This window comes from Helicoverpa zea, chromosome 2 (assembly GCF_022581195.2).
Source record: "Helicoverpa zea isolate HzStark_Cry1AcR chromosome 2, ilHelZeax1.1, whole genome shotgun sequence".
Lineage (NCBI taxonomy): Eukaryota > Metazoa > Arthropoda > Insecta > Lepidoptera > Noctuidae > Helicoverpa > Helicoverpa zea.
Window position 1 is genome coordinate 1,328,493 of NC_061453.1, and position 287,075 is coordinate 1,615,567.

The window sequence follows — 287,075 nt, forward strand, 5'->3', positions numbered from 1 at the left end:
AAATTATAACATCATGTGTAAAGCAGAGATAAAGTTAGGGGTATTGAATGTTTTGAGCAGTTGACAGCTGTCAGTTTTCAAGGGAGAATTTCACTTGTTTGTAATGACTGACTTTTATATGGTGTTCTAATTTTCGCACGTTTTTATTCTATTTACTTTGTTTGAAAAAATATTTTTTTTTATTTTTACGTATTTTTATTTTTTATTTGTGTTAATCGACATATATTAACCAGTATATTAACGCATTTCATTTAATGTGATTATGAACGACACACCCGATATAGCCCATGCTCCATGATAAGTTTACAGCAAAATATAAATACAACAGTACATAGGAGCGTCATGAACCACATACCGCCAGATCCCCCCCTCCTGAAATTCTCTGTGGAACCGTACTTAACAAACCTATGAACTGAAACCGGCCAAGTGCGAGTCGTACTCGCGCACGAAGGGTTCCGTACCACCCAAAATATTTATTATATTCTAGTTTTCAGTATTTCTTGTTATAGCGGCAAGAAAAATACATAATCTGTGAAAATTTCAACTCTCTACCTATCACGGTTTATGAGATACTGCCTGGTGACAGACGGACGGACGGACGGAGCGATAACAATAGGGTCCCGTTTTACCCTATGGGTACGGAACTCTAAAAAACCGGCCAAGTGCGAGTCGGACTTGCGCACGAAGGGTTCCGTACCATCCAAACTAATATTCTATAGGTACGTATGTATTTATCGAAATCGAGCAAAAAATCACGTTTGTTGTATAAAATATTTATTTGATTCTAGTTTTCAGTATATGTTGTTATAGCGGCAATGGAAATACATCATCTGTGAAAATTTCAACTCTCTAACTATCACGGTTTATGAGATACAGCCTGGTGATAGACGGACGGACGGATGGACAGAGAGCGAAAACAATAGGGTCCCGTTTTACCGAACCCTAAAAACTATGAAAAATAGGTGAAATACTTATTTTTATGAAAAATTGCTATATTCTACAGTTTGAGACCTAGGCTTTCAGCTATGCACTATTTCTCTTCTGAATGTCTACAACTACGATTTCTGTAATCAAAACTTTACAATGACGAAAAATCAGGCCTCTATATGTTTATTATAAATTACTTTGTAGATCTCTGATCTAGGCTACCTATTAACAATACTACTATCGAAAACACTATATTTTACACACAAACACTTACTAAAAGACCGGTTAAGCAGTAGGTACACGGCCTCCTAGGCTGAACTACGAGATGCCATACAAAAAAAAAATGCACTCGTTGCGCACGGATTTGTCTGTCGCGAACAATTAGCAATATTTAATAGCAATTTAGTACCTATAGATACTCTTTTAATGACTGTCGCAAATGCGCTCTTATGGCGAACGATCGCTTACACGAGCTGAAGGCACTAGTTTATAAGTCAATGGAAGGCACCGAATAAATCGTTTATATTTCCTCAATATTATAAAGTTATATAAAACAACTGACTCTCAATAGTAGTTTTAACCTTAGCGGGAATTCTGCTACTATAGTTCGGCCATTCAGAGAATGCGTTCCTGACACGTCGCGATTGAACTGACGACGTAACTACATTCATTGATTATTGATATAATAATGTTGTTTTAATGCTCCTCAATTGTTAAAACGGTAAACAACCAGCAAAAATATTTTTATCGTAACTGCAACGCCATTGCAAAGTTACGTCGTCAGTTCAATCGCGACGTGTCAGGAACGCATTCTCTGAATGGCCGAACTATAAATAAGACATATAAGACCAAAGGGTAGTCTGCTCTACAATCATATTGCAATCGTAAATTATTTGCAGATAATATGATTCATTATTGAATTACAGAAAAGTATAAAAACGTTTATTTCAATGAAAAATAACGCTTAGTTGGACGTCCATCATATGTCGCTGAAGTAAAATTAGCAGAATCGAGCCCCTAATCGATACTGATAAGTGTGTGTTCACCCTTAGGCCGCATCGACCGCTAGTGATTGTTACGTACCTTTAATAAATGAGAAATAACAGAGTAGATTTTTTATGATTCACTTAAACATTTAATAGAATTTCTTACATTAACTCAACTTAATTTTAACAACTATTTTTTTTTTATTGCAACTCTGGAACCTCATACTTTTTTGTTGTTGTCATTTTGCTGACCTCGGTAAACAACTGTCAAAGTGTTCAAAAGTTCGACTCAGGGGGGAGACACTCCGTACATTTTGACAGCTAAGTGAATGAAGAGTCGCCACCTTTTATTTGGCCCGGAAACTATTTACTATCTAAAAGATACTTTAAATTACCAACAGATGGCACTACACTATAATCGTTTTTGTTTGTCAATATAAAATTATTTATGCAATATTAATTAGAGAAAAGTATGAGGAAAATATTAGACACTTAAAAAAAGATAAAATAGGCGAATAAATTAAATACGGTTTGAAAAAGCACAAATATCAATTTAAACTAAAAAGGCCTGGTGTCAGTATTCCAAGTAACTTAACAAAACCGATCATCGATCATAACAAAATATCAATATGGCGGTTTTTGCATTCTGCGGACACGCGTATAAAAAGTAATAATACATAATAATTATTTGTTTTCCTTCGACCTTTTACTATATTAACGATGACATTTTCTATTAGGGTAAGTAGCATAATGTAACTATAACGATAACCAATGTTATAGTTACATGGTGCTATTTACCCTAATAGAAAATGTTATGAATATGATGCATATATATTTTTATAGCTATAGCTATGTAGGTAGTTCGGGGCCAATTTAGAGAGAGATGGCGCATTGACAAATAGGTTTGCATGATTATCACGCAAGAGGGCTCTCTTTTCCCTATATATTACTTTACTCTTTGGTTCGACTCAACGGATAATATTTCTGAGTGTGTTTGAAATTGAAGAATCGGATATAAATAATTTGTTTTTCTTACGTAAAAGTAAGGTAAAAATTGTGTTTAAAGTGGTCATAATAGTGTCTATTATTATATACATATGGAGTGAGTATCAACAAACATGAGTAACACGGAACCGACGTCGAATAGCATCACGTTCACGCCGAAGCCGATGTCGGCACTGCTGGCGAACTTGATGCCTCTGAGATATGCCGCAGACACTCCCGACTCGAGCTTCTCCTCAGAGGACAGTGAAAATTCTTCTGACGAAACTGTTAAAAAGCCCTCTCCTGAAAAGAAATTAAGTAAAAACTTTTTTACCCCCAATTTGAAGCAGAAACCTAAGGACATCAAAGCGTTTGCATCCGAGAAGAAGTCCACTTATAACGAACACGACAAAGAGAATGTCAACGATAAGTGGGTCCCGCATCAAACGTTCCCATCCAAACAGAACTTTCATATACCAAGTTCGCGCAATAACGTAAACTCCAACGTGTATCCTACTTCTGAAGCAAAGCAGCGAGTGTTAATGCCCCAGGAGAGCAGAACACAAAACTCTTGTAGTAAAAAGACTCCAGAGGCAAAAAAGTCAGCAACACCCAAAATAAAGTCAGGTATTAGAAGGTTTACGCCGGGGTCAAAACAAAAGAAAACTCCACAGAAAGCTTTAATTCTAAATAGAGATAAAGTGAGAGTGGAGTTATTCACACAGAATCCTCCTGTGGAGGAGCCCCGGTGTCCGCCCCCGAGGGCTGAGCCCGCCCCTGCTCCGCCTCCTGCTCCTGCCCCTGCTCCTGCGCCTGTTCCTGAGACTCCACTGAACAAGAGAGTCATGCCCCCCTCGTACATGGCTACACCTTCATATCCTCAAGGCGTAGTGAACAATAACTCAAAAGTGTTGTTTAAGACAACTAGAATAAAGGATAAGAAATATATGTTCCTTAAAAAGCTGGGTGTTGGGGGCTCTAGTGAAGTGTACAAAGTGAGTAATCATATCTTAATTTTTATAATCCACTCCTAAAATGACCTACTGACCAATATTGTAGCTAACTAATCATTCAAAGAAAAGGTGCTTCTCTCAGTGCAAGCATTATTGTTTGGTTGTCCAACTTCTTGAACAAGTTCAAACATGTTTTTACTTAACACAAAGGACTTGCTTTAAATTTTGACTGCTTACTAAAATAGTTGTAATGTACTTGTACACTTGCAGGTACTAGAAGTGGGTACTTCCTGTGAGTACGCAGTGAAGTGTGTGTACTTGGCCACAGACCAGGACCTGGCTCAAGGCTACATCAATGAGGTGCGGCTTCTCCGGGAGCTGCAGAACTCTGACAGAGTCATCAGACTGTTTGACTAGTGAGTTGCATATGTAGAATGTTATTCTCATTTATGTTCTCATGAAATGTACATAAAATAGTATTAATCCAACAAAATTGTGAATCTGTAATTACTGGTGTAATTAGTTCACTGCTGTTTTCATCAGTGTTCAGTAGAAACTGCTTTTCTGATAACATATAGCCTCTATGTCACCCAGGGACAGTGTGGATTACCAACGATGAAATAATTTATGAGACAGTTGTATTTTGGAGCCTCTAGTAGGGTACAAAGAACAAATTTATCCTCATTATTATATTAGTAAAGGTAGTGTTTTATGTATTATTTAACACTTATTTACTCAGCTTTTTGAATCCACATGAACCTATTACTTCATTGTTAATTGCATTGTAGACCTTTATCAATTCTTTCCGCAGTGAATACGACCGCACCAATCACTTCCTGCGCATGGTGCTGGAGGTGGGCGAGACGGACCTCGCGTCGTTCATGAAGGCGCGCGGCGCCGGCCTGCCGCCCGCGCTCGTGCTGCACTACTGGGAGGAAATGCTGCACGCTGTTAATTATATTCATGAACATGGTAAGCTTGTGTTTTAGCTAGGTACATGAGCCACATGTAGCATGTAGCTAGTTCAAGAATACAGTTTATAATTACCTACCATGGCTCATCAGACAAAGACAGACAGACAGCTACATATGATTAGCATTAGTAAGCATTTCTTTTTCTTATTGGTACATCACCGGCAACTTCAGCATATACCTTTCCGTGCCGAAACGGTGTCAGGATTTTATAGTCCCGAGGCAAGGACATGTGGTGCAAACTAAAACCAGCCACTAGACTTATTTGTGTGTGTTTGTTTCTTGCGTCATTTGTGTGTGAAATAAATGGTTTTTCTTTCTTCTTTTCTTTCATATTCACACACCCCATGTACTTATTTATTATGATTAACTTTCACCTCCTCTTAAATATGACTATTAACCTAAATCTGTTGACAGGCGTAATCCACGCGGACCTGAAGCCGGCGAACTTCCTGCTGGTGTGCGGGCGGCTGAAGCTGATAGACTTCGGCATCGCGTCGGCCATCAGCAGCGACGCCACGTCGGTAGTCAGGTCACAGGCCACCGGCACTTACTCCTACATCAGCCCTGAGGCGCTCATGGGCGGTGCGGGGGGGTATGGCGTTGGTACCAGCGATGGTAGTGCTCCGATAAAGGTACGTGTTATTTATGATTTGATATTTATGTAGGGAAAATACACACTTTCTTATCTAAAAATAAGTATGAAAAAGACACTGCAGGATAGGATTGTTCAAAAGAGTTAACACTTTCGATGCCCAGCACCCGGGATTCGAGTCGAACCATAGTTTATTCCTTATGCCCGCAACCCGAATACCGAGTCGTCGCTATGTGTAGCTATAGATGCATGTGCTCATGCCCAGGACCCGAATAGCGAGTCCATAGCTAAGTAAGCTGTAAGGGTTGTCAAAAGTAAATAAATGAAATCAATTGAAAAAACATCGCTTTAGTTTATAACGGATTAGAAAACGTAAATCACTTCATCAATGTTATATGCCATCATTTCAGTTCACAGTAAGACACTTAACGCACAACCGATTTGCAGGCTTAAATCAAATCCAGTAAACAGTGCCTAGGTTTCAAACGTAAGGCAATCGAAGTCCAGTAGGAAAGCCAATAGTCAAACACAAAAGTAATAACACAGAAGTCCGGTAGAAAAGCCAATAGTCGATCACAAACAAACGTAACACGGGAGAGAGTATTCGATATAGGTTTAGCCGGAAGTGCAAACAGATACCGAATGAGCTTAAATTATTTTGTAAATACGTACCTACTTTTAGCAGCAAAGAAGGGTTAAGTTTTTACCTGAGTAAGACCTTTAATCGTTTGCCGAAAACTTTTTTTAAAGTTAAAACAAAAGTGCATCTATCGCCTTTTGTGCAATAACGAGATTTATGGTTCTTTATCTCTGGCCCGTAAAATGACAAACAAAGCGCGTCGGCATGTTTTTTGAGATTACGAGTATTTAAACTAAAAACTAGATACTTATTTTCTTTGTTATCCTATGCAGGTGTTAAAACAAAGCACGTCGGCGTTGTATTGATTTAAAAAAAAGCTTACAGAAACATGTAGATAAATCATATTAAGTAAATCTGTTCTAACATAATGTACGTTAAAATTAAAAAAAATAGTCTCTTTAACAACATAATAAATTAAATAACAAGACGGGATTTATTTTCTTTATTCTGATCAAAAATGCACAATAATTATATTCTAGTAAATTATTTTGGGTAGCCCTACGCTCGGTGGGCGGGGCTTAAGTGAACCCGGACGCCGGGTTTTCGGGCATAAGGATCCCGTTCCGATACAATTGCGCTGTTGGACTCGAATACCGGGTTGTTATGTAATTATGCAAAATATTTTTGGGCATGTGGATAGGAATTGCATAGGTGAGCTGGGCAGCGAAAGTGTTAACTGAGTCTTGAATTCACTCATCTGCCTAGCCTTAAGATCGATCGACTTTTGCGGCTGGTATTTCCTTGTCCTATATGGCCCTATGGCTTATTGGGAATAATAGAAAATTTTGGACAGTAACTTTTAACTCCTAATTATGAATTAATTTAGTATCTACTTCCTTTGGATTTATTTTATATTCCTTTTAGTAAACTGATGTGTTGTATTTAGATCTCATTCCGTTCGGACGTGTGGTCGCTCGGCTGTATCCTGTACAGCATGGTGTACGGCCGCACCCCGTTCGCGCACATCTCCAACCTCGCCAAGCTGGCCGCCATACTCGACCCCAACCATCGAATTGATTATCCGCCTGTTGAGCGTGAGTTTATTACTATACTATGTTCTATAATCTACATTAATATTTGTGTACTCTTCTTTGGTTAGATTTTAGAACTAACCTACAAAGTTAATACCTACCTTACATTACTCTTTTCACCTCCATCAAGGGGATATATAATAACAACCCGTTTTGAGTGGGACTGCACCTGTTTCTCATTTTCAATAACAATTGGTAACCTTGTACTTGGCTTTCTGCGCCATTCATTACAAAGCCTTTGATATTTCAGAATAATAATTTGCTGACCAATATATGATTTTTTTAACCTTGATTTGTTATGGTCCCACAGACCTCCCTCCATCACTGATCTCGGCGCTGAAGTGGTGCCTGACGTACAACGCGCGGGCGCGGCCCTCCGTGCGCGAGCTGCTCAGCATCCCCTACCTGCAGCCGCCGCGGGGCTCGCTGCCGCAGCCCCTGCTCGACAAGCTGCAGCCGCACGTCACCACGCAAGAGTTCCGATTGCTGCAGAGAGCGCAACTCAACTAGACTGCCATCTCATGCTGCATTGCCCGCTCTACGCTTAGCCCACGAACCGCGCGTGATGGCCGCGAAAGGGCGCGAATGCGCAGTGTGGAACCGTTTCGAAGGATATACGTACCGGCTCCTCACTTGGAGTTCGCGGCTATCGCGGCCAGAGCGGGTTTGATGAAAATCACACGAGTCGTGGTTGTGTGGCTGTTACCTGTCGTCATATGACAGTCCTTCATGGTCAAACTCCTGATGAGATTCCAATACAGATGGTGTTCAGATTCATGACATCAGAGAAGAAACTAACTGTTGTGTGAAATATTTGTTCCAAATTAGGTATGAAAGGTTTATTAATAGTGATGTGAGTATTGTATGTTTTCTAAAGATAAAATAGTATGTTGTCTGTGTGTGTACTATTACTGCTTTGCTTGGACGGCGGTATATTGGGCGTACGTGAAGTGGTAAAAATTATGACTAAAATGTAAATTTTTATCATATCTACCAAAACATAGTTCTTGTAAATATGTATTTAATAATAATGTTCAATTTGTTTTGATTTTGATACAAATAATATAATAATAACAAATGTTTGATGTATTAATCAATTTGGCGAAGTTAACAAAATTAATATAATGACATATTATAGTTAATAGTTGTAGTTTATATTTGAGTGAAATTTGTAACATAATATTAAGTAATAATTACAGATAAATAAATAATAGACTGTTTAAATCGACCACCGACTATTTTTGCTATATTGTAGCCCTTTTGTAGGCATCCTGCGCCATTGATCAGTTTAAAAAGCTGATGTGTTTCAAGCAGCATAAGTTATAAAGGAAATATGGATAATGTTTTATATGTTTAAAGATAAACAGTTTAATTTGGAAATAAATATTTATTGAAAAAGATAATTAATGGAGGATACAAAAAATAAATAGCATTTTAGCATAATTAATAAATGAATAATAAAATAAGATTTATTAATCTTGCCTTACAATTAAAACACTAGCAAAAAAGTCAAATTTTACGAAATGCATAAAAATCGACATTGAAATTTCATAGACAAAGGGGATATAAAACGTGAATATTAGATAGGAAATACTGATATAGAGACCGGCAGCTTCGTATTTCTCTGCTGGCGCCAGAGAAAAGGAATTCTCACCCTTACTACACATACCACAAGGTACAAGCTGTTGGGAGGTAGCGTCTCGATACACGTCACACGTCCGCTTGCGCTTGCTCGACACACGAACACAAGAACAATCTTCGAACGACAACGCACCGACATCAGCTGGTCACATATTTACTAAGTCGAATTTACTGACTAATGCTACAATATGAGTTGAAATGCTATTATTCAGTCAATATAGTAATAATGAATAGAGTGCTATACGAATGCAAGCGGACAGCGGTCCGCGCAGTACTCGCACTCGTGTTGGGTTGACGGCACAGAATGAAAGAGCAGCGTTTAGTTAGTGGTTTAATGCGATAAATAGTGCGCAGTACTGCGCGGTGGGCGTTTAGTTCTGGAACAGCGTGCGCGTGAAGTCGATGTAGTCGAGCGCGTTGGGGATGGGCCGCTCCGTCTTGTTGTCCACGAACGGCTTCATGCGGGCCACGCAGTAGTCCGCCATCTCCTTCGTCAGGTTCTGTGGAACAAACGTTAGGTTAGCAAGGTGCAGGGAAGATCTGTACGGTGATAGTTAAATATAGTGTAGGTACAATATGAAATTGACAATTCAGGGGAAAGAGAGTAAATTATGGAAGGAGCAATGTTTTTCTCTCAGTTGCATAGTATGTGCTCATGCTGAGCTGTCGACCAACCATTTGCACAAAAATACTACGAACTTTCTCATTACATTTTCAAATTATACAGTTATTTTAAGAAAAACGACCGTTCATGTAGTCCGAAAAAATGGCTCTTTTTTTCGTGTCTACATCTGAAAAGGAAATGTTAAATCTCTTTTAGGTCATATACAGTTTGAAGATACAAAATACTCACAGCATAAAGTTCATCCTTGGTGACATAGGCCCGGTCCTGGTGTGCCGTGATGGCTCGGAAGGCGTTCTCTATCTCCTCGGAAGAGTGCACGTTCTCTGTCTCCTTGCTGATCATGAACGCCATGTACTCTTGGAGGGAAACCTGCCCGTCGCGGTTCGGGTCTACCACATCTGGAAGAAAATATTTATATTGTAGTGTGGAATGTATTTTAAAGATTGTGTCCAATATACTTTTGGGTCTTTACTGTCCTTTTCAGCTACTTAAAGAGCTCTACTATAATTCTCTACTTGAAACTGTAGAAATCATTCCACCAGTGCTTTCTTGGTCTACATATAGACAACTTGATCCTGAAGAATATTGTGTCTTAACCCATCTAATCAAAAAGATTCCGCAAGTATATAACTAGAACTCATTTCAATTTTGCAGACTTTTATCTAAAATTAATTGGCCAGTTTTTAGCCCAGTACATATTATATTTGCAATATGCAATACTTACTAAGTATAGCCTCGAACTCAGGATCAGGTTGTCCCTCCTCAACCATGGGCAGGTCGTACCCGAGCGCGCGGAGACAGGACTTGAACTCGTGGTGGTTGAGGCGGCCCGACCGGTCCTTGTCGAAGTGCTTGAACATCATCGAGAACTCCTTCAGCGCGTCCTCGCTTACACCTGGCAAAAGATTAAATTAATTACGATATGTTATGTTTTTAGATTTTAGATTAAAAAAAAAAAACTATTCTGTGATCTTCATATATTCTAATTGATGGGAATTGACTCTTTATCCGAGTAGAAATATTGTGAGTTATTGAAAAATTACATCAAATTATGTTTAAAATAGGCATTACTGAATGAGCCTTTCAAAAGTAAAATAAGTTTATGGAAATTTATTCTTGTGAACAAGCAACTTTCCTGGAAAAAATACAATAAAACAGCATAATAAAATCACTCAACCTTCACCATTTTCCAAGTCTTAGCTAAGAAGAAGAACAAACTTCATTTTATCAGTCTGCTCAATGTATTCAGGAACTGTGCTGTGTAATGTTATGTATATGGCTTATTACTAATTGGTTATGGAAAGCTGTGTCAAGTATACATACCGGAGTGGTTCCTGGCCTGTATCTGCTGCTCGAGGTTGTGCTGCATGCGCATGGACAGCTGGTCGAGCTGGTCCCACTGCTGCGCCAGCCCCACCGTGCTGTGCTCCGTGTACCGGTTGTCCAGGATCAAGTGCTCTTCTAGGGCTGCGCCTGGGGACATAAGTAAAAATTGTTATAATGGACTTGCGTAACTGCAATAAGGTTTCAAAGTAGAAAATCTGGAAAATAATCTTGCTAAATGTTTCTTCAGTTGTTTGTGACGGATACACAGGTAGAACATAGTAAAATAAGTTCTTATTGACGAGTTTGAAGTTAACTTCAGATTAGTTAAATTATTTCAGAATTTATCATCATCACAGTTTATAATGTGTTATTGAATGCAACTGTACTTCACTTATAACATATTTGAATGAAATTCGGCAGCTTTTCATCCCTATAGGAAATTACTAGAAAGTATACGTTACGTTAGTATAATAAGTATAAGTACGTTACCTAGTTCCTCAAGACGTCGTAGGTCAGCCCTGCGCGCGCGTACCTCGCCAGCGCGAGTGCGCAGCGTGGCCAGCTGCTGCTCCAGGGAGCCCGTGCCCTCCATCATAGAGGTGCTGTACAACAACATTATCATTAGTTCGAGTTGGAATTAAATGTTTTTGTTTATTTATATATTGAAGAAGTGCTTTAATCTATACCAACATATAAAGAGGAAACATATTTTTATTTGTTTGTCCCAGATCCGAAAGGCTCGCGTCAATCAGCTAGTTTCGTATAATTTTACTATTATTTTATAACTTTACAAATGGAAGAATATGTACACAACAACAATACAACGTGTCAAGTTTAAGAAGTCTGTAGTGATCTCTACATTTAGTGATAGGATAATTGATAGGAAGTCAAAGGTGATAGAAAATGTCGAGATGTAGGGGAAAAGGTATTGTCAATGAAAACGACCGATTCCGCCGAGTGGCTAGTTTGCACTGTTTTATTAATTATAGTGTCGAAACATGATACGATGACTCGTACATCTTGCCCATTTAAAAGAAACAAACAAATAATAAAAAAATAGGACATAATAACAATAAAGTTAAGGTTAAACATTAATAGTAGGCACTTTGAATCGTTGCGTAGTTATAGGAGAAGTTGATGTCCCTCGATCGATGCTGAACGTGCTGACTGCGTGAGGAATGGTTTCTTCTTCAATAGTCGGCGCAGGGAGGCCTTGTTTACGACGTCTCCAATAGTAAACAGCGCAACATGTAATAATCAGAATTGATGCTAGTACGATGTAGGTAGCAGCATAGTGATGAATGTCATGAGCATTGATTTGTTCGGAAGATTTTTCCTTTAGCTGATCAATGTCCTTTTGCAACTGATTGTATATCAACTGGTGATCTTCGACAGGGATGGATGAGTCTATATAACTACTGTTGATGATGGTATTCAGTATAGATGTCTTCGGGACTTCCACAATGTCCATTTGCTGATGCATCTTGCTCAGGAATTGGTTGTGTGAACGAATAGTGAAGGTTTCGCCTTTAATCACGCAACCTTGACTTAGCGTTATAACTCCAGTTCCCTTTAAACTATGCACAGCTGTTCCCGTAGCACAGAATATGCGCACCATGCATTTGTCGCAACATGAGTACAACCAGCTGTTTTGCGGGTGTAACTTGATCCACTTGTCGGCTGTGCACGGCGCTACGAGTGATAAGCATGGTGATTCATTTGTAGTGACATCATTTACAATTAGTTTTATGTTGCAGATTGAACTCTTTATTTTTAAGTCATATAGTGGTTCATCCAAGGAGCAGAGAATAGTATCCCTTTGAGTAGAAATGCAAGTTTGTAAATGATGATCCGCCAAAAGGAAAGCAGTGTCTTTCTTGAGGTCGAATGCTATGTATTGATAAGGAGATATGACATAGCGCATCCTTCCTCGCTCCCTTACGGGCACAGTGATAATCTTGTTTAACTCGTATACTTCATTGCTTACGAGAGGAACTCTGACTTCGATGATAAGGTAGTTCTCAATGACTCTCGCGAATACCTTTAGAAGTTTGTATAGCTGTCTTATATCGTTTATGTCGGTCGGTAATGCGAGGTCTCCATGCAATTGTCCAGATATAATGTTAACTTGATGTTCTAGTTGTTCAGGCGAAAACAAGTGTATGTCTATGTAACCATGACTTATATCCGTGACTGTGTTAAGCAACACATCTTGCATACGTCGCAGGTTTGTCAGGATAATGCTTGCAGCTAAAGACGAGGAAATGAGGTAGTTGCTATTTTGATTGTCTAGTCGCACTTGACCAACTTCCCAGGTGACATTTTTAAGTGTGTCCTTAATAAAGCTAACTTGTTTGTTCATTATTTCTTCATTCCGTTTGATGATGTTGTATTCAGATTCAATCACAAGTGTCTGATTTTTTATCAGGGTTTGAAGGTGATTTTCATTGTGAGTGATCGCTTCTATGTCCCTTCTGTATTGATCAGCAAATCTTTCGTCAAGAACTCCAAATAATGAACTTGCCAAGTAGCCAACGCCATTCAAAAGGCCTCTTCGTACTCGTTTGTTTTTATAACGCAGTAAGTTGTTGTAGTGTTCGATTTCGTTGATCTCATGTTGCAGTTGCGTCACGGCACTATCGTGAGGTGTATTTACGTAGCACAATGACTTCACATGAGTGACGTACTGTTTTATCGCCGAGAGCCCTTGCCAATAAGATGTCATGTTGTAATATATGACTAACTTCCACTCGTCCTTGATGTGTCGTAAATCTGATATTTTATCAAAATATAAATTCTGGCTTTCATCGATGGCGGTGATTTTAAAGAGGTTTATATCCTGTTGCATACTTGGTGATAATATTGACATGAATGCAACAAGTGTTAGGAATATAAAGTTACTCATAGATGTCTTCTTGCTGCCGCCAACACGTCGATGCTGTCCTTGGTTCTGGTTCCCCTTTGGTATATGTTCTTGATCACGTTGTGAGTCGTTGTGGACAGGCAGCTTAACAAGTTTAGTGATAGGGCGCTTTATGACGTTGTGTTGTGTTTTCACACTTACGACTCGCACAAAGCCGTCTTTCCCGGGGTGAACTTCAATGATACGTCCAATAGCCCACTTCCCAGGTGGCATGTTGTCTTCTTTAATAACGACAATGTCATCGACCTTCATATTCTCACTAGGCTGTCTCCATTTTGATCTGGATTGTAGGTGTTGGAGGTACGTGTTTGACCACTTTCTCCAAAACTGCTTGTTCATAGTCTGCACAAGGTGCCATCGAGCTGATAAGTTAATGTTATCAGGATCGGTTTGTGGCCTTACTAGCAGTGAGTCACCCACCAGAAAATGTCCAGGTGTGAGAACTTCGTCATCCGGATCTTCAGACAGCGGGCACAATGGTCGGGAGTTCATGCACGCCTCGATTTGATGTAACAATGTAATGAACTCCTCATATGTCAGTTTTTGGTGTCCCAGGACCCGCTTCAGGTGGAACTTCATGCTCTTTACGGCGCTTTCCCATAACCCGCCAGCGCTGGGCCAGGAAGGCGCGTTGAAGTGCCAGGTGACGCCGAGCTCATTGATGCTTTTGATGAATGATGTGTCAATAGTGTCAAGGATTGCTTTGTATTCTTGTCTCAGTGTCTTGTCAGCTCCAACAAAGTTGGTACCGTTGTCCGAGTAAACATGCCGAGGAGTGCCACGGCGAGCGGCCATCCGTCGGAATGCCGCCAGGAACGCAGGTGTACTCAAGTCAGACACCAGCTCAAGATGCACTGCCTTTGTCGCAAGGCAAACGAATACAGCTATGTACCCTTTCGTCGTTTTAACCCCCCGTCCCTTGTTAGCCTTGACCTCTACATGTCCAGTGAAGTCCACTCCTGTATTTGTGAACGGTCGTGAAGGGTTGACTCTCGGTCGGGGTAGGTCCGCCATGATTTGCTTGCTGGTTTCTTGACTGAAGCGTCTACACTTGATGCACTGTCGGATGATTTTCTTTACAACGCGAATACCCCCAATAATCCAGAAATTTTGTCGGATAAATGATAATGTCAATCGGGGTCCGCCGTGTAATGTCGTGATATGTGCTTGGTTTATGATAAGTTCTGTCAGCCGGGTTTTACCCGGTATGATCACAGGATGTTTTGCAGAATGAGCGATGGATGATTGTTCTAGTCTCCCGCCAATCCTCAAGACGCCAGTTTGGTCTAAGTAAGGATTGAGGCCTGAGATCTTGCTCGAGCTTCGAACGCGACCTTCTTTCTTCAAATGATAAATGTCGTCTGCAAATTCCAGGGATTGAATAGTTTTGATAATAATGTTTTGCCCAGTTTTTAACTCGATTGTTGTCAGAGTGTCAGCATTTTGTGTCGAAGTGCAATTCCGAAGTCGTGCGATGAAACGTGATATCCAGCCCACGATGCGATTTACTCGTGTCAATGAACTATTGTTTTGTAATAATTTAATAATGATATTTTCACTGTGGTGTAAGGCTGCGTTCACATTCGTTGATTTCTTGACTTCGATCAACGGGGTTTCAATTTTGATAGAGGGTGTGTCTTGACAAGAAGTCGGTGAATTAAGCCACAGCGGGCCTGCCCACCACAACTTGTGCTCTTGTAGCGATGTTGCCGATAGACCGCGCGTTGCACAGTCCGCGGCATTGTCTTCTGATCTCACGTGATGCCACTGAGATGGCGGGATGACTTCGGTGATTTGTCTTACTCGATTAGCTACAAATGCTTTCCACCTATTGACGTCTCCATTTAGCCAACCCAGCACCACCATTGAGTCTGTCCATGCATTGACCGTGGATACGGATATAATTTCTGAAATTTTTTTCAACAGTTGTGATAAAAGTAAGGCACCCAATAATTCCAATCTCGGAAGCGATATTTGTTTATTATGTGGGGCCAACTTAGTTTTTGCCATGACTAAGCGCGTTGTGTACTCGCCTTTACTGTCACATGTTGTAATGTACACGGCACATGCGTAGGCCTTTTCTGAGGCGTCGCAAAACCCGTGCAATTGATAAGTTTGTTTGTCACCCAGGTATCTGTCAATCTGAAATCTTTCTATGGTTTTCAGATCTTCTCTCAGGGAATGCCATCCTGTATGTATGTCGGTGGGTAGTTCGTCGTCCCACTGTAAGTTTGATAGCCATGTTTGTTGAAAAATAATTTTTGCCTTAATTGTTAGAGGTGATAACCAGCCTAAAGGATCGTAGATCTTTGATATGTCGGACAGAAGTTGTCTCTTAGTGTACTTCTGGTTGTCATTTGTCTTATGGTCAATTTTGTTATGAAAACTGAATGTGTCAGTTGATGGGTTCCACCTGAGTCCCAAGGTTTTACGGGATTCTACATCACGGAACTCGAGAGGAGAGCTGGTTTGATTGGACGGCAAATCGTTAATAATGTCAGGGCTATTACTCGACCATTTACGTAAGTTCATGCCGGCTCCTTGCAGAACTTTGATTAATTGTCGTTGTAGCTCTTTAACCTGGATTTTGTCGTCATTTCCGGCCAGGAGATCATCCATATAAAATGATGATTGTAGCGCAGCAGCGGCAAGAGGATACTCTTCGGAATGATCCAGAGCTATTTGGCGCAATGTCCTCATCGCAAGGAATGGCGCGGCCTTTGTGCCATACGTGACGGTATTTAGGCGATATTCACTTAGGGGTTCATCGGGAATCGACCTCCAGACGATAGTTTGTAGTGCCCTGTCTTGTTCTCTGATAATGATCTGCCTAAACATTTTCTCAACGTCTGACGTGATGACATATTTATGAGTTCTCCACAACAGAACAAGTCCCTGAAGGTCCTGCTGCAGGTTAGGACCACATTCCATTAGGTCGTTAAGGCTGTATCCAGTTGAAGTCTTGCTTGAGGCGTTAAAAACAGTTCTAAACTTCGTACTTGTAGAGTTCATATTCAAAACGCCGTGATGAGGTAAATAACACGTAGGCATTGACGTCACGTGGCTGCGCGACTCGCTCACGTTACTCATGTGGCCTAGTTGCAAATATTCGTCCATGAAATTGCGGTATGCAGTTGATAAGGTGTCATTTTTAGACATTCTTTTTTCTAACTGTTTAAACTGCATGATAGCTCTTGACCTTGACGTTCCAAGGAGATTTTCGAATCCCTGCTTCATAGGAAGGGCTACTTGATATCTTCCAGAGTCTAAACGTTGAGTGGTCGTTTGATAGAAATCTTCACAATATTGATCTTGTTCAGACAAGTTTGATGTGTTGTCTTGTATGCCCTCGATCTCCCAAAACTTAGATAAATCGTCCACTTCATTGATGACCACGTGACAGTTAAACGTTCTAACGTTGCCGGACAGTATCCATCCTAACCTTGTCTGTTGAGCGATGGGAGCCTGCAGTGGCCCCTTGATAAGTCCAGACATGATAATGTCGGAATAGACACTCGCATCCAGTAGTAGATCGATCGGTTTAGATACGTTATAGTGTGGGTCGGCGAGGTTGATGTTTTGTAAATGTGGCCATGATTGTTTGCAGAATGTGTTGTTTGGCAAGGGATTGATGACTCTTGATATGACGAGGGCTTGTGTCGTGAAGCTGTAGTCTTCATATATAGATTGACACTCGATAAAGACGATGCCTTTGCCACTTTTGGTGGTCGTGCCAATCCCCGAGACTGATGCATTAATATGTCGGCGCTGTAGTCCTAATGTCTGAGCTGCATTCTCTGAGATTAGAGATATTTGAGAGCCTTGATCCAAAAGTGCTCTAAGTGTCATAAAGTTGCCGTCAGCGGCCCTTACTCTCAGTGATACGGTTGTCAATAATATCTCTTCGTCATCCGCAGCAACGTGGTTAACACTAGGTGGCTTGTTGCTATGCGGTTTTGGTTGTCGATTGTCATTCGAGGTACTCGTAGAGGGCGAGGAAATAATTGCATTTTGTTGTGACCTAGATTGCAAAATGTCGTCGTGTATTATAGAATTATGATATTCATGGCAATATTTACATCGTTTCGTCGAATTACACGGCTTGCCATTATGCTTATACAAGCAATTTTGACATATGTCATTCTTAGCAATTGACGTCAGGCGTGTTTCCGGGCTCATGTTAAGGAACCGTTTACACTGGTACAAGTCGTGTTTGTCTTCACATAATGCGCACTTTGGTGTGAATGTAACCCCAGCTTGATGAGGCTTGAATGATGGTCTTTTTTGAAAACCAGGCTTGAATGTTGGTTTAGATGAAAACGAAGGCTTTGGTTCGGTGTCTTTCTTTGTCAAGGGTTCGAGCGCAGTAAACTTGCTTTCAATGAATTTCATGAGTTCTTCAAATGACGGAAGCTCGCGAGGAGACTTGCGAGATTGCTTATAATCGGAATAGGTTTCTGGATCTAACTTCTTGCAAATTAAATGCACAATCAGAGGATCCCATGATGTCGTATCGACCCCAAGATTATGGATCGCATGTATACTCTCCATAGTAGTGTCATACAGGCGTTTTAATTCGAATGAAGACTGTCGGTGCACAGAAGGTTGTGATAGGAATATTTCGACCTGATTTGTGAATAGGATTTGGGTGTTGTTATAGCGATGCATGAGAAGATCTCTTGCCGTCTCGTAGTTTTCCGCAGATATGGTAAGATGTTGGATGAGGCGCTCCGCCTCGCCGCGTAGTTTACCCTTTAAATATTGCATTTTCTGTGCATTGCTGATGCCATTATTGTTATGTATGGTCTCGTTAAAGAGATCGATAAATGTTGGCCACTGCCTATAATTCCCAGAAAATACCGGGATGTCGATCTTGGGTGTCGATTGTTGGAGATGTGAAGTTGAACTCAATTTGCGATTTAACTGTCGTTTAATTTTGTGGTACATATTTTCATATGTCATAAACTCGTCTTCGTAGTCGCGATCACTGCCTTCTAAGATGTTGTCGATGCGCATATGTAATTCGTCGATTATACGCCAACGATGCTGAAGGTCCTTTAGTAGGTCTTCAATTTCCCATTTTTCCTCGATGTTATTGATGTCTGGACGCTTTATAACACGAGATAAAGCTCTAAAATATGTCCTTTGTTGTGAAAGAAGTTCTTCTACGGGGCCGCCTGGGTTGGTGCCACGGTCTTCACGGGTAAAATTATTGTCGAATGCTTTGCTAGAACCAGCACCGGTGGCAGCAAAAGGCGGTAATAACGGAGGGTAACTCGCGATCATTTTACGCTGTTTCTCGTAGAAGTCTTTAGTTTGTTGGAATATGTTATTGACGAAATACTCAGAATCGTCTTCCTGAGCCAATAGTTGTCTATGGTTCTGTTCAAACTCACCCCAAAATTGATCTAGGGCGGTAGTGCGTTTGTCGAGGTATTCCTTGGTTTTGCGGTTCGCGCTGTCCTTCGCGAAATTCAGCCCAACTCGATTGATGTCCTGAATCAACTCGTTTTGCCGCTGAAGAAGATGCTCCATGTCGAATGATAAATGTCAGGAATACTTTGAAGTACCGTGTCTGCTATCCTTATGCAGTATGTGCGCCCTTGTCTCAATTCAACCGGTGATTCTCGCTTGTGAGAGGCCAGTCAAACCGATTCGCTACTACACTTGGACAACGAAACACTGCAACCACACTTGAATGTCACTTTTCCGAAGGATTTGTCGATGTCGATGATAATGTCCAAAGTTGATAATGTCAAGTAACGCGACGCCTATTACACGAACAGGGTACGAGGAAATGATAAGCCGGGAAATCCGGCTCGAAGGACCATTAAATGTAGTGATCTCTACATTTAGTGATAGGATAATTGATAGGAAGTCAAAGGTGATAGAAAATGTCGAGATGTAGGGGAAAAGGTATTGTCAATGAAAACGACCGATTCCGCCGAGTGGCTAGTTTGCACTGTTTTATTAATTATAGTGTCGAAACATGATACGATGACTCGTACAAAGTCAATTAGTAAATTTTAAATGAAATAAAAATACGTCGATACAGGATACACTCAGATTAGTAGTGAAATAAACCTGTGTATGTACAGGAGTAGTTTTCTTATTATTTTCATAAAGTAGCGTCCTATATAGCAGTATGTAATTATTTTTGAAAAAAGCCAATCATTAAGCTGTATGGACAGAATGACATCGAGAACGTTCGCGTATTATATTTATATCGGCTTGACAAAAGATACTTACATATGTGTATTTTTTCTTTATATTTTATAAAAAAAAAAAAAAAAAAATTGCAAAATAAATAAGTAAACTTTGGTCAAGCCGTGAAGCGTACGACAGTTTAGTGGACACGCGACATTCTGAATACTTTACCCGTCCCAGCCTAGCAGCCGGTACCTGTGCACCAATCAATCGTGTCAACATCTCCAATTTATACATAACTATTTATGCTATTTTCTCATACAATACCGTACTAATAGGTACTGTTTGTAAATACGGAAATTTTGCTAGTTACAATAGAAAGGTACTTGAAGGACACAGCCACTAAAAGATTAGAATTTTTGATGCATGATAATCTTATTATTAATTTGGCGACTGCGTTTTAAATTATTTCTAACACTATTTCACCTGATCAAAACTGAAGTAATATGTGTTCCAACTTCCACATAACATATCATATGTTCCGTACACAGTAGTCTAGCTAGTATATAGTATGCTGAATACATACCGCGTCTCGGTGAGCCACTGGTGGAAGGCGTTGGCATGCTTGGCGAACTCCTTGCGCAGCTTGTCGTTCTCCTCCTGTCTGTGTGCTTCCTTTGTCAGCTCCACGTCGCGCTCAGCTGTACAGTAAGTTACACGTTAAATATGGAAAATCATTATCATCAAAATAACATTTTCAATAAATATTTCAACACCTTCTGTAGCATTTCTTTGGTTTGTGTTTTAACAATTATCTTTGACAACTTTTGTCTCATAAGATGGCCGTTTTTTGAAGAATAAAACTATCTTTTGGATAATATTATTATTTTTTAGGTGGCTTGCCCTTCTCATTACTGCAAACAAACTGTAGTTGAAGTTCTTGACATCAGTAACTACGCGATAGCCGCGCGCAGCTGTGATGTGATGTGTCTCGGAATCATTATCATATATTCCTGTACATTGAATTTAACCGGCTCGAACAACGAACAAATCTGTCTATACCTTTGAGCCGCCAAAGGGAATTTTATGACAAAAATGACATAATAGTAATATTTCCATACCGATGATCTTGCGCAGGTTGCGCCAGGTCTCCTCGAGCGCCTCCATGGTGAACCAGGTGTAGGGGTTGGCGCCCACGTTGAACGACTTGATCTGCGCGTCCAGCGCCGCCAGCGCCTCGAAGTCGCTCTGAGCTGATGACAGCGACGCCTGGGGGACGGAAAATATGGTTTCGTTTAAGAAAATTGAACTTGTGATTATCATAAAGTTAAGCAACGCTTGGCGCAAACAATCCGTTGATGGGTGACTATCTTGTCATAATGACTTCTTCCGTTTTTCGGAAGACAAGATAAATTTGTGGGTGTCGGCTTTCATTTGAAAATCTTTGGCAGTCGTTACAATAAGTCAGAAGCCAAAAATTCTGACGCCCAGTCTTTCCAAAGGGTATCGATTAACCGGGTTGAGGAGGTTAGACAGGCAATCGCTCTATGTAAAACACTGCTTTTCAGCGGCATCCGGCTTAGACTAGAAGCCAACCCCAATATAGTTGACAAAAGGCTAGTTAGATGTGGGTACCATTGACTGACATTAACTAACAACCGTACAAAAATAAGATACCCATCATAGATGCTACAATAGAGTGTACGGACCTGGAACTGCGCATGCGCGTCGCGGAGGGCGCGGATCTCCTCGATGGAGTTGCAGCGCACCGGGTCCGTCAGGTCCTCCTCCGCGTTCTCGAACCACGAGTTGAACGCTGACGCCTGCACAGGGAAGACAATAACATTAGTACATACAATAATATGTTGGTATATAAGTGAGGTCAATAGATTTATCCTTTCGACCTCGACCGCTAAAGTAATCAAAAGTAGCAATTCGGTGGTCGTTAGATTTGTTTTTGAATTATTGTTTAATGTGTAAAAATATAAAGCTGTTTCTACTACATAAGACAAAATCGTTTTTAATATTTTCACACCAAGTATTCTTTGTATTATTGCAACACATTCCTATCATTAGAAGTTTGACTTTGTTGACTATTATACACAACTTTCAATTAATAACTCATATTATCACTACAGAAGGTAGGTATGCCGTTGGAATGACATGTAAGAAGGTATACCTTCTTAGCAAAGGTGAGGTACAGCTCCTCGATCTGCCGGAACTGGTCCTGCAGCTGGAGCAGACGCTGCTTCCTGGCGGCCGAGTCGGCCAGCAGGCGCTGCCAGCGAGCGATCACGTCGCCGTGGCGCTTCACGATGGCGGGTGTCTGCTCGTGGTTCGCGGCTACCAGTTGTTCCTTGAGGGAGGTGATGTTCTGGATGCCTTCGTGCTCGAATGCGGTCAAACCTGGTGGAAACCGCATAAATGTAAGATATTATGTGATTTTGGTGTATTGCAACATGTGCGATTCCGTATGTTGCACATGATTCCGTATTATGTCGTGACAGTTGTGTACCAAAATGTAGACAGACACAAGCGTAGCCGTTGTTGCCTCCGTGGTCATTTTGACTGTAGTAATACAAAATAGGTTTTTTATAGGGCCTTCAATGCCTGACATAAATAAATAATACGTCATAATAACAGTGACAATAGCGTTTGTCTACAATTCGACATTTATATACCTGAAATGTATACAATCCAATAAATAGCAAGACGATAAATATGTTTACAAAATGTAACTTCATCCATATATGAAGTTTTCTATGTGCAATTAGCTTGGCTTTTCGAAAGAGCTTTTCAACATATTCCACTTAAAACTGAAAAATTAAATAGTTTGAGTCAAAATCTGTACTCACCAGCATCGAAGGTATCCTGCTTGGTAAGCAGGGTCTGCACAGTGGACAGGTCGCGGCCGAACTCGTCGGAGCGCACGTGCGTCTCCTTGTCGGCGATCCACGACTCCACCACGTCGGCCTTCCACAGCAGTTGCAGGTACAGCGAGTTGTCCACCAGGGCTGCCTTACGACGGGCTGCTAAGCCAGTCAGTTTTTCTAGTTTGGCCTGAGAAGAAATGGGATGTTGGTGTCTTGTATGAGTTAATGTTCATTCATGATGCTATAGTGAGAAATCATGTGTCAATTCTCGTTTGTTATTATTTAAGTTGGGATCAATAGCAATAAGTTCATTTCTATTTATGTTTTACTATGTGTCCATAAATTATAAAATAAAATAAGACTGCAGATGATTTGAGTGTTATGGCACAGCAATCTCTCAGTTATAGCAATATCTATGACTTCTAGCAGTTGTGTACTGCAAAAGACTAGGATAATGGAACTACAGCCATCACTGTTTGAAATTAAAGTATTTTTCAGTCTTTTACTGGCTAAAGTCAATTGAAGCTAACATTTTATTAAAGTTACTCGAGGTACATACCTGTAGTGCCCTAATGCGGTGTGACAGAGCATCAGCATGCAAGTTGCCAGCAGCCAGGAGTCGCTCTCCATCAGCCTGCAGCTCCCGCACTCTCTCCCCGCGGGCCGCCAGCTCGGCTTCCAGAGCCTCGTGCTTCTTCAGCAGACCCTGGACGGCAGCCATGCTGTCGCCGCACTCGCCTACTACTACTAGTTGTTGCTTCTCGCTGTGTGATATGATAAAAGTTAGTAACTAGATATTATATGTCTTCGAAAACACAGCAATGATGTGAAGAAGCAGTCCTATGATTCTGTGAAAATATCGGGAATATCAGTCATATCTGTATACAAATCGAGAATATCCTCCCAATTTCTGTCACCACAGGGCTATCTGTCATACTTTACCGCCAAATTTTCAACCGGCGCCATTGCATTCTTGTGATTCATTCGAAACGCGTGAAAAACTTTTTTCAAGTGCAAAAAAAATTTGTTCCTAGTGTATTTAGCCTAGGAAAAGTGAGTTTAGAAAACACGGCAGTGTAAATAATAAAATGGACTCGGTGAGTAATACGTGCGAGAACCGCGAGCGAGACACGGCCGCTCCGGATGGAGGGCAATCGTCGTCGACAAGCTCGAAGGCGTTGGAAAGTAGTTCCTCCTCATCCTCGGAGTTTGAGGAGGGCACGGCTTCGCCCCTGCCTAATAAGCGTTCTCGTGCGTCGGCGAGGAACCGTAAGTACAAGTCTAAACATGTCCGTACCGATCCTCGTGTTGATACTTTGATGTCGCAAATGGCGTATTTGTCTAATTATAGTTCGGCCATTCAGAGAATGCGTTCCTGACACGTCGCGATTGAACTGACGACGTAACTTTGCAATGGCGTTGCAGTTACGATAAAAATATTTTTGCTGGTTGTTTACCGTTTTAACAATTGAGGAGCATTAAAACAACATTATTATATCAATAATCAATGAATGTTATAATTCAGTCAGTTCAATCGCGACGTGTCAGGAACGCATTCTCTGAATGGCCGAACTATACTTAAGTTTATATCAGTCAGGTTACTGCTATAATGGTAGGGCAGCGCCAAATAGTACAATAACGAGCTCGCAGCCTTCTGCTGCTAAGGACAGTTGTGCGGAACAATTTATTACTTTGCCGGCACAGCCCGAGTCGCTCTCTCTAAATTTGGGTGCCTTAAACACCGAAATAGACAGTAAGAAAAATATTCCACCTAGTGATAAGGATAGGCTTAATGAGTTAAATAAGCTGCAACAATTTGACTCGCAGGCTTGGAAGGGCATTAGATACAAACAAGCTTTGCAAGGTTGCCTTGCAACCCCAGGATTTACAGGCCTTATGGTCAATGATGAGTTGTGTCATTTTAATAAGAATAAGGATTATTTAGCTGCTACTGAAATGTTTTTAGCTGGTATATCTAACAAAGTCTTAGAGCAAAGACAATTGTTGAAATCGGGTTTACAGAATATTGTAGATTGGGCTAGCGCGGATCCAACTAATTTGAACCCCAAGTCATTGGTGGACAAAATGTCAGAGATTTTTGGACCTGGGTCTTCGAGTTATAAAAATTCAGAGACCACAATGCAAATTATTTGTGGAAAACGATCTGAATCTATTGAGGTTAGGCGGGACAGGATTTTGAAAGAAATTTCAAATACGAACCTTAGGAACACATTGAGGAATGTTCCTCCTAGTGCTGAACATTTATTTAGCAGAGAGGCACTACAGCCTATTATACAGTCCCTCGGAGGGTCTCAGGACTGGCTGAATACTCCAACCTACCTCAAGGAAAGGAAAGTTACAGAGCGGGGTGAGCCCTTTCAAAATAGAAAAAATAATTTTAAAAATAAATCTAAAAAGTTTGATAAGAAATTTAAGCATACTTCTAATAAAAACCGGCCCTTTCGTCAACGTTCCACTAACACAGCCAATAACGATAAGTCCACCAGATCTAAAGAAGAATGACTCTCACCGGGTGTTCAGAGGAGGTTGCCTAAAATTCTCCACCGAGAGATGGGCTCAGTTGGAAGCAAACCAGTTCATTTTAAACACTATAGCCAATTACCGCTTGCCATTCCGAAGCAAACCTCCCCTGACATATCCCGGTCAGAACTTTTTAAAGTGTATAGCCACCAAAGTTTCCCTGGAAATGACAAGAGTGATTCAGGATTTAAAGATGCAGGGCATCCTGGAGAAGCCAACAGTAGTGGACCCCGGTTTCTTCTCCAAAATGTTTTTAATAAAGAAGGCGGATGGGGGATTGAGACCCATCTTCGACCTCAAGGCTTTGAACAGGTACATAGCCACAAAGCATTTTTACCTAATTTCGCAATTATAGTTCGGCCATTCAGAGAATGCGTTCCTGACACGTCGCGATTGAACTGACGACGTAACTTTGCAATGGCGTTGCAGTTACGATAAAAATATTTTTGCTGGTTGTTTACCGTTTTAACAATTGAGGAGCATTAAAACAACATTATTATATCAATAATCAATGAATGTTATAATTTTGTGCCAAACTGAGTGTCAAATAACTTGGTAAACAATATTTTTCTAAATCTATACTGCGCTATTACAAGGTTATGTCAGCGGTTTATATTTTGTAGTGCTGTGCTAAAAATAACAGGCAAGTATCGTAATCTGTTCTTATACAGTTATAATATAAAATAATACGTTTTGATTTTCTTTTTAAGAATTGGAAAATAATGGACTATAAGACTTAATTATAACGTTTATGAAATATAAAAATAAAACTATGACCAAACCGCATTTTTATACTTAGATTAAAAATGGTAACCCCAAATGGCGTTATGGGCCGCCATTTTGTGACGCTAAAACAGTCGTCCGTTGTCGTTTCGTGCGCATAGACCACGTTTTTCAAGTGTTTTCGATCTGTTTTTATTTGATTACCCGGCTTTTGTTAGACCGAGATATCAGGATTGATTCTGTTATTGATAATAATATAATTATACATGTAGGCGAAGATGATGATGAAGACACCACCTCCTCAAGCAAATCGGAGTCTGATTAATATTCTGTTCGCACATTCAATTCAATGTACTTGTAACAAAGAATAAATAAAACAATTTTATTATATGAATATTACCTTTTTTTGGTTTCCACTTAAATAACTAAAATATAAAACAAATGATTCCGCCAATTTAAAACGAAAATAATCTTAAAATAATGCGGCGGTTCATTTTGAAGGAACGGTAACGAACTCAGTGTTATGTTGTGCCCATCACTAGTCGTGACTAACTGATAGGTGTCAGGAACGCATTCTCTGAACGGCCGAAGTATAGACATCGTTACCTTTCTTCAAGCAAACGACTGGCTAGTGAAGATAGATCTTCACCAAGCCTATTTCCATTTGTGTGTCGCGGAGACTCACAGACGGTTTTTGAGGGTTGTTTACAATGGAGAAATTCTCCAGTTAACTGCTCTGCCATTTGGCCTATCATCGGCGCCCCGTGTATTTGCGGCAGTCTCAAACTGGGTGGCAGAGATCCTCAGGAATCGAGGCATTCGTCTTTTGGTCTATTTGGACGACTTCCTCCTAGCTTGTCAGGACAGATCCAAGTTAATGGCACAAGTTGCGGAAACGTTGGCCGTCTTGGAGTCTTTGGGTTGGCACGTGAATTACCAGAAGTCGGTGACGGAACCAACACACAGGTTGGAATACTTGGGCCTGGTCTGGGATACTCAGTACCTAACAATCGCCTTGCCCATCAGAAAAGTAGAAGGAATAAAAGCCTCCCTGACAAAGCTATTAAAGCGGGACAACTGCTCGTTAAGAGAGTTGCAAAGCGTGTTGGGAAAACTAAACTTCGCCAACTATGCGATTCCCCAGGGCCGTCTTCACTGTCGAAAGGCCCAACTCTTCCTGAGAAAGTTCTCCCGGAGAAACCAGAAGAGAAAATTGAGTTCCGGAGTGCGAGAGGACTTCCGGTGGTGGTTGGAAGCAGTAGAGGGCTGTCTAAACCCGTTACTCAAGAAAGAGGTAACGCATTTCTTGACCACAGACGCAGCGGATGCGGGCTGGGGAGCAAGTCTAAACAGCAAGTATCTCTCAGGCAAATGGGCCACGAACCAAAAAGCCTGGCACTCGAACCTAAAAGAGATGTATGCCGTTTATGCGGTAATAAGGTCACAGGGGTCATTGTTACAGAATGCCCACATTTTGGTTCAGACCGACAATCGGACTCTAGTAGCGTACATAAGGAATCAGGGCGGGACTCGGTCCTTGAAGCTGTTAGGCCTAACAACCCAGTTGTTAGAGTTGACTTGTCGGCTGAACATAACGATGACAGCGTACCACCTGCCAGGAAACCTAAACGGCATTGCAGATTGCCTGTCAAGGGGAAAGTCAGTACCCGAGTGGCACCTGCTGCCACCAGCCACGGAGGCAGTGTTCAGACAATGGGGGGTTCCAGAAATAGATCTCTTTGCTACAAGAGACACGGCAGTCGTTTCAAGGTATGTCAGTCTAGACTCAAGGGATGGCTCCGCAGAGTTCTGCGACGCCTTCAGCCAAACTTGGGACTTTCAGACAGCTTGGGTATTTCCACCTCCAAGCATGATGCCCAGGGTTCTGGCACATCTGAACAAGGCAAGAGGGACATACATTGTGATAGCGCCACAGTGGACCCAGTGCTTTTGGTTTCCCGACCTGAAGACACGCGCGCGAGTACCCCCACTTCCCATAGAGAACCTGAGGGAGGTGCTGCTGGACAGGACGACGGGACTACCTCCACCGTCAGTGGACAAGCTAGTACTTCAGGCTTGGAAAATTGGGGGTGGGGAGATCAAGTAAAGGACTGGAGCAGAGACGAACAAAGATTGTTGAGAAGTAGCTGGCGCCCCTCCACTATTAATACGTATAGTGCACCTTTAAAAAGATGGATACTTTGGTGTGAATCCCATGGAGTGGATAATAAGTGCCCAGAGGGCAAGGACCTAGCCAGATTTTTAGCTAATTTACACTTAGAGAAGGGTTTTGCATACAGCACGGTAATGTTGCACAAGTCTGCTGTCTCAACTTACTGTGCACCTAGGGTTGAGAACTTGGCCAAAAATTTTTTCGTTCAGCAGGTTTTAAAGGCAGTGAGTCTAGCTAAACCACGCCCAGCAAAGCTACCAGTATGGGATGTTAAAATATTGTATGAGTGGTTAGTCTTCAGAATTTCCAGACACTCTTTTTTATCAAAGCAGACACACTGCATTGATTCTTTTACTTGCATCTGGCCGAAGGTTGCATGATCTTACACTTTTGGAGCTTGGTGATCAAGGATATGCTGAAACTGAGGACACAGTAACATTCTGGCCAAAATTTGGCTCAAAAACAGACACAAGTTCTCATAGACAATCAGGCTGGCTTCTCATGAAGCACCAAGATTCTAAGCTTTGCCCAGTCACTAACGTTAAGAAGTTAGTCAAGATTTCAGAGACTAGACGCAATCAAACTACAAATGTTAATTCCCTTTTTATATCAATCACCGGTGATACAAAGCCTGCCTCTAAGACCATGATCTCAGGATGGGTGAGGTCAGCCTTCAAATTGGCACAGATAGATGGCTACTCTCCAGGCAGCATAAGGTCAGCAATGGCCTCCAGGGGATGGCTAGACAATAGACCTATACAGGAGATATTAGAAAGAGGAAACTGGAAGTGTGTGGAAACCTTTTCTAAATATTATTGTAGAAATATAAATAAGCCTGTCAGTGAGGATGTCCCTGGTCTACTTTATAATAATTTTAAAACAATGTGATTAATAGTGATTATATTTGATTATTTATGATAATGTGATTTTGATCTCAATTATTAAGGCTGAACAGCTGAAGTGTTTATGTTTGAAGATTATTTGTTAATTTGTGGCAGTTAAACTGCATTTTTATTTATCAATCCTAAGAAGGAAGTTATGTTTTTTGTTTTCATATTGAATTGTTTAATTTGAGTTTCTTGGTAAGAAAAATATAAATATTTTAAACTAATAGTGTGGTTGGATTTTGTTCTTAACATTTTCCCAGCAAATATTGAAAGTTAAAGATGGTTCAAAGAGAGTGATAAGAAAATTTGTTATAAGGAAGTACCTAGTAAATTATATTACTCTCACTTTGCATTCTTGTGTTTTATAATTTCTGATCACCAGCAGATATCAAACAGGTCTTCACATCATTGCTGTGTTTTCGAAGACATATAATATGACTGTTTTGCATTAAGACAAAACAGGTATTATATGTAGAAGAAAACACAGCAATGAGCCAAGGTTCTTGCTGATGATGAAGACTGCAATGGCGCCGGTTGAAAATTTGGCGGTAAAGTATGACAGATAGCCCTGTGGTGACAGAAATTGGGAGGATATTCTCGATTTGTATACAGATATGACTGATATTCCCGATATTTTCACAGAATCATAGGACTGCTTCTTCACATCATTGCTGTGTTTTCTTCTACATATAATACCTGTTTTGTCTTAATGCAAAACAGTCATAATTTATTTATATAAATAACTAGCTTTTGCCCGCGGCTTCGCTCCCGTCAACTGACTTCTCTACTTTACCCTATTTTTTTTTTCATAAGAACCTTCTCCTGACAATAACAAATACAACAAAAAAAGAATTAGCCAAATTGGTCCAGGCGTTGTTGAGTTACGCGCTTACCAACACATTTTGCATTATAGATTCATTCATTTTTATATTATAGATTATTTCGATATTTTTGTTTCCGATTGCAAACTGTTTTCAACTATGTATTTTTTTAAAATTACAAACAAATACACCAACAAATATTAATTATAAAGGCAATTGTTATAATTTTTCGGCAACTCGTGTGAATCAATTGAAATATGTATTTGGTGTAGAAATACGGACGTTATAGGATATTTTTTAAATACTCCTAGCAGTAGTTCTTTTAAAACAAAGTTAAAACCGCGGTAAACAGTGCATTAACAAATCGGAGAAGTGTCCTCACCTGATCCAGGCCTCCTCCTCATCAACCTTCGCCAAGAACTGCTGGTAGGCTAGCGACTGCTGTAACTTGGCGCCTCTCTCTCCGGCCAAGGCCTGCAGCTCATCCCAAGCCAGGGACAGAGCCTTGAGCCTCTGCTCGATCTCCGGCACTCCTAGGTTGGAGACATCCATGAGTTTCTCTCCAGCTTCTTGGACTGCTTGGATGGCGGGCTCGTGGCTGGCGAGCTCGGCTTCTAGGCGTTTGTGCTTCTTGAGTAAGTTTTGTACGCCGGTTAAGTCGCGGCCGTAGTCGTCTGATGCGACGAGGAGTTTCTTCTCCCTAGAGTAAGAATAGTAGCGTTAAACATTGTGCCATTTTATATGGAGTTTCATATTGGTTCTCGTACAAAAACATTAGTTAAACTGAACCAATTGGTAGCTAGTACAGGAGTACAGTGTGCTACAGGAGTTATTTATGATGAAATTGAAAAATAAAATGTAATTTGTATTAAAAAATAAGTAATAAATTGGGTTAAAAAATAATTTAGGCTAGAAAAGTTTTTATAGTTTGATAAGTTCAGGGTAGTTGATTGCCTCTGCAGATTATTTTAAAATTTAATTACATGACCACATAGTTAACTTCAGCATCGTCATATAGATGTTGTTTTGGATTGGTCATAGTTATTTTGAATTCATTGCAACTTGATGATTATGTATGGTGCTGTACGTTAGCACATTTTTTTATTATTTATGTATACTAACTTAATCCATGACTCCTCATCAGCGATATCTCTGAAGAACTGGTGCAGCGTGTTGGCCTCGTGCAGGCGGGCGCGGCGGTGCGCGGCGAGGTTGCGCACGCGCTGGAAGCGCGAGTTGATGGCGGCGCGCCGCGACCCGATGCCCGCGCTGTCGAACTGACCCGACGATACCAGCGCGTCGGCCTGAGCGTTCATGTCTGTGGACAATAATGTGTCTTATAGTTTAATTCTCCCCAAACTTCGCGAAGAAAATGAAAATTGCGCGAGTGGCTGTCCAGCAACTCAAAATCAAAAATCATTCATTACAACCTGGCTGCAAAACAGCACTTTTCGAACGTCAACAATTTACAATAAACAGCAACCAAAATACTCCCTTCCCTTCACAACTTCCTATGTTTTTTTGCTGGGAAGAAGTGACGCAACAAACTTCCAAGCAACACAGGTCAAAAGAACTTTTCAACAAAATTTAAGGTTGCATATACTCCAATATATACATTGTGTACATAAACCATATAATAGTTAACGAGTGTGTGTAATATTAGTGAATGATTTATTTAAATTGAACTTCAAATACCTCAGTTTTGAGTCAACTAAATAATAGCACTATTTATTTAAGACTGTTATTATAGTAATATAATTTATCTCACCATTGATCCTATCCTCATGAGCCTGGATATCGGCCTCCACGAGCTGGTGCTTCTTCATGAGATTCTGTACGGAAGCCAAATCCTTGCCGGAGTCTTCCGATGTCAATAAGCTTTCAACCTGACGAAAATTTATACCAGTTGTTATTCACATCAATTAAAATTGTTCAAATGATTTGGTAATTTATTGATTAAAGATAAAAGATTACCATTATGACAAGATATAAAGAATTTGTTAAAATCCAATATGGCTCCAAGTTCATTAATTTGAGCGATTTTTCTGGGTAACGATCATGGTTGAGAGCGTGTTTCTATTCACGCAGATAAAGTTAACAATGTTTAATTTATAGTGTACCTCTCCGAGCCAGAAGTCGAGATCCTTGACAGCGGCGATGTATGTCCTCTGCTTGTTGGCCTCCTTCAGCTTGAGAGACTTCTCTGTCGTCTTCTGTGTCAGGAACTCCCACTGGTCTGCGATCGATGCTAAGCGAGCCTGGGGGTTACAGAAATTAATGTTATAATGGGCCATAGAGAAAATTAGTAATAGGCAAGAGAAAGGATAAGTGAAAACTATAGACTGACACTATAGAATTAATAAAACTATAATCTTTTATGCCGCAGTTAAAAATGATTTTATCAGACTTTCTTATCCTACTAGGTACACCAACATGGTGTGTAGCCAGTTTCCCAATCTTATTTTGGATAACCTAATTTTGGATAGGTGTACAACGTCTTTTATGTATAGTTACACCCCTATCTCTTTTTATATTGACTAAAACTCATCCATGCTTCACCTTCCCCCTTAGTACATGGCTTCAATAACTCTCTCAATCAATTCCCATACCCTTCCATTTACAAGTAAAATGTGGGATATTTCTATTCATACCTCTTTTTATAAACACAATCCCTACTAAAAGAATAAAGTGACTCCTATTACCTGTACAGCATCCTCACTGCCGCTGCACTGTCCGCGCTGCACGAGGTTGCCGCCCATGGCCAGCACGGACTGGATACGCTCAGCATTAGCAGCCAACTCCGCTTCGAAGGCCTGGTGCTTCTGGTGCTTAGACTGGATGTTGGCTGGGTCCTGAGACAAATGTTTAGTTAGGAACGTATAAGGCGAATATAACTGTTTTTTTTAAGGTCATAGTTCTATCAACATATATTTTCCAGAAAATGGTAAGGTTGAAATTCTTTCAGAAAATGTGTACTTAGTAACTTTTTATGTTCGTGAAAACGAATAATTGCTAATATTACGCCATATTCATCCAGAGTCATTGTAAATAGTTCTATGTTATTTTAAATTTTGCATTTTTGAGATATTATTACTCTTTTAATAAACAATTGTATGTAATGTCACATTGGTCAAAAAATAACTAGGAATGTAAGTTAAAGTTTACCTTGTAGCTCTCTTCGGTAGCGAGCTGCAGTTTCTCGGCGATCCAGTTCTCCATCTCGTCGGCGTCGCGCGAGAACTGCTGTAGGGTCTGTTCATCTCCCAACCTACACAACAATATAAGATAAATAGAATGCTCCAACTAAAATAGTTCGGGTATATGTACTAGTGTTAAAATGCTGATAGTTCGCTTGAAAGGGCTAATCTCCGAGAATGATGGTCTGATTTGAAAATTCTTTCACAGAAGGACAGCCTATATACTTATCGAGGAAGATTTTGCGGCTGCAACCGCTGGCGGAAAAGTTTTTATATGAAATTGAATTGATAATAATTTATCGATAGTGCATTGTCATCCTAGGAAGTTACTTATAGAATTTGCACCTAAATTCAGTTATATTTATGTCTAGTTAAGGCCAGATTGTACACGTATATTTTATGTTATGTTACCTGGATCGCTTCTCAATGAGCGCCTCCTTGAGATGCCTCCAGCGGTCGAGCACCTGGCGGCGCTTGCCGTCGATGTCATCAGCCGCGTAGTGCTCCGACGCCATCAGCTGGTCGGCCAAGGTCTGCAGCTGAGCTATCTTCTCTTCCTGTATCATGAAACACATCACATTAGTTGTAAAATACATAACAAGTAATAAATACAAATTAGTTTTAAAAGGTATACTGGTGCCATTTACACTAATACAGGTCAACATAATGCGGTTCGCCTTGTTGTGTCATAAATGATTGACAGACCAAAATAGTACAACATTAACTCTTTATATCAATTTCAATATAATGACTCTTCACATCCTACTACAGTACATAGTTAGCATTTTGCGACAAAACTTTTTATATAAAGAACTTCATCATCATCAGATAATCTAGAATACAAAAATACACCACTCACATGAGCATTAATAGCCTTATCGAAGTCCTCGTGCTTCTTAATCAGCTGCTCCACGTTATCCGGCTGCGCGGAGTCGGCGGCATCGGCCGCGTCCTGGTCCTTGGAGGTGGGGGAGAGGAAAGCCTCGCGGGCACCCATCCAGCCTTCAGCCTGCTCGCAGTCGCGGTAGAAGAGTTGCAGCTCTAAGTTCTGGTCGAGCTTCATGCGGCGGCCTACCCAAGCCCTGATGAAGAAAAAAGAGGCTTAGTTGATTGAATTTAAAAAAATATATTGATTCACGCGGGATACTTGTAACAAACAATGTTGAGGAAATAAACCGTATTTAATTTTTTGATAAAGGTTATAAAAATAGGAGAGTACATAATGGAATCGTTTCTCACTTTTCGCGAGGCCTTTTTTGGGTAGATTTATACGACATATATGGATCTGAGGTTAATCAAATCTATAGCTCTTTTGTCTGGGCTCTGAAGATAAGGAGGGGGGAAGCACAAGGGCGTGCTTGGGACGAACTGATAGAAACAAAAAGCTTTTAAGCTGCGTGCCGCTCCGAATGTGGCATCCAGCAATAAATATTTTCTCTGTACATCTCCGTGCGGTGTTCCTGTGGCGGTACAGTGGTACTCACTTCTCCAGCTCCTGGCGGGCGTCGCTCATGTTGTTGAGCTTCTCCTGTATGTCGACGCTGGCGTAGTGGCCACCCTGCAGCAGCTGCTGCCCGAACAGCTCCAGCGCTTGGAAGGTGCCGGCGCGAGCGTCCATCTCCGTGCGGTGTTCCTGTTATACGCAGAGTTATATAATATGTGTTCCATATTATAGGAGGAAATTGGGAAGAATTTACACTGTAGAACATGTTCGAAAACTCTCACTTATGTTGTAATTAACACGAACTCCTCCATAATAGTCTATGATCTATCTACTCAAAAATATCTTGACTGCCTAAGAGTGCTGTAAAAGAATTAAGGCACTTTACTCACGGCGTAGTATCATAAGCGTATCGTGAGCTATGGTTACGATACGTTTAGGCTAAAACGCCGTGTGTGAAGTGTCCCAAGTCTAATCGAATACATAAAAAAATAAGTTACATTTCAGTTTTAAAGGCATAAACATTCGTCTGAAGATTTTAAAATAATTTTAATACGTAATACCAAAGGTTTGGATACACCAGTAGTTTTGCTGAACACGCGGTGAATTTGCTCTGTTTATAAAATAAAGCTGTACAACACACACCAAGAGACAAATAACCGTGGAAAGTCGAAACACAAAGATTGAAATAGAAACGATTGATAAAATAAAAGATGTATAAACAAAATAATGGAAGAATTGTACAGAAAGTAAAAGTCACACACACATTGAGAACAAACTGAAGACACCTTTGAAAACACACGAAAAACTGGTACAGTCAACGTGAAAAGTGCACATCAAAATATTCAATTACCAACGCTTACATACTATCGGATTATCCGCTCGGTTTTTCCGCGCGTAAACGGGGTAACAACCGCGCGTCAAGTATGATTGACACGTATGCCGTGTGTAGGTCAAACCGGGCATAAAATTCGCTAGTGTGAAAGCGCTCAGTGATATACTTACACTTTTTGAGTTGACTATACCTTTTACAACATAGAAAATACTCTTAAAATAAATTGTTAATACAGTTGTCGTAAGTTTTTTATAGTTAAACTGTTAGGGTAACTACCCCGCCACTAGTACATTAATGTCAAGTTGGTAGTATTCAGCACATCGAGTGTACGGTGTAATATTATTGCGTATTATTGCATACACGGGTGTTTATTATGAACTATTTGAGAGTCACTTGATTTTTGAAGAAAAGTGTTCATATACTATAATATTAACGTGGTATTCTAGAAATTCCGGAACATAAATGACTTTCAAAACTACTGCAACAATTTTTGTAGTAAAAACATGTTTTATATGTTGTTCTGTTTATGCAAATTCACGCGAAAGTATTCTTTTTGGGTGCTAGTACTGTTATAAATATGTTGTCTAAACCTTTGCACTCCTTTAGCAGTCGCTTATACATATGTATATGAACACAAATCCCCAAAAACAAAACACGGCAGTGACTGTCAAGAATGTTATTAAGGCTGGGGTCACACATGCGTGCAATGCGTCTGACCTGCGGCATTATGCCGTACCGCGCGTCTATCTCCAAGCGCTGGCTCTAGAAACAGTCACCATTTTGTCTTACATTTTGAACTCCAATACCCGAATTTTCGCCAATTTTTCTGTTCCCATTTTTGTGCACTTAGCTGTACTTTTTAGAGATTTTAATGAAGAATGACGTCACAATTCACAAAACAATGAATGAAACCTTTGTGGAAGGGTCTAAACAGTTCCTGTATTGTTACAAACTGAGATTAATGACGGCACAATTCACAAGGGACTTTAGAACATAGGGTGGACAAAACAATGTTTTCAAACTTTATACATTGAAACATTAATGAGACTGCACTCTATTAGTCACTGGTGGACCAAACGGGTATATAGTACATGATATATGCTGTATAATGTATATAGGATGATGTGTACTTACTTGGTGTCTCTCCAGCAAGGCTTCGGCGCCGGTGACGTCATTGGCCAGCTCGTCTGAGCTGACCAGTGCCATCATGGAATTGATCCAGGCCATGAGATCGCGGTAGTCGGATAAGAACCTGGAAAAAGTATATGTTAGTGAATTTTGAATGGCATTTTCTGCGAAATTACTCCACCTTATTTAATTTGCTTTAGAGTTGCTTAACTAACTATTTTCAATATACAGCTGGTTATTGTTTCCCTATCATTATAGTTAAATGATGCAACTGGGTCTTTGTGTGTTTCAAATAAGTATTTAAAATGATTTTTTAAAGTATTTTTCAAGGGCTATATTGCTGTACGTGGAAGTACGTATATACCTCTGCAGGTCGTAGGAGTCGAGCAGCTTCTCCTTGCGCGCGTTGGCCCGCGCCTGCAGCTGCTGCCACGCCTCGTTGATCTCGCGCTGCTTGCTGTACGTGGCGTCGGCTGAGTCGCCGTGAGTGGACATCAGACGGTTGGCCGTGTCTTCCAGGGAACGGATCTTGTCGCCTAAGGCTGCTAGGTCGCGCTCGAGACCCTCGTGTTTGCCTGTTGGGAAGATAAAGTTGGGATCAAGACCTCAAAACGTATGGACAAAGAGAGAGTTATGTAACACATAAGTATACTTCAAAATTTGTAACACAGCAACAAGATGAAAAACATAAATAAACAGTCCTTTCCAGTGCCCATTGATACCAATAAAAATTTTATAAACCTGAAAAATCTCTTTTATTCTTTGAGGCCACTTATCTCAAGAACTTCTAGTCCGATTTGAAAAATTCTTACAGTGTCAGACAGCCCATTTATCCTCCTACCCTGTTGGTTACTTTTTATCTAGGTACGTGAAGATTTTATCTTAAAAACATGGTACTAACGCTGTAATGTCTGCACAGAACGCAGATCCTTGCCGAGGTCATCGGTGGCAAGGGCAGCCTCCTTCTCGGCGATCCAGTCTTTGGTCTCGTCGACGTCGCGGTGGAAGCGCTGGACTTCGTGAGCGGAGCCCAGCTGGGCGGCGCGTTCGGCGGTCAGTTGTTGCAGAGATGTCCATTTGGAGTTCAGCTCCTGTGTTGGGGATAGAAGAAATTAATAGTGTTATTTATGTTTCTTCGTTAAAATTTACTGCTAGAGACAGGGCTCCTCAAGTTGTAGGCGGCCTGTTTCTTACGCCTGGACGCCAACTTTATCAGATCATGATCAGCAGTGGGCATGGATTTCCATTTTTTTTCCAAAATGATTGTAAAAAAAGTATTTTACTGCGAGTGAAACTACGTAATAGTTTCTTATCAACTGAACAATTGATGCAAGGCTATTTAAATCATTTTCGAATCCCCCGTATCTATTCGAAATTGCATGAATTATTCCGACTATGATAATAAAATTCTGTTTACAACCACATGTATTTTATCATTCTCAACATCTATTGTGCATATAAATGTAGGTAAACGATCCGTTTATCTACAAAGTGGATTTACGGATCAAACAGCTATTCAAATATTGTCATCGCTATAAGTTAAATGCATGCACTTTGTACGGCTTCATATAAAGTCGTTATATCTAATCATATATTAGGGGTTTAGCTTTCAGTCGATAACTGAAATGTCGATAACAGAGATGAGTATGGTAAGCACATAACAGGAAAGTAGTTGGGAGCAGGTTCCCTGAAACTTCCCTGAAACAGACAAAAGTACTGTCAAGACTTTTGTCTGTTTAGATATTTTTTTTGACAAATGTTAACAAAACAGGCACAATGTTTTAGCCGTGGACTTAAGATATGAGATAAATACTTATAAGATGTTTTGATAGCACATGTACATACAAATATGTTTCTATATACATGTTGCTACTCGCTAGGACGCGTCTGATAATATGTAAACAGCTAATCTAGTCATAAATGCTGTACCACGATGATGCTGTCATAATATACACATGAGATGAATCTGTTGATTGTGTAAATATTTGGCAGTTAACAGTAATAACACACATATTAGGGTGCGTCCACATCTGGCGAATGCGCCGTGAATGCGCAGCACGCGAGCCGATCGCGAGCTGTCCGCGAGCTGCGCGCGTGCAGTCACTGCAATAGTTCGGTGCGCCTCTTTAGCGCAACTCACGCAAGGCTCGTATAGAGCGCGCGAGCGGCGCGCGATCTGCGCGCAATCAGTTCTCGCCCTTACAGTCCCGTATATTGGCTCAGTACTATCGAAGATGGCAGACGTCGCGCGCCGCCTGCGCGCCGCTCGCGTGCGGCGCTTAGGTCGCGCGCGAGCTGCGCGCGGGCGGCGCAGAAGCGGCGCACGAACAAAAATGCACGCGCGCAGCTCGCGGACAGCTCGCGATCGGCTCGCGTGCTGCGCATTCGCGGCGCATTCGCCAGATGTGGACGCACCCTTATGTGTTAATTGTAGTATACGTGACAAGAAACGCATCCGTATGTATTGCTATGCAATACGGAAAGCGCAGATTAATATTTAACATCTGTTATATTTGCTACTGCTATTATGAAATTCGATAAGCGATGACAGATTTGGATGATGCCTGCTAAAAACAATGACCTTGATTCATAATTCTGCTCTTCCTGAAGGAATGTACAATAGTAGTGTAAAGTCTATCAGTAGGAAAGAGTATCAATATACCTTGTTCCTATCCTATCCTCCTCCTCCTCCTTGTTTGCGCTTTGACCAAAAGCTACACAACTTCTTTACATTAGAGTTAGGCGGTATAATACTAATTTCTAACTGACATTTCCTAATTATTATTTTTTACATGAAAAGTGCAACAAACTGACCTGCATCTGCGTCTTAATCTTGAGCGCAGCTTCTGTCTGTCCGACCGTCATCAGCTGCACGGCGATCTCGTTCATCTCGGCGAGGCGGACCTCGTTAGCACGTAAATCGTTCTGGAAGTCGTCGAACTTCTTCTGCATCACCTCCACTTGTTCCAGGTCTTCGCCCACGTCTTGCACTTGGGCGTGCATCTCCTGTAGGCCAAAGTCATGTTTTAGAAATATATAAAAATATACTAGGTATATGGTGGATTTAGTATATGATTATGGGCGAGATGATACAAAATTGACAAGAAAAAGGAATAAATTGAAATTTGAATATGATCTGCATCATTCATCTGCAATATACTAGGCATATTATGATACAGTTTCTACACCAGAACATATCAGAATTCTTACAGGAAAATATGGAAATATTTTTTTGTTGCTCTTGTTCCTGACGAAGTTCCCCCTCCCCTCATATTCAGAGATTTACTATTGAAATCACTGAAAACGTACCTTATCCTTAATCCATGTGGCGAGTTCAGCGGCCTCGCGGACCAGCACGTAAGCCTTGACGGTCTCATTGAGCTTGTTCTGTCTCTCGCGCGCCAGCTCCAGCAAGTTGTCATACTGCCCTTCAATCTACAGAAGGAAAATATGTTGTTATTGGCAGAATCCTCGAATTTAACATCGACATTGTTATAGTTAAAGATTTAATAGAATAGAAGAAAATACGATAAAAACAACATATATTGAGGAAGAAAATTGTAGCATGAAAGGGGGATGCATCACAAACACGCAATACGGCCGGCATAACAACAGAGTTGTTAGATTTCGCTAAGTCAAATATCAGATTTGAAAAAGAAAGCTTGTTTATAGAAAATTCGTTTGGTAACATAATCCGGTTATTGAATTTCAATTCTCTATCTTGAAAACAACTGAATCCATTTCCCATGACTATTATACGTTTGATTATTATGCATGTGAAAGATACAGTTGAAATAGAATAATAGGTAAAGCTTAGATTCTTTAGATAATAGCATAACAGAAAACTAATGGTACGTTTCTTTATAATAAGAGACCCTCAAAAACCCTCTATATTCAAACTATGTGTTCTCCTATAACTGAAGGACCACAAATCATTAAATTACTTTTTATAATGATGCATGTAATGTGAATCCTTTGTTGGAATTCCTTTTGAATAAAATAAAATAAAACTAATTTATAGTACCCTAAAAATGATCACAATTAGGTAAAAAATAAATAAGAAATGTAAAGACATCATACCTGGTTTTGCCTGGCAGCAATCGAGCTGGAGTCAGCAAGGTTCTGCTGAGACGAGGAGAGGCCGGCGTCGATCTTCTTCACGTAGGCGGCCGGCACGAAGCCTTGGCGGTCATTCACCTCCACCTTCCACCAGTCCTGAGAAATTTTGCAATAGTTAGACACTTTCTATTATGGGAAAACTTGGCATTTACAGATAGATGTTAACGCAACTGTATCTATAAGTATATAAGTATAAAATATGTGAAATAAAAATATTATATTTTTCAGATATGTAAAGTTTATATTTCGACACATGTTTATATATGTGTAAAGTCTATACATATCTCGACGTACGATTATATTTTATACAGGCAATATTACCTATACATAACAAGAGATGTGGGAAAATTATTTGAGGCACGCATATTTCGTATTGAAAACCAATATAAAATCGTTAATAGTACCTACAATGAAAACGATTATAAAAGTTGTGCCTACTTTTGTACTTTATGGTGTCAATTACATTAATAATTATTATAATATGCATTTGTTTAGATGGCAGTTTATAATATTGTTTCATGTCACGGTAATGATAGAAATTAAAGTGGTACAATGTAACCTGCGTGTTTACGGCAGTCTAATAGTTATGTAGTCTCGAACTACATTATTTACGTTAGCATATACAGTTGTACATAGTGAAGTAGTTATTCAATATTTAATTATACTTTCTAATGAACATTGCACTGTTTCATAGATGGGCAAAATATTGTGTGGTTACACTAGTTAACGCCAGCGGTATTATGCGCGTCCCGTGTGTACTTCACCGGTAAGCTTGAACAAAATTAAGTACTTGCTAAGATTAGCGCAATCAAGCAAATAACTCTTCAATTAAATACTACAATTAAGTACAGAAAGTTATTTTAAATTAAATACGATTTATTACTAAATCCTATGGTACTAAATCATCACTATACCTACTCTAGAATAGAATATTCCTATCACTATACTCTCTAGAATATTCCGATCTATTCGGTGCGGCTAGGCATCATTATCATAGCTCAGTGGAGTGTATCAATTGACTATGTAACCGAAACAACAAGACGATCAATCAAGCCGATCCCATGCGTTTCATAAACAATCGGAACTATAAATCAATGTTAATAAGCCTGGCGGATACGAAACTAGCAAACCATCGATTCGTATCGGAAAATACTAGCTCCCAACAGCGGTTTCACCCGCGTTCCGTGGGATCTAGTTCGCAAACCGGGATTAAAAGTAGCCATTTTTAATAACTATAGCTTTCTTCGAGAAATGTGCTACCTAACAAAAAATTATAATATTAGTAAAGTTGTTTTAAACGTTAGAATAACATAAACCTTCGCAGTCGGATAAAATGAACAGAATACGTCACATACACATACACTTGAGTATAATTATTATCGCTTATCTATACAATGCCCATTCAAAAAGTCGTGAAAACAACGGTACTATGAGCACTTCCTAATATTACTACTAACCAAACAATATAATCTTACTCACTTTGTGTACTTATGAAATAATGAAAGAATGTATTTAACAACGTATAGGTACTGAGTTCAAGGACGCATTATTTAAGGAAGTATGTAATAAAAACCTTTTTGTTCTAATCAATGGTTTTAGAATCTAAATAGTTATTAGATATTCGTTTGTTGTTACTGAGTCGCAATAAAATGCATGCAAATTAGTATAACGTCATGCAATTTCTTGCACTAATCCATAATCAGTTTTAGCGATAAGAAAAATATTTATTACTGTTGTGTCCCGAATTTATAAATTGAAGTGTGCTCTGTGTTGCTAAGTGTACCATACTTATGTTCCATACATATTTATGCCTTCCCCTGCGAGGGCCTGAACGATTTGAATTCATTGATTTTCATATACTTATGCAAAAATAATCTCAACTGTTTTAAGCGAGGAGTATTTTTTTAAATTACATTCTTGTTATAAACTAAATCGTTACTGATTTTGGTAACAATTTTGACAAGTGAAAAACATGAATCGACAGTTGCTTCAAAGACGGGGAAGTCCCAATTATATTAAAGGCTAGTTTCTCTAGGTAATAAGGTAACTTACATGTGCAAACTTCTTATCATTCCTTCTGTTGTGCACAAACAGACTGTCCACCAACATCACGGCTAACCAACTTAACACTATCATAATTATTATTAACACTAGTATCACTTTACTATCACAGAACGATTCACTGGCCTTTCAGAATCGACCGTTACATTTCTATTCTATGTATATTCGAAAAAAAAAAGAAAAATTCACACAAAAAAACAACTGTTCTTTTTTTAAATTCACAGATCTAAAGTTCGGCACAATCGGCACATAGTTTTTAATCATAACAATGCTTTATGATACAAATGCGTTCGTCCTCCAAAGAGTTTCATCGTAGACTAGTTCACGTGTTCCGTTTAGCGCGCGTTACATAAACACGGTCGGTTTCAGCCAGATAACAATGGTTATGTTCCGTTCCGTAATACGTAACTAGTGAGGTACACTCCCTATTTCGTCGATTTCCTCTTACGATTAACTGCGGATTACAATTACTTATCCATCTGTTATTTTTCGATTAGATATTGAAACTTGCCTTAATTTTTATACAGTTCTAAGTAAATTGTTTATTGATGCGATGTTATGGTTTATAAGATAAACATTTATTTGTAATGTGATCACTGTTTATATTGTGTAATGTCCTATATTTTGCAATAATTAACTACGTGTAATCTCATATTTCATCAACCTTAATTATACGCACATTCCGACGTTATTTGTCTGTCTGTCCCTTATTATCATGTAGAACTAAACAGTAGTTTCTACAGTTCACATTTTTTCGATAAACAAAAGATAACGCAAGAGATATAAGTATTACGAGTTATCTGAATGTTACGGTAATTAATTTACAAGGACGATGGGTTTGCCAATGTAACATATTTTTTATCGATATCTGATGTGCGTCATTAGAGGTATATTGATGATGATACTTTTAACTTACAAATATTAGTTCGAATTGATATTTCGCGGTTAAAGTACAGAACAATTACTAAATATAGATCACCAACGAAGATGGTTCTTTAGAAGATGGTTAGAAATCGTATATTGCAATGTGATACAAACATATTATGTCGTTGCCTAATTTGCATAACAATATAGCTGATTAACACTAATGGAAGTATTGTCATCTTCCAAGTGAAGGTGACTTTAGCGATATATTCTTTAGCTTGAATAATCTATTTCTTTTTTTTTTTCGTTCTGAAGTCTAATAATGACTAATTTTGAACATCTGTAAATTATTTTTTCAGCCAATGACATTCTATCCGTCATTAATGGCACATATATGCAGGCCCCATAAAAAATAAGGCTGTCCTTAGGGTGCATCTACACGGTGCAAGTAGCTTGCGCATGTTGAGGCACGGCGCAGGATCCATGCATTTTAAAAACGTGCGGGTCCAGCGACTCGCGCATGTACCAAAGCAATATAATCATCCGTGTGCTCTTGACACTTGTCACTCTGCTCTGGCTACATGCACCGCGTAGACGCACCCCTTAAGCAGACTGACCATTTTTTGTAGTTTTTCCTGTATATGAGTATTTTCTGATTCCCTTACCTTGTTGTTGGAGTTGAGCAGCGTGAGCACGTCGCCGCGCTTCATGGACACCTCGCGCGGCGACTTCTCCGCGTAGTCGTACAGCGCCACCACGCACTCCTTGCCCGACACGTCCACCACCGGGGACTCTTGTTGCTGGACAGGGGGATATGGGGGAAAATTAGTTATGGAACTATAAGTTTCTGCTATGTAATTGAAATTCGTGGCGAGAAATTGCGCATTCTAAAGAAATGAAAGAAAAAAAAAAGAAGAGGAAAGGTGCATGAAATCTCTTTCCAAAAACCAATGTAGAACATTTAAATACTTTTTCCTTCCTTCCTTTTCCTAAATAAATATGAATGTTGGTAGACATTGTAATTTTTCAGCTGTACTGTCTGAGTATAATATGAGAATTTTATTCGGTGTATGTAGATTTACATTTTTAATTTCAAGTTCCTACTAAACCGTTTTTTGTAGATTCTAGGCTTAGCCTAAGGGAATAAAATGTTTCTGAACTCACCCTGCACCCATCAGCCTGCTCCCTCAAGCCCTTAATCGTATTGCCAAAGGCCTCCAAATCCGACAGCAAGGCCTCGTGTTTCTTCAGCAAGGCCTCGGAAGAGTCTTCATCCTTGCCGTAGTCCTGCGTGTTGGCCATGGGCTCCTTCTCGCGGATCCAGGACTCCGCCTCGTTGGCGTCGGCGAAGTACTGCTGGGCTTGGAGAGAGTCTTCTAGGTCTTGTTTGCGCTAGGGAAGAAATAATGGAGGTTATTTTTATGTTATAATTTGATCTGTTAATGCTTTGTGCTTTTTTATGCCATGGAATGTCTTATGAATTTGTCAGGATATAAGAGTTGTGGTCTTATATTGTTGTAATTAAGAAGCTTTAGTAATTCAGTTTCAGACACATGAACTTTTCTAAGGAACAGAGTTCCAAACTGCTCAATATTGAACTTTTACACATCTCTGTCATCAATCATCACCTCTTCGGATCAGGACTGACACACTTTTATTTTCACATACCGTCAGTAGTACAAAGCTAAATTAAAGCTTCATATAGCTGACACTTTTTATCTTGTTGACAACGAAAGAGTCAGCAATAGATTTAAAGAAGCTTCAACTTTAATGGGGCTACAACTGACGGATAGGCATGTATTTCTCCATTATATCACCACAACTGATGACAGGATCCAGACTTCCTAGTTCCTTCCTATGCAATATCGTACCTGTGCGGCCTTCTCCTGCAGCTGCGTCCACTGCTGCTGCAGCTGCTGCAGGCGCTGCGCGATGTGGTCGGCGGCGAAGTGGCCCGCGTCGCGCAGCGCGGCGCCGGCGGCGCGCACGGCCTCCACGCGCGCCTCGTGCTGCGCCATCTCGCCCATCACGGCTTGGTGCTTCTTCATTAGGTTCTGTACGCCGATTAGGTCGCGACCTGGGATAAATTAACATGGTTAAACTTCTGCAATGGATGTCCGTTTAATCGTTATCATGACAAAGAAAGTCTGACCCTTGGTTTCTATTGGTTGGGAATGACATAAGTTTTTACAAAGAGGGAACGAATATTGATCTTCGTGCAGTTTGAGAAGAACCAGTACAACTTTTGTAAATATTTTCATGATAAGGAACACATATTCAACACCGTAGCCAGGAAAGGACAAGGTATAAGGCAATATGTACAAAAGCTCTTCACTTTGATTATGTAATCTATATAACACCAATAATTCTGTTTTTTAGACAATTTTCTCTAGACAGATATTATATATTTACACAGCACTACATACCTCTGTTAGTAGAGGCGATGATAGGCTCCTTCTCCCGGATCCAGGCGGCCTCATCGTCCAGGTCTCGGAACAGCTGCTGCGCCTGCAGCGAGTCCAGCAGGCGACGCTTGCGGATCGCCATCGGCTTGTCCAGGGCTGCGTAACGACCGACTAGGCCATCCTGGTAGAAAAATAGTTGGTTTTAACATGATGAATAAAAATGAAGTGGAATTTCGTTATTGCAGAGCCCAGTCAACGACAGGGACTTACGACAAACAAAAAAGTTTTCTTTGAAAATTAATAGTCTGGTAATGTGAGTCCGATATTTAGAAGAATGCGGACATTGGCGAAAAGAAGTCATGCATTGCAATTTTTGTAAACATTTACAGAAGCTTTTTGAGTCGTAGAGGAAAGTTTCTGCTCTTTTGATTGATATTTTATTTCACCTTACCGCTGTAGAATATAATATGAATCTTTTCTCTAAGAAGACTTCCACTTTGCAAAACCATTTTTTGACAAATAAATAACCATGAAATCATCTACTAGCCCTCTTAGTCTTAATATTATCAGCATCGAAGTGTCCCCTCTCGATGAACTGTTCGGCCTGAGTGCGGATGGCGTCGATACGTTCCGCGTGCGAGCTCACGTCGGCTTCTAACAGAGCATGCTTCTTTTGAAGGTTCTGTACGCTGGTTAAGTCCTGTGGAGGTAATGGTGTCGTTAGATGTGGAATAATTTATAAGGAACACAAAAAATATAATACGTTTGGGATACTTTTTTTGTGATGTAAAAAATAATGAAGTGACCGCCACGCTATGGGTATGGGTAGCTCTTTGTAGCACTCCCGCATCTCCAGAAGGATATTTATACGAAAAGAGGTGATATTTAGTGTAGAACATGAGATCCCAACAGAAGTGGTTCTGCATATATTCTTAGGGGTGGTATCCAAAGGCAAATGGCAATGGCAAAGGCAAAATATAGAGAAAGGCATGACATAGTTGTAAGATTTTACACAAACTTTATTCTACAGGTAGTTATGAACCCTTCTTTTGTTGGAATTCCCCTTCCTAGGAGTCATCAGCTGCCACATTACCTTGCCATAGTCCTCGCTGAGCAGCTGGCCCTCCACCTCAGACAGCCACAGCTCAATATCCTCAACGGCACGGTTGTACTGCTGCTGAGCCGCCGCCTCCTGAAGCTTGCTGCCTTTCAGCTCTGAAGCTGCTGCCAGCTTCTCCCAGATGCCGCCCAGTTCAGCTACGCGGGCCTCAATTTGAGCTGTGGGTACAGGTTAGGTATTAAATGACGTAATGAGGAGGTCATTAGTAAAATAATAATAATCCTAGATTGATATATTGGCAATGTTAAGTCACGCTAAGCGCATTTGTAACGTGCTTATGTACTGGTCCGATTTTTGAAGTTCTTCAGTGTTTGATAGTCCATTTATCGAGGAAGGCTTTATGCTACTTTTTACTCGGATGCGCGGACCCAGTTGTCGCCGAAACCGGAAGGTGGAAGTTAGTATTCTATTTCTTTCCATCACAATAACTCGTAATATGACGTTTTTTTATATACAATTATCGCCCAAGTATGTGTATGCTGACATATTTATTTATATACTCACGTTTAGCAAAGTGCTCCTGCTCCAGCAGCTTGGAGCCAGTGATGGTGATCTCATCAATGCGTGGCTTGTTTGCCTGCAGTTCCTGCTCGAAGTTCTGATGCTTCTGCACCTTGCCGTTCAGGTTCGTGGGGTCCAGGTACGAGTCGTCTGTCGCGAACTTCAGCTTCTCGTTGATCCAGCCTGACGGGAAATTGTGTGGTTAGTATAAGGGGTAAATTGTTGAGGTAAAATGCTGCATTAAGAAGTACGTAACCTATATAAGTGATAAGTTTTTGATTTGATTTTAACCAATCATTCACATGCAAAAAAAAACTATATACATGACTACATACCCTTGGTCTCGTCACAGTCGCGTTCGAACTGCTGGTACTTGTAAGCATCTTCTAACAATGCACGGCGTTGGCTGGACTTCTCAAGCAAAGCTGCACGACGCTCCAGCAACTGTTATATGATAATAATATATTATGTTAGTTTTGGAAATTATTTGAGCTTAGTGCCCTTCAAAGTTCATGAATCAGGCTTTGGGAGGCTTCAGTTCCTTGAATAATTTAATGGATTCTGTATGCTCTTCAGTTCATATAGCATGACGACTTTATAGTTATTTCCGTTTACATAAATTAATTAAAAATATTTAGTAACAAGAAGAGATTGGTAAAGTTTGAATATTTACTATTTTAAATGTGTTTTCAATTTTAAAAATATTTATGAAAAATCGATTTTAATGCTAACTTCGCAAACTACATACCATCTCCCTCCTCTGGGCGACATCGTCGGCAGCGTAATGCTGTCCTTCAATAAGCTTGGAGGCGAACTCGTCCAAGGCTTTGATCTTCTCCTCCTGAGCTACCAGCGACTTCTCGAAGTCCTCGTGTTTCTTCAGCAAGGCTTCCACAGAGTCTAAGGAGTCGCCAACATCTTCGTTCGCGAGGAAAGCCTGGGGGAAAGAGTATTTGGTAGTTTCTTATTATGGATTCATATTGAATCTATTTTTCATCTCGATCAGTTCACTTGTTTTTACAAAACAAACTCTTTTCCAGGTTTTCAAATGCTGCTGACGCTTCTGGTGAAGCTCGGTGACCGCTCTCGACGAGGGCCTGGTCTGCTGCAGCGCAGGCGAGGACCATAATAAAGCACTTTAACCCACCTCCTGCTTGTGCATCCAGGCATCAGCCTGCTCGGTGTCCCTGTAGAAGAGCTGCAGATCCATGCACTGCAGGTACAGCACGCGGCGCTGCTCCCACAGCTGATGCAGCGCTGAGCTCTCGCGCTCCAAGTTCTCCAGTGCTGCCGACACTTCGGAAGAAGCTCGGTGACCGCTCTCCACCAGGGCCTGGCCTGCTGCAGCGCAGGCGTGGATCACGTCGGAACGAGCGTCCATCTCGCCCTGGAAATGAAGTGGTATTAGAACACGTTGTAACAAATCCATCTAGACGCCTTCGAGAAATTCAATGCCAAAGATAGAAAAAGATACAGTTGAAATGAGAGTTGTTGGTTTTTTTTGGAAACTAGATAAATATATTTAAAAATCTTAAGATTTTAAAGTGAATATGTACTATTCTCAAGATCTGAAACATCAAATGTGCTTTGCCTACTTCAGATATTTTTACCGAAGCCGTCAACTAACTCAGAGTTCATCTAATTCATAGTCTTTGTTTTATCTAATTACTATTCATAGACACATGATTTACCTTTTTAAATATTAAATAGTTTAACAATTTTTTTTGCCTTCTAGCACGACACCTCCTTCTTTTTAAACACCAAAAATACTCTCTCCTTACCTTATGCTCCTGGTGCTTTTCCAGCAGAGCCTCGGCGCCAGGCACGTCCTTGGCCAGGTCATCAGCAGCGATGAGGGCGCGGATGTCGCTGACCCACGACATCAGGTCGCGGTAGTCGGCCAGGAAGCGGTGCAGGGCGTGAGACGACTCCAGTTCAGAACGACGCTCCTGTTGTTGTGAAATTGTTTGATTAGAGAATTTTTCAAGACTCCTTGACTTCCAATGGCTAATAGTTGCTAGTAGTAGATTACCATCAGTGGTATTTAGCTAAAATATACTCAATTTGTTGACAAGTGTGTAAATAATATTAATGACAACACAGTAAAATTTTTTGTTATAAGTTCACGCTTCAGTCAGTCACCAAAGTATGCTACTGTTTTATACTGTTTACAGTTTTGTTGAACTGTTTTTCTTTCCTGCAATAAAACAGTCTCAAGCGGGATAAATATAATACACTCTCATTTATCTTCACTGACATCTTCACTAACTATCTATCTTACTGAAATTAAATTATTTTATTTCCATGAAGCCTGAAATTCATTTTGAATTAGAAATGAATCTAAAAAATCTCCAGTTTCGTCACCTTAGCCTTCTGCACGAGCTTCTGCCAAGCGAGCGTGATCTCGTCGCGCTTGGCGTGTATGGCGGGCGCGTGGTCCGCGTGGATGGCGGCCAGGCGGGCTGCCTCGCCGTCCAGGGTTGAAACCTTGTCTTCTAGAGCTGCTAGGTCTCGTTCTACGCCCTCGTGTTTACGCTAAGAGAGAAATAGTCAGTTTTGTATTACAGCTTAAATAATAAAATTAGACAGTATACACTTTTTTTATGATGATGTTACTGTGTTATTTGAAATGGATAAGCTAAACTATTCAATAATTTTGTACACCGATGTAATAATAAATGCTAGACTGCACATTTCATAACATAGGGAAACATTGAAAAAACTCATGGACATCACTGAAGCTCTTAATTTTCCTAAAGAAATCAGTTACCTACTATTGAAAAGTATTAGCTAAAATATAATTATTAATTTGATTCCTACTTGATTCGTACCTGACTACACTGTTTTTTTTTTTGTATACGTTATATTATATTGTGTTTATTTACGTATGTGTGGCTACCAAAACTAGAATCCACACAAACCTGCAAAGTCTGTACAGTAGCAAGATCCCTGCCGTAATCATCGGATCCCAACACGACATCCTTCTCGGAGATCCAGGCGATGGTCTCGTCGGCGTCGCGGTTGAAACGTTGGATTTCGTGAGCGCCAAAGAGACGTTCCTGACGCATCAGCGCCATCTGACGGAGACGCTGCCATGCTTCGTTCAGCTCCTGTGAAGAGAATATAGATTTAGAGGGGAAGTATAAGATTCGACAATATAGGTGAGGAACAAATTTTTTTTTTTACATTAAGTATATAAGCGTTTTAGGGATTGTATTACGAAGATAAAATAAGTTTCTCCATGTATTTTCTTCAAGCACAAATCTTGGGTAATTATACACAGGCCACATGTTACTCTTGGACATAGCGCCAATATAGTTCTGGAACATCGCTAATTTTTGCTGCTCCATTCATGCTCCAGATATGTAACTTAAGAATATTCTCTATCTCTCCCCAGATTTCCTTCAAGGGTCAAATAATTATCCAGCTGGTTGACACCAAGACCAAAACTATGTACTACTATGTTACTAAAGTATTATATCCCTGAAGTCTAGAACCGCAATTTTACTTTTAGTAATGGATTATACTTACATCCTTCCTCTTAACAATAGTCTCTCTCTCCGGGTGCCCCTCAAGGACCAGTCGCTCAGCCAGCTGGTTGACCTCGGTGACACGGTACTCCTGAGCTGCCATGTCCTTCTGGAATTCGTCGAACTTGCGCTGGAGAACTTCCACATGTTCCAGGTCAGAGCCGAACTCATCAGCGCAGACGAAGGTCTCCTGTGAACAGTAAATAAGGATTATTATAGTTGGTGATTTGGAGTTGAAATATATTGAAATTCGAAGAAGGCTGGATAGATGCTGGATATACTGTTATTATAGCAAGTTACTAATAAAATATAGTACAATTTACGAAAAAAAGACGAAAATTCTTTGAAAAAACTATAAAAAACAACAAGACAGCTCATGAATCGCTTTCCTTTCATAACTTCCTATGTGTTTTTGCTGGGAAAAGGAAGTGGTAGAAAAAGCTCCCCAGCAACACGTTATATTTCTCTGTAATACACTTGATTAATTGATATTACTCATTTATTCTAGGTATCATCATTTGTCCCAAGACTATTTGTTTATTTTAGAAAATCAGACAACATACATCTAAGCTAGAAAAACTTAGCTTCAAAATAAGATTTCGTCATCGCTATTATTATCCTTATTACAAACAATCTTCCATTATCATCAAAGCAATTGGAAATGCTTACGTCATCGCGTTATACTCGGAAATGTCCGCCCTTGTCTTTTGGCGAAGCTGAACAAAGTCACACTTTAATATTATTTGTAGTTCTATTAACATGGCCTATTTTGATGTTCAGTCCACGCCCAAGAGTGAACTAATGTAGGCTACGCCCACGGCGCGACGATCCATCATACTATATTAACCTTATTACATGGGATGGGAAGACTCAAAGTACATCTATGATATTAAACTTGCAAATTCCTTCTACTATTGTACTACACAAATTAAAAAGTATAAGATTGGATACCTGCGTATCTATAGAACTAGATATGAGATACAATTAATAGTATATGTTACGTTATGTTTATGTGATAAAACAAATAAAAAAAAAAAACTAATGTTCAGACAAAAAAATAAGTTCAATATAAGAATAAAATAATTAAAAATAAATCTTATCTATGGCTTTAATCACGTCGGCGACACGTAGGCCTTCAGCCGGATCTGGCAGTAGAGCTTGGTAGGTGATCGAAACCTGCATCTCACACCATACAAAGGAGATCAAGACATAAGCCACTCACCTTATCATGAATCCAGAACATAACTTCATCGCAGTGCCTCAAGAACTGCACCAGGACCAAGGCCTGCTGCAGCTTCATGCCCTTCTCAGCGAGCCGGGAGAGGAGCAACTCCCAGAGTCTATGCAGCTCATCCAAGCGACGCCTGATGGTCTCGGAGGCGAAGTGGCCGGCGGTGATCATCTCACTGCCGGTGTTGTCAAGTACTACGATAGCGTTGGAGTGAGCTGCTACCTCGGCTTCGAAGGCCTGGTGCTTCTGGATCTTGGCCTGGAGGTAAAAATGTTGTTGTTAAAACTCCTGATTAAATTGGTCTTTGGAACTGGGACCAAGTCATGTTATTTTAAAAACTTTGGTAGGTTGGAGGCAGAGGATAGTCTCTTCCTAAGGCAATATTAATGGCCAGTTGGCAGAAATCCCAGAATTTCATTCTACGTTTAATCGGTAGAGTAGAATAAATTGTCATCAAAAAAGGCAAAACTTAGGTCAAGTAAACATATAGTTAAGCCACGATTGAAGTCTTCAAATTCAGTGCATACCTGAAGGTTGGTAGGATCTTTGTAGCTCTCATCGCTGGCAGCCTGCAGCTTCTCCTGAATCCAGGACTCGAGCTCGTCAGCGTCGCGCTTGAAGTACTGGAATCTTCTAGAATCTTCCAGCTTCTCGCGCTTAGCGCGGGCTTCCTGCTTGAAGTCTTCATAGCGGTTCAACACCTGGTAAACAAAGTTGCAGCAAATCAGGTGTTTATGTTTATGTGGTTAATCTAATCTTAATCACAAGTAAAAAATGTTCCTGTCAAAACTTGTGTTTCTTTAAACACGTCTCAAACGTCAGTTTAACTTTTTGTAATAACACTGTTAAAGTTTAATTATTGTTTTGATTGTTAACGCTAATTGTGAAGAAGGTCTTCTCCAATCACTACTATTTGGCAAAGGGCCAACATAAACTTCCCTTAGTGGAACTACAAACTCATTAAAATTAAACTATGCTTTATGCGGGAGCTTCATAGATCTACAATTTCAGACATATTTCATAAAATATAAGTCTGTATATATTGTTACAGTACCTAGATTTTCAGGTCAAGGGTGTCAAGAACCTTTCGATCGCAAATCAATACCATTCCTGTCACATTTCACTTTTACTTGATACGCGATTGACGTTTTTCTATGCAACCTACATATCTATCTGATTCTTGAAATAAAACATCATACATTGAAGAATTAACTAGAAAGATTGCAATTTTGATACTTTTTGGCCCTTCCAATAGAATATGATTCTTTTGATCACGTCAAAAAATTGCATGTACAGAGCCACGTGTTTGGCATAGTCAAAGGTTACAAGGAATCTGGTAAATATCGAAAACCCGACTTACTTAATTCGGGAGTAAGTATTATCTATAAAATTCTCTGGAGGGGGCTTTAACTGAAATAAGGAACTGCATTTATGTTCTTGTCCTTAGACATTCTTCAACATATTAAAAACTTGTCATTATGAGCTACGTGACGAGACTTGTCACCTATCAGCTGCGTGCCACTTACGGCTCTTATCTCTCCAATAATATCCAATTAAAACAACGTGACTACACGGCCTACCGTTTGACTTCCTAATAAAATTCTTTGGGTTTCTTTAACTTCTAGAACGACCTTTGTAGGGTCATAGCGTAAAGTACTTATATAAAAATAGCAGAACCTACTATACGCGTATCCCGCATTGTACTGTAATGTTGCTGAAGGCCAATTAGCAAAATGGCCGACAACGCTATGTTAACCGAACACAATACCAGCATAGAAATGATCGTCGTTTTGGTATTCGGAATTGGTTGGTATGTAGAAATTGGTTTTACTGCGGATTTCAATTACATACATATCTATTATTTGGTTACTAGAGATCTAATTTTTACATTAACCCCGTGAAGTTATGTCTAATTCGTATCTGTAGTATGTAAACCAATATAGTTATATTTTTCGTTGTATAATAGGGCATCTATATTTTGTTTCTACATCCTACTAAACTGCACCAAGACTTTCTTTATACATATGCAAATAAGCGAGGGGAAACGTCTGCATTTCGTTAGTGGTTTCCGTCTAGGAATTTACAACCGTCTAGAGTCTAGGAATTTGCAATGTATTGAGGCGAAAGCCACTCGCTATTGTACGAGTAACAGCTTAATAGAGTGTTTAATTACGTTAGTTTATTACAGCAATCTACGAAATAAAATATGACGGAAACTGTACACGGTAGACTACAAGTGTGATTGTAAAATATCATATCTTGATGTCAGCCTATTCTAGTCAGCTGCTTAACGCAGGCCTTTAAGAGGCGTCAACGCCAAACATCTCGGTCTTGGGCAGCCTACGTACTGAACTATCAGTTCTTCTACCATTTAACAAAAGTAATCAGCAAATAAAGAATCTCAGGTCCTTAACTGCTTTCTAATAAAGTCCTGATAAGAAAAGAATTAAGAATATTTACCTGTTCACGGCGCTCCTGAATATCCTCGGCTGTCTCGAGGATCTTCACCTCTTTGGGTGGTGGTATCTGTTCCATGATGGAAGCGTCAAATTATCTGGAACAAGCAAAAACCACATTAAAACATATTCAAAATGCTAATTGGAGAGTAATGAGGACTTCAAATAACGTAAGTACATAAAAAAACGACCCTTCTTGGCAGTTGGGTAAAAAATATATTAATTAATATATTTAAGAATATTTTTCATTCTTGCTTATTTAGATGACAAATAAAAAAATGTTTTGATACCATTTTTTTTTTCATAAAATCAACAAAAACATTCACTTAATAAAAAACAGCATACTAAAGATAAGGTCAAAACCAGTAAATTACAACCGTCGCGTCGGCTATTCTATCCCCTGATCTCATCAAGCACTATTCATTACCTCAGCACAAGGTCGAGCTACACTTGACATCACTTGTGTGCAGTGAACTTACAGAAGTACCACTTTGTATGTAAATGAGTGATAAATTGTTCTATTTTAAGTCTTAGTTATATTTATGGAAACATTTCTAACTTGGATTAAAAAAAAATTTAGTTTCAAATGTAGACTATAGCCTTCCTGGATAAAAACTCTGAACCATTTATTTTTTTATTTCCTAAAAATACAGTATACTACAGATAAGGTGAAAACCAGTAAATGATAACCGTCGCGTCTATTCTATTCCCTGATCTCATCAAGCACTATTCATTACCTCAGCACAAGGTCGAGCTACACTTGACATCACTTGTGTGCAGGGAAGTTATAGAAGTACCACTTTGTATGTAAATCAGTGATAAAATTGATCTATTTTTAGCCGACTTCCCAAAAAAGAGGTTCTTCAATGCTTAGTCAAGGCTTGATCACTTATATATCTGTAATTTGCATTAACTTATTACACGAATAACTAGCTTTATCAATCTTTATATTTAAGTAACGCAACTTTTTTTAGGAATGGTTAAAGACCTTTTCTTTAAAGAATATTCGAATATCGGTCTAGATGCCATCAATACAATTAATGCTGAAGCAATCACAATGGTATATCACTGTTGCATTTAAGCGGATTCATCACATTAGCTTACGAGGTCGGCTGTTTATCGACAAGGACTATTACACTCATTTTATAACCAATCAATTTTTTATTAAACTTGCATCCTATTTCACAGTTCGCCATTTTATAAGGCTCAGATAAATAAATATGTTCTTTGATTACCATTAAAAATCTAGAGCTTTAAAATAAGTTCAGCCATTTGCACAAGTTGTCAAAAAAAAATAATGACACACACTGACAGAGTAATTTTTGCCTTTGTAGTAAGTATAGCTACAATATCTAACATAATTTTTAAAATGTAGAATAGACATTTCCATAACAACACTTGAGTAACATAAATAACTGAGCCTTCTTTAAAATGTCTGCATTATGGCACTGCCCAGAGGAGGCTTACATCACACAACCTTGTGACTCACCCCAATGTTATGTATTGTAAACCTGATGATAACAGTTTTACACTCCTTTAAACACTGCACTTAGAAACTCAAGTCCTTTAGATTAACTATCCTGTCTTTACAATGTCCTTTTGGAGTTTGCTTGGGTAAAGACAAGTTGTTCTTTCTAAAGAATTTGTATATTCACTTTATCAGTAAAAAGTATTATAAATGTATTCTTATCTGTATCAGTGCTTGTAGGCTAGTGCTAGGTACAGTTTTATAATTAGTAGATAAGTGTTTTAACAATGTCTTTGTACAGAGAATGCATAGACAATATTAGTTTATTTTTTATTGGCTTTGATTAGTGAACAGATGAAGTCATTAATAACATGTTTGATGTTTAATAATCAATTAATTTTTAAGCTATTAACAAGATATTAGTGACACATACCAAAAATTCAATCAATTAAACATATTTTTAGCAGACATCCTAAATCATAATAAATATGTAGTTCTTGAACATCAGGAAGTATTCTAGTAATGTAGTCAGCAATTTCTATAATAGAAAATGACACAGTGCATACATACAATAAGGCAGTGTGATTTATTCAACAAAAAAAAACATGTTCTACTAAAATCACAATGTCCACTTGCCCTACATACAATTGCAACAGCTGGGTGCACACCCAGGTAATCAATACTCATGCAACTTGATCCAGCATTGCAATCACTTACACATGCACCATGCACACACACATCATGTATAGACCAAATGTGTGTCATGACATGGGTGGGGCTTGGATCATGAGGCCTAGTCTCTTCTCTTAATAAAAAGGTTGGTAAGCAATGAGTTCTTTTGAAAAGTATTACGCAGTTATGATGAAGGTGCTGTGTGCACAACCAGGTAATCAATACTAGTGCAACTTGATCCAGCAATCACTCAAACGTGCACCTGTATGCACACACACAAGTAGAGAACAGATGTGTGTCATGACATGGGTGGGGCAGTGGGACTTGTATCATGAGTGCTAGACTTTTGATAAATTGTTATCTATTGAGTTTCTTTTGAAAAGTATTAAGTAAAGAAGTTGTTGATGATGATATCCTGTTGTATTTCCCTAATCAGGGACATATAGGGGTCTAAATAATTACATTTACTATTAAATGTTATTAAATAATGACATTTCCGACAGTTTCAGAATATGTATTAGCAAGAAAAAAGCCCTGTTATAGTTTCCGGCACGTAACTTGGCAAGAATCGTGAGATGAAAACAAGTCCTATTTTTTTCAAGCAGACATAATCGCCACTAAAGGATGTCAATAACCATAGAATAATGCACAAGCAATAACAGGGACCAGTTTTTTGTATAATTTAGTGCACTATGTGCGAGCTCAAACTTATTAAATGTCCCAAATCCTTGCCAAGTTATATGCCGGCTACTATAAGCACCTATAACCAGAGAAAGCCTAAATAAATATTGAGTCACCATTAACATTAACATAATAACATCCTGTCAATAATGTAAATAAAAATCATATGTTAATAACAAACTGATTCTACCTCAACAATAAAACAAGTTTTGAAAAATCAATACACAGCACTGCAGTAGTATAAACACTATCGGTATTCTGATCACAAAGTCTAGATTCTCTACTGCCATAGAAAGTACAGGCGGCGGACGCGGCGACTCACTGTTCCAGATTCTATCGCCCTCCCGACACGCACCGCCGACACTTTACCGCAATAAAACTGCCGCCGCCGGCGTATCCACCGCTACCTATCGACCCCACATACTTCCCTCTTATGTACAATGACGTAATGCTCCAAAATAAACCTAATAAGGATTACTGCCGCATCCAATTTTGGACTTCCGCAGGACTCTCGGGAATGAAGAATGTTGCCGGGTGGCGTCTACATGGGATTCCATTTTGAATACTTGTAGTCATGAATCGGATTTCTTTCGGAAAGTTGGACATTCGAAAGGAATTCGCCGATACATGGGTGTGTCATAGATAAGATTTATAGTAATTTAACAAGTTTATTTCCACATATAGCAATATTCGGGATAATATGCATGAATAAACTCACCTTTGACTTAAAAATAACACTGATTTTACACGTTTCAAACACTTTTACTAAGAAATTTCATGAAAAATCGTTCGTTCGACGTGCAGTCGCGTCACTCCGCCTACAACCAATGTTGCTAGAATAAAATTCAACTGACAGCTCAGCTGTTAATTGATTGACCTCATTTCTTATTATTTTATTAGTAAAACAAAATATGATTTTATTTATTTATTTGTCGATTGCGTCTTAAACATAATAATGCTGTACTCAAGAGTACAAGAAAGAAGAAAATCTAAATAATATTTAACTAGTAGAAAATATAACTCGTCAGACAGATAAAATAAGCGATGTAATCTGTAGGCCAGTTATTTATTAAGCTTAGCAACACCATCCTGCAGTTGTCAAAGAATCTTGTCCTGGCTTGGTTCGTCCTGTGTTTGTTGTATCAATTTGTATGTCAATTATCAATTAACCCTCGTTTAATGATGGCCTGTTGATTATTAAAAAGCAGTGCTCGGTACTGATACTATCGATGTGCACTTAGAAGTTTGTGTAAATCATGGCTGCTGGCGGCGAGGATCTGTGGCGCGAGTGCGCGTCCTGGCTGACGAGATGTGGCTTGCTACGTCCCGACCATAAGGCGAACTGGGAAACGAGTTCAATCCATGACCTGGCGTACACCCTGCGGGATGGCGTCCTGCTGTGCAACCTGCTCAACGTGCTGCACCCGGGCTGCATCGACATGAAGGACGTCAACCAGCGGCCTCAGATGGCGCAGGTAACTGGGCCCCGCCGCCGCGACCTTCATTCTAATTACTATAAAACTATTAAGTTTGCCACATAATAGCTGCACGCATGTTATGTGGAACTAATTCCTAGGTCATACATTCGTGATTTTGAAATTCGATACAAGGTTCACATATTTGCGTATTTCGTGTTTTTGCGGTACGCGATCTATTTTGTCTGTTTAAAATTGTTATTTCGTATAGGCCGTACGGTAGGACTTCCTTATATTGAAATGTGTATTTAGAATAACATTAAAGTGATAATGTGCTGGTGTAGTTAATTATGCATGCAATCATGAATGAGCCCGGCTATTGATACGTGTGTATTCAACAGACATGAATATATGTTCCGGTGTTATCTGCATCGTAAACTTACTGTGAATGAACAGACGCTGCTTACTACTGCCTCCTGTCAATTCATGAATTAAATAAAAGTATAAACTACGTATACTTACTTCAAGTTATATTTCAATACTATTCAATAGGTAGTAATGCTCAGTTCAATGATCTTAAATAATATAGAATAGAAAGGTAAATTAAAAAACACACAGATTTTTATTTTACACTTTGAGATCTTACTACAAATATCTCCAATGCAAGGCAACTTTAAAATCTTAACATTAATTATTTTTAACTTCCTCTCCATGTATAAGTATAAATAGAAAGGAAAATGAACAAATGAAATACATACAAGGTACATAATTAAGTTACCACATATTTCCTGTTACAAAAATAAACCATACAGGTCATGGTCATGTTTATTTGTAGATTTCTCAATATGTATAGATGTTATTCTCTATACCAGAATTCTTATTTAGACATTTTCCTCAGTAGTAAAGTCAAATAATAATGATTTATTTGTGCCTAAGAAACTACACTGACAAACTTATCACTGAAAAATATAAATAAATAAATCTCTACAGATCAATCAATCAAATGATTGAATGGAAAGTATTGGTACTTAATAGGAAATATGACACTGGCTTAACCAATACATAATTAAATACTAATCAGGTGTCATGTTTGCTTTCCTCCATATCTTAAGAGAATAGGCCTACTACATATAAATAATCATTATTGAAACACACAAATTGCTGGCTGTACACAAGTATAATGTGACTGTTTAAAGGTTCATCTGCAAAGCTATTTAAAAACAATACTTAGAGTTTCCCTATAAATTCTTCTTCTTACTAAATAATATACAATACTACTTTTCATTGCTTATCCCTAATCAGACTTCCATACCTGCTTAGACCCAAATACAGAGACAACATAGACATTAGTTTTCTTAAAACTGATTTTTCACTTTACATTTTCAAAGCTAACAGTTAAGAAAAATGGATGTTTATATAGTTACCGGCACGGATATTGAGCTCTCGACGGAAGAGTGGGCATCGTTTTGCGCACTGTACACATAAGGCAATAAACAGATAAATCGCTTCTGCGCAGATGAAGGGCAGGGCTCAATATCCATGCCAATAACTATACATATTGTGAGTAAAGGGCCTTAGAAGTTTTAACTGTTTAGCAATATGTAGCACAAATATGCTACAACTTAACTATGTGATAACTTTATCCCCATTCCTAGAAACATTGTAGACAGACTGTTGAACCATTCCACCAGTGTTGCCAACTCGGATTTTAAAAAAGGCGTAGGTAAGATAAAGAAAATTATGTAGAAATGTGAAATTGCCATATAGAAAATACGTAGATCTACGTACTTTTTTTCTGAGTGAAATTAAGAGAGTAGGGTAGGTAAAAGTAAATAAAACGACAATTTATATTACCCTAAAAGTAGTAGACAGCAGACAAACAATAAATTTAAAAATAAATTACTGTGAGCAAACAAAAAATCTATGAATTATAGGTCTACCAGAATCTCATGGCAAATATGCAAATATAAAATCATTTATTTATATAGATATTTATATATTTGCACATAGGGTATGAAATAAATAAGGTTAAATAATGAATGGATTTTAATATATTTGTGTATAAAGTTTGGCTTATTTGCCATGAGATTCTGGTAAACTTATACCACCTGTAGTTAATTTAAACAAGTTTACTTTCAGTATCATCACTTTATTTAAATTATTATTTTTTTATTAAATTGAGCGGGAAGTTGAAAAATAATATTTTTTTAGGTTATGAAGATTCACTTTGACACTTTGACGGTCACGTCACATTTCATATTTTTTTTAATTTATGGCTCCTCCGTTTCAAATGAATGGCGCGACGTGTTGAGTGGCGAGGCGAGGGGTGTGCGTTAGTATGAAACGGAACGTTTATTATTTTTTTTTTGCGAAAGTAAAGGTAATTATGCCCATTCAGTCTATTTTGCAAATTTGAACAATTTTGATAGAAAATACGTAGATTCTGGGACTAAAGTTCGTAGGTTCGCAAGAAAGGTTTAAAGTACGTAGATCTACGTAAAAAGACGTAGAGTTGGTACCACTGCATTCCACTCCCTATTGTTATACGAGGATATCAGTTTTATAGCTGTACAGTCCATATTGTGTCAACTGCCCATAAAACTAGTCACCCTATGTTTATGGGGAATGTCGTAAAAATGCCATGTCTGTGTCATCAGTTGGCCTGTGTTAATGTGACAGTTTTAAACTGAAATCCTATCACATAAATTGTAGCAGTTTTGAAAGAAATCATGTTAAATAAGGCATGCGCAACAACATAAGACACAGATTTTATTTTCAATTTTCAATAACCATTGTTGTACAGCAAAATACATGCTGTCTATCTCCACTGTCATTTTTGTACATTCCAACATATTTATCTTAATAATATGCAATAAAATCTTGAGGAAACCTGTAAGTTCTGAAATCACCAACCTGCATTTAGCAAGCATGGCTTAACTCTCAATCCTTCTCTGTGTGAGAGGAGGCCTGTGAACAATAAAATTTTAAATGCTAGCTGGTTCTAATGCTTTCAGCATGTGATGATGAAAACCATGCTATGTCCTGTAAGTAAGATCTTTAAAATGAACCTTACACTCACATTTTTTCAAAGAAAACCAAATTAAATTTCCCAGTAGTCTCCAACTCATCCATTAATTGCATGAAAATGACTTTGCATTCAAAAATTAATTTAGGCAGTACTTATCAACTTTCATAAGAACACTGGTTGTTAGTTGATACTGTTATCAATACACTGTAGGAGGCAATTACATATGACCGCGCGACATACTTTATTAATGTACTAATGTATAAGAAGTATGATGATAATTCTGCTTATTGTCTCACCAATTTGATTGAGCGATAATGTAACAATACTATATTTCCTCGTTTTGCAACATATTGCTTGAATTGTTGTATTTGATTTTACATGAAAGACCTACTGCTTGTGTAGGCACCTAAAGAACATTCGAATCTATACATGTTATAAAGCTGATGAGTTTGTTTGTTTGCTTCACACACACCAATCCTTGTAAAGACTAGATAGTCTACTTATCGAGGAAGGTTATAGGTTACATTTTATCCGCGTGTGCGAAGTAGCATCCATGGGACATTGTGAAACAGCTGGCCAAGGCTAGTTCCTTATACTTAGTAGTAGTAGTAGAAATCCCTACTAATATTATAAATGCGAAAGTAACTCTGTCTGTCTGTCTGTCTTTTACGCTTTCACGTCTAAACCGCTGAACTGATTTTAATAAAATTTGGTACAGGGATAGAGTTGACCTTGAGAAAGAACATAGGATGGTTTTTAGCCCGGACTTTTGAAGAATTCTCTTGGAAACGCGATATAACCGAACTCTATGCGGGTGAAGCCGCGGGCGGAAGCTAGTTCTACATAATTTGAAACTAGATTCTGTTTACGTGAAAATTACAAATGTGCACATAACTGTCTATGTAATAACGCTGAATTAAATTACATATAATAACAGCGTTGTAAGATGGCTATAAGTGCCGTCATTATGCCACCTCACACTATTTAAACTTGTATAATGATTATGTGTAATCTAACACTGTACATATATGAAACCTCTTGGTATATGACTTTCATTTCACCTAGGGAAATACTCCGATCATCCGGATAAAAATTTGCTTATAGTCTTCCCAGATAAATGGACTATCCAACACTGAAATATTTTTTTCAAATTGGGTCGGAAGTTCCTGAGAGGGCTAAGCAAACAAATATTCAAACAAACTCTCCAGCGTAACACTAGCATAGATTCATGCGAGTCTGAGTAAATATTATATTATACAAGCTGTTGATTTGCATCCGTGCCATAGTCAAGGACGTAATTATGCTAATGATTCTCGACCCAAATCAACAAAAACATTAGTACGTAATTTTTTTTTTATTTTTTTTTTCGTAATTCCGTCAAAGTCATCTAGCCGTATTTAAACTTGGCGCGTGTGTTACTGGCCTTAAAACCGTGCTGCGCCCTCACACAAAGGCAAACACAAAGCATACGCAACGATTATTCATAAATTTCATTCATAAAATTGGATTACTTCTGAAATACTACGACATTACAATGACAAAAAAAGCAGTGCATATTAGCTATTTCCCGTCTACTGTAATTCCAATCGATTATTTACGTATTTTATGTCCTCCTCCTGAAATATGGCACAAATACAAATCAACACCTTGTATTAAAGTAGACACTCTAGCGTAACTACATATGTCCAGTTTCTTTTGGGCGAAAAACCTAATGAATGAAAATGACCATCATCCTCTTGTCCCCAGTTCTTATGCATGAGAAACATCAAGGTGTTCCTCCGAACATGCCACGAAGTTTTCGAGCTTCGGGAGACGGATCTCTTCGACCCGTCCATGCTGTTCGACCTCTCCAACTTCCACCGGGTTCTGTGCACGCTGGCCAAACTCAGCCAGTGCCCTAAGGCGGTGGCGAAAAATATCAAGTGAGTCATTTTATTGCAGGTTGATAATGCAGTAGATTATTGAGTAATTGGTGATAAAATTATGTATTCTTATTTATTATCGATGCACTGATAAGCTAAGCTTAAGTGTAGGTAGGTATCTTTAGTACAAATCTTCGCAAGTTGTACCTAATATGAGTCTCTCTGGTGAATAATCCTAGGTTGGTGCAACAGATTTTACACCAAAACTTAATCATATCACCATAAGAATGCAATACTAATACATAATCAGCCTAGCAACCGCGCCCGAGACCTAATAGGCAGTTTGTCAGTATGATTCATAGCCTAATTGAATGTCTCCTTAAAGGTGTATGCTAATTGTATGTTAATTGTTTTTGGCGAAGATATGCATATCTACAAATTGAAACATGCATTTTGATAATTTGTGTCCTTACGACAACAATTTTATTCCAGGCCATTCTCAGCACTTAGAACGCAATCCGAAGAGGACATATACAAAGACCTGCAATCAGTGTAAGTACCAAACTTCTTCCAAACTCTTCCCGTTCTAACTTTCAAAGTACGAAGTAATTTAACACCCCTTGTAGTAGCGCCAGTGTGACCTTGGCGCCTCCCCCGTACTCCAGCGTGATAGAGGAATGCCCCGGGCACCCGGCCGCGGCCGAAGTCCCGTGGGTGCAGTTCACGATACCCTCCGCCACCTGCGAGGACCGAGTCGAAGAGATTTATGAGGACCTCTGTTACGTCAAGTTTACCTCAGCAACGCCAGAGGTGGCTGTTTTCGACTCTATTTTGTGGGATGTTCGTTTAGATGTGGTCAGATTTGGCTGCAACGTGTATAGGCTGCAGTTTACGCTGGAACGCCACTTTTAATATCTCTTTGCAGTAAAATATTTTTGAGATGTTTGCGGCTTTCTGATGACAGCTTTAGGCCATCCAAAGTTTTGTTTATCTGGCTTAGTTAATTTGAAGCCAAATCTGGCCGCAAAAAGACGAATATTCATTCGGTTAGACGGTTAACATCACGCTTGGTACATTCTAATACTAAGATTTACTTTCATTGGACCTATTAATATTCAAATCATGTTCCCCGGTCGCACCGTTATCATCAATAAGTTAATCCATTTGATATTTATAACTAAAAGTTTGAGGGGCTTAGCGTCCTGTCGAGAGACCTCTGAATCAGTTATACTCGTGACCACAAATCTTATACTAACCGGGTCAAAGTAGGGATTAACTGTTGCTTGAAGGCGTTCCATGGTTACACCGTTTTTGCTACTTTCCACTTCGACATTTTCCCATAAAGACTTTTTGACTTGGCATTAGCCGTGGCTTGATTTCAAGAATTTTCTGAAACCTATTTTAAACATAAAAATATTATATGTACATGCTAGCAAAAGTAGCATCAATATCATCCGTGCTAGATCAAGATACGGTTCATTGATCGATATTTCAGTATCAGTGCGAACGGGCGCCGCAGCTCAGCTTGTCCAATTAATCTGAAGTATCCTGTTACTACATTGCATAACTGTCGCCGTCATCAACTGTTACTTATCTATTTTGAATGCTCATCAATGAATACGCCTTGCTGATCATTGTGCAACCAACAATTGCAAGCATAATTGACCAGCCATCTGTTGCACATAACAGTTATTATCAACTTTATTTTCTACTCAATAAAGGCGGTAATACTACAGCAGAATGAAGTGAGACAACTAGCTCTCTCCCCCGGAATTGCGCGCGTGTTAACGCTCGCATTCTTTGCTTTATTTCTTGAAATTATCTTAATATAACATCGCTGTTTGTTTCCCATACATTTTGCAATGAACAATGTTGTACTATCGTGTCATCAGTTTTGAGAACTAACGTGGCTTACATAAAGTTTTAGTGTAAACAGACGAGACATTATTCGGGAGTAGGGCAAGTGAGCTAAGAGGTCATAAGGTCTCATGAAATAGTAGCCGGCCTAAGTACCACAAATACAGCTCTATGAAATCTTTACGAGGTGACATCTTAGATAGCGGTACTCAGTTGTCTCGCCACTCGGTATTCACTGTTAACCTTTCAACATGACCCTTCACATTTCCAGAGTTAGCAAATCCAATACAAAATCCCGCAAAAACCGTTCCCAACGGAAACCGCATTCAACAGTTCAATTAAACGATATTTGATTTGGATATCACCCTCAATTATTTGCTTGCTCCAGTTATTAAATCAACAAGCTCGCTTAAAACAAATATGGATTACCCTTTGTATCCGTAACCATGCATCCTCATAATGCGATGAAAAGTTTTAATTTAATTAAACTCTAAAGCGTGGGAAGTCTAACTTTCTACTTTATCGCGTTATTACGTGGAATCTGCAAGAGTCCTTTTGCGGAATACGTAGTTTCGACACCTACACGTATTACGTGTTTATGCGATCCCACGTGACTTGGGGAACATAACGCGGTAATATAGGCTGAGTACCATGTCTGGTGGCCTGTGTTGCTCATTCAAATGTCTCACTAATGCATGGCTCGGTGTAATTCAGAGTCCCTCTAAATGGTGTTGAATATTTCGTGAGCTGCGTCTAGGGGGACACTTCTATCTGCCTTGGCAACTAACAAAAACGTGTTTGAAACCCCAGAACTTCAAGTTGGTTAATTTAAGTAGCCAACCAAAAAACCAGCATACCAAAATAGTACGTCGATAAACCACAAATTACCAAGAACCCAGAACATGTAGAACGTAGTATCCAATTATTGTTGCGTAACGACTTAACGAGTCATTATGGTAACATAATTGAATACGTAGTGTATTTCGGTGTACGCAGAGTGCCCGTAGGCCAAATACATTATTTCCATACTTCCCACATGAAAGGTCACCAATCCAATTGAGCAAATTGTGAACGTGATCTAGTTACAAGTTTCCAATAACGCTCAAAATTGTGTTTACAGGCTTCCGAAACCTGAATGGAAATGTTTGTGTATCGTGATTTATTTTAAGTTATTTTTGTGTGCTTGTAGGTCATTCTTCCCACGTTAAAAGCATTAGGGATAAAAGAAGACTTTTGATAAGTTGAAGCTTCTCAGAAATCTGTTCAGTAATTACAGCGATTTCAATCTGAAGCCTTAAATATCTAGAAAGTGTTGTAAATGAATTATGATTTAGTTCTCTTCATTATGCAACTTACCAAAGCAAACATCTTCACAAATCAGTGATTATTGCTCTATCAAAAAAGTTTCAGAGAGCAACTTCACGGGGATATAAAAGTCTCTCACGACTAGTTATCTAACTAGGTGCAACAGTAACTAACTGGGAAACTAAACTTATGAATCTGTCGTCAAGTTTATCCCACATTCATCCGCCGGTAACATAGGCCTATGTTATCTGTGCCCGTTTGAAAAAGCCGGCGTTTTGTTCCAATATAATGTGCTATTTATACTACAGATTTCGCGTGGGCTGGTCCGCGTTTAGAATAGATTTTTATTAATTTAGCTCATTCAGGAAAATTATGATAACAGAAAATGTGATAGCCTCTGTAGGTCTTGCTGGTACGTAGGTCTTAATCTTTACTCAGATTTTATTCAAAAGTTTATAGCAAGTTTAATTAAAGATTAAAGTAATAAAGGCCACTAATCTTAACTACAAGTTTTAATACTTAACGTGTCTCACATATAAAACTGCTTTAAGCAGCTATTAGCAAATAAATTCTACATTTTATGAAGGTTTTACAGGTAATTGAGCATTCAAATCATTTAGCTGTCGCGTAATGAAATGCGATAGAAAGTTAAAAGTCGGCGAATAATACGAAGCGAATTGACAAACGTAACGGAAGCAATTCAAAATTTCAAAATAAAACCGTGCGCTGACGCAATGGGAATTCTTGTGATTTTGTCAATTGAGTGGTGAAGAGCAAAGACGCAAGTCGCACGTTCGCGCGAACTCGATAACAACAGATAAGGCTCGGTACTTCGCAGAAAGTTTTAGTCATGCTTTATCTGTGTTGCGACTTATCTAACCGTTATCCGTTTATGATGAGCAGGTTGTCATACGGTATGTTGCAGTTCTCATGGCGACCACACATGGATATGCATTCTTAACATAAATAGCTTAGTAGTAGGTAACTAACTACATATTATACTCCTGGGACGCATTCCGCTCTTACATTTTCTTCTCTATTTATAGTGTCTAATTTCTTAAGACTGCCCACGCTTATTAACGCTCAATTTCCTTTGTGCTACAACATACTTAAGTTAAAGTATTTCTAATGGATCACTATATTTCAGTGTCCAACAAAAACTAGGCATAGATATATAGTGCAGTCATTGAAGCGAAAAATACGGTCTAACCTCCGAATTTTTTTACTGTGAACCGATTTGCATGAAATTTTGGTATTAGGTTCATCTTCCCCTTAACTTCAAAAGTGAATATGATTTGAACTCCGCCACCCCCCCTGGGGGCGGTTGACACCCCTTCTTTGGGGTGAATATTTTTTTTGCAAAATAATCTCGGATATCGATAGAAGACCTAATTTTAAGCTAAAGTTGTCTTTAAAGTTTTTAAAAAAATCCAATACTTTTCAAGTTATTGGCAATTGAAAATTCCCAATTTTTCACGTTTTTCATCGGTTTTTTGCAAATATCTCCAAAAATATAGGTTTTATCGAAAATTTATAAAGAACAAAATTGTAGCAGGTAAAACAACGAACAATTTGTTTTTTTATAAAAGGTCCTAAGTGCAATATTAAGCTAGATATTAAAGATCAAAGCCGTTTTTTATTTTGTCTGAAATTTAATCGACGTAGTTTATGCCATCTATTATTTTAGTAAGTTGATCAATTTACCAGTTTTATTATTTTCCGGTGACATATATACACATTACAATAGTTGTGACTCTTTATTATACTGCCTACTTTCACATTGCTCCAAATATTGACACTCCGAAGTTTTCAGTTACTAAGTAGAAAAAAATATGACAAGTTTTTGGACCGTAACTCCTTCAATTTTCATGCTATCACAATTTATAAAAAAACACTGTAAAAGTAATTAAGAGAGCTACAACATCCATCATTGCAATATATAGTAAAGAACTTTTTTCTAAAACGGTGAAGGGTTAAAGTGCTTAAGAGAGGCTGTGATTGCGCTGCCACGCGCTCTTTAAACAATCATATCTCCGTCAATTTTTGTTCGACAGAAAAAACAAACAAACCAAATTGTTTGTCAGAAAAATACCTAATTTTTTTATCAGTACACTTTTATACGTATCTGTCGTAATTTTTGAGATATTATGAAAAACAAGTGGGTTTTTCTTTAATTTGAAATTTTGTTCTTTTCGTTAATCGTGACTTTTTTGAAAAATATCTGTCCTGAAGCAGCCAAACTGATACTATCTATCAAACTCTTCATAATAAAGTTAATCCTAGGCGGAATACGATTAATTTTAATTTTGGTGGAAATGGCACTTATGAAACCCATTGATTTAAAAGAAAAAATATAAGATGCTCCCCTTATTTGCAATACAGCTCACTTATTTTACGTGCAAAAGACTTTTAATAGTACTCATCTTAAAGCTTATTTCAAGCACTACAAAACCCATTTGTATTCGAATGCATAAAATGCATCTGCTCGCCGCTACATGGCATTGACCACAACGATTAAATTTCAGACAAAATAAAAAACGGCTTTGATCTTTAATATCTAGCTTAATATTGCACTTAGGACCTTTTATAAAAAAACAAATTGTTCGTTGTTTTACCTGCTACAATTTTGTTCTTTATAAATTTTCGATAAAACCTATATTTTTGGAGATATTTGCAAAAAACCGATGAAAAACGTGAAAAAATTGCGAATTTTCAATTGCCAATAACTTGAAAAGTATTGGATTTTTTTTAAAACTTTAAAGACAACTTTGGCTTAAAATTAGGTCTTCTATCGATATCCGAGGTTATTTTGCAAAAAAAATATTCACCCCAAAGAAGGGGTGTCAACCACCCCCAGGGGGGGTGGCGGAGTTCAAATCATATTCACTTTTGAAGTTAAGGGTAAGATGAACCTAATTCCAAAATTTCATGCAAATCGGTTCACAGTAAAAAAAATCGTAGCAATAATGCTTCAATGACTGCACTAATAGATATAACGAAGCCGGTGTTTCCGTTAGACGGCCGGTTATAGCCGAACGGCTAATTATGTCCATTTCTCACTTATTAATATGCTGCGCTGACCGCCAAGTATTGGACGCCATGATTGGCACGCAAGCCAATACCATTGCGATTCTTTATTAATCGCTTCAGGGTAATGGTCCTTGAGATTGTGTGCAATTCTCGAGAAATGATTTGCCCGAGTACGTCCAGTAAAGAAACTCTTCAATTCGTAGTAAAATTGTTTACACACTGCTTGGTTGTTTCGGTCTATCAATTTGTTTGACATCTTCAATAGTGATACTTTATTCAATAAAGCTATTGTAATACTTTCATGTGGTCTAGACGGACGGAGTGTCGACCAGATCAATCACAATATTTACTTGGTCTGACAATTTTCCCAATTATTTGGTGGTCTACTTTGAGACTCACTAAGCCTATATCGTTAGACTACAACCTATTTAGATACAACACTATCCAATCTAATCAATCATAAAACAAAATATCGCGCAGAAAAACACGCCCAGTTTCTTGAAAATTTTCCGTAAAAGTCTACTGTATTCAGGTGCATTGTTTTTCTCGGCGTCGCTGCGGATGTAAGGAAAACAAAAGACGGCTGTCCGCCAACCAGGCGAGCTTCCTAAATAGTCGTGTTTACACGTCTACTTTACAATGAAGATAAACAGCCTTCTATCATAACTAGTTGCTTATTTACACGTGCCACCGTGTGGCGTACATGGAATACTCGGAACCAATAAATTATTATTGAAGCTATTGTTGGAAGGACAAATAGGAGGATTGTGAAAGGGAGTTTGGAGATACCAAGGAGATTGATATTGTTAGAGGATAGGTGCCGACTGTAGAATGCCTTTTTTTATTTTTTTGATCAGAATTCATTAAAATGATCTTGCCGTGTGTTAGCAGCGTGAGGGAATATCCAACTCTTACTGACTAAAACCCATCATGTTCCTAAGCTCTTTATGGAACAAGGCCGCGGTAACTCTTTTGTAAACAATCACCGAAGTACATGCTTACTATAGTTACGCATCAATTTCGGATGTTCGGTTTCTCTCTTTAAATAAATCATTTGCCACCTATTACAAACTACGTATTTATGAATAAATGCCATAATGTGCATACTAGGAAATTTTAAGTTTTGTATCTGTATCGTATGATATTGACAATTTCTAGGTAAAGCTTTATTCAGTCGGTAGTGGATTTCTATTTCGAGAACTGCATTGAAATTGATCCCGTATTCCTATGACAGTTATTCTATGAATTTACATTTTCAAACGTAACTATGATTTAATATTATACACCCGAAACATATTTCGATTCGAATATTTTACTTTCTCCCAAAGAGGTGTATGTAAGATTCCGATGCGATTTTTTTTTTTTGTAAAGTTTTTATTTGACCAGGATTGTTACCAAGCGTGATGATGACGTGAGAGGTGATCGCTGTCCAGCTTCCGACGTGTAGATATGCTTCGTACGGGCTAAATAGTTGACGTGTGTACTGATTTGTAATTGTACAGATTTTGTTTCATACAAAATGGAACAGATTGTAAACTGCATTAAGACGATCGCACAGAGAAAGTTCCTGAAGACCTTTCACATCACGTTCTTGCCCTTTTGTTTGCGTAGATATAGTTTAAGCAGATCAGTTTCTTGCACCTGAAAGCCGAATAAGCTCGTTATCAATTAACTGCACCTCTTCCATTTAACTAAAAGATAACTAATGCTTGCTCTTTGGTTCCCGCGGAAACCTTATAGATGAAAACATTTTGACGCTTACCTAGACGAGTGAAGAGACGTCTGTTAAGATCGGCGCTCACATGTATTAATGTAGGCTTCTATCGTAATTCGTACTTTATGTAAAAGCCCTTGGCCCCGTTGCATCAACATAAATTCTGTTAATTTAAAGTCCTTGCTTCATATTATATTTTCTTAAACTTTTTCCTTATTAGTAGTGTTATAATTTATCAGTACAGTACACACGTGAACTATTTGTATTTAGGCGTGGTCAGTTCTCTAGGTTCTGTGAATATTTTACCTTTATTTCCTAAAGGATATGATAGCTGATTTAACTTTGCTTCTTGGGCAATTACACACATATTTCAAAAACAAGTAAATTGAAGGAATTTCTTTCAAATGATGAAACTCTAAAGTACTAGATAAAATTATTTCTCCTACTAGCCGTTTGAAACGCACCATCTCTGGAAGTGCCATTATCACTGGAAACCCATATTGTTATCATGGAACGATGTTAAACTATGCTAGCGTATCCTGTTATTTAAGTTATCTCAGTGTATTTCGGTAGCTAGTTTCTTTTGTCATCTAGTTGTTTAGCTGGTCCCATTGTATTTAGTTTAATGGAATTCACACGCTATTTATTTTAGTTTTGACATAAGTAGAATTTGGATTATGAAAATAAATAGAATGGCTTCTGAACTCACCATTCGTTTTCATAATTTGGGTTTTGAAATTCTGTTCATATTTTTTTTTACTTTTAAATGGAAACATATGCTCGTTGATGTTTTTTGAAGTCTTTGAAACATCAGCGTGCAAAACATCACTAGATGAACCTTTTGATTCGCTTTTGTTTCATTAGCTTTACCCCACGGAGCCTTAACAAGCATTTATTTGGCACGTCATTGACTGTAAGGCCTAAGCTAGTAATCCAAAAGCGAAGTAAGCTTATGCATGACGTAACGATGGTGGGTCGCGCAGCGGCGGCGCGAGCGCTCCGGCGGCGGACGTGGGTGAGTACGCGAGCTACTGCGCGCGCATCCACGACGAGGAGATCTACCACGACCTGTGCGCCGTCAAGAACAGTGTGCGCGACTTACCGCCTGTGCAGCCGCCCGCTTTCAACACAGTAGGGATCCCCCCTTTTTTTTGGTTTTTGTTTTTTTTTTTCGTTTGTCTGTTGGCTCGCTTTCGGTGTTGAGAAGTGGCAGTGCTTGCCTTTATCATTCTATTTATCAATACGAAATATTTTAAGCCATGGCATATTTTAGGGGGATAGTCAGGGATTGGCGAAACCCATAGTTGGTCACTAAATTGGCTCAGAATCTAACAGGGCGTATGTATTTATTTATTACATAGTCAGATAGTTCTCTCTGATGTCCTTCTTCAAAGGAATTTGTAATTGATTCTCAATTAATTGGACTGCACGGTTCTGAATGAACGTTGTTAACAAGATGGTCATTGATACTGAATGACGTAGTAACATTTTATTGATCGATGTCTCCCTCCCCCCCCCCGTTAGAGGCACAACTTAAAGTAAACTAATACAAATATTTCCAAAGAAATTTCGTTGCAATTCAGTCGAAAACAAATCGTGTTTTCACATTGACACTAAATAGATAGAACAGTTATAAATACAGCCGCGAAACCGGTAATCATCGTACAATATCTAGCAAAAAACCGTTCACGGATGACGGACGTATTAGATTCCGAGCGGACAAGTAAAAGTTTTGCAAATCGTTCCGTACGCCGATTGAATTATGCATGGCATGGCACTGCTGCTTCTCGGATCACGATGTATTTACGCTACCACATATTAGTTTAGCTATCACTGTTTTTATAAACACCCAGTTTCTGTAACGTTGCGTTCCTGATGATAAAAATAAGTGGATATCGTAATGTAAGTGTTATAAATAACTTTAGAGTAACGCGTACGGATGTTCCGGAACAGGTATTTTTGGGAGTTCTTTTATGTTGGTTGTGGGTACTTTGTGTTGTTGTTTTGTTATGGATATGTTGTATTGATCTAGATTGCAGAGAAAAAGTGGGACGCAAAGAGAAATAGAGCTATTTCCTTATGCGTCCCTCTGGAATTAAGATTTATTTCATGTCTCATAATTCAAACCATATTTTTGTCATATTGCAGTTGACGCACAATTTGGCATTTTCCTCAGTAGTTGGTCGATATAAACCTAACGGAACATAACGTTATAGAAACGAAATAAATGTAAATTGTACATATTAGATGGTATTAGTTGGGATACGGTGTTTCATGCTTTCGCTTTGATTGTACACTGCGGGACAAATTCAGAAGGACATTTAGTACAAAAAAAATACTTTGTACTTTTTTCAAATCCATCTGAATTTGTCCTGTTTCAAATTAAGTTTGAATTTCGAATAGTAATATTGTTTTTTAAATTTCCAGCTAGCAACATCGTCACATAGTTTAGAAAAGAGGGATTACGTTATACGGGAGCTAGTGGATACGGAAAACAACTATGTGGATGTTCTGAGCAAAATTATCAAATACTTCCTGAGGCCGCTGATGCCGTACCTCAAGCCTCAGGACATGCAAGTCATATTCTTTGGTATTAAGGTGAGGAATCTATACCGTGTTTGAACACGTTAATTTCAAGAACTACTGGAAGGATTTTAAATATCATGTTAGATAGCCCATTTATTGAAAAAAGCTACGACCATGTTCATATAGTTAAATTGCAATTGACAGCTGTGTTGCTGGGAAGTTTGTTCTTCACCACTTCTTCCTAGCCATAACACTAGGAAATGGTGAAAGGGGGGCGTTTTGGAGGTTTTGTTCTTTTGTAAATCTGAGGTGAAAAAGTGCTAAAAACTAGCCTAGTTTCAATAAACGTTTTTGTCTTTGGCTGTAGGCTACTTTTTATGCGGGTGCACAAAGTGGTTTCATGTCTACTTAAGGTCCGAATAAATAAATATACATTTTTTAAAAGCTATAAATACGTTAATTGCTATCACCTGCGATTAAACAGAAACCGGTATCTTAGACCGATGCTTAGGAATTCATTTCAACCACAAATTAGATTCGAATTATCAAATGGCTCACAAATTATACTTGAAATCATTTGATATCACAGGTGATGCTAGAATTTGTTCTTGTTTATCTTTTGGACTCGATTATGGGTCCATTACAAGTGACGGAACACGGAACTTACCTCCAAAAAAGAAAATATTTATCAGCCGGGACTTAACCAAGGTTCTCTGTACGAGATCTGATCACTTCCATCTCTCCAAAATAGAACAAGACTTGACCATTTACTATGCCGGTTTTTTGTGCTTCTCTTACCTTACCATACTGTAAAACTTCGCCTAAAACGTCAATCATCATGCCCCTGCCCATATCCCAATTTAATATAGCTTCTTCTCAGCATATTTTCTTATTCCACACTCATCCATCTTCTTCACCTATATTTTCGTACCTACAGGAGCTCCACGAGACCCACACAGGTCTCCTCCGGCAACTAAAACTAGCGACCGAAGCGTGTGTTCCCGGCAACGGGGCGCCGCGTCTCGCCGACGTGTTCCTCGCGTGGCGGGAGCGACTCCTACTGTATGGGGACTATTGCTCCAACCTCACTAATGCTCAGGACACGCTGAAGACCTTAGATGCTAGAGATTCTACGTTTAATAAGCAGTTAGCTGTAAGTATGCTTGGCTGTATCTACTTTTATTAGTTCTAAGGGCTCCCACAGAAAACTGCAGTGCGATGTGATACAGCCCGTTTGGTACGGGAACCATAGGGTAACCAAACTTTCAAGTGTAGTCGGCCGTATTGGACGTTTTCCTCGCGTGGCGGGAGCGACTCGTATGGGGATTATTGCTCCAACCTCACTAATGCTCAGGACACGTTGAAGACCTTAGATGCTAGAGATTCTACGTTCAATAAGCAATTAGCTGTGAGTATACTTGGCTGTATCTATTGATGAACTGAATCAGGTAGATCAGGACTTATTTAAAGTGTGTCCAAAATACGCTAGACAGTAATCCGTTTGATTGAAAATTCGACTTATCAAAAACCAAATTCACTCAAATTATCACCTTTAATGTATTCCATCTTCTGTACAATAAACAGGAAACTTTATCCTCGGAAATCAATGCAATATTTTTACAACTTGTCCCAAATTCGAAAGCTCTTCACTAAATTTCAAAAGACCATAACTACATTCCAGTACAGATTTACAAAACCAACTCTAACACCCTCACAATAAAGCACAATTTCGCTCAACAGAAATGTCAGAAGGAACACAGCGACGGGCGGATACAGCTGCGCGACATACTGTCGGTGCCGATGCAGAGGGTGCTCAAGTACCATCTGCTGTTGGACAAACTCGTGCATGAGACGCAACCGGTAAGATTGCAAAAAACTTGAATATCTTCAGAATTTTTAACAGTTTTCTTGTGTTATTGTTTATTAAGATTTTGTTGTGAGTTTTTATTGATTCTAGTACAAACTGCTGAATCGATTTGAAAAATTATTTCACTGTTGTAAAGCTATATCAGTACATTTCCGGATGGCATAAGCTGTAAAGCTGTGTTCTATTAACGAAAAATTGAAGTTTGTAATTGACGCGGGAGTCTAGGAAAATCTGAAATAAAAAAAAATAACATAAACTGTACTCTCTATCCCCCGATTTATTCTTAATAATCGAACATGCCAGACATATATTTCTACTTTCGGGTTAATTTTGTATTTACAAAGTCACTGACAAAGGTGCTACTATTAAATGCTGAAAATGATGAATTGGAAGATAAAATAATTATTTTTAAACATTCTATGATAGAATCATGAGGAGTTCCGTGGGTTGGAGCGAGCGAAGGAGGCAATGGTGGATGTCGCTCAATACATTAACGAAGTGAAGAGGGACAGCGAGGTGCTCGCGCTACTCGCTAAAGTACAGGTAACTACATAAATAGGAGAATGGCGAAGTGTCATAAAGTTCTTACTTTAACTGTCATATCAATTTGATTATAAAATTTTAATCAGTGGCATATTTTATACTCAATCTGAAAAAGAATTTCATGGATAGGCACTTACCTTCCACAAGTGAATATTCCTTATAAGATCAAAAGTTATATCAAATCAGCATAGTAAACTGTCAAACAAATTGAAAAATGTCGAAAGCCTTCACTCCAAGAAGTTAAAAACGGACTCCATGAAAGTGATTTTGTCGATTTATCAATTGTAAAACTATTTTCTCAGGAGAGTATAATAGACTGGGAGGGCGGCGCGCTAGGCGCGGGGGGCGCAGGCCTAGCGGCATACGGCCGGTTATTGCTGGACGGAGAGCTGAAGGTCAAAGCTCATGAGGATCAGAAGCTCAGATCAAGATACGTGTTCGTGTTCGACAAGCTCATGCTGCTCTGCAAACCTGTCAAGGTAAACTGCATTCTGTGATGAAAATGTTTTTTTGGTTGAATGTGTTTTTGGTTGAATAGTTGGGGTTTTGAGAAGCGTGTTTATCGATATTATGCTTAAACTTCTGGCAGTGTTGTGCTATACATTCTATGTTCTTTCTAAATATTTATACGGATAGACGAACACCCGTCTATGCCTGTTTCCTGGATCTGAGTAAGGCATTCGATCTAGTCGCGTATGACGTGTTGTGGGAGAAGCTTGCCGGGACGGGAGTGCCGCCAGAGTTGGCATCAGTCCTTAGGTACTGGTATCTCCACCAGGAGAATCGTGTGAAGTGGGCGGGTGAACTTTCGGATCCGAGCAGGTTGGAGTGTGGGGTGCGGCAGGGGGGTTTGAGCTCACCCTTACTCTTCAACCTGTACGTAAACGCCCTGGTTGAGGAGCTCAGCGGCATGCATGTCGGCTGCCACATTGATGGTGTTTGTTGTAACAACTTCAGCTACGCGGACGACATGGTGCTGCTGGCCCCCTCAATCGGAGCTCTCCGGAAGTTGCTCGCAGTTTGTGAGTCTTTTGTCACTTCACATGGTCTTACATATAATGTAAAAAAGACAGTGTACATGGCTTTTAAATCGGGTCCCAAAAGTCCATCAGTACAACCACTTTACCTTAATGGTGAAGCCTTAACAAGAGTGTGCCAATTTAAATACCTTGGACATTGGGTCACCGACGATTTAAAAGATGACGTCGATATGGAGAGGGAACGCAGAGCATTGTCAGTTCGGGCGAATATGTTGGCGCGCAGATTCTCCCGTTGTACAGACGCAGTTAAAATTACATTATTCAAAGCGTACTGTACCTCACTGTACACGGGAGCTCTGTGGGCTAACTATACTCAGAGAACATACAATGCTCTGCGGGTCCAATTTAATAACGCATTCAGGGCGCTGTTGCGGCTTCCACGTTTCTGTAGCGCATCAGCCATGTTTGCTGATGCACACACAGATGGCTTTGCAGCAATATGGCGTAAAAAGACCGCATCCTTCATCAGTCGGTTGCGTGGAAGTCGCCACAGCATCTTGAGTGCTATAGCCAGTAGACACGACTGTCCGCTTACGTGGAAATTAGTGCAGAGGACTAAGTCCCTGCTTACTATTATAATATATTAATTGTATTGTTTGTGTACCTAATGTATGGATCTCAGTTATCTGAATAAAGAAGAAGTTTATTTATTTATTTATTATTAAATAAAAGTATTGGATATTGATTTGTTAAATGTGTGGTGAGTAGTATTTAAGTTAAAATTCATTATTTTACTTATAATAGTGTACAATCTTATGGATCGAGAACTTTTCCAAAGTCTAAAATATTTATTGTTAAAAAGTACACATATTGATGACTCGCTAACAACTTTCATTTGCGTTAATCGAATTCTGGTAACGATCGATACTTTTACCATTTCACAATCTTATCAGACCAATCTATTACTATACCTATGACAGACCACTATTCTACACTATAAATCCATATACTCTTTGCCCCCTATAATGCCAACCACCTACCCCCTAATAACGCGTCACAGCTCCTCTCCTCGCAGGACAACCAGTACTCGTACCGCGTCGGGGTCCGCCTCGCGGAGTACCGCGTCGAGGAGGGCTGCGGACGTCGAGCCCTAAGAGGCGACGCGCGATGGACCTCGCACTTCTACCTCGTGAGGAGGACTAAGGACGCTACCTTCACTCTGTATGCAAGGACTGATGATGCCAAGAGGAAGTGGGTCAAAGCCATCAAGGATGCCATGTGAGTAGTTTTCGTAAACTTTGAGGGCTGCGGGCGACGCGCATTGGACCTCGCACTTCTATCTCGCGAGGAGGACCAAGGACGCCACCTTCACGCTGTATGCAAGGACTGATGATGCTAAAAGGAAGTGGGTCAAGGCGATTAAATGGCATCTTTAATCGCCTTGTGAGTATTGGAATAGTGGATCATGATTTTTTTACTGGAATTTGAAGTCTATGAAAATATTAAGTAATTAGGTCACCTTTTTGTACAGAGAAGGCATGTGTATTGATCACCAAGTTTCTCTGAAAGCCTAAAGACATATTAGCATATCTCTTACTTCGGCATCGATGCCATGTATCAATAGCAAACCTGCAAAAATAAAGTTGATCTTTTCTTGCACCGTTTAACTCGGGTGGTGTCCTCGAACCCGCAATTTTATATTTTTAACTAAGTATACATGTTTCGTGTGTTCCCATAGTGACAATCTGGAGCCTCCTGGCTGTCGGAGTACGAATCACAAGTTTGTGCTGCATACATTCGAAAAGCCAGCCACATGTCACCATTGCTCCAAGTTCCTCAAAGGCAGAATATTTCAGGTATGCATTGTTTCACAAAAGATGCACTATGCGAGACATGTATTACACACACACACATTTGTAGATCGATATTTATGTTATCCTCGCTCGGTCAACCTCTCCGTAAGTGCCACTTTAATTCGCTGTCGTGATGACAAATCCGCTCTCGCTACTATCAAAATTCGCACATGCAGTTCGTTGCACTACGTACCCTAACTATAAACGCAAGAATACGAAGTTTGCGGATTTTTTACCGACTTCTCAAGAAGGGGAGAAGTTTCTCAATTCAGATTCATGTTTTTTTTTTTTTTCAAGTATGTTCGTCTTCATACAGGGTTATCTCTGCACGGTATGCAATGCTTGTGCCCACAAGGAGTGCATTGCGCTGTCAGGACGCTGCGGCGGCGGCCTGGCGCCCGCGCCGCCGCTGCCGCCCCACCAGCACCAGCCCGACCAGGCACTACATTATTATATGTGGTGAGTAGACCTGTGTCTTGTGGTTTTGGGAGTACATGTGAGTTGGGAGTAGCAGTGGGGTAAATATGAAGGAAGTTTCTGTCAAAAAAACTGCTGTCAGGTTGCATGTTACTGTTTTGTGTTGGTTAATTTCGTAACTAGATGATGCATAACGAAAACAAAAGGGTGTCTTTTGAGTAGTTTCTTTATTTTTAAGTAAACACCTGTCTAGGACTACAAAAGAAAACTAATGCGATGCGGCGTCGCATTACATCGCAGGAACTTGCGAATTTGTACCACCCTACTAAACAGTTTGTAGAACTTAATCGCATCGCAAGTACACAAAACTGCGATGTGATGCGGAATCCTAAAGGTACTCTTCCGATGAAAGCGACTGTCGCGAGTCGCCCGCGGGCTCTGTGTTATTAGTCTGCTTATGTCATCTGTTGTAAGGCAAGCTTAATGGCTCACGCGTACTATCGTCAGTTCCTTATGTTCAGTATATAACCGTGTATGGTATTTTCGTCAGGTACGTGGGTGAAATGGGTCGCGAGACGGCGACGGCGCGGCTAGAGCGGCGCGTGGACGGCACGTTCCTGCTGCGCGTGCGGCCCGCCGCCGCGCACCACCACGCGCCCACCGACACCAACCTCGCGCTCTCGCTCAAGTATGTCATGCACATCCTGTAGGCACGTAGCGAGATGCCGAGCCGGACTGGCCACAATACGAACTTCAATTCGTTTATGGTGCAAATTCCAACTCATTAGGTACATCGAGACCTTCCTCAAAGAAGAGTTTTGGCCGAAGGGTGTCGTCTATCGCAGGTTCCGAGGCAGGCTATGCGACACCTCGCAGCGTAACACGACGCCGACACTTCGTGTGCATTAGTTTTAAGTTATTCATTTGTATAAAATATGTATTAGTGTATGTTTTTATGTATTGTATTTTCTATGGCACTTAGATGCCTGATTTAGAAAAAAAAACGAGACCATAAAATTCTTTAATCCCATAGAAAATTCCAATAGATACTTTTTACGTCGTTCAAATTAAACTTCTACTCCCACATTTCATTATACCTATGCACGTCATAAACACTCACCCTATACATCGTTCTCGTAAACATTATTACCATCGAGTATATAACTCCACAGAACGGAGAACACAGTGAAGCACATGCGTGTATGCCGCAAGCCCATCGACCAGGTGCAGCACTACTACCTGTCCGAGTCGCGCTTCTTCCGCAGCGTCGTCGAGCTCATCACCTACTACGAGAAGACCAGCCTCTCGGAGAACTTTGAGGGGTATGTATAAACTTAACATGTAAAATGTACTTACAAAAATTTGTGTGAATGTCCTAACAAAGATGTGTATGAATGTCTTTACTAATACTTGTATGGATATCCGTGTGTCCTAATGAATGGCTTGGATTTGACAGCTAACTAATTGGTAACTCCTTATTTACTTTGCAAATTAGTAACTTTCGGCGAAAATGATTACCAACAATTTTAATTACAGATGTTAAATCGTCAAAAATGTCTCAGTCTACAAAAGTGTCAAACGTGTTCTGACTAAATAAATCCATCAGTGAACGTGATAATTTCGCGACGTAGTATTGAAATTGTTATACAATCTGTCGAATTTAACCGCGGTAATTCATTGGACCTTTTCTAAAACCTGACAAGAACTGCTTATCAGAGTTTGCATTTCCTGCCTATCTTATAAAAACCAACCATTTTCTTCCCCAGCCTAAACTCGAACCTTCGCTGGCCATTCCGGCGGGTAGTGGCGACAGTGATCCACGACTTCCGTCCGCTGGAGAGCTCGCAGCTGGCGCTCAGACCCGGCGCCAAGGTGCTCGTGCTCAGCAAGGAAGGGGACAGCAGGGGCTGGTGGAAGGGACGGACGCTTGATAAGGTAACACTGGCGGTATTTTTAAACCTAAAAAAAGTTCCAACTTACTAGAAAATGTGGTTATTGTAAATACCGACCCAGTGCTACGTATCGACCAGAAGATAATTGTTTGAAATCTAGGTCAAGAAAATATTTTATAAAAAGAAATAACGTTTAACACAGCACAATGTATTTTCTTTATTTATTTATTAATTTATTTTCTGATCATCATTTTCCGGAAAAATTGATTCTTGGAGTATAGTCACTCAATGAAAAGAAGTTTCTATGCTGAATTCTCTTAGAAAGGATACTAGGATAGCATTGTAGGATATTTTGTTTTATTTAAGAACCATATGTTATATTAAACTTATTAATTTAAAAAATATTTCTGCAGGGTGACAACCGCTCAGGCTACTTCCCAAAAGAATGCGTACGCGAGGAACCAGAATGCATCGGTGCGCTTGACTGATGTCAGCTCTGCCTCGCCGAGCGCGAGCTGCACTTCTCCTCGCCCCGCCCGCCCAGCCCCGACCATGACGACACCGCCGACCTCGTGTAGGGAACCAAGGAACTCAGGTACTCAAGTACAGGTCAAAAAGGGACAGGAAAATTGGTCTAACGTACTCAAGTAGAGGTCAAAAAGGGACGAGAAAGTTCGTCAAATGTCGCCGCAGTGGGCTATAAGACATTCTTAAGTTATAAGAGTTAAGAGTGACGAGAAAATTGGTCCCATGTGGTCACAGTGGGCTTATATGACATTCTTAACCTATAAGAGTGTTTTTCCTTCTACGTGTACGAGAGGAGATAAGACTAGATGTTAGATTATGTGTAACAGAAGATGGTGACTGTTTACCTAATAAGCAACAAGTTATTCATAGAATAATGAGTGTTATATTGACGTACAGAGTGACGTTGACGGACGCAGTTCTATTTTCATATCGATGTTCAATTTCGATAGTTGTAGGTATAAGGTTGTATGGGTAGCAATGAATTCCCGATAGTTTCGGGGATTGTTAAAATAGTGACGTATAAAATGCATATATATGTCTAGAAATCTGTAAATATGAGGAGCGTGTAACATGTGTGTTTATGATGGTCCTTTTACCCACCAAAAAAGGGGGGGAAACGGCTCGACTGCGGATATGCTAGCTATAATATTCAATACAAATAACGAATACAATAATTAAATGATTAAAAGAGTATCCTTACATATGTGCATCTATATATTTAAAAGAAAATATTATAGTAAATGGAAAAAATATTTCTTTAAAAATAGATCATATTATATTTTGCTCCGCAGATGAATATATTAGCTAAATTAATAAAATATATACCAGTTGCTTATTTTTAATGTCGAGTAAATATATTGAAAGTGGCGTAATTCTGCGTATATTTGGCATTCGTAGTTCTAAAGATATTTTAGCCACTAAAAATACGGATTCACTTTTGTGAATTATATTATTTACATGTAAGTAGGTACACGACAATTTAATATTATAATGCGAGAATGCACTGAGATAGGCAATCGTCGATAAATGTACTACATAAGACACTCGAGCTATGTGCGAGCTTTTGGTACATAATAAAATCGATTTATTTCAAATTGACTGCTCAATTAAATCGATAAGTCCCACTCAAAGCATCGATCATACTCATCGCATTCATATTTCATCGCATTCTCGCATTACAATAAAATATTATTATAGAATTATTATTATTTTTACAATAAAATAAAATAAACTTTTATTCGAGACAAAACGTCTAGTCGTGCGAATGGTTTACGGAGCAATCTCACTTCGATGTTAAGATAAATATGTATAAAATAAAAAATAAATAAATGTGCATATATAAATGTAATTGTGTATAAAAATATATACTGATGGAGTTAGTATAAAAAAACAATGGAAAATAAATGTTGTTCATCTATTGACTGATCGCATCGAGCAGTCTATATAAATATAAGATAAAAACTATAAAAGGTATGTTAGTAAAAATCTGGATGTGCTAAACACTGCTCGCGACCGGTCGCGCCATCCAGTTTACATGTATTTGTAGAAACACGATGTTTACATTTTACAGTAAAATCGTTTGTAGTGGCTAGCATGGTCTGACTAATGTAATCGTTACGTTAATAAGCGATTTTCTAACCAAACGACATCTTCGAGGGAAAGTTGTATAAGGCTGTCCGCCCACGACCAACTTTTTGTAGGAGAGATATTTGAGCCGATTTCTTGTAGGACGTTTTTACAAGGTCAGACTATTTGTAGGACGTACCTGTACGTTGCACTATTGCTATCAGTGTGTTCTAATTTTTTCCTACAAAAAATCGGTCACCGATTAGATATATTATCTATCATGGGCGGGCAACCTTAATCAAGAAAACTATTTAATTTACAAAATCGCTTATATTTCTCTTCAATGTTATTGGTCGATGCTAGCCACAGAGTATAAAGTTCGGAGTAAGACCTCGCTCTCTGCAGTCGGCGCTCGGCTAAGTTTGATGGTGCGTATCGATGCTTTAATGTAGTTATATGTAGACATGCTGGGTAGCGTGTGCATTTCAATGTGGGCTCGATTGAAATAGGGGTCGGTTGTAACAAAAATATTCTTTAAAATTAATTTCACTGTCTATTGCAATTTGACGATTGAATTCTGCAATTTGACGGCCATTAAATACTCGTAATATTATTTTTAAGGTACAGACGCCAGCACATTATGTATTCCAATCTGTATAATTTTCCCAGTCAACATTGGACCTTATAATATAGAGATAAAGTTGAAAATCTATTGAATACCTTTGACATATTATAGTAGCTTCATGTGTTGTCATCTATACATAACTACAACATTGCAAGCCACGTTGAAATTGCATTTGAGTCATTTAAAAATCGACTTTAAATGGACCACTATATGCATTGAATTTTCATCCAAAGTGTTGCCCCAAAGAGCTTACATTTAAATGCACACTCTGGATTGTTGTTATAATTCATGTCATCTGTCATATTCGTGTAGCGATAGATTTGTATCACTTAACTGACCGTGTTATATTGAACCGTACCCACTTCGTATTTATATTGGTGTTGAGGCTGATTTTACCTTCCAAATCCAACTTTAAAAATAGTTATGTTTGTCCAAAAAAGTAGTGTCACAAAATCGACAAGTGCGAGTCGGACTCGTGCTCGAAGGGTCCCATACTTTATCTATATTAAACGTCCAAAAATCGCGTTTGTATGGGTCCCATTTTACTCTCTGGGTGTGGAACCTAAAAGAGTAAGGTTGAATAATTTGAATGGTGAAATCAGCCCGATTCTCTGTCATATAAAACGTTAACTTGCACTACCCACCATATGGAAAGTAATGCTCAACCTGTGTATTAAATAAATGAACATTTCTATATTAGTTGTACTCTACGTGTGTTCGAATATAAGACTTAATATTTCAATTACTGTCACTCTAATCGCCATTATTCTATATGTGCAATAAATAGCAATCTTATTTTCATTGTTATTCTCTCATCTGACATTTCGACAAAAAAGAATGTAAATATGGAACTAGGAACTCTGTTGTGACACTAAAGACGATTCAATATAAAGTAAGAATAAGAGATGACTATTAGTGTTGTGTAAGGATATCTCTTACTATCGATATTTTGATCATTTTATCGACTCATCATTATGTAGCTAGGTTGAAATCTATCGAATTCTTGTAACGCACACAAGTAAAGTTTTAACTTATACATACAATCGTTTCAAACTTAAATGTTTTAGTATCTAAATGTTCTCAATGTCGGCCATTTTCTTCGTGTCAATGTCTAGACTTTATTTCTACACGTTAGTGAGATAGAGTGCCAAACTCATTTTTAACAAATAAAATCTTGTTGGCAGGGAGAATACCCCAATAATTTCTCATTTTCAGCGTTCACATAAGCAAACTTTTCAGCTTTTTAAATCCATTATTTGTATACATTATTTTACCTGTCAGCTTTTTGTTCATTATGCCCATAACATATAATACCTCAGTGGCGCCGTTGTCTACATTCCAATACATAGTATTATTTTTTCTTTATGACTAAACAGTTTGAGCAGTTTTAGAATATTCTTCAACAAGATGACAATTCAACGAAATACATTGCGTTTCTCCAGTTGATGGGCAAAAGGCAAAATTGTATTTACGTAGGTCCATATTGTCAGAAACCATCCAATTACGTTATCCAACGATTGTTCTCTTAGATAATTCGCTTCTAATGGTTGTTATTTTACAAACTATCAAGGTCACAATATGATATGCCATATTATTTTTTGTCTTCCAATCTATCTAGTTTATTTTTATTTAAGCTTGTTTCGAATACAGGGTCTTTTTGTTTATCCAGGCAGTTTGAATATCAAACATGTTATCAGAATAATCATTATAAAAAAAAATGTTTTAATCAAATATTCATAAAGCTATCTATTGTAGTCAATCCATAATACTTCCAAAAAGTCATCCACATATCACGAACATTACAAATTAATATTAAAAAATAATTCGAGCTTTACTTTTTAACAAAACGACAAAATCATAAAAAGATTCAAACAATAAGAAATTAAGAATAAACAAGCAGGTTTTATTCCGCCGTTTAAACCTCCAAAAAGTTACTGTCTTTATCTAAAGATAAAATTAGGTGAAAATCAATACTAGCCGTTTTCTATAAATTAAAATAATAATATCATCGTCATTTTCCAAGAATTCATATAGGCACAGTGAGCTCTCTGCCTTTGATCATGCTTCTTTCATAAAATTCTAGCTCACATGAATCCACGAACGATTTTATTCAATACATATTATATGACGGTTCATCACGTCTTGACACTCTCTCTCTTCCTAAATTCACTAGTAAGACTGTAAAAAATTCTCAAAAAAAAACGATCATTTTTAATCTTTACATTTCCATAGATTTCTTACGACTTCAATGTAAATATTGTTAATTTATTGTTGTAATTAATCTAATTAGTAGTTTAGTGTGTAATGTAAGCGCCGTGCACAATGAATGTTATCCTTCCACGTTCTAGAAGTAAATGAATAAGTACATGTTTAAATAAACGCGTATTAAACAAAGCGTGGAAGTGGCAATGTTTTGGTTTAAGTTTACTTACGTTATGTAGGTGCTGCCTCGTTTTTTTAAAGCAGAAAGCTCTTTATTTGAGCCATTCTTTTAGGTATAAATTACAAAGAGGTGACGTCACTATATTTTTGTCCCTTTATTGTTTATACCCAAGGGACATTTTATTAATTTAATTAAGGTACATCAGTACGCATTTTTACACTATACTGTGTTTGTATAGGTGACAACTTAATTGGCTTTGTTATTATTTCATTTATGTTGACATTAATTGGTGTAAAATATATGATACCTTGTTGTAAATATATTATGTATATTGTATGTATTTCCTTAAACTTGTGAGCCACTTCCAACTTGTCATAATAAATTATATAAATGTAAATTTTAAATGGATTTAAATGTTACTTATAAACACTAGTGCCACTGAATAAAACAAATTTTAAAATATATGCTTAAATATTATATTAATCCTCATAATAATCACGATGTAAACACTGCTTTATGAAGAAGTTGTGAACAAAAAGATATATCTATTGAAAAAAAAAAAGATCTTGTCCATGGTGACAGGGTGCAGTTGTTATGTGAAGAGAATATATTATAAATATGATATATGAAGAGTATATGAGACATAGTAAAATTATGGTTGTTGTAAAGTAATAGATATATATTTTTTGTATTTAGTTGGCGAGCCCGGGGCGGCGTGACGGGCATGTCACGGTCATGGCAGTGTGATATAGGTCGATATAGACACATTATTTGCATTTTATTGTTTTATTAAGAAGATGCTTGGGCACTGTATTATTTAATCAACAGTTTCCACAACACCACGATTAAATAAAATATTTAATAGTATCAGTTCTGAATAAATAATTTACGCAATAATGTAAGCTACAATAAACTCCTAACTGCTCCTAACGGTCGCTTAGTTTATGATTCGTGCCAAAATAATTTAAATTATGTATAACGAGCAAGCAAAACATGATCTCTGTAATATTACGATGTTTATCGACAGTTACATGCAATATATCTTAATACGTTCACTAGAATATATCGATTTACTAATGCAAGAAATAAGTATACAACAAAATAGTTCAGTCACATATTTAGTTGTATGAACAAACTTTTGTTTCGCTAAAATAATTTAGCTATTTGCAATTTTATTCTTAGTAAAAACTGTTTTTTCGTAGACTGTATGAATTTATTTGAAATTGAGCACTTTTGTTTTGTTAAGCACTGTATTTCGGAATTTCATGGTAGGCACAAGTACCAGTGTGTCGAAATTAATTAGGTGCAATGGTAATCTTAGTTGCGCTGTTTATATTTAAATTAAAAAACAATGCAAAAAATTACATATTGCCGTACAAGGAAAGACCTGTTGTCACTTAGCGCACATAAAGATTACCAATGCACCTATTTCTCAAATGCAATGCAATTGTAGTATATAATAGCGAATTTCTGTTAAATGTCTGCATGCGTGGAATGTTGGTGCTAACTAATTGATTTTGTGTTCATTTGATTACGTTCCCAGTGGGTGCGCCCGCGTCGGTTGCGTTAGAATAAATTGTATTTTGATATTATTTATGTTCATGTTTGTAAATATACAGAAACGGCATATCCATTGTTCTGTAGTTAGGTAAGCCACTCCACTAATAAATACACTGTTGGAGAAATTTTATTTGTTTTATTTTATCATTAAAATATAAATATGTAACAAAAATATACATACAAGTAATATCAAATAGTGTTGTTAATTTTGGTCTGATTGACAGAGCGTCGTTTACTTAGACAAGTAAGTGTAACATGAAATATTGACAAAGGTTGGAGGAAATCATTAATTTACTCGCCTGTCCTTACATTACAAACGAAGTCTTGGTCCCGCTGATCTAAGCAGCAGTACAAATGAACATACTTTACCTATCTATAAAAATAATTCAAAGATATAACAGAAGAATTAACGACCATTAATAATAGAAATCTTAATAAATTACTACTTTCTACTTTTTGTAGTAATGACATCCGTTTACAGGAAGTCGTTATAAATTCTTATCTTAAATCTGTACAAATGCTTATGAAACTAAACTTAATAATTAATAACTTGATCTTCACATAGTAAGTACCCACCTGTTACATAATATTTCTGATATACTTTATTACTGCTAAGCATTTTTATAGTTTATTCATCATTCAAAAAATCGCAGCTTATTGCAGTTGCTACTATTTCTTCTGTAAAAAGGTATGTTCTAATGTTATTTTACGGAGCAATTAATAACTCAGAGCGTTTTGTAATTAAATACATATTGGTAAACTTGCATAGGTACTGAATAAGATTTCATTTTAAGTTCATCACAAGATTAGGTACCTACCTAATATCAAAATGTTCGCAAATAATCTACTTATAAACAGAATTTTAAATGCTGGCATTAGATGGAAATACTTTACTTCCCAAACTACATTACTTCAAGTCAGGAGTACTACTACCCAAATAAGTTCTCAAGTCAGTAACGGTAGATCTGATCAATATGCCAGGTATGGTGGGCCGGTTCAGGCGCTTGTATGCCGCGTATCTGTGGCAGCCGCCGAAGCTGTAGTAGTAGTCGCCGCCTTCCGAACCCTTGATCCAGAGGATGTCGATAGGAGGCACGTTGCCTGCTTCCTCCTCTTTCTGGAAATTGGAAGTTATTTGGTAAATTATGCTACCTATAAGGTATCGTAATAGATAAAGCTGAAGAATTCGTTTTAACGCGTTAATCGCGGAAGCTAGTAATCCGTTTTGAAAAATTACTATTGTTAGATACCTACCTGCATTGATTAGGTACCTACCCATATAATTTTATAGCCCATTTACCGAGAAAGGCTGTTTATTTGAGCATCAAAATAAATAGTTATATGAAGGTTGAATATTCTTCGCAGGTAGCAATACGATACTTATCCAAAGTTAATATGTTCGTTTACCTAAAGCATTAACATAAAAGCGTCAACATCTCAAATGACTATTAACACAGGTCATCACCCGCCAGAGAAGTTTACAAAATACAGTCGTTTAAATAACGATAACATTTTTATCGATCTCAGATGACTGGCTCACCTCTATTAGCAAATTACATCGATCTTATAACCTTTAAACAATAGCATATACCTACGGAATAATGTTTAAAAAACAACGTTGTTACACATTTCGGAACGTAGGTAATAATTAGAGGAAAGAAAACAAATGTTAATTTTGTTATCCACTATTGTCTGTAAATAAAGCTATTTCATGAATATTAATGACAAGAGCCGTGCCTCCGCACTATTTTCCTTGCAAAATTAAATAGAAAGCATTTTAAGGGCTGGCAATGTATGTTCAATAAAACGAACCTAATATGCCTCCCTGTGGCATTCCGTGCCGACTGACGTAGAAAGTTGTCGCACTTGTTATTAAAGTCCTTAACAAATGGGGTTAAGATCACTATATGTAGGATAACTGCACGCTAATCTAGGTTACCTGACCGGCTTTATTCATACAATTTACGATAATCGGCCTTGACTACTTCTGCCTTTGCTTTGATTGGATATCCACCCATTGAACAACAGTTGTTTGTGGGAAAATCTTAGCACACTACCTATATAAAAACGTAGAAAAAATAACGAAGTATGCATGCTCGGGGGCGTAATGGCGCCTATCCCATATAACCATTTTTGCGAACATAACGTAACCGTTTCGACACTTAGCGTCGACACTGATCTATCTCGAAACATAATCTCGTCGACGTTCCGTGTTAGCGCCGTCGCTGCAACTAAAAATGGGGAAGATCTCGACACAATAAACAAGTAAAGGCTGATTTACATTGAGTCAGTAACTGACGTCAGTCCACTGACAAGTCAGTGCTGACCCGGCACTGCCATCGTGTAAATTGATTTGAAGTCAGTACAGTACTACTGACGAGACACTGACACCACACTGACTTCGTGTAAATAGCACGCGTCAGTTTTCGGCGCCTACACTGACGTCAGTTACTGACTCAATGTAAATCAGCCTTAACATTTGGTTTCTAATTTACGTCGCCGTGTCGTAGCATTGTTACCATATTTTAACCAGAGTTCGCACTAATCATTCAATCATTCATTCGTTCGATCAATTTCGTTGGCTCGTGCGTGAGTGACACGACGAAATAATACAAAATACAAGAAATCCCATAATGATGGTTTACTTACCTTGAGTTGATGAACTCAAGGCAAGTAAACAAAGTTTTAGTTTTCATAAATTAATATGGTTTATAATGCTCAAATCTTATTGGGAAAAAAAGTTTACTGTGTAATTTCTTTGAATATGTTGATATTTCCAACGCGCCACCGTAATATCATGTTTTAATAATTCTGGCGAAAGAAAAACTTTTGTTAAATAAAATAAAAATATAAAATGATGCACATCGAGTGCTCAAAAGCTTCCATTTAAATACAATATCAAATATTTTAATCCTAATACAAATTATTTTAGCAAGATTTACTCATAGAATTGATAAATAATGAACTATGAAAAAACATTTTTGATGTTTGTTTTGAAAAATATGCTCGTCGCAACTAGTCACAAAGTTACGATAATGTGTCGACACGTGTCGACATGTTACGGTAAATTGTTACAAAATTACTAGATTTTTAAGATGGTTTCTCTTAATATTTGGTTACAGTGTTTTCTAAAGTTTTTATCAAGTCAAGATGCCTTTTTGCATTGTTCATCAGAATTAATATCGCTTGTGCCGAGTACTTGGGTTAAAGACGAAGACGTCTTGTTTTGGCCGAGAAAAAGAAAAAACTGCGATTTGGAGCTCGAAAGTTGAAACTTTGGCACTAGGGACGATACCACTAAGCTCCTCGGTACGAAATTCCGTACTGTTTTCCTGTAAATGGCCTAGAAAAGAATAAGTTTTAAGTTCAATAAAATGGTTATCCGTCAATTTGCCCTACCAACAATGCAACATTATGAAAAAAATATTATTAAAATAAAAAAAAAACTTGTGTGCGAGTACAATAGGCATGATGACAGTAATCAAAAATCATTAAAATAATATATTTATTAAATTAAACTTGAAGCTTGGAATATAAAACGCGCATTGTTTTCTTTATTAATAATGTGATTAATATGTATTTTTATAAAATAAAATTACGAAATAAGGCAATCCGCCATGATATCTTGAACACCAATCAGAGCTCGTGACGTCATTTCTCAAAACAACTCGCGCGAAAGTGCGCGAACGTCACATTTCGTTATTGTGAACTTCCACTGCGATCTTTGTTTTAATTAATTAGTTGTTTATAACACGAGTTATGGAGCCCGGATTTATCAATGCAAACAGCGCTAATTTGCCTAGAATTGATATCATAATGCTGGGAAAGTTTTTGGCATCAAATAAAGATTTTTGTTCAGCTGAATTTAGAAATGTTAAAACTTCCATGTAAGTATACTAGTTTAATTAAAAAACAATGAGAGATGAAACCTAACCTCGAAATAGTTATTTACATTATAAACTATGCTAGAATCTAGAGAACTACGTAATAACTTACATCAAAGTGATCTTCACAAAAATAAAGTTTGTACCCTGGGCAATATTGCTTTTGAATCTCGCCTTGCAAGTTTAAGCCACTTATTTCGTATTTTTGTAGGTATTGTGAGGAACGTACACAAATAACTTATCAGGAGTTGTTTTGGATGTGTTCTTACTTGGTCCCCCAGTGACCCCACAACACCTATGCCCTTTCGAATTCATATTTAATAACACAAAAAACTTAATTATTGCACGAGCGTTGTTCACTTGCGTCTTGTAATTTCAGTCGTGACGTCACAAGTGACACCATGACACTGACAAGCGTTTTCGCGCCGGATTCAAAGTGGACAGAGAAAAATGCAATTATTTGATAAAAAATCTTCGCATTTTCTTAAAATTAATAATTTTTCATATAAAATAGACGTATACCTACATCATACAAAGGAATTTAAAAATTTGTCATCATGCCTATTGTGTTGTAACTGGGTAGTAACATGGTGTAGTCGATGTTCCAGAACACTTTAACACTAACTTAAGCTGTAAAGTATCGAAACAGCGACCACACAAAGTTACTGAATCTAGTTTCCGTCACATTTTTACTGAACCGTTACAACACATAAAAGCTAATCCTTACACAGTCACGTTGTGTCGTACCTGTTACGAAACTGTTGCGACTTGTTACATCTTTATCATATCTGCGACCAAAAATGGCTGTATGGGATGTATATGGACATATGGCATAATAAATACTGTGGGAGCCTATGAAAGGGTGTCCCCTTCTCTAGGGACAAACACACATGGTGGTCAAGGTTGTACATATTCCTAAGCTACGTATTACCACCTTTTGCAGCTTAAATTGATCAAGATCACTATTTACAGAGGGTCAGTAACTCGGTCTCCATGCGTCTTCTATAGAGCTCCTAAGGTAAGTAGCCAGAATTTAAGATTGCCCTTAGAACCCCGACATAATAGGATGATAGAACAAATAATCTTACCTGTATCGTCTCCATGAGCGACTGCACCTTTTCTTCCGAGAGTTCCGGGATGAAAGGCCTGATGATGACCGACATAGGCACGTCATGCACCTCGTCTTTGTACGCGCTGTGTACGCTCGTCATTCTTGCTATAACCGATAACAACAACATTGACCTCACGAATAAATACATTTAAATAAAGGTGTGCGCGAATTAATTTTGTGACTGTGTCTTATGCATGATCTACATGCTAATAGATGTTAATTAGAATGGGCGGCTTATCGATGTTATTTTTGTTATCAGATAATATTACGCTACGCTGTATTGTGGCTTTGAGATTTGGTCACACATTTGACTGAAATCAGAATATTGCAAGGACTGGGCTTAAAAAAATAATTCCTCTTTCCTTACAAGGGCTTGCTGCTCCTAGAGCTAAGTTCAAAGTAGGGCTAGCTTTAAACCTAGTATTAACATTAGAATTATCACGAAAATTTTGTGCAGCTAGTTCAAAATACGTATTCAACAATACATTAGTTAGGTACTTATGAATTGTAATATCGTCTACTCATTGTGAAATTCGCCTGTCACGATCAAGGATAACTTTACCATGTTAACTTCTTAGCGAAGCTACGAAAATTATACACACAGTTATAAACGTAGTAAACAGATATTTTTCAAATATTGTTGTATTGTTGTATATATAAAGTTGTAATACTCACGATTTTTTGCTGACAGCGAAGCAGATAAATTCACGATAGATTTTAACATAACAGGAAAAGCTGTAGATATAGTCAAGCGGTCCGTTCGGCAGTCGACGCGTTACTGACTAGACCCATGATGTCACTCTCCACCTGATTCATACATTTCAATACTACTCGACAAGGTCAGACGCACGCCGATAAAAATAAACACAAACAAAATGTTGTGTACTCTAATACGCTTAGACCTACGTTATCAGTGCATATCTAGGGCTTGTCACCGCGGTGTATTGATTGATTAGCAGTTAAAACTGTTAGTAAATCTTATTGTTCCTTGTCAGAAGCTTTAGTTTCAGGCCATTTACCCAAAAGCAGTAAAGAGCTGTACGATTACTATCTATGCCCTTTCCCTGTACCTACTGCGAGGTGTAAACTTCCTTTGTTTCCATTAGAGTTTGTAAACAATGCAAATTGTTGACTTATCAACTGAAGACCATCTAGGCATCGATTTGTGCCTATCAAGAAATCCAAGGCCCAAGCAATGTATCCCTTTATATTCTCAGTGGTGTTACGAAGTCTTGTTTGTTTGCAGCCACTGACTGTGTGAGAATGTTCGTAAACCATCTAGAAACCGAAATTTATCTCACTTAGGCATACAGGGCAAATCAAACAATTAACCGCCCTACTCATGCATAACCATATTGACCGTTTCGGAGACAAACCTGCGCGCGCATCTTCAGCATACACAATGCCCAATCTTATCTATCTTTTTGGTTCTCATCCTTCCCATACGGCTCCGTCTAGGTTTTTAGGGTTCCGTAGTAAACTAGGAAGCCTTATAGTTACGCCAAGTATGTCCGTCCGTCCGTCCTCGTTTAATCTTACTCAGTGGCGGCCCTAGGGGTGTGCGAACTGTGCCATCGCACAGGGCCTCGCGCTTGGGGGGGCCTCGCGCTACAACCCACACTAATATAAAAAAAAAAAATATTATAAAAAAATATAAATCTTGTCCAAGAAAAAAAATGTGCATTTTTTCTTTACTTTTAATTCATTCTGCGTTTACTTTTTGAGTCCTCAATTTAACAAAAAGTTGGCACCAAAGTAACAAAAACCACTGGCTCTCGATCCAGTCACGAATTCTTTTTATTTGTGCTTAATTCCGAGTTTAATTTGAGAGTCCTTAAACAAACAATTTAAAAAATTCGCGCTCGCTACGCTCGCGACTGTTCACTTCGCAGTACCTTTCCTTCTAACTTGATTAGAGTAGTTTTATGTCCCAAAACTACGATTTTCGCGCTCGCTACGCTCGCGACTTCACCTTCCACTGTTGTTTCTTATACAAGTTTAGGTGTTTCAGTGACCCAAACCTCAAAATTTTCGCGCTCGCTACGCTCGCGGCTTCACCTTCCACTGCTGTTTGTTGTACAAGTTTAGGTGTTTCAGTGACCCAAACATCAAAATTTTCGCGCTCGCTACGCTCGCGACTTCACCTTCCGCTGCTGTTTGTTATACAAGTTTAGGTGTTTCAGTGACCCAAACCTCAAAATTTTCGCGCTCGCTACGCTCGCGACTTCACCTTGCACTGTTGTTTATTATACAAGTTTAGGTGCTTTAGTGACCCAAAGTTCAAAATTTTACTTGATTTATTTTTTCATCGATCCTTTTTTAACTGAACCTAGACGGTAGCGCCGCTTTTAAGTCCTTTTATTAACAAGAAAACAACTCCTAGTTTCCGTATGAACCTTCTTATTTACGACGTTCGAACTACTCAAGTCACAATCTTTCAATACATAGGGGGCGCTTTTGTCATGATTGCACCCGAACGCTACATGAGCTAGAGACGGCCCTGAATCAGTTATACGAAGAGCTGAATATTATCTCGGTGCTGAAATATATATTAGAAAATAATTTAACTGAAATTTATCCCACTACCGAAATAGTCTTGAGAATTCGAATAATAAAATATTCATATCGAAAAAGCAGTTTTTCGAGGCTTAAAATTATTAAAACATGTTTAAGGAATTCGATGACACAAGATCGCCTTTCAGCCCTTGCTATTCTTTCGATCGAAAATGACGTTGCACATACATTCCATTATTCTGCTTTAATTAAAGATTGTAGTCTTAAGAAAAGTCGCAAGCATCAGATCATTTTAATATTTGTTAATTTTGTGATTCTTTAAATATAAACTGTAGTAAAATTAAATTTTATTAATTTGTTTAACTTGAGCATTTCTCCTCAAACATGACGTTTAGCTAAATCAAAACACCAGCTTACTTTCGCAACACATACTTTTCACGTAGGACAAAGGGCCTCGCATAGACCTGCCGCACGTAGCCTCGCAATGGCTAGGGCCGCCGCTGATCTTACTTCACGTAGTGGGGCGTGACTTTTTTTCATTCCAACCCTATCGTGTGATATATCGCTGATTAAGTCGGGGAAAATAGAATCCCTCTATCCAAAAAAAACTCCTTTCGGAGACTGTTTAGCAACGGCTAGTAGAGGTGTCCCTAGAGATATTTCCAAGTAGGGCGAAATCCCAGGAAGCACTCTCTAGATAGCTGTCTTTCCTTCGGAGAATGTTGAGCAACAACGGCTAGTGGTGGTGCCCCTACTGACTTTTTCAAATGGGACGAAGTCCCAGGATGCACTTTCCAGGTGGCTATTAACCACGTATTTCATTGATCCAGCGAGGACCAGGGAAAGTCACGGAGACTTCTCACCGCTATGTAGAAATGCTCGTCATAGGCACAGCGTCATCTAGTGGTGAGTGGCGGAACCTTAGAAAATAATTTATAACGTATCTTCGTTAAAAAAAGACTTATTAAAATCGGTTCACGCAGTCTAAAATTACCCAACCACAACAATCCACCTATTATGTATGGCTATAATCGAGAAACTACGGAACCCTACACTGAGAGTGGCCAGACACGCTCATGGCCGGTTTTACCTGATTAATATTATATACACACATCAAAAGTGTCTAGGGATCAAGCATTTTTATGCGGATTTCTTGAGATTGAGATGTGGCTTTGTAATAAATTTATGATTTTATAAATTTATATGGATCCTTTTTGGTGCATTTCATAATTTGAATCAGGAACTGTGAATCAAATTCGAGTAAAAGATGAAAATCAGCTGTCAATATTTTCCCTATAAACACATACAACGCATTGAAGACATTATTAGTGCTACTGTTTCCCTACTACTGATTAAAACCAACGTTATTATGGAGCGGCGACGTCATTTAAGCAGGGAAGAAATGCTCAGAGCCGTGGGAATGATAGAAGCTGGTTCCCGGCAACGTACTGTGGCTTTAGCTCTGAATACAAGTCAGAGTGTTATCAGTCGACTTTGGACACGTTACCGAAGCACTGGTACCGTAGCTGAGCGCCATGGAGGACGGTATCGCTGCACCACACGGAGACAAGACCGATACATTCAAATCTTAACTCGAAGAGCTCCAACAATAACCGCCATGATGTTAGCCGTGAGGCTTCATCACTCTTCAGGGAACTTAATTAGCGACCAAACAGTCAGAAACCGCTTGCATGAAGTGAACCTTCATTCCCGAAGACCGCTACGGGTACCACCTATAGCAATGCACAATCGTAGGATTCGATATCAATGGGCTCTTGAACACAGAAATTGGGCAGAAGAACAATGGCGTTTCGTGTGCTTTTCTGATGAGTCTCGTTTTGGTATGAGACCGGATACAAGACGTATACGACACTGGAGAACCCCTGGACGCCAACAGCGATTAAAATCCTGCCAGGAAGTCCATCCTTATAGTGGTGGAACCATCATGGTATGGGCGGGTATTTGGATCGGCGGAAGAACTGAGTTGATTTGGATCAGAAGCAACCTCAACGCTCAAATTTATGCTGAGACGATTGTATCAGACGTCATCGTTCCTCTACAAGTGCAAATCGGTCCCTTATTTCAGTTAATGCATGATAATGCACGACCGCACACCGCAAGAGTTGTAAGACAGACTCTCGCGGCAGCTAACATCAATGTCCTGCCCTGGCCTGCTCAGTCGCCAGACTTGAACCCGATTGAGCATGCATGGGATATGCTACAGAGAAGAGCTCTGCCGAATATGGAGGGTATCCAGTCGCAAGAAGACCTTTTTTTGTTGTTGCAACGAACATGGGCGGCCATTCCACATCGTGATTTGGATGAACTCATTTTGAGTATGCCAAACCGATGTTCTTGTGTTGTTAGTGTTCGCGGTAGAAACACGGATTATTAATTGTTTAAGTTACCCAATAAACTTTTAAAGAAAACTGTTATTTCAGTCTTTTTTTTCGAACTTTTGTGTTAGTGTTTCAAATGTCAAAAATCCCTTTATTAGGAAAATGGCAAATTTCTTTATTAGTGCAAAGGTGACTTGGTTTATCGTTACTGTGACAAACGAAAACACTTTATTTGATGAATCCTTAAAGAAAATTTTAATTAATATCAATCAGGAGAAAAGTTATTGCAAAAATATATGTTGATCCCTAGACACTTTTGATGTGTGTATAATCAAACTCACAATTTTTATTTGCTTGTACCAGCACATACCAAAAATATTTTTAAATCAATCGATTAAATGTCTGCAGTACATTTGACAATAAAATATACCTAACCAACCAACAACATAAATAATCAACCCTTCGTCACGCTATGATTCGATACGCTCTGAACCCAAAAGGACACTACAATCAAGTTCAAAAAAAGTGTTCCCAGCTTAAAATTTCAAACCAGTTATTTTTGTTATTGCTTTAAGCCCTACACTCCGGTCAGCTTCGAAGCCGACGGCCTCAATATATTCATATTATGCAGTTTCCAAATGTCAAACGTGCTTGTTTTCGAACAGAAATGCAAAATTGCCATTATTTACCGAATTTATGTGCAAATCATTACAAAACCCTACAGTCGCTGAATAAATAAGTATCATGCCCAAGATTCTATACATTAATAATACTTACCAAAATTGTAGCCGATATCTCTGCAAAACAAATTATATGATCTTTGTTTTGAAAACAATGAAATTAAGCAAATTATCGTGTAATTACTAAATTTTATAACTAAAACATGAGATAACTCCCACTATAATTGCCTAAAGGTCATGAATATTTTAACTTTTACACTTTAATTGACGTCTTCTTTAATCACTGTTCAGGTAAAAAGGTACAAATAAATAAAACAATTCGTTTAACTACACAAAAATGTATTTTAGTCAATCTGATGGTCGCAATAACATTGAACTCGTCGTCGTATACATGTGTGTCCGCGCCGCCCCGCCCGACTATGGCTCTATATTAACATTACAACTGTTATAATAAATAATTTATCCTGAACGAGTAAGAGAGGTGCGATCGGCGGCGGCACGTCAAATTACAATGTTCCACAGCGTTAAAACATCAATTAAATTTTCGTTTTTATCTCGTATACTGTTTCAGATATTTTGTTTTAGAACACATTAACTTAACACTAGCATTTTTTTTTTCATATCCAATCTATCTCTAAGTGGAACTAATTTTAAGTTACAATCGTTAAGATCTCGTAATGCTCGCGATGAAAATGTACGACGAAATAAAATAACATTCAACTTACGGCTAACAAGTAAAATAAAATTGTGCTACCAACATTTTAGCACCACGATAATTAAAATATTTTGTTCTGATATTCACAACTCCTGGTTTAGCGTGACCAGAGCCGAATTCAGTGCTAAATATGTAGTTACTACTACTTGATGCTTCGTTTGAACAACACCAGGGCAATATCAAATCCGGCCCAGAACAAACAAAAGAATACAATATTTTATAATCGATTAAAATTGACTGGTATTTTAAAACGGCTCCACATTTAGATCAGTAAGGGCCAAGTTGCGTGTGCGCACTAACACAACCATTGCTAATAAAATATTAAAATTGCACACAAGTCTGTGTGTCCGTGCTTATATGAAGAACTTTAGATCTACACTGCTTTAAAATAATGCTTCGATAGCTCAATCCACATTCCAGCAATAACAAATGTATATAAAAATATGATTAATATTTATATCTGGTTGCGTATACATAAGTTAAAAGTGCAGTGAGCGTGCTCGTACGGTTATTATATTTATATTATTATAACACTATCTGTACATAAAGTCGTAATAATTTTATAATAATTATAAAATGTGTGTATAATATTATTGTTGGAGCGGACACTGAGCGTGTGAAAACGACACTGTTTCCACTTCTATAGCGTATACTTGATTTCCGTACATACCTATAGTTTAATTTAATCGATGCTGAGTAATTTCAGATTAATCTAATACGTATTGATTAAGCAGTGTAAATAACAAGTGTGTACAAACACGGACGCACGTCGTACAAGACACTAGTCAGCACAAAATATCTGAACTTACATCTAACAATATTACGATAGTTCATCTTACATCTATCGTATAATTATAACCACCGTAGAGTAAAAGATTATTAGAACGAATAGAAACACGAGATCCCCGCCATATCGATGTGATGATAAACTTTTGTTTATAAATTACTAATACTGCCCAAATAATTACTTTTCCAAAAATAATATAAAACAAATAATTTCAAAACCAACATCACTGGTTAAACAATAATACTATAAAATAGTTGCCATTGAAAATTGATTTCTAATACAATAGCTATAATAATAAAAATAAAATTGTATAATATAAATTGATTAAACAAATACTGGGTGCCAGTCATATAGTTCGTAATACAAATAAAAATACGTTTCATTACATTTCCTTCCAAAAATATCGCTAGTAATATGTAGTCTAAGTATATGGTGTAGTATACAATGTCCTATGAGCTAAGGCTAGGCCGCCGGTGTGCGCGGCAGTTCGTATGTACCGGACCTACTTAACGTTATAATAGTAAATGTAAATGGCAATTCTGTGGAAGCTGCACAATTATGTGTCGAACCCGTAACCTGAGACAAGACACACTTTATTAGTTTGGAACATTGAATGAAATAGATGCATCAAAGGTGATTGCGGTGACAACAATCGACAAAGACAGCGAGATTTTAAGTTTGAGAATGGAACTTAAGGTTTTAACTTTTGAGAGTAAATTAAATACAGATTTTTCGAAAGGAGTATTCTTCTTTCACATTCTTGCGGCTGTGCACACATACCTGCAGGTGGGGCCTACGGCGACAGGTCCTGGTGCATGGGATCGTAGCCCATGGAGCCGTCGTAGCTGGGCTGCGGCTGATCGTAGCCCGGCGCCGGCAGCGAGTAGCCCATGGAGTCCTGCGTGGGCGCCGGCGACATCATGGGCGTGGCCGTGCCCGACGCCGCGCCCATCGAGTACGGCGACGCGCCTGCAGCTGCGCGGGCGCATCTCTCATGTATACGGTATGACAAAAGGGGGGGAGGGCTGTGTGTTGGGGGGATCTTTCACTTTAACCTAACCTACACTTATAGGTGTGATTTATCAAAATTGTTTAAGTAAATGCTATTGTAGCTTCGAAAATGAAATATGTAGACGAAAGCATGTTGATGCAAGATGCCCACAACACAACATGGACTGAGATAATGGAAGAGATATATTTTCAAGTGTATCAATCAAACAAATGCCAAATGTACGCGGTGTGTAAGGCTACGTACGCACTGAGAGGCTAACTAAGCCGCTACAGTCTAATGTCTCACTTGATTATTCAGTCAAAAACTTTTTTTTGGTTTGGTATATCTTTATTAAAAATCGAACACTCGTGAATACTTTTTGAGCTTCTTTTTAAATTATTTACACACATAGAAAAAAGGTCGCACATGACCATCAGCCCCATTTATAGCATGATTTCCCATAAAAAGGTCAAGAATCAATTAGTGAAGTATATCATTAAAAAATTATCTAAATATATTCTTGAAAGTACCAAGTTAAATGGCTATGGATACCCAGACGAGACATCAGGCAATAGCAGCCAAGGCTCACCACATTCACGATTTCTATCTTTTAAAAAATCGCAAACATTCGAGCCTTTAAGCCATCAAATCAGTGCGAATTAGCCTAGGTCTAATATTGTCTATGGTTTACTGTAATAGGCGGTTGCTCTGGCGGGCGGAGAGCTAGCATCGCGCCCCGCGCCAACCCAAGGCAAGTCTGTGTGCGGAAACGGTCACCTTGTTACGCACTCTTACACCCCTATACTATACTCAGGGTATCATGATAATGACTTATGATAATGATCATTGAGAAAGCTAAATGGGTAATGAGATTTATATATTTGGTGAAAGAGAGGCAAAACATGATATTTTAAGACGTTTACTTAAAAATGCAGCATAATATACAATATCCTGCAGATCTGTTGTTAAGAATAGTTAAAACGTTTGCGAACGAAATTTTACCTTGTAGATGATTCTATTTTATATTATGTGCTATAGAGCCTATAGCTTTTAGCACGAGGTTGATATAATACAACCTCCCGTAGTATACATAACTTATAGTAGGTACACTAGCTGAATCCGCGATTTCTCTCACAAAGTTAACGTTTTTAACTTTCAATATTTCATTTCTCCTTGAATCACGGAAGGCACAAACAGACATACATATTTCCTCATTACCAATACATCTAATTACTATCAATTTAAACAGTGCACATACCGGCAGCTTTCTTGGCGGCGTAGAGGTTGGCCTCCTCCTGCGCCTTGCCGATGTTCTTCTTGTAGCGAATGCGCTTGTTGCCGAACCAGTTGGACACCTAACAACATGTTACACGATATAGCAATTGATTTCAAATTAAATTACATGATATGAGGGTGTGTGTCTCTGGAGGAGTAATCACAGGTACGTGTGTGTATTATGTCGATAGTTAGCTAAAGGACTAAAGGGCATTGCCACATCGATCGGGCTCGAATCCAACCAGAATAAGTTGCTACATAATAATCACTTAGGAATCAACCCCAAATGCCTCGCCTGTGATACATACCGGCGAATTGAAGAATTCGACTGAATGTTCAAGATTAGCCACTTAGGTGGAAAATATTTTCCACTCAGTATACTGTGTATTGGCACAATATAGTAATAGATAAATTACTTGTTTAGCCTATAAAGACGAGTCATAAACTACTTTAGGAATTATCTATTCACAATATAACAAGGTACAAGATTCTTTGTTGCCAAATTACCATATTTTTCCTCTTCTAAAACTACAGAGTTGTGTCCATTGTTGCCAAGTAAAGTAAAGTAAGTAAATCTTTATTAGTACCTCAAATTACAAGTTACAAAAATAACAGTGAAACCACACTAGGCAGAGCCTGAATCGTGGCTTACAAACAAAAACGTTTACACTAACACTAGTAAAATAAATTTAAATCTACATTTGATTCTAAAAAAAGTGAAGTGAAGTGCACAGCTTGTCACAATGATTAACTGTGTGATTGTTAAGCTAACTCTTGTGAGATTAATGTTCAACTTGAAGTTTCAAATTACCTAATAAGTAGTGCCATTCTCAAGACAATAGCTGTCACGCTTGACGCGTCCGTGGCGTGTCGTGTAACTATAGGGTTGCCAAGTCTATTTCAATTTACTGTATTAATTTTTAAGTTTGTTTTCCTTCCATGTCTTGTTGGCATTTAAGACCTATACGAAATTAGAATGCACGGAGCATAGATTTGGGTTTTAAGATAGACAAACTCATTTGTTTTGTGTGTTATATGCAAATGGCAGTCACAGTGTCGTACCATTGGCAACCCCAAGTACCTGTGAGACAGTAATGCCGCACTTCCTGGCGAGCTCCTCCTTGACGTCCTCGCTGGGGTAGGGGTTGGCGAGGTGCGAGTAGAAGTACTCATTGAGCAGCTCGAGCGCCTGCTTGGTGAAGTTGCGGCGCTTCCGGCGCGAGTCGAGGAAACTGAAAGGGGAAGTGACGTCACGGTACCTGGGAGACGGTAATGCCGCACTTCCGCGCCAGCTCCTCTTTCGCCTCCTCGCTGGGGTAAGGGTTGGAGAGGTGCGAGTAGAAATACTCGTTGAGGATCTCCGAAGCTTGCTTGCTGAAGTTGCGGCGTTTGCGACGCGCGTCCAGGAAACTGCAAGCGGGAATTCCGATATTTTGCTTTTGATAGTTTTATAGAGGCCAAAGTTGAGCTGGTTAGCACGAAATGTTACGTCAGCGTTTTTGGGGTTACTATTTAGGGATGTAAGGATTAAAAGGTTACAGGTTGCACTTACATGTGCGTATTCAACTAAGTAGCTGGGGACTCATTATTTACGCTTTAATGAATGTACGAAATATCTACGAGTGTTACATACCGTGAGCGCAGTATCATGACAGCCTCGCAGGTGGACTGCTTCAGCTGCATCTGGATGGAGCTGAACTTCTTGTGGATGATCTGCACCATGCGCTCGATTTCCTGTTGGATGCATAAGCCAAATGTCTAGTCAAATAATCATTGCGTCTTTTAATTTGTAGTGGAGCTTGGACGAAAGAAGTTTGATGAATATCTTGGAATAGTAGGACTCAGCAACTGTAACAAATCTGTCACTAACATTGAAATGGAAGTATAATCTATAATTTTAAGAAAAATGTTTAATTTAAAACGAATAAAAATGTAAATATGCTTTCAGTTTTTTTTTTTTCATAAAAAACGCATTTTCGTCAGACTATTTTCTCTTTTCTTTCCGTTATTACCTTAGGCGTAATAGGCCTGGTGCGGCTCTGCTCGCGCAGCAGGTTCATGACGTGCGTGGTGAACTCGTTGCACGCGTTCTCGTACTTGTCTAGCTCCTGGTGGTAGATCTGCCGGATCTGCGCCAGCTTCGCGCGGTAGTCAGAGTGCTCGATCGCGTTGTCTGGGAGGAGGAATGTGGAATATTATTTTACTATGGTTATATCATACATATATAATAAACATTCCAGTACTGCATAAAATGCGTACGCGACATTTTAGAAAAGTCCGCACTGCTTACTATAAACAGTAAAATATTGTGAGAAGACCAGAAGCAACATCGGTTACTCTTCTCTCCTTTACTCTTGCAGATTCTCGCCTTTAGTACTTACTGGCAGATTTTTGTCGCGCGTATTTGCTCGGTTTTGCTATACGTGACTAAAATCTGTCCCATGTCTATAGATATTGATATAGTTTTACACATTTACAGATTTGAAAGCCTACCTTAATGCATTAGAAAAATCCTACATTATTTATAGGTGTTTCTATATTTACACCATAACAAAGTATGTTTTACATAGGTGTCAGTATATTTGTATTTCATGGGATTTAAGAGCCATTAGTGCCATTTACAGCTGGTGTTGTAAACATTATGTCTGTATATCCCATAATAACTGTAACTGAACAGGTGAATTACTTTTGCTGTCAAAGTCAGGGTAAATAAACTGGAGTGCTAAATGCCTATACTTGAAAGCATGTAAAAGTAATTTTAAAGGCAAAAAATCATTGCACAAGTCCCCTTAAAATATGTAGTATGCAAATACCTTAAACATGGATAATTTACAATCTTTTCTTGTCTACAAAAAAATTTACAATACATATGTTTCCAAAATCCTAATAAACAAATGTAGAATATAAACATTTGCATGTCATTTCTATGCCGAATACTGAATTGATCAAATCTCATTTTGTAAAGATCTTTTCAAGTAACTGTATTCATTTAAAATCCTAGAAACTTTAGTGCAATTACCCCATTCCCCAGCAGCAGCAGAGGCCGAGGCTGCAGCACCCGCGCCTCCACCCTTTTCAGGTCCAGCCACCCCCTCGGCTATCAGCATGTTGTCCAGGCGCATCAGCTGAGGATCTGGAGGCTCCTCCTCTTGCGTGTTGCGGAGGGACAGGACTGTTGGAACAATGAGGGTTTGCAGACTTTCCGATAAAGTTGTTAGACAACTTCGATATAAATTCAAGTACCATGTACCACCAAATAAAAATAACACATGATAATATGACATGTTGAAGGGTTCGGGAAGTTGATGTTATTCTAGCTTATTTTATCACTTAGAAAAGGTTGGTAATGATCAAAATTTCAAGCTTATTTATTTGATTTTTAACTTAAGTTGAATCTTAAGTAAAAAATCTGTTAAGTCTACCAATAAAAGTGTTTAATAATTTAAATATTTGACAATCTTAATTATATTTTGAATAAATTAAAATTCATGGAGACATTTTATCTACATTTATATTTTCCATTTTTAAGGCCCTGTGTAGATAGATATCTTCTCAGCAGATTTAATGCAGCTGTGGTTAATCAACAGATTTACTTAATCTGGCCTTGATTTGATAACATTATCAAATTCAGATCACCAATTATGTTCATGTTAGTAAATATCGCACACGATCACTAGTCCATCTTGAAGATAATTGAAAACATACACGATCATGACACAAAGCCAGGGAGAAACTACACATTACTTTCCTATCGTAATTTAATGCATAACACAAATACTTCTAACTACATAAATTCTGCGGCCAATAAAAATACGAGTGTCAGCTAGCTTACCTGTTTTCTCTTTGATTTCACACAACACTGAAAATAGGGCAGGCTTCATTCTGTGACAATTGAGCGTGTGTTTTCTCGCTTGTGCTTCATCAAGACTCTGGTCTGTGATATTCATGATCTGTTGCAATATTTCGCCTATATCTTGTTTGCGCGCTTCGCCCTCGCCAGCCGCCGGAGCGCCCTCGCCGCCAGGCAGCCCGTAGCCCTGCGGCCCCATAAGCCCGCCGCTGTGCGCCATCATCCTATTTGGATCGTCCATTGCTCTTCCGACTCAATACATAAATACACCTAAACTTACACTAAGTACGTATACTGTTTTGTACGTGGTTAAAACGGATATTTAGAAAAATAACTCAATAAAAATACAACAATGCTACACTGGGCGCCTAGCCACAGCTTCACTTCACCCCCCGTTCACCAACCAGCAATAAAATGGCCGACTCCTTTGTGCTGTCAAATCTGAAATTATTTGAAAAAGAAAACAAATAATTAAAACTATTCCTATCACGCTTCATCTCGCAATCATTTACGCAGTGATTTAAAGTGAGAAAGAGATGCTAAATCTCAGTGTTGCTAGTTTTGTAAGAGAAAGTATTTACAAGCTTGTTTTATTTTATGTTGTCGATCGATTTTTAACTGATAGTCCCCTTTTTAGTATTTTTAAATATCAAATTAGTTGCTTGTTTGCAAAAATGTTTTTCTGTTGACCTATAGTTTGCCGTAAACATTGTTTTTAAATCTGGTGCAATAATTAATGGAAGTTCATTAATTATTTCAGTCAATGAACGCATAATTTTGTGACGTTCAGAGAGTGACATTTTGGCTCACGTTTCACGTTTTCTTTTCTGTCAACGTAAATGCAATGAATTGGAGCATTAGCTATTCCTCGCATTCTTTTTCACTCGAGTGAAATGTATAAAGTTGTCTTACTCATATGCTTAAAATTCGTGAATTTAGAATGAAATGGAAGTGATTGTAGATTTCTTGAAACTTTTGTAATTTCGTCATTTACCACGCGATCAAAAGCTAATTACCGGCTGCCAGATGGATTAATATTAAAGGAACGAATTTGCACTCAATTAAATGAGAAACGTTGTAGCGTTAGTATATAAGTGTAGTAGTGTTTTTAGTAAAAACCTTCCATCTATCTGCAGTCAAGTGCGATTATCTCACAATCAGTGGGGCAGCAATAAGCTTCACAGGAAGATCAAAATACCGAATCCACAGAGAGAAATAATCATGGCTGATCCTAAAATTGAAGAAATACTGGCGCCGCTGCGGGCCAGCGTCAAAGAACAGGGTGATTTAGTCAGGAAACTTAAACAGGAGAAAGCCCCAGAAATGGACGTGAAGAAAGCTGTCGCTGAACTTAAGGCGAGGAAGAAGGTTCTGGAGGACAAAGAGTTAAGTCTGGCTCCGGCAGAAGAACTTTTTGATCGCGCTAAAATGGAGGATCTTATTAAAAGGAGATTTTTCTATGACCAGTCGTTTGCTATCTATGGTGGCATCACTGGCCAGTTTGATTTCGGCCCCATGGGATGCGCGCTCAAGAGCAACATGATCCAACTTTGGAGAAAGTACTTCATCCTACAAGAGCAGATGTTGGAGGTAGATTGCTCCATTCTGACTCCTGAACCAGTACTTAAAGCTTCTGGGCATGTGGAACGGTTTGCTGACCTTATGACTAAAGATGTCAAGTCTGGAGAGTGCTTCCGTCTGGACCATTTGATTAAAGCTCACCTAGAAAAGATCAAAAGTGAGAAGAACACAACTGCAGAGCTCAAGGCTGAGATTGAAGATATTCTTGTAAAACTGGATGGTATGACAGCGGACCAGATGTCAGCTCTGATGCAAAGGTTCAACATGAAGTCCCCCATCAGTGGCAATGACCTGACTCCTCCAATTGAATTTAACCTCATGTTCAACACCCAGATTGGTCCCAGTGGGTTAGTTAAAGGTTTCCTGAGGCCAGAAACTGCCCAGGGTATTTTTGTTAACTTTAAACGCCTTTTGGAGTTCAATCAAGGGCGCCTGCCGTTTGCCGCTGCTCAGATCGGCAACTCCTTCAGAAATGAAATCTCCCCACGTTCTGGTCTCCTCAGAGTCAGAGAATTCACCATGTGTGAAATTGAGCACTTCTGTGACACTAAAGATCATCCCAAGTTTGATTCTGTGAAGGACACCCAGATGCTGTTCTACTCTGCTGATAGCCAGGAACAAGGCAAGCCTGCTGAAATCATGACTATTGGTGATGCTGTCTCTAAAGGCATTGTTAACAATGAGACTCTGGGCTACTTCATGGCCAGAATCCACTTATACATGTTGGCTGTAGGAATTGACCCCAAGAAGCTGAGGTTTAGGCAGCACATGGGTAATGAGATGGCTCACTACGCCTGTGACTGCTGGGATGCTGAGTGTCTCACCAGCTATGGGTGGGTAGAGTGTGTGGGCTGTGCTGACAGGTCTGCTTATGACTTGACACAGCACACCAAAGCCACTGGCATCAGGCTGGCTGCTGAGAAGAAATTGCCAGCTCCCAAACAGATTGAAGTGGTTGAAGCTGTGCCCAACAAGGCAGCCATTGGTAAAGAGTTCAAGAAAGATGCTAAACTTATCAATGATGGCTTAGCAGCTATGGACTCTGCAGCATTAGATGAACTGCAATCAAAATTGGCTGGAGATGGAGAATATATTCTGTCTACTCCCAATGGTGATTTCAAACTCACACCTAACCTTGTCAGTGTAAAGAAGACACAGAAAACAGTTCACGTTGAGGAGATCATCCCCAGTGTCATTGAGCCTTCATTTGGTGTTGGCAGGATCCTGTACTCTATCTTGGAACATAACTTTAAGATGAGGGAGGGTGATGAGCAGAGGACCTACTTCTCGCTACCAGCTACGGTCGCCCCAATGAAGTGCGCCGTCTTGCCGCTCAGTGGCAATGCGGAGTTCCAGCCATTCGTCAGGGAACTGTCCCATGGGTTGATAGACGCTGACGTGTCGCACAAAGTGGACGACTCTTCCGGCTCGATTGGTCGCAGATACGCCAGAACTGATGAGCTGGGTGTGCCTTACGCTATCACAGTCGATTTCGACACTATCAAAGAACCCCATACTGTTACGTTGAGAGAAAGAGATAGTATGGGACAAGTGAGACTGCCCCTGACTGACGTGCCAGCTGTTGTCAGAGACTTATCTAACAGCAAGATTTCATGGTCTAATGTTGAAGGAAAATACCCCAAGTTTGAACAGCAGGAGGCGGTAAAAGGCGCTGCCGCGTAATATGAAGCAACCTGTTTGCTCAGCTGCATAGATCTAAATAATATTCCATTGCGTACATAATTTATTGTTAGCTTTAAGCTTGTCTATTGTTTTAATAATTTGAAATAATATCTAACTCTAGCTGCTTCTCAAGCAGTTTGCTTTTTACAATGGAATAAAATATATTTGAAATATGAACTCATCATTATTTCTTCATGTCCAGCTAGATTATTAGGTACCGTTTTATCTGTTATTACCAAATACGATCTTGTGTAATATTACAAGAGTACATGATGATGTGCGCATTGTGCAATTGAATTAAATCCTCTCTATCAATTGTATATGATGTAATGAATGGCAGATGAAAGGAAAATATTGTGAATTGTTCAATGAATAAAACACGCAATCTGTAATTTCCATTACTCCCGCAATAATTAAATTCTTTAATCAAAGTGAATCATTGTAGAATCAAAACACTTTTGAGGCAGAGTAGACTCAAAGATGTGAATCATCATGACTAAGTTCTGCCTTCAATGAAATCTATTTCAAGCACATGAGTAGGCCTGTAAAATTTAATGTTTGGAAAGTGTTGTGTCCCACAACTTTGAATATTTCTTTGACTGTTTCTAAAGGTGGTAAGAAAAACACCGAAATCAAGAACATCATTATTATTCATTCATAAAGACACAATTATAACCATCTATGTTAAGCTGAACATTATCTGAAGCGGCGATCTCTGGATCTTGACCGGTGGCGCTGTCGATCGCGTGATCGGGACTTCTCGCGGTGGCGATCGCGGCGGTCCCGATCGCGACGGTCTCGATCGCGGTCACCACGGTCACGATCGCGGTCTCTGTCGCGATCGCGATCACGATCACGGTCCCTGTTGTCGCGGTCGTCACGTCTCGTTCTGTCTTTTGGGTACCTGAAATATGAAAAATATGGATTAGATGCAATTATTCCGGATATAGATAAAATACAGCCATAAGCCATCCTGTGATCTAAATGAGAAATTCGCGAGAGGAAACTACCTGTCATTGTCGCCATAATCACGTCTGTCTCGGTCATCGTGCTCCCTCCGGTCGGCGTCCATTCTGCCGGGGTTGTAGGGAGCGGGACCCACGTTGCCTCCGCCCCCGCCCGCGCTATTCCCGCCGTTGCTGGCGCCGCCGCCGCCGCCGCGGTAGTTCGCAGCTGGCTTGTTAGCTGCTGACTGCCTGTTGTGTTCCCCTAGCCTAGTATTTTCAGACCATTAGTAAGACTGCGTAGTTAGAAAAATGTCCACTAGTTGTGCATATCTCTGTAATATTGATTATTGATAATTTATAAGATATAATAGTGAATATTCTAAACGAGTTCCTGATAATCCTCACGTTAGGCGGGATTGTCGTCAGTAGACTGCACAGGACTGCTAGAATCATCAGTGTGAAATGTTATGTTATGAATTATGATCAAGCAATAACATAAAGAAATATACTTTATTGAACTGAACAAAAATCGCAAATAGGATATGTCATGCTTTATATTTTTTTATCTGGAAAATGATGAATTAAAAATTTAGAACAAAATAGCTAATGGTTAGTAGAAGGGTACAAAGTTACCTACTTCTGTTCAATCTGCTTCTGGATGGGTACTGGTATCCTGGGGAAGAGAGTGCTGAACCAGTCCAGTTTGATGAGCATCTGTCTCACCAGGGCACCGATGGTGGTGGAGCCTCCGCCCCCGGCGCGAGGGTCTACCTCCTCTTCATCGTCTAGGTAGTCTGCGTACCAGTCGAAAAGGTCTGCTGGGGGCTGTGTGTAGCGGATGTACATGAATCCTGGGAACATATTGCAAAGGAAGATATAAAATTTCACAAGATTGGAAGTCTTATCTTAGGTTTCAGATTTTTTTCTTTATCTAGAAAACTTGACCAAGTTCAAAACCATTTAATAACAGTCCAGATTTTAAGCATTAGATATGTAGGAACAAATAAGATACAGATAAAAAAGTATAATAATGTTATACTCATACCTACCGAGTGCTCTGATGTAGGGTGAGTCGGAGTGCTGCAGCAGGCCGTTTACCTGCTTGCGCGTGAGACGCAATGTGTACAATTTGTACAACAGGCAGAATGCTGTGGACACGATACCGCCCGCGCCTACGCCGCGTACCTGTGGACAATCAGCTTTGTTTCATATCAAGAGATAATGATTTGATCTTCTGAATTAACAATGGAAATGTGGAATAATGTATCACGAAATATCAATTATTTCATTATTTAGGTAAGCAGTTGAAATATAAATGACATCAGGCAGGTTCCAGCTCTTGAAAAAGGTAGGATGCATCTGATATTGATTAGGTACAGGGAATGCTCTGTACAGGGAAATATATAAGTGTGATGTCACAAGTAAATTATGGTTTTGGGAATTCCCCGTGCCTTCTATGGTAGATCCCCCTCTCTATTACATGCATGTAACTTCAAAACTTAAAAGCTATGTGCCATAATAACTCTGAATAATACAACAATCAAAGTATGACACGGTTGAACATACTCACGCCGCCACACATGCCCGTCTGGCCGGCAGTCTTGCGGCTGCCCCTCTCCCAGGGCTCCAGGTGCTTCACCTGGTAGTAGATCTCGTCAACCACCTCGTGGTATGTCTTCAGCTTGAATAGGTGCACTGCAGATAATGGTAATCATGAGTTCTAGATAAACTATTCAGACGTTTCATTTGTTACTGTTTCTGTTGTTTGAATAATTGATTATGTTTTCATTGTTCTGAGTTATAAAAACCTTATCAGAAGCTTTTTTTTATTAGTCATCAATTACATTGTAACATGGGAAATACGATTTGGTAGAAAAGTACAGTTTTATCAACATTTATGTTAATTAGTTCATGTCGTTAAAAACAGCGGGAAAACTGTTCGCCAGCCTTACGATTGCGGCGACTCAGTAAGCGGATCAGAAACAGTAACAGAAACATAACGGTAACAAACGAAAGTTAAATAAAGTGGAACAAACGAAGTCCAAGCTCCTGTGCGTTGGTATGTTTGCTTACCTACCTTTGAAGTAGCTAGAGCCCTGAATATTTGCTAATATTAGTGGGTTCAGGTTCATAGTCTGTTCATTACCCCATATTGGTAATATGTTATGTTGCTTGCCCGTCTTTGCAGGCTTTTGCTGGTTGAACTCTGAAAATCAACAAATATTAATCGCAAGTCCTAATGCTAATCACTCTAATATTGGCACGATACCCACCTTCAACTTCAGACATTATAACTACTTATAACACTATACTTATCATATAAACAAATATTTATAACGCTAATAGCACCGTCTTCATACAAGGGAAGTATAAGAAGCTAGGTTTTATCAATAAACAGACAAAAATTAAGATTTAATTTTTTCACAATTTGACAAAACAAAGTAAACCACAATGGCCGCCATTGAATGAATGAATGACAAAGACTACAAAACAAGGAACGAAGGAAAAGTCTCGAAAACATAAACAAAACGGAAGTACTGAATGATATGATACTGAAAGCGATCGGATATCTTCCATGATATTTTTGTATTTATTTATATTTCTTCTACTAAAAATGTTGCCCTAAAAAATCTAAAAGATCGACATTTAAATATTTTTCTTGATAAAAACGTCTCCCTCGTATAGATTCGCTCTTATAATGCAACGAATCAAACACCTAAAAGTTTTATTTATGTATAATCAAGTTCAAAGGTTAAACCTTTCACACAAGACTCAGTATATATAAATGTACTCTGTGCACAAGACTACTGAACAGATTTTGATGAAACTTACAGTAAAGCCTTTTACTACTTTACTAAAATTAAATATGTTAGAAAAGAAATTGCATTGATTGAGGAAACAATAAAGTTATCTAGGACTGTAAATGAATAAAACATCAACATCTTTAGTCTTAAAGTTTACTTATTAATAAATACAAGGTATTAAAGTTAACATTATTATTTAATTGTATCAGACTCCTTCACCAGCTCCTACTGGTAGTACAGTTCCAAGTTCATGCCGTCGTGGATTTCATCTGTATTGTGAGTTAAGGTTTAACATTCTTTTCTTATTAAGAAAACAGCAGGGAGAAAAAACAAATGAAGTACAAGATTGTAGAAAACAAAATTGTGTTTTAATAAATCATTATCGTCTGCCAGTCCTTCCCACCCAACTATGTTGGGATCGGCTTCCCTTCCAGTCTGACCAGATGCACCTGCGTACCCATGTTTTACTAGGAGCGACTGCCTATCTGACTTTCTCAACCAAGTTACCCAGGCAACCCGGTTACCCGGGCAACCCAATATCCCTAGGTAAGACTGGTATCAAAATAAACAATGTCATTCTTACATCTTCCACTCTAAGCTTATGCTAAAACTATTTCTATCTTACTATGCTAGCTGATGTATGATCGGGAAGGTCGTTTGGGACCTTAGGTTGAAGGATCTAAAGTATTTTAAAAAGGATACAGTCAGATAGCTTGATGTGATCCTTAAACACTGTGTACCATTTCTTGAGGACGATTTTGTCGTATCGTGTGCCAGTTTGAGCTGCTATTAACTTTTTAAGGTCTCCAACTGTGTCATCTGGGTTGCATTTAACTCTCACTTTCTTTCCAAGACGATCATTGCAAGTTACCTCAAGCATCTTCTGAAAAAATAGGTTATCAAGTATAAAGATTATGTTTATGTAGTAGTCACTGATATTACAAAGTATCGGTTGCTGTTGCTGATAATTAAATAACGTTTTTACTTACTCGAAATCTTATTTTTAATTCCAAACAAATAAATACCACAATGAGCAATCGCTCTTTACCCGATCTTACTTGATGACATATGCGTTTAGTAAATTCCTCACTATCAACTACGACAAACAAAGCATTAACTACCAAAAAAAAATAACATCAATTTTATCATAGTCCCTCCATTCACTCTGAATGAGTAAAAAAGCTTTGATTTAAGTAAAGAGTTCATTAGATAAAATAGAATCGGTTTATAATTAGACTAGTAGAACAAAAATAAATATTACGATAAATTAAAAAACCAAACGTTGCTATCAGTTTGACGTTTTATCACATACAAGCATGAATCTGAATAAAAACATCCGGGTCGTTGTCTATTTCTTTAATAAAAAAACTGACAAAATATAAGAAGAGCTTTCAAAATTTTAGGTAAAATAAATTACAAATTAATTTCATTATAAGTCATTATTTTTGTTTAAGTAATTATGAGATAATGAGCTCAAGATAATTAGTTGAACAGGAAGTGTATTCCAACTGTCCACACGTCATTCGACGGCGAAGGACTGACGTGACGGTTTCGTTTCGACGGCAGTGAAATTTCATTTTTTAGTGAATGTGCTTGTGAAACGGCTTTAAAAATGCAAATTCCAAACGAATATGTGTCTACAGCCGAGGATGTTGCAGATCAGGTAGGCTTTTCATGGAATATTCGTATGTTTCTGTGTATTAATTTGTTTGGAATGGGTAAATTGAAATCGTACTTTGGATGGGATTGTCACGTCACCGAACTTATTTTCTTGTTGGCGCTTCTTGAATGTGTTGAATCGCATATGTAGGATAATATAAATAGTATAGCAATAAAGCCGCCTGGTTGCCAAAGTAAGAAAAACCGTCATATCATAACGCGTCAGTGATGTTCAGTGAGAAAACTAAAACAGCTTTGTAAGTTTGTAGTCCTACAGATGTCTCACCCTTTAACCTACTTATCTTTTGATTTCATAAGTTAAATTCATGCAGTAATACACCAGCAGATAGTTACTCTCACTCAATAATCAAGTCTCATTATTGCAAAACTATTTTGGACAGTTTAACTTGCGATTTGAATGAAAGAAAAGCTCTTAGAAGCAATAGGTAATGTAAACATCATCACCAAAATTGTCAAGTGATTAATCTAATTACTTAAAAGACCTGTTAATTACACTGATTTAAATGTAAAGTATTATATGTTGACCAAAGTAATGGCAGTAATATGCCTACAGTATAAGTTTTATCCTCTCCTAAGCAGATAACAAATCTATATCAATACAATTTAATGTTATGGGGCCTGAGCAGTGTGTAATGTTATTACAAAACATACTTTATCTCCTCAACCAGCCCATGACAATAACATTTATACTAGACTACTATACTATGTACTTACCTAGCTATACCATCTACTTACAAAAGTTGTAAGTCTGAAATATATCAAAGATTATCTATTATTTATATAATTGTCTTGCCTTTATTACCACAAGCACCTTTGTGTAATTCACAATTATGTTCAAAATCTTAAGTAAAAATGTGAATAGAGAGGAAGGGAACACAGTACTATAGGTCTTTTGTCTCCTGTATTTTCAGAAAACTATGTACATTATGTAGAAAATGAGTTTACTCAGTATGTACAGTAGAAAACAAATATGCTCAGGCTTTCATTAATTTAATTTTATATCTTTTTATTGGAATGGGAATATGATCTTAAAAAAATATTCAGTTACAAGTCTCATAGACAATAATTTAACTTTTACTTTTTAGCACCTTTCACTTGCTTCAGGTATATTTATGTCTATCATTTCTCACATACACATTTTGAACAAGTCTTATTGTTGTCTTATTTTTGGAGTTAAAGTTAGTTGACATCAAAATCTTTGATGTATCTCTTCAGATTCAATGATTAATTTGTGAATAGTTATTGAAACTTTCATAATAAATAAATGATTGTGCCAGGTCATGGTTTAAGTAAATCTGTTTATAGAAATAACAATGGTATGAATCTGCTAAAAATATCATTTCAACCTCAGTATAAATCATGTTTACTTGATAATCTTGTCAATGTAATGTGTAAATGCTCTTATCACATATGTATTGCAATAATATCTAGGTGGCAACTAGCTATCCAGATTTGTTCCCAGTTGATACCACTGTACTATAGAAAAACAGATTTAAAGAAGTATCATACTGTACTGGTTTTTGCCAACAGTCTGACAACCAGTCTTATCAAGGAGTGTAGGATTGCCCGGCTAACTGGGTTGTGGAGATCAGATAGGCAGTTGCTGCATGTAAAACACTGGTTCTCAGCTGTATGCAGTTAACACTGAAAGCCGACCTCAACATTGTTTCGAAAAGGCTAGGCAGATGATGTTGCAAACCTCTGCAAAGATCATGCAAACCCATTTATTTATCATCTTCTTGGCTATTCCAGAAAATTGGATGTGATGTTGATTTTTGCTATCAATTAAGTAATGATAAAGTAGTTGGTAACTTATCTTAGTTTCAGTAAGACATATTAAGTAATTAAATTATGAAAATTAAAGCTCATGTGCTGTATCTTATCTCCGTTGCTGTACTATCAATTTCATCAAGTGTGTGTAACATTAATTTAGTAATAAAATATTACAATATTTATTGATAAGATGGGTATTTTTATACGAGGCATGAATGAGGTTTTTCTAATTTGTGTTGGAAACAGTTATGATAATTTGACTGTTAGTTAAATAATGATTATTATCCAGTAATGACATTTTAATTAGTTAGTTATGATTGGGAATGTAAATAATGTAAAATAAATAACTGATTGATTGATCATGTACTATCACTGTCAAGTGCATATTTTTTGCAATATCTGGGTCAGGTATGTTTATACATCAGAGTGTTGCTGCAGACAGCTCATTGTATGCATACATATAAAATGTAAAGAAGAGACATATGGATAGTGGAATGCAGATGTTTCACATTCCCTTATCATATTTTTCTTCAGTTATAATGATTCTTGTAGCACTATTTTTCATAATTGCCAAAAATATAAAATTTAAAGAGTATTTCTTACAAAATTTTTTTGATTTTATTAGGGTGTCAAAAAAATTACTATGTAAAGGATCGCAAAATTACGATTAAAAGTTGCTTAGTAACATACGTTTTATAATAGTGACGAAAGCATTATGTTAGGAACTAGTTTTTAGCTGCTATAGAAAGGTGAAAGTGTGTTGAATGGCCCGCTACTTCATCATTTATTATATAGCTTTTGTTTCTATAAGTCTTGCATAGAATTCATACATCATTTTCCTATATATTTTTTTAACCGAATTCAAAAAATGGTTGTTCTCCGTTTGACCGGTATGTAGGACGTACTCTAGAGTAAATCTATAGTTCGATTATTGACGTGTGCTTAAAGTGGCGTGTGTCAATTTCTGCATTTATTGTAATGAGGAAAATCGAATACGCATGCATTACATAGTCTTGTCACTGTATCATAGTTGAAGTTATTTATATACCTCCACGTGTATTTACATACTATTTTGATTTCGTCGTGTTAGTCTCAGTTCAATAGTCTATTATCACGATTATTTCGTTCAGATTAATCAGGTGGTGTATTGTATTAGCACAGTACTGTCGTTTTACCTCAGTTATTTATTTTTAAATGCCATGCATTTAGGGGGATCCATATCCTCGTAATAAAAGTCATCATCATGATAGAAGATGCCAGTAACAAAAAATGGCAACTTAAAACCGTAGCTAGCATGTTTTGTCAAAGAGATGCTACATGATACTTAGCACAAGTTTTAAAAACCTGTTCTGAAATGTTGAATTCCTTGAACCCCACGCCTCTCGGTCACCGGTTACCCCTAATAAACGCATAAGTATGTAAGTATAAACTAGGTATGCTAGGGAACTTCTTGTTCAACTTTCAAGAGGTGGTGACATTCCATTTTCAAAAATAGACTTTTTGGAGTCACAATTGACGTAAAAAGAGGTTGTCCTAAACTCAAACTCCTTTGTCCACCCAGGTGATCCGCAAAGGCAAGAATGTGCTGCCAACAGTGGCGCGCCTGTGCCTCATCTCCACATTCCTGGAGGACGGGCTCCGCATGTGGTTCCAGTGGTCGGAGCAGCGCGACTACATGGACATGTCATGGGGGTGCGGCAAGTTCCTCGCCACAATGTTTGTGGTGAGTATTTTGGAGTTTATCCTACTATCCCAGTTAACATATAGATATATTCAGTTGGTGTTTTGCATGTATGTTTTATCCCACGAAAGCAGGTGAGTCGTACTTGTGTGTGTAAAACGTGCATAATATATTGTCTTTACTTGTGTCACCACTAAACGCTCCAGAGCTCACGCGTATAAAGACCATGTGCACACTTTTACACATAGAATTATGGTATATGTACATATTGTCTGGTAGAGATTTAGAGGAAGCTACAAATCAGTTTTGTTAAAATCATACAAGTTCCATAAGCAACGCCCAATCGCATTACAAAATCACAAAGACACTTGCGATATTGGCAAAAATGTTTTCGTTGGAATTGGAGTATAAATCCTTGCTGAAGCCCAGAAAGTGAAACATTTTACGTGTTCATAATTCTCCCTATTTATTGGATTATTCATTAGTTACCGACCCCAAAAGTGTGTATCTTTGCAACTACAGATTTCGTATTCTTTACAGCTTACTGATTACTGGCGTACCTAATAGGAGTGTTTAACAATTATCTTTTGTTTTAAAAACATCTTATTATTTTTATATCAAAGCGCAAGTCACTTATCTCCACATGTTATTAGTTATCTTATAACCTCTTTTTACCTCAATTATTAGCAATTCAGCAATTTCCGTTCAATGCTATAATTTTGCCATGGGATTTCATTTAACAATCACCAATATTGAAGATATTTATAAACCTTACATCCCACGAGAATTTTTTCTGTTTATTTGGGATATCTGAAAAGTTGATTCTTTGTTTATTCTTTGGCAACGAGTTTTTGAATCCGAGAGAACTTAAACTTTTACACGCATGTAATGCGTAAATACTCCAACCCCCGATTCACTGACATATACAATATAAAAAAAGAAAAACTTGAGAGACCAATTTAAGTGCCAAGCCTTCATGCTACAAGACAGCTCATTAAATTAACGCAATGTTTATGATTACAGCATGTTATTAGTAAGTTGAGACAACAAATAAATATTGAATTTGGCACCGCACACGACATCTTGCACTGTCACATCATCTTTATGTGCACGTGTTGCTTATTACTTATTGATATTGTATTTAAGTATTATTGTTTGGTGATCAGTGCCAAAATGGTCTTCTGTTTGCATTGTTCTGGGACGCTCGCATCCTTGTTGAACTTTGAAGAACATTAATTAGTATACAGCCATATATTTATATTTAGAGAGTTAGTCTTCATTTCTCGAATCATAATCAGACTCAGGAGTCTGTAACGCTTTTGGATAAATAAATAATTATATAATACCATATAACCATATAAAGAAACAATCAGGTAATAGACTGAGATTTCGGTAAAAGAAATAAACAGAAAAGTGTGAGATTTCAGTTTTTAAATAATGAAATAGCCACAGAGGTATCCTGAGTCTTCTAATGTTCTTATTCTGAACCGGTATCATAATATCTCGGGCAGAGCACAGACCTTCCTTGAACTCTTTACTGACCGCGAGAAGTTCGATGAGAAGTTCGAAGAACATGTAAAAGGTCAGTCAGGGATAAATGTTAGCAAGAGAGGCGTTATAGATATCAGACCAGTGCCAGAGATTGAAAAGGAAATAAGTTTCTATCCCGCGATAAATTAAGAAAATACATATAAATAAATAATTCGATCTTATCCGGATTGAGAATCTGCTCCTTTTTGGGAAGTCGATAAAAACTGATTTCTGCTGTATATGGTTTGCAGGTACACAGCTAATATACAAGCGATAAAGAACAATGAATTAACTTGATAATTTTCCTTATTTCTCAATCAACCTGTTGCTGCGATCGCGAGCGTTTCTTTACCTCCGTTTGGGTTGGTTTAACTACATCAGAGATGGAAATAGTAGTAGTAATTTCGGACCACATAATTTTTGCCTTCTTCCTTGTAGATAGATGCCTTGTTTCAATCTCAATCAACGAGTAATAACTAAACGGATACCTTGAACGTGAATTCTTATCGGCTACAACTAGTGAATTTACTAATCAAGTGGTCGAAGCCCGAAAGTATTGTGAATGAATAAGAGCGTTGCTATAGCAACGAGTCAATAAAAAATCGCATTCTCGGCCAGTCGGCCCAGTACAACTGTACCTGTATACTCATGACTTCATGTACCGTTTCGGCACATCACTTTCGCTTTTTCTACGAAGCACTTTCGCGCGCAGCTTTGCTTTTTAATTTGCGTTTAGTTTTTGCTCAGTTTTGCTTGAAGAACATAATGATAGCTTTAGTTTTAATATACATGCTATCTTTTTAATAAATGTCTTGAGATGATTAAGAGGCGAATTGAGAACCTAATTTTTTGGTAGTCAGTTAAAATATCAAACTTATAAAAAATAATTCAGTTACTATCTATAAAACTAGAGTAGAAATTGCCCTATTTAAAGCTTATAATAATATTAACCTTTTCAACTTATGAGTTCGTTAGTCTAATTCCTAGCTAGTTTTCAAATAGTAGCTACAATTTAAATTACATTGTTAACCTTTCGTAAATTAGTCACAGAAACAGCCTACATTTAGTACTGAATCTACGCATGTTATTGTACAAATGTCCTTCAAGCTTCGGCGTGTAATTTCTACTACATTTGCCCAATAATTAACCGCATGGGGGACTTATAGCCCCGCGGGAGGCTTTTGTCTGGTAATTAAATGTAATGGCTTTTTATTGTGTTACCAATATTCACTTAGCATTAGTTTATTGATTAATCAGATTATAATAGCTCCTTAGAATATTGGATTCCCTGATCGGTACCTATACGGGTGCCGATTTGTGTGTTGCATTCAAGGAAAATATCTGATTTGATTTACAAAAATGTAGATTGCAATTCAAATACCTAGTATCTTTGACAGGTGGATTTTTATTGTCGCAGTCAGTGAGTCATTTACTTTTGAAGGAAAACCAAATTTCCTCCTCCAAGTCAAGATTTAGATAATACCGATTGAAAGTTATTAGCCAAATACTTACATGTATCTGTACATGTATGTTGTCTATACTAATATTATAAAGAGGAAAACTTTGTTTGTTTGGTTGTAATGAATAGGCTAAAAAACTACTGGACCGTTTTTAAAAATTCTTTCACCATTCGGAAGCTACTTTATCCACGAGTAACATAGGCTATATTTTATCCCGGTACGGGCAGTAGTTACCACGGGACGCGGGTAAAACCGCGGGAAAACGGCTAGTAACCTATATATTTGCGTTATTAGTGAAGCGTTGTTATTAGTTGAAAATTCGAAATTAACAATTTTTTTTTCATCGTCATAATTTTTAAAAAATAATTTATTATATCTAGCTAAAGTATGATTGTATTGTTTACAGATAATAAACTTAGTTGGCCAACTGGGTGGCTGCGTGATGGTGCTCGGCAGGCTCAAGGTGGACATCGCGTGTGGAGTTCTATTCTTCATCGTAGTACTACAGGTAAGATTATTTTACCAAGTTCCTTAGAACAATCCCGAAGCTGTTAGTACACTAGCACTGCACGTGAATCCAAATGCTGATGAGCTATACTTTGTATGCGCAAGGTAATAAGCTCTCAGTACTGGCAGAGTCCCGAAAAACTATGTACATGACACATTATATTTGTATTAATCGCACTCCCGGTTTTTTTTTTTTAATAAAAAATCTACAACTGGTTTTCACCAGTACGTAATCTTCTCCGAATTTTTAAAATAATAAAAATACCAGTGATGATAATATTCCCACGTATTTAAATTATTATTTCCGTGTAAACTGTTGGTCTTAATCGAGGTAAAGTCCAGATATGACGCCGTGATTTCGAACAGTAAAACCCAATATCACTGTTCAACCTTTGAACTGAAAACACGTCATCAGTATAAGTGACACCCAAAAATACCCATCTACTACTAATTTATCAATTAGAACTAGTTAAAATCTCTCAATATTTTTCAACTACGCGGAGGTCGGAGTTCCGACTGGACCTTTTGTAAATCAATGGGAATAAATTATAAATGTTGAAATATCATCTTCATCTCAACCTTCTTCAGCTCATTTTAGCTGAAGTAGCTAAGTTTTTGATTTGGTATTCAGAAAGTATAGTAACTTCGTTAATTTACCATATAAAATATCTTCTGTACACGTCTATAGTGAATACTTAGGTAATTGGCCAGTGTAACAGTCACCTCACTTCAGGGTCATTATCCCATCAAGACACAATGACCAACATTATTTAGCATTCAAAACCGTTTCCCTATTTATTTGTGCGTACTTCCATTTCCTGTTATCAGAGGTTTTATAAACAATTAAATATAGGTACTGAATATTGCGATTTGTAAGCTTGTCATTATGACTTTGCAGTTTTTTTTACAAGTGTTTCTCATGCTTTGCAAGCGTTTCTTTCGTTAAGATAAAATTAATTGCAAACTGTAAATAATAACACATTTTTCCTTATGTACTAAAAATACTAATGTATCATTTGCTAGTCACTTTACAGAGCAGTTAAAATATGGCTCCGAACACCACATACATTTTATTTTATCTTTGACCTTTCTATCCTTATTTATTCTCAATCTATGTTTAGATTATGGTTTATGATTATGGTGATTAATTCTCAATTCTTCTCCGCGTGAGAGGAGGCCTGTGCCCAGCAGTGGGACGATAAAAAAGTATGTTTAGGTATCTTCCAGTTTTCGCAGACAATTACCCCCACAATCCTCAATTCTAATTCTCTAATTTTAATTACTCTTTTCCAGACCTTCGCCTACAGTATATTATGGGACATGCAGTTCTTGCTGCGTAACTTGGCTCTTATCGGAGCCCTACTGCTTGTGGTAGCGGAGGCCCGTGCGGAGGGGCGCAGCCTCTTCGCCGGTGTGCCGTCGTTAGGCGAGAACAAGCCCAAGACTTACCTGCAGTTGGCTGGCAGGATTCTACTGGCTTTCATGTTCATCACACTGCTGAGATTCGAAATTTCCTTCTTGCAGGTTGGTACAAAAAAAAACTTTTGTGTAAAAATATGCCTTCAAATGCAGTTAAAAAAAAAAAACTTTTGGAGGGAAAAAGACGCAGAAACTTAAATCACTTGAAAAATAGTCGTAAAATATACTGAAGGTGTTTTTGGTCAAATCCAGTTTTAGCCAAAACCATGCTTGAGATGCGTGGATTAATTTGAATATAGACGTGTTAGGAATTACAAGTAGCAAAAAAAAAATATTTACAGTTGGAACCTGTTTTGAAACAGTTTCTTTGCAGCATGAATTTGAATTTGTTTCATCTCATGAATTTGTTTCTATAGCAGAATTTTTACGTGAAGTATTATGAACTCCTGCGCCTGCTACTCCAATCAAATTAAGTATATTTTTGTCGAGAATTTTCAACCTTAATATATTTCCCCTTTTAACCTTTACACAGACATAATGAGATTTATGGAAACAATGTGGAATAACGTGTCCAACTCATTGAACACATTACGTTAGTGACGTCACGATCTTGCGGAAATTTATAAATAGTTCGCCGATTAATTCAATATGAATTTTACCTACATTATGTATTATAATAGATTCACTCTCGATTTTGTTAACCTGTTTTTGAATATTGATAAGTAAATCAAGGTTATATGGCAGACAATTCGAATAATGTCTGATGTGGGCACAATGTGGAAAGTGATGCATGTGTGTATGTCATCTTCTTTACTTGAACATTTGCAAAAGGATACATGTATTATGTTTATTGATCAACTAGCTTCTGCCAGCGGTTTCACCTGCATCCCGTGGGAACTACTTCCCGTACCGGGATAAAAAGTAGCCTAGCCTTCCTCGATAAATGGGCTATCTAACACTGAAAGAAATTTTCAAATCGGACCAGTAGTTCCTGAGATTAGCGCGTTCAAACAAACAAACTCTTCAGCTTTATAATATTAGTATAGATTATATGCTATCTGCAAGGTTATTAACAATAGCTTTTGACACCTTCCACAAAAATCTATTGACACAGTAAATCTGTGAAGAATCAGAAATCTGTGGGGAAAACTTTAGCACCACTTTCCAGGCTTCCACCACCAGGGTAGTTTTCTCCAAATTTCACTCGATCGTATCCCCTCAGCGTATCCCCGCAATGTTCAATGAAGACAAAATGTCTGACGCTAACTTTTCTTCCAACCTTTTTTCAGATCGTGCAAGACTTACTCGGCAGCGTGCTGATGATCCTGGTGACAGTGGGGTACCGCACCAAGCTGTCGGCTCTGATGCTGGTGGTGGTACTGTCTGTGCTCAACTTGTACCACAACGCGTGGTGGGCTGTACCCTCTTACAAGCCGCTGAGGGACTTCCTTAAATATGACTTCTTCCAGGTATTTTTTTTTTATTATTTGCTTGATTTATACGACTTCAAAAGTCAATTACATAAGCAAAAGAAACAAAAAATAAAAATAATAACAAAAATTAAAAGCATATAGGCATGAAGGAAATAAAAGTTGGATGAACTTTCAATAGTGTATTTGGCATGTAATCGAAGGGTATACAAAAATAATCGCTGTAATTAATGTGCTCCGATTGTAATAAAATTATGTCTGGTTGAGTTTCTAATCATCATGATATGGTATTATGTGGCAGAAAATCTGAAATCAAAAATATATTGAAAGTATTTTTTTAGAGTAAATAAAATAGCATCAACTTTAAGTCGGCTTTTTCATTGCTTGATTGTATTGTCTTTGGTATAAGGTGAGTCTATGCAAATAGAATATTATGCTGCCAGTGGAATAAAACAAATGTACCTGGCAACCTTTTTAAGATAATGAAAACAAATCGAATAAATTGTCGAATACAGACTACTGGATATATAATTGTAATATTTATGTTTGTGTTTGTTTCAGACCTTATCAGTGATTGGCGGTCTCCTAATGATCGTGTACTTGGGCCCCGGCGGCGTCAGTATGGACGAACACAAGAAGAAGTGGTAGAATCGGCCCGCGGTGTGTACGATGTATGCACAGTGAAAGACAATTGATATTTTAATCATAAGATGTTATGGTGCAAGAGGAAAGAATAATATTTCATACAATTCGGTGTTTTATGTGACAATCTGACTAGTCGACAATTGTGAACATTGAGCTTACTTCCATATCCTGTTGTGTTCGGTTCGTGTTATGGGCAGTTTGCTTACATTTGTGTATCACCAAGATTTATGATTCATGAACACTCTTAATAAATAAATTGTTGTTGGACAATGCACATCGAAAAATTATAACAAGGATTCTAGTCCTGCTAAATGATGTTGTATAAATTCTTTTTTAAAATAATTGAAGAATTGATAGCCGCAAATTGCCCATAACACAAAACAAGTGGTGTCAACACAAAATTTTATATAAAAATGCACGTATTTGGTCGATCAATAATAATAAAATAATGTGTCGGGTCATTGACCTACGTTTTGATAACAAACCGATATATCCACGGTTCATGATTTCAATATCGTCAATTTTTATATGATAGGACTAGTATTTACCTGCCTAGCACTGTTTAATAGATAGTGTTTGGGATCCCGACGATAGACACTTGAATTCAGCATTGCATGTAAAACCTACACAGCAACGAAAAACATGGCGAAATAACCTTACAAGTTCGTTGAAGACATATTTGGGTTACGTCACGACAGTTGCATAAAATGCGGCGGAAGCTATAATGTTTTTGGTATTATTTAACGTTTATATTTAAAGCGACGTAAGCTAAATATGTTTTCGAATTTGAAACGAGAGGAAATATAACGCAAGTACCGCAATGAGTCACTTGCAATTGCTTGGTTATGGCGATTCAAAACATTGAGATTGTTTTTGAGCTTGTGTTAGTGCCAGACATTCAATGCTGCGTTCAAGCGTGCCAAAATAGTAAACTCCTTCCTTTCCCGCGTAGACGTGATATGTTCTAAGCGGGGCCCTTCGCGTGTAAGTGTATGTACTCAGACTGAACGTAACCCGCTTTCATTCTCTATACCGTCACATTTTCATTCCGTTTTTCTAATTGTTGTGATTAAATGTAAATATTTATATAAAAAAATATCTATTTTGTACTTACTGACTGAATAACAGACAACAGATCTTTGAATGTAAACGCAAATGCTCTTTTTATGAATTTTAATATTCCAGTAGCCATAAGTGAAACTTTGGTATCACAATTCGAAGATTTGTGCTTCATCTTCCTTATAAAATAATAAAATGTAGTCATAAAAACATAAATAATTTGATTTATCTAAAGTATTTAAAAGACACATATTTTTGTATTATTTTTTTTTTTATTTATTTTCTTAAGTTTCAGTTTGGCCATAGATGATAAAGATTCCTGAAAATATTGTTCCGAATAAATTTTTACATAATAAAAGTGCTTTTGTTATTTAAACTGTTTATTATAATTGTCCTTAATTGACTATCTTACACTCTCTAATAAATAACAATAATTAATAAAAATTGCTTCATTTAATATCATTCTTTCGCGTCGTTGCATCTGCGTTCCACTACAAGCCTAGTCTGAGAAAAGTACACAACACAGTTTTATTATAAAACGTTTATTTGTATATCAATAAAATAGAAATATAATATAACAACAACTACGGGTGAACACGTGGCGTATTGTGCGTCTATTCTTTCGCCTCCACTTGTGCTTTATCCTTATTCTCTATATATTTAAACACTTTGTTAGCTAGCAGTCTATATTTCTCTGCGTGCGTGCTGTCGGGGAGCGCGTATATAGCTGGTTTTCCACTATTTATGCACTCCGACATGTTGTGATCGACTTCAAAGCTCTCTATAATCTCGAGGCCCATTTGGTCGGCAGTTTGTTTGGTGTCGTTGCCGAACACGAAGTTTTTGGAGCCGCATTTATTGCATATAGCGTGCGACATATTTTCCACCATGCCAATGATAGGAACTTTTAGCTTCTCAAACATGTTGACTCCTCGTTTCGTGACCTGAAGGGCTGCTGACTGGGGCGTAGTCACTACTAGAGCTCCTATAAAGAATAAAATAAAAATATAAGACATTACACTTACAAGTATAAACTGAATTTCTTCCAAACAACCAGAGCATGATTGCTCAAGCAAATTGACACATGCCATTTCTTGTGAATACTTTGCAAGAGTATTGAGTTGGGCTGTCGAAAGTATGTGGCAATGTGATGCAAAACAAGTAGGTCATGGTTACATTATTTCTAATCGGTAAACAGTGCGCATTTGGCGAGTCTTAAGTTAGCACAGAAGAAAGTTTAATTTTAGAAAGACTGATTAGCCATAGATAGCACCTAACTTTCACAAGCGAGATGTACCCTAAGGTCAGATGTCCCTAACATCTGACCAGTAGACCAGTTGTCTCCAACGAAAACTACTGGGAAACAACTGCCCTACCTAGGTAAATTGGGGAGTTATGGAACTTGGGGTTTCTTTTAATCATTATAGTCTGCATTATAAAAATTTTACCATCAATAGGTAAGTTCTGTGCAAGCGACAGATGCGTGTCCCCAGTCCCTGGCGGCGTGTCAACCACGAGGCAGTCGAGCGGGCCCCACGCCACGTGCCTCGTGAGCCTCTCGAGCGCCTGCATCACCATCAACCCGCGCCATACTACTGCATTCTCTCCAGAAACCAGGAGGCCCATTGACATGCTGAAATATTGATTTTTGAATTGATTTAACCAATTTCCCAAAAAAGAGGATTTTTGTATGTCCTTGTCAGTGATTATTTTAATGTTGAAAAATGAATGAATGTAAAGTTTTACATAAGCCTGTTACGTATGCAGTGATGTAAAAAAGGCAGTGAGGATTTAACAGCTTATGCAAGCGTCAGGCCATTTGCTGTCAAGGCGAGCAAGAAGTAAGATGTTTCACTAAAATTCATGAGTACAGGATGATAAGTTTATAGTGGGGTAAAAAGTAAACTTATCATCTCAAGAGAGGTCAAGACCCCTATGTATTGACCAACTGTTAAAGTTCTATATATAACTTTTGATATAAATGTTGGTTTGTATTATTTAGTGTGTAGGTTTCTTTATTAAGGTTTCTCCATATTGCAGGAAGTAGTTTCAGTACATAGATAAAATACAGCCAACTATTTCTTTAAATCAGTCTTAGTTTCTATGCTTATTGATAACATAAATCTCTCCTCTTTTCAAAAATAGTGTAGATGTAACTACTTTATTCCAACTCTATGAGATTGTTACCATTTAACACCATAATTGAGCAAAGGCTCTATGAGATGGTCATCATTCAGCATCGGTTCTCCATTGACGTTCATCATGAGAGGCACCGAGGGACCAAAGACATCGGCATCCAGAAGACCTATCTCCTTGTCTGGCTCTATCACCTTCATAGCACATGCGAGATTCACTGCAATAAAAAAAATACGTTAAAACCCCATTCTCCCTTTAGAATTCAAAAGCTGGTTAAGGTCTTGTGAATAGTATAAAAATAGTTGTAGGATTTATACATATAAAAAAAGAATTTATAGTAATATGTTTCAGAAATAGTGTTATCAGAATCATTTCTTGATCCATATTGGTGTGTTATAACATACTTTTGAACTAAGTGTGTGAGATCTTCACAAAAAAAAGGGAATTAAAGCATAGGTGGATTTATGAAAGAAAAATACCCACCAGCAGTAGTAGTTTTTCCAACTCCTCCTTTTCCAGAGGCTACAAGGATTATACTCTTTACTCCCGGCAGAGGTTTTCTCTCTGGCAGTCCTTTGGCCATAACTTTAGCTCTATGCTCATTTATCTCCTCCTTGGTGTGTTTCAGACGGACTGAATAGCTACATGGTAAAGTCTATAAGAAAAAAGCATATGATTGTAAGATTCGGATGATTTGCTATTGAATTTAATAGAACCAGTGACTATATATAACATTATATGGATGTAGTTTTGTAATTTTCATAAACATTTTTGTGAACAGGTTTGAGACTGTTTTACTTCTTCGAGTGAGCACAAATGTCTGCCATAGGTTCAGAATAATCAGGGGCAGCAGCAGAAATTGTATGAAGCTGTAAATATATAAAATAGAACTTAATTTATTAAATAAACATAATGATGAAATCGTGGATACATACAGTGTTCAAATTGGTGTTCGATAAAACGGCATATACTCGCTGAAAAGCTCTTTGGAGATTCATAATTTGTATCAGTTCTTGTCGGAAAATTCACGTAGTTATCTAACAGCCTCTTTATTTTTTATTAAAGCGATTCTTTTGAAAATTCGCGAATCGAGTCGCAAAAATAAACTCGTTCAGAAATGTAATTGACAACCAAAGCGAAATCGATCACATTGTTTCTGTCAATGTGACTGCTTGTCAATCAACGTGCACAGATCAAATATGACACACAGGACTTTTACACCACAAAATAGTATCTTGGAGAAGAATAAACGGACATGAAAGGGAAATTACATGAATATCTCAATATAAGCTAAGCAATATTAAATGTTTAAAATAATTATTTAGAAATTTGATTTAAATTAAACGCTGAATCCATCGAGTCAGTGCTTAAACATATGTTCGAAAATTAAAAATAAACACAACTGTCAAACTCTTTGCGCTATGTCGGGACTTTTTTGCGACATAATTTCGAAAATTTTCGGAATTCCCAGCGATTTAGAGTGATTTACGTACTGTAATAAAATGTCTATCTGTTTACGTACAATTTCTCACAGAATTTTGCCTATAAATGGCATCGTTTCCACCAAAACTCACTCAAGCCGCTTGTCTAGAAAAATCCCTCTGCGGTCACAATTTCTGGAAGAAGTGAGTATATTCCGTTATTTTCTATGATAATGAGTATTTTTCTAGTTTATTACGCTACAGGAACGTTGGAACTAGTTACGTAATATTTGTAAAATATATTTATTTATATTGCCAACTGTATTTTCCTCCTTGACATTGAACTAATTAGAGTATACGGAATGGAAACAATTCACGTGGTGCACTGTGCTGACATACTATGCAATTTCCGCAATGCGCGAAATATTTTGAATGCCAAAAAATCACATATTTATCCCATACAATAAATCCTGAAATTTCTACATTTCCTTAAATAGAATACACTGCAACTCATTAAATCCCTACTTTTGTAAAATCTTTAGTGTATTATTACTTGTTTGATATTATTTGTTTACAAACTGGGACTGCACTCATCTTGGCATCTTACCAGCTTCACTAAAGTTGCTCATTAATTTAATTTGATGGGATAAAACTTATAATTTTAGGTTAGGACTCAAATTACTCATGGAAGTCTGTTATCTGTGCATGTATATATCTATAATATTAATTAACATTATAATACTCTTTACTCTTGTGATAGTGATCATGTTTATGTTATTCAAAGAAAATGTAAAACCAAATGTAATGATATTCAAGCATAATATATTTCAAAATAATTTAAAATACCACACACAAAATATTTTTGTCCATTGCAGTGTAAAACACTAAACATGTTTAAATAATATTTCAAGGTTACTGCATCATTTATCGCAGAATCATGTATTTTAGTTAAATAAATTCTGATTTGAAATGATACAAAATGTCAATGAAAATGATTTTTAGAAATAAAAAATGTTTGCTCCCCAGTTCCTGAATCGTCGACGCATATCCAGTTGTCAACTAGCACCAAAATGTACTACAGAGAGCAACATCGACGATGTTTACATTCACGAGGAGGCGGTGAACGGCCGTCTCTCGGGACAAAGCAACAAGTCCAACTACTATGTCACAAACTGCCGAACAGTATCGAACGACAACCGATACCCGTACACTGATGATGTGCAAGTGAAGACCTTGGGCCTGACGTCCGATGACTATATAGAGAGGCGAATGCCTCCGTACGCATTTGACGTTCCGTATACCAGTATCAGTGATATAGATTTAACTAAATACAGTAATGTGAGTATGAAGTTATGTCATTCTAATTACCAATGTCATAAATGTAACCACCCCACCTTCCTTAGTTGGTGCGCTGTCATTGCTCTGCTGCTGCAGCTGCGAGAACCTCAAATGGCGCAAATTAGCCTTGTTGTCAATTGTACTGTTCAGCCATATGGAGTTGAAACTTGGGTTGTAAGCTGCAAATATTATTTTGAAAGATTCGGTGACACAAAGACTGATTAATGAAAATGAGAATAAGATACCTAAAACTAATATTTGTCCTATACTTTTCAGGACATTGAACCGACCTGCCTGTCGGAGTTCGAGCGCGACGCGATCGCGTACTGCAGCGGCTCAGTGCTGTCGGGCCCCGTGCAGGCGCAGGCGCCGGAGCCCAGCCGCGACGGCAAGCCCAATGAGGAGCAGCTCATGAAAGTCTACTACACACTGTCGGACACGGTCAGTAAATATTATTAAGAGAGCCTTTTTTCTTCAAATAACTGAAAGCCTCGAGGCTTCAGACGAAAAGCGCCATTTGCAAAAAGAGCTAAGCCTTCATAGAACTGTACTCTCAATAATACGGGTCAGTTGTACTGCAGCACTGCGACCTGGTCTTTAAATCCATAATCGGTTAAGCCAGGCACATCAGGGATCACGCTGGGAGGTCGCCGTTATCGAAATCGATAAGGAGGACTCTGTAACTAGGGCATGCAATTTCGGTAAAATAAAAATTACCGGTAAAAATTCGGTAATAAAAATATATTTACCGGTAAATCGGTCATTTTTGTATTTTTTTAAAATGTGATATTATAACAATAAGATTGGGTAGTAGCAAAAAATTAATAAAAATACAAGGTATAAGGTGGTAAACATTTTTGTGACGTCGCCGACAAAGTGCAAGAAAAACGGCTGCTACCCGACGGACATGTAAAAAGGAGATCACCTGAATACATCGCCGTTATGTACTCAATCTCGATATACCCGGTCTAAGGCGCAGAGGCAGGCCGAAAAATGTAGTGGTTGAGTGTCGTAATGAATGACATGAAAATCTACGAACTCGAAGAGGAAGATGTCCTGGATAGAGTGAAGTGGAAGAAGAAGATACGGAAAGCGGACCCCGTCACAAGACGGGATAAACGCTGAGAATTATAGTGAAAAAAAAAAAACATTTTTTTTCATTGAAGTGAGAGCCCTTTTTATAAAAAAGGCAGGCCCGGCAGGCCTTGGCCCTGCGCGTGGAACAACGCGCGCCGCCAACACGGGTCTGTTGTCTATGCAGACGGAGGAACGATCATGAGCCATTCGAACTCACCGCCCACAGATCGACGCCTACGGTGGCTGGGAGTCGTCTCTCAACACTCGGCGCCCGTGGTGCCTTCCTGGTCCACTACAGCGGCTGGGATGAGAGGTGCGAACTCGCAGTCGCTCCGCCGTCTCCTTCTCGAGCATGACTGCTTCGCAGAAGGAGGCGACGGCTTCCCATTCACTCCGGACCATGGCTTGAACCAGGACCGGACGCGAGAGGTCGCCGCTGCCTATTTATTGCCTCGACACCCACGACACGGCGGTACCCTTCCCAGGCAGTGCACACCTGGACTGTGTGCTCCACTGTGTCCTCAGAGCTGTCCGCATTGTGGTGAAGTAAAAACCCTTGGTCAGTAAGGACATAGAGTAGGTAAAATAAGCATAAGCTACATTTTTACCTAATATGAGCTGACAGCTATGAGGAACATCAGAATAAGCGAATGAATAAAATTTGTTCAGATATTATAAATTAAGATGAGAATGAAGATTTGTATCTAACCTATAGTTAAGGACAATTACACTCTTACAATATGTAATGTATGCAATATTACATTATGTTTAGGCTACATAATGAAGATTTGGCGTTAAATGAACAATTGCTATATTTTATCACAAAAACGTAAAAACCGGTAAATTACCGGTTACATATTATTTTTACCGGTAATTTAAAAATCACGAAGATGGGCGGTTTTACCGGTAAAACCGAAACCGGTAAACCGGTATTGCATGCCCTATCTGTAACATACATTTATTAACAAAATGCTGTTTTCCCACTGTTTCACCCGCATCCTGAGGGAACTACTATATGCTATTCTCGTAATATAAGCTATATCACTGCCAAGTTTTAAGAAAGAAGGCAAGCAACCGTTCATACCTGCAAACTATCGCGTTGAATATAAACGTGGTTGTAGTCAGTAGTTATAGTAGGATTTGTTCCGAATATTATAGTTCGGCCATTCAGAGAATGCGTTCCTGACACGTCGCGATTGAACTGACGACGTAATAACATTCATTGATTATTGATATAATAATGTTGTTTTAATGCTCCTCAATTGTTAAAACGGTAAACAACCAGCAAAAATATTTTTATCGTAACTGCAACGCCATTGCAAAGTTACGTCGTCAGTTCAATCGCGACGTGTCAGGAACGCATTCTCTGAATGGCCGAACTATAATGTAAGGAGCATTATCTTACTGGTTGGTATATGTTTGTTTCAGATGCCGAACTTATTTGTGAAGCCACTTGACTACTCGATCTATCACCCAAACATGGTGTTTGTCAACAACATCAGAGGCACCACATCTGTGTAAGTAATCATTGTAAACAATTTCTCTATTATATTATTCTATTTATTTATTCTATCTCACAACTGTTTACTTGAAGAATACTGATGTAACAATCAGTGACATGCATTTGTGTATATGTAAACGGTTTACGGATGTTAGCTGATAACATAGATAAGATACAGACATCTAGATTTGTTTAGGTGGATCTAAGTATTGCCAGCTAAACATTGCTATTGTTTCTGACTTTTCCTGTTACTTGTGGTCATTTGTCTTCTCCATCTATACCAGTGGTTCTTAACCGGTGGTCCGCGGACCACTGGTGGTCCCTGGAGGCATTCCAAGTGGTCCGCGAAGCTTAGCTGCGCGACGTTGCTATACGTTATCTAACTTTATTTTTATTGACTTATAATTGCGAGCGGGGGTTTTCGCATGGACGTATATTGGGTGTGTCGTACCTAGTCCCCCCATTCATGAAAATGTATGTTTGGGCTACATTTTAGGTACGTAATTTTGGTTTTGAGTCTTAAATAAAAAATAATTAAAATTTCGCGCTCGCTTCGCTCGCGTATTTAGAAACTGTATGCGCCTAATTTTGCATTTGCCAACAAACAAAAAGTTAAGTACGTTTGGGCTAAATTTTACGTAATATTTGGTTTAAGTCCGAAAAAACTATATAGGCAAGTTTTTCTTTATTTGCATTTGCACACCTACACAACTGCCGACATGCATTTAGCAGAGTGCTAATTTAGGTAAACCGATGAGGTGGTCCCCGGTAAGACAAACTTTAGTTAAAGTGGTCCCTCATGACTAAAAGGTTAAGAACCACTGATCTATACAAACTGTATTCAACAACATAATTTGATATACTAGCTTCCGCCAGCGATTTCACTCACTTGATGGGAAAACTATTTCCCACACCCAAATGAGAAGTATCCTACAAGTAACATACATACACACACTCACAAACTTCCGCCTTCATAATATTAGTGTTTTATCCACAGAGGTCTGTTCCACTACGTGAAGCAGGTGGCTCTGCTGCGGACGGTGGGGCACCTGAAGTTCGCCTACGTCAAGCTGGAGGTCATGAAGATCACCGCGCATCCTGAAGACTCTTCTATCAAGTGAGTACAGTTCTCGTAACTCGATGGCAATTACTTACGCAAGGCCACGTATGTGTCCAAACGGCGATAACTACATGTGCAAATAAGATTGGTGGTGACTGAAGTGTAGAGAGAAATAAAACGGTTTTTTTATTCCTACTAGTGGGGGTGAAGGGTAATGGTGAGCGTGGTCGCGATTTATATGAATAGAAGTCAAATTTTGAAATACTTTGTGGGTGCATTGGACTCAAAAATGTAGCCCTTAGTTCATACTAATATATTGTGAATTCTCTCAGAAAATACAGAAGTATGTATTCAGTGTTGTTTGACAAAATTGTTGTTTTTTCTCCAGGATGAGGTGGCGCATCAAGGGCATATCGGGCCTTAAGGTATTCTTCATGTTTTGGAAGTACAAACTTTGGAATATGAAGGAAGTGTTCCAGGACCAGGAACTGTGAGTAAATTGCAAATATTTCTAGACTCTTCTGTGTGTGAACTCAGTTTCGGTATTTTTAATGTTGTCTATTTATTTTGCAGTTGGTATGACGGATTCTCAACCTTTTATGTAGGCGCCGACGGTTTGGTACAGAAGCACATTGTAGACAAGGTAAATAAACAACACACTTTGCATCTTTTTGGACTATAAAAGATACTTGAAGCCAACTTTACAAATGATTTATAATTCCAGGTGATGCCAGACCAAGACACGATAATCGACGATGAAGAAAAGGCCCCGATAGCCGCTAAGATTGCCCTCCTCATCGGCCTACTTCCCCGGAACTACCTGTCCGACGTATCTCCCTACTTCAGTTCGTCGGCAGGCACGGCAGACACCACGCCGCTTCCTTTCAAAGTGCTAGAATAAACCACCGTATACATAAATACGGGGATATTTACCTCGGGGAAAAGGGGTCCTTCGAAATATCATGCTCCACAGTGAAATCAGTACTTTTACGTCGAATCGAATAGTATAAATGTGAAAATAAGATACTGGTTTTGTTACAACGTTCGACTGTTTAGACGTCTAATGGGAAAGACGATGTCAAAGTTATATATGGCAACACCTTATCATTGCCAATCAGAAAAAGTAAAATTGACATTGGTAGTAATGTTCACACATTTTAATGTTTGGCACGTAAGTTATGCCATTTGTATTTCACAAACGTCTGCCCTGTTAGCTACAGCTACTTACTAGCTACTACAATATACCTGTATCCACAAAGCATAGATGCTATTGTACATAAAATTAATGTATTCGCTAATAAAGCCTTTGTCTATGTCTATAGCTTCCATTTTATATTCTAACAGCCCATGTGACCACCATGTTCATTGTATTTCACATTTCATTAATTTATTGACATCAACTGTGCATTATTTCAATTATTTTTGTTAATATATGAAATAATAAGTTTAGCTAAATCTTCGAAATTACTCACGATGTAATGCGAATTTTGATAGGTTGTTATTTTATTTATAGTTGGAATATTTTTGTTAACGAATGAATTTGTTCTCCGCTCTGCAACGTGACGAGATTGCAGTAACATTAGTTCGGCGTACACGTTTCCACTTCGACGACGCGAAGTAATACACTAGTGATATTTTGATAACTGTGAATGCCTTGTATTAGTCTGTATAGATAATGTTATGTATTGCTATAATACAATAAAATTATGTCCATTACATTTTCGTTTTATTGTTTCTACAAATGGAAAAAGCTTTTAAAAAATAGGTCCCATGCTCCAACTTAATCTGCACACTGCAGTCCATCACAATTCGATTACAGGTTTGACCGTGTAGGTGTGAAATATTTGCATACGGGAAAGATATACTTTATTACTGAAATCTGTAATAGCTAAAGTTTGATACCCAACATCTAGGATCTAATCTTGAAGAGAAGCAATCCTGCATTACCTGATATAAATATCCAAAATTGTTGAACTGAAACTGCTCCTGCTGCAGCAGACTCACATGCAGATCCCAGAGATGCATTTTGTGGAAAATAGGAAAATCAAATCAACAAGAAAGCTTGCAATGCTTGCAACACTGCAAGATGGCTCCCTATTTTAGACTCGATCAATTCTTTGTTACGACAAAATAATTTATCACAATAATTTAGTTACTTTCGAGATCAAAGAAAACTTTTAGAACAGACAATATTTTTGATAAACTGATTTGAAAATAAATTACGAAAAATGTATTAGAAAACAGATAGTCTACCATTTTCAAAAATATTTGGCAGATTATCTGAATATTTGAATAGCAACACAGTTATTTCGCCGTTTCCATGAAGAGTGAAGGGTTATTGTTGTCAATTTATTTTTATTTAAAAAAATATACAAAGTTAATGACTTTATTCAAAGAAAACGTATTTGATTTATACGTAGTAAATAAACTTTAAGGTGGAGCGAAAAGTTTAGTGTTAATTAGATTAATATATTTGTGTTTTTCAATTTTGTTTTGTGGCTTCATTGTTTGGAACATTACTGGGACTCGGCTCGTCGAGAAGAAAAGGAGGTCTAGGTTCCAAGTTTGTTCGCGTGATGTCACGACTACGGTGAGTTTATCTTAACTTGTGGGTTTATTAGGTATTGAATCATCTGGCGAGGGGTCATTGTTCGTGTCCGTCGCCCGGGCGCCTGCCAATTGCTTTTAATTATTAGTGTTGCACCGAAGGCGCTGCGCGCGTGTACTCCGTCACTGGTCATATGGAATACTGCCAAGTCGGTCGTATCGCGTAACCAGTTTTCATTCAATCGTCTTGGAATACCTATTTTGAGTTTATTATTTACGATTCAGCCAGTGACTGTGTGGATTGTGTTAAACCCTTTTTTGTGGGATTCCCGAGGGGCAAACCCCAGTTTCTATGTTATATCAATTTTCTTTATCATCTTCAAAGTGTTGTGTGTGTTTATAGGTCTTGTTTCCATGATTAATGCTCTATTTGATGTTTGATACATTCCTCAAACTCTTTATCTCAAAAAATTATTGGTGAGTTCATATTTTTTTTTCTACTTATCTAACAACACATAATTCCTTTGTTTTATCAATGAAAGTTCCCACTATTGTGTTGTTATGTTATTCCTAAGTTCATGTTTCATTGTCACATACAGTAATTAACTAAGCCTTCATTGACAAAGACAAATACACCTTAAATAATGAGTTTATTTTCAAGTTAATGTTGAATGGTGAATGTTTGTGCCCAACATAATTAAGTTCTTTGAAACAAAACACTGTGTGATTGCATCCTCCAGCAAACAATGTAATCTGAGTCAGATAGAGTACACAGGAAAGCCTCACTGTCAACAAATTACCTAATTTGCTTGTAGACTGCTGATCTCTGATGGTTGTCTTACAAGTTTTAAGTTATTTTATAACCCACGGCCCAGATTTTTTGGAGGATATTTTAGAAATGTTCTTTCTTAGTGTTAAATCAACACTCAAGTGTGCAACTAAAAAAATATACAAGTTTCATGTACATAGTACTTTTTTCTTAAAAAAATGTTCACACAAAAATCTAAAAATATGAGACATGAATACATAAGTAAAATATTCCATTTGTGCTACTTTCGTATTTTGATTGATTCTTTTATAAAAATATTCATAGTCTCAAATAGAATTCAACGTCTATCTAGCTTCAGTATTGTACAGAAAGCCTTGAAGTTTATAATAGACTCTGTTATTCAATTTGATCAATTGAGCATAAAAAAGATACTATACCGCTCAAGAGCATTTGTTATAGTTCGGCCATTCAGAGAATGCGTTCCTGACACGTCGCGATTGAACTGACGACGTAACTACATTCATTGATTATTGATATAATAATGTTGTTTTAATGCTCCTCAATTGTTAAAACGGTAAACAACCAGCAAAAATATTTTTATCGTAACTGCAACGCCATTGCAAAGTTACGTCGTCAGTTCAATCGCGACGTGTCAGGAACGCATTCTCTGAATGGCCGAACTATAAGAACATAAAAAATAAATGGTTTCTCAATACATAAAACTTTATAAATTCACCGACATCACTGCACTATTCCAAGAAAAATATTACTAAAAAGTTCTGTTACATTTTGATTTAAAGAGGTTGGTATCAAAACTGTAGATACAAAAAAAAAACAAATGATTCATATCTACAGTTGTGTAGGCAGCCAGTACAGTTATGTTGTAACTGAGTAGAACAAAAACTGGGTTAGTTAACAATTAGCATGCCCTAGAAGAAGTGCTGACTATGCTGTTAATTTAATTTTCATAATATTATGAAACTTACTGTACATGATTTTGTGGTACATTTAAAGTAGTCAGAGTAATGAGCACCATAATTATGCCTCTATATGAAATAGTTATAATTTTTACTGTAATAAAGAACCTTTAAATGTTTACTGTAGGTATGTACATGTCCTATTTTTGCCTTTAATGGGCGAATGACACAGAAGTGGTTTGGCGCTTCTACACCTTACCTACTGCTTTACTTTACTACTTTCTGACTTTTACTAGCCTTTCTCCGTGGTTTACCCTTATCCCTAGGGAACTAGTTCACAGATTCGCATAAAAAGTAGTTTATCCCTTCTTAATGAAGAAAGCCCATAATATAAATAATGAAATGGGTATCTAACCCTCGACTCGGACCATTTATTCAAAAATCTATTCACGACTAGCTAGCTAGATAGCTCTGAAGTCTATAATAAGCACTCATGTTGGTGGACATAACATGACCACTGTCTCAATACAAAGGGCGTGTTTGTCCTCGTCAGAAAATACCGGAATCCCATTCAGATATTAATATTTCATACCATGACGAACAATGCAAATGGACACACTTGCCAAGTACATTGGTTCCATTTTGTTTAGATAGACTTCGAATACGGTGTAAAATAGCCTAAAGCAAAACTTTACGGTACTTCATACTTGGCTACACCGTATCTAGAGCAGTAGAGATAAAATAAACTTCACTAAAGTTGGTAAGATCGTATGTAACTATCGTGCAAAACGACAAACACTGAATCAGTATTTAAACCTCTCGAAATATCACTTTTCTTATTGAGTGTCCTCAGCTTTGCCGAAAGGTGAGATCTCAAATAGATTATATGCCCCGAAAATGGCCATGACCCATAATTATATTGTAACGAATTTTCTGATAAAACTTGCTCATCTACATTACATTTTAATTTTGTGGAAACTGGACCTTTCGACTAGGAATTACAGAAAAATTGAGGTCTAATAAAATATTTAACACGGTCTTTCCCATTTAACCAACGCCCCTTTTTATCTGTCATCATATGAGGAGCTCTGAATCAAATCAAATCACACCCAAATAAAGCGGTTACCAAATTGTTCAAATAGTCCACGGAAGAACTCTAAAATGTCGGTCACGATAACACCAGGAATGCACGTAAATGGTTATTTATAAAATATACAGGCGCGTGGTTATTTGCCGAAGTAAATGACAGCAAATACCATTGACTCACGAAGTTTTGCTGTGATTCGTTTGAGTTTTGCACTGATTGACGGCCGTTCCCAATAATACTAATAAATGTCAAATTCTTATGTTTAGAATATTGGGGACCAGGCACGCCGCTAGCTGTTTGTTCGCCCGCGTGCAAAACCGATTATGCCGCCCTACGACTACATATTATACTGGGTTTTGTCAAAAAATATATAAGGGGTGGGGTCCAGGGGGACCGGACCCCCCCGCCCATTCATATCCATTTTACTTGTCCAACCGAAAAAAATATGTACATGCACCGCTCTGATTGCAAAAAACGCACTTCCTTTTGGATACATAAATATTGCAATAGGTACATAACATATTACACATAACTTTTTATTTACTTGAAATGCTCTAAGTCTTAGAGTAACCTAAGAAGTCCTGGGTTAGCCCATAAGCAGACTAAGCAATTGCTTAGGGCATCAATACAGTGCAATCATTACCCAAGTGGCCCCTATGTATTGAAAGATTGTGATTAATGGGTAGGTACCAACATAATGTATATCAAAGTGCTTAGAACAGATTATGGGTAACTTAAACTAACGAAATTAAATATCTATAGCGATGTTTAATTTCAGTAAAATATGTTATTAATGGTTTTTGGTGGGTTTCCCGTTGAAAAAGTCGACGCATGAGACACATTTCATATGTAAGGAAGCGCGAGCGAAGCGAGCGCGAGATTTTTTTAGTCTAAGGACACAAAACAAATAAAAACCACTGTAAATTAACAAAGCAAAGTCAAAAAGTAAGATATGCACAGAAATGAAGTGCTAATGTACATGAAGCCGCGAGCGAAGCGAGCGCGATTTTTTCCTTAGAGTTTTCATGAAGTAAACATATCATAAAAAGCCAAAGTGAACAAAAAGCTATAACGGACGTGCGCGAAAAATGATTTTTCGGAATAGAATGCCTCAACAATTAAACAAAGATAAATTGCGATCAGTGCCGGTTTTAACTCCAGCGCCCTGGGCGAGATTTCTACGGCGCCCTTCAACTGCAATTCAAACCCATACGAAAAACAGAGGTGTGTGTAGTTACCGATTGCGCGAGCGAAGCGAGCGCGAATATATTTTTTTTATAGTTAACAAGTCGAAGCAAAAATTACGTAAAATGTAGCCCAATCGTACATAAGTTTTTGCTGGTTGGTGAATGCAAAAACACCGGAACATGTCTTCTGATTGCGCGAGCGAAGCGAGCGCGAATTTTTTTGTTATATTTTAGAACTCAAAACAAAAATTACTTAAAATTTTGCCCAAACGTACATAACTCTTTGTTGGTGTTGGCGCCTATGTATTATATTTTTGGGACTTAAAGTAGTACCGTAAATAAGAAAGTTCATATGGAAACTAGAAGTTACTTTCTTATTAATAAAAGAACTCAAAAACGACGCTACCTTTTTGCTAGGGTAGACTAAAATATTGTTGAAAAATAAAACAACTGTAAAGTGAAGCAAGCCCGAAAATTTTTGAGTTTTGGATCACTAAAAGTCCTAAACATATATAATAAAAAACGACTGTGAAGTGAAGAAGCCGCGAGCGAAGGGAGTGTGATTTTTTTTGAGTATTGGGACATTAAAAGTAGCTATATGTGATAAAAAATTGAAGCGTAAAGTAAGGAAACCGCGAGCGGAGCGAGCGCGAAAATTTTTGAGTTTTGGGACATAAAAGTAGTGTTTGTTCGAGAATTTCTCAAATTTAACGCGGAATTAAACACAAATTCGCTTCGGCGCCCCTGAGCCCGCGGCGCCCGGGTTATTCGCATATGCTGCACCATAAGTTAAGATGGCCCTGATGCTATCCATTCATTTGGATACAGTTCTTGTAAGTTGCAATCTTTGATGAAATTTAAAACAAAAATAGGAGTAACATTCTGATCAAGGATTGGTGGGGGCGCCTGCGGTGCCCCTTATATCCGGCGCCCTGGGCCGTCGCCCAACCGCGCCCTACCGCTACCAACTGCGATATCTGACATGGAGGCGCGAGCGCAGCGAGCGCGAATTTTTTTGGGGATGCAAAGGGTGAACCCGTCAAAATGGGACGACCAAAGCGAGGGCGGCTATTGCTGTGTTCGGAAATATTGAAATCAAATAATTGGTAAAAAGATATTGTATTTTTTTAATATTACGTGATAAGTCACTCGATTTGCCGCCCCCTAGGACGTGCCGCCCGCGTGCGGTGCACGCCTTGCACGCCCGCTTACGGCGGGCCTGTTGGGGACAGCCGTTAGATGACAGATTTAGCGTAAATATCCCTTGAAGAAACCTCAAGAATAATGGTTTTACGATATTTACCAGCTAGCATGGCCGCTGGTACGCTATTTCCAAGAATAAGTTCATTAAAAATGTCCTCAGTTTCCAATGAATCACTGATAGGCACATTAGACCGGTTCCGCATTGGTTATGACGTAATAGCTCTTCAGAATTTAAATAAATTGACTAGTTACTATGAATACATCGATTTGTCCCGAGTGTTTTTCTCTTTAGGCTAAATATTAAAACATCGTCTCTTAGTTATCACCGCTCAAAAAGGAATTAAGGAAAACCACGAGAAAACCGACACGCACACTCATTTCTAGGCCCAAAAAACGTGTTAAACAGCAAATACTATGACCGTTTTCCGCTATAAGCTACGAATATTTGGTCCAAAATCAACGTCAAAATTGACGATTTGGAATAGGGTCCCCTTTAAAGCTGCACGTCCCCTGGTACTTCCCGCTAGTCTAGATAAGAAACGAACTGGCAACAAAGGGAATCTTTGTAGTAAATATACTATAAGTTAGCGTATAAGGTTCAATGGGTATCCTAAGGGCATAACAAGTTTTAATAAACACGTTCACTGCTGCCGACAAGTAAGTACATCAGGTTTTCTCTTCGCTTTCCATTTTGTTCCTTTTGTGTCTTCCATGGGCCACATATACTTGATCAACTATTCTAGGCACATATGTAATAGTTCATAGATGTAATTCGGAATATAGGGCCTCTATAAGTTCTAAGAACTCGCTTAGAAAAATACGCTATCAGATTTATTTCTTGCCAGCTTCCACCCGCGGTTTCACCCTCGTCTCTAGATAACTGCTCCCCGTAGCTGGATAGTGACAAAAACTATCCTATGTTCATCTCTCGGGTCTACCTTCCCTCTAATTTTCCAGCCAGCACACTTGATGGCATAACCAAGGGACATTTTTAGGAATTCACATAACAGATTGGTTCAATTAATATAAGGTGACGTTAATTAATTGATACCCCTGGACTAGTCAAGCATGTTTCGAATAATTGCTGAAGACGATAGAAGAACAAAAAAAAGCGTTAGACTTGTAACCGTTTTTACTCAAGCGTCACGATCAGATAATTATGCAAATAGTCAAGGTTGAGGTCCTAGTATCAAGGCCTCTTGTTCTCATCGGTTCAGAATATTTATTGCCCATGTTTGCATGTCTTAGTTTATGTAAACTGACAAATTCGCAAATGTGTTGTAAGCGTAATTGCTTTTCGCACTTCAAGTAGTTTTTTTTCTTTCCTGTGACTGTATTTTTTAAGAGTTTTGTTATTCTGAAAAGGCAGCGTAACACCAGTCTTTATTTTTTTACAATGAGGAAACTACATTTATTGGTATATTATGACTTTAAAATATAGCATCATTAGGGCTTTTAGGACCAATACAGCAAATGTAGAGGGTTCGTGAAGTTAGTATAAACATGCGAGATTTTTTACCCAATCTCGAAAATTGCTCATCCACGAGTCATTCACCCCTAGTGGACATTTTTTTTAAACAACGGCTCATTTCTTTGATGGCTGTGTTCAGATAGAGTTTTTATACGCTAATCACTTTTTAATGGCGACCTTGCGTCGACTTGATACTTGCCAGTGTATTATTAGTGCTCGGCTCTGGTTCTGGTTTTGTCAACGTAAGAAGGTTGATAGTAAACTGACCAACGATGTTTTACTAAGAAGAACATATGAAATTATAGAACAAAAACATTAATGTAGGTTATATATTTATGGTATGGATAATCCTCCAATGGTCAAGGTTGTTTTGAGTTCTTTAAGAATAGTTCAGTTTGTATAAATAGCTGTTCTCCAGGATCCAAGGCAAAGACTTTCCCCACACGGATAAAAAGTAGCTTAGTTCTCGAAGCTCTAGCTAGAGTATACGTGTTCCATTTAAATTGATTTAGTATCTTTGCCATCAATGCCGAAGCGGACAGACAGACGGAATTTCTCACTTTCAGTGGGTACTTTCTCATTTATAATATTAATTAGTAAGGATTAACTGAAGAGCCTTTCTCAAACACAGTCACCACACAGCTCTTGAGAATTACCCAACATTTTTCTTTAGTCAGTCATCATCGGGGGTTTTTGTTTTAGGATTTCCCCTGTGAAAGTTGAAAGCCACTTTTGATAACGTTCACGTGTTAAATCAACTTTCCATTAGATATAGTAATTAAAAAAAAATTGAAGTAGTAATCAGTAAAAGTGCATAATGATTAATGCATTGTGAAATGTTGAATGGTGTTTCTGATAAGCTATTCAGTACATTCTGTTACGTGGAACCGATTACTTAGAAATTACATCAGTTTCTGGCTTACCGTGGAAAGGCGAACGAAAGCACGTTTGTAGCTAGTAAAGGTAAAATTATATCTAGAAAATTGGGGATCGTCATTTACGCTGAATAAGATCTTGTATAGGTAAATTCATATCGATTTCTAGAACGATATCTTCATCGACTGGCTTGATTAAATTTCGAACAATTTAAATTCTCAAGCATTTGTTTAAATATCATCAATATTAAAGTCTGCAGCTTCTGTCTGGCTTCTATTCGACCCACAGGACGTAGACCTCATTTAGTTTGAACCTGAGGGTTCGGCTAAAGGTCAGTGACCTCTTGTCATGTACCACCTTGCTTGTCTGCGCTGTTCTTTGTGTCAAATGTCTAGCCGTCTAGCCTAACTGCAATCTGTAATCAAACTTTAGCAAAGAGACAAGCACTCGATTATTATTTGTACGTGTGTTCGTCAGATACCTACGTCCCCACACGCGGTATCCAATTAAGGACCCACTCAATATTTTTGAAGCCCAAATAGGCAATTTAATGCGGTAAAAAAAGCGGGAATTGAGTTTTTCCTGCTGATAATAAAACGATAAGACCACATCCTAAACCTTGATACATACCTATAACCCACATGGATACTTGAAGCACAGATTATATAATAGTTACTGCTTAAAGTTTGACTGAACTGACCACGTCCTAACGTAACTACAGCAGTTTACTTATAAAGTTCTTTTGTTTCAGGTGCTAAACAATTAGACTGATAAGTTAAGAAGACACAACCTGGCAAGACTGAGACCTATAATGACATAGGCTAAACATGTCGAAAGTGTTGAGCGCGCTCGGGGGCGCGTTGCCCGACGAACGACCCCTACTCTCTCTTCAAATCGTGGAGACTGTAGCCAAGTGCCCCACAGGGTACTGGCCTGTCAGCAGAACTTATGATGAAGACGCCGACGCTGGGTTACTGCGGCAGAATGGCCTGTTCGGGAAGAAACCAAGCCATTATATTTGTTTGTCCAAGTCGGAGGGTGAGTTCTTTACTTATATTTTTTAGTGTATAATGAGTTAGTTTCCCCGTAAGAAATACTTTTTGCACCTGTATGAAAATAGCACGTAGCCTTCCTCGATAAAGCTATCTGACACTGAATGAAATTAGTATTTACAGTTACTAAGATTATCTAACAATTAACTCTTACAATGAACAATGAACTCTTCAGCTTTATAATATTGTATAAGTTAGTAGTCCATAGTCCATAAGTTATTCCAGTAATATTGAACAGAAACTTTATACCTGTTTCATGTATGTAGTGTACTTGTAAAATGGGAAAATTCCCTGGCAGAAGTTAGTTTTAATATACTTTTGTAAAGAAGTTACGCGAATGCGAAACTTCGGAACGAATACGATGTAAAATTGTAAACTTAGGCGTCGTCCTAATTGGGAGCGATCGTACGATGGCGCGATGCGTTTTTCATCTCACGATCTCACGATCTCACTTGCGAGGTTCAAATAGGACACTGATGAAATCTGTATGTTTGAACTCATCGCACGACGAGAACGCATCGTGTCATCGTACGATCGCTGTCAATTAGGACGACGTCTAGATGAAAAACGCATCGCGCCATCGTGCGATCGCTGCCAATTAGGACGACGCCTTAGACTGGGACATGGAATTTGCGATATGCGATATAAATACGAAAATGTATCTTTGACATGAAGTTGCTGTTAGTGCATTTTCTTTTATTTCTTTTTCTATTTCTGCTTTTAGGATACATGTTATATAAAGTTATTTACCTAAATTCTAAATACTAAACTGGTCGTTTATAAAATTTTAACAGAGGAAATAGTGTTAATCTCTTTCGTTTTTATCGTTTTGACTGCTTATTCAGAAATTAGCATAATACATATAGCAGTTTATATTAAAACTGTTTATGTTCAATTTATTTAGATCTTTCAAATGCTGAAAGTTGAAATTTAGTTTAGATCCTGTTTACTATAGCACCATTTCGACTAATTCAAAAATTAAATTATTTGTTACTCATACATACACGCATCCTGCCATCAAATCTTTGAGTTTCTTATTAAGAAATTAAACAACTGTGAATATGAATATTTTGTAAATTTTATAACTGTAAACTTCGGTTTTACTATCTGCCTAATCCGGCTTTCAAATCTACTGAACGTAGAGATCCTGAGAAAATTCATCGGTTAGGTTAGTACTTTTTATCTGGTTGCAGAAAGTTGATCAACCGGGACGCATGTCGAACCGCGGGGTACAACTAGTTTAAAATAAGAGACATTTAATACAGTTATGTTAATTTAAAACTCCAGTTAATCACGTTAACAGTTAACAACAAGTTTCACGTATCCCCAGCGGATGTCATGATGAGTACTGATTATAAACCCTGGCTATGATTAATTGGAATACTCGGCCGCATACCGACCACTTTAGCTCGTAGGATACACAACGCTTTGTTGCCTTTCCTTTGACTTCAAATTCAAACTCATTTAAGGATATACACGTGTTTAAGAAGGAAAAGGAAGGAAGGTATAGGTATTCCTAAAATAGATCATGATTCAGTTCTCCTTAATTAGCAAAGATTAGCAAGCATTACGTAAATAAAATAACAACGCTCGAGTCTCCTGTGTTACGATACATCATCATCAGCCTTTTTATAGTCCCACTGCTGGGCACCGGCCTCCTCTCACACAGAGACTAATTGAGAGTCAATCACCATGCTTGCTGAATGTGGGTTGGTGTCTTCACCTTTAATCAGTCATTGGCGTCCAAGATATACATAGAAAGTACATACAAACTGAAAAAAAATTGCATTAGTACTAGCCTGACCTGGAATCGAATCCATACACTCATACTTGAGAGGTTACTTTACCCACTGACTAAGCCCCCATGATTTACCGATACATCATTCAGTATAAAAGATAAAAAGAAACCAAACCCTCGATTTCCTTTCAGTTTCCAAACAGAACAGATTGTCATTCAATAACTGCACCGAACCATTTAACATTCCGTTCGTCGCGTAAATCGATTACACACTTGTAATCGGACACCCGCTAGTCCGTAAATCGATTAACTAATCGATACGCCGGTGGCAGAACGATGCATTGTCTTTGCGTTGTTGGTTACAACACGATAGGACTGGCTGGCGAGATAAATGGGTCAACGCGATAACTGAATTATGAAAGCCCTTTAGAACGATAAAGGTTTTTTATTATCTGTGAGCGGGCAAAGACCTGTGTGGCCGGTAGGCTTAAACAGATTTGTTAGATAGAGGCTCGACAAATTATCGTAGTAATGTTTTGGAGAATGTAAATTCCTAGAACTAAAAAACAGTTGAAATGAAGCCAGAACCAATAGACCGACAAAAAACCGAAGCCAATCCAATCGCACATTTACATTTACTTTCATTAAACTTGGTACGAAGGCCGAATTTGTTGTCAGCCGATCCGTCAATGGGCCACAACCGAAGCCCGACGTCACCGCGTAGCCCCCGGTCTCAATAACGACGTTTCTGGGTCACTGTCTCGTTTGTTAGCAGATTGGCGTTGTGTTCCATGAAAATGGATATTTAATGCGTGGTTATTGTATGGGGAAAATGGGTTTCAACGTGGAACATATTTCTCTAAGGAACGCCTTTGTATTATAGGTTGTAGGTCAGGCCAGTTCTTTAGGGCGTTGGTTCAGCTGGCTTCGCGCTTTTAGGTTTTGATGTAGGCTTTCAATTTGATCAAAAGAAGTTTGGAAACCGTGTTATATTTATAGAGATGGTAAATTAGAAAGCTCAATGCGGTATTTTTTTGTATCCAATATAATCTAAAAATATGAAATTAGAGCACACTGGAAAAAGTCTGTTGAGTTGAGTATGCACCTGCGAAAAGGAAAATAAATTGGAAAAGTGCCATGTTGGGTAATCGTAATAAATCTATTAACAGGCATCTCGTCATAATTATTCTAGTTATCTCACATCTGCATATTACCAGTTCAATAACAACCTAATAAAGATTTATCTTGTACTCCATAATAGAAGACTATCATTACAGAAGTAATTAAACTAATGCTCTTTCCGTAACTATGGTTATCAGGTTTGAAATTGCCCTTTGCCCACGAGACCTTATCTCCCAAAGAAAGATTCTGTTCTCACAGTAACATACTAAGAATGCTGATGTTACCGTAAATAGAGATAGACCAGGCTTTGTCACCAGCAATGTAATAGCTAGAGAAGCCAGGAGTCAGCGAATTGGTATGCTGGCACTGATTAAATGATTGCCGTTCACGTATCTGCGTATCTTCCCACGGTAGTCTCGTGTTATCCTACTTATGCTAAAAATTTCCTTACTGCAAAAAGATTTTTGCGCTAATTTGATGCATGCTGATTAATGTAGTAATTAATACTACTAGTTCTAAAGTGTTTGTCTGCCTCTGCGGCTTTCTTGCAGAAACTATTGAACCTATTTTAACGACGTTTACAAGGAGGTGACATACTTTTCATCCGAGTGCGGGAAGGTGTTACCTCCGAACACAGGTAGAACTTCCGGGAACAGATAGTCAGGAATTCCATCATGGTCCAAAAGATATTGAATGAAATATAACCGGTCTTTTATAAGGTCACGGATGCAGGATACAGGCCTTTAGATATCTTCTGGTATTTGTTGTTATCAGAATTACTCACCGTTTCAGATAATAACAAGTATCTAAGATCCTAGTATTTTTTTATCTAAAATCTGCTGATGACTAATAAATGTATATTTGCACTCGTATACCTGATGCGGCATTTTATCAGTCATTGAGTGCTTTCAGTACTTTTGCAAGATTTTGAAAAATAATTTGATGTCATTGGTCTGACTCATAATTAACTTGTGTGCGTAGGATGACGTAGATCTGATCAATAACTGATTATGTTTAGTATTAGAATTTGGTAATAGATTTTGCTAGCACTATATTTTTGGTGCTGTCAATCCCCTGAGATTTGTATTGGCATAGCTTCCCTTTTTGTCATTTGATTTTAATTCTAATACAAGTGATCGGCTCGTCTGTCTGTCTGTGACTTTTGGATGTTCATTGTCAATATAGTTAACTTTAAACTTGTAAGTATAAATTGTGGTTAGTACGGAGTATCCCTTTTTAATGAATCATTCATTACTTCTAATAAATCTGCTCCAAGAATATTGACGTTAATAATTTAATGTCTCATGTTCTGCGGTTAATGGAGTCTATAAGGCTATATTCATCTCTATTAACCGTGTATATTAGTATAGATAGACTTATATTATAAAGCTGAAGAGTTTTACTTGAACGCGGTAGTCTCGGGACCGATTTGCACAATAGGCATGATGACAGTAATTAAAAATCATTAAAATATTATACTTATTAAATTAAAGTTGAAGCTTGGAATATAAAACGCGCATTGTTTTCTTTTTTAATAATGTGATTAATATTTATTTTTATAAAATAAAACTACGAAATAAGGCAATCCGCCATGATATCTTGAACACCAATCAGAGCGCGTGACGTCACCTTTTGGTCGACGCATTAAAAACTCGCACAAACGTCACATTTCGTATTGTAAACTTCCTCTGCGAATCTCTGTGTTTTCATTAATTAATTGTTTATAACGAGTACTATTTGAATGTAAATGTTATTAAAATCGAATATAAAATAACACGAATCATGAAGCAAGGATTGATTAGGCAAACAACGCTAATTTGCCTAGAATCGATATATGCTAGGAGAGTTTTTGGCATCAAATAAAGATATCTTTAGGATGCAAAAAAGATGTATTATGTCTATGTGTAAACTAAAATTAACAGACAGTTGTGCACCTTTTTAGGGTTCCGTACCCAAAAGATAAAACGGGACCCTATTGTTTTCGCTCCTATGTCCGTCCGTCCATCCGTCCGTCCGTCCGTCCGTCCATCCGTCCGTCCGTCCGTCCGTCCACGTTGGATTTTTCACAGATGATATATTTCTGTTGCCGTTATAACAACAAATACTGAAAATTTGAATAAAATAAATAATTTGGGTGGCTCCCATACAACAAACGTGATTTTTTTTTATGGTACGGAACCCTTCGTGGGTAAGTCCGAGTCGCACTTGGCCGGTTTTTTACCATTTAGACCTCGTACAAAACCTATATTATACTAGAATCTAGAAAACTATGTAAAAACTTACATCAAAGTGATCTTCACAAAAATAATGGTGTGGGTAAAAATACTGGGCAATATTGGTTTTGAATCTCGCCTTGCAAGTTTAAGCCACTTTTTTCGTATTTTTTAATGTGAGAAACCAGAGAAACGTACACAAATAACTTAAAATGAGTTGTTATGGATGTGTTCTTACACTGGGGGACCCCACACCACTTATACACTTTCGAATTCATATTTAATAATACAAAAAAACTTAATTATTGAACGAGCGTTGTTTACTTGCATCTTGTCAACCCAAGGCGTGACGTCACAAGTGACGGCATGACACTGACAAGCGTTTTCGCGCCGGATTCAAAGTGGACAGAGAAAAATGCAATTATTTGACAAAAAAACTTCGCATTTTTTTTAAATTAATGATTTTCCGTATAAAATAGACGTATACCTACATCATACAAAGGAATTTAAAAATTTGTCATCATGCCTATTCTTGTAGTGTTGGGCAGCCCGTTTACTTATCAAGAGGCTAGAGGCAATTTTTTGTCCGTCTGCTTCATGTAGTTCCCATGGGACGTGGGTCAAAGCGTTGGCACAAACTAGTGTGTCGATAATAAATTTAATGCACTCTGAATTACAATCAAGCTTTAAAATATAAACCAATGCCCTCATTTATATCATAACTAGCCGTTTTTCCGCGGTTTCATCCGCGTCCCGTGGTAACTACTGCCCGTACCGGGATAAAATATAGCCTGTTACTCGTGGATAATGTAGCTTTCGAATGGTGAAAGAATTTTTAAAAACGTCCCAGTAGTTTTTGAGCCTATTCATTACAACCAAACAAACAAATTTTTCCTCTTTATAATATTAGTATAGAAGTATAGATATTATGTGACGGTGTTATAATAACACTTTGAGACTTCAACAGCTGTGCTCATTAGGTATTTTCTAAGCTGATACACTTTTCCGCGACACTAAGCCCAAGGGATCCGTGTTAAAGTATTAAAAGAACAAGGGCACCCTTACACGGCTTCCTAATCGATCAGGTCGTTTCTAAACGTTCGATGTCGTAATCCAATTTGAGTTTTATATACTGGTGTTGCATTTAAAACATTAGAATATTCAAAATATGATAAGTTTAACAAATTGTTGTGACGCCGGATATGTTATTTATGATATGTTTTGATTCGTGATAAGTTTGACCTTTATAAGAGACAACTCGTCGGGATTCCCTAATTGTCCGGAGATTATCAATGGCTAAGGGAAAATATTGTGCTTGATGTATAGCATGCAACACATGCAATTACTTTGTGTTATCAGACTTTCACATTTACAAAAATGATAAAGGGGGATATACTACTTTGTGTGGAATCCATTAAAATGCTTTTTATTATTTTGGAGCAGGCAGAAAATTGTATCTTCCAAAATTTGCAGAGAGAAAAATGGTGTCCCATTTGCTTTAGAAACATATTTAATAAGAGAAAACAAAACCAAAATCACCTATAAAAAAATCTACCGCACCGCCTCGCTTGAGAATACAAAACAGCATTTGGCACTCAGGAATAGTAGAGCCTTTTATCAGGATGGTTGAGATCGGTGCAGTAGATCTGAATGAACCATAAAGTATGTTTGTTCTGAACCTTTCAGAAGCCTCTAGAATTTTGAATCTGTAAGTAACTATATTTATTCCTCAACCAGGAGTTCCCGGCTACGTCATGGACGGTGTGGTCATAGTGGGGGAGAGAGAAGCAGCCCCGGCCGGGTACAGCGTGGCAGGGCGGGCCGGCAAGCGGCGACTTTGCACGCGGGTGTCCCGCCCGGCGGCGGCGCGGGCGCACCCCCCGGTTACTGACGTCATCGTGTGCTCTAAGATGAGGCAGGCACCGCAGGGATTCATTTTAGCTGGGTAAGTTTTGTTACTGAACTGATCTCACTAACTGGGCTGATCTCATTCATTTATAGAAGCAGGGCAAAAGAACTGGATACGCACTTATGGAAAAGATGTCCGAAACTATCTACCCTACGGGGATATGCAATAAATTGATTGATTTGTCTAAGAAATAAGCAGCTGAAATATAAATTGTATCTATACTAATATTATAAAGAGGAAAACTTTGTTTGTTTGTTTGGTTGTAATGAATAGGCTCAAAAACTACTGGACCGTTTTTAAAAATTCTTTCACCATTCGAAAGCTACATTATCCACGAGTAACATAGGCTATATTTTATTCCGGTACGGGCAGTAGTTACCACGGGACGCGGGTGAAACCGCGAGAAAACGGCTAGTGGAAAATAAAGCTTTAAATAAATAAGTTTCATTAGGTACTACTACAAAAAGTTAATGTCTTGATTCATTATTTTGCGAGAACTTCCAAATAGGATAAAAGTGTCAGGGTGTAATGTGAAAATTTTCACTTACTGACTAGTAATGACTAGTTGTATTGGAAAATGGCGCACATAGTATTCTTAGCAATATTGCAAAAGCTAAAATAACTGCTTTATGTTAATTTTTCAACGGTACATGAGAGTTCCGTCAACATGCGAGTAATACCTCGGTTGATAGCTAAAGTATGCTGCTTTGTATTCAGTAACAAAGGCGCAAATTCATCGACAACATAAACGCCCGTTTTCCATGAATTTTCACGTTCAATTTTCAAAGTAAACAATCGTTTTGGAAAGTGCCTTTTATCGGTATACTTAGGCTTTTAAGTAAATGCATATTGTTTCAGTGAAATAAACGGCAAGATGGTGTGCTACAAAGTGAGCGGCGGCAGCCCGGAGACTTCGCCCACACACAACGAGTACGAAAACGTGCTTACTAACATCACGCCTGAAGCCAATAGGAGGTGAGCAGAGTACTAGCAACTAGGAAATATCATGTTCTTGCCTTTCATCGTACACTGGTCATTACAAACTTCCCCCCATTGTCTTCCTAAAAGACCAGTTCGAAACGGCCTGCTTATGCTAATTGTAAGGTAATAGTGAGTGCTCTGTGTCTGTGTAAATGTTTGTGCACTATAATATGTCCTGTCTAGTCGGCTAATCTCCTTACATGAGAACAGCCGCGGTGGCAGGTAATCCACTAGGAGAAAATCATCATCATCACATTTTGGACCCTTTGTGATTTCTTCCTACAAGTAACCTTTCCAATCATATCGTTTTCAAAGAAGTAACAATACTCGTTGTTACCTTGTTATCATGATTTTTTAAATTTGAAGAATAATTATTAGGTTACGTATGCGTTTAGTTATTAGTTACATTCGCATCGCAAAACTGATAAGACTTCGTTATTGATATAATAGAATCGTTTCCTGGCAATTATTTCGGCAGGATGACGATAACGACTATCGGAGACCGCTATTATGAAATGCTTATAATGATCCAAAAGTAACTAAAAATACTGGCCGCTGAATTCTTCATGAATAAATCCTTCACTGACGAATTAACTCGAACTTGTACTGTATCTCATATGAACAATAATATATTCGAGGCCAATATGATACACAGTCGTTTAGGTATGAAGATGTGCTAATTATTATATTAGTGTTCATTCATGTCTTCCGAACTTCATACAATACCTGTTTTTAAACAGTACCCATTGTAAAGATATAGTATTAATCAAAATACACCTGTTGTTATGAGGGAACGACTTAACACAATACTTATTATGCAGGTCAGTGTTACCGTGAGAAATAACCGTTATATTATATTATTGTTCCAGGTTACGAGTACCAGAGCGACCCCCTAAATTGTCCCCACTAGTTTCGGAGCTAAACAATCTGAATCTCAAACAGTCTCCAACGACTTACCCGAACATTGAAGAGTTCACGTCAGACCATGACTACGAGGCTTTAAGCCCTTCGTATAATATCAAGCCAAGCCGGCCGGCACCGCGGCCCCCGTCGGCGAAGTCCCCCGTCCCGCACGGCAGCCCTGCGGGTCCCACGGGCCCCACGTCGCCCATATCTCACGGCCGCAAGAAGGGCCCCGCGCCTCTGCCGAGGAACACGATTTATCAGACCTTAGGAGGGTACAACGGGATGGAAGGAGTACCATTCTTACTCAACCCCAAGCTGAGGGGGCTGCCTAGTGATAGTTTGGTGAGTTTGCACTTCATATTTTACATTATCTATTATATTTACAGCAATTTGCATAAATTAATCCGCCACTTGTGAATTGAGGTTTATTTGAACGTAAATACTACCAACCAACCTAACCAATGGTCTGACTCAGTTTATTTGAAAAACTAGCCGTTTTCCCGCGGTTTCACCCGCGTCCCGTGGGAGCTACTGCCCGCACTGGGATAAAATATAGCCTATGTTACTCGCAGATAATATAGCTTTCTAATGGTGAAAGAATATTTAAATTCGGTCCAGTAGTTTTTGAGTTTATCCATTACAACCAAACAAACAAAGTTTTCCTCTTTATAATATTAGTATAGATGAGTGCAATAGCGTGCAGGAAAACGTAATTAGTTGAATTATAATTTCATACAGATTATAATATACAATGCTTTTCCTCTGTGACACAGATTTAGGTAATAAAAAAATTGATTCATGTGCAGCTTTAAATTTTCCGATACAGCAAATTACGCTGCGACGGTCGGTCTGTACTCGATAAAATTAAATACTATTGAACGGATTTTTATGCGATTTTCACTTTAATTCCTGAAGGTTTAGGTATATAGTTTAAACCCATACGAAGTCCGGTAGGTTGCTAGTATACTATATTAAATGATTCTAAAACTCAAATATTTCTTTACTTTCAGACACAATTGCCAGTGATAAAGCGTCGTTCTCGCTTCGACTTAGACCGTGATTACACATACACCTTCGGCGTGGAAAGACAAACGTGAGACGAAGCAATACCAACCTTACTGCCATATACATAAGGTATATTATAATATACGTAGAGACCAATACACATGACTTCGATACCAATCGATTCTAAACACGCAAAAAAAATGATTTTGAGTTTTCTAGAGAAAATGCTCAATCACTTGGTAGAAATTACCCCTAAATAGACTAATAGTGTGGCCACTCCACGTAGAATTTTCGATTGCAGTAGAAATAGTAACTGCGTGGGAAAACAAAATGGGAGATTATTATCGTAAGCCTTAAATGTATTTCTGAGAACACCAATCATCATGATATTGTAGGTGCGTTGTATTTCATTAATCCGGGATTGCGTATGAATGTATTTTAGAAGTATTTCAGGGTGAAAAGTATGGAACTTTACAAAGGTTATCCATCACATTCCACATTTAAAAGTACCTGTGGGAATATATCAAAAATATACGTTGGCAACAATTTAATTTAGGTATCAGCTAAAATGTTGCCAGACCACAAAAATAAAGCTTCCATGGTAGTTTCCATTATGTTAACTCAATGATACTAAATTATAATTAAATTGGCTGTGTTGTAAACGTGACGTATTCAACTCAGTCGGCTCAAATGTACGATTGTGTTATGATTACTTACGCACTTTAGCAATTCGATTACATATCTTCTTTTTTAACATTGTAAATGTTACGGTATAGCTATGAAATAAGAGACAATTGGAGTTATAGCTGCATGAATAAAATGATTTTTTATTGAATAAAAAAATAAGTAGATTTACCCGACTAAGGAGAAGTGTTATGTTTTTGCTAATACAGGAAGAGTGTCTACTAGAAAATGTGACTTTGACATAAAAAGCAGTTTTCGACAAAACTGTTTTTGCAAAGCAATAAGCAGAAACGTTGCAAAGTAAGAATATTCCATTGTCTCTCATTTCCTAGCTGGTAGTGACCCTGAGGCCTTGATCGCGTGTCGGCGCGTAGTTATAGATCACGCACGGAATATATCTGTATTTCATTGAAGAAGCCACATTACATCCTATGTATCTTAGCGAGTCTAAAGCTCATAATCAAAGAGCTGTTTTCATTCATGTCAGAGTATTATCGACTTTATTTAAATTGAAATAAAGTCTAAATTAAATTAATACAATTTAAGCACGTAGTTGCTTGGATGCTCTTCATGTCACAGTTTTGTTAATTAATTTTAGACTCTATTTCAATGAAAATAAAGTCGAAAATGGTTTGACAGTGTGAACGGAATACGGTACCTGTATGATTTCTGGCTCAATTTACAGTTATATTGAAAGGTGTACAGATATAGCTACTGGTGTAAGATGTGTTAAAACTCATTGGAAGAATAATTGGGTGTTATAAGTGGAAATGTAGATGTAAAGTTGGTCGAAAGGGAATTATGATGACAATGATTTTTTACCAACTTTCCGAAAAGATTCGACCGTGTATATACTTTTTTATAGGTATGGTTTTATAAGTCGACAATGTATTTCTTTCTTATGATATTTTATGGGTACAAAAATTATTTTAGAAAAATACAAATGTGGAAACATCTTCCCAGCTATTTTGGGATTTTAATGATTACGTATGAAGAGAAGGTGAATACTTCTGAGATTATCATTTTAAGTTGGTATTACTTTTTTATAACTGCAATATGAGCTTTTCCGATTACGAAACTAAAATATGATTATATTTTTCTTCCTTGATGTGTTAAACTTTCACCTGTAAGGACAACATGACTAGTATACTTAGTGTTAACAGTGATAATGAATTGTAATGTAACAACTATGTGCCAACGCCAGTACAAAGTGTGGCCTGGCACTCGGCGCCAGCCAGCCAATACGACTAGTCAAAGTGAACGAATTTTGATTATTTGCACCATTACGACTGACATGATATTAATGATTATCATGATTATAGAAGTTTTGTATTAAGATTTGTGGCTGTATTATGAAGAATTAGATAAGATATAAATGATTGTTTCGTTGTACAAAATGGAGTTACTCTTAAGGGTGACTTTACACCAATTTACTATAACCCGCCGTGAAATAGCCACCCATTGGTCAAATCGGCAATTCGACAACTGAAAATGATTCGGTTATCGTTAGGTACATGGTGCAACTCACCGTTACTATAATTCGGGGATCCTTTCGTAATTTTTGACCGACTTCAAAAAAGGGAGGAGGGTCTCAATTCGAATACTTCTAAAGGGATTAAGACCTTAATGATGTTCTTCGATTAATAGTGACTTTTTCACGTCACTTCTTAATACAATTACTGAAGTCCAATATTTAGACAATTTCATGAATTGTCATGTTATATTGATATTGTCAATAAACCGGTGTTTTCATGTAAACAATATGGAAGTTATGATGGATTTATTAATGTCTGTTAGGTTACGTTAGTTTACTTATACAAGAATGTATTGTTTTGATGTATTGCATGTGTTTAGTTAATACCGATTGTTGATACAGGTAAATAACAATATTATTATACACACATACTTACATGTGAATTAGTTATGTTAATTTCCTATTTATGTGAACATTATTTTTCTTCTTGTCATTCACTCGTGATTGATATTTTCCATCAAGAATGTAAAAAATGTATAACGTTTAAATCTTAGGCTTTAAGGGGTGAAAACTTTGATTAAGATCCATCGCTCACAGAACAATATTGGTTTATTACTTCCGCTGATTTAGGTAGACTCAAAACAACATAAGGGTGCTTTTGATTTGATTTAGGCGAGAAGTTGTTCCTTTGAAGGAATACGATTTGTTAAGAGTCCTGCTATTTCTTTGCTTATGGTATGCTCCCGATAAAGCACTGAGTGAGCTTAAAATATTAAATAAAGTGTACGATGGAGCTCAACAGTCCAGTTTGCACTATCGTTTGTCAATTCGTTGTACATATCTTAGCGTATTGTGTTCACACGACTGTTATTTATTAACTCGATAACTAGCTTTATTTGCTTCTTATTATATATATTCATTCAACTGACGTTTTAACTAGAATGTAAAGAGATCCTGTAATGCAAATTCACCTGTTTCTAGTTGTACTTGTTATAGGACATGACATAATAGTATTGTTTTTGTCTCAAATCCTATTTGTTTTACTCAAATATTTATTAGTGATATTGTAAATAATTTATGTATAATGCAATTAGAGAATTAGTACGCTTTTTTACACATTAGAAATGTATTTCATCTGATAATTTGTTTAGAATGACTATGAAGGAATAAAATTTAAATTATTGACTGATTATACTGTGCTTTTATTTTTTTTCTTAACTTTCCTGCCGTTTTATACAAGTCAGTTTAATAATCATGACTCTGTGACCTCCTTAAAATCTTAAGACCGCGCCTGATATGGAGTTTTTTTGAAAAAATGGATTGTAATAACAAAAATATCTTTATTACAAAATATTGTTTCACAAAGGTTACTTCAATTTACTTTCACTTAAAATCACAACAAAATCATGCTTAAAATAAAGCCATTGCAAATGTCGAACTACGCTTAAACTAGGCACACAACACAAAACTAAAGTGAAACATAATAACATTTTAGAATTTAGAATAACGACTAGTAAAACAATCAACAACTTGTAAATAAAAAATAAAACAAGTTTCGAATTTAGTCGTTAAATAAAAATAATTATAATTTCCGTGCAATTCGACATTTTGCAACGAGGCCATCTTGTAACCGTTGACGCGATAACGACAGAATATCATACAAAAATATGTAGTGTACAAGAATAAGAATAATTTTTAACAGACGGCCGACAGACGGACACTTTAGTATTTTTGTACAAGAAACTACCTTTTCTGGGTTTTCTATTTGGCTAGGAATCGACAACCAGCAGCCACAACAGTCTCCAATCTTTCCAACGTATTATATAATTCTGAGCAAATATACTACATAGATAGTAACACCGTCACAGCCAATAAATACTATAGTAGCCTAACTTTACATTTTCCTACAATGGCCGTAAACTGGTCATCTTTATAATCATATATTTTAACATGCTATAGTGTATTTTACAATTACAGTAAGTTTTCTAAATGTTAGGTAAATAAAATACATCTATTTTACATAATTTGACTACATTTGAAATCGTAACTTTTCCAAAAATCGGTATTTCTTGTACAAAAATTCTAAACGTGTCTACAAAGTCGCCGTCAACTTTATACATCTGTTTACATTTATACAATTTTATACAACAGCACATTATTATTATCATCAAGGAGAATTTCATTACATGCGACTACGCATTGGTATAACATCGATTCGAAAATTAAATTCCATATTACTGTCTTTTATAAAGCAATAGGAACGTTTTACGACAATTGAACTAAATGTTCCGACATCTGTAGTGTAGGATTATATCAAGAAAAATCTTTATTTTTTTCGAACAAGCAAGTTAATTTTTCTTCTTGTTTGTGAGTAATTTTTCTATGATATAGAAGCCAATGGTGAGACCGTGTATAGGTCTGTAGGACTACAGAATGCATGTGGTTAGCGTGGGCGCGGCTTGCGCAGGCGCCGGCCGATGCGAGGTCATTGCGGCGCCGGCTTCATCTGCTTCTGTTGCTCTAGCAGGCGCTCCAGGGGCGAAGGCCCCGGACCCGACCATAGCGACTGTAATACAAGTGTAGAAGCATTAATTAAAGTCAAAATCCCATTTTTGCCACAAAAATGCTATACTATAAAAAAAATCTATATAAATATATATTTAGGCTCAACATTTGAGAGATATTTGACAGCAATTGCTTACCGGCGGCGGTTGCGAGTGCGGCGGCCAGGCGGCGGCGTCGGGCGCCGCGCTGAACAGCGAGTACGTGCTGCCTGCGCCCGCGCCTGCCTCCACACTCTGTGGGATTACAACCGTATGATAAAGAAGTGGTTACTTCAAATTGGATTGTTAGAGACTATAGTCACCAAGAACTTGGGAAAATTTGCCTAAAGATTTACAGCGAAAATGCTGGTCATAAAATGATTTTTGCAAATTGTAATAAGCGGCAATTAGTGAAACAGTAAATTATTCTAGCGTAAAAAACTTTTTACAAAAAAATAAAACCGACTCCCAAAAACACTGAAAAGCAAAAAAAAACTCGGCCTAGAAGTCGGTGTCTAATGGATGTAACTAAGTTTATAACGCCACCGACTTCTAGGCCGATGCACCTAAGAATAGTTTTTTTTTGCTTTTCAGTGTTTTTGGGAGTCGGTTTTATTTTTTTGTAAAAAGTTTTTTATTTTTAGCTTTTCAGTGACAAGCATAGTTGTCACTATCCGCATGTCATATCCGCAGTGGAAAGTTCTCATCAATACGAACAATATAAGCCCAAGCACGAGGTAGTTTACATATTCAATTGTCGAGTTCCCTCGACCTTCGCTGGTCTCCATCATCAGGTCAGCTTCAAACCTTCACTGTTGCAAAGGTCTCGTCAATACGAACAAAATAAGCCCAAACACGAGGTAGTTTTTTACACATTCATTGTTCAAGTTCCCTCGACCTTCTCTGGTCTTCATCATCAGGTCAGCTCCAAGCCTTCACCATTGCATAGTGTAATCAGACATGCGCCTTAGTGTCAAGTTTTTACCCTACGTATGCCTACGATTTTCGAAAGTTGCCCTCGATTTCTCAGGGTTTCCATCATCAGATCCTGACCTGGTGACTATGGGACCACCTGGGAGGTAAACCCTATCAAACAAAAAAAAAATTTTGCAAATCGGTCGAAGCGTCTCTGAGTAATCGGTGAACATACATAAAAAATAAAAAAAAAAAAAAAAAAAGATCCCGACGAATTGAGAACCTCCTCCTTTTTGGGAAGTCGGTTAATAAAGGTAATATTTTCTACCATTACATCAGAATTCAACTCACCCCAACTTGATCCACAGTCTTCATACTCCCTATATCATTACTAAGCGGTTCGTTGAAGTTCATATTCAAGTTCCTCTGCTGCATATCAAGGGGGTTGCCTCCAAACCCTAGCGCTCCCATATCCATTAACTCCTTACCCTGGTAACCCAGTGGCTTATCCATCTTCATCTGCAGAGGCTGGTAACCCAGCTTATTGCCAAATTGAGGGTACATGGCCGAGTCGTATGTGACTGGGGGTGCGTATGAAAAACTGTTTAGTGAAGAATTGAAATTGGGCGATGTTACTAAGTTCTGTAGAGTCTGTAATTGAGGCTGGCCAATAGCTGATTGAAGGTAACCAGGTTGGTTGAAAGATTCCTGCTTATTTTGAGGTATGTTGTTCTGTAATTGATTGTACGATAGGTTTTGGTAGGGATTGGGTATATTAGTGTTCAAATGTTGCGAATAAAAGTTGGGTTGCAAAGGTTGTTGGAAGTTTGCATTAACGTTGTTTGGTTGATCAGGTTTCCACCAGTTCGGGGGTTGTTGGTAGACCTCAGGCGTGGGCCAGGGGCGGGTCTGAGCGGGGAACAATGCGGGTTTGGCGCTGTCATCACGGAACTTATTATCGAACTGGTTATCTTGAGTCTGCCAGTATCTGTACTGGTTGGCAAAGCGCGGCGGTAAGTCGTTCAGGAAGTTTTTCTTGTCACCAGACATTTGATAATTATGGTTGAACTTCTGTCCGTCCTGGAACAACTCCTGGCGTGAATTCTGCTTCTGTAAGGCAGCTGTTCTGACATCAATCTCTTTGGGATTGACGACTGGTAATCTAATACCCTGGTTGTTCACATTAGGCGCTGGGTAACTCGGGTTGTAACTCAGTCCAGCATTCTGGATTCCATAATTCTTCTGGAAATTCATCCTGGGCGCGTCTGGGTAAGGATTCTGTATGGGGTTCCAGTTGGGTGACGTAGGGTGTTCCAGTCTCTTCTGCTGGTAACTTTGTGAGTTCTGACTGGATTGGCTGAGTTTGACATCTTTTTTATCTTCTTTTTCTAACTTCTTGGATGGTTCGGGCTCTGTGTTCAGCACGAGGTGTGGGTAGCCAGCAGACTTGTCTTTGAGGGAGAGAATACCTCCTGTCTTCCTGCCGACGGGTATGTTAGCCAGAGATTTGATGGCTTTAGGCTGTATGACCTTGGGCTTATCATCCTTGGATTCCGTGCTGTCGGCTATGGAATCTGGTGTCGGTGGCGGTGTTACGAATTTCACCTGTGGATGATGAAATATTTAAACCTCTAATCTGATGTAAAGCTGCCGGGTAAAAACGAATCAATCAACAAAATACCAAATTGCTGACTCTTGAGCCGATTTTGATGAAACGTGTCTATTAACACTCGCTTATATCTAAAAAACCGTATCCAAATGTATCCCTGTTTTTAAGCGAATGACTGAATGGCTGTGTGTTTGGCATCAACGGTTGAAGATATTTATTTCTTAACTTACAATGACAAGGGGAACTTGCACGAATAAATTTCCAAATTTATAAGGACACTAGCACATTTTAATTTTATTTTTATTCTAGCATCTAAAGTAGGCTAGTATACCTGTTTGTTGGTCTCCTCCTGCTTGCGCATGATGGCGGCCATGGCGATGTTGACGCGCGGCTTGCGCTCCTTCTTGTCCTCGCACTTGCTGTCCTCGCACACGTCCACCTCCTGCGGTGCCAAGTTAATATGTTGTATTGTGATTTACATTGATGAAATGTACTTTAGTACCATTTCCGACTTGAGCCAAAAAAAAATCTGTTACACTTAGGTTAACGTCGTGTACGGCAAAACCGCTGAAATTTGGTACACTGATAATCTAGAGTCTGAGTTGCGGTTGGTTTTCCCGTAAAGTGGGTTAAACCGCGGGGGCCAGATGGAAATATTTATAGGGATTTTATCAAATTCATAAGTATTCTAATCTCCAAATGGTATAAGACATAAGCTAAAATATTAGTTATTTGTGCCAGATTTTAAAGGTAAAACTATGCTGCATCACTCACAGTGAGCTGATCGTCCTGTGTGGCGAGTGCTCTCTCCTCCCGCGCTCGTTCTAGCGAACCTTGTGGCTTCAGGATACCCACTCGCTTCTCGCGAACTGCAATACACCGACATTATACAGCGTGTGTCGTTCACAATCACATTAAATCTAATCACATATACTTTATGATATTCTATGGTGAATTGTAAAAAAAATAAGCTAATCCATTCAGTGGTTTAGCCACAGGAGTCATTTTTCGTTTTTCTAATTTACAACATCATGTGTAAAGCAGAGATAAAGTTAGGAGTATCGAATGTTTTGATCAGTTGACAGCTGTCAGTTTTCAAGGGAGAGTTTCAATTGTTTGTAATGACTGACTTTTATATGGTGTTCTAATTTCCGCACATTTTTATTCTATTTACTTTGTTTGAAAAATGCATTTTTTTATTTTTACGTATTTTTCTTTTTCCTTAGCGCTAATCGACATATAATAACCAGTATATTAACGCATTTCATTTAATGTGATTATGAACGACACACCCGATATATATTATTTGTTTAATAAAGGGGTAAAAGTGTAACACGGTATTAAATTATAATTTACAATTTTATTATAAACTTAAAACAACTAAACTGATTTCATTATATAAAAAGAATTACCAAGTTTTTTTAATAGAGTAAATTCTAACCTTTCTCCCTAAAATCAGCCTCGGATATAACAATAGGCGGCGGCGGATGTGCGGGCTCGTCGTCGCTGTCGTCCTCGGGCTCGGGTGCTCCGCCCCCGCGCTCGGCGCCCGCGCCGGCCGCCACGCGCAGCGCCGCGAGGGCCTGCGACAGCTGCTCGCCTCCCATTGAGGACGCCGTGAATGTTAGCTTGCCGTCTTCTTCACTGTTGGGAAATAAGGGATTTGTATTGTCGTGTATTGTGTAGGACGTGCAATTAAGTTGACGTTTGAAAGAGCTCTTATAGGAATATATGAAATTAAAATAAATAAAATTGTTTGTGTTTAGGGAGGTGTAGATATAAGACGACGTTATTTTGATAAAATCAAGGGTGTATTCATACTTAGGTAGGTGGTTATATTGTGTAGACTGTAGACGTATTGCCAAACTAAGCAAATAGTTGCCAAGTTGTTTATTGAGTCGCCAGATTGTGTAAGTCCCTGGTAAATTAGGCAGGTGGATATATTTTGTAGACTGTAGACGTATTGCCAAACTAAGCAAATAGTTGCCAAGTTGTGTATTGAGTCGCCAGATTGTGTAAGTCCCTGGTTAAGGCCTCCATGTTTAAGTTGGTCGCCAAACTCTGTACTTTGGTCGCCAGACTGTGTACTTGCGTCGCATGACTATGTACTTGCGTCACCAGACTATCTATTTAGGTCGCCAGACTATGTACCAGATTCCACAATACTCACGTATAAGACAGATGTTCAGGCCTGAGCTGCGCGAGCTTGACGCCGAGCTGCAGCAGGCGATGAGCTCGCACGCGCTGTTGCAGCTCGGGCGAGCTGAGGCACGTTACTGGCACTTCTGCTGGAGGTACGCTGCTGACAAAATGGACAAATGTTATTAAATTTAAAAATAATGTGCTCTATGGCTGAAGAATTTCCTTTAAAAAATCTTCTCGTAGCTTTATTGATGTTGCGTATCTTTAGACAACGTTCACAATCTAAGGTTTATTACAAGCCAATTGATCTAAAAAGAAAATAATAAAATTTAAAAAAATCACCCATTTTGTAGGGTACATCAAAAAAATTATATTTCAGAAAATGGGACGAAACAATTAAAGTTAACTTTAATTGTTCAATTCTCAAGGCTTGATTGTGAATGTTTAAATAATTATCACTGACTTCTTAAGTATATATTCAGTAAAATAGCCAAATTCCGGCTTAGTATAAATAACATATTGTATTTTCTTAAATATGAAGCAAAGTACACACAAAAACGATCAAACTTCATCCACTAACTCATTATCATTATCATCGGCCTCCTCGTCCATGTCCGGCACTCGTCCCCCGTACGTGTCCCAGGCGGCGTGGTTGGGGAACCGCAAGCCCTTCAGAGCTCCCTCTAGCGGCAGGAACCCCGCTAGCTCCTCGTCCTCCGGCAGGGGGACGCTGTCGTCTGAGGAAGAGAGAAAATAATGGACATTATTGAGGAGCTAATCGATGAAATGTTAAATAGATCAAAAATCACATCAATAAAATAATGTAAAAACACTAATCTGAAAACCAAAATAAGAAAAAGAATTGTTTAAAAGTGCGTTTAAGTGAATTCCAAGTGTTAGAATATGTTTTTTTTTTAAATCATACTTAAAAATCAGCAATTCTACAAATATATTATTTGTGGTAAAGATTCTATGCCATAATCGACACAATCGACGCAATTTTGGACATGAACAGCGCGATAGTTCATTGCGTTGCGAACTTGCGATGTGGCTCCTACGTCGAGCAAGTTTGACGCTGGTTACTACGACATTATACTCACAGGTATCAGTGAGCAGCGCGGCGGTGGGCGCCAGCATGTTGAGCGAGTGCGCCAGCGCCGGCCACAGCGCCGCCAGCGACACCCACGCGCTGCAGCCCAGCACCCGCGGGTGCCACGCCGCCCAGGACAGCCACACCTTCACTGAGGACAATCATAGAATGAACATCAAAGTTAAATACAACTTGGCTGCTAAACAGCACTTTTTGAACGTCAAAATTTACAAAAAACAGCCCCCAAAACGCCCACCCTTCACCACATCCTATGTGTTTTTTTCTGGGAAGAAATGACGCAACACACTGTCCAGCACAGTTGGCATCTACAACTGATGGATTGCCAGGTTATGATGTGTCTCAAAAAAAAGTTTAGATGGCTCGCGAGGTTGTGTATGTCGGTCGCCAACTTACGCATGTAGGTTGCCAACTTATGTACGTTCGTCGCCAACTTATGTATGTCGGGCGCCAGATTATGTATGTAGGTCGCCAACATCATGTAACTGTGTCGCCAACTCTACTGGTACTCACGTGCAGGCAGCGCTCTCTGCAGCGGCTCATCCACCGTGTAGTGCGGCAATAACAGCGCCAATAGTGTGCCGGTAGCCAGCGCGCTACTCAGCCGCGCTGCGCGCTGTTCACCCGCAGACAACGCGCTGTTGTCCAGTGTCAAGTCTTCTGTCGTCGAGTGTACCAGCCAGATCATTACGCATGCCATCTGGGATGAAAGAATGGTCATGTAATGATTAGGCAGCCTATCTGAACTCCTCAACCTAGTTACCCGGGAAACCCAATAAAATAAGCAAATATATCTTCAAAACTGATCAAAATTGAATAAAAAAATTGGTATATATGTACAAGTTAAGGATCAAATAAGCAATCATTCCGTGTAAAACACTGGTAATCAGCTACATACGGTTAAACCAGAAACCGACCGAAACATAGTTTAGAAAAGGCTTTGAGGGAGTTTTAGTAAATTGTAGGACCTATAAATTATGTAAAAAAAGTATGTAGACTGTGACTGTGTGTAGACTGTGACTGACCAACCTTTATGAGCGTCATAGACTCGAAGCTGTCGGTCGCGATGAGCGCAGTCAGCGAAGAGTTGAGAGAATTCACTAATGCCGCCGCCGCGTCCAATCTACATGCAACGAAACAACATATATAAGAGAGTTTATACGATGTAGGGGGACTATGTAAGGCATTATGTAAGAGGAATACATAAGGTAGTAGGTAAGGGGAATACATAAGAAAGTATACTTATAAGACGAGTTCATAAGGCATACATAAGGGAGTCCATAAGTGGATTAGATAATTGAGTACAAAAGGTTTGTACATAAGGAAGTATATAAAAAGAAGAAATAAGTGTGAAGTCATAAGTAAATTAAGTATGCCCACAGTACCCACTGCGGTAGATTCGCCACTGTAATCACTCAACTTAACAAACCAAAAACGAATTTGACTCTACTAAGAGGAGATTCTTTGGAAGCTGGCAACTTGGTTGTCACCTAAAAAGCTACCACAAAAATATTTTTAAGGAATTGACAATAAGGCGATTTCATTCCCATAACTACATAATTATACTCACTCTTCAACAGTATGTATGTAGTGCATGGCACGAATGAGCTCGGTGACGTACGAGTGCGCGTCGAGACGCGCGGCGGGCGCGGCCGGCGCCGGCCCGGTGCCGTCCGTCACGCCCGGGATCACGGGCAGGACGGGCTCACTGATGGACGGAGAAAGAGGATTTTTAATATACCACTGCAAACCAACCGTGGCTGTGCACATTTGTTTACATGATTGCTCTCTGACTGTAATTGAACTGCAATCGGACTGAATGTTTGGTTTGCAGTTCTATTATAAAAACAAAAGGGTGTAAAATAGTTTTAAAAATGTGGTGAAAATTTTTAGTCTAATTGAATAGTTGCTGCACAGTGCCCCATCCAAGATATGAAAAATTTAGCAAAGGTTCCGCGCGAAGTTGGCGGGGGCGGGCGGGAAGGCGCCAGCTGGTTGTACGACACCACTAGCACACGTGTGTACATACCCCTGTGGCGCGGCGGCAGCGCGCAGGGTCCGCGCGAGGTTGGCGGGGGCGGGCGGGAAGGCGCCAGCTGGTTGTACGACACCACTAGCACACGTGTGTACATACCCCTGTGGCGCGGCGGCAGCGCGCAGGGTCCGCGCGAGGTTGGCGGGGGCGGGCGGGAAGGCGCCAGCTGGTTGTACGACACCACTAGCACACGTGTGTACATACCCCTGTGGCGCGGCGGCAGCGCGCAGGGTCCGCGCGAGGTTGGCGGGGGCGAGCGGGAAGGCGCCAGCTGGTTGTACGACACCACTAGCACACGTGTGTACATACCCCTGTGGCGCGGCGGCAGCGCGCAGGGTCCGCGCGAGGTTGGCGGGGGCGGGCGGGAAGGCGCCAGCTGGTTGTACGACACCACTAGCACACGTGTGTACATACCCCTGTGGCGCGGCGGCAGCGCGCAGGGTCCGCGCGAGGTTGGCGGGGGCGGGCGGGAAGGCGCCAGCTGGTTGTACGACACCACTAGCACACGTGTGTACATACCCCTGTGGCGCGGCGGCAGCGCGCAGGGTCCGCGCGAGGTTGGCGGGGGCGGGCGGGAAGGCGCCAGCTGGTTGTACGACACCACTAGCACACGTGTGTACATACCCCTGTGGCGCGGCGGCAGCGCGCAGGGTCCGCGCGAGGTTGGCGGGGGCGGGCGGGAAGGCGCCAGCTGGTTGTACGACACCACTAGCACACGTGTGTACATACCCCTGTGGCGCGGCGGCAGCGCGCAGGGTCCGCGCGAGGTTGGCGGGGGCGGGCGGGAAGGCGCCAGCTGGTTGTACGACACCACTAGCACACGTGTGTACATACCCCTGTGGCGCGGCGGCAGCACGCAGGGTCCGCGCGAGGTTGGCGGGGGCGGGCGGGAAGGCGCCAGCTGGTTGTACGACACCACTAGCACACGTGTGTACATACCCCTGTGGCGCGGCGGCAGCGCGCAGGGTCCGCGCGAGGCTGGCGGGGGCGGGCGGGAAGGCGCCAGCTGGTTGTACGACACCACTAGCACACGTGTGTACATACCCCTGTGGCGCGGCGGCAGCGCGCAGGGTCCGCGCGAGGTTGGCGGGGGCGGGCGGGAAGGCGCCAGCTGGTTGTACGACACCACTAGCACACGTGTGTACATACCCCTGTGGCGCGGCGGCAGCGCGCAGGGTCCGCGCGAGGTTGGCGGGGGCGGGCGGGAAGGCGCCAGCTGGTTGTACGACACCACTAGCACACGTGTGTACATACCCCTGTGGCGCGGCGGCAGCGCGCAGGGTCCGCGCGAGGTTGGCGGGGGCGGGCGGGAAGGCGCCAGCTGGTTGTACGACACCACTAGCACACGTGTGTACATACCCCTGTGGCGCGGCGGCAGCGCGCAGGGTCCGCGCGAGGTTGGCGGGGGCGGGCGGGAAGGCGCCAGCTGGTTGTACGACACCACTAGCACACGTGTGTACATACCCCTGTGGCGCGGCGGCAGCGCGCAGGGTCCGCGCGAGGTTGGCGGGGGCGGGCGGGAAGGCGCCAGCTGGTTGTACGACACCACTAGCACACGTGTGTACATACCCCTGTGGCGCGGCGGCAGCGCGCAGGGTCCGCGCGAGGCTGGCGGGGGCGGGCGGGAAGGCGCCAGCTGGTTGTACGACACCACTAGCACACGTGTGTACATACCCCTGTGGCGCGGCGGCAGCGCGCAGGGTCCGCGCGAGGTTGGCGGGGGCGGGCGGGAAGGCGCCAGCTGGTTGTACGACACCACTAGCACACGTGTGTACATACCCCTGTGGCGCGGCGGCAGCGCGCAGGGTCCGCGCGAGGTTGGCGGGGGCGGGCGGGAAGGCGCCAGCTGGTTGTACGACACCACTAGCACACGTGTGTACATACCCCTGTGGCGCGGCGGCAGCGCGCAGGGTCCGCGCGAGGTTGGCGGGGGCGGGCGGGAAGGCGCCAGCTGGTTGTACGACACCACTAGCACACGTGTGTACATACCCCTGTGGCGCGGCGGCAGCGCGCAGGGTCCGCGCGAGGTTGGCGGGGGCGGGCGGGAAGGGCGCGCGCACGAGCAGGGAGCGCACGTGCCAGTACAGCGCGCCCAGCCGCCGCCCGCGCCGCCACGCCACCAGCGCCAGCTGGTTGTACGGCTGCCCCGAGTGCGCCGACACCACTAGCGCGTGTCTGAACCAAGGTTATGCTGTCAGTGTCATCGTGGAATGTATGTAAAAGTTTCGAAAAATATTATAGCAGATTCAAATTACAAGAGAACAAGAAGCAATGTTGTCAGTGTCACTAAGAATGTGAAAGAGACAAAAATTTCATAATATAACAACTTTAACAATTAAAGAAATGAAACTAATCATCACTCTCACCTGTAAAACGTATGAGCGACGCGCAACTGTTGCCTATATCTCGCCAAATCACCGAGATGCACGAGACAATGTTGACAGATGTAGCGCGCCGACGCGGGCGGCGGTAAGCGAGCACCCACCGCCGTCTCACCGGCGCCCCAGCCTTCTACGAGACCCAGGAGAGAGGCCCGCCGTCTAGAGTAATCGGGTTGTTTTATTGACAACATAATGAAACACTTTCACGTTGCCAATATTCAGCTATGTAGCCTTTGTCCAACTATGTTGGAATCGGCTACCAAATACAGCTGAGTACATCTGTTTTACATGGAGGATGGTCATTCCTACTTGCAAGTAGGACTTGGTTGAGACGGAGACTTTGTAAGATGTAGACTTTGTCAGGAGTGAGAGGCTGTCTGTTTGTTTCTCGTATTTTATTCGTTTTTAAGTATTTTTGTGCAGGAAAGAATATTTAATGAACAATATCTGCTGTAATTTCCTTGTATAAGGGAAATTCCATACTACTTCAAGCAGTAAAAAGTTTTGGATATTATTTCACAGATTATTGAAATTCAGAAAGAAGTATACCAACCTAAATGGCAAGTCCAATTTGAATGTAGTGCAGATCTGGTGTAGTAAACACAGGTAGAATCCAGCTGCAGCTTGGAGCACCCATGACAGCATGGCCTGCCCTTCACTGCGAAGGGGATTCTACAACCAAACAAGTTAACATTATTTCTTTTGACATTTTTATTTATTTATTTATTTATACTTTATGTACAAAATAGGTACATTGGCGGACTTAATGCCTCAAGGCACTCTCTACCAGTCAACCATCGGGTTAAAGGGAGAAAATAAATAGGTAGTACAAAAAAAAAAAATAGAAAGTCATGAAACGATATGAATAAAAACATGATACAATACATAAATACTCAATACATAATATATATATATATATTAAACATAAACAACATAAAAATAAAATATATTTATTTTTATGTATATATATAATATATTTATAAAATAAATTTGTCACAAGGAATAAATACCCAACCATCCAATTGGGTAAATTGGTGCTTTGCCCACTGGTATGGTTATTGTTATAGGTACATACTTGATACAACCCACCTTTAAGGTGGAATTACACTTATCAATGTATCTTAAATAACATTTACAACAATAGTCATTGCCAGATGTGACTGATTGCTCCTTCAAAATATTTTTTTTATTGTATTTATTCTTTGGTGCAAGTGTCATCCTTGCATTAAAGGTAAATTACCTGATATCAGTAATCAATTAATAATATTCTGATAAACTAATAAACACTGTATTTTCCCCCAAAGGTGAGTGACTCAGTGGCTTTGCAAAAATCCTTGTTACCTTTCCTCAATTATTCAATTTACCTTTTCAAACCTGTGACTGTAAGATAGGTAAATAAAATATAATTTATATTCCTAGGGTTTGGTATTAGTAATTACTTAGGCCCAAGTTCAGAAACAACAGAAACATTGTCTTTCTTAAAACAACTGTTTAATATGAATTTACACATATGAGTTAGTAACCAATTCTTTTGAAAAAATCTGATGTTTATGTTGGTGATCTTGAACCTTACTGACTCTTAACAAGCTTAACTATTTCTATGTAATATAACATGAAATTATTATATTTATTTACCTTCCTATCCTTAGAAATAGCCTGGAGGGCCTCAATCTGCTGCTTGAAGCCCACATTCCACAAGTCCTGTTCCACTTTCTTGTCCAATGCATAGTCTAGGTCCAAAACTAGTACTTTTTGATACACCTGCCGATTTGATTGAATAATTTAGTACGAGATTTACCTGGGGCATATACAGCCTGTATATAAGGGGACTACATGAGAGGCAGAGGCAAAGTACATAGGAGAATTTAGAAAGGAGTACATAGGGTTAGTATATATGGGAGTTTATAAGGGAGCACACAAAAAAAAACTTTGCCCACTACAGTAGATAAGCCACTGAGATTGGAAAATGTTCAAAACGCTGATAGTTTACAATAACAAGTTATGACAACAATAAAGAAAAAGTTTGTAAATAAGAATACATAATGTAATGAGAGACAATTAGTTAATAACTTGTTTTTACAAATGTTTAAACACTGTTAGGATTCATTTTATAGTAAACCTTCAAAATAAGCAATGATTTTTCAACATAAGGATGACAACATATGGATGAGAATAATAATATGTATTTTTTAAAAGAAATTATGGTCAGTGGGTTGTCTTAGGGAATTAATGTAAAGGTCATAAAATGAATAAGACAACCTTTTGCAACTGTTGTTGTGTGGCCCAAAGACCGCGTTCTTGTAACATAGATGTTCCACTCTTGAATTTTGATATTTTCTGTTTCAGCTCATCTGCCTCCCTACAAAAAAATTATATTATTGATTATATTCAGTTGCTTTTACACAGTCCAAGAATTGTATGTGTCATTCAATGACGAATTTTTACAGGGTCAAGAGGCACTCCTGATGAAGTTTGAGGATATTAGAAGGGTGCTATATAGCTGAAGATATGAACTTATAGCAGAAAATTAAAATATTAATGATCAATGACCTCACTACAGAAATTTACAGAATTTCGAAATTTTAAACTAGGTTACAACAAAATATATCCTTACTCACCTCAACATCTGCACAGCGGCGTTTAAAACCATTCTGATAGAGGCTTAGAGCCTCAGTAATTGTCATAGCATTAGGAAATCATCCAAATTAAAATTACGGAATAATGAAATGAAAAATTCTAAAAACAATCGAGATCCATGCACTGTCAAGTTGTCAATCAAGGTGACATTTGATTAAAAAATTGACCACTGTAAAAATTACTATCATAGTTCACGGATTTGGTCTTCCTTGCTTTAAAATCTATCTAGACTCCACGCATTTATTAGTGCTAGTCATAAATCCTTCTTTATTTTTCATTACTTATTGAGGAAAGATCATTCTAATGTCTGTCTTTTTCAGTTCAGTGCAAAAAAAATATTAACTTTATCGAAATCACTACCTCACACGGCACACAATTTTTTTGTTTGTAATATTGACATGACAGCAGACTGTCCGAAGTCAAACAAGGCGGCAAATTTGTTTTATAAGTTTCTGAATTAATAAAAAACTATTGATAAAATACCTTAAAAGTCAGCATAGTAAGTAGTTAAAACAACCAAGAATGAGTGTGCATAGTGGCGGTGAAGAACCGCCGCCGGAACCCGGAGAAAAGCGAAGAAGAATACACACTTCAGGCGGGAATGCCGATTCGCATAAGTATAAACTATTTACGAAGCCTAACTATAAGCGTTTATTCATAGAAAACAATAACACCGAGTTCACAGTTTACGTACAATCCACAGAAGATGAAAAGTTAGGGAACAAGAACCCCATAACACTCACCAACTTGATCACAGATCAGGTGAAAGATGTTATAGGGGTTCATAGAATTAATGCGCATAAAATAGGAATCACATTTCGAAAAGCTGCAGCAGCAAATAATTTCCTGAAAATGGAGGACTTTTTATGGATACATAAGATGAAAGCATTTATCCCATCAAACCTCACTGAAAGAGTTGGTGTGTTGAGGTATGTACCGAAGGACTTATCCAACGAAGAAATTTACAAAAGTATGGTGTGCGACGCCGAAGTCGTATCTATCAAAAGATTTATGAGGAAAGTAGAAGGTAAACTCGTGCCTCTAAGCACCATTTCAGTAACTTTCGCCTCTACAACTCTACCACAGTATGCCTATATTAAACTGTTCAGATATGAAGTTAAAACTTATATACCACCATTACTACAATGTTACTGTAGTGGGACCTACACTAATTGTTGACGCATCAATATTGTTCATACTGTACTTGCATTGTGTTCGCCTCCTCAGTTGTCCCGTATATCGCACTACCAACGCACGCTACTAAATATTGTGACCGTACCAAATCCCATGTAACCTAATTGGAGTCAGAAAATAAAAGTGTATTAATTAGTATTCGGTTTATTTACTTATCTCTGAACACGACACCCCACCATTTAAATTGGTGACCCCGTGTGGAGAAAGTGTGAACTGTAACCAGTGAATTTGGACTTGTAATTCAGTGAATCGGACGACCGGGGCAACTCACACAAGTGTACGTAGTGTCGGCTTAATATTAGTGCGCGTCAAATTAAGAAATTATAATGTCGTCTGAAGACAAGAAGGTCGTTATTGAAGAACATCAACTGTCGTCCATCTCCATCACAGCTAGAATTCCGGAATTTTGGAAGAAGTCGCCTAGAACATGGTTTATCCAAGCAGAAGCAGTTCTAAATCCTCAGCCATGCGATTCTGTAACAAACACATCATCGATGCTAACAACGACGAGTTCACAGATGTCGCATCGTAAACATCGCTTTTAAAAACAACGTTGATAAAAACCGTATTCGCTAAGCAAAAAAACTCGTCGACGATCTGACGAACAACGATGACGGCTAAGATGTTTACAGTGTTGCCAAAATTCCATTTAAAGTATAATCGAGAAAATCTCGACTAACGTTTTTTGGCGTTATTTCGACATTTTAAATCAATGTAAATGCATAATATGTATGTTTAAAACACATTCTTTTCGTTATGCAACGAATATTTAATTAATTATATCATTTTCGATATAGAAAATAATGACTCAAATCTTTGACATTTGTTATAAGGTTATGTAGTATAAGGGTCAATTCCCACTGAAAGAGCAGCGGCCGGCAGCGGCCGTAAGAGCACGGAAAATGTAAGAGCGCGGCGCGGTGCGGCGCCGCGCGGCGCCGCGCGGCCCGCCGCGCTCGCGCTCAATCCCTTGCAATTACGGCCGCTGCCGGCCGCTGCCGGCCGCTGCTCTTTCAGTGGGAATTGACCCTAATATATAGTCTGTGTCATTTCAAAACTTCAAAACCAAAACAAACATTTTGCTCATAACTAGATTATAAGTTTATTTATTTAAATACGAGAATCGAGATTTCAAAGCTCCAAATGGCTTTAAGCGGTCAAGTGGACTTTAAAAAAAGTTGTACCCATAGCCAACGGCATTCTACTTGTCCTGTGTTTTAGTTTGGTGCCAAAACTATCGAAAGTAAGTACACAATACGTAACATTTATATTTTAATATACAATACAGTCTTTGTGAACTACGTCTATTAACTAAAATATTTATCTTTTAGTATCTCGCAACGCACTGCCTTCGTTGAGTCAGCTGGAAGAGCTAGTAAGCTTTTTGGAAAGTAAACCATGTTTGATTATGATGGGCCATGCTCGTACTGCGAATGCGAGCATGCATGCATGATCCGAAAACAACAGCCCTAAACAGTGAAGTAGTGGGTGTATGAAAATATTGGAGCAGTGGTGTAAGGTTAGTAAACAATAATCATTTATGAACCTATATAGTGTGTGTTTACCGTTGCATTGAATCATGGTAAGTATAGTAGGTACTCTTGTACATTGTGTTTTGTATGTATTAGGTACTAAATTAGTATTGACAGCAGGCAAATACAATGACTTACTCTATCCTTCAAATTCAATCATAAAGGCATTTGAAATTGCAACTGAAAGTTAAACCACACCAAGCAAATAGTTGTTCTATTTATTTTATATATTAGGTACCCCATATAATTTTTGCTTGTGTTACAGTACTGGAAGGACAAAAAGGAGCAGTTCAGAGGAAGTCCAGTTCTATTGCAGCTGCGAGCCAACATGAAGAATTTGCCAGAACTTGGTGTAATCAAGTTAAAAATACATTCTATTATGCAAGGAGAATGTTTTGGAATCTGAATTTAGAAATAAATGCATGTTCATTATAAAATACAAAATAATAAATAGACATGATGAATTAAAATATTGTTTTATTAATTCATGATTACAGAAAAGTTCAGTATTTTTATAAAAATTACTTTGATACCTGCACACTATTGTGTAATGTTAAAAATGTTTATATTACTTTTTAACATACACAGGTAAAATACATATGTATTGTTAGAAGGTGTCTACATAGTATTGTTTATTAAATAACTTCTAGCATGACATCCACTGTCCAAGTCACTGCTAGAGTCCGGCTTGCTTATCAACCGGGTCACAGTTGCTTCTTACCTACCTCGTACTTATCAATAATATCTGGATGGTTGATGGCATCTAATGTATATTGTTGAGTCCTTGAGGCAGATGCTTGTGAGACATTGTTCTTGCAATGTGACATAGCATTATTTGGTACTTAAATCCCACTAACAAAAAATTTGACAGTACCTGCAAAAGGTGGATGGACAGTAAGTTTTAGGCACCTATCCACTGTACTGTATGATGATTTATATTATATTGATTAAGTGTAATATATTGGTGCGGTTGCTAATTCCTCCTCGACGATTCGCCTTTGTTAGGAAAGGGGAAATCTCAGGAAATCTTCTTTCAACTGTCGAATCTGTTCTTCAGTCAATCTTATTATAGTTTCTATCAGTAGTTAGTGTTAGTAAATCTATACTAATATTATAAAGCTGAAGAGTTTGTTTGTTTGTTTGTTTGAACGCGCTAATCTCCGAAACTACTGGTCCGATTTGAAAAATTCTTTCAGTGTTAGATAGCCCATTTATCGAGGAAGGCTATAGGCTACTTTTTATCCCGGTACGGGAAGTAGTTCCCACGGGATGCGGGTGAAACCGCCGGCAGAAGCTAGTCCATAATACGTATCACGGAGGCCTGACTTCTTATTTATTTAATTATCATGATGTTTAGTTTCTTCCAACGAAAAATCATACAGGAAAGACGAACTGCCATCTAAAACATTAAAAATAGGCGCAAATGTTTCAGGGATTAAAGTACGATAAACAAATCATCATAAAAACATATTTTCACATTGCAATTTATTAAATAACTTGTTTTACTTACATTTTAATCGCCTTCATCCAAGAAAACATCCACAATTTACAAGCTTTTCGGTTTGACAGATAAAATCGAAGGCGAAGGCGAGGTTGTCGTTGCAGGCGAGGATGTTTCGTGTTGCTGAATACCGATTTTCATACATTTGGCACCATTTGTTAGTTCTATGTCACGCCGTCAACATCGTTGAGGCGCTACGATCGCGCAATTTTAACTACTGAATACCGCCGAGTTTTCATCTGATGTTACAACGATGATTTCTTGGTTGTAAAGATGTTTTGCCTTAGTGAATCACACCCCAGAAGATGTCCGACGAATCAAAGTACCAGGTCCTTATTTCAAAATTACCCCCAGACGCAGTTGAGCAAGTTACACAGATCCTTGTGGATCCCCCTGAGAAAAATAAATATGAGACCTTGAAGAATAAGTTGATATTTATATATCAAGAATCCGAAGAGCGGCAAGTAAAAAAACTCATTGGCGAAATGAAATTAGGCGACCAGAAACCATCACAATTACTAAGAAAAATGCAAGACCTAGCCAGGGGACGAGTAAATAACGAAACACTCATAGTTATGTGGCAGAATCATTTACCAAATTCGGTGCGAGGAGTTTTAGCTGTAACGGAAGAAAAAGATTTAGAGAAATTAGCATCAATAGCGGATAAAATAATGGAAACGACGACTCCCATACACAGTGTTGCGACTGTCAAACAGGAACCAGGCCCATCCGGTTCTCAGGACCAAATTATTTCGGCAATAAACAAATTGAGTGATAGATTACAAAATTTAGAGTCAAGATCACGAGGCCGTTCAAATAACTGGCGAAGGAATAACTTTAGACGCAACAGATCCAGGTCAGGGTCAAGAAGTCGCACAAGGAAATTCGAAGATCCAAATTGGCTATGTTTTTACCATTATAAGTATCGCAGCAAGGCAACTAAATGCGTGGATCCATGTAACTGGAAGAAAAAACACGACAAGGACAAGCCAGCGGAAAACTAGAGTCGGTGCAGTCTGCGACGGGAGGCTGTGACCGTGCCTTCGGGAATCACCGTCTGTGTGTCAGAGACAGGAAATCGGGCTTAAACTTCTTAGTGGATAGTGGTGCAAACGTGTCAGTGTTACCGCGGAAAGTAGCCTACATGAAAGGTAATACAAGTGAGTGTTGTTATAAACTCTTTGCCGCAAATGGAACTCAGATTAACACGTATGGTACATTGTACTTAGAATTAGATTTAAATCTAAGACGAGCATTCCGTTGGTTATTTACATTAGCGGACGTACAGCAACCAATATTAGGTGCTGACTTCTTAGCTAATTTTCAGTTGTTAATTGACTTGAACGGACGAAGGTTAATCGATCAAGTAACTAATTTAAGCACCAAAGGCAATCTTTCTAATTCTAGTGAGCCCACTTTGAAAACTATCGTAAATAATTGCCCTTATTATGATTTATTATGTGAATTTCCAGAACTAACTAAACCAGTTTCGTACAAAGAAACGCCTAAACATAATGTTTGTCATCACATTGAGACCACAGGACCTCCAGTGCACGCACGAGCCAGGCAGTTACCACCAGACAGGTACGTAAAAGCTAAAAATGAGTTTAAGATTATGCAAGAGCTTGGGATTTGTAGGCCGAGTAAAAGCGCTTGGGCAAGTCCCTTGCATGTTGTTCCTAAGAAGGACGGGAATATTAGACCTTGTGGAGATTATAGACGTTTAAATGCGATTACCAAGCCTGATCGATATCCAGTTCCCCGTCTTCATGATTTTACGTATATGTTAGATAATAAAAAGGTTTTCTCAAAGCTAGATATAAATAGAGCCTATTATTGTGTGCCAGTTGCGGAAAATGACATTGAGAAAACTGCCGTCATAACACCGTTTGGTTTATTCGAATTCGTGCGTATGCCATTTGGATTAAGAAATGCTGCACAAACTTTTCAACGTTTTATGCATCATACTGTTTTACAAGACTTAGATTTTCTTTTTAATTACGTAGATGACGTCATCATTGCATCGGAAAATGAAGAGCAGCATAGAGAACATTTACGAAAAGTTTTTGAACGTTTTAATGAATTTGGTATAACGATTAATTTTTCAAAGTGTAGTTTTGGTAAAGATAAATTAGAGTTTTTGGGTTTTGAAGTCTCTACAGAAGGAATTAAACCATTAGAAGATAAAGTTAAAGCGATTATTGATTTTCCAAAGCCGGATACTGTAGAGGAACTTAGAAGATTTTTAGGCATGTTAAATTTTTATAGAGCTCATATACCTCATTCAGCTGATCATCAGGCAGCGTTAAATAAATATTTAGGGAATTCAAAGCGTAAGGATAAAAGTAAAATCAATTGGACACCTGAAGCTACGAAAAATTTTGAAAAATGTAAAGATGATCTTAAAAATGCTACCTTATTGTATTTCCCATCGGCACATACACCTTTGTCATTGATGACGGACGCATCAGACACAAGTGTAGGTGCAGTATTGCAACAAAAAGTTGATGGCAATTGGAAACCTTTAGGATATTTTTCGAAAAAATTAACTGAAGCACAAAAGAAATATAGTACATATGATAGAGAACTTTTAGCAATTTATTTAGCAATCATACATTTTCGTAATTTAGTTGAAGGACAAGAATTAATAATTTTTACAGATCATAAACCATTAACTTTCGCGTTTACTAAATTAGGTACCAATAGAGAAACTTCTAGGCGAACTAGGCAAATTATGTTTATTAGTGAATTTAGTACTGACATACGACACATTAGTGGAAATAATAATATAGTTGCTGACACATTATCTAGAGTTGAAACAATAACATGTCCCACGACGTTAGATTTCGCAGAACTCGCCACTGCGCAGGAAGTTGACGAACAGCTTGCAAAATTATTGAGGGCGTCAAACAACAACAGTAAAGTAATATTGAAACGTGTAACGTTACTCGATACTGATAAACATGTTTATTGCGAAATGTCTACTAATAGTGCAAGACCATATTTACCTGAAAAATTTCGTCGTTTAGCTTTTGATTCTATTCATAATTTAAGTCATCCTGGTATTAAGACAAGTAAAAAATTAGTAAAAGATAGATATTTTTGGCCTGAAATGAATAGAGATATTGGTAAATGGGCTAAAACATGTGTAAAATGTCAAAGAGCGAAAGTTCAAAAACATACGGTTTCCGATTTAGAGTCCTTTAAAAGTACTAAACGTTTTGAGCATATACATATTGATATTATAGGACCGTTACCAACCTCGCCAGAAGGTTATAGATATTGTTTAACGATTATCGATAGATTCACTCGTTGGCCAGAGGCATTTCCACTAAAAGAGATAACTGCAGAAATCGTAGCGAAAACATTATATGAAGGTTGGATTAGTCGTTTTGGTTGTCCCATAAAGCTCACTAGTGACCAGGGTCGTCAGTTCGAAAGTAACTTATTCAAAGAATTAATGATTTTAATGGGAATTATAAAGACACGTACAACTCCGTATCATCCTCAATGTAATGGTTTAGTAGAACGTTGGCATAGATCTTTAAAAGCCGCGTTAATGGCTCGCTTAAATAATAAATGCTGGGTTGACGAATTGGCAACTGTAATGTTGGGGTTACGCACAACGATAAAATTAGATACAGGCGTAACCGCTGCACAAATGTTGTATGGCAGTAATATTAGAGTACCCGGTGACTTTTATGATACAACTGATTTGAAAATTAGCGATTCTGAAAATTTCGTAAATAAGTTAAAAGCTGTAATTGACGGGTTAAAGCCATCTAATAGGAAAAATAAGTCACCAAATAAGATTTTTGTGCATAAAGACTTGTATGATTGTGAATATATTTTTATCCGTAATGACGCAGTACGGAAACCGTTACAACCACCTTACGACGGACCATATCGCGTCATAAGTAGAGATAATAAAGTATTTTGTATTCAGTTGCCCGACCGACAAGTTAAAGTTTCTATAGATCGTCTGAAACCAGCGTACATGTTAATAGAGGATGAATCGCAATCTAAAGTAGTTGATAATAGTAATAGGGATACCGTTTGTCGAAAAGTTACGAAAAAAGTAACAATTCAAACGGACGAACCCGATAGTAAAGTTTATACTACGCGAACTGGTCGAGTAAGCAAGAAGCCATTGAAATACCGATAAATTATTTTATTGTTAAAATGTCAATTTTGCAGATTTATTTAGGACATTAGTTTCAAATTGTGGTATCGCGATCTTTAATTTCATTTACGTTGAGACGATACATCAGTATAGTGGACTAAATTAGCAAAATGGGCTCTAATCAAACGAAAGAGAACGTCATTGTAAACGAAAATGTATCTAATGTAGCCCATATGCATAATAAGTTAAATATTATTGGCATAGTGATGATAGTTATTATAATAATGTTAATCATGGTATTTGCGTACGCACTGAAACGAAGATTCATTAGAGGCGTGAGAAAATGGTTAAGAAAAGAAATGGTAGCCAGTTCTGTAGCCTTACCTAGTATTAAGGTCGAAACTGTGCAACCTCAACATACAATGAGTCCGCCGTCAACAGCCAAAGTTGTGCTGTGATAATAATATGCTGATCAAAAACCCTCGTTCTCTCAAGTGATATTATATTTGTGTGAATGTGTAGTGAATGTTAAACAGTAGTGAATGTATATTTTTTATGGCGTCATCACGTCGGATACTGGAGACTCTTGGTCATTCGTACGAGTAGGCCAAGCGTGTAATTTTATTTTTTAATATGTATAGCAGAGTAACCCGGCATGATAACTACCCTTAACGTATATCGTATATAATATAGATTATGTATATTTCATGTTACCTATTATGTATGTAATCACATTAAATGTCAAGACGGACTCTCTAGAAGTGCTCCGCAACTGTAATAGACGTATATGAGTAGTGTATTACATAGATTTAAGGCAGTTACAGGATGTATTGTGTTATATTTTGTTTTTCGATCGTAGGACATTCTGCATAGTTTGTATTGTTGGTACCGGCCGGCCACAATGACTCCAAGAGAGGAGAACAGAGTATAACACAAAGGTTAAGAACATTTTGTACTTAGTTTAAGATTTTTTTTTAGAAAGTTTTATCCTTTTTGAAGATAGATTTTTTACTCTGTATTTGATATTCAATTTGTAATAATGAACATAAGTTTGAACCCGCACTCTCAGGCACGAGAGGTGTATCTTTTAATCACTAAGCCATTAGGTACAAAGCCAGTAGTACTGAGACAAACATGCGCTTATCGCACAACCCGTCAAGCATCTTGTTTCAAAGTTGTTATTGTATAAATGTATACTGTAAGCAAATTTTTGTTGAGACTGTAATTTAATAATATTGTTTGTGAACATTGTAAGCTTCTTGGATTATATAGCAACTGGATAAGAATATTTTTTTTTGTAAAAAAATCTTTTGTCAAAATTTTTTTTTTAAAAAGGGGAGGAATGATGTAGTGGGACCTACACTAATTGTTGACGCATCAATATTGTTCATACTGTACTTGCATTGTGTTCGCCTCCTCAGTTGTCCCGTATATCGCACTACCAACGCACGCTACTAAATATTGCGTACCAAATCCCATGTAACCTAATTGGAGTCAGAAAATAAAAGTGTATTAATTAGTATTCGGTTTATTTACTTATCTCTGAACACGACACCCCACCATTTAAATTACAAATGCCTAAAATTTAACCACTCAGCAAAAGTCTGCAGAGGTGAACAGCACTGCTCTTCGTGTGCTGGTCGCCACTCCTACCGAGATTGTGACGTCGAAGAAGTTGTATGCATAAACTGTTCAGGTAATCACCTTGCCATTTCTCGAGAATGTCCCATTAAAAAACAAAAAATAGAAGAAAGAAAAGCCAAATACCTTAGACAGCAAATGCAGCAATCATATGCCACTGTTGTGAACACACCCCCTACCTTTACTAATAAGTCATTCCCTTCTTTACCTAAAGTCGCAGATAAACCGAAAGTAAATGACGCCCTGGATATGAACAAAATAGCAAATAATGATATAATTATAAACGCAATTGTAAAATCGTTGGTAGCCTTAGGAAATAAGAGTGACTCTGATGGGCCTCTCACACATAAGAGAATAAAAGAAATATTTTTATCTAATTTAATTTAATTTATGGATAATTCCATTCATATTTTACAGTACAATATACAAAGTTTGCAGAGTAAAAAGAGCCTTTTACAAAATTTACTTATTGAAAAAAATATAGATGTCTGTCTACTTAACGAAACGTGGTTCAAATCTACTTCCATAATTCCCCACTTTCCCTCATATAATTTAATTCACAGAATTCCCATAACGGAGTAGCTATTTTGGTTAGTCATCGTTTAAAGTACCAAGTCATTCACACACACTTCTCAGAATCTATACAAAATGTATGTATTACTATTGAAACACAATATGGGTCTATGGCAATACTTTGTGTATATAGTCCACCAAGTATCAGATTCGATTTAGTAAAGTTAAGGGAACTAATCAATAATATACCCAAACCTTGTATTATCATGGGTGATTTTAATGCTCATAACATAGCTTTTGGATGCCAGAGTGATAACAATAGAGGTAGATGTTTGCTTAATATTATTGATGAATTTGACTTATGTATTTTAAATGATGGATCACCGACAACTGTTCCTTATCCCAATAGACAAGCCTCAGCTATAGATCTTGCCCTTGTTAGCTCTTCAATCGCTCATTTATGTAACTGGTATGTTCATGATGACCCTATGGGTAGCTATCATCTTCCAACATTGCTTGACGTTAACATCAAACCATCAGCATATGACGTGTCTCCTCCTGTGGACCAAGAAAAATATATTTACAGTAAAGCAGATTGGTCCAAATATAACAGTTTATCAGAGACTTGTTTCTCTCATATTGATTTAATTAAAGATTCCCCTATCAACTCATATAATAAGTTTGTAGAAACTTTACGTGATTTAAAGGATAAAACTATTCCGAAACGAAAATTAGCTTCAAATACAGTTATACGAAAGCCAGTACCATGGTGGAATAAAAAATGTAGTGAAGCTGTAGAAAAATCAAAAGATGCACTAAAATATTATTTTTCTAACCCAAATATAGAAAATTGGATTATGTACAAGAAGTTAGATGCAAATAAAAAGAGAATTTTGCAGGAGGAAAGAAATTCTTCTTGGCACAATTTATGCAGTAGCTTTAATAGGTTAACACCAGTGTCTAGAATATGGGGATACATCAAAAGATTTAAAAAAATAGGTACTGATCGAAATCGAAACTTTAATGATGAGTGGGTTCCCAGTTTTTTAAATAACTTAGCAGATTCTACTGAAACAGATGAGAGTAGGCTTGAATATTTGTTTAAACATGCTACAGATAACAGTTTAAATATTTTTCTCAAGAACAATTTTACTATGGAGGAATTACAAACATCTTTAAAGTCTAGGAGAGATACTACACCCGGATTGGATGATATACCTTATATTTTAATCAAACAGTTACATTTAAATGCACAGACTACGTTACTTAATATTTATAATAAATTATGGCTTGAATTAACTATACCAGAGCCTTGGAAGACACAATGTGTCATTCCAATTTTAAAACCGAATAAGCCTTTAAACGATGCATCTTCTTATATACCTATTTCTTTATCATCTTGTTTAGGTAAGCTTTTTGAAAATATGTTAAAGACAAGACTAGATTATTTTGTTGAATCACAAAATTTAATCCCTTCTATTCAGTTTGGCTTCAGAAAAGGTAAAAGTTGCTCTGAAAGCTTTGTTTCTTTATTATCAGATATAGGTCAGGTTAAATTAAGTCACTCCAATGCAATTTGTGTATTTTTAGACATAAAAGGGGCTTTTGACAATGTAAATATAGAGGAACTTATTCAAATATCCCATGATATTGGTATCCCAGGTCATATACTTAAATGGCTTTACAACTTTTTGAACAATAGAACTGTGTTTGTAAAATACAACAATAAATTACATGGCCCTAAGACTGTTAATAAGGGCACAATGCAAGGAGCCACTCTGTCTCCTTTACTTTATAATTTATACACGTCTGAAATATTAAAATTTGTAAATGTACCAGAAGATGTTAAAATATTACAATTTGCAGATGACTTACTTTTGTATAGCATACATCAAAATATAGAAATAGCTAAGGTCAAAATAAATACTGCTTTGAATCAATTGTATTACTATTACCACAATAAACTTAAGTTAGAAATAAGTCCTGGAAAAAGTTCAGTTCTAATTGTTAGTAAAAATCGAAACACAAATTTTAATGTGAAAATTTTGTACAACAATGTAGAAATTCCTATTGTTAAACAACATAAATTCCTAGGGATTATTATTGATGATCAATTAAAGTTTGATGATCATATCAAACATATATGCAGCAAAGCACTGAATGGCATAAACATATTGCGCTATTTAGCAGGTAGTTTTTGGGGATCTGACCCCAAAGTTATGAGTATGTTATACAAAAGTATAGTAAGAAGTCATTTTGATTACAGCAGTTTAGCTTATATGAATGCCAGTACCACCTTACTAAGAAAATTGGATGTAATCCAAAATATGGGACTGAGACTTATTTGTGGAGCCATGCGTTCCACACCAATTAACTCATTGGAAGTTGAGACATGCATACCACCCTTGATGTTACGTAGGTTGATGTTGGCTGAGAGATTTTTCTTGAAGATCATTTCATCAAATAGTCATTTACATAAGAAACTGGTAGTAGATCACAGGGTCTCTCAGTCAATTTCATGTAATATTTCTGCTTCTTCCTTGATAGGTGGAAGTCTACCTGGAATTACAACAATATTTTACTATGTAAATAAGAATTCAAAAGATATTGCTGTTCATGATATTTGGCCTATGTATAAAATTCCTTTTCCTAGTTTAATTAACAATTTTACAGTTCATTTAGATGTAGTGCACAATAAATTTGATTTCTCAATGTTTATTGATAATAAACCAGATAATTATATTATATACACAGATGGCTCTAAAACAGATCATAATGTAAGAGCAGCATTTTATGATCCACAACTGGACTTTACTAAATGTATAAAATTAAATGCAGCATGTAGCGTTTTCACTGCAGAAAGCTATGCTATTTATTGTGCATTACAACATGCAATTTCTGTAAATAATGTACATACAATTCTCATAGTTTCGGATTCTAAGAGTGTACTATCTGCTTTAAACAATGTAAATATGTCTTTTAAGCTTAATTATATATTATATGAAATTAGAGTTAAGACCAAACAGTTACTGGATAAGTTTATTAATGTAGAGTTCGTATGGGTGCCTTCGCACAGTGGCATAACCGGAAATGAAATTGCTGACGCTGCAACACATTGGGAACATTATGATGACCAGACAGAGCTTGTGAAGGTTCCATTTTCAGATTACCACAGCCACATCAAAGAGATCAACCGTAAATTGTGGAATGACTACTGGACACTAACCCTAGAAAATAAAGGCAAGTGGTATGCAGATATCCAAAAAGAATTACGAAGAAAACCATGGTTTAATAATTGTGAATATATTAATAGAAGATTTATAACAACTATAACACGCATGCGATTAGGACACTGCTTAACGCCAGCTCACTTGAACAGAATAAATGTATATAACGATAGCCGATGTAAATACTGTGATGCTGATGTTGCTGATCTGGATCATATTGTTCTGAAATGTGCAAATTTTAATATCCAACGTTTAATTTTAGTAACTGAATTATGTGAATGTGAAGAAATTCAACAAAGTGTTCCCCGCCAAGTTCAGGAACTACTTGCCAACAAGAAGTTTTATAAGACATTGTATAAATATATATGTAACACGGTAGAAAAAATATAAAAATGTGTTAAGTTAAGAGTATTGTATTGCAAATAAGTAGGTATAAGATTATTTTTTCTTTGTAATTTAGAAATATTTTAAAAATTATCCATGTTTTCGGCTGAAAGACTTGTATCTATGGCCAAGAATAAATTTAAAAAAAAAAAAAAAAAAGCAGACTGTCCTTCGTTGATCTGACTGACAGTGACATTTGTTTATTCTTCCTGAATTGGTGTTTTCCTGTTATTTGCTCTTGTTTAAATTTTGATCCTTACTCTCAGTAAACAATAAATACTGCTACCATGTATGAACCACGTGTAGGAGATGAAGGAGTTAAAAAACCCGATATCACGGTGAGTTTTTCATCCATTTCCTACTTTGTTTGTTGACGTAATTTTGTACCGGAGGATGAGTAATACCTTGTGCAATTTTGATCCAGGCTACAGACGTGGTGTACGGGCACCGAGCTTGCCAGACTCGTGAAGTGAAATGGCTGTGTCTGGACAACATTTACCAGAAGTTTTACCGCCCTAACTTCTACGACATCGGCGGTACGTACATGCAGGATGTAGCGGACTACTGGTTTTCGTACAAGACGGAGCAAGTGGGTAACACATTCCTCCTGCATTTATTTATCTGTAACCATGGCGTGAGCTCGTTCAGCGTCGCCCTGAGTTGCGGCAACAAGTTCAAAGTCGATAAGAAATCAAGCACAGTGTACCTGCAGCAATACCTCACAGAATTCCAGTTCAAACAGCTGAGCGAACTGTCTCATACTTACCTCACTACGTACAGCTTCTCAGATTTAGACATAGAATGTTTGAAAAACAGAAAATTATTTATAGCTGTCTCATTCCCCTTCACTGATGCAGAAGGGGTCAGCTTAGAAGTCATTGATAACATAAAACTCAACCATGACTGCAGTGCTCTCTTTACTGATCCTATTGGCTCAGATTTTGTCATAGAATCGGCTGATGGCGCTAAATTTAATATCCACAAAGTAATACTTGCTGCACATAGTGAAGTTTTTAAAGCTATGCTCAAAGGAGAGACGGCAGAGAGCCAGAACAGTTATGTGAAACTGATTGACGTTAGTGGAGAAGACTTGCGATATATGCTGGAATATATCTACACTGGAACAGTAAAAGACATAGAAAATACTAACTTTGCCAGTTTACTTATGCTGGCAGATAGGTACAACCTGAAAGGTCTGTGGGAGCTCTCAGAGTTTGCTCTATCTGAACACCTAACTTTAGATAATGCAATAGATATACTTATTGTGGCAGATATGTATGACTCTGATTTCCTGAAGGCTGAGGCTCTGAAGTACATCAAAGAAAACAAGGAGGTTCTACGCAGTAGCTCCTTTGATGAGATAAATAATCCTGAATTGCTCAAGCAACTGTGCACTTACATGACTGAATAGACTTTGGATGTGACTTAATAACTTAGTATTTCATTATAAATGAGGAGCGAGTTCTCCTGTCTGTGTCATATTTTCAAATGATTGTAACTATAACTTCATACTCATCTTCTTAAAGTGTGTATTGATTATTTATGGTATTATTATGATTACTACCAGTTGTACAGTCTATGCCCAGCATTTGTCTTTCAAAGTTATTTTTGTATAATTTTTACTTTCATGTGTAAGTGAACAAGTTTTTGTAATGTTTCAAGTGATATCAGTATACTGTGAATTAAAAATAATTTGTTACTTATGTTCTAACTCGATCACAACTTGCTACTTTGAAGTAATGTACAATATAAGGCCTAGTCTTTGTCACATAAGTAAATGTTTGAAATTTATGATTTTGTTATAACATATTTTGTTCTTTGTTTTTTATACTTAAGTGTAATTATTAATTGATAAAATCAAATAAATGATATACCTATATTTATAAAAAAGTTTGTTTTTTATTATACAACATCATGTCAAAACTATTAATACATACAAAATAAATGAAAAACATATTATACAGAAAACGTAAAAATAAACTTTATTGAATTTAAAACATAACTGTATTGTTATATGGGAAGTAAATTAATAGTTTAAATAATAAATATTATCATTATGTATGTTACTGTTGGAGACAGATAGTGCGGCGTCGGCGCAGGTCACCTGTCAGTCCGCGGCGGGGGCTATATGTCACGTGCCCTGCGGCCGGCGCACACGGTGGCTAAATAATCATTTTGGAATGTTACTGGAAGTCTTCAGTTCTGCGGCAAACAAACATTTTCTTCTGTTAAAATGTTAGTCCACGACGGTTTAACGACGGGGTGTGGTGCGACAAGGCTCTTGTTAATATCGAGTATCGTGATGCGGATGGGCCATTCACATCGCGATGGGCTCGCTAGGAAGCGGCTCAGCGCTCAGCTATGTATTTGCAATCGTAACAAGCGTAGCGGGCAATGCAACAAGCCTAAAGCGTCAATGATCAGTCACTCAAGCTCGCACCGAGTCGGTAGCGGCCCAGTGTATGTGAACAGTCCATGTGCTAGCGTTGCTACTACGTTATATAGCGATCATGTACGTAACTAACTAAAGTGGTACTCATTTCAAGTGTACTATTATTGCGTCCGTCACAAGTTCTAGTCGACGCTACGATCACTCTCAATGTCAGTGTTATGTCGCACGATATCTAATTTGGAATCTATAAATCCATTCGATTTGCGGTCAGCGAGAGGATTCGACGTGGTCAACATGCAGGATAAGCAAGAAAAAAGGCCAATAGTTGTCTTATCGTTTATTGATAATTACTGGAACCGGTACACAAGAACGAAATAGAATATATCTCTGATGAAAAAAATACGCGTCCATGTAATGATCACCTACATCCTAATGGTTGTAATCGGATATAAAAATAAAAATACATGAACCCCCTACAATTACTTCATATTTGAATGCAAGCTACAGTACATATTGCTACGACTCGTCAACTGCATTTACTTTCTACAATACTTATGATTTCAAAGACACAAGTGTCATTAAACTAAATACGTGTGTTCACTCAACGAGTAGGCTCACTCGACATGTCCATGACACGAGAGTCGTGAGCGACGGCTGCTGGAGTTACAATAAGTGTTAAGTTATCACTAATTGGCCACAGGTAGTAATTATCATTATATTAATAGTCAGAACAACATCCCACGACAAACAGAATAGCCCTTTGTAAGTATTCGGTTGTTGAGAGACGCTTCTGCGTCCGTTGTAAGTAAACAGCGATAGCGGCCCCAACTGTTATTGCAGACGAGTTTAGTAAGTCCACATGTACAGACACGTTTCACATGTTATAGAGACAGACAGCTCCGTGTACTCACGCATGCGCGGCGCCGACGCCGGCGCGACTACCGGTGTAAGCCAAACGTCCGCTAACACTTCAGACTGAAGCTTATTATAAGCGTGAAAGTTAGATTTAGAAACAGAAGGAACACAAAAATTCAGTGCGCGAGACGAGTTGTGTCATATAAGAACGGTTTGTGACAAAAATGAAACTTATGAAAGGTATATTTAGTTGTATTTGTAAGATCAGTCATCGCCAGTTCTTATATGGCTGGTGTTCGCAGCATGAGACTAGCTGAGTATACGGGGCTGCGTGGGCAGCGGTGACGTATGTACACGGGTGGGGCGCCGCCCTAGCGTTTACCGTTGTTATACGAGAGGCTCCGCAGCGGCGCCTTGAAGTTCGCCGCCGCCTGCTGTTGGATCTGGTATGCGAGCGGGTGGATCTTGAACCCGTACAACCTGCACATGTTCATACTATGTAGTACACGTAAGAAAAATAATGTAGCGAGTACATCTAAGATGTAAAAGTAAGAAAAGTAGAGAACAGAAGTTCAACTAACGACAAACATAGATGACGAAAACAGGATGTACTTTCGCTATGCAAAACTGCAAGTCCCCTTTACAAGATAATCCTCAATACTGGACTACTAACTACATTTAAGTGACTAGTCATTAATCAAAGTCGTCTTGGGACTAGAACTTTACCAATCCTTTTGTCTACTTCCAGTCTTTCCAATTTTTACATTATGTGCATGTGCAACATTTTTTTTCTTCTTTTTCATACATACATTTATACTACTACGTAATAACAAAAGTCCAACATACCTAGGCACGAACTGGGAGGCGGGCCGCTTGGGCCGATACTCCGGGTGCACCATGAACACCATGTGCGGGAAGCCGGTGCCGAAGTAGGCGCCGTCCGTGTGGTGGTGCCGCGAAGACTTCGGCGTGTACACGTCCATGCACCGCGGACAGTATAGCTTCACCATCGCTTCCCCGGGCACGTCTGACAGGCCTGCGGAGAGAGAATAAAAGAATAAAACCATTGTGGATTTTGACTATGGATTTTTAAGAGTTTTGGAGTCTGAAGACTAGCTCTCCTGTGGAGATGGAAAGAATGAACTAGATCCTGGAACGTAAAAAGTGATTGCAAACATAAACCCCTTTGCATTCGGCAACTTGGGTTTTCGCCATAGTCGAAAAACTACTGGATAATAGCCTCTCTAAAATTTGCCTATAATCTCTGCGCTGCCAAGAGTGTCCCATAAAATGGATAGGTATTGCGCAGCTCACGGAATTGATTCAATGTATAATCAAAATAAGCAGAGAAGAGCATAATCAAAACCTTAATCTTCTCTATGTTTTGTTTTGTTTACAGATAAGTAAAAGTTATGACACGTGTCAAACGCCTGCGCAATGTAGAACACTTATTCACAATATTTATATATTATAGTTTCATAATTATACTTAAGGAGCAATTAACTGATAACTTAATAACTTCTGACATTTTATACATGTTGTAAACCACTCTAATTCTTTTGAACTAAAAACAGGATAAATGTCTTTCAGGCTTTTTGAAGACCCTAAAGATTTTATTCTCAACGGGATCTCTATAAATATGTATAGTGGCGTATATTTTCATGATAGCTTTCTGCGTGTACGTTTCACGCGGCAACTACTCCGCATACCCCCGGATAAAAAGCCTATATAGCCAGTCTCAATAAATGGGCTATCTAACCCAATAAACATTTAAAATCAGATCAGTAGTTCTATAAATAAGAGGGTTCAAACATAGAGTATGTTTAGAGTTATTACTCTAGAGTCTAGATATACTATAGGTTGACTACAACCCCTCGCTACTCATGTGTGAAATTCCTAAAATAGCCTTCTGCCCTTTATTCTTGTTGACTAACCCATGATTTCTATTTATCAATCACAGAGCTTGTCGATATTAGCGTAAAGTACGTAATAATCATTTTGTAGTCTATGGTAAAATATTACGTATTTACCACGTCAGAATATAACAAAGACAAAATGCGCACTTCCCATACGTTTCTACTATCATAACCGTCAAAATTGCGCAACAAATAAGTATAGATTTCCTATCATTACAATGAACGTGTCATTAAGTAAATTATGTCCACATGAGACAGGCATTACTCGTGAAATAATGAGGCCGTTTCAGGATGTTCAACAAATTACCTTGACTTCAGGTCAGGCTTGTTTAGAATAAAACTAGTTTAGATTTTTACTAGCAATTTAGTAGTATACATAGATGTAGAAGTTACGATGAATAGCTCTAGCTTATCTAGGTAATTAAATGTTTACGAGTATATTCATGCATAATTTCAATCATTGTTTGTAAGGGCAAAATTATGGCCAACAAATATTCTTTTGCTGTGTATAAAAAGGGAAGGGGAGGGGAAGGGAAAGGGGATCGATTTTAAGCTTCGTTAAAACAAAAAAAGGGTAGGTAATGCTCCTTAAACAGATCTGCGGGCTTATATGTTTGTTACAAGCCATACATACATAATGCATTGTGCCTTCCAAAGATGAGACGTGTTTTTCGTTAATGAGTCAATTCCTTTAAGTTTTGTCGAAAAAACATTTGGTCATCGACCAAAAATGTTGTTTATTTTTAGATATTGGTAAATAAGCCGTGTTTACTCACCAAGTGGAAGCATAGGTTGACATTCACAATAAACACGAGGGCAGTGGCCGAAATCACCCGCCTGGAATTTCTCTAACATTTGTCCAATGCCTCTGTGGAAGACCAAAAGTATTTAGGTTAAATATCATGTTCAGGACAAGTATTTTATTTGTGAAAGTACCACACGGTAGGGAAATTGAGCATTACAAACAATTTTGCAAAGAATATCATCCTCCAAGCCTTTTTCCAACCTATGTTGGGTTCGCCTTCCAGTCTAACCCGGATGTAGCTGAGTACCATTGTTTTACAAGGAGCAACTGCCCTACCTGACCTCCTCAACCCAGTTACCCGGGCAACCCAATACCCGAACCGTCGTGTTCGAGTATAACCATATATGTCAGCACAAAATGCTTCCCTTTATTTTGATGTTTTTAATACAGTGAGATTTCATTATGAACTTGGGACATTTCGTCCGCGTCATTCTATCTATTGCAATAAATACTCGTACGAAAAGGGCGCTTGTGGGTGTCAGACACGCGAAGCAAGCCCGTGTGCGTGGTGTTAGTATATTTGTTATTATAAAACCAACAAAAGGCAATTTTAATTCTAACTCTATTGATTTAATTCTAACATTTGTTGAGGTAATATCACCATTGAACTTGTAATGAATGAAACCTATGGAGACAAAATACTTAGAAACAACAAACAAAATAATATTTCCGCTAAGTTTATTTTTAGGTAGCTTAGGTAATAAACAGAAAATTATAATAATATCCTCAAGTTACTGATATTAGCAATACAAAGTATCTTAAGGAATATCAATGAAATAAAGCCATGCATTAAATGCTAATTGTGAGCCCAAACATGGTTTATTCAAAATGTGCTTGTTTGCTAATTTCAATGTAAATCATTTACATTTATTAGATACAAAATGACTGGTTTTATGTGGCGAATTCTAATTTATAAACCATTTTGTTAATATCTACACATATAATAAAATGATAGGAAAGTCAAAACTGTACATTGAATATTTTTTTTAAAGAATACTTGGGGCGTGATCCATAATCGATTCTGAACCCAAATATGTAGTTTTTAGAATTTTTGTCTGCATGTCTGTATGTTTGTCCTGGATAAACTCAAAAAGTACTGCATGGATTTAAATCAAATTTTGCATGACTATTACCTGGGGGACGGTTTAACACAGGCTATATATTATCACGCTATCACCTACAGGGGTTGAGCAATGAACGATTAAATAAACAAAACTGGAAATTCTATATTGCCCATGCAGACAAAGTCGCGGGCAACAGCTAGTCTGTGTAATATATATGTAATTATAAAAAAATATAATTGGAGGGTTAACTATATAGAATCGTGGCATGTATGTTTTCTAATATGTGGTAAATGCCGTGTCCTACACAGAATTATTGGATAAAATAGGTCAGCCTACCCTACTCTATATATATCTCACTGCCACTGAAGTTACCCCCACATTTCAATTATAAAACTAATCAATCTTACTATTGGCTCTTGTGAAAGATACTTCTTTGATATTTTTTTTATAAATTGTTTTTTTTTTTAAATTGCGGAATTTTAGTACCAGCTCTAAAGCTTTGGCTAGTATCCATATGGTATTTAAGGTTGTACTACTAGTACTTACCTATTAGTTAAAATGTAGCGAGCATGGATCAGTCCATACAGGATCTCAGAGGCCTGCTCCACCAGATCGGACTGGTTTGGATTGTCATCAAGGTCATCATCTGGGAATATAATAAACACAATTACTATGACAAACAATGAATCATATTATTATCAATTTGAAGAATATTATGGAATAAATAATTTGTTTAATTATTATGTATTTTACAATTCACAATAACAGCTTTTTGGAAATTTTATTATTCTTGAGAATAATAGGCGATTAAACATATTCAGACAATATCAAAACAATAGGATAAAATGGATACAAGTAGAGAAGGCATATGTTTTGCCAGTATACTAGTGCAGGTAGAACGATAAATTCTTTATTATGTACATCAAAAAGTGACAAAATAGGTGGTCTTATGACTAAAAGCGATCTCTTACAGACAGCCTTTGGTTGGATTAAGACTAATATACATGCACACAAATGTTTAGATGTCTTGCCGCAACTAGTATATGGAAAACTATATAAAAGACGCCTTTGTTAATTTCAACTTGAATATTCCACCGATATTACACACAAGTATTTAATACAGTGGTTCTTAACCTTTTTGACATGAGGGACCACTTTAACTAAAGTTTGTCTTGCCGGGGACCACCTCATCGGTTTACCTAAATTAGCACTCATTTCTTTATTATTTATCAAAAAAAAGTGAATTTTTGGGTCACTTCTAGTCAAAGCTAAACGCATGTCGGCAGTTGTGTAGGTAAGCAAATGCAAATGAAGAAAATCTTGCCTATATAGTTTCCAAATGCGCGAGCGAAGCGAGCGCGAAATTTTTAACGGACTTTAACCAAATATTACGTAAAATTTAGCCCAAACGTGCTTAACTTTTTGTTTGTTGACAATTACAAAAATAAGGGCATATAGCTTCTGAATACGCGAGCGAAGCGAGCGCGAAATTTTTATCGGACTTCAACCAAATATTACGTAAAATTTAGCCCAAACGTACTTAACTTTTTGTTTGTTGACAAATGCAACAATGAGGGCATACAGTTTCTGAATACGCGAGCGAAGCGAGCGCGAAATTTTAATTATTTTTTAAGACTCAAAACCAAAATTACGTAAAATGAAGCTCAAACATACATTTTCATGAATGGGGGGACTAGGTACGACACACCCGATATACGTCCATACGAAAACCCCCGCTCGCATAGATAAGTCGATAAAAATTAAGTTAGATAACGTATAGCAACGTCGCGAAGATAAGCTTCGCGGACCACTTGGAATGCCTCCAGGGACCACCAGTGGTCCGCGGACCACCGGTTAAGAACCACTGATTTAATAAGTATGATAACAAACACAATTAATCCAATTTGTATAGGTACCAACTTTATCTAGTCTGACATACATTCTTGATTACAAATAAGGTTATGCTGTTAGAAACAGTAAAAAGTTTGGGTCCTTCAGTCTAGATTGTAGCATCAAAATGCATATATTGTGGGGGTTAGTTTTATATTCTGTCAAAACTGATGACCTAAATATAGCTTTGTTTGAAAGAAAATTGGGGCCCAAACAACAAAATTGTTTTGTCTTGGACTATTACTTTGGGAGTTTTTAATGTTATTGGCACAGGAACTGGTAAATAACACGGTAATAACTATGTAAAAGGTATAAGGCACTTACCAGGCTCCAGATCCAAGATCATATCCAGTGCTTGTCTGTAATGTGGCACCTGCTCATTTAGTCCCGTCAAGTTGAATTTATCGTTAATATAATCCTCGTCCACCTAAAACAAACGCATGTTGGATCAATATCCACAGCAATTTCCACCATAAGTGACAAAATTTAAACACATACCTCGCAAAAGAACTCGTTTCCCCGCAGCCCGCAAAACCATGAAATCCATGATACCTCCTCCGAGCTACTCATTTTCCTAAAAAATAAAACTGTTTGATAAGCGAAAACGGTTGCCTTTCCGGGTTTCGGACATAAAAAATCCAACGCTTCGGAGTCCACACTGTTACAACAAAATTCTAAGCATTCCGATGTTTTCACCTGTTTTTTCACGATTTTATAGAAGTCCACACTGAAATTTCGACACGGAAATGCAAATTCACTGTTTTTACTTTGGGATATACGCTAAATAAACAGAATTAAATGCAATAAAATGATGACAAACCTCACCTTTTCGTGCCTTGATTAGCCACGCTTGACGGGAGGGTACCTTGGGATGAGGGAGAGAGAAATTATTTCAATTGTATGGTTGTCACAGAATATAGACAATATTGTCTTTGATCTTGTGTAAACTGCAGGTTTCATTCATTCAACCATTCACATTTTTTTAAACTGTACTCAGTATCAGTACGAGGGTTTTTGGCTATTCCTTTTTCAAATTAAAAGCATAAATTTTTGTTTTTTCTTATTTTCATTATAGTTCGGCCATTCAGAGAATGCGTTCCTGACACGTCGCGATTGAACTGACGACGTAATAACATTCATTGATTATTGATATAATAATGTTGTTTTAATGCTCCTCAATTGTTAAAACGGTAAACAACCAGCAAAAATATTTTTATCGTAACTGCAACGCCATTGCAAAGTTACGTCGTCAGTTCAATCGCGACGTGTCAGGAACGCATTCTCTGAATGGCCGAACTTTAATTTGTATCATACACACGTCGATTAAACAAATCAAGAATAATCAATCGTCCTTTGTTTCCAATATTGACGCTATTCATCATGTGCTTAGGCTATCTATCCACCCACGTCCAACTTGTTTGTTGTAGTGCAAATAATCGAGCCGATTTTTGTAGAACTATCTGACCAGGATTTTCTGTCCGAATTTTTGTAGGACGTGTTCAGTTCTTTGCACTTTTGCTATCAGTGTCTTCTATTTTGCCTATTTAGTCAATGCTCGCGCGCAACCTGATTTTGCCATTTAGTTTGTGTAGATGTAGACCGTAACCGTTCAGCCGTTTATATCGTAAAACGGTATCAAATCGCTAATAAAATAGTGTATTAAGTAATAAGAAAACATTTATTTATATCGGTATTTATTACACAGAAAAGAACAAATATTAACTTAAACAAATAACAACGTAAAAATTACTATAAAAGTTTATACATTATTAAAAATGAATCTGTTTCTTACAAAGACATGGTTATACCACCTAAAATGTATACAATTTTACACACGCACGACGTACAATTTGCTCGGACTACTATCACAGACCTTTACCATGTGCAAAGCATTCCATTCCTAAATATCACATATCCAGCTAGGTTTTTCCATACTTGGCAATATTAGTCGAGCAGTTACATTTTTACAAAAGTTAATACAAACATAATAGCTACTATGAAGGTAAATACTATAAAATATCAGAAGGCAGAGAGACTTTCTATAACACCAATATTTGTGAAGGGATGAGTCTACTGGCTACTGGGTTACATATTATCAAGCACAGTAATTTATTTTAATGTAAGATGGATATTATAAAACTATTGTATGAGAGTATTCATCACTGGATTTAAGTACTTGAGTGATTATTCTGTACTATACATATAAGCAATAGAAAACATGGAACACTGCAGAATCTCAAAATTGTTTTTGTAATTTAAAATATTTATATACACATATAGAAAAATACCACAAAATTGTACTTGTTCTAGGATGCTTTGGTGTCTATCCTGATACATTTATTCCATCATCGATCGAGTGTACCGGAACAGATACTTTGTCAGTTCAACATCAGTGAGATCATTCCACGCATCAGTCTCCAATACTTTGGGATTGTTTGCGATATAAGAAAATACTTTTTTCTGTAAATCTTCCAATTTATACTTCTTGGCAATCACTGCCATTTCTACCGCATTGTTCACATTGATCTGATCTCCGATCACATGCTGAGTTAATGTGAACAGCTGGGTTAGCTGAAATTTGTCTGCTATCTCTAACAGCTTCAAACAGTCTTGCTTCATCACATCTTTTATTGTGCCTGTGTATATGAATTGTAAAAGTAATTCCATGTCATTATCTGTAATATCAATAAACATGGAAGAAACATCAGAATTCTTGAGCATATTCCTCAGTACTGGGCTGTGTGCGGCCAGCAGTATCTTGTGCGTTGGGAACTTTTTGTGAGAGGCTGATTCCAGTACAAAATCTGTGGTTTCTTGCTTTGTCAGAAGTCCACTCAAATCATGTTGGAGTTTTATAGATTTCACAACATTTACATTCAGCACAAACTTTGGGTTGACAGTTATTTTTATCGGTATAAATAAAGTGCAGGACTGGTTAAAGCGTTCTAATCGTTTGAAACAGAAGGTTTTTATGAAAAAGTTTTGATTCGGTTTCGTTGACTTGAATGTGTAGTTGGCCATCGTGTCTGGTATCAGTAAATGGGGAACATCATCTCCTACTTTTTGTGTCAGTTCATTTGAGTTGGAGATATCTATGGCAAATGAGCCAGTTTTTCTATGGCACACAAATAAATTGAGTAAATGATTGCCTCCATGGCATACAGATGTGGTGTAGAAGAACCAGAACTCAGGTTGGCTTGGAGAGTCCGTGTAAGTGCCTCCAATATCAAATTCGCCATTATCATTTAGTTTGCTTAAGGCGTCATAGACACACAGGTTAGTTGCTTCACTTGTTTTACATTTGTATACTGCTGACACATGCCCCAGTGGACTCTGTAAATAAAAGTGATAGTGTGTTAGTATTCATAACATTATGTACTGAATAATAAAGATGTTTTTATGATAAATGTGTTTGATTTTCTGTTTCATTAATGATTAGTATATTTTTCTTACATTACATGTCTCCACATTAGGCCTTGAAGTAGCTGGTGAAATATCCATGGCCATGTTTGCTGTAACAAGAAAAAATGTTTAAACGGTGAATTATTATTATGAATGCACATGTACACAGTGATAAGTAATATTAAACAATATAGATGCTGAAACAATCATTTTAATTATAAGATTTTAAAGAAAATGTGAATATACTATCATCTAAATCAGTGGTTCTTAACCTTTTAGTCATGAGGGACCACTTTAACTAAAGTTTGTCTTGCCGGGGACCACCTCATCGGTTTACCTAAATTAGCACTCTGCTAAACGCATGTCGGCAGTTGTGTAGGTAAGCAACAAACAAAGAAAAACTTGCCTATGTAGTTTCCAAATGCGCGAGCGCGAAATTTTTATCGGACTTAAAACAAAAATTACGTAAAATTTAACCCAAACGTACTTAACGTTTTGTTTGTTGACAAATGGAAAAATAAGGGCCACAATGTAGTTTCTGAATACGCGAGCGAAGCGAGCGCGAAATTTTTATCAGATTTAAACCAAATATTACGTAAGCCCAAACGTACTTAACTTTTTGTTTGTTGACTAATCCAAATTAAGCGCATACAGTTTCTGAATACGCGAGCGAAGCGAGCTCGAAATTTTAATTATTATTTATTTAAGACTCAAAACCAAAATTACGTAAAATGTAGCCCAAACATACATTTTCATGAATGGGGGGACTAGGTACGACACACCCGATATACGTCCATGCGAAAACCCCCGCTCGCATAGATAAGTCAATAAAAATAAAGTTAGATAACGTAAAGCAACGTCGCGAAGCTAAGCTTCGCGGACCACTTGGAATGCCTCCAGGGACCACCAGTGGTCCGCGTACCACCGGTTAAGAACCACTGATCTAAATTAATCATTAATCATACGTAGGTACAAAAAACCGGCTTAACTGATTTAAAACCCGAAATTCCAAAAAGAAACAAAACACTGTTGAATAAGATTCTTATTAGATTTTTAAAAGTTCTCCTGTTCTTTAGGAACAGTTTTATTTTTTACCAATTTGTTTTATGGTGTTATCGTTTATTGCACCACAATATTAAGAAATTAATCTTTGAGTCACTTTTAACAGGAACACGGCAAATTTATATTTTCTCACACTTGGTAGGTAGCATATCTTTATTTTTGATAAATATCACTTACGGTTCCAATGTCTTGTCTGGGCTTTGCAGCAAATATATATAGTTACTTAAATCCTATGTATATCAATCCTAAAATAATAATTTACTCTCACAATCAATAAATAAATTGTACAAAACAAAGTGACTCAAAGTGTCATTACATTACTCATAGAAGAAATTGACGTTTATTTGCAGCAAAAATAGGTTTCATTGACTGATTGATTGTCTGTGGTTGTTTATACAGATTAAAAAACGATTGATTGGTTGCTCTATGATTGATTGAACTGTTATAGATAGAATTTAGAATATTTGGAAACCCGGAAAGTATGGCAAAAATAATATAGGATGAAGTCTTATGCAAATTATTTAAGTTGGTACAGAAAAGAAATTGTATTGTTCGCCAGTATCTTAAATACCTACTGCTTTCGTATAAAGCGGCGTATTGTTTATATTTTCAATCGTCCAATCTTTCAGTTACTGAGTATTTAAAAGTAAGAAATACTGGTAACCATGTACCTTCTTTTGTTATTTGTCCGTATACAATCATGTACGTAGGTGTTCTAACTGACATGATCTACATTCAACAACGTATTTTCATTCATGATACGCAGGGCTACGCTTGAAAATGGCGTACTCATGTTTATGGTTAGAGTAATAGCTAGGTAAAGGTTTGTCTAAAGTCTAGATCACCTGTGTAGAGATAAAATAAGGATAGCCGCAAGTGACAGAACGCGCAATGTTGCACGCATGCGCGGCCCGGGATTCCGTCTGGAACAGCCTGGCACCTCCCCCTGAATAATAGTGATGTGCTATCTGTCTGTAAAATATTAAATACCTGAATTGGGTACAAATTAATGCCTAACACGTTTTAAGATCCAGTGCCAGTCCACTTTCATTTGAAAGATAACGGCATGCTTGTACAGTCATCTATGTAGGTAGTATGTAAACTAAATAGTTAAATATCCTACCTCTTAAGTATAAAGACCTTAAGACAAAGGGAAAAATAGGTAGTTATCAGTGGAATCTTCACGTTCTACAACTTTACATTTCATACAAGCCTCGAAAAATAATTCGAGCACTTTTTATTGCTGTCCACATAACGTGCTCATCATGCAACGTACTCGATAACAACAGACAGCAGCACCTACCCCGCACTACGCTGCACCATTTTCAAGGCCACATCTTTCAGTAGGCTGCAAGCAGCCAGCGAGGCCGCACGATGCCAGTCCCGCGATGACAACACCACGCGAACACCGTCCCAACGACACTGTTGAGTTATTACCCTTGAAGTCGGCGCTAGTCAACAACAATTATAAAGATGAAGACGCGTATTATCCGCCAGCTCTCAACAACAATCCTTCGAGCTCCAACCTCTATGATTATACGTTATTGTCGAAGAGGACGCCGGCCTCTAAAAGGTAGGTATTTGTTTGTTTTTTGAGATATTGCTGGTGATTAACGTGGCAATGAGAATTGAGAAGCATCTTTTGGATGTAAAGCATTTAATTGAGCAGTGTATCAAAAGTAAAGAAAATAATCTGAACTTAGGTAATCGTACTCAGTAGTCATCTCAATTCCTGTCCATTGTTATTGGCACCCTTTAGATAAGTAAGGGTCTAATTTTTGCGATTTTTCATAGGCCCATAGTAATGATTGAAACAATTAATGGATACCCGTTAAAAAATACGTGATAACAATTAAAAAAAAAAGAATTCGAAGGGATATACAATTTTGCAAATATAGTAAAAAGATTTTCATTATTAAACGTGCTGTTGTAGTGTAGACATAGGTACTCTCCTTACATGTGCCATATCTCCTAATATTCAGAGTTCTAGATAACTTATCCAAATGCTTTACGTAAACAAAGGTGTACAAATACAAATATTAAACCCGTAATAAATCCATCAGTAAACGTGTCACATCATCACGGCTCAAATCGAATTTCATTTGAAATCTAATAACGGGCCCCATCTACCGAGTGATTTGTTTTGACAGGCCCTTCCTTAGGGACTCGCAAGTTAAACGGCGTATGATAGAACCGCGTAACTTATAAAGTAAAATAATCATTTTACTAATTATTGTATTAACTTGACTGTCGCTAGTACGTAGTGTTTTCAACCAGTCACGATTTTAAAAAGTAATTAAAAAATTGACTGATTTTCGATGGTCCCAACTACATATATTAGAGTCGGTTTTGTGCTGATTTTGGCGGGCACCAAAATAAATATGAATAGGCCACCTTTTCCTTCCATTTTTCCGAAGTCTGTTAAAACAACCTCTATTGCACGCACATACGGTACGTGATTTTTTCTTTTTGTTTTGGTGCCTTTAATTCTTGAAGGTTGGCCGTCAGCTTTTTGTACGTGCCTACGTAAAATATGATAGTAAATACTACATACCTACTTTACGCCAATAAATTCTAGCAATCCAATCTAGTACAAAAGTAACATTAGTTACCAGAGTGGACAGGCATCGGAAATTGAAAAGTTCTACCCACTAAGTTATCAAGATCTTCTTGCGAACCGGACTGCACTCAGCGTTATCTAACTCAAGTTAGGTAATCCAAACTATTGAGTCAGTCGATCAATCTTAGAGAACTGTTCGTTTCTTATTGTCTTTTGTTTTCAAAGAACCTGAAAAATAAAGTCCATTTGAACTGTTTTTTTGCTAAGGATTTGTCCTCTCGTTTGGGAATTGCTGACATCCATTAAAAGTTATACGTTTTTGTTTTTTCTGTAATAAGTAGTAATTTTTTTTTTTGGGTGTTAATGACGTGTAACCCTTTCTTCAGATTACTATCGCGCACCCAACAGCCAACGCCGACGCCGATGTTGACGTTATGCGGCGCGCCGCCCCCCTCAAGGAAACGAGAGGAGTTGACCGCGCTCGCCAACCTCAGGAAGAAGGTGTCGCCTGCATTGCTGCAGCCAGAAAGGTAAAGCATGAAATAAACTTAGTCTAATTGTAATCTTGTATGTCCCACGTTGGGCGCCAAAAGTTACTCGATCATTCTTCTTTTAGTAAACAACCAGAAATCTGTACAAACAATGTGTACGCCACTACTATATAAGATTAAAGAACTAGAAACTTATAGTACCTAATAGTTCAGTAACAATTTACGCTTAATTAATTCGGTCCCACGGTGGGCGCCAAAAACTTTACTGATGATCTTAAAGTTGCGTACTGAGTGTAGATTACATAAAGCGTATGTTACGTCATAAGAGCTTATTTATTGTTTATAACATATTCTTAGCATTAATCTACACATTTTCACGTTCATTGGAAAACAAAGCGAAAACATCTTTGAAGATTACACCCACGTACAGTTCACGATACGCCTTGCACATCGCGTGTTTAACTCCAATACTTGCCAAGGTTCGACGCGGGGCGGTGGACTGGGGAGATAAGTACTACAATAGAATGCTCCCTTATAACTTCCCCGATATGCCAAGAAAAGCACGCAAACCTATCTTGATGCGGTATTTCCGATACTTGTCTTGTCATTAAAGGCATGGAATGTTATGGGGGTCAAGTTATCTACCTACCTATGAAGGGCCGATGGCATATTTCCGATATAATTAGATTGCCGGTTCTGAGATAGGATACTGATTAATAAAGTCTTCATATACCTACTGGTTATATCAGAAACTACTGATTGATATCTTAGTAACCTTACTGCCATTCAGTCTGTGCCATTTTCACTACCCGGAAAAACTATATATATGCTCGGTGGTTCACTAACTTCAACATAATATCAACAGAAACCATGGAAAACATCCAGTAGATCAAATAGATCTTCAACTTCAGCACTTGACCCCTCACTCGACGCTCGAGTTTGCAATTAAACTGAGAAGCGCTTACATATGGATGACCCTTGAAGACTCTGACTCGTTGAAGACTGCATTTATGCAGGCATATAACCTTTATGGCACCTATATTTTATCCTGTACTAGTGGCCCGAGGTACATTCTTCGCTAAGTATATACCTAAGTACAAAAAATATGATACGGGTATGTATGAAGAACCGCTCGACCGATTTTGTGCAAAACTTCACATAAATTATATACTAAATATACCTAATATATAAATAAACTCTCTCATAGAATTTAGTGTGACAGAAGTAAACAAAGATGTTGCCTGATAAAAATTCAGAACAGACTTAAATACACTATGAAGGTTAAGGGATACCCTGGGATACCCCAAAGGGTCGTCTTTTGGAAATACACGTACTTCGTTGCTACGTGCTTTGATGGCTTAAATAGGAGTAGATACATGGACAGGCACCTACTGGTCCCTAGGTACCAAAACGAAAGTAAGCACTTAGTAAAGCATTTATTGTAAAGCATTTTGTAGCATTTAGTAAAGCATTTGGTAACAACTGTAAAAGGAGAATATCACTGATAAGTATGGTGTACTATTATTACTTTGAAAGAGTGGTAATTCAAAGGGTTATTTTGTTCACAGGAACGCCTACAAAAATGACAACGAACAGAACAAGGCCACTATCGAAGAGCCTTTAGACAACAGGCCTAAACTTTTACAAAAGGTAAGTCTAGCTTACTTTTGCATGTCTACAAATTGTTTGTGTCTAGGCTAGACAGGTAAATTGTTTTCATAATTATTCGTCTTGTTGTAGGTACTTTTTTGGTTCATACGTTTTACATATTTTCAAGAGTTATTTTGATCAGAATGAATTGAATGAATGGCAAACAGATTTTGATTGATTTTCATACCAAATTAGTTAATTATTACAATCGCAGAAGTATCTACTTTATACTTTACCTACTTTTGAAAAGGTGCGTTAGGTAGGGTTGATAAATTAAAACTTTCACAGTTTTTATGAAAGGAATTTCCCAAATCTCTGCTCTCGAAATCTCTCGCTACAAGACCCGTGCAAAGTTTCGTCAAGGGCACGTCAGCTTCTGCATAAAGCATTAAACATTAACATGTCATTGTTTACGTCATGTAATATGCATAATATTATGATCTCGGGCAAATGGAACGCGCCCTTGACCTCATGCGGAAGTGCGGAAATGTTTTTGGCTCTTTTTCCGAGGGCCCGATCGTGCCCACTGAGCTATGAAAATGACCTATGACGTGACAAAAAGGTTAGGTAAGCTCGCTGCTCGCTCCAAAAAGTTCGAAACTGGATTACGACGCCATTTTGAAAATAAGTAGTTTCGATACCAAAGCACTGAACCATTGGCATTTTATTTAAGCTCTGGGGCCCGATTCTCCTAATTTTACTTAAGCAACATACGATTCACGTTCGACTCGATTCGACTGATATCCAATCCCGACTCGATTACGATTGAAACGTATGTGGCATTCCGCTATTTTTTCTTTTGATGATTGAAATGATTTACGATTGCAAAATGATTGTACAGCAAACTACCGTATAGACCAAAATCACCAAAATAGCAGACCAATCGCACACCAATCAAATGTCAATCGAATACGATTGGTCTTTTATTAGTAGCAGAAAGCCTGATACGGTTAAAACTGCTATTGCGATCATATTGCGATTCGATTTCTATTCGTTTTTGACATTATTAACTTAGGAGAATCGGGCCCCTGTTTAATGAAGTTTTGAAGTAAATTCTGGATTTCATATTCAATTTGTCGATAACAAAAATCCATAAAATCTTTTCATCATTAAATACTCTTTCGATATAAGCTGTACGGGGCTGTCATTGAACATCCTTGGCAGTCGTTACGGGTAGTCAGAAGCCAGGGGCCCGATTCTCCTAAGTTAATAATGTCAAAATCGAATAGTAATCGAATCGCAATACGATCGTAATAGCAGTTTTAACCATATCGGGCATTCTGCTACTAATAAAAGACCAATCGTATTCGATTGACATTTGATTGGTGTGCGATTGGTATGCTATTTTGGTAATTTTGGTCTATACGGTAGTTTGCCGTGCAATCATTTTGCAATCGTAAAACATTTGCAGACAAAATGATTAATTATTGAATGACAGAAAAGAATAAAAACGTTTATTTCAAAGAAAAAATAGCGGAATGCCACATACGCTTCAATAGTAATCGAGTCGAGATTGGATCTCAGTCGAATCGAGTCGAACGTCAATCGAAGGTCGCTTAAGTAAAATTAGGAGAATCGGGCCCCAGTAAGTCTGACACCAGTCTAACCAAAGGGTAATGGGTTGCCCGGGCCGGTTAACTGGGATGAGGAGGTCAGATAGGCAGTCGTTTCTTGTAAAGCACTGGTACTCCTCAGCTGAATCCGGTTAGACTGGAAGCCGACCCCAACAAGCCGACCCGAAAAAGGCTCGGAGGATGACGATGTAAGCTGTACCAAAGTGGCACCTACCTAACCTCAAATAACGAAACCTAAGTAAATATTAGCTAGCTTTAGATACTACACAAACAATTGTGTACCTACGCTATTTTTCATTCTTAAAATTAACGGTTACGAAAACCAATTGATAGATGGACGAAGGCTGAGTGCGGTAACGATCGAACTCTTTGATTATAAACTTCGCTGAAAGGGTATCGGAAATCGAAGGAGGTTCTTAAGATTTTAGGAAAGCTATCAATCCTTGAAGCCTACCTACAATTTACTGATCGGCCTACCGATATCGGGAGTAACTAAGATGGATTGACGGAAAAACTGACAGTTCTATTCAGACCCATAGCTTAAGAAATCTATCACAAAACAATGATGTAGGTTTCTCTAATAACAAAAGCTTAACGTGAACGATCTTATGTACCTACGTATGGGCATATTATGTGAAATATCTGAGCATAATAACAGTAGGGAATTAGGTACTACTTACCTATGCTGCTCATAAAACCTTCTGTAAAATTTGACGCCCCATAACGTCGGTAAATATGTCTGAAAATAAATATGTAGGTAAACCTACTAAGAAACGTTCATAGTTTCGTAAATTAACACCACTAAAATCGCTTATCACCTTCAGATCATTTGTCTATGACTCAGCAAAAACTCGGGAAACGAATTTCCTTGGCAGAATAATAGGCTTTCTGGACACAAACTTATCGCATAAAAAATCTCAACCAAATCCATTTATGACGGAAAAATAAAAATTGCTGTTGCCGATTAGAATAAAAACGTTAACACCCCTTTCATAGTAATCTTTATGGCCTATTTGGTTTAAAATAGGGGCAAAATATTATTGGTATTTGTATTAGTATCATTTTATGTGCAGTTTTGAGCTTGGAAGTCTTCCTGCCTGATTTCCAAATACTTTCATGGTCAAGAACAGCTTTTCATGGCTAGAATTTGGCATACATACAAATCTTTTCATCTTAATATTCTAACAAAATTATTTATTGATTCAGTTCAGTACTTTACAATCTACAAGTTAACTCCCTAACTCCATAATTATTACGCAATTTTCTCTCAGAATGAACATGAAGAAGTAGGCATAGGTGGGTATCTTCCTAAAATTGTAAAGCCAGTTCAGTAGGCAAAGTTTTTGTTTTATATCCATCCACGTGTATCTTACCTACCTAAGTCATATTTTGACCCGTACCCGCGAAGAAAAAATGACTAGCGGAGGTGCCAAGAAAGTAGCGCGCCAAAATGCGGGGACGAGGAACGTTATGACTGTTTTTTCCCTAAATACGCATTCCTTGGGCCCGTTAATTTTTTGTTATATTAAAAATCGAAATTAGATGTCTCAAAGAATCAGAGTGCCTCGTAAGTTCACTCGGAACTGATTTGGTCATGCATGCCCACCGTACGAATTTAACCTAGAAGAAAGCGCCTGACCTACAGCTGCATCATGGCATCTTCGTTCTTTCCTTACTCCGTGCCCGTACCCTAATTGCCGTGAACCTGAACATAAAGAAAGGAAACTTTTTTCTTTCCGACCTCTTCGTTAGCAATTCGGGTAGGTTGTATGAAAAAAATCGGTAGGTACTTTGTCACGAATTCTGGCGACAACGTGAGCTCTTCAATCTTAATTTAAGTGAGTCTAGGCGGGCGGAAGGGTTTTTGCGAATTCTTTTTAGAAAACAACGGACTATTTAGTTTTTTATAGGTTTTCTCGAGATAGATAATGGAAGCTTTCATTGTTTGAAAGGGTTCGCGGAATGTCAGTTGTCCGTAACTTAGTTGTCTAATAGGTATACTTCTCATATTCTGATATAAAGAGGAGTTCATCATAATCCAACGAAACTTTCTCTGCGTCCTTCCTGTTGTTTGGTTCAATTATTTTATTCTTACGGGCAAGTAAAGTTGCTTAAGAAAGAGTTGGTTAAGAAAACTTCGTTTTTTTTTTTCAATAAAAGAAAAGTACCTAGTAGAATTAGCGTAGTGTAATTAGTAAAGAATAACATATCTATAGGTACTTAGACGTTTCTTGGCCACTCATTTACCTTACATAGTTCTAACAATTATTTAGCAATCCCTTACGACTTGCCAAGCAACGCCCTATTATCATCATTCACATCGCTTTCCTGGGCAAATGAAGTATTGTTGGTATTATTTACAAGTCGCTTTGTTACATTACAAGGCAAATAATGATAGGGTTTACGGTACTAGCTTACAAAATGACGCAATAAGGCTCTTTTCATATGCATGCGGCCACGGCACTGCTGTTGTGCCGTGCGAAGAAGTAATGTATGGGCTACATGGAGAGGTTTCAGATGGCACCGTGCCCCGGGCCGATGAATTTCAAATACATTTTCACGGCATGCGGCAGCCGTGCCGTGAAAAGACCGTATAGGTGCATGTGAAAAGGCCCTTAGGCTCACTTTACACCGTGCACGTGATAAATTCGTAAGGTAGTTTAGAATTTGAATACGGAATGTTGAAGATGAAAATACCTACTACGATTTCTATAAATAAACACTTTAATCCGGAAAGTAAGTACCTACTATATCATAAATTTGCGTTTGAATAAAATAAATAATACCGAACAGAAACTACGGGAAATTATATTTTGTCAGTTCATAAAAAGCAAGTCAATCAACTGATTTTATGGTCGCCAAACACGCAGTCGAAGAACTTTAGTTGCTATAGACAAGTCTAGTTTATGAAGTCGTTTACTAGGTTCTGTCTAAGAGTAGGTACGTTTGTCTAAAAGTAGGTATATGATTCTTAAACAGAGTCTGACACTTTAATATAACCGCGATAAAATCTGTTATCCGCTTATTTTATTTTTGTTTCCAACGGTGTTCGAGTTTTATTTTTTCTTGCACTGTGATTGATTGATTTATGATAGTTAGCTTAACCGGTATTATCCTTCAATTATGGAAAGGAATGTACAGCTTACACCTTGTTACTTTTATTAAATAATCTCCCATTTGCTTCAAAAAATGTACTGCAGATCTCAAACATGGCGTGAGCATAATTTATTTAGGTATCCCCAATTGGAATAAGGGATGACCCTAATTTCGTTATTTAATTCATCCTTGACCCAAGCTTATTTACGTTGAGTACCCACTGGGTTAATTAGATAGATTAGTTACAAAAATATTATTGTTTGAAATGCGATATGAATGTCATTCATTATAAAGTTTAATGAGTTCATATTTTTGAGCTGAATTTAATTTCTGTTGAAATACCTGAGGAAATATTTAAAAAATACTGGCTGTAACTGACGTGGAAAATATTAAGCCTTTCAATCACTTTCAATGGCTTGCTGTCATCTTTAGTCTACTTGTAAACAAAGTGTACCTTATGTCATTTATGTATGAATAGGTACCTACCTGTAATTACTGGGTCCGTACGTGGGATATTATATTGATGGGCTCGCAGTATGTACCTATGTACCAAATAGTATATAAGCCCATCTTCTGCGAAATTACAAGGGATTTCAAGTCTTAGAAGATATAATGGCTATCAAGCATCCACCAACGAATCTCTGTGTAATCCATCTGAGCAACCTCATTTGTAATCCATCTCGCTCTGAATGCAAGACCCAATTAACTTGAGGATTTGTTTCTAATAGAAATCATAAGCGGAGATACGCTACGAACTGGGCTACGGGATTTTTCCTAAGACTAACCTATGTACCTGTTAATACATATATGTATGTACTTCTATCTACGTATAAGTACCAACATTATTGAAACTGCAGAACCGATATAAAGATTATTTCACTGTTGGGAAGCGACACTATGTGCCGGATCGGATAACATATAGCCCGTGTGACAAGCTATCTCTATATAATATAGTGATATTTTACATTTTGTTACATGAAACAGCCTAAAAGTTCAAGTGATTTATTCAAACCTAGCAAGTTTTAGTGGAAATATTTATCTTGGCGAGTGAGATGAATTTGTTTAGGGTCGCTCTGTTATCTTCTTTGCGCAGTCAAGTTAGTTTAGAAACTCGCATTGTATCATACAGTAGCTAAAGAACTTTCTTGTTTTTCTTTTTATTGGATAAAACCTCGAATGTTTTTTTTTTCATTTAAGCTTTTTAACATCATCATCATATGCCTAGACTAAGCTATTCCTAACTATTATGGGGTCGGCTTGCAGACTTGACGGAATGCAACTGAGTACAGTGTTTTTCAAGGAGCCACTGCTTATCTGACCTTCATTAGTTTCTATTGAATGCAATTTGTTAGGTAGGTAGGTACTCAAGTTTGTTTGTCTACGCTATTCTCCAATTCACATTCATAGCGTTGCGTAACGTTATTGAAATCTATGGTCTTGCTCGAATAGGAGCTAAACTTTGTTGGCACTCTGCCATGTGATCGTGACCTTTTCTTATGCAACCAACGGCTTTCTTTGGTTCCAATATATTCAGGACTTTAGAATTCCCACGATATAGGATACCCAGAAAAGGTATTTTAGTCCACAAGTAGGTAATATGTTTCTTTTATGTTTCGTCGACTATTTACCACGGTATGGTAGACCACGTGGAAAGGAAGTCATGGTTGGCATGCGAGTAAGCTTTTTACCGACTTCAAAAATAGAAGGTTCTCAGTTTTAATTGCGTGATATGTTTGTGTGTCGATTATCTCAAGTTGGGCTCAACCGACTTTGATGCGGTTTTCAGGATAGTATTTGTTAGACTTAGGTGAAAGTTCTAAATTAGTAGGTAGGTATATCGTTGAAGTCGATTTTATTTTTTGTAAAAAAATTACCAATATTTAGTTTAGTTATATTTTGTTTTATTAAAATAAACTAAGTAGGTAGGTTAAACGTAGGTAGGTACTGTGTGTACTCCGAAAAATTTAAAACCGTTTTTAACAAATAAATCTACGCCACCCACGCCTCCTGAGAGCGACCCACGCCCCAGTTATTACGAATGCATTTCTGCAACGGTGGAATTATAACCAGATGCAGGTGCAACTTCACCCGAGCATGTATGAGTAATTTAGCCTCTTTGCAAGCGAGGCTCGAGGTGTGTCAAGCGTGAAACTTAAAGACGTTAAAGACTTGCACGAACCTCTGAAGAGGCTATATATCAATCCGCCTCCATGAACCGCGCTGAATAACTCAACCTCATTTAAAAACTGCATAGGTACTAGGAATTTTAAAAGTATTGAAAAATGAATTTCTCATTAATTTCTAATGTGTTTAACGTGGTCAGGACCAGGACCTGCCATTTTACGGCAGTTCTCAATATTATGTAGTATCTGTTGTTTTGGTTACCATAGAAAAAAAATACATTACCCAGTAGGTAATGTAATTTTATAGGACTGATGTCGTAATTCTATCTCTAGTGAGGAAATCAATCAATCAGATATATTTATAGGAACGGCCGTTAGATGGGCACCTAAATATCAGAATGTACCTAGTAAAGATTTAAAATTCGAATAACTTCTTTTATTTTCAGCCAGTTCGCTTCTACGTGCAAAACAAATAAACATCTATGGCCTTACTACAAAAACTTTAACCACTGTTTTACACTTGTCTAAAAAAATGTGGCTCCAAAATGAACCATATGTCAACGTCATAATTTGTCATTTTTTTAAACAAGTCTTAAACTGACGTTAAAAAGTTTTTGTGGTAAGACGGTTAGTTTTTATTCCCCCTCCCTACACTGATACACGTGAAAAGCTTAGGAGCTAGTGGCTACTTACATAATATTGGAAAAATAATAGATACGTAGGTGTTCTAGAATTTTCTCTCGTATAAATCGGTCGTATTTGTGGCAGACGAAAGCCTGAGAGACTCCAAGCTTTTACTGTAATGAGAACAGCGGCCACTCGTCTTAAAGAGTTTGCTCCCCTTGTGGCTTTGGGCAGTTTGAGAACTGCCTCGGCCTGACCTCGGCTCACTTGAAACTTTTTTTTATTTTTTACTTTATTTAATAACGGCGGTACTTTATACCTGAAGTTATTAAGGATTTTTATTTGTACACTAGCTTCTGCCAGCGACTTCGTCCGCGTTAGAGTCGGACTTTGTGCAAAGAGAGGAAGAAATAATAAACACCAGCCCCTCCAATTATCTAAATCTATGCGTACTTACTTCTACTTTAAGTAATAAAATGTAAACTATTAATAATTTGTAATTTGAACGAATATTTAAACACAAAAATAACTAATATAGGTACGAACCTATTTTATAAAATAACAACAAAAGAAAGTTAAAAATAAATTATTTAAAACCTAAAAGTCGCGCAATAAGGTTGAATGCTCTGAACGTCTATTCGCATCAATCGCACCAACAGCCAAATATTGTATGAAGCTCGCGCAGCCACCGCGCCGCGAGTCGCGTCGAGCGCGGCGACCGTTGCACAAAAATGATTCTTATAGCGTGCGTGATTCAGTATTCACGCGCGGTGGCTTATTACCGTTTTTCATGTATAACTTTGGTGTTACCGATTGCTGTGCTTTACCGATTTAAATCATTCTTTTTTTAATTAATAGATAATACTGTTAACTATGTTTAATTAGTGTGAGTGAGAGTGTTATAAACGAAATAGTAGACAAATATAATCAGAAAGCTCCGAACTGCTAAGCTACCGAGAGTTTTACGTGTTATTGTGAGTCAACCATAAAAGATAGACATATGCTGCCATGGGATATTTTTTACATAATTTTATGAAGAATATTTCCGTCGAACATGGTTTCTGTGTAGCTGTAACCATTAAGGCTGCACACGCGACGGAAGCTTCTGCCAGCGACTTCGTCCGCGTTAGAGTCGGACTTCGTGCAAAGAGAGAAAGAAATAATAAACACCAGCCCCTCCAATTATCTAAATCTATGCGTACCTACTACTACTTTAAGAAATAAAATGTAAACTATTAATAATTTGTAATTTGAACGAATATTTAAACACTACCAAAATAACTAATAGGTACCAACCTATTTTATAAAATAACAACAAAAGAAAGTTAAAAATAAATTATTTAAAACCTAAAAGTCGCGCAATAAGGTTGAACACTCTGAACGCCTATTCGCATCAATCGCACCAAGAGCCAAATATTGTATGAAACTCGCGCAGCCACCGCGCCGCGAGCCGCATCGAGCGCGGCGACAGATGCACAAAAATGATCCTTATAGCGTGATTCAGTATTCACGCGCGATGGCTTATCCGTTTTTCGTGTATAACTTTGGTGTTTTTTCACCGATTTATATGAATCTTTTTTTAATGAATAGGTAATACTATTAACTATTTTTAATTCGTGTGAGTGAGAGTGTTATAAACGTAATAGTAGACAAATATAATCAGAAAACTCCGAACTGCTAAGCTACCGAGAGAGTTTTACGTGTTATTGTGAGTCAACCATAAAAGATAGATATATACTGTCATGGGATATTTTTTACATAATTTTATGAAGAACATTTCCGTCATACATGGTTTCTGTGTAGCTGTAACCATTAGGGTTGCACACGCGACGGAATCTTAAAAAATGGAGTAACTTCTCCCGTTTTCCCAACATTTACCTTCGCTGCTCTGCTCCTATTGATCGTAGCGTGATGCAAAGTATCCTATAACCTGCCCAGGAGTATGAAGAATCATTGTACCAAGTTTCATTGAAATCCGTCAAGTAGTTTTTGTTTCCATAACGAATATACAGACTGACAGACAGACAGACAGACAGACAGACAGACAGACAGACAAAAATTTTTCTGATTGCATTTTTGGCATCAGTATCGATCACTAATCACCCCCTAATAGTTATTTTGGAAATATATTCAATGTACAGAATTGACCTCTCTACAGATTTATTATAAGTATAGATAATGAGATTAATTACGACCACGGAACGCACCTCTCGAGTTAGAATTTGTAATAGGTTAGCACTCTTTTGAAGCAAGACACCGTTTCACGTATGCTGGTGAGGATATTCGTAGGTAGGTACATAGTTTAGTGTAAAATAAGTACATATACCGATATACCTCTGCTTGCCTCTGTAGGTATATGTGTGCGTATTAACTGCACGATACCCGACTTGCACTTTTCAACCGTGTTACCAATCCCTAAGCGACAGAGCCTCATTAAAATTAATGTACCTACCTACAAACCTACCGGCTCAACAATTTAATATCATTAAATTACCCACAAAAGTGTAAAATATGGCCAATTAAAACGTAATTATGTGTCCTTGTTACCCCTATCGCGTGCGGTCCAACTGTGGCCAATTAATTTCAAGCTGCATATTTGCATTTCGTTCAACAGTGGCGCCTTAATTCCGTGGTATTTATAACTAGCCGTTTACCCGCCGCTTCACCCGCCTCCCATGGGAACTACTGCCCGTACACTGTAATATGTAGCCTATGTTACTTGGAAAGAGAGAGCTTTCCAACAGTGAAAGAATTTTTGAAATATGTTCAGTAGTTTCGGAGCTAAAGGCTCGAAGGCCTGCTACAATTAAACAAAAAAATATCATCATCATCCTCCGAGCCCTTTTCCCAATCATGTTGGGGTCGGCTTCCAGTCTAACCGGATTCATCTGAGTACCAGTGCTTTATAAGAAACAACTGCCTATCTGACCTCCTCAACCCAGTTACCCAAGCAACCTGATACCCTTTGGTTAGACTGGTGTCAGACTTACTGGCTTCTGACTACCCGTAACGACTGCCAAGGTTGTTCAATGACAGCCGGGACCTACAGTTTAACGTGCCATCCGAAACACAGTCGATGGTGTCTAAGATATACTTAGAAAGTACTTACATACAAACTTAAAAAAGTTGCATTAGTACTTGCCTGACCTGGGACCGAACCCATCACGACTTAATTAAACAAAAAAAATATTATTCTTTTATTATAGGTATCAGTACCTACTACACGAAATAATATGGTAATTACTGTGTTAATGCTGGTGTGATGTACTGTCAAAGGATAACGATCTAAGCTTGATTGATTGGGGGACGCCAAGTGGGTGACGGTCATTTTTGAATAGGAAAAAGATCCTTTCATAAAAGTGCGATAGCATTTTAATCGAGCTTTTTATATGCGCTAGTGATTATTGTATAAGTAGGTATCTACTGTAAAAAAAATAATTAAGTTGTTATAGTTTATACTGATGGTCTCCGCTAAATCTCTCTATTCTATCTACGTACGTAGCCAGTACTCATAACATAATTTTCTAACTGGATATGTAGGTACTATCAGAGAGAGGCAGAGGTGCACTTTCCATTACATTTAACAAAACCTAAGGTGAATCAATCATTTCTAAAATAGACGAAAGCATCAGGTGCGCCAAGTGATTGATGAGCTAATAAAAACAAAAAAAATTACCTGCAGCATGAAATTTACTACAGGTACCTACCCCTACGTAGCTTCCGTCACCGATCCTACGTTATATAAGTACTTACTCTGAAACTTCGAACCGATATTAAAAATGAATTATGGATTTTCACAAGCAGGCCCGGAGTTTTATGACGAAAACCGGCGGATTTTATGATCCAGTCTTAATGACTAGCACATCTAGATGTATCTGTGGGTAGGTTTTTAAAAGCCTGTGTGTTTAACTTCAGATATGGGCTGTAAGCCATCATCATCATCATCTCGAACAAAGTTAATGACCTAACTAACCCAGCTCTAAAGACGGTACTTTTAAGACCACGTGGTATCAAATAAATGATCTGACCAAACATCGTTTCACTACGTTCTCAAATACAATAAGTATAAAACATGAGACGTAGGTCCATTATCCCAAAATACTTCACATACCTAAAAACCTACAAAATGTATAACGCAGTTCCGATTCGTTGTTCGAGAACTGAGAAAGACTCTCGAAGAGCCGAATATAAAACAAGTGAGCCGTATATGCCTCGTGGAGTGCGGCTAGTATGGAGAACAAAATGACTATCGGAGGTGCCATAACGGAAAATCAACTAAGAAAGTAGCATGCCAAAATGTGGGGGTCGCTGTCTTCACTCTTATACACCTTTTTTGGACTCTTGTAATAACTAAAAAAATCGTTGACAGATGTCTCAAAGTACCCGAACGTCACGTCAGTTCACTCATAACTGATCGTTTTGGCCATGCTGCCGTACCTACTCTTGACCTAGAGGAAGGCGTATGAACTACGCGCATTATGGCATCTCCGCTCATCTTTCTTTACTCCGTAGGCTAGACCGTCAATTTCCAGAATCTTCCAATATTGGATGTTGCATAACATTTTTCAATCTATTCTATATTCTATATTCTATACATATAATAAATCTGTAAAAAAACTGTGTCTGTACATTGAATATATTAAAAAAATAATAATTGGGTGGGGTTTAGAAACAGTAATGGAGCACAAATCCAAAAAAAAAATTCTGTCTGTTTGTCTGTATGTCTGTATGTCTGTATGTCTGTATGTCTGTTTGTTTGTACACGCTAATCTTCCGAACTACTGAACGGATTTCAATGATTTTTTCTTTGTTGTATCAGTATTAGGCCTGGTCAACATATAGGCTATAATTTATCTTCGAAACTTGAAGACCTGATGCAGAACTCCAACAGACCAATAAAACTATAAGAGATACAAATATGGTGCCGTGGCAAAAATTGTTTCATTTGATGAGCATTTTCAGCTGAGATTATAAATTTTAAGATCTGGAACACCTGATGTGGAACCCCAAGAGCCCAGCTTCTCTGTACCATATACAGGTATGCCGTTTTAGCAAAAGTTGTTCAATTTGATAAGCACTTTCTATTGACTTATACAAATTGAAGATCTAAAACACCTGATGTGGAACTCCAGGGGCCCAGCTAGACTATAGCATATAGAGGTATGACGTTTTAGCAAAAGTTGTTCAATCTGATAAGCACTCTCTATTGACGTGTAAACATCGAAGATCTGGAACACCTGATGTGGAACTTCAAGAGCAATACTACACTTGAAATGTATAGAAATGAATGTTATGAAATAGGTATAGTGAATCAAAATAAGTAATTAGTCCGTCTTTTAGATAACCCTAAAATAATGGACACGCATTTTTCTTTTCTCTCTCTCACAAACAAATAATAACGAAGATACAACAACGCTTGAATTTCGTGTTAAGTCACTGCTTAGTACAAATTTTACATACCTAGACGTGGCGTCACGAGCCTCCACTCTCTAACTTTGTTGCGTTTTATCTTCATTATTATTTTGTATATCTCTTCCAGACCTCGGGACTACAGAGTTCCAAATTTTTGGGAGGCAAACGTGGGGTCGAAGCCAACACGCTGAAGCCCTTTTGAGACAACTTTAATGAAATGGTGACACAAAACCGACGATTATCCCTTTATACACTATAGAAATGAACCCAAGGACAATCCCCGGTGGACGTCGTTAAAAAAAAGACAATCCCCGGTTCTGTGCTAAACTATTGCTAACTATGGAGGAAAACTACTTGGGCTATTTTGATGGGATGTTAGTGGATGACAATGTATTAGGTACATGTAAAAACGGCAGGTGGAGACTCGCCACCTCACTTACTGTAACCAGTCACTGAATAGCAACAAGAGGGCAATAGGGACATGAGCGGCTGAAGGGTGAGGATACCTCGGCGGACTTTAAACGCGGATTACGCGCTCCCTGTGCTTACCATGAGGCACCTACCCTCCGAGCAGGGCCACTAATCCTGCTCTAGCGACTCCACTCTGGACGGCCAAGCCAAGCCAGAGGCGTGAGACCTACCCCCGTCATGGTTCACTCCGACCGGCCGGAGATGGGGGACAGTATACTCTCCCTGGAGAACTCAGTATATATAGCCCCGCGGGGTCGCTACTCCCCGTCATCAGCCTCAGATGTCCTGCGGTGCATATATCTCATTATTATTGTCGTTATTATCTCAAGAGCCTTTGTCCCAATTATGTTAGGGTCGACTTCCAGTCACGATGCAACTGAGTACCAGTGTTTTACAAGGAGCGACTGCCTATCTGACCTCCACAACCCGGTTACCCCTTGGTAAGACTTACTGGCTTCTGACTACCCATAACGACTGCCAAGAATGTTCAATGACAGTCGGAACCTACAGTTTAACATCCCCTCCAAATAACGGTCATTGGTATCCAAAATATACGTAGAAAGTACATACGAACTTAGAAAAGTTGCATTGGCAGGCACTTGCCAGACCTGGAATCAAAGACGCACGCTCATACTTGAGAGATTGGTTCTCTACCCACTAAACCACCACGAATTCCACTAAGTCACCACGACTTTGTCATCTATTTAATGTTTTTTTACGAAATAATACCTACGTGTAATATTTTTGCCACACACAACTTAAATGCGGTCTAATTAGAATCACTACTTTTATCCCTATGGTCACGTCTATTGCGACTATTCAGATCTTTGATTTTGCTGACCCCATAGTCGCTGGCATAAGGGACAGGATCCGCGTACGAAGTCGCGGGCAGAAGCTAGTTTAAAATATTACTTATGATGTAACGATATGACGTTGGAATTTAATATCACTAGACCATATAAATTCTATCCTGCAGAATACGTGAATGTAGGTAATTTATGACTAGGTTTTTAATGGTTTGGTTTCGTATATTTGTAAAAGGTGAGATTTTAAAATAGGCTTAAATAAGCGAATAAAGTTTTAAAGGAGCATATAGATAGGTACCTAGATCTTTTGAAATGATGACTCGTACGAAATTCTGATATTCGAATCCATGATTCTTAAACAATGATCTGAATATGTACTTAAGTGAAAACTTCTTAGGCCTAATAAAAAGAGTTTTACCGAAATGTTTCGTGTATATATTTCAGGTTCTGCAGTCTAGGCCAGTGAGCATGGTGGTGCAATGGAGCGAGGTCCGCACAGCTTGGCAAGACAGCGACTTTATCACGGAGTGTTTGTGCTGGCACAACGTTTATCGCCAACGTCACGGCTCCCCGCAGCTCTATATGGCACCTGAGGTGATTTATCTGACAAATGGAATGCTTTCCGACTCAAATATTCATCTTGATAGTGCCTTTGCCAAGTCCCACGGTGGGCGCCAAAATAAAACTGCATTGTAAAGTATTCTTATACGATTCTGGCAGTCGTTGTGTTGCATAGAACTACTATATTATTTAGTTTTAATTCCATTCAGTTTCTTATTTAGTACACCTTCTAGTGGCTACTAGATACTTATTTGAGTTTGTCCCACGTTGGGCGCCAATTATAAACATCTCAGCTCATTAAGTCAAAGGTTAAATTATTTTGTTTTCTATAGCTATGCGACTACGCCCAAGCATGGGCAAACCATCTAGCCCATACAAACAAGTTCCACTACAGGAACGACCGCGATGTTGGTCAGAACCTGTATCAACGGCCTGTCAGCGCTTTGCAGCCTGACGTCACAGGTGATATGCTTTCCAAATACCTATCTTATTATTTCTTAAATAAACACTATTTTTGCAAAACTCATTTGGTTTTCTGCAGGTCAAGAAGTGTCTTCCTATTGGTATGCAGCAGTACGCCAGTATAGTTATTTTAAAGAGCCCGATGTTTTACACGCCAACGTTAACGCAGGTTTGTTGAATGAGCATTGATCTTATTAGAACACGTTTAAAACAGTCCGGCTGTTCTAGTAAGAAAGCATGGGGGATTATTATCTTACAAGAAATGTTATAACGAGAGCTTAATTTTTTTCAGGTCACTTCACCCAAATGGTATGGGTAGCGACAACATTCTTCGGCGTCGGAAAAGCTCGCTCCAGGGACGGCAAAGTCATCGTCGTGGCGAATTATTCCCCTCCAGGCAACATGTCCGGCCAGTTCGAAGCCAACGTCCTCCCCCCACTCCCTGAGAACTTCCCCGACATCCCCACTCCCCCGCAACACTGACGACGGCTATCCATACGTGGCAGAAGGCTCAAGATCGATGCCACGTTTTTACATTAATGGTCGACATGTTAGCTGGTTACCATGGTTACCAGGCTGTAGTAGTCAACAGTGTTTGGAAGTAATTTGGGGGGAAACGCAAAAATTCAATTAATGTTGTGATGATTTTGAGAGAATTGAGCTAGTGTGGCCTATTGAAAATGTAAGATTTTGTAAAATGTCGGTTATTCTTCCAAAAAATAAAAAAATCTAACAAGATTTTACGGAGGAAACTCTAAAGAAAGCAGTATTTAGGTACGGAGTCTTAAGTCAATATGCAAAGCAAGGAGGTTACATAGCGCATAAAATTCATTCACCATCGACACAGCAACAAGAACGCACCAAATAGGTATAATATTCCGTCTTGAATTACGCCGCCGTCCGCTTAGATGAGCTAATTATGTTCCGGTTCAAAATAGTGCCCAAAAAGATTCTTATCAGTCCTCAATACATGGGCGTTATATAATAAAATGAATTTCACCCTTCCCCTATTCATCATATTTTCTGTGATAACAAAGCGGTCGCTACTCACGCAACTACATAAAGCTCAAAGTAATTTCAAAGATATTGGAAAAGATTTAAAATCTATTTCGTGACCTCAGATCAAAGAAATAGGCCTATGTTTCTTTGATCTGAGTTCGTGACCATTCTTATAATTTGGCAACACTGCCATAGGGTTTAGTTAGGTATAATAACAAAACAACACATTATTGGAAGGAACCATTATTATTGCTTGATTGCGGCCACTTTAAATTGAAAATTGACATCAATTAACAATATCGCTTCTGTAAATTCAAGTACCTAACTTAGATTAACATAATCATCAACCATTATATTGATGCTAAACACAGTCTAATATTGTATTTGCAAATTAAATGATGAACCTAGACCGGGAAAGAAAAAATGACTCAGGAATGTTCTTGATAGATGCTGTAGGTACTTAATCTAAATAGAACCTTGTTATTGATCTTTGTGGCCTTACCACAAAAACTTTAACCACTGTTTTACGCTTGTCTAAAAAAAATGTGGCTCCAAAATGAACCATATGTCAACGTCATAATTTGACATTTTTTTAGACAAGTCTTAAACTGACGTTAAAAAGTTTTTGTGGTAAGACGGTTGAAGTTTAAATTAGAATAGAAAAAGGTTGTTTTGCTCGAGCTTGATTTTGATAAAGTTATTTATAACATAGAAGCAATACAGTCATACGCACATGTTAGGGAATAAAGTTATTAATTATAAGTTAACGCAAAATGCAAGTAGGCACAAAATATAACAATAATATTTTTTTAATCATAGAGTTCAAGGACCTAAGAAAAACTGGTACAGGACATAGAGAGAATTTCTTATTGGTGGAGGTATGTTGCAGTCAAACAGAAACTTCAGACTCGCTCAGTTATTCAGTATTTCAACACAAAGCAGAGGTAGACGAAGGTCATTACGAGGTGGTATTGCTTTGTTACTGTTTGAAAGTTATCACCTACAATATAGGTACTTAGGTCCTGTCCTTACGTCTGTAGGTCCTCAAATAAAAGTCAATATTCGATAAGTAGACATGCCAACAATGAAATAACGAAAGAATCGCCATTAGCTTAGGAAATTAAAGTAGGTTGTCGTTCCCTAGGTGGTCCTAAAACCGGCATAAATAGATATAGGACTAAATTCATTACGATGAACGCAGATGTATGTTAGCCTTAATAGATTTTGTTGGTGCTTAAAAGTCAATATAATACCTAATAATTGAAATACGTATAACGTCACATAAATTAATTGTAATATGGAATTATTTAATATTTTAATCACATTAAAACAAGAAATTAAAATAATTACTGTCGTTAGATTAAGAAATCCCTTCAAAATTATATTTAGAAAAAAATGAAGTGCATCGTCCATGAAAGCACGTTATATTCAAATTACACAGACACCGATGCGAATCTCGTGGGAGTAATAATAACTTAATAAATTATAAGTATACTAGCAAAATGTATTATTTTAATATAACATTTTTTGCCGATTTTTTTTATATTGTGACGTGAATTCTTGGATGAAGATTTCTGTAGAAGCGGCGAAGAGCCACTTCAAGCAAGGGTGGCGCCACTGTCTTCATAATTATTAAAATAAGTTTTTTTTTTATGAATACAAATGAAGCTATCGATATTACGTAATTTAATATAAAATGGCGCCACTTTAGCCATTGATTTGAAAATGTTCTTCCTTTTGTTTAAAAAAACCCGTCTTCCTAAAGGTTGATGATAATTATAATGTACACTTGTTAAGTTTTTCCTGTTATGACGTATAATGCTTTGTACGAGTGTGTTAAGAATTTTAGAAAAAGTTGATTGCGTGATTTACTCAATGTTAAGGTACATAATGGCATTAAATAAGCGCAATAAAGTCTACAGATCAGATCTCGATCTAATAGACCAGATCTCGTGGTGTGGTCTGTCAAGATACATTGTTCTCTATATTTTACGCTAGTTTAAAATTATGCTGCATTTGTAACAGCGGAAATAGCTTTGCCATTGCCACAAACATCAATTGAACATCTTTGATTCCGGTTTGTCCGGTTCCGGCACGCAATTTCTTTTTCCGGGATTACTTATTTTGCGATTGGAACAATCAATTATAGAACTCATTATTAAATGTAATTTTAAGTATACATGAGAGAAAATATAATATTTTATATTTAGACTTAATATTGCCAAAGGCCCGTTGAAAAGCATAAGTAATTGTTTGGACGATTAATAATGAAAGTTTTTAGTAGAAATTGTAAATGCAACTTTAGTACAGTTGTCTGATTGACTTCTCTTATATTATTTCGGTCTAATTCATCTTGAAACTGTTTAAACTATGTAGTTATTAGAAAAAAAGGCTTAAATTCAATCTATACCTACTTCAGAAAATTGTATAGTAAGTTCAACTCAGTCGTGCGCGCGGCCCTATGTGTGGGTAACCCTTGTACATATACAGTGACTTTGTGTGCGTGACAAGAGGTACAGTCGGGTACAAATACAGTTATTTAGGGGTTGTATACGGCTGTTTAAAGTACAGTTATTACGTAATTTAGTTTATTTATTTATAATGATTCTGTATCGCTACTTGAAAAATCAAATGATGAATTTTCGGATTCGCTACTTTCACCAATGTTAATTCTAAATTCTGACTCCATGTCAAAATGTCTATAGTATTCTTCTTTTTTCTTTTGTACATGTCGACAAGTATTACCCAACATCCCTTCATCAATTTGACTTAAACGTTCATTTATGAGTTTCATTATTTCCGTCTTATTTTGGTCGACATTATGCGAAGCAACATAATTTTTTAAAATTCCCCACACATTTTGTTTCCATTATTATACTAAACTATAGGTCTTTTACATTCTTAGTCCACACATTTATTTATTGTCCGCGTACCCCGAGCTAGAAAATATGTAAGGAGTATTTAATTCATCTTAGATATTTCACTTCATTTATTTCTTAGATACTGTCAATGTCAATTTGAAAAGCCGTATGAGAAAATAATGATAAACTGTAAAATGTAATAATAAAAAGCTTTGAATGTTGTTTCATTTTTTTGAAACGCTACCTGACTCCTTAAAACATTTTCTCCGTGAAGAACTAGACATTTTCGTAAACGACTGTACCCATAACAAAAAGCGATGAGAACACGTCATGCTCGGACGACGTCACTGTCACACGAATGAAAGTTGTATATTTACAAGCCGACGCACACATAGGGCCGCGCGCAAATCTGAGTTGAACTATCTATACTTACCTATCTTTACTAATTTCAAAATAAAATTCTACTTGTAGTATCTAGCTTAAGCTTGTTTTTAGATTTTGAACTTTACTGCACATGCTTTTAGGGCACAGATCTATACACTAGGCCTACTCATTTGTTTGTTGATAGTATTTCTAAGCTTTCTAACTACCCTGATATTTGGAACAGGGAAGCTGTTTTTAGATATTTGGTAGATTTTAAATAGTTAGTATTTAGAGATACCTACTTACAGGAATGTTTCATGTTATAGGTACAGATTAGTGTGCTGATGACTTTAGAGCACCTGATTGCAGCGTGGCAGCAAAGAGGTACACAATACACAGTGGGAACTTACAATTGGGCATGTTGCAAACAGGAATTTAAAGTCAAAAGCCCCTTTAGAGCTACACAATGTGCCAAATTGTTGCATACTTACCATTCCGATAATTAATTAAGCCATCATAGCAGTATTTTGTGAGTTTTAACACATAAAAATGTTTAGACAAATCCATTTCTTTAGATTACTCTCTATTATTTTATTTAGCATTTGTTGTCATTTTCGGTGACCGTATATTTCCTATTTCCATTTTCTAGCCTTTTCTCCAAATGTAATAATTAAAAAACAAAATTATATTTTAGAAAATCTTTTGTTTATGAAATATGGCACATTTGAGTTAAATTGGTAGAAAACTCCATGTTTATTATTAATCAATGGCTGTGAATTGTTAACTGTTATATAGAACAGATATGCTTGGCAATATTTTTAGTTAATAAAGTGTATTAAACTATTACAGTGTTGTTATTTATTATCTTTACCCAAAATAACTGGCTTTAACCGTTAACTGTGTATATGAAAAAATTCCAAGGCTCCAAAGTTAAAGACTGATCCTATATTGCAAAACTCAAATAAAAGTAAAATTGTGTTTGTATAGATTTATTACAGTAAAAATAAAATTAAGTCTTACAATAAAGAATGTTCACTCAGTCCACCTGTGCTTACAACTGGTGCACACGTAGTACAGTCTCATTTCCTCTTCAGCGCGTCTGGTCTGGCCCTGGAAGAACACCGCCTCCCTGTGGTTGCAGTTAGGGCACATGTGATCCTTCGTCCGAGGCAGAGTAGGATCACTAACTACATCCGGGTTAATATGAGTCAATTCGTCGACTTCGTGCATAATTTTGTTCACGTACACGCAGTTTGAGTCAGCCAGTTGCTTGTAATCACAATTCCTGCAGGCATACAGCAGCACTTTGTTGTTTTTGTCTTCGCGCGGATACAACATGTTGTTGCACTCTTGACAGAATTGTATACCGACGTAGCCTGGGCCGCCATCCTTTCTTCCTAGATTTAATGTCATTGTGCGGATTTATTAACAACAAAGCAACTCGGCGATGATGTTTTCACAGCTATGTTGCTTTATTTTTCTAGAAAACTGATTATCTGACTTTGATTCTACAACAATCTAGACATAATGTGTCAATGTCATCATTGAAAAATGACAGTAAATTGAATGAACGATTTTCAGATTACTTATGTATAATCTGTATCGATTAAAACTTGCCTAGTAGCTTTTTCACAATCGGTAAAAACCGATTGTGAAAAAGCACGCTTATTAATGGTTTGCTTTATAAGCTTATTGCAAAAGTATTTGTTTTTATTATAGATACTTTTGTTTAAAAATTGAGCAACATATCCTAATTTTTCATCTATTAAAACCACAAACTTGTTTTATTGATTGGTTTTTCAACACAGTGGTAACCCTAAGTTGGTGTTATTATGTTGGCCACAGTGATGAGTTGAAGCCGGTGGTTGGCTGGCAGGCTTGATAATTTCTTTTCCCATCCGTAGCCGATTGGTGTCGTGCTATCCAAATGGGTAAGGAATAGTTTTGTGCAGTATTTGTTATGGTTTATTTATTATTTTTGTTCAAAAACGTGTTAATCAGTGTAATAAATACGCATGCTATGTAGGAGTGAATTTCCAAATATAATTTCCCTAAAAAGTTGTAACTTATACGTGCACGCATAGGTGTCGGCCATGGCGCAGACATGTTTTTCTCGTGGTGTAAAACTAATCCGTTTCCATCTTCCTATTACCGCGTTAATCAAGAGGTGCAATAAAAGTTTTCCCCTTCACGTTACCCAGTTTAAAATATGGTGTATCGATTTCTGTGTCGTGCGTCGTAAACACAAGTGATAACCGGCTCCGTCAATATTTCAGGTAAGCCCCGTGGTATACGCACGGCGCGAAAGCACGTGAATCATCGCCGCGAGCAGCGATGGGCTGATAAAGATTACAAGAAAGCCCACATGGGTACGAGGTGGAAGGCCAATCCCTTCGGTGGTGCATCTCACGCTAAGGGCATCGTCCTGGAGAAAGTGTAAGTACGTCTCCAACTGTACTACTGCCTGTTCGTGGTAAGTCGATGGCTGTTTGTGTCACGGAATGCCCGAGTGTTCGTCAGACTTACACGCACTTGCATGTTTATATAGTGAAGAAAATGGACGCGGCAGTTGGTTAGCGACGCTTCCGCACGCAGTATTATACTTGTGAATGTGTTCCTACTACAATCACAGGATAATACTGCGAGTGGCGGCCTCGCACTCCACCAGAAGACAAGACATGGACTTTGGGAGGCGAAGAAATATCATTGACAATATCGTTTTTCACAATTGTACTGAACCTAACCATGTTTTAAAGCTAACTGTTTAACAAGTAGCATCCGTATTTGTCATGTTTTTGCATCATTTGAAATGCAAATAGTGAAACTTTCCAGCTCACTACTCTCTTCTCAATGTTTTACCGCTAAAATGCTGTTGTAAATACGAAATGCATGAAACATGAGATGTGTAAATACCACATGGGTCATTGAACTATGAATGAGGTTATACACATGTATAGGCATGGTGTTTACGCTCTCGCGCCGTTACTTGCACACTGAGATGTGTATTGATTTTTTGTGGTTGTCAATTCTCTGTCGTAAATTCTTCAGCTATGTGTAAGACAAGTTAACAATGATAAACTTCATTAAAATTGGTTAGAGCAAATTGTGCACATGCTTTAGATTACATACGCCAGCTTCCTGTTACAACAGAACTTTGGTGTTACAAGTATGGCAGGTGCAATAAATCAATAAAAAGATAACTGATAGATTCCATGACAAAATTCATTAAAAATCTGTTTAGTATGTGCCATCAGAGTATCTGAATACGTTGGTTTTTCATTCCATTAGTAGATAAAAGTATTAGTAATGGTCTCCACCCACATGTATAGGCTTATTAAATGTTACTCGGAACTGATTCAACCCTATACCTGAGCTTACATGACTGTTTGATTGACCACTTCTCTTTCTCCACAGTGGAGTTGAAGCCAAGCAGCCCAACTCTGCCATCCGCAAGTGTGTGCGTGTCCAACTGATCAAAAACGGCAAGAAAGTAACAGCATTCGTGCCCCGGGATGGTTGTCTCAACCACATTGAAGAGAACGACGAAGTCCTAGTAGCAGGATTCGGTCGTAAGGGTCACGCCGTTGGTGACATTCCCGGAGTCAGGTTTAAGGTGAGAACTTTTACATGTATTCTAGGTTCTTCATGGGTTGGTGGTGTGTAGTCAAAATTATACAAATTATTCAGTTTAAAACCTGAATCAAAATTTGCACTTCTGCATCTGGTTTTCTTAGTTTGGCAATCATTTTATTTGACAAGTTATTACTTCCATGAGTTGACTGAGATTTCAACTTTATTGTAACTGAGTTTGCACAAGCATATTTTTTTTTGGATTTACTTTAAAAGTCACATGTTATAAGTTCACCATGTGGACAAATTTGTTTCATCTGAATTATAAGTTGATAGCTATTATTTTTTATTTTAAACCATTGGATTATTTTGAAACCATTGGCAAATTCATATAACAGGGGAAAGTCCTCATGATGATTTGCTTATTTTAAGTGGAGTATTTGCTACTCTGAGCGCCATGATGCAGTTGCTTGACTGACACAGAAATTGTGGATTAACTGAAAAAAATATTTCTTGTTCATGTAAGTAACTTATTTATCGTGTCCACAGGTCGTGAAGGTGGCCAACGTCTCCCTCCTCGCCTTGTACAAAGAAAAGAAGGAAAGGCCACGTTCGTAAGCGTGACTTACACTGTGATAAGGTGAATATTTTTCAAATTCAATCCCAACTTATTTGAGACGTTATTGGCAGATTGTACCTGAAAATTATTTCGATTTATTTTTCCACATTTGTTCATGGCCTTGTACACACATATATGTATTGTTGATTTTTCTTATCCTTCATTTCTACACGTGGCTGCATACAAAGTGATGTAATTATTTTTATTTGCTACTGCTGAATGCCATGACGCAACCTAGTGACTGATAACATTCCTCAATATAAACAAAGTAAGGAAAATGGAATGCTTGCTAACAGACGCGTTTTTTGTTTCAGTGACCTGCTGCTGCAAAGCTGTGTTGTTTATAAGTGTACATTATAAAATGTAAATCCAAGTACATAATAAATTGTGTACGCCAATGTTTATCTTTTATTACTTTCCAATCCCATTCAAAATCCTGATTACTGACAGTACTTACTAATTTGCAAGATCTGTGCAGTTTCAAATAAATCCATGAATGAATATGAAAGAACAAACATCCAAGTAGGATGCAGTTATATGCATGATAACTACTCGTAGTGTGTGAACTGTCATCGTGCGAGATGAGCGTTTTCTGGCCACCATAGGGCGCGGCCTGCAGGCGACAGACTAGGGGCGTCTGTCGTCCGATCAGAAACAGGCGTGTGCGTTCGTGATTTTCTCCACAATGGCTGCATACACATTTTTTTTTTACCATACACAATTATAGGACTTCTTACACTAATTATCTGCATAATTAAAATCTTTAAATTCAACAACATTCCGCTGCGCGAACGCACACGAAACAGGCCTCGAGACGGTGGCGTTGTATTGCACGCGCCTCTTATTGGAGCTTGCTGTGGCCGCTGGGTGACGGCCAGAGGGTGACGGGGCCCGCCTTTGAACATCTGACGGGCCAATACCTGTCGGGGGTGCGGAAGAATGCTTTGGCGATACCCGTGCCCTCGACAATAGGTAATAGAAGGCAACACTGGGTGGGTTTTTAGCTGGTAAGAGTCCGGCACACCCCCTGCACCCCAGGTGGAGGGTAGTCCATGATGATTTTCCCCCAAGCGTTTTCTCATAAGAACAAAATGGTATCGCACCCACAATCATGACTTTTCCGGCACTTAGAATGGAAATCCTCAAAATAACTGGCTACAGGGCGGTATGAAATGAAAGTCGGGAATTATTATTGCTAAATATATTTCATTGCTCTGATTACATTAGGTACATGTTTACACGAGCCGTGTGGCAGCGCTTCCTACATACTCTATACGCCTGACTACTGGGCAAGATATTCAAAAGCTATTATGTCAGGGCTGAAATTTTCATGATAAGAATTAGAGTTGAAACTAATGTATTTGACAACTATCCTGTCGGAAAATGGTTAAGTTTAGGATAGGGCTAGACCCTAACTTGTGTACCTATTAAATATTTTCTATGTGCGCCAGCTTTTAGCTATCGAATGTATTAGTTTTTTTTCTAGGTATATTTTAACTATTCTGAAGAATATTTTCAATTTACATCTGAGAACTAAGACTTGGCGTTACAACGAAGCATGGGTTTCTGACGCTCAAAATAATTACGTAGTCATCCTACTGTTTTATTAGATTCCATTACATACTAAGTTAGTTCAAAAATAGTGTCTTTTAAATCGGGGTGCGAAGTAAACCGGTGCTTAGACAACGAATAAAACTTAACTTACATCTACGCTAGTAATGAGAGTTGATGATATTTTGATTACGGGGTTTTCTCAATGATTACATGGAGTAAAGTTTACATGAGCGAGTTAAACCGCTATATTACTAGTTGAACCTAAGTTACACACTAAACTATCAAATGTACACTTTCCAATAAATTATATTATTAAAATCGGCCTCTTATTTTCGATATCTTTTTTTATATTACTTATCACACCTTTAGATACCTACATCATTTTCAAAAATACACATTTTCGAGTATTATATCCGACTCTAAAATCACAGTCCAATCGAGATGTCGTATTAGGTAACAGTGCGCAGGAGGGTCGGCGGCGACCCTAACGTTCTATACAGGTACATGGAAACAAAATATAAATATATCTTATAAACGAATGTGTGTTGCAAGCGGGGATATTGTCTCACGCTGAAAACAATTACTTTTATATATATTTTTGGCTATTTTATAAAGTTTTTAGCTTTCGAGTATTAATAACAAAAATATCTTAGCCGACATGAATATACGCGGTTGCAACACACTGGTTGAACAAAATCAACATTAATATTGTCTACACGAGTCACAACTTTAAAAACAAAATATGCAGGCTCTACCAGAGCGTTATGAGATATAGACTAATTTGCCATTAATTTATGTTCAGTGACAGATAGACCTTTATTTAAATATTTTGCAGTTTTTCTGATGATAGGCAATCTTGGTATATGGCTGCATATTTTTATAAGTTGAGACTCATTAGACACTAATAAATAAACCAACAACATAATGAATGGTTAGGCCACTCCCGCGATACTGAACGCCCATTCAAAATATATAAAAACAGTTGAATAAACACAATACACTTATGTATAATAATAACGATTGTATTATATTACAAATGTTTAAACATTTCTCTTCTAGATAAAATCCTATCAAATCAAATGTTATGAGAATATTTTTGCTTACTTCAGAAATAATTAAAACATATCTTTATTCACTTTCACGATCATTTCCTACCTAAATGGTAGAATTGGCACAATTTCACATAGAAAAACTTCCATGATTGGTAGATTTTTAAAATAATTTGGAAATAGCGCAAATAATTACGGAATAATAAGTGAGGATATTATCTAGAAGACTATAAATAATAGGAAATCAAAGATTCAGTTTAACCCAGACCATGGGTTATTTATATGATCATGAACGCACACCTTACGATAATCATCTATTACATAATTAGTTAACTTGGATCCTTAAGCCTACAGCTACATTCATAATATAAGCTTATATTCAAACTAATAAAACTTTGCGTAAAATTGGATACCACACAATTGACTATCTGCGGATTGCAATAACCGACATTAGCTTCATACAAATTATGGATGGATCGGTTATGGCAATCCGCAGTATATTGATTTCATTTTTGGTTCATGATTTCAAACGCGATTGTCATTTTTAGTTCTTTTAAATTACACAAATTTTAATAGTCAGAGATTATTGAGTTACTTGAAGCATATATTTTACATTATTGTTATAATGATTTGATGTAATATTTAAATTGATATTCGCTATGTGTACAGTAAAAGTTTTTCTACTGAAATGCAATGATTCGAGAGTTATATAAAAATGCTTTAAATGTACAATGTATTTTGATTAATATGAGTTGATTTTCTATGAGATTTTGGAATGCCATTCACTTTATAAGCAAAACAGTTTTTAGTTATCACATCTATAGGCAAAAAAGAAGTTTTTTTTTTATATTTTTTGACTAGTGAAATATTCTAATATAGTTCAGGTATGAACTTAGCTTACCCACTGGGTTTATTCGAATAGGCCTCATGGTTTACAGAAAAGCTAAATTTTCAAAGATGTGATAGTAAGATTCCTACATGAGCGATGTAATAAAATAGCGAGTATAATATTACTTGTCCTATATCGTTGCTTATACGGAGTGGCACCGAGGGCGGCGAATGATTTCCAATTTTGTATCCGGAACACGCGCTGAAATCTGAGAAAAAATCATTAGTAAATATGAACAAGTGTTGAGTTAGGGGAAGTGTGAGAACCAGATAGAAGTGAGTGGGGGGTGAGTCTGAGAGTGACTTGAGATCGACGTATGAATATGAGTCTAAGTTTGGAGGGTAAGATTAGTACGTGAGTGAGTTTGAGTTTAAAACTAAAGGTCGGGTAAGAGATTGATGCCCATTTTCACCAACAAATACCTAAATTTAGGGATCCCCTAAGAGCATTTATGGAACACTTAATAAGAATTTCGTTTTCACCAAAGTTTAGGTGTCCCTTATACATAGTTATTTATGTCAAAATTGGGAGAGCCCTTATTCTAAGTGGCACTTAGATTAAGAGATTGTTGGTGAAAACGGGCATGAGTATAAGTATAAAATGGACAAAATTAACAGAGTGAGTATGAGGTTCTTCTAATGAGATTAAAGATTTTTAACAAAATAAATTATTAAACATTTAAGTATGAAATTGCTACCAAATATGAAATTGAAATATGAGTGTAAAAGTATAAGAATAAGTATTTGTAAACTCACCAGGCGCGTCTGTATGGGCTAGGTATCGTTGTTGTCTGGCCGCGGGTAGTCCATGGTCTTGATGTAGGCGACGGCGGCGCAGAACTGTGTCCACCAGTATAGGGCTTCGCCCTGGAGGGCGGAACCGCCGAGGGCGTTTACCAGCTCGATCGTTGAGAGAAGTGATGGTGGGTTTACCTGGAAGAAGGAATAGTATAATAGTGTTTTTGGTGTTTCAGTTCACGTATATGGTGATACAAAACAGACTTACAGCCCAGTCTTTTAGATAACATTTAAGATGAAAAAAATATTAAAAAACCTCTTTCAAACAGGAGAAAACTTGTATGTACTTGTTAAACAAGCTGTTTTACCCGGTTAAAATATAGCCAATGTTACTTGGGGACAGTGTAGCTCACTAATAGGCAGTACTTTCGGAGCTTTTAAGATACAAACAAATAAGATATATTTCTGTTTATGATATGTATTAGTAGAGATTACCTTGAGTATAACATAGACGAGCACGGGCGTGAGGTCGTCGGCGGAGGGAGTGCTGCCCTCCGTCAGCCCCAGCACCGCCATGATCGACGTCACGCAACGCATTATACACGACAGCTGGGGTACACACAAATTATTGAACATTAGATGCGAAACTCGTAAATATAACATGCACACAGTGTAGGAGTAATTTTGATATAATTTTAGTTTTATTGAAGATTATTTTTTTTACTTGAATTCTTAATTTTTTTACATGAATGAAATCTCTTTTTGCTAAACATAATATATTCACAGGTCGGGCAAGTTCATTACAAACAGTATGACTTCTTCTTTGTTAAGTTCTTAATAGAGCGGATGAGATCGTTTAGGCGTCCACGTAAGTGAAAGACGCGAACACAGCTTTTTTTAGATCTCCAACCATTTTGCTCTGTCAGCAGACTGCTGTCAGATGCAGTCTGACACGTAGCTAACCACGGCATATTTCACCTGATCAGTCTTGCGTAACCTGGTTTCCTCTACTGTCCCTTATTACGTAAGCTGCTCCATTACGTTACGAACTTCATACCTTATCCCTGGGCGTCCTGTAGACGGGCAGGTGGCGCAGATGGCGCTGTGCCCGCGGGTAGGGCGCGGCCCAGCGGTGCGGCGCCGCGACGCCGCACGCCCGCGCCGACGTCACGCTCGACACGCGACGGATGTGCTCGCTTAGCACCCTGCACATGGCAGTGCATATATAATATAATACAATCAAATTTTAATATATCGGCTAGGGGTCCTACCCGTCTTTCTAGCTAAAGGATAGGACGCGAGGACGAAGAGTATAAATTGTAGATTGTAATATGTAGTCAGGTAACATTTGCCCGCTACGCATTTTCATAGAAAAAAGTTATTTCAAATGCATTAACTTTCCCCCCCATCGCCCTAACTAATGTTCATATTCGTCAAAGCAAACAACCTTGACTTCAGTGAAATAGGTTCGTGGATTTTAAGGAACTTTCACAATGCAGCTCGGGGTCTGGAAGTCAGTGATTCATACACAAATGCAATAGAAAGTATTTAGATATCAGTCCTGGACTGTATTAAAATAGTTAGATATACTCACTGATCCCTCGCGATGTCTCCGTCCCCATTCGGGAACAGCACGTGCAGGTACAGTCTCGCGAACGCCGCGCGTTCTACCGTCACCTCCGCACTCTCCAGTAACGTGGGGGTAGCACCTGTACGACGAATGTGAACGAAATTAATAAGATTTCTATATTCAAAAGAGTTCGAAGATGCAGAATATACGCAAGAAAGCTAGATACATTATATGTAAGGATAAAGTAAAGTATCTATTTACATTTTTATGAGTTAACAGAAAAAATATAGAAGCAAGAAATTTTTAAATAAATAAAATGCCACGAAAGTTTGATCTGAAAATTGCAATTTTGAACTTGAAATACGCAACGTGATTCTTTGGGTAAGTTCTACGGTTGAAAATTGCTCCCTTCTTTGGGTGATTGTTGGAAATTTCAGTTTAAAAAAAGTCTCGATTGATCTATGGTTTCAGTCATACCTTCCCAGGAGGGGTCTGCCTTTATTTCAGCCGTGATAGCTTTAATGCTAGCAGTCAGTCTTGGTGCTTTGTCATCCATCAGTTCACCCCCTGTAGAAACATCCAAGATTTGATTAAAACGAAACATCGATTTTCAGTCCATTTTTGGATACGAGAAGTCTGTTATTGCGCAACATAAATAAGTTAATTTCCGAGGATCGGGGCAACCGCAGCGTGTTCACTACTTAAATCATGACTTATAAGAAACCCTTTTTATGGTTTGTTTACTATTTGGCTCATGGCTCCGTGAATAGTGTATAGAGGGAATACTGAATATTTGTTCTCCGTGGTCGTGGTACATACCGTGGTGCATGGCGTGCTTGGCGTGCGCGTGGTGGTGCCGCGCGAGGCGGCGCAGCGCACTGCCGCGCTCGAGCTGCTCCAGCACGCGGGCTGCGGCAGCGGCGCGGCAGCACCAGCAGCATTCTTCGCGGACTTGGCGGATCTGCCTGTGAGGATGATAATAGAGTTAGGTATAGTGGAGATAACGATAGGCAGATGGGTTAATTCCAACTGTATGATATAGGTTATTCACCCGCATTCCGTGGGAACCTCTGCACGAACCCGGATCTTAAAGCTTCAGTTTTATAATATTGGAATAGATATGGCGTCAGTTTAGTCTAGTCAGTTTGGCCCGATTAAGACTGATATCAGAATGACGGATAAAAAATAAGGTTTAGAAATATCACTCTTATTACAAAAAACATCATTTAAATATTTGTCCAGCTAGGCATAAAATCTACTAATATTATAAATATTATAAGAATGAACATAGGATACTTTTTATCAACACACCACGCGGGCGGAAACCTATGAACTAAACAGAAGTATTAAAGTCTCTACGGTACCTGGTGAGCGCATGATCACTATGCGCAAGGGCTGCCCTACACGACGCTAGATACGCAGCATACGGGCGGCGTGCTGCCAGATCAGCCCGCAGCGCCGCCGCCAGCCGCGCCGCCAGCCCCGCGCTGTGGCCGAGCGCGCGGGCTAGTTCATGCGCGTGCGCCGCGCCCGCCTCGCCCGCCGCCCCGGCGCCCGCTGCCCGCACCCACTCCACGAGTGACGTGCTTGTGCAGCGCTACACATTCAAAAAGCTCAGAGTCAAAATTCGTTCATCTATGCTAATATTATAAAGAGGAAAACTTTGTTTGTTTGGTTGTAATGGATAAACTCAAAAACTACTGGACCGATTTTAAATATTCTTTCACCATTAGAAAGCTATATTATCTGCGAGTTACATAGGCTATATTTTATCCCGGCCCGCCCACGAGACGCGGGTGAAACCGCGGGAAAACGGCTAGTATAATATAGTGAGCTGCTGCAAGTAATGTAGGTGTGGAAGAGGTGGTACATAAGGAAGTACATAGGAGTAGCCTTTAGTATCCTAAAACACTTTATGCAATGCACGTAAGAAAGTATATAAGGCGAGTAACTACGAGATTACAGAAGAGAGTACAGAAAACGATTAATAAGGGAAGTACATATGAGAGTGCATAAGGCGAAAACATAAGAGAATACATAGGGGACTTGAACATGAAATTAACAACCCTTTGCATGCCATCTTTTGTTTCAGTCACTTTCTTAAAATATCAAGAAAAATAAAGTTACACTTACATTAGGCACGTACTCATCGCAGTGCAGGTCAGGGTTGGACAGCACCAGGCGCAGCTTGCGCTTCATGCTGTTGAACACCTCGGGGTCATTCAGATCCACCACGCCCTCGCATCTGAGAGATAGAATGTTAAGTCAAGAACCGTATCGATCATTTGGAAGTTATGGAAGGTAAACAAAAGAAGGCCAATATCTAAAGTGCAACATGATGAGTGAAAATCGGCATCTATTTATTTTACGCTATGTATGTATATTATGCAACGAAATTAATCTTTAGTCTATTAGTAGTATGTATAGTATGTAGTAGTGTTTTCGAAGAATTTATCAATAAATTACTGATTCCTAACAACGCAATGTAAAGTATGACAGTTTAGTCTGGTTTTCTTCAGGAGCACTAAGCAATCACCCTCTCCAGATGGGCAGCCGTTGTTGTTGCCTGTTTCTTCTTTAGGAGGACCTAAATAATTTTTTATTTAGGCCTGACCTGTCCAGTTCAGCATCAGGCACGTCGGAGACGCGGCGCTGGCTGCGCTTGTGCTTGGAGCCGCTGGACTCCGTGGAACACTTGCGCCTGTACTTGGCGAGGGTCTACCCGGCAGTCTCACCTGTCCAGTTCAGCATCAGGCACGTCGGAGACGCGGCGCTGGCTGCGCTTGTGCTTGGAGCCGCTGGACTCCGTGGAACACTTGCGCCTGTACTTGGCGAGGGTCTACCCGGCAGTCTCACCTGTCCAGTTCAGCATCAGGCACGTCGGAGACGCGGCGCTGGCTGCGCTTGTGCTTGGAGCCGCTGGACTCCGTGGAACACTTGCGCCTGTACTTGGCGAGGATCTCCTCAGAACTTTCCCCGGGGACGAGGTCTGGTCGGCTGCCGTCGTCGCTGCGGTTCTCTTCTTCGGGGAGTTTTACGTCTGAGTGGAAGATGACGATAAGATGAGATTATTTAACTTTTTATTAGTCAGGTGTCAGTGGCGGATCCAGGATTTTGTTTAAGAATCTGCTGAAAACCTACAGAGATTGTTTACGAGGGTGAGAAATAGATCAGCAAGAGGTATATAAAGTCCAATCGGAATGAGGTTGTAATTTCCATCCAATACTATTTAGACTAGAAACAAAAGGATCGGAGCTAGAAATGAAAGGAATTTAAACTATTACTGTAGTAGTAGCAGATTTTTCAAGATTAGAAGCAATTAAGTCGTTACCACCAAGGCATGTGAAAGACATCTAATGAACAATAGAATATCGAAGCTACTCACCATTATGATGTGTGTGCGAGCGTCCCTTCTGCCGGAACATCTTGATCTTGTGCAGCAGGTTGCCGCCCGAGCGCTTCACGTTATTCTTCAGTTCGTCCAAGTTGCCCACTAGACCGTCTTCACCGATACGTCTCCTGAACAAGACAGATTTTACCATGTAATACTTTGAGTTATTTAGGTAAGATCATGATTTATATTTTACTTAAATATAAAATAACCATATTTTTCTAATCCTAGGTAACTAACCAATGTTGTAAATTATATGAATTTTCGTATAAACAATTTAAGCCTTTTACTTGTAAAGTCTGTATAACTAAAAAAACAGATACGCCAGTAGATTTAATTTAATAGAGTAAAAGCAAAATTCTTAAAATCACACTAACCTTTGAGACTTCTCGGCCGTAGCATCAAAACTAATGCTCTTAGGAATAGCTCCAGTAGACACATTCTTGACAGGCGGTGGACTGACACGTCTTTCTGTCACGATCTCCGAGTTAACATCCTGTGACGAACTCTTATCGGACACCGACGTCTCAGCAGAATTCACTGATAACGTACTCAGCGATATATTACTCGTCCCCTCCCTCTTCTTCTCGATTTTAGAAGACGAAATACTGACGATACTCGTACGAATCTCAGACTTAACTATTCGAGATGTCAGATTATTAACTAAGTTGGCCGATGTTGAGATTGTCGCGGAACTCATTCGAGTCATCAAATCAGTGATTGTAGATCTCGATTCCGATTCGGGTCGTTCTGTATCGATACCGGAATCGAATCGTCCACCGTACATGGCGTTGAAGGAACTCTCGCTGGAGTTTAGTGACCGATCCATCATGTCATTGTCATCATAAGGTTTGGAGGTGGATGGGAGGTCGTATTTGGACGTGGAGGGGTAAGGTCTGTCGGGGGAGTGGTGGGGGGCGGGGAAGCTGTCGTCCACCCATTGGCTGGTCGCGTCTGATTGGCTGTTGGCGTCCAACGTTGATTCGGTTTGAGCTCCACTGCTGGAAAGAGGTTTTACTTAGTGGTCGAAAGTGAGTAACATGTGTGTTAGATATATATTTTTTAATAAGTTTTGAACATTTTCCATATTGATATTTGAAATGCTAAGTGGGCAAGATATAGCTATGAAAAATAAGGTGTGTTACCTGTTTTGCGGCACAAAGTCGAAGACGTCAGGCGGCATCGGCGCCGGCGCACTCGTGCTCGGGCTCTCCGGCGCTGACGTCGCGTAGCACGTCATCACCTAACGAACGATAATCATAAATTATTGTACATTCTCCATTTCAGTAACTGGACATAGAGAAAATTATTTATTTTCACCGATTGATGGTGACGTGGTCAGTGTTTAACGGAGAGCGCTCACCATCGGCTTAACTAAATCTAGTCTCACTCAAATTGATGTATATGACGTCACACTTAAATATTCGGTTCTCGTTGAATTTCAGCGCCAGGACTCTGTTTCTGTGCCAGTGCCGTTTTCGTTTGTGACGCATATTTTTCATTACTTCTTCACTTATCCAATTATTGCCTTTTTGTATTGTCAGTGCGTCATGTTCCCGCAAATAAATCTATTTAGAACTGCACTTATATTTATAAAACATGCTCTCACCGGGTAACCATTAACGAGTATGCTCTTCCTGTTCTCGATGTTGTACTGGTGGTGGTTGTGCGTCGCGTGCGGCAGGTCCAGCTCGCCGCCGCGGGACAGTGCTGCCGTCGCTGTTAGGTAGCCGCAGCCTGACCTGTTGGAAAACCAATAAGTATATTATATTACTCACTATTTGAGTAGGCAATTTAATTTATTTATTTGTATCAGGCATGTAAGTTCCATAGAAAATACAATACTTTTATATTAAACATTAATATGAACTATAAACAATATTGATAATCAAAGTTCAAAAGGTTTTTTTTTTCAGTTCCTTGCGAAACGTCAATACGTCAATTGTAGTTGCACATATGACTTTTTATTAAAAAACTCAGTTTAAAAATGAATGTCAATTCAATAGATGACTTTTTTTATCAATGGAAACATTATATTTGTGTAAAAAGTCCTATATATAAATTGTTATCTTTAGTTAAGTGCCTACTCAAATACAATCAATACAGTTTCAGTTACCTGTTAGTTAAGTTAGGTCGTGAAGTGTGTCGTGGACTGCTAACTTCAGCACGTTTCACGTTGCCATTCTGAAACAAATTATACTTTAGACTTTCACTTTGTACTTAAAAATATTAGGGTCATATATATTATATTAGGGCTTTTGTTTGTTATTTAATTGTTTAAATAAAAATGCTTATTTACCTGATGGTTATTATTTCTGAAGGGCGGGTCATCTTGCTGTGACGGCCGACGCGGCCACGACGTGTCTGATCGCGCCGCTACAGACACACAGTCGTCCGTGTCCACCTGATAATATTGAAAACTATAACACTAAACACATAAAGAAACAGCGTGACAAGATTTGCCACGCGTAATTTATCGCGTATCCTAGTATATTTATATCTTATAAGCCCGACAAATTCCGCGAGTGTGAAAAGGCAGTACAGATAAACTAGTACTTTGTCCTGGCTATAATATGGTTCTCGCGAAACTTTTTCTTGCCATTGAACACAGAACATTTTTAGGTGTCACCACATGCGCATACTTGTGATCGGAATTTAGTTGCGGACCGTTGCATTGGATTTACCGAGATCTCCGAAAATATTTAATTAAGCTTACCTCAGTATTCCGGTCGCTATCGGAGGCCAGCACGTCCATGCTCCAGGCGGACTCGCTGGCCGTCTCCGATACGTCCGGCGCGTTCGTGTTGCTCGTGCTAGTACCTGACGGAAGGTAAATATTGTACTGTCAATTATGGCTTCTGACTATCTCCAACGATCGTCAAGATGGCAGACACTTTATAGAGACAGGCACGTTTCCCAACAGGTCAGAAACATGGAGGAACTCGGTATGACAAGATGGTCACCCATCTACGAATCGACCGCACCTAACATTGCTTAACCTTATGATCTATTGACTAGTGCTGCTGTTACTTAGCCACAAAAGCTCCTCTCATCATTACTTTGTTTCGCAGTAAAAGCCTGATATAATTTTAATAAGTCGTGTCAAAATGCCTACGCCTTAGGCGTTAAATCCGCCATTGTGACAAATTGTGCATAAAGTAAATAAATAAATAAATAAAATGTAAAAAAAAAAAACAAATAAATATGATTTATTTTTTGCGCAAGATATAGATGCTACAGTGTGAGTTAGTGATAATGTCCCTGTACTACACGTACCCTGGCTGGCGGCGACCTGTGTCTGGTCGCAGGAGTCGCCGATGGTCTCGGAGTCTGACGCAAGCACGTCCGTGCTCCACGTGTCTGACATTATGCTGATGGTCTCGTCGCCTTCCAGCAGCTTCTGAACAAGAAAAATTGTGAATTGTAATTATTATTTTTAAATTAATCATTTATTTTCTAAAAATATAACATAAGGGCGTATTTTTTTTTAGAAAAGCATGAATATTTACTTAAATATATCGCAATAATGAGGCTACGTCACGTCTATGTAAAATTTGTAGTTAGAAGTGCGTAACACAAAATTCAATCGCGTTGTAGTCATCATCCTCATCATCATCCCGCGAGCCTTTTCTCAACTATGTTCGGGTCGGCTTCCAGTCTAACCGGATTCAGCTGAGTTTGTAGTACAGAGTGTCAATACTCCTTCTCCTTAATACAACAATATTCCTTCTGAAGTTCTTTATGTACCAGGGCCGCGGTAACTCGCGCTAAGGAAGTGTCACATACCTTAATCTCAAACTTGCAGAACTTGTCCTCGATATCGTTCCTGGTCTGCTTGAGGAGTTTAGCGTGAGCATGGTGCACGGAGACTGGGACAGCTCGTCGGGCCGGCTCGGCGGCTTCGCCTTCAGTTACTTGCGAGGAGGGCGTCTCGCGACCTGAGATGTTGGGGCTGCCGCGACCGCTCACGTTGGCTGATACCTAGGGAAAAAGGATGTTGATGATAATAAGATATGGTTGCTGGGAAGTTTGCTCCACCATTTTTGCTTACAAGCATTACAATGGGAAGTGGTGAAGGGCGGGCGGTTTTGAGGCTGTCATTTATGATATTGGATTAGAATCCGATCGGGAAAACCGAGCAAACACGTTAGAGCCTTGTTGAATAAAAGCGTTATCAAAAATTTCGATTGAATAAAACAAAGAATCCTGTTTCTTATTTACCAAACATTGCCGCCCTTTTATTAAATCAAAACTACAGTAGCGATTTTTGTTTATTGACCCATAGATGCACCATATTTTATTTTACTCACAGAACTTTTAACAGGCATTTTTTTTAAATCACTAACAAAACAAAACAAATGTTACTCACCATATCAGACAAGTTATCGTTCTGATCTTCAGTCTCAAGCTCCAGACTTGAGGTGACGCTGTGATTGGACGCCGCCTCTGACACCGCTTCTAAATTATCTGATGTATTGCCGAGGGATACCTCGTCGTGGGATACTGAGAACCTGACCAATATACACTTTAGTTAACTTGGCTTATTAAATACTATAGCAAGATTAAGAAAAATACTAATTGGCGTTTTTAAGCAAAGGCAGGCATAAGTTTATAATCATATTGCATCATGTTGACTGCCTCGTTGGACTAGTGTTCAAAAGCGCGACTTCTCATATGAGAACAGCCTCCACGGTCGAAATCGGCCTTAGGCGCCATTATTATACTGAATGCTATTAAATGACATCACCATCCACTGACGAAGATAACGCAAATAAGTACATAGTGTCACATATCGCCTTCACACCAACAAAAGAATATAGGCTCTATCAACATAAATACAGAGTTCAGTATCGAATATCACGTACCTAGTTCGCTTCTGTACAGGAGCGCCGGGGCCCGCGACCGCGAGAGCGGAGCCCGTGTCGTCTGCGTCACCCGCTTCAGACCCGCCGTAGTAGCATTCTAGAACCTTCGACTCGGGGATCAGACCTGGATGGAAATAACAGTAGAATTAAATAGAGAAAATGTCATATTTTATTTTGTTTGTGATTCTTTATAGACAAAATAATACCAATATAAAATAAAAATAAGTTTTCAATACTCAATATTTTATTGCATATTGTTTTTCGGTAGGTATTCTATTTTTTTCCTACCTAATATTTAAGAACAATCAAAGATTATTAACTGAACAGCTTCTTTCGACTTGATCCTGAGTTTCAAGATGTCAAGCATAGAACCATTTTGAAAATCGGCTAACAATTGTTTAGAATGTATTTAATAAGCAAAATTCATTACTATTAAAAGGGGGTACAAATACCCCCCAAAAACCACCACCATCACTCACCCACATAATCATGTTCCTCAACATTAGCCAGCTTGATGACCAGGACCTCAAGCTGTTCCACCTGACTGTCCTCCTTACTCCCACTACCATTCACCGGCTTATCGTCCCCGGACGAGGCCAGTGAGGAGTTGGAACTGGCACTCCGGGGTAGACGAGGCCTTTGGACTTTTGCGAGTATGCTCTTCTTGTTGGAGTGACCGTTCTCGACTGGGGACGGGTCTTTTGATTCTGTTGGTGTGGATTGCCTGTGAAGGTTTGGATGTTTAGAAACGAAATAAGTTCAAATTAAACTTTTTATTGGTCGTAACAACATTAAGTCTTTGAAACTTACAAAATTCGAATATCTTGTTTTCGTTTAACATGAGTATTGCTGGCATGGCGCCCGCGTTATAAAGGCGGGAACACACGCTAGCAGTGCAAGCGCATTTGCGCAGACGCGTAGTCATTTTTTGTTGACGAAAAAATGCTCACGAACAGTTTTAGGTGGAAGCTTCAAAAATTGTATGTAATGACCAATTTGCCGGACCTCTTTTGAAGAGAGTTAATAATAGTTCTTGTCTATATACATACATATATTGTTATAGTATGTTACCTGTATTTAGAGAGGTCAGGCATCTTCCTTAGCAAGTCATGTAGGCGGCTGCGGTAGTTGGGTTCAGAAGTGTGTAGTATGGCGGCTAGCCGGCTCGCACAAGCTTCCCCGTTACTTGAACTTTCACTGCTGGATTCACTACTGTAGAAAAAATAAAGAAAGATTGCTAAAAGATAAACAAATACAATTTGTATGAATAAGAAAACAATTAAAGGCCAGATATTTTCTACCTAAAGAAAATGTTTAACAGCTTTTGTATGGAAAATATGTCAAACCGCTATATGTATACTACTTAATAAATTGAAACTGTTGTGTCAAGAAGATGCTGTAAAAGTACCTACAATGTAATATGAAATGACACGTGCTATCTGAAAGTACCAAATTGAAAAATGGTTGATGATGATGATGTCCTCCTAGCCGATTATCGGCTACGGCGGCTGTTCTCATGTAAGGAGATTAGCCAACTACGCAGGACATATTATAGTGCACGAGCATTTGCGCAGACACAGGTGCACTCACTATTCTTAACTCTCATAGCCCGATGGGACGGCAATCCGACACGACCGGAGAGAGATCAGGCGCAGGACCGACATTTACGTGCTCTCCGATGCACGGGTGAATCAATCACCAACTTCCAGGCTCCGGGCTGCTTTGTGAAAGTCTTCTAAAACCCACAAAGCGATTTCGGCCCGACTCGGGAATCGAACCCGAGACCTCGTGCTTAGCAGCCGCATTTGCGACAGCTAGACCAACGAGGCAGGTTAATGAAATTACGAGACCTAACACTACGAGGATTATACTGTACAACAGACTAACAGCCTGAAAGACCAAAAGACATAAGAAAAAATACCTTCATTTAATTTAGTAATACTAAGTTTTAGGAAGTTACCTTAAAGCTGCGGCCTCAGCGACGGGTCCACTTGACTGATCGTCAGCTGTTACGCTTGGTGTATTGTTGTTCAGCTTCGACGAAATGCGCTTCAGAAACGTTATCTGTAGAAAAAAGTGTTGTCAGAGAAGAAAATCAAAGTAGCGACAGTGGTAGAATCAAGGGACAGGAAGCCAGGACGGCAGGGTTATACTACGCATGCGCAGGACGGGGTTGTGCGGCGCCGGCATGACACAAGTGACGACGCTCGACAGTGACTCAGTGCTTGCGCTGCCGTGACGTCGCATGCTACCGTTTTCCTGGGCAACCGCCGGCGCCGCGGTCAGCCGCGGCAGTCGAGGTCCGTTTTTCTTTTGAACTTATCACAAACACGATAGCTAGAGAGGCATAGAGAGCGACTCGCCTCTGTACTACACTAGACACTGACCAACAGCTGCGCATCGTGCGGCGTGAAGAGCGCGACGGTGGTGTGCAGGCGCGCGTCGGTGGCGATGCGCGGCGACTCGGCCCCGGCGGCTCGCCTCTGTACTACACTAGACACTGACCAACAGCTGCGCATCGTGCGGCGTGAAGAGCGCGACGGTGGTGTGCAGGCGCGCGTCGGTGGCGATGCGCGGCGACTCGGCCCCGGCGGCTCGCCTCTGTACTACACTAGACACTGACCAACAGCTGCGCATCGTGCGGCGTGAAGAGCGCGACGGTGGTGTGCAGGCGCGCGTCGGTGGCGATGCGCGGCGACTCGGCCCCGGCGGCTCGCCTCTGTACTACACTAGACACTGACCAACAGCTGCGCATCGTGCGGCGTGAAGAGCGCGACGGTGGTGTGCAGGCGCGCGTCGGTGGCGATGCGCGGCGACTCGGCCCCGGCGGCTCGCCTCTGTACTACACTAGACACTGACCAACAGCTGCGCATCGTGCGGCGTGAAGAGCGCGACGGTGGTGTGCAGGCGCGCGTCGGTGGCGATGCGCGGCGACTCGGCCCCGGCGGCTCGCCTCTGTACTACACTAGACACTGACCAACAGCTGCGCATCGTGCGGCGTGAAGAGCGCGACGGTGGTGTGCAGGCGCGCGTCGGTGGCGATGCGCGGCGACTCGGCCCCGGCGGCTCGCCTCTGTACTACACTAGACACTGACCAACAGCTGCGCATCGTGCGGCGTGAAGAGCGCGACGGTGGTGTGCAGGCGCGCGTCGGTGGCGATGCGCGGCGACTCGGCCCCGGCGGCTCGCCTCTGTACTACACTAGACACTGACCAACAGCTGCGCATCGTGCGGCGTGAAGAGCGCGACGGTGGTGTGCAGGCGCGCGTCGGTGGCGATGCGCGGCGACTCGGCCCCGGCGCACAGTGGATCCAAATTGAAAAATAGTGGACATAGGCAACAAAGTTCCAATATCGATTCGATATTTTTTTATGTGATTCTTCATGATATTCCAGACAACTTTTACTCTTGTGAAATTTCTTCTAAAGTTGATCGTTTGTCTGAAAAAAAATAAATTAGATTTTTTTGTATGGAGCGAATCACGTTTATTTTTTTTTCTTCAATTGTACGAATATGTTAGGTCTGTGGCATGAGTATATGATACCTAGGGTCATTCTCTATCCAAGAAAAAATATATCAGCGCCGGCCATCTGCAGCCGCGCGAGTAATCATTCGGTAAAAAAATAATATTTTCTATGACGTTTTTTGCCTTTTAAGATCAATTCAAAGTATATTTTCTGTCTCACTTGGCTGTTTTCACCTTATTTTTGGTTAAATATATAGTTTTAATGCCATATAGGTACTCACAACTAGTAATTCTAGCAGAGGTTTTGTTATTATTGCATGTTATCGGTGGCACCTGGATTGTGATTGATGACTCATTTGTTTGTGCGCTCGTCTAAGCGCATAACTAATTAGTCATCGAAAAATGCTCGTCTCTGATTGGCTGTAATTTTTTTTACTACCTGCTACCTGTAAAATAAATATTATTTGTCAAATATAGGTGAAATAGTTTGAGTTTTTTTGGGCAAGACGTTGATAATCATTATCTACATAATCTAGCGTATAGTATAAGTTATCGTACGTATGATCGAAAGAAAATTGTGAAATTATTGTAGCCCTGAAAAGGGCTGTTTGTCATACCAGCTCCGATGGGCTTTTGTGGGAACAGTCCAGAGCCAGATCACTTTATTTCTTATTCCTGAAGTGGGTCCGGCAAATTTTCGGACTCTGCTAGGAGGCATTCTTCTTCCTCCATAATCTCGCTATCACAGGGAGGCTCGGTAGTCTGTAACAACTGAATTGCTTCAGGCAACAACTCACCATGAACCTGTTTCGTTATTTTAGGCCTTATGACTACTGATGAATCACCGAACCCTGTGGCTGTGTTTGACGTCTTCTGTTTATAGTTACTCTGCGACGAAGAACCATCAAGCCCCCATTTCCAGGTCAACTGAATTCTTCATTTTGAGACCTATCAACAGAATTCACATCTAGTAAAATCCTCTCCACAGTGTGGTCCAATAGCGCTTGCAATTTAATTTGAGCTCCTTTTTCGGTAATCTCCATACTCTCTTGTGGTGGATAACATCTTTTCTTGGCATTTACTAGCTTTGGATAAGATGGAAAGGCAGCACAGTTTTCTTCTTTCAGAAATTTTCGAAGAGCTAAGTACTTCCATCTCGAGAGCGCAAGTGAGGTATAAAGAGCTAAGCACTTATCTTCAGAGACGGTACTTAGGCTCTGCTTTTTGAATAGTCGCTCGTGTACTTGGGATAGCGTTTCTGGATTACTGGAAAGGTATTCGACTACTTTTCCCAGATTCGTTTTGCCGTTGTTTTCTTTTGTTAAGTACCAGTGCTGCAACTCTTCCTCTGAATTTTCTTCTACTATGGAAGTAGAACGTCTTTTTTTTTTTGCTTATTACTTAAGTCTTCGAACGGTTTTCTGTGCTCCTTTTCTGTAGATGTTCCCGCTTCCGTAGTACATACCGCAAGATTAGGAACATGGGAATTCACATCCACTGGCTCAGATAAGTCTGTGTCCGAAAAGCCCAACTCACTTCTCAGGTCAACACTGTCACAAACAGGCCAGTTGATATTTTTTTCCAACCAATTGCGATTATTTATACGATTCATAAAAGTTTTTTGGCTTCTACTTGACTCTATCCACTTTTTATTTAGACTTACACAAAAAAGTCGACAGAACTCCTTGATTAGGTTTTTGTCTTCTTCAGAAACTGTGGTATTCAAAACAGAAATTATACTTTCATATAGAAACATATAATTTTTCAGATCACCACCACTTCTTAATTTCACAAAAAGATCTAGGTTGATACAAAATCCAGCCATAGTTCTAATGTAAATATTAAAATAAAAGTATTTCACCGTGTTCACAAATAAGCGACAAGAGCGATACTAGAGGGACATAGTAAATGTCTTTGTATTTATAGTCAGTGTTAATTACTCAAGTAGTGAACATATTAACATGACTAGCAGGTAGTAAAAAAAATACAGCCAATCAGAGACGAGCATTTTTCGATGACTAATTAGTTATGCGCTTAGACGAGCGCACAAACAAATGAGTCATCAATCACAATCCAGGTGCCACCGATAACATGCAATAATAACAAAACCTCTGCTAGAATTACTAGTTGTGAGTACCTATGTGCCATTAAAACTATATATTTAACCAAAAATAAGGTGAAAACAGCCAAGTGAGACAGAAAATATACTTTGAATTGATCTTAAAAGGCAAAAAACGTTATAGAAAATATGATTTTTTTACCGAAAGATTACTCGCGCGGCTGCAGATGGCCGGAGCTGATATATTTTTTCTTGGATAGAGAATGACCCTAGGTGTCATATACTCACGCCACAGACCTAACATATTCGTACAATTGAAGAAAAAAAAATAAACGTGATTCGCTCCATACAAAAAAATCTAATTTATTTTTTTTCAGACAAACGATCAACTTTAGAAGAAATTTCACAAGAGTAAAAGTTGTCTGGAATATCATGAAGAATCACATAAAAAAATATCGAATCGATATTGGAACTTTGTTGCCTATGTCCACTATTTTTCAATTTGGATCCACTGTGCGGCGGCTCGCCTCTGTACTACACTAGACACTGACCAACAGCTGCGCATCGTGCGGCGTGAAGAGCGCGACGGTGGTGTGCAGGCGCGCGTCGGTGGCGATGCGCGGCGACTCGGCCCCGGCGGCTCGCCTCTGTACTACACTAGACACTGACCAACAGCTGCGCATCGTGCGGCGTGAAGAGCGCGACGGTGGTGTGCAGGCGCGCGTCGGTGGCGATGCGCGGCGACTCGGCCCCGGCGGCTCGCCTCTGTACTACACTAGACACTGACCAACAGCTGCGCATCGTGCGGCGTGAAGAGCGCGACGGTGGTGTGCAGGCGCGCGTCGGTGGCGATGCGCGGCGACTCGGCCCCGGCGGCTCGCCTCTGTACTACACTAGACACTGACCAACAGCTGCGCATCGTGCGGCGTGAAGAGCGCGACGGTGGTGTGCAGGCGCGCGTCGGTGGCGATGCGCGGCGACTCGGCCCCGGCGGCTCGCCTCTGTACTACACTAGACACTGACCAACAGCTGCGCATCGTGCGGCGTGAAGAGCGCGACGGTGGTGTGCAGGCGCGCGTCGGTGGCGATGCGCGGCGACTCGGCCCCGGCGGCTCGCCTCTGTACTACACTAGACACTGACCAACAGCTGCGCATCGTGCGGCGTGAAGAGCGCGACGGTGGTGTGCAGGCGCGCGTCGGTGGCGATGCGCGGCGACTCGGCCCCGGCGGCTCGCCTCTGTACTACACTAGACACTGACCAACAGCTGCGCATCGTGCGGCGTGAAGAGCGCGACGGTGGTGTGCAGGCGCGCGTCGGTGGCGATGCGCGGCGACTCGGCCCCGGCGGCTCGCCTCTGTACTACACTAGACACTGACCAACAGCTGCGCATCGTGCGGCGTGAAGAGCGCGACGGTGGTGTGCAGGCGCGCGTCGGTGGCGATGCGCGGCGACTCGGCCCCGGCGGCTCGCCTCTGTACTACACTAGACACTGACCAACAGCTGCGCATCGTGCGGCGTGAAGAGCGCGACGGTGGTGTGCAGGCGCGCGTCGGTGGCGATGCGCGGCGACTCGGCCCCGGCGGCTCGCCTCTGTACTACACTAGACACTGACCAACAGCTGCGCATCGTGCGGCGTGAAGAGCGCGACGGTGGTGTGCAGGCGCGCGTCGGTGGCGATGCGCGGCGACTCGGCCCCGGCGGCTCGCCTCTGTACTACACTAGACACTGACCAACAGCTGCGCATCGTGCGGCGTGAAGAGCGCGACGGTGGTGTGCAGGCGCGCGTCGGTGGCGATGCGCGGCGACTCGGCGTGGGCGTGCGGCTGCGCGGCGGCGGGCGCCATGGCCCACGCCTCGCTCGCCACGTTCTCGATCAGCGTCCATACGCAGGAACGCTCGAACTTTACGTACACATCGCGGACTTTCGCTTCCACCTGAAAAGAAAAATATATTTTTTTAAATACATCAGCTAAAAGGTACAATACACGCACTGGAAGCTTAGATAGATACTGCAGCCTGTCCACCTTACCTCCTGATACTTGGCGAGGCAGAGCATCTGTATGATCTGCGCGATCTGTATGAGGTTGAAGCGCGCGATGTACGACACCGGCACCTCGACCACGCCGTGTGCCTCGGGGTTCACGATGGCGGGGCAGATGAAGTGATTCAGTATTAGGTCCGTGCATATCGCGTGGAGTTCGCGGTCTGATGTTCTGAGTTAAAAATAGAAAAAAAAAATTGCTTAGAGTATTTTAAGGAGCAAAACTTGGAAGTGAAAAGGAGGCCTTCGCCCCAAAAGTAAACAACGCGATAAGTAGACATGTATTTTTTTTACCAATCTTTTAACCATATTTAAAAAACGCAAAGATTACAAAAATTCCTTATTTCTATCTAATAAAAACACTAGGTTTTAACCCGACTTCAGTCACGTACTGGACAACTGCGTAGTAGAACTTAGATGATATCAACATTCTTTACATACTTATGAATACTAAGATTAAGGGCAAACAGAAACTGAGTTTGAATCCTTTAATACCACACGGCCACTGCAAGTATTCAGAGGATCTAGATAAGATTACTCTGGGATTTGATTTAGGTATAAGAAAATATTTTCAGACTCCCCGAAAAGGAGGAGCTCGTCCATAGGAATAGGTGTATGCTATTATTATATCATTTTTATTTTGAAGTTTATGCTGAGAAGTTTATTTCTAGCCTATTCAAACACAGCACATAAAAATACCTAGCAAAAATATTGAGCCACATTTGTTTAATAACAAAAAATCCACTCAGCATACGCTAAACATGGTACCCGAAGTTACAGCAAAAAGACACATGATCCAGATAATGTCAAGACATATTAATGTAAATATAGTAACCTGTCATACATAAATGACTAACCTAGAATGCTGTTTCAATAGATGAACAATCTGCTGTACAATCCAGGCAATAGTTGCGGGGAAGTTGGGCCAGTGTTCTCTCAGGGACGCGATGAACTTGCTGGTGAGGTTGTACAACGATTGAATGGTCCACTTGCGGTACCGGGCTACTTTAGCCGCGTACTCTTGGCTGTTGGGCTGGCCGAATTTCTTGACTCTGTCTGCTGGGGAGAACCTGTGGGGTTTGAGTATTTGTAGCATGTATAAGAACAAGAATAATTTTATTTGCTAGAGACCAGGTACAAACTTTGAACTTTTTTGTCAATGAATCTGATGCCAAATAAAAACTCACTTCAATTTCTGCTAAACTGAATATTACGCCCGATTTTTGGATAGTCCTTAACCAAGGAACTAAATGAGTTCCTTTGTTTAACTGTATTAACCAGATAAATAGATTTTGTAAGTTCTATAGAAAGCGAAAGTACCTATATTTTTGTTATTTTTGCCTCATAATCGTTTTATGCGCACAAAATCGCACTATTTTAATGTGTAAAGGTATTCTAAGATTTAGAAACACAACTATTTCAAACTAATATGCAACTGCAGGAACGTAATAATTTATCTCGTAACGCGCATGCGTTATGATCGATTGTCTCGTAAATAAAAATAGATAGCTCAAAATAGAACTAGGAACTGCTAACTGCGAAATTCACACATTCTTGTAGTTTACATAAATCTTTTAAAATTGTCAAGAAATATTCGAACAGATTTTATGTTTGAAGAAAGAAATAATATGACAAATTCGATTGCTGAAAAGATCTATTGCTTGTTTCCTATTTAACGAAAATGTACTAGTTAATATACTATAAAATTTCAAGGGTTTAAAACTTTTACATACGGTGTTATCGACAATGCATCTATACATTTAGAATGTAGTGCAACAGTAAGCTAAAATTAAAGAATCAAACCCAACTGTAAAATTAATTACTAATCACGTCGAGCTTGAAATTGAATGGCACGCATAGTAAGACTGATTTCATATAAACTGCAAATAAGTAATATCGGTAATGTTATTTCTTTAAAAAAGACTCTTTCTTCTATTAGGTACCAGATTAAACTAGTGCTTTGCTTTAGTCACAAAATACCACTTTTAGGGGTATATTCCCAAAAATATTTTATTTTTTCTTCCTTATAATCAATCGAAAAGGCGTTAAGGTACTATTTCATTCTACCCCTATCGCACGTATTTTGAACTAAGGAACCATTAATGATAAAATTGTTTATAGTATATATTGAAAAGAACATTGATAGCCACGTCTGCTCTCAAAGAGCTAAGGGATTGTTCACACCAAACGTATTGTCCGCCGCTGACTGTGAGTATACTCACAGTCGGCCTCAGTGTGAACGTCGACTCAATCTGCAGTACGCGTACTCACCAAGCCGACAATAGGCTATAGCGTACGATGCGCTACATGTGTGAACAAAAGAATACGCTCGTGTAGGTTCACACTAGATGCATACGCTGAGCGGCCGACTATTCTACACATAAAAGAGCTCAGTATTTGAAGTTGCTCGTAGTATTTTATAAACGATCTCTGAGATCACTCGTGGTTCCCATACGATAAAACTAGTGTATTTTTAAAAAAAATCGGACGTTTACTGATATTTCAATTAAATGATGCGCATTCAGATAGTTGCCATTTGCGAAGCTCTAGAGGAAGACGAAAATAATAAAATGAAGAGATTGTGGGTACATCCCTTAAATTTAAAGAGATGTTTTCTTGGTCAATTTCATACTTTATATTTCGAATATAGACTTTATCCAAATAAGTTCAAGAAATATTTTCGTATGACAGTAAAAACATTCGATGAGTTACTATCTTTAATACGTATAAGTTTATATAAAAGGGACACTAATTATCGACGTGCTATTCAGCCAGAAGAAAGATTGACAATTACTTTAAGGTAAGAGGAAAACAACTTGTACTGTAATCAACACTTATTTATTATAATCAAATCAATCACGTTTAAACAATTGCGAAAAGAACAATGTCAGACGTCCATAGTAACTTAGGCTCAATAAAAATATTTAATGTACAGTGAAAATTCTTACAGTTTCTTGTGTAGTTTCCCGCTGATCCCCCCAAAGGATTGTTACCCCCAAAAAATCCCCCGTGGGCAGAAAATACCCCCAAATTTGGGGGGAATCCCCCCAATCTGGCATCACTGCGCGGCGGTGCGGACGCGGCGGAGCGGCGGTGCGTACGCGGCGGAGCGGCGCTATTCGGCAACTGCGTCCGCGTAGCCAATCCGCGTCCGCCGTGCATAGTCGCGTAGTAAAATAATCGGCTACTGAGAGTCAGCTACAACAGACGACGTAACAGCGTATAGTCGGTTCGGTGTGAACGACAATTTCAATATATATGGAAAAGCAATAAACTGCGTAACGCGCGCTCACAGTCAGCGGCGGACAATACGTTTGGTGTGAACGATGCCTAAGTATAAATATTTACATTATAAATAACAGTTTAGACACCTGCATTTGTTTTTAAAACAATGTATGTGTGAACAATACACTGGGCTATATTCAACCTTCTAGGAAATAACTTAAGGTTCAAATTCGATTGAATAGGTATAGGATGGACCGGTGCAAGCCACATGTAACAGTTTTGGGCCTATAAAATCTTGATGATGCATAGAACAGCGTCTAGCCGTCTGTGATGTAGAAGATATATGTATGGCTTATAGACACACACACACGGGTTTTAGTGGATCGGTCAACTAATTTATTGGTTCCAACTTCTATAATTATTTTTCTCATAATGTTTATTATCCAAGCTTTATTGGGTATTTTGTATTCGGTCAGTCAGCTTTTTATTGTCTTACTGCAGGGCACCGGCCTCTTCTCTTACAGAGAGAGAATGGGCGTTAATCAACGCACTTGCTCACGGCAGATTGGCGAATTCAGACTTTAAGCGTTTCCTCAAGATGTTTTCCTTAACCATCACTCAGACGTTACTACTTACAGAAACGCACAGCTAATCATTTCAAAACATGTTCAAGAACATCTAAATCCCCTCTGCTACACCTTCCATATCATTCTAGATCACTCACCTCTCCATAGCCTTATCAGGATCGATATCCAGGAAGAACTCGTCCTCATGCAGCACCGCCATCACGGGGTTCTGTAGCGCAGCCACTAGGAACTGGCGAGCTGGTGTGTGACCGTCTCGGTATACCGCGTATAGAGAAGAGAGGGCGCACTTGCCTGTCCGGAATCATCTAGAATCATCTGGAACACTCACCTCTCCATAGCCTTATCAGGATCGATATCCAGGAAGAACTCGTCCTCATGCAGCACCGCCATTACAGGGTTCTGTAGCGCAGCCACTAGGAACTGGCGAGCTGGTGTGTGACCGTCTCGGTATACCGCGTATAGAGAAGAGAGGGCGCACTTGCCTGTCCGGAATCATCTAGAATCTTCTGGAACACTTACCTCTCCATAGCCTTATCAGGATCGATATCCAGGAAGAACCCGTCCTCATGCAGCACCGCCATCACGGGGTTCTGTAGCGCAGCCACTAGGAACTGGCGAGCTGGTGTATGACCGTCTCGGTATACCGCGTATAGAGAAGAGAGGGCGCACTTGCCTGTCCGGAATCATCTAGAATCTTCTGGAACACTCACCTCTCCATAGCCTTATTAGGATCGATATCCAGGAAGAACTCGTCCTCATGCAGCACCGCCATCACGGGGTTCTGTAGCGCAGCCACTAGGAACTGGCAAGCTGGTGTGTGACCGTCTCGGTATACCGCGTATAGAGAAGAGAGGGCGCACTTGCCTGTCCGGAATCATCTAGAATCTTCTGGAACACTTACCTCTCCATAGCCTTATCAGGATCGATATCCAGGAAGAACTCGTCCTCATGCAGCACCGCCATCACGGGGTTCTGTAGCGCTGCTACCAGGAACTGGCGCGCTGGAGTGTGACCATCTCGGTATACCGCGTATAGAGAGGAGAGGGCGCACTTGCCTGTGCGGAACAACCTGGAAAGAGGGTAGAAGGTTAGAGGAATCAATCTACATCTATGTATACCAATATTAGGAAATTTGGTATAAACCAGGAGGTTCTGGGTCGAATAGAAAAATTTTTCAGTGTTGGTCATTTAGCGGGGAGATCTTAAGGCTACTTGATTCCGGATGGACAAAGCATTTCCCTTCGGGCCCAGGGTAGAACCGCAAGGAACAGCTCGTCTTTGAATAAATGCTCGCTAGCTTAATTATTCTTCGAGGTAACTTGTACGTAAATATTTCTCTGACCATATAAAACTCTTCCAATCACAATGTGTAACATGAAGCATAAAGGTTTGCGTCAATGATTCCATTCATTGTCCAGTTTCATTCACAGCAATATAGTCGGGATGACCAACAAACATGAATGAAATAAATAGTTGAAAAGGAAAATCTATTTCTGTTTTCTACAAATTGTTGATTCACACGAAATACGTCAATGATGCGGTTATTTGATAACTACTAAAGATTCTATTTGTCATTTTCCCGTAATTGATTCACTATTTCCACAAAATAAACAACATGATTAAGAGCAAAGGTTTATTAATTCAATCATTTTCCTTTCATCATGACGTATGTAAAATGTATAATTCAAGTAAAATTTGCATCAATAGTAGCTGAACAATTCAAAATTTTCTAAACTGTTAACTTGCCAGAGTAGGTACTCATCTACTTTTTAGGGTTCCGTAGCCAAAATGGCAAAAACGGAACCCTTATAGTTTCGTCATGTCCGTCTGTCCGTCTGTCACAGCCGATTTACTCGGAAACTATAAGTACTACAGTGATGAAATTTGATGGGAATATGTGTTGTATGAACCGCTACAAAAATATGACACTAAATAGTAAAAAAAAGAATTGGGGGTGGGGCCCCCCATACATGTAACTGAGGGATGAAATTTTTTTTTTCGATGTACATACCCGTGTGGGGTATCAATGGAAAGGTCTTTTAAAATGATATAAAGTTTTTCTAAAAAACATTTTTCTTAAAGTGAACGGTTTTTGAGATATCAGCTCTCAAAGTCGTAAAAAGTATGTCCCCCCCCCTCTATTTTTATAACTACGGGGTATAAAATTCTAAAAAAAATAGAGGTGATGCATGCTAATTAACTCTTTCAACGATTTTTGGTTTGATCAAAGTATCTCTTATAGTTTTTGAGATAGGTTGATTTAACTGTAATTTTTTAAAAGACAAGTAAATTTTCACGTTTGCATTCTTGCGAAAGTATAACCGTGTAAGTTGTTACGAGACTTTTGAAAATGTTGATTTGTTCAATAACTTTTGATGCTGACTATAAAATGTTCATACAAATTTTTGCAACTGTAACTTACTTTCTCGGATCACTCGAAGTAGCCAACTGGTGTTTGATGAGCGACCTGACGACGGCCAGGAACCTAGTCCTGTCGGAAGCCGACCGGCAACTTCCGTACAGCCCGGCCACTAGAGCTGATGGTAGACTGGGCGGGATGTGGTCCTCGCCTAGGAGTAGGCAGAGGGAGACTAGGTGAGGAGATTCCCGGAGCCATCCTAGGAGCTCGCCTAGGGCTGTTACTTCCTGTTGAAGAGTTATTGGGTATTTTAATATGTTGCTAGAACTTATCTGAGTATCACTGTTAAAAAAATCCTTTACAGTGTGAAAAGAGGCGTAGCAAAAAAGGACGATGATAGCTTTAACTAGGACATATTCAGAAAAAATGACACATTTGTGTTTTAATTCATCCATGTTTAAGTGTGAGCTTATGTAACACATACATATTATGTTTTAAATCAAAATATCGTCCTCCAATCCAAAAAACAAAACCTCATACATCTCTCCAGTTTACTCATTTCCTTTCACAAAGATCATCATTTTCACATACTCCTCTTGACCTACGACAACGATGACGCACTGGCGACAGGTCACAGGCTCACCGCGCATGTCCCAATTACAATGTCCGTCCCATCCTGAGAGATTATGCCCCAAGTGCTTTTGTTTAGGAGTTAAGAGTAATATTGTATGCTCGTGTGTGTAGTGGGGATTAAATGGTTGTAGGCTACTAATATTATAAATGCGAAATGGTAAAATCTGTTCAATAGCTTTGGCGTGAAATCACGACAGACCGACAAAGTAACTTTCCCATTTATAATATTAGTAAGGTTTTGAAATACATATGAGTCCTTCGTAACGTTGCATGGCTTTTACAGTTTTGCAACAACTGAAACGATTCAGATGGTTTATTTTTTTATCGAGATAAATATTTTAAATCTATGTCGTAAGATTAATAAATATTTGCCGGTGCATAACGCGGTTAATGCAGGATGAGCGTGTTTTTGCGAAATTATTGTGTTCTCGTTGATTATTGATTTCCTTTCGCAAAACCATGCAATATTTGGTACAATATGATGCATATAGGTAAAAAGGTGAAGGAAAACATCTTGAGGATATACATATAGTCTGAAATCACCAACCCGCATTGAGCAAGCGTGGTGATTAATGCTCAATCCTTCTCCGTGTGAGAGGAGGCCTGAGCCCAGCAGTGGGACGATAAAAAGACTGTAACAGTAACAGAAACAGATTCATATAGCGCTTAACGCTTTTGGGTGGCAACAACGCAGTTTCAGTTACCTACAGGCAGGCAAAACCAACATTGTTTTAAAACAAAGCTCAGTCAAGTGACCACTGCAATATTTGAATTTACTATTAACCAAGTCGTATGTACGGTGCTAAACCCAACTTCCTGCATTCGTAGGTCAACTGTTGTTTACAATTCATGCGAATGAATAGCGCATTGTGCGACCTGTTGGCATGCTAATTTACGTGCACTTTGTGCATTGAGATTTGTGTAGAAAGTTAAGTAACCATTCATATGACGATTCTTCGGGACCTTCACGTCATCATGCGGGTAGCCTCTCAATCTCAAGTATGAGTGTGCGAGTTTGTTTTCAGGTCAAAACAGAAAAATTGTTCGAACTTGGCTGCAAAATAGAACTTTTTGAACGAAATAAAGAACAATGTCAGACGTCCATAGTAACTTAGGCTCAATAAAAATATTTCATGTACAGTGAAAATTCTTACAGTTTTTTGTGTAGTTTAATGTCAGAAGCTTTTCTATGTTTTCCACTTTTGCATTGAACTTCTCAAAACCAAATTATTCCAAATTATTAAAACGAAAAACCTGAACTCGATAAACCAAATAATTACTTATTAAAATGATATTTTTTTTTTGGAAAAGTTCTAGATAACAATTAAATATTTTATAAGAAGTTAGTATTTTATATTTAAATTGTTGTAGTAAAGAACTTTGTGTCCGTGAGAATTTAGTTTTAAAAGTCGATTGGGTGGGCCGAAACCTGACATTGTTCTTTACCAAAGACAGCCCCCAAAACGCCCACCATTCACTTCTTCCTTTGTGTTTTGGGTCAGGCTAGCACCACACAGACGTTCAAAAAGAAAAATCATCGGTTTTGTAAGTAATGAGTATTTCATACCAAACGATGTTGATAAAGAAATCAGCGTGTATTTGCAAAGGATTTCAGTTTCAGTGAGAATTTAATCAGTCTAATCGTTACGAAAGAGAGGAATGTGATACTCTCAGATTGTGACGTCAAAACCAATGAAGAGGAGGTATTACCTATAATCTTATAGGCTTATGTCCCAGGCATAACATACTGGGTATGTACTAACTTCTATACTAATAACATAAAAAGCTTAAAATTGTGTGTTTCTTACGATGTAGGAGTAATCTTTGGATCTATTGACTATTGAGCCTATTTTGAAAATACTTTTACGACTGTGCTACGGTGGTGCAGTCTACTTTGACAAATAGAAGCTAAGTTATTTATGAATTCGAGACTTTATTCTATTCGATTACGGGAAGAAGTTCCTCCAAGACACGACTGAAAACGCGATACAGGTGTACCTAGATATAATATATTCTAAATACACATGTAAACACGTTAGAAATAAGTAGTTAATGCTCATAACACACGTTATACTTCCTGTTGACGTAGGTCAAGAAAGGGATTGTTCACTGCGTATGAGCCGCTCATATTGTTCGTGTTAATTGGGTTAGCACGGCGCAAGAAGGTTGGTTGAACTTTATATGTATTATTGCACTGTCTGCGAGGATGAAGTTGGGAAACTGAAATTATACTGTATTGAATAGGATCCAACATTCGGGGTAGATGACAGGCTTCGTCCTAACTACCTGTACCATTGTAGTAGTCCTTGTAGTACCATTGTTTTCTTTTAGTTTCCGCCACTTGTTACAGCAATTTCTTTTCATTTTAAACAAATAGTTTTTCGTACTACTACTTCATCGATTTGAGCCGCGGATTCCGTGCAGTGATACCGGTTCATAATATTGTTATTGAAAAGCGAGGGGGAAATCTGGGGTCAAATTATCTATCCGTTGCCTCAGTTCACAGAACAGTTTAACAGAACGGTAAACCGGGATTAAAATAGTTCAAGATTATTTTCCAAATCTAAAATACGTAGTGCTGTTGTCCAAAGGAAATGTAACTGTATCCTATTTCACAAACACCTCTCAATCTCTCTTATTTACTTAAACTTAACCTACAGATAATGCGTAAATTGATAGTTTTGTAAACAGAATCAAGTTACTCTAATAAGACACAGTATTAGATAAACAACTATAATCAAAAGGCCGTCAATAGGACGCCGGCTTAATGCAGATGGTAGAAAATCAATAAATATGCATTATTGATAAACTATTCAGCTTTACGTTCTATGAGGGGTTATTGGCGAACTGTCTTTGTGAAAAAATGGATCAATAATACTGGCAATTAGTGGCAGTATTCCAACTTCGCAACGGACGAAATGGTCAAGCGAGTTCTAGACTCGCGACTTGGCAAGTTTTAATAGAAAATTAAATACTTGATTCATTGCGTTTAGTAGGTTTATAACAAGGTGTGTGAAAACTTGCCAAGTAACATCATTAAAAAGTAACTATTTTTAACTGAGGTATGTGTATGGAACTTGGTACTTATTCAGATCTCACTTCTTTTATAGGCGAAGGATTTCCGTATTATCGAACTTGGCAGCCTTTCACATTTTTGTTTTGAGTGGGATTTAGATTACGGGTCCTGAGGATCGATGCACCAGAATGCACACCCATTTTAGTAACATACGGATTAAAATAAGATTCAGCCTCATTTTCGTCAAAGCGTAACCAATAATTATACAAGAAACAGCGGCCCGTCCAGGTTACGGTACCATGGGTATAGCTCAACAATCTGTCGTATTGGTGACCACCGCATGATTTGTTGCTGCTCAGTAAAAGGAACCAAACCTCACGGAAACTAAAGAACTTCGTACGTTGACCTCGCGCTTGTGCAGAAACAGAAAAGCGTATAAAAAACTTTTTTACAAAAAAATTAAACCGACTTCCCAAAACACTAAAAAGCAAAAATAAAACTAATTTTAGGTGCATCGGCCTAGAAGTCGGTGTCTAATGAATGTTACTAAGTTAATTTTGCCACCGACTTCTAGGCCGATGCACCTAAAATTAGTTTTATTTTTGCTTTTTAGTGTTTTGGGAAGTCGGTTTAATTTTTTTGTAAAAAAGTTTTTTATTTACAGCTTTTCAGTGATACGAATAGTTGTCACTATCCATATAAGTGGAAAGTTCTCATCAATACAAAGAATATAAATCCAAACACGAGGTAGTTTCCATATTCAGTTGTCGAGTTCCCTCGACTTTTTCTGGTCTCCATCATCAGGTCAGCTCCAAACCTTCACTGTTGCAAAGGTCTTGTCAATACAAATAATTTAAGCCCAAATACGAGGTATTTTACATATTCAGTTGTCGAGTTCCCTGGACTTTCTCTGGTCTCCATCATCAGGTCAGCTCCAAACCTTCATTGTTGCAAAGGTCTTGTCAATACAAATAATTTAAGCCCAAACACGAGGTAGTTTACATATTCAGTTGTCGAATTCCCTCGACCCTCTCTGGTCTCCATCATCAGGTCAGCTCCAAATGTTCACTGTTGAATAGTGCTTTTAGGCGTACATCTGAGTGTCAAGTTTTTACCCTATGTATGCCTACAACTTTCGAAGGTTGCCATCGATTTCTCAGGGTTTCCATCATCAGATCCTGACTTGATGACTATGGGACCAATTGGCAGCTATTTCGAGTCGAACAAAAAAAGAATCACGTAAATCGGTCTATAAACCTCGGAGTAATCGATGTACATACATAGAAAAAAAAAAAAACATACCGGCCGAATTGAGAACCTCCTCCTTTTTGGGAAGTCGGTTAACAAGCAAAAGAAGTGTAACAAGGACGTTTGTAAACATAGGTCAACGTACTAAATTATTTCGTTTCCGTGCGTGTTATAAAGATATGATAAATGATGATAAAAAATATGTAAGGTCAGTAGGAAATGAGAGACATCGAATAGTTACGGCCGGATTGCCGATATCAGTACCTAATAACATGCGTCTAATATGCGTGAATCTACATATTATCATAAGGGGGCGGAACCACCATCATAACAATTCAGGAGAATATTTTATCATTCTAGGAAACAAAATATTATTTATGTTTACAATGTATATGTGAATGGGTTTTTTAATTCCTTTATATCAGGCGTCCCAAAACTGAATGATAACTTGGAAGTGGGTGAGAGGTCAAGCTACCCCAGCACCGGGAAATGTAATGATATAGATTTTTAAAAAAAGTTATCTTACACAGGAATAAATACACACCATACAAAAGTGTAAAGAAAGGATAATTCAGAAGTAACTTCTGACATCTAATGGAAACACGTAAAGGATATCCATTCCTTTTTAATCCCATCAGTTTTTCAAGAAGGCATATTGTAATCCGGCCACAAACTAAATCCTTCCTCAAACCACACAACTGTCAGCCCAATATAACATTACATTGTAATCCAATTCACCTAATTTCCTGTTCATTATTTATCCTTCATGTCCAACGTCCATTCACGAATGTTGCTACCTCAACTTGTTGTCATAAGTCAACAAGGCCAATATGGTGTCTGGTAGTAAGGCCTATAATGTTCCTATGTCAACTTGTCATATGTGAACACGGACAATGCGGGCATGGTAATAAGGCCTATTGTTTTAAGTTCCACTATGGAACGAGTTATTATAAAACAATGAGATAAGTACACCCACAGCTGTCGTCCGTATTTCCTGGGCTACTTTCACTGTTTTGTGATTGGAAAATTATTCGTTGGTGATGTCCGGTACTGATTTTAACACTTAACTGATGGAATGAATTCCAGGTTTGTTTGAATTTTAATTTGAGAAAAATGTCCCCTTAAGAAAGTTTTGTTAAAAAAATATTACTATGTTTTATTTTGTTTGCTACATATCACTATAGTGAATAAAGGTTACTTTAAATTTTTTTAGCTTTATACAATAAAAAAAAAATTTGGTAGATATTTATGTATTTAAAAATAGAAAGTATTTTATTTGAGATTACAGTTGCAATTGATTTTACATGATAGAAATTATGTCACATATGTATAAAGATTTTCTAAAACTCAATACTGATACTGACATGACCTTGGCAGCTACACACCTACCGCACACCCAGTAACATTGCCATACAATAGTGTATTAAATTACTCATTAGACAGTTGACGAGAATGACACAATGTGTAGTATATTCAAAACAGAAGGCTTACAATAATGTTTTAAAATTAATAATTTATTATTGTGTTAATCATTGGTTATCTATAACTCGGCAACTTAGTACGTTAGGTTTGAGTTTTGTAATGATTTTATCTTTGATGGTATTTGATTATCTACAAATTTAGAGATGAAATCGAAAATGATATCATAATTTGTTTTTTTTCATTACTCCATCATCACCACCAGCAATTTTTTCAATTTTTACTGTCCATCTGCTGGGCGCAACCCTTGTCTAACACTAAACAGGATTGAGCATTAACTCTCTGTATGTCACTAACTTTAAAACTATTTTGTTTAATAAAACAGATATTAACTGAAACAGTTTATTAAATACGCAAGAACTAGGTAGCCTTACAAGAGAGTGAAGATAATTTACGTAGAGGGTACTTGAATAAATCTTGTTAAAAAGATCCTTAAGTACCCACATCATTAATACACAACAAAAACAATACAAAATTAATTGTGTCTTGTGTATATCTGTGCTCTGAGATACAACGGGTTAATCACCATGATTTCCGACTTTTCCTTCAGCTAAACCCACACACTCATACTTGAGGAGTTTGTGCTTCACCCACAAAAACTTAAATTATTATAAAATACTAGCCATTTTCCTGCGGATTCACCCGCGTCCCGTGGGAGCTACTGCCCCCACCGGGATAAAATATAGCCTATGTTACTCACAGATAATATAGCTATCTAATGGTGAAAGAATATTTAAAATCTGTCCAGTAGTTTTTGAGTTTATCCATTACAACCAAACAAACAAACAAAGTTTTCTTCTTTATAATATTAGTATAGAAAGTTACATACTAAACTGCCTATTTATTCCTATTCCGTTATAAGAGCATGATAAAGTACTCAATCTTTTTGCATCTCATTTCTAAACAGTGATAATTAGAAGTAATTAATGCAAACTAAGAATGGAACAAAAAACAAGGATTTCTGAGTAATAACTCAATCACTTGATTGTGAAAAGTGGGTGGACATGTAGGTCATTTTGTTTCATAATGCTGTTCACAAAATACTTTACATCGTTATTAAGTTCTTTGATAGTATCAAAAAAAACAGTTAAAGAACAGTAAGACAGATAGGGTAAATGTTTATATAAATTTATAATTAAAAAAAAATAATAATAATCTCATGTGATGCTGACTCTGTACGTGGAAATAAAAAAAAAATATGATTTATGAAGGTAGAAGCAGATTTCTTATATTAGATACTGATGGCTATAAATCAATCACTCACCTTGTACTTCAAGACTTTGTAGGCATCCACGAATATTGCTCTTTCAAGGAGACTAGCTCTCTGACAAAATGCTATGGAGTCAGCTTCACATCTTGACGTGATCAAGTTGGTGAGGTTCTGGCGCTGCTGCGAGCACACCCAGGCCACCTGCAACAGCTCCAGAGCCCGCTTCTCCACCTCCTCATTGAGTTTTTGCAACAGCTGCCTCTCAGAGTTGATAAATATCTTTTCTCGCCTCAGCTGATTCGCGAGCTCGGCGATGTTCATACATCCCTCCGACGTTGATTGCATCATGATGGTTCACAATCAGACGCACAACAACAAACACATTTCGCACTTAAAAGTATATAAAATTGTATTTTCACGTCATTTCAATTTAGGGAAACAAGTTTCTGACACTTTTTCACTTCCTTCATTACGCTTGCGTACAGAACCACACAATTATTTAATCCTATCCATTAGATTTAAATCGTGTGCAGTTAAATTTTGGAAGGACACCCACTATTTCTTACGAATTACTAGTGAAAATTTCTCGTTTTCTCTTTTCGGAAAGTATGGCAAAAAAACGAGAAACGCGAAATGAATTGTGTATTTTTATGCTTCAAATCATTGTCTTTTGAGATTTGAATGAATGAATGATCAGAAAAATTTACGTTCTGAAATATAGATGCATATAAAATGTCTCAAGTACCAACACAGTATAAATTAAAAATATCTTATTTAATATTAAAATGCCCATAAAATTATGTATTTAATGATTTAAAATATCCCATAAAATCATAATTTTTGTAACTTATTTTCAAAACGTTTTCTTTCTGACACCTGAAACCCGTAACCCTGCAAAATTGAATTGCTTTCTACAAAAGTACAGCATAAGACTTTTCTACAAGTAAGAATAAGACAAAAAATACTTTTCTTATGGTTAGGTTGCAAAAAGAGCCATTTGATCGTGTGAGCGAATGACGAAATGAGAATAAAGATTAAAAATGAGCGAATGGAAATGGTTGTCGAAGGAAATTGAAGGAAATCCTTGGACTGCTGCGCTTTTCATTGTAATTTTGTGTAAATAAAATTTAGTATATTTGTTTTGTAATAAGTACTTAAATGTTATCAGTGGACTATTTTAGTTGCTATAATGTCACGTAGTTCGATTGAGGGGAAACTGAAAGGTTTGCAAGAAAGATTCGAAAATGAAATGCGTATTGAAAGAGAAGGTGGTTTCAACAACCAAGGTGGAATTGGGACTCCTAGACCTGGGAGCGGCAGGAGCAGGCCGAGGCCCCGTGAGTATACCGATCATACAGATATTCTGTGCACGTGCACTTTGTATCTTGACTCATTTGATTTTATAACCATTACCATTACACTTTATCTTTACGTTTTATGCGTTATTTCGACGCTGTGCTGTAAATTTTGGTTGTAATTTAGCATATACGGCTTATAAATTGATCGCTACAAGCATATTAGACATTCTTTGATAGTTAGAACAGTATAATTTAAGTCAAGGTTTGTCTGTAGGAACAGTGGCCTGTTATCAATATGCCAAAAGGTTATGCAGTATTCAGTGACAAATTAATATGTTATAATACATGCGAGCAGCTTCCCTGTCGCCTGGCCTGCACATTGTCTACAAATTATTTGCATAAATTGGCATTGAGTGAGTTGTGGCTTGTATTTAAGACAGGGACCTGTACATTGCAATAGTGTTTTTGTTTTAACTTGTACACTGTCATTTAGGATGCTCTATGAGATCAATTTTGTGTTGTATTTTGTGCAGATAATATAATCGAAAGTTTTTGTTTCCCTTAGTTCTTCTAAATCATACTAAAAGTCTTAAGGTCATGAAAGATCCTAAAAGATAGACCAATGAGAGTTAAACTCAGTAAATTAAGCATAATGTAAAGAAATTTTTGGCAAACAGTGAACTTTGGTTCTACCTTAAATCTATTGTGTTTTGGAGATAATTCCTAAATACCTATGTAGTATTTATCAAAAGGAGTTGTATCTATTTGTTATCTGTTTGCCTTGGCAACTACAGACTTGTTACTGCAGGAATTATCATTATTTTACTACCTTAATATAACATTCCTAAAATACCAATTGATTTGAAGGTTCACAACGTTGATATTTACAGTTTTGAGACTGGCATAACCAACTTGTATGTTTTTTTTTTATCCTAAACCTGATGTTCCTTACTGTTTTACCTTAGCGCCGAGGGGATTACTTCCTAAATGTGGTTAAGAAGTAGTCTCTTTACACTTCCAAGTTTCTTCAAAATGTGTGATACATCCAATCTTTTATCTAAATTATATTAGTATGATGTTGTTATATGATAAATAAGGTTCATATTCATTGATGTTTCTACATAACTGTCAATTGTTTAACTCCTTTAGCCTTTTACCTTTTCCTCTCTATGGGTAGTTCCCCTCAAATGTGGCTTTGTGAAGTATTCATTTGAGTAATTACATTTGGATTATCAATTACTGCCAGGGATTATAATAGATTCAGTTTGTTTACATAAAATAACAAGGTGAACTGAATTTTGAATTTGCAGAGTTATAATCTTGACAGTTGTAGACAACATTTTTGTTCAGGCCAGTTTATTATGGAAGTTAAGAACTAATGTTAAATGCTTCGGGATAATAGGGGTAAACCTTATCTTTAAAGTGCTTAATATGTTTGAGAATTTGATTATAAGAAGTTAACTCATTACTTCCTTAGTTTATACAACACACACTTTATTTGTTTCCACTTTTTGCATTTACTAGCTGTTACCCTGCATCCTGTGGAAACTACTGCCCATACTGTCATAAAATGTAGACCTTGTTATTAGGGAACAAATCAGATAAGTAGTTTAGGAGCCTTTGGGTACAAACAAATATTTTTTTTTGCTTTATTATACTGGTATAGATTTTTCTGTACATCAATGAAATAAATGGACTTATAGCTGACTTTACTTGAAAGCTTTCTTTCATCAGCCAATTGATAAGAAATTTTATAATGCCAGATGACATAAACAAATGATTGAAAATGATTTGTTGATTAGCACTGTGCCAAAATACTCACTTTCACTAGCTGGTTGCTATTCTATTGAACGTAGCAGTTATTTGTACTTTGAACTTAAATGTTAATTTAAGTTATTAATACCACAAATAATTTTAAATAAAAAACCTCTCAAAACCCACTAAATTGTTTACCTAATAAATTGTAAGATTTTTCAGGAAATCAAAAAAGTGATTTATAAATACTCAGTCCTTCTTATTCTTTAACTTTGTAGTAAGATTAGAATTGCACTCTTAACTAAAAATATATATTTCTTTGTTTCAGCACTTATGTTTTCAAACAGAGAAATCCCACCGTTCCCACCGAGATCACCGCAAGCTACTGAGACTGAATACAGAATGCGAGAGGTGTACAAGGTAAGGCATTTACTATATATTTAACTTTACATAACTATAATGTAAAAAACACTGGTACTCAGCTCCATCCGGTTAGACTAGAAGCCAACCCCAACATAGTTGGGAAGAGGCTTAGGAGATGATGAACTATAATGTAACTCATTAATGGATAAAATATACCCTATGTTACTCAAGGATGTTGTAAGTTCAATAGTGAAGGAATTGTTTAAATTCATTCAATAATTGTAAATTGTAAAGAACATGACATATCTATCATGACAATCAGATGAGTTTGCTGTTTTCTTGTCACAAATTGTTATTATCATCCTGATGATATTTTAGCAAAGAAGATAATCAAAAGATGGTAAGATATTACACTATCACCTTGATGATATCCTAATATACATAGAAGATTATCAGAACATAATAAGATAGGTATGTGAAACATGATAAACAATTCCCTATTCTTATATCAAGTTTACCATACCAAACCACATCCAGTATACTTGCAGCCCATTAATCAACTCAGCTGAAAATCGTTCGGTTATCGTCATAATTAAATGGTGCAAACTACCGCATCAGCATGAACATTGTCATGGCACACATGAACGGCAAGGCGCAGCTCCAACCCAGCGATTAACTTGTCATTTAAATGTGACCCTTATATCCTATCGCATATGAAACATTTTACAACGTTTATCTATCTATCTATCTATACAGGGTGTTTGGCGCATGGACCGACACAATTTTTTGGGGGATTCGTGAGGCCATGTACTAGTTTTCACTCATAGACCCAATGTCCTATATGTCACTGTATTCGAGATACGATTTTTTTTGTTTGTTTTTAAAAATTACCGGAACTATCACCTTTAAAACGCTATAACTTTTCAGTCTGTTGTCGAATTTACACCAAATCACTTTCATTGCGTTCTCTGATGTATTATTATTCCAAATAAAACATAAATTCATAGCACTAGATGGAAAAAAAATACTTGTTGAGCTTCCAAAGTCTTAAAAATGAAAAAACGTATGAAAAATGTCAAATTCAAAATTAATTATAAAAAAAAGTAAAAGCTTTTATGAACTTCATTTAATAAAAAAAAAATGCCTACTTAATACCCTTTCCAACGATATGCCACATGGGTGTGAAATCATTAATAATGTCGTCACAAACCTAAAGGTACACATTAACCAGTGCCAGGGTAATGAAAACACAAAAATGTTTTAAAATGTTTTAATTAAATTTAAGTTATAAATTATGTTCAAAATGACTGCCTCTGTTGCGAATGCATGCACGGCATCTTTTTCTAATTTCTACAGTCGTCGTCCTCAGTCGCATTTCTGCTTTCATAATTTCAAAGGCGCAATTTATTCTTTCGATTAAAATTTCTCTTGTGGGTACTTCAGTCGCATACACAATTTCTTTTGCACGGCCCCAGACATAAAAATCCAAGGGCGTCAGGTCTGGTGAACGTGCAGGCCAAGGAATTGGGCCGCCTCTTCCGATCCATGAATTTGGAAAACAGTTGTCCAAATGTTCTCGCACGTCTCGCTGGTAATGTGCTGGACAGCCATCATTTTGGAAAATAATTGGTTCTCCATCTAATACTGGTAATACCAATTCAGGTAAATCTTCGAGTAAAAAATTCAAATAATTTTCTCCGGTCAGGCGCTCTGGTAAGAAATGTGGACCGATCAGGTGTCTTCCAATAACCCCCGCCCAAACGTTTACACTAAACTTAGTTTGAAAGGAACTTTGTCTTTTCTTGCGGGGATTTTGTCTTTTTTGCGCCCAATGGTGAAGGTTGTGGAGATTCACAATTCCCTCGTGATTAAAATTGGATTCATCAGTCCACAAAATTCTTTTTAAAAAATTTGTATCATCTACGTCCGTATGCATCATAAATCGGCAAAAATCGAGCCGTCTCCTGTGATCATCATCTATGAGACCTAGAACAATCCATTAAAGACTGGTAAAAATTCACTTTTTGAATGGCAAAAACTAACATAAATTTAAAAGATAAAATTAGAAAAAATAAAAGTTACTAGGTATTTATTTGAAAAACGAACCAGTAAAGCTACAAGGATATTTGTAAACGTTTAAAATAAGTGTATGGTTAAAACCATTTTAAAATACAAGTTTTTTGGGTGCAAAATTTCAGCACAATAAGGTCGAAGATAACTGGTTCAAAATTTAGTTTTACGATTTCGCCTGATAAAATAAATAAAGTACTTAACGTACCTTGAACAGAAGTGTAGTGATACGCATGCTTTCCATTTTCCCGAAGAACTGACCAAACTTTCCAAACCGACAAGTGAAGTCTTTCAGCTACAACTCGAATACTTGTCGTTGGATCCTCATCAAAAGCTTGCAAAATGCTTTCATCAATTACAACATTATGTTGCCTCACATTAACGCGAGGCTCTTGGAAATTTATGTTTCCAGTCTCCCTCAGACGTCGATAGGTTGTAGCAAACGTCTCGTGGTGTGGTATACGCCGGTTAGGATAACGCTGCTGGTAAATTCTACGCGCTTCACGAGCGTTACAATTAGCGCTGCCATATGCCAACAACATGTCAGCATACTCTTCGTTGCTGAAGTTAGGCATTGTAACAAGCACGGTGAATACACCAACAGTTTAACAGAAAAGTTCAACAAACAAAACTTAACAAAAACAAACTTTAACAAAAAACAACGAAATAGGAAAACGTGAAATACACGGACACTTCCGATAGCAGAGATAGTCAAATCTCGACTAAACAAGGATCACATAACAAACTCCAACCCAATGATAGACAAAGACAAGAGATATTTTTCATGCGTAAGAAAGAGACAGGCAGTTTACCTGCCAATTACCTGCTTACCATTGTTCTATCAAACGGGTTCGTTGTTAGAGACGTTAGAGTGCGTGTTCGTTCCTGCTCTGATTTTGACGACATTATTAATGATTTCACACCCATGTGGCATATCGTTGGAAAGGGTATTAAGTAGGCAATTTTTTTTTATTAAACGAAGTTCATAAAAGCTTTTACTTTTTTTTATAATTAATTTTGAATTTGACATTTTTCATACGTTTTTTCATTTTTAAGAGTTTGGAAGCTCAACAAGTATTTTTTTTCCATCTAGTGCTATGAATTTATGTTTTATTTGGAATAATAATACATCAGAGAACGCAATGAAAGTGATTTGGTGTAAATTCGACAACAGACTGAAAAGTTATAGCGTTTTAAAGGTGATAGTTCCGGTAATTTTTAAAAACAAACAAAAAAAATCGTATCTCGAATACAGTGACATATAGGACATTGGGTCTATGAGTGAAAACTAGTACATGGCCTCACGAATCCCCCAAAAATTTTTGTCGGTCCATGCGCCAAACACCCTGTATATATGTCGCAGGGATATGATAAAAACAGGGATTTGATCAATTCCCTAAGGGATTTGATCAAATCACGGAGGATGTTAAAATAACAACACGATTTTATCTTTTCCCTAAACAAATCTAGTGAATTGAACAAATCCCTAAATTGGTTCAGTGAAATGACAAAAAACATGTCAGTTCTTGTCTTATGCCTGTCAGAAATTCCTTTATGTAATTCACGATGCCACAAATCAGCTACATGTTTTAATACGTGATTATTACAAATAGGCATATCATACGCAACTAAAATATTTTTTATTTTTTAAAGAAATTTTTGTTCATTCTTTCAAAAAATAATATTGGTCTGAGTAATGGTGATTTTTTATATCAATATTTTCTTGTATTACATACACCTGATTATCATATTTATGTAACCTTTAAACCATTAACCTTTAAAATATCAAAGCAAAATTATTTTTGTCATTTCACTGAACCAATTTAGGGATTTGTTCAATTCACTAGATTTGTTTAGGGAAAAGATAAAATCGTGTTGTTATTTTAACATCCTCCGTGATTTGATCAAATCTCTTAGGGAATTGATCAAATCCCCGTTTTTATCATATCCCTGCGACATATATAAAAATGAAACCCGTTTTCCGTTGTCACGAAATTACATGAAAACGGCTTGACCGATTTGGCTGAACATTAGAGGGGAGGTAACTTAAACCCGGGAGAAGGTTTTAGGATTTTTTGTCACCATCCGGCTACGGGACGCGGGTGAAACCGCGGGCGAAATCTATTATTTTATAAAAAGCCAACGGCGGAATGACAGCGAGTTTGCAACTACCAAACAACAGCTGCTCCGTGCTGTGCCATTCATGTCTGGCATGACCAAGTCTTCACTTTATTTACAAACTTGTATCACATATCAGACTATACAATATCTTCCACAGGTGAGCGGCAAACTGAACGTAGACGGCGTAGAGTACAGATCGCACGTGGACGACTTGCAGCAGCTGGGGGAACTCGGCAGCGGCACCTGCGGCCATGTCGTTAAGATGCTGCACAAGCCTTCTAACACTGTTATAGCTGTTAAAGTTAGTATATGTCTATAATACATTCGTGTAAGATAATTAAAAAAAAATACTCCTAGTCCAACACTTCGAACTCAGTGGATGATCAAGTTATCTTCTGGTTTGTCATAATACAGAATTACGTCTAGCTCATTTGCATATTTTATTTCAATAATTCATCATCATTCAATCATTTACTGTTAAAACGTTATGAAATATTGCGTTAGTTTCAATATAGAGGATTTAGCTATAATATTACATACTGCGATTGTATTTTGAATTTTTCACTTCATTTGTATTGCTTATTCTTAAAATAATTCTCCTCTAAATATTTTTCTGTAATAAATAGAGGAAAAAATATAATTCTCGGAAATCTACTTTAGCTTATTACTCATTTGTATCATTTCATCCACAGCAAATGCGTCGCTCGGGCAACTCGGAAGAAACCAAGCGAATTCTAATGGATTTAGACGTAGTAGTCCGGTCTCACGACTGTCCGTACATCGTGAGGTGTTTGGGCTGCTTCGTCACCGATGCTGATGTCTGGATCTGCATGGAGCTCATGGCTTCTTGCTTTGATAAGCTGCTGAAGAGGCTTGGAGCTCCCATACCTGAGGCTATACTGGGGAAGGTCACTGTGGCGGTGAGTTTAAACAAAAATACATTTGCAAATTGTATGATGTCCTCTGTCTCAGAAACCTTTAACTTCATCTTCCAAGGAAATAGGGGAAGTCTTAATTTTACTTGCCTAAATAGAACTTATACTCTTATGAAATAGTGTTCAATTCAAAATATGCTGAAGTTTATTATTCAAATAGGTAAAACAATGGTACTTTACGGTTAAGACTTGAAGTGAACTCCAACATGCAACATGTTCTAAAAAGGTTAGACAGATGACGATGATGATTCAAATGATGACTCTGTATATTTATCCCTCAGACGGTGAACGCTCTATCGTACCTGAAAGACACGCATGGAGTGATCCACCGCGACGTGAAGCCGAGCAACATCCTGCTAGACGAGCGCGGCAACGTCAAGCTGTGTGACTTCGGCATCAGCGGCCGCCTCGTCGACTCCAAGGCGAAGACTCGGAGCGCGGGCTGTGCTGCCTACATGGCCGTGAGTAGACTTATACACCGTGACTTTTTAATCGTCTTACAACGGCAGCCCACTTCATGTATCCAATGACTAGTAAACGTTCATATAAAAAAAAAATATTTATGAGATTTGAATAATTTAGAAATAAAAATTAATTCATTATTGTGATGCATGACGTAGATTATAAGAACACCCTGTTGTGAGCGCTGCCCGAATCTTGTATCAATGGAGCGCGGCGCGTTGGGAAGGTACCTACTTTCTAGCGTTTGATACGTAAACATTTTTTTTCAGTATTTTTCTTTGCACCTATTATCTTAATTAAGTAAGGCTATAAAATTAACAATCGTGTCTAGTGGTATTTTATGTCGGATAGATTGAGTGGACCACCTTTGTAAGACGTCTAAAAATGTGTATATTCCCTAAAGCTGTTTATTTCTGGCCATGACAGAGGTCTTCATACAGGTTTCAGAATTGGATAGGAAGGTTTTGCCATTTAAATCTGCTTCTAAGATATCCTACTGTAAAACATCTTTAACTTCCCGAAAATTGGCAAAAGTGAAAAATATTGCAAATTGCTTCTTAAGTTTATCATAGAAATTCCCCTTTAAAGTCCATTTTTTTTTCAACTATTCAAACTAATGCTTATTTCCCCAGCCGGAGCGGATAGACCCGCCGGACCCGACGCGGCCGGACTACGACATCCGCGCGGACGTGTGGTCGCTGGGCATCTCGCTCGTCGAGCTCGCCACCGGCGTCTTCCCCTACCGGGACTGTCAGAACGACTTCGAAGTGCTCACCAGGGTGAGTGGGACTTTAATGATGTTGACACATTGCCTGGCACCAGGGACCAGCTACCGCGCGGCATAAAATATAGAAATATTTTAGTCCAGGCATAATGTCCATAATGGTGTGCGTAACAAAAATAGCCCGTCACAAAACTAGCCTAACTGCTCACCGCCGGCACTGTCTGTAGTTAGCCTTTGAAAAAATCTATCCCACCCAAAACAAAAATGTGAAAGACTGCCAAGTTCGATAATATGGGAATGCTTCGCCTATAAAAGAAGTGAGATCAGATTATTCAGATCTCACTTCTTTTATAGGCGAAGCATTCCCATATTATCGAACTTGGCAGTCTTTCACATTTTTGTTTTGGGTGGGATTTCATTTATTTTTGTAAGGTTGTTTATTTTTTTTTTTTCTTATGATGAAGTTAGTTAAAGAAATGTCTCATTTATACTATCTTTTAGATTTTTTAATATGCACTATGTTTCTTACAAAGAAATGAACTAGATTAACTATGACTAGATTTACCAACTGACTGACATGACATGTTATCATATATTATGTTCGTGGATCAAAGTTACACATTCGTTATTTTCGAAAGTGATTCACACTTGGCCGTTTTCAGATTTTTACTTTACTTTGACTAAATACAAACCTTTGTACCATTCGAAGATATATTATATAAATATAGATAAATTTAGTTCGTTTTAGTTCCTTAGGGGTATAAATTTACACCGGGTATAAAACACCTCCATTATTTTGAAACCGACTCACACTTGGCCATTTTCAGATTTTTCCCTTTACCTTGACATAAAGACCTACCTCCATGCCAAATTTCAAGTCAATACGACCATTGGAAGTGGTCTAGGTTTTTGATGAGTGAGTCAGTGAATCAGTGAATAAGTGAATAAGTGAATCAGTCAGTGAGTGTATAGTAAAAATAGCGATTTTCTGACGTCAATATCTCAAGACCTACAATAGGTATATTAATGAAATTTTGTATTTTAGATAAGTGAGGGGGTCTCAACAGATACTAGAAATTTGATATGCGTAAATAAAATAGATTTTGAGTTACAGGGGGGTCGAATTTGGCCCGAAATGGTTCGTGTAATATAACCCACGGCCGGTGTGTCGCCTTTTTTGCTCGAACTTGGCGGACACACTGCCGTGTGTCTAGATCAGTGCGATGATTTTGGTTGTCATCAAGTACATATCCAGACGAATTATTTCATAAAAGAAATTCAGTCTTTCATCCTCATAATATGATGTTTTTGTGTTTTTGCAGGTAATAGCGGATGATCCGCCTCAACTACCGGACACAGATGACTTCTCGCCAGAATTCAAACTATTCGTGTCACAGTGGTATGTTTCCATTTCGACCGGCGATATATTCTACACTAAAACTCTCTGTTAACTTCGAGTATTGTGAATTATTTTCCAACTGGTGACAACATAGCTGATAAAAATATCTACAATGACAAAATTCTCAAAACCTTTTTTATTCCACTTAAAAATCTATTTAATCTAAACCCATTGTTTCCAATTTCCAGCCTAACAAAAAACTACAGACAACGCCCAAAATACGCGAAGCTTCTAGAACACCCGTTCGTAGTGAAATCAGCTCGCAGTTCCATCTCCGTCGGCGCCTGGTACGCCTCCCTCTCCATCTCGGGGAACAAGCCGGGCGGCGTGACGTCACAGCCGCCGGCTAGCAATGGCGTCGAGACGCCCGTTACGCCGCAGCCAGTGAGGAACTTTGTGACGAGTTCCCAGCATTGGATGGAGCAGGTCACGCCTACGCCGGCTAGGTAAGTTTATCAGACCAATATATGCAAGAGAATGGGGAATACACGTCAGTTTTCTTCAAGCAAGTGTTTACTTTGCATTTTTATGTTAAATTTTCGAAGTAAACAATTCTTAAAAAAAACGGATGTTTATGTTGTCGGTGTTGGTGGTTTACCCTTTTTATGCAGAGGAAATAAAATAATTGAATAAATGCTTGATTGGGACAGGGTATTCCCTGGGGTAGTCTGAAACAACCCACTGTGATGTTGTTGTAGTCGATTTCCAAACCAATCAATCATATGGTCTATGGGTGTATCATAAAGCCATGTATTCACTGGGAAACAATGTTTCAGATACACAGTTTCTGAAACATCACGTAGATGTTTACAGCAACAATGTTTCGGAAACTGCCGTCCACACCGTCAGATGTTTACAATATGTCGCCCGAGGAAGTAGTGTTGTTGTGTGGTGCCTACATTTATTTGCATAAGTCCATTTCTAGTAAAAAGAAAAAGAAAAGAGAAATTACTTGCTATGAAGACATTTATTTGGCATTTATAAACAAATGAAACACGCGTCCACACTTGTATCCATATGTTGCGCAACTGATTTGTTTCTGTGCTCCCCGCCCCGGGTGGGGAGCACAGAAACAGTGTTTACAGAAACAAAATTATATGTTTCTGAAACAAAATTATTTGTTTCAGAAACACGTAGATTTTGTTTCTGAAACAGTGTTTATAAACAATTGTTTCTCAGTGAATACATGGCTTTAAGAATTTGTATATGTGTTTCCATAAACATTACGTTAAAAAAATTACCAAGCAAAATTGATTTCTGTATGTATAAAAAATAAACATTTTCAACTAAACGTCTTTTATGTATGATATTGTTTACAGAGCATGGTGGGCGACGAGTAGTAACGCGAGCGCTGGTGGCAGCAGTTCTCAGCCCACGAGCCTAGAAACTGATATGTGCAACCACTCGCCTTATCCCAGGAGAAGGTAACATATTATACTATGTATTTCATTATTATAATCTTGATTTTACACAGTGTGTTTTTAATGTGGCATGGTAGTGGACAGCAGATTTAGTAGGTTCATCCTAGATGGGATGATCTACATGCATAGCCAAAATCTCTTTAACTCATTTGGGGTTACAAAACACTTAAAAGTTAACTACTGCAAAGATTTATTATTATTTACACAAACCTTACAAAATTATATTTGTTTTGTTTTTTTTTCTGCCTGTATTGTCTTATTGCTGGGCAAAGACCTTTCTATTTTGTCTCCACACCTCTCGATCTTTTGAGTCTTCCCACCAATCAGGGTTGTAGGCATCCCGCCATCTCATCCGGGGTCTACCCTGATTGCGATGGCATCCTGTGGTAGCCACTGGGTGACGATTTTTATTGTATATTGTTTGAATTATAATTGTATTTGATTATCCACAGAACAATAGACGCATGTGCATCTCCCCCGCCGCCGCCAGTCCGTCGCGTGTCCGCCGACAACCGCTGGCGAGCCTCGCCCGCTGTAAGTCACTACTTTTACACAACACCCCACGATAAAACTGTCGCCCAAGTCAACCGCCAACATGAAATTCCAGTTTTACTTAAAACTGTTTATTTTGAAAATTGAACGTGAAAATTCGTAGCAAACAGTTGTTTTATGAAAAATTGATGTTTATGTTGTCGATGAAAATGGGTCTTAGAGTTATTACAGTTAACGTAAAGGCAGTGGTAAACAGTACAGGAGTAACTTTTGCACATATGATGAGTCATATAAAATTGTATGGCACCAAAAGTGCCAATTTGTACCGCTCTGTCTGCCACGACCTTTTGCGTTGACTATATTTTAGGGGTACGGAATTTTCATACCTACGATAGTGCTAATATCTTTTAAAAAAGTAAGCAGGTTTTTTTTTTTCGAAAATATAAATTATTTTATGTTACCATGCGCTTTCGTACCTCCAATTACAATACATAAGCCTCAATCTAGGCGAGCACATACCGGCGGCCGGTAGTGAGCATTAGCTTCTCGCAAGTGGCGCCGCGTGGCTACTGCCACAGCCCCCGCCTCGTGGCTAAGTCGCCGGACAACGAACATGTATGTGTGGCTTACTGCGTCGCCTAGTGTGGCATGATGTTGTTTTAGGGTTGTTTGTTAACCCTGGTTCTGAAAGCTTTTTCGTTCTAAAAATATTCAAATTGTTATGTATGTGTATCTGAGCTAAAGAGCCATAGGTAAATAGCCATAATCCAGACAAAAATAACATAATTTACTAATAAGCTATATTATTGCTGTTAGTGTGTAAGTTTCATCAAAATCCGTCAAGCACACACGTCAATATTAATATGATTATTCTGTACCTGATTTGGTTTATAAATGTAGTCGTTCTAAAACTTCTATCAATCGATTGAGCATGCAAAATATTTTGTATAAGCTTTCAGAATTGGAGTCGTTTTAAACTACCTACAGCTTCATGGTATTTATAAACACAAAGGATAAAACAAATATAGGCAATGGTAACCTCTTCTTTAACCTGGTCAAAAGGTTCCTGAGTCTCATTCAAATAAAATATCCATGAAGCTGTTTGTACTTGCATTTTGAAGTTACGGCGACGCAGTAACATTTCGTCGTGTGTTTTTCGCCATAGAGTAAACTATAGTTTTTTTTTCATATATTAAATACATGAGTCAAATCAACTTTGTACTGTAACAAAATCACATTCATTCAGTAGGTACTGACTACAATAGTAATAGGAATTTCTTTCTTATGTAAATAGTAATCTTTCTGTCATTCTAAAATCGACCTAGTTCACATGCTCATAAAGTAACAAATCTGTTGACATTATTCACTTTTAATAAAAACTTAAAATTCATTGCATTTTTCTTAACTACTTTTCAAAATCGATCTTATTGCAATGTATGTACGGTTTATATTTGTGTGATACGATTGGCTTAGTGTTTTTGCATCAAATGTTTCGCTAATACAAAATAAACTTTGTGTTATGGCAGTAGAGTGTATTTTGTACTGACCATTTGTCTTGAACAACGAAGTTCGATAATGTAGTTGACACATTAGGAACACAAACACACTTCTTTGAGTACTAAAGGTTTTGTCATGGTAAAATACACTTTATATTTAGTACAGTAAAGTTGATATTACACTGTTAGTACAGTTTTTTGTGGAGACGCCAGCAGGGCAACCTACTCGAATCTATCAAATTTTACCAATAGAAAATTAACCTTCCACTATTGTTATAAGGTTGAAAATCTATTGAAGAATTTGACAGATTGAGTTTGGTTGATGTGCAGTCATCTGTACTTAGATAAAATTTTGGCATTTTAAAATGAAGCTGAATGTCGAAGTAATAAGTAATATTATATTTTTGTACAGAGTTCGGGTAACACTAGTCCTATAGTCCTGCAGAGGTTTTACCATCAAAACCAGCAGAGGAGATCGAGGGTAGACCTGCACTCGACGCCTAGGCATAGAAGGTATGTTTGTAGTTAATTAAGTGTAGACATATTTCATTTGTTATCACAAACCATGGCACTATAGTGCAAGAAAATATTTTTGGTATCTATTTTTAACTTTAATTTTCATTAGAAAAAAAAACTGCACTTATGTTAGTTAAATATCCCTTTATAATTCGAACTGCTGCACGATTTGCTAAAGGTAAAATAAGTAATTAACAGATCTACAAAGGATTCCCGATTTCAAGATTTCTCTATGACTTTAAAATATTACTGCCTCTAATAAATGACATTACATTTCCAGTTTAAGTAGAGAACACAGTACTGGCCGGTCGCCCGAGCCTCCTCCGAGAACCAGTCGGCAGCACCAAATGTTAGGACATGAAGGTAATAATAATGCACATACACTCGCTTATTTACTTTCTCTTCTTGTCCTAGCCCTGTTCCCCGAGATATTTGTAGTCGGCGCAATATGTTTTCCGCTTCTATTCCTTTCTGTCATTCGTCTAACATTCTCTCTTCTTCGTTCTCTTAACTCCCTTCTCATCATATCATCAGTCATCTTTCAGGAATCTATCCATGTTTTCCTTGGTCTACCTCTGCCACTTTATCCATCCACATTCATACTTTGACTTACCTACATAGATGTTTAAATAACTATATTGCATGTTCTTTTTTAAGTAAGTTCTAAACTGCAGTTCTTCTAGGTTGACCAATATATCGATAGTATTTACTATCGATATTGACAGTTATGCAACATTCTTTGTTGGTTACCTTAAAGGTTGGTTTGAAGATTAAAAATAAACTTTTTAATCGTACTTGGCTCTTTCTGCTTATATTGCGGTCTACAGCTAAAAGGAAATATTAAGATACATATATTTTATTGTAAAAAAAATAATATATAAGGTTGAATTTGAACTTAAAATATTATAATGTTATGAATGTAACACAACAGGTTTTGGTTTCAGCAAACGGCAGCATGACGGAGTTGGAGCCGCCCGCGCTACATGAGCGCCTGCACCCGCATCCACCCTCGCCGTTATTACTCAACGATAGGTGTGTCTTTTATACTAGATAATTTGTACTATCTATACTTATGTTAGCAAAGTATTTGTAGCTAATTGCCCAGTGGAGGATAGGTCGTTGTTTTTACTGTATTTAAAGGAGGTAATAGTAAAAACTATTATCTGGTTAAGTGGCAAGATAATAGTAACATGGGTCAATGGAAGATATGGTGGAACAACGGCTGATGCGGTCCTCGGACCTCCATGTTTCGGAGGCCACGTTGAATTAATGGATTCTGGCTGCGTTATCAACATCTTTGTCGTTACGTTTAGTTAGAAGCCAGAAAGTCTGACTACCAGTATTAACAAGCGGTATCAGGTTACCGTAGCAACTGGGTTGAGCGGGTAAGATAGGAAGCAGCTCCATGTAAAACACTGGCACTCAGCAGCATTCGGTTAGATTGGATCGCATAATTAAAATAAATATTTTTGCTTTCACCAGGTTATCAGAAGGTCGCAGTCAAAGCTTAACTCGTGCGGAGCTCCGTAACGGGTACCGCGCGGAACCGCCGCCGCCCAGCGCCGCGCACAAACACCACCACGATGACCAGGGTACGTTGTACACAGTAGATTATGGGGAATGTGTGGGGAAAAATTTGCTCCTAGTTTTTTAAACCGACTTCAAAAAAAGCTGTCAGTGTCTGTTCAAAAGGAAGCTGTCGAGCTGAATGTTGCAAGGTTTTTACTTTTTGTTGACATTATATTTTGGGAGATAGAAAAAATAATTGACAGCAGAGCAAGAGGACGTAGCCGAAAATATTGATTGGTTCTAACTATAATGTTTTAAAATTGAAGTTCTCTAGTCCTATTTTTTTTTTTAATTCGTTCTGTACGCTTTAAATTGAATAAATACTTCACCAATGAGAGTTTTCCAAAATTAATGTAATCCATAAAAACTTGGAGCAAGTTGTATTCCCGAACTTCAAGATATGATTATATTTTTTTACAGTTATTTTGTTTTTAAAAAGATTTAAGTAAAACAGACTGGTAACTTATATAATAGACGTATCAGATGAAGCACAATATAATTAATATTCGATTCTATTTTATAAAACATGTCTTAAAATTTATGAGATAAATACACGCGACAATTTATGCTAAGAATATGAATTTTAATTGATTTCTGTAGTAAAATAGCGTAAGTTGTCGCTTGTCAAACTTTCATATTACTATAGTTTAATCTGCGAGCGATTAAAATTGATCTCGAATATCTGTATATGGCCGTGTTTTATGATTGAAGGAATCATTCTATAAATGTGCTAATATGAAGGCCCATTTTCAACAAAAATATAAACGTTCGATTAGTAAAAATCGCCGTTTAGTTGATTAATTACGGTAACGCCTGTCGTGAGTGTAACTTTAGGTCGGCCTTATTTATTGTAAAGAACTGTAAAAACACTCAATAAATAAATATATCTAAGTATAATCGCTTACAGAATAAACTATAGCAATAATTGAATTGACAATAGCAATTAGTGACGAAGGAGAGCAGCCAGCCTATGACTACTCTGAGATAGTTCGCGTCCGCGCCGGCCGTCACTCCGCACGCATACTGTGTATTATACATGTGTGAAATGATTGCTAAACATGGAATTATTTAAATAAAAAATAATAATATTAGTTAATTTTTTAAAGACTTGAGAGTAACTTTTGAGTTAATAAATTATAATTTTGTTGGTTTAACTATAGATGTGCCTTATACATGAAGATGTTTCTCCAAATACTTCGATACTGCATAATGTACTATACTGCATTTGATATAGCATCTTAGCTCCTTAATTTGCCTTAAAATTTAACATTGAATTTATCGATAAAATTAAAATTGTGTTTATCGATACTTAAACATGATTATAAAATCTAGTTTTTTAAATGAAAATTTCATGCAATCATTTCACAAATCATCTCATTCTCATACAGTCTGTTTCTACCCTTCCATCGTGTAAATATCAAGGAAGAAAACCATGAAGTTATGGGATATATGCTTTTGACGCGTCCTATGTGCTTTGCGGTTATATGCTTTTGCACAAATAAAGCAAAACAGCCAAACTGGCTTTGCCGAAATACCTATTGGAAGTATATTCATCGAGTGCTGTAGATGGATTTTTGCAAAGTATACATAAAATGGTATTTATTTGTGTTTTTAGTATCGATATTTCATCATAGAGTGATCTCTCTATGTTTCATGTCTATAGTATAAAAGTGGCCTTTGTTTTCCATTATCATGAGTGAATAACAATAGATATCAAGGTTACATTTTATGATTTTCAGAGAAAAATATCGATATTAAAACCGAAGATTTTCTATCTACAAAACTCGATATCAAAATTTTGTGTCGACATTTTTGTATGTGCTAATTAACACTTTGTACGCCACGAAGCAGACACAATGCCATAACTATTGTGTGAACCAGTGGCGTTCAGAGACTTCTATCGATAAATATTATCGACATTAGAGATGTAGCCGCAAATTATATTTATTACCTAACCCACTCATTGTATGTACAGCAATCTTAACATGAGCTAATGGGAAACATATCGATATGTAAATCTTTAAACTATCGACATTTTCACCTGTGGTAATTGTTAAGAGTGCAGCTTTTCAAAATTGTTTGTTCTCCCAAATGTTTCTTACTGACGTTTTGATGTATGTAATATGTTATTTTAACACGATTAATGGAACTTTTTCCTTACTGTACACCCAATATTTAACTCAACCTTTTCGCATAACAAAGTACATAAAAGACTTTTTGGTCTGCTACCTATTTAAAAAGAGATCTCTAAAGAGTACACGTTCAAAAAAGGTTCCATAGACCGTGTCTGTGCTTTGCCGCTGTCCTTCCGCGTCCCACACATCGCCTGCCCATTCGTAGCTCTGTCACATGCCTCGCTACACTAAACACGACCTTAACACCTTGCTAATAAGGGCTACACTTGTATGTACACTAAGGGTTAGTAGCTTGGGAAGCGTCTCGCTAGATTTGTACTGCGATTCTATGTATTTGTTGTTAGTTTGAGTGGATAGTTTACAGTTTTTATCAAGTTTGCTAATGCTGTTCGACAATATTATGAAAAAAGTTAATGTAGTAAATGACGTTAGCTTCAAATAATGACCACCGTCAGTAATCTATTTCATTTATCTCTTGAAATCTCACGATTTAATCTTTTTTCACTACGAATTCCAAACGAATAATTTTTTATAGTCTCGTATTCTCGATGGACTCTGGTCCGGCTAATCTTGTAGCTGAAATGCTATATCCTTAAGTGTTCACATGCTCTCTATATACTAAACTATTTTCAATGTTGAGTGTTCCTATTCTGATAGAAAAAAAAAAACAGTCTTCTTTCAACTGACAGTTAGAAAAGAACTTCTTGTAAGCTATCCACATACAAAGTTAATAAGGTAGCTTTTACTGGCGAGGTGTGAGCGCGACAGCCGCAGTTCATCTCACCGTCATGGTAGCTTCGCTGTCAGTAACATTAGCGGGCATTCTAAGCCGACTCCTTGGTTCAAACACCTCACTAGTTGTATCTGCAGAGATGTGAGCAAATTGTAAAGAAACATATTTGGGACTAACTATTTGCAGTTTCAAAAGTTGAACTGCGTGTGCACTGAACTGTAACTGTGTGACGAGGACGAGTATCATGGGTATATTTAGATTATTAAATCAAGTTATCCGAGTATTAATTTTATCCCGTCACAACACCTTCTTACTTCTTACAGATCAGTATAAACGCCATAGAATAATTCGAGCAAAAATCGATCTTTCCTACAATAAAACACACAGATCTACCGTGTACTGCCTTTATTTTCATCTTGGACATTTGCTCACATCTCAAACTGACAGATTAATGGCCGAATACTGAAACGTTACTCAATTTTAAGTGCTGTATATGTGTCACTTTCTGCAACAGAAACAAAGTTAAGTAACAATGACTTTTAAGCAAGTAAGACTTTGAAATTAAGAACCGTTTCAAGTAATTCTGGTGTAAAATCATATCAAAAGAACTCAGTGAGGTAAACCAAAGAGTCGGTGTGGGCACGGGCGGGCGGGCGATTAGCGGAGCGGTAGCGTGTGGTCGGTCGCAGGCTGGCTGCACTCGCTCGCGGGGCTGGTGAAGCGCCGCCTCAGCGGGTACGTCAAGTGGCATCACCTTGCAGCCAGGAGCCAGCACCAGCACCATGTGCAGCATCGGTGAGTTGTTTTGTTTTATTTTTATGTAGTTTAACGAAGTTTAAGTAGTGAAAAACTTGTTTATTTTAAATCAACTATGGTCAAAAATAAACAAAAAAGGAAATTAGATTAGGAGGGAAAAGGCGCGATAAAACAGATTTAATATTAAGAAAACTTTTTCACCCTTATATGTGAGTAAATCAAGCTAAATAGAAAATTGAGTTTAAATCGGTTCAAAAGGTGAAAAATAAAATACCTTAATAGCAAATAATGCATAGCACATGCAAGGTTATTATTTGGAGGAGCCTTCCACTACCTGTTGAAGAGTATTTACATAAAATAAATTAATTAAATAGCATAGCTAATCTAATACACAAGATGAATAATGTTTGGCAGTTCATACGCTTTTTATACAAAAAAGTACTCAGGCTTAAGAAAATAGCGGGTCGATTAACGCGATAACTCAATTCAATGCTTATTACACACGTACAGATGGGGAAACAGCGAAAGTTGGAGCATGCCGGCGTCGCCCCTCCCGCCCCGCGCGCCGCCGCCGCGCCCCGCCGACTAGCGCGCGACGCCACAGCCGCGCCTCACCCACTCCCACGTGGCTCACATAACGCTTTGACACATACATCTTTCTTTCAGCTGTGGTCAACTCAGGTACAACATGTTTTGTTGCTGGATCCGTAAAACCGGTTTGTCGTACGACAAATCGGATGTTTCATGCGATGACAAAATCGGTGTTTTATTTATGTTATGATGTCATAATGAAAATAAATTATCGGTTTTGACGCTTTACCACACAGGAAATAAAGTGGATTACATTAAATACTGGATAATCAGAGAATAATTATGTACTTGAGTCATACAAGCCACGTTGTCCTCGCAACCACTGTTGTTCAACGTTCTATGCTATATATAATTATCGATAGTAAACTATAGAAAGACGGCACGATCGCTTTGTATTTTATTACTGCTTAAGGTACGGTTCTCGTGCACGCTACTGAAATAATCGACTAAGATTTCCAAGTCGCAGACTTTCTGCCCCCAATTTTAGCAAAGTGTTTTCAGATTACAGAGAAAACAATTTTATGTAACGAGTTGTCATACTATATTTGTCTGTGTTTAACAAATGAATTCAAAGTGCCTGACTTAAGACTGAGTTTATGACTGAAAACAAAAATAGTCCATCGTTTAATACCGTAACTATGAGTATAACGAATGAAACAACTACCTCTCAATGTGATTATCGTCGACTACATTTAAGTAATCAGTCTTTTAAGAACACAGATGTGAACGACAGATTCAAAGTCGCAAGTTCAGTCGCGTTCATGGAACCGTACCTTTATGTAAATAGTCAACGGCCGTGCAGTATTAAGCCACGGTGTTCGAAAGCTTATCGCGTGATAATAGGAACCTAGCAAAATGTTCATAGTACACGTTAAAATTAATATTTTGGAACAAACGCGTTTAGTAGTTATAAAGGAACATTTAGTACGGAGTTGTGACGTCATAGTTTTATATTTTTGGGATATACTAATTGATTCTGTGATTGCGAATAGCCTGACTACGGTGCCATTAGGAGTACTTCATTTGTCGGAGAGATTTTGAAAAACAATTTCAAACAAATCAGGCCCAAAAGAGACTGCTATTCGTTTTGTATAGCTCATTTTCATCTCTTGTTTGTCTGTATGTCTGAAACTGAAAATTGAATAACTGCAATAGTATCATGAGCCTAGGAAATTCTCTCATATACAGGGTGTGTCGTTCACAATCACATTAAATCCTATTGCATATACTTTATGATACTCTATCGCGAATTGTAAAAAAAATAACCTAATCCATTCAGTGGTTTAGCCACAGGAGTCATT

The 287,075-nt window shown here is 38.3% G+C and overlaps 21 protein-coding genes and 1 long non-coding RNA gene across 37 annotated transcripts; 11 read left to right on the forward strand and 11 right to left on the reverse strand.

Annotated features, from left to right (window-relative positions):
* Window positions 1-2,880: 2,880 nt before the first annotated feature.
* Window positions 2,881-8,315, forward strand: LOC124641476 (dual specificity protein kinase TTK). Its single transcript, XM_047179549.1, has 6 exons — window positions 2,881-3,892; window positions 4,121-4,266; window positions 4,662-4,822; window positions 5,239-5,456; window positions 6,943-7,090; window positions 7,398-8,315. Exons 1-6 carry the CDS (start codon window positions 3,032-3,034, stop codon window positions 7,595-7,597), a joined length of 1,734 nt encoding a protein of 577 aa, XP_047035505.1. The 5' UTR covers window positions 2,881-3,031; the 3' UTR covers window positions 7,598-8,315.
* A 731-nt stretch (window positions 8,316-9,046) lies between these two features.
* LOC124641453 (spectrin alpha chain) lies at window positions 9,047-58,320 on the reverse strand. Of its 4 annotated transcripts, XM_047179521.1 has the most exons (46): window positions 58,195-58,320; window positions 54,660-54,753; window positions 52,727-52,900; window positions 52,191-52,457; window positions 50,970-51,158; window positions 50,360-50,548; window positions 49,803-49,973; window positions 49,220-49,387; window positions 48,586-48,825; window positions 48,187-48,375; window positions 47,774-47,882; window positions 47,442-47,621; window positions 46,911-47,095; window positions 46,365-46,517; window positions 45,839-45,998; window positions 45,284-45,489; window positions 44,577-44,804; window positions 44,078-44,212; window positions 40,449-40,583; window positions 39,678-39,803; window positions 39,183-39,374; window positions 37,270-37,459; window positions 36,733-36,943; window positions 36,375-36,492; window positions 35,958-36,002; window positions 34,449-34,597; window positions 33,824-34,046; window positions 33,376-33,521; window positions 32,933-33,035; window positions 32,470-32,619; window positions 31,888-32,025; window positions 31,536-31,653; window positions 30,890-31,085; window positions 30,150-30,467; window positions 23,182-23,386; window positions 22,605-22,809; window positions 21,929-22,155; window positions 21,459-21,572; window positions 20,871-21,018; window positions 20,336-20,450; window positions 19,981-20,004; window positions 11,169-11,281; window positions 10,677-10,826; window positions 10,078-10,248; window positions 9,582-9,751; window positions 9,047-9,228 (listed from the first exon to the last, which is right to left on the reverse strand). In XM_047179521.1, the coding sequence occupies exons 2-46, from the start codon at window positions 54,732-54,734 to the stop codon at window positions 9,100-9,102; spliced, it is 7,347 nt and encodes a 2,448-aa protein (XP_047035477.1). In that variant the 5' UTR covers window positions 54,735-54,753; window positions 58,195-58,320; the 3' UTR covers window positions 9,047-9,099. The 4 variants fall into 4 exon arrangements, with proteins under 4 accessions (XP_047035477.1, XP_047035490.1, XP_047035484.1 ...); XM_047179534.1 differs by lacking the exon at window positions 35,958-36,002; XM_047179528.1 differs by lacking the exon at window positions 19,981-20,004.
* A 269-nt stretch (window positions 58,321-58,589) lies between these two features.
* On the forward strand, window positions 58,590-84,483 carry LOC124641164 (protein vav). Of its 2 annotated transcripts, none has more exons than XM_047179161.1 (16): window positions 58,590-58,951; window positions 63,666-63,841; window positions 64,274-64,333; window positions 64,408-64,591; window positions 74,115-74,285; window positions 75,151-75,366; window positions 75,954-76,073; window positions 76,507-76,623; window positions 76,926-77,102; window positions 78,664-78,881; window positions 79,342-79,459; window positions 79,773-79,915; window positions 80,424-80,561; window positions 81,046-81,195; window positions 81,640-81,808; window positions 82,179-84,483. In XM_047179161.1, exons 1-16 carry the CDS (start codon window positions 58,733-58,735, stop codon window positions 82,251-82,253), a joined length of 2,451 nt encoding a protein of 816 aa, XP_047035117.1. In that variant the 5' UTR covers window positions 58,590-58,732; the 3' UTR covers window positions 82,254-84,483. The 2 variants fall into 2 exon arrangements, with proteins under 2 accessions (XP_047035117.1, XP_047035125.1); XM_047179169.1 differs by lacking the exon at window positions 64,408-64,591 and adding an exon at window positions 72,671-72,818.
* A 4,065-nt stretch (window positions 84,484-88,548) lies between these two features.
* Window positions 88,549-94,218, reverse strand: LOC124638731 (putative sulfiredoxin). 2 transcript variants are annotated; one of them, XM_047175797.1, is made up of 3 exons: window positions 94,098-94,218; window positions 93,400-93,527; window positions 88,549-89,544 (listed from the first exon to the last, which is right to left on the reverse strand). In XM_047175797.1, the coding sequence occupies exons 1-3, from the start codon at window positions 94,144-94,146 to the stop codon at window positions 89,335-89,337; spliced, it is 387 nt and encodes a 128-aa protein (XP_047031753.1). In that variant the 5' UTR covers window positions 94,147-94,218; the 3' UTR covers window positions 88,549-89,334. The 2 variants fall into 2 exon arrangements, with proteins under 2 accessions (XP_047031753.1, XP_047031744.1); XM_047175788.1 differs by having other exon boundaries at window positions 93,400-93,532; window positions 94,097-94,218.
* A 5,059-nt stretch (window positions 94,219-99,277) lies between these two features.
* On the reverse strand, window positions 99,278-107,015 carry LOC124644031 (homeobox protein extradenticle). 3 transcript variants are annotated; one of them, XM_047183220.1, is made up of 8 exons: window positions 106,556-107,014; window positions 105,743-105,895; window positions 104,736-104,896; window positions 104,357-104,457; window positions 103,983-104,133; window positions 102,707-102,803; window positions 101,238-101,426; window positions 99,278-101,033 (listed from the first exon to the last, which is right to left on the reverse strand). In XM_047183220.1, the coding sequence occupies exons 1-7, from the start codon at window positions 106,812-106,814 to the stop codon at window positions 101,251-101,253; spliced, it is 1,098 nt and encodes a 365-aa protein (XP_047039176.1). In that variant the 5' UTR covers window positions 106,815-107,014; the 3' UTR covers window positions 99,278-101,033; window positions 101,238-101,250. The 3 variants fall into 3 exon arrangements, with proteins under 3 accessions (XP_047039176.1, XP_047039168.1, XP_047039184.1); XM_047183212.1 differs by having other exon boundaries at window positions 101,238-101,432; window positions 106,556-107,013; XM_047183228.1 differs by lacking the exons at window positions 99,278-101,033; window positions 101,238-101,426 and adding an exon at window positions 101,463-102,205 and having other exon boundaries at window positions 106,556-107,015.
* A 491-nt stretch (window positions 107,016-107,506) lies between these two features.
* On the forward strand, window positions 107,507-110,014 carry LOC124644021 (glycine--tRNA ligase). Its single transcript, XM_047183200.1, has one exon. It carries the CDS (start codon window positions 107,639-107,641, stop codon window positions 109,835-109,837), a length of 2,199 nt encoding a protein of 732 aa, XP_047039156.1. The 5' UTR covers window positions 107,507-107,638; the 3' UTR covers window positions 109,838-110,014.
* Window positions 110,015-110,469: 455 nt separating this feature from the next.
* On the reverse strand, window positions 110,470-113,260 carry LOC124644049 (pre-mRNA-splicing factor 38B-like). The gene is made up of 7 exons (XM_047183240.1): window positions 113,058-113,260; window positions 112,862-112,990; window positions 112,355-112,479; window positions 111,834-111,969; window positions 111,422-111,635; window positions 110,848-111,051; window positions 110,470-110,741 (listed from the first exon to the last, which is right to left on the reverse strand). The coding sequence occupies exons 1-7, from the start codon at window positions 113,071-113,073 to the stop codon at window positions 110,534-110,536; spliced, it is 1,032 nt and encodes a 343-aa protein (XP_047039196.1). The 5' UTR covers window positions 113,074-113,260; the 3' UTR covers window positions 110,470-110,533.
* A 467-nt stretch (window positions 113,261-113,727) lies between these two features.
* On the reverse strand, window positions 113,728-114,738 carry LOC124637551 (ubiquitin-like protein 5). The gene is made up of 3 exons (XM_047174092.1): window positions 114,578-114,738; window positions 114,291-114,471; window positions 113,728-113,857 (listed from the first exon to the last, which is right to left on the reverse strand). Exons 2-3 carry the CDS (start codon window positions 114,466-114,468, stop codon window positions 113,814-113,816), a joined length of 222 nt encoding a protein of 73 aa, XP_047030048.1. The 5' UTR covers window positions 114,469-114,471; window positions 114,578-114,738; the 3' UTR covers window positions 113,728-113,813.
* A 316-nt stretch (window positions 114,739-115,054) lies between these two features.
* On the forward strand, window positions 115,055-127,130 carry LOC124637550 (surfeit locus protein 4 homolog). 2 transcript variants are annotated; one of them, XR_006985247.1, is made up of 7 exons: window positions 115,055-115,251; window positions 118,603-118,764; window positions 122,119-122,220; window positions 123,513-123,743; window positions 124,928-125,107; window positions 125,630-126,173; window positions 126,205-127,130. XR_006985247.1 is itself a non-coding variant. In XM_047174070.1 (6 exons), exons 1-6 carry the CDS (start codon window positions 115,201-115,203, stop codon window positions 125,714-125,716), a joined length of 813 nt encoding a protein of 270 aa, XP_047030026.1. In that variant the 5' UTR covers window positions 115,055-115,200; the 3' UTR covers window positions 125,717-127,130. The 2 variants fall into 2 exon arrangements, 1 of the variants encoding a protein (XP_047030026.1); XM_047174070.1 differs by having other exon boundaries at window positions 125,630-127,130.
* A 4-nt stretch (window positions 127,131-127,134) lies between these two features.
* On the reverse strand, window positions 127,135-130,072 carry LOC124637540 (iron-sulfur protein NUBPL). Its single transcript, XM_047174056.1, has 5 exons — window positions 129,844-130,072; window positions 129,392-129,563; window positions 128,960-129,125; window positions 128,221-128,405; window positions 127,135-127,757 (listed from the first exon to the last, which is right to left on the reverse strand). The coding sequence occupies exons 1-5, from the start codon at window positions 129,904-129,906 to the stop codon at window positions 127,387-127,389; spliced, it is 957 nt and encodes a 318-aa protein (XP_047030012.1). The 5' UTR covers window positions 129,907-130,072; the 3' UTR covers window positions 127,135-127,386.
* A 218-nt stretch (window positions 130,073-130,290) lies between these two features.
* On the forward strand, window positions 130,291-137,021 carry LOC124644363. The gene is made up of 8 exons (XM_047183677.1): window positions 130,291-130,533; window positions 131,356-131,667; window positions 131,944-132,108; window positions 134,173-134,261; window positions 135,243-135,362; window positions 135,694-135,795; window positions 135,879-135,948; window positions 136,030-137,021. Exons 1-8 carry the CDS (start codon window positions 130,411-130,413, stop codon window positions 136,204-136,206), a joined length of 1,158 nt encoding a protein of 385 aa, XP_047039633.1. The 5' UTR covers window positions 130,291-130,410; the 3' UTR covers window positions 136,207-137,021.
* A 605-nt stretch (window positions 137,022-137,626) lies between these two features.
* LOC124644372 lies at window positions 137,627-159,638 on the forward strand. Of its 3 annotated transcripts, none has more exons than XM_047183686.1 (6): window positions 137,627-137,895; window positions 146,114-146,400; window positions 153,225-153,432; window positions 154,255-154,371; window positions 155,247-155,625; window positions 156,294-159,638. In XM_047183686.1, the coding sequence occupies exons 2-6, from the start codon at window positions 146,190-146,192 to the stop codon at window positions 156,378-156,380; spliced, it is 1,002 nt and encodes a 333-aa protein (XP_047039642.1). In that variant the 5' UTR covers window positions 137,627-137,895; window positions 146,114-146,189; the 3' UTR covers window positions 156,381-159,638. The 3 variants fall into 3 exon arrangements, with proteins under 3 accessions (XP_047039642.1, XP_047039649.1, XP_047039656.1); XM_047183693.1 differs by lacking the exon at window positions 137,627-137,895 and adding an exon at window positions 138,042-138,329; XM_047183700.1 differs by lacking the exon at window positions 137,627-137,895 and adding an exon at window positions 143,483-143,672.
* Window positions 159,639-159,766: 128 nt separating this feature from the next.
* LOC124644346 (nonsense-mediated mRNA decay factor SMG7-like) lies at window positions 159,767-173,971 on the reverse strand. 2 transcript variants are annotated; one of them, XM_047183668.1, is made up of 18 exons: window positions 173,798-173,971; window positions 173,439-173,538; window positions 172,815-172,940; window positions 171,733-171,851; window positions 171,165-171,338; window positions 170,788-170,973; window positions 168,334-168,471; window positions 167,793-167,886; window positions 167,277-167,463; window positions 166,756-166,896; window positions 166,236-166,392; window positions 165,684-165,812; window positions 164,955-165,157; window positions 164,288-164,382; window positions 163,845-163,955; window positions 162,256-163,509; window positions 161,149-161,244; window positions 159,767-161,012 (listed from the first exon to the last, which is right to left on the reverse strand). In XM_047183668.1, the coding sequence occupies exons 1-18, from the start codon at window positions 173,827-173,829 to the stop codon at window positions 160,932-160,934; spliced, it is 3,423 nt and encodes a 1,140-aa protein (XP_047039624.1). In that variant the 5' UTR covers window positions 173,830-173,971; the 3' UTR covers window positions 159,767-160,931. The 2 variants fall into 2 exon arrangements, with proteins under 2 accessions (XP_047039624.1, XP_047039617.1); XM_047183661.1 differs by having other exon boundaries at window positions 165,684-165,815.
* Window positions 173,972-176,047: 2,076 nt separating this feature from the next.
* On the forward strand, window positions 176,048-177,012 carry LOC124643209. The gene is made up of 3 exons (XR_006985891.1): window positions 176,048-176,253; window positions 176,342-176,529; window positions 176,808-177,012. It is a non-coding gene; the product is annotated as an uncharacterized LOC124643209 (long non-coding RNA).
* Window positions 177,013-188,095: 11,083 nt separating this feature from the next.
* On the forward strand, window positions 188,096-189,821 carry LOC124636867 (protein maternal effect lethal 26-like). Its single transcript, XM_047173073.1, has 2 exons — window positions 188,096-188,269; window positions 188,356-189,821. Exons 1-2 carry the CDS (start codon window positions 188,219-188,221, stop codon window positions 189,340-189,342), a joined length of 1,038 nt encoding a protein of 345 aa, XP_047029029.1. The 5' UTR covers window positions 188,096-188,218; the 3' UTR covers window positions 189,343-189,821.
* A 69-nt stretch (window positions 189,822-189,890) lies between these two features.
* LOC124636872 (casein kinase II subunit beta) lies at window positions 189,891-197,806 on the reverse strand. 3 transcript variants are annotated; one of them, XM_047173088.1, is made up of 8 exons: window positions 197,679-197,806; window positions 197,352-197,427; window positions 197,178-197,280; window positions 195,510-195,609; window positions 193,871-193,962; window positions 192,025-192,214; window positions 191,561-191,658; window positions 189,891-190,133 (listed from the first exon to the last, which is right to left on the reverse strand). In XM_047173088.1, the coding sequence occupies exons 2-8, from the start codon at window positions 197,421-197,423 to the stop codon at window positions 190,102-190,104; spliced, it is 687 nt and encodes a 228-aa protein (XP_047029044.1). In that variant the 5' UTR covers window positions 197,424-197,427; window positions 197,679-197,806; the 3' UTR covers window positions 189,891-190,101. The 3 variants fall into 3 exon arrangements, with proteins under 3 accessions (XP_047029044.1, XP_047029062.1, XP_047029053.1); XM_047173106.1 differs by having other exon boundaries at window positions 197,674-197,755; XM_047173097.1 differs by having other exon boundaries at window positions 197,550-197,692.
* Window positions 197,807-199,104: 1,298 nt separating this feature from the next.
* LOC124642096 lies at window positions 199,105-201,699 on the reverse strand. Its single transcript, XM_047180405.1, has 3 exons — window positions 201,495-201,699; window positions 200,307-200,365; window positions 199,105-200,186 (listed from the first exon to the last, which is right to left on the reverse strand). The coding sequence occupies exons 2-3, from the start codon at window positions 200,358-200,360 to the stop codon at window positions 199,191-199,193; spliced, it is 1,050 nt and encodes a 349-aa protein (XP_047036361.1). The 5' UTR covers window positions 200,361-200,365; window positions 201,495-201,699; the 3' UTR covers window positions 199,105-199,190.
* A 1,006-nt stretch (window positions 201,700-202,705) lies between these two features.
* On the forward strand, window positions 202,706-222,633 carry LOC124644402 (probable pathogenesis-related protein CaO19.6200). The gene is made up of 7 exons (XM_047183732.1): window positions 202,706-202,890; window positions 204,264-204,407; window positions 205,937-206,018; window positions 220,569-220,718; window positions 221,018-221,147; window positions 221,227-221,316; window positions 221,440-222,633. Exons 1-7 carry the CDS (start codon window positions 202,706-202,708, stop codon window positions 221,628-221,630), a joined length of 972 nt encoding a protein of 323 aa, XP_047039688.1. The 3' UTR covers window positions 221,631-222,633.
* A 3,710-nt stretch (window positions 222,634-226,343) lies between these two features.
* Window positions 226,344-226,911, reverse strand: LOC124639382 (DNA-directed RNA polymerase II subunit RPB9). The gene has a single exon (XM_047176719.1). It carries the CDS (start codon window positions 226,781-226,783, stop codon window positions 226,403-226,405), a length of 381 nt encoding a protein of 126 aa, XP_047032675.1. The 5' UTR covers window positions 226,784-226,911; the 3' UTR covers window positions 226,344-226,402.
* Window positions 226,912-227,144: 233 nt separating this feature from the next.
* Window positions 227,145-229,957, forward strand: LOC124641389 (40S ribosomal protein S23). The gene is made up of 5 exons (XM_047179465.1): window positions 227,145-227,301; window positions 227,647-227,806; window positions 228,785-228,983; window positions 229,490-229,580; window positions 229,874-229,957. The coding sequence occupies exons 1-4, from the start codon at window positions 227,298-227,300 to the stop codon at window positions 229,556-229,558; spliced, it is 432 nt and encodes a 143-aa protein (XP_047035421.1). The 5' UTR covers window positions 227,145-227,297; the 3' UTR covers window positions 229,559-229,580; window positions 229,874-229,957.
* A 788-nt stretch (window positions 229,958-230,745) lies between these two features.
* LOC124638492 (GTPase-activating protein and VPS9 domain-containing protein 1) lies at window positions 230,746-265,604 on the reverse strand. Its single transcript, XM_047175468.1, has 30 exons — window positions 264,993-265,604; window positions 257,416-257,639; window positions 255,895-256,062; window positions 252,039-252,251; window positions 251,170-251,353; window positions 250,871-251,074; window positions 245,575-245,678; window positions 244,686-244,826; window positions 244,094-244,338; window positions 243,615-243,738; window positions 243,119-243,260; window positions 242,536-242,730; window positions 242,026-242,149; window positions 241,466-241,569; window positions 241,049-241,153; window positions 240,866-240,933; window positions 240,359-240,491; window positions 239,895-239,992; window positions 239,127-239,750; window positions 238,744-238,877; window positions 238,215-238,398; window positions 237,492-237,603; window positions 236,723-236,955; window positions 236,178-236,323; window positions 235,836-235,925; window positions 235,383-235,497; window positions 234,846-234,993; window positions 234,284-234,397; window positions 233,807-233,983; window positions 230,746-233,259 (listed from the first exon to the last, which is right to left on the reverse strand). Exons 1-29 carry the CDS (start codon window positions 265,284-265,286, stop codon window positions 233,825-233,827), a joined length of 4,929 nt encoding a protein of 1,642 aa, XP_047031424.1. The 5' UTR covers window positions 265,287-265,604; the 3' UTR covers window positions 230,746-233,259; window positions 233,807-233,824.
* A 383-nt stretch (window positions 265,605-265,987) lies between these two features.
* Window positions 265,988-286,269, forward strand: LOC124640100 (dual specificity mitogen-activated protein kinase kinase 7-like). Of its 3 annotated transcripts, none has more exons than XR_006985523.1 (16): window positions 265,988-266,275; window positions 268,320-268,411; window positions 272,703-272,846; window positions 273,238-273,465; window positions 273,762-273,941; window positions 274,575-274,721; window positions 275,989-276,065; window positions 276,254-276,511; window positions 277,385-277,489; window positions 277,939-278,020; window positions 279,887-279,987; window positions 280,271-280,353; window positions 280,935-281,022; window positions 281,473-281,582; window positions 282,500-285,222; window positions 285,694-286,269. XR_006985523.1 is itself a non-coding variant. In XM_047177744.1 (16 exons), the coding sequence occupies exons 1-16, from the start codon at window positions 266,128-266,130 to the stop codon at window positions 285,770-285,772; spliced, it is 2,028 nt and encodes a 675-aa protein (XP_047033700.1). In that variant the 5' UTR covers window positions 265,988-266,127; the 3' UTR covers window positions 285,773-286,269. The 3 variants fall into 3 exon arrangements, 2 of the variants coding, with proteins under 2 accessions (XP_047033700.1, XP_047033708.1); XM_047177744.1 differs by having other exon boundaries at window positions 285,117-285,222; XM_047177752.1 differs by having other exon boundaries at window positions 285,189-285,222.
* Window positions 286,270-287,075: the final 806 nt, after the last annotated feature.

What these genes read in the sequence shown, in the direction of transcription:
- LOC124641476 (XM_047179549.1), top strand. Translation starts at nt 3,032, where the DNA reads ATGAGTAACACGGAACCGACGTCGAATAGCATCACGTTCACGCCGAAG. An exon ending in TAATTATATTCATGAACATG is followed by an intron (nt 4,823 to 5,238) that starts GTAAGCTTGTGT and finishes ATCTGTTGACAG; the next exon opens with GCGTAATCCACGCGGACCTG. An exon ending in ATGGTAGTGCTCCGATAAAG is followed by an intron (nt 5,457 to 6,942) that starts GTACGTGTTATT and finishes TGTTGTATTTAG; the next exon opens with ATCTCATTCCGTTCGGACGT.
- LOC124641453 (XM_047179521.1), bottom strand. Translation starts at nt 54,734, where the DNA reads ATGGAACAGATACCACCACCCAAAGAGGTGAAGATCCTCGAGACAGCC. An exon ending in GCAGTGAGGATGCTGTACAG is followed by an intron (nt 32,026 to 32,469) that starts GTAATAGGAGTC and finishes TGTAACCCCCAG; the next exon opens with GCTCGCTTAGCATCGATCGC. An exon ending in TCATGAGGATAGGATCAATG is followed by an intron (nt 31,086 to 31,535) that starts GTGAGATAAATT and finishes TATTGTCCACAG; the next exon opens with ACATGAACGCTCAGGCCGAC.
- LOC124641164 (XM_047179161.1), top strand. Translation starts at nt 58,733, where the DNA reads ATGGCTGCTGGCGGCGAGGATCTGTGGCGCGAGTGCGCGTCCTGGCTG. An exon ending in CGTTTAATAAGCAGTTAGCT is followed by an intron (nt 75,367 to 75,953) that starts GTAAGTATGCTT and finishes TTCGCTCAACAG; the next exon opens with AAATGTCAGAAGGAACACAG. An exon ending in TCGTGCATGAGACGCAACCG is followed by an intron (nt 76,074 to 76,506) that starts GTAAGATTGCAA and finishes ATTCTATGATAG; the next exon opens with AATCATGAGGAGTTCCGTGG.
- LOC124638731 (XM_047175788.1), bottom strand. Translation starts at nt 94,146, where the DNA reads ATGTTAAAATCTATCGTGAATTTATCTGCTTCGCTGTCAGCAAAAAAT. An exon ending in TCGCTGTCAGCAAAAAATCG is followed by an intron (nt 93,533 to 94,096) that starts TGAGTATTACAA and finishes GTTGTTATCGGT; the next exon opens with TATAGCAAGAATGACGAGCG. An exon ending in CGCTCATGGAGACGATACAG is followed by an intron (nt 89,545 to 93,399) that starts GTAAGATTATTT and finishes TCCAATTTCCAG; the next exon opens with AAAGAGGAGGAAGCAGGCAA.
- LOC124644031 (XM_047183212.1), bottom strand. Translation starts at nt 106,814, where the DNA reads ATGGACGATCCAAATAGGATGATGGCGCACAGCGGCGGGCTTATGGGG. An exon ending in TGCTGCTGCTGGGGAATGGG is followed by an intron (nt 104,897 to 105,742) that starts GTAATTGCACTA and finishes TCCTCCTCCCAG; the next exon opens with ACAACGCGATCGAGCACTCT. An exon ending in GTCATGATACTGCGCTCACG is followed by an intron (nt 104,134 to 104,356) that starts GTATGTAACACT and finishes TCCCGCTTGCAG; the next exon opens with TTTCCTGGACGCGCGTCGCA.
- LOC124644021 (XM_047183200.1), top strand. Translation starts at nt 107,639, where the DNA reads ATGAGAAACGTTGTAGCGTTAGTATATAAGTGTAGTAGTGTTTTTAGT.
- LOC124644049 (XM_047183240.1), bottom strand. An exon ending in AGACGGGCATGTGTGGCGGC is followed by an intron (nt 111,970 to 112,354) that starts GTGAGTATGTTC and finishes GATTGTCCACAG; the next exon opens with GTACGCGGCGTAGGCGCGGG. An exon ending in ACCCTACATCAGAGCACTCG is followed by an intron (nt 111,636 to 111,833) that starts GTAGGTATGAGT and finishes ATATGTTCCCAG; the next exon opens with GATTCATGTACATCCGCTAC.
- LOC124637551 (XM_047174092.1), bottom strand. Translation starts at nt 114,468, where the DNA reads ATGCTTGAGGTAACTTGCAATGATCGTCTTGGAAAGAAAGTGAGAGTT. An exon ending in TCACATCAAGCTATCTGACT is followed by an intron (nt 113,858 to 114,290) that starts GTATCCTTTTTA and finishes CTCACAATACAG; the next exon opens with ATGAAATCCACGACGGCATG.
- LOC124637550 (XM_047174070.1), top strand. Translation starts at nt 115,201, where the DNA reads ATGCAAATTCCAAACGAATATGTGTCTACAGCCGAGGATGTTGCAGAT. An exon ending in CCGAGGATGTTGCAGATCAG is followed by an intron (nt 115,252 to 118,602) that starts GTAGGCTTTTCA and finishes TTGTCCACCCAG; the next exon opens with GTGATCCGCAAAGGCAAGAA. An exon ending in TCTTCATCGTAGTACTACAG is followed by an intron (nt 122,221 to 123,512) that starts GTAAGATTATTT and finishes ACTCTTTTCCAG; the next exon opens with ACCTTCGCCTACAGTATATT.
- LOC124637540 (XM_047174056.1), bottom strand. Translation starts at nt 129,906, where the DNA reads ATGAATCTCCAAAGAGCTTTTCAGCGAGTATATGCCGTTTTATCGAAC. An exon ending in TGGAAAAACTACTACTGCTG is followed by an intron (nt 129,126 to 129,391) that starts GTGGGTATTTTT and finishes TTTTTATTGCAG; the next exon opens with TGAATCTCGCATGTGCTATG. An exon ending in ACAGAACTTACCTATTGATG is followed by an intron (nt 127,758 to 128,220) that starts GTAAAATTTTTA and finishes TATTCTTTATAG; the next exon opens with GAGCTCTAGTAGTGACTACG.
- LOC124644363 (XM_047183677.1), top strand. Translation starts at nt 130,411, where the DNA reads ATGTCTATCTGTTTACGTACAATTTCTCACAGAATTTTGCCTATAAAT. An exon ending in GGTCACAATTTCTGGAAGAA is followed by an intron (nt 130,534 to 131,355) that starts GTGAGTATATTC and finishes TTTGCTCCCCAG; the next exon opens with TTCCTGAATCGTCGACGCAT. An exon ending in GTGTTCCAGGACCAGGAACT is followed by an intron (nt 135,796 to 135,878) that starts GTGAGTAAATTG and finishes TTTATTTTGCAG; the next exon opens with TTGGTATGACGGATTCTCAA.
- LOC124644372 (XM_047183686.1), top strand. Translation starts at nt 146,190, where the DNA reads ATGTCGAAAGTGTTGAGCGCGCTCGGGGGCGCGTTGCCCGACGAACGA. An exon ending in TTGTTTGTCCAAGTCGGAGG is followed by an intron (nt 146,401 to 153,224) that starts GTGAGTTCTTTA and finishes TTCCTCAACCAG; the next exon opens with GAGTTCCCGGCTACGTCATG. An exon ending in CAGGGATTCATTTTAGCTGG is followed by an intron (nt 153,433 to 154,254) that starts GTAAGTTTTGTT and finishes ATATTGTTTCAG; the next exon opens with TGAAATAAACGGCAAGATGG.
- LOC124644346 (XM_047183661.1), bottom strand. Translation starts at nt 173,829, where the DNA reads ATGGTTTTAAACGCCGCTGTGCAGATGTTGAG. An exon ending in GCAGAGAGCGCTGCCTGCAC is followed by an intron (nt 166,897 to 167,276) that starts GTGAGTACCAGT and finishes GATTGTCCTCAG; the next exon opens with TGAAGGTGTGGCTGTCCTGG. An exon ending in AGACTGTGGATCAAGTTGGG is followed by an intron (nt 161,245 to 162,255) that starts GTGAGTTGAATT and finishes GTAATCCCACAG; the next exon opens with AGTGTGGAGGCAGGCGCGGG.
- LOC124636867 (XM_047173073.1), top strand. Translation starts at nt 188,219, where the DNA reads ATGTATGAACCACGTGTAGGAGATGAAGGAGTTAAAAAACCCGATATC. An exon ending in TTAAAAAACCCGATATCACG is followed by an intron (nt 188,270 to 188,355) that starts GTGAGTTTTTCA and finishes ATTTTGATCCAG; the next exon opens with GCTACAGACGTGGTGTACGG.
- LOC124636872 (XM_047173088.1), bottom strand. Translation starts at nt 197,423, where the DNA reads ATGAGTAGCTCGGAGGAGGTATCATGGATTTCATGGTTTTGCGGGCTG. An exon ending in GAAACGAGTTCTTTTGCGAG is followed by an intron (nt 197,281 to 197,351) that starts GTATGTGTTTAA and finishes CGTTTGTTTTAG; the next exon opens with GTGGACGAGGATTATATTAA. An exon ending in GATCTTGGATCTGGAGCCTG is followed by an intron (nt 195,610 to 197,177) that starts GTAAGTGCCTTA and finishes TTATATTCCCAG; the next exon opens with ATGATGACCTTGATGACAAT.
- LOC124642096 (XM_047180405.1), bottom strand. Translation starts at nt 200,360, where the DNA reads ATGGCCATGGATATTTCACCAGCTACTTCAAGGCCTAATGTGGAGACA. An exon ending in CTAATGTGGAGACATGTAAT is followed by an intron (nt 200,187 to 200,306) that starts GTAAGAAAAATA and finishes TTTTATTTACAG; the next exon opens with AGTCCACTGGGGCATGTGTC.
- LOC124644402 (XM_047183732.1), top strand. Translation starts at nt 202,706, where the DNA reads ATGACAACACCACGCGAACACCGTCCCAACGACACTGTTGAGTTATTA. An exon ending in GGCCTAAACTTTTACAAAAG is followed by an intron (nt 206,019 to 220,568) that starts GTAAGTCTAGCT and finishes TATATATTTCAG; the next exon opens with GTTCTGCAGTCTAGGCCAGT. An exon ending in ACACGCCAACGTTAACGCAG is followed by an intron (nt 221,317 to 221,439) that starts GTTTGTTGAATG and finishes AATTTTTTTCAG; the next exon opens with GTCACTTCACCCAAATGGTA.
- LOC124639382 (XM_047176719.1), bottom strand. Translation starts at nt 226,783, where the DNA reads ATGACATTAAATCTAGGAAGAAAGGATGGCGGCCCAGGCTACGTCGGT.
- LOC124641389 (XM_047179465.1), top strand. An exon ending in GGCATCGTCCTGGAGAAAGT is followed by an intron (nt 227,807 to 228,784) that starts GTAAGTACGTCT and finishes CTTTCTCCACAG; the next exon opens with TGGAGTTGAAGCCAAGCAGC. An exon ending in TTCCCGGAGTCAGGTTTAAG is followed by an intron (nt 228,984 to 229,489) that starts GTGAGAACTTTT and finishes TCGTGTCCACAG; the next exon opens with GTCGTGAAGGTGGCCAACGT.
- LOC124638492 (XM_047175468.1), bottom strand. Translation starts at nt 265,286, where the DNA reads ATGATGCAATCAACGTCGGAGGGATGTATGAACATCGCCGAGCTCGCG. An exon ending in CCTGACCTCTCTAAATACAG is followed by an intron (nt 244,339 to 244,685) that starts GTAACATACTAT and finishes AAACCTTCACAG; the next exon opens with GCAATCCACACCAACAGAAT. An exon ending in CTCGCACACACATCATAATG is followed by an intron (nt 238,399 to 238,743) that starts GTGAGTAGCTTC and finishes TCTTCCACTCAG; the next exon opens with ACGTAAAACTCCCCGAAGAA.
- LOC124640100 (XM_047177744.1), top strand. Translation starts at nt 266,128, where the DNA reads ATGTCACGTAGTTCGATTGAGGGGAAACTGAAAGGTTTGCAAGAAAGA. An exon ending in ACACTGTTATAGCTGTTAAA is followed by an intron (nt 272,847 to 273,237) that starts GTTAGTATATGT and finishes TTTCATCCACAG; the next exon opens with CAAATGCGTCGCTCGGGCAA. An exon ending in ACTTCGAAGTGCTCACCAGG is followed by an intron (nt 274,722 to 275,988) that starts GTGAGTGGGACT and finishes GTGTTTTTGCAG; the next exon opens with GTAATAGCGGATGATCCGCC.